Here is a 243793-nt window from a genome sequence, read left to right on the forward strand (position 1 = left end):
TCCTTGGACTCTTGAAAAGGTGCTAGTGAAAGGGGCACGCTCTTTTTAAAATAAATATTGTGGCAGAACCCTTGGTTGGTAAGTTGACACACGGCAGTAACATCTTCGTATCTTGGAGGAAATCAGATGTTAATTTCCCTCCTAACACATGACGATCCTGTATGGCCTCATTCTACACATTTTTACTTTGTGGAAAACAAAAAAATTTACAAACAAATTAATGCAAGCATAATTCAATTATGTCATTTAAATTTATTGTCATGTAATAAATCTTTCACAAAAGCAAGCAGCTCCTGGCGGGTTTGTGCAGTGGCCTGTGGGACGTGCGCTCACACGCTGCCTCTGAGGCCGCAGGCCCGAACGCCCAGCGGGGCACTTCTGCTGTGTGGTGATGGAAGGGGGTCGGGGGAGGAGAGGAGACGGGCTCTGGGGGCACCTCGGTGAGCCAGGCGGCCGGCCGGGGGAGACTGGGGTTCCTCTAGTCACAGGAGCTGACGGCCCTGCAGCCCAGTGGCCATCCCGTGGCACTGCCTCGCCCTCAGCCCTGAGGACACGTCTCCGGTCCCACCAGAGACTCAGCTACCCCACGTGATGCTCTGAACATTTTGTGTTTTGGTGCTGGAGGCTAATTCCAGCAGGTCGTAAATGCAAGTTCATCAAAAGGTTGGTGGGCCTTAAGGCTTCAGCAGGGCTGGACCGTGTTATTGCCTGCTGGGATCCTCCTGGAATAGCTGAAAGCATTTCCCCAAACCGAAAGGTTTGCATATATTATTGCCGGCTGCCTGACAGCCAGGGCAGTTCCCCAAACCTGACAATGCCTACTCTATACCAAACCTTAACCTTTGATATGTGTATCCGCTTTGCTTTAGGACAATTTGTGTTAATAAACAAGCTAGGGGTCCAGAGATTCAGAGAACTTGGTTACTGAAGCTAGGTCTCCTCTGGCTCCCCAAAATGCCTTCCAAATTTATATGTCATGTCTCGTCTCTTTATTAATTTACACGCAGCCCCTTCTCCAGATTCCGGAACCCTTCTAGATGCTGGGTAACACCCCGGCATTTTGGTTTCATGGGAGCAAATCAAATGCTTCAGAAACAAATTGAAGCTATAAATCCTTTCCCCACGTGGGAGCTTTGGTTTCAGCGCTGGTCTGGGCGAGGATGAACCGCCCAGCCGACCTCACAGGCCTGGGAGACGGGGCAGCCCAGGCCTCTCCGGGTGGACACACAGACATGCGTAACGTGCCGGCAGGGCTTCACCCTTTTCCAGAGACTGCGATGGACTAGGCCTCCAGCCGGGGACACGGGGACGGGAGAAGCTGTTTCCTGAGAGAGGGCCGGCAGCAGGCTGAAGCGGCTGCTGTCTCACGTGGAATTATGTGCTTTTGTCTTCGTGCATGAAACTGGCTTCTCATCTAGACTGTGCCGGGCGACCGGACGTGGAGCGGGACTCGCCGGGACGCCCGTGCCTTCAGCGCCCTGCTGGGCGGAGGGCCGCTGGCCGGTTCCCTTGGAGAAGCCTTCCTCCAGCTCAGGGACCCAGCGTGGTCATCTAGGCCCCAGGAGTTTAAACCGCGTCAGAAATGAAGAGAAAAACGTGTGTTTCATCTCCCGTGGATATTGTATTAATCAGATTGGTCTCCTTTCTCTCCCATGAGTCTGGCTGGAGAAAAAAAGATTGCTTTTGAAATAAAGCTTTCTTTTCCTAATGATTAATACAGAGTGGATTAACTTGATTTGTACTAGACTCCGATTTAATTCAGCCACAGCACAGCGGCCAAATCCACAGAAAAGCCAATCTGGGCTTCCTGAGGAGGAGTCATTTCCTTTTTTGGGGGAAAGATGCAGGGGATCTAAAGGCTTAGCCAACTGCCCGGGCACAGCGTTTATTAAATCACCACACAGACGACTTCATTTCCTCATTAATTCCTGTCTTGTCATCTTTTCAGATTGATATTTCTCAGTGTTGAAAGAAACACACATATACATACACACACGACTAAAACAAAAATCCTGAACATGCAAAAAAATAGTATGTCCTGGGGAAGTATTATACGCCTAAGGCGGCGGGTTCCTGGAAAAGCTCTTGATTCTGGTTTAGAAATAAATAAAATTGCATGTGGGACAGCAGGTTTGGTATTTATTATTGTTGTGGCCCCCTCCCCCGTTTTGTACTATAACCGAAGCCGCGTGATCTGCCAACGGGCACCGGTGCGCCACTTCCGAGTGTGCGAGGGAAACACGCCTGTTCCCGATGCTCTAACGGAGACACACCGGCCGTCTCCCAGGTCTGTTCGCCAGAAAGAAAAAACGAGAAGGCGCCTGGCGGAGGGGCGGGCGGGCTGCTCAGTCGGAGTCCATCGTGAACAGCTGGATGTCCTGCGGGCTCCAGTACAGGCCGGCGGCCGAGCTGTACACCAGGGACCAGACGTAGGGGATGAAGAACTCCTCGGGCTGCTCCTCTTCCACGTACTTGAATTTCAGTTCCGGAAACTTCTGCAACGAGACAAGACGGTTTATAACGGCACAGTTCCGTGCGGGAGCGAAAGCAGAGCAGCGTCTCCGCCGCGGTGCTGTGCGGGGCCCTCCCGGAGGCGGCCGCGGGGCTGAGAGCTCTGGGGCTTCCCCAGGCCCGCTCCCACGGGGCTCCTGAGAGCACGCAGTTCCTGCGGGAGGGCACGTGAACCCCCGGCACCCCGAGGAGCAGGGGCCCGAGAGGGTGGGCAGGACGGGCACATCAGACGCGACACGGGGCCTGCGAGGGACCCGACAACGCGGAGGACTTAGTTCTCAGGGCTGTCACCCTGGCGAGGAGGGCCTTCCCGCTCAGTTCCTAAGCGTGGACGGTGGACGGGCACCGACTGGGTGGAGCGCTGGCATCCGGGGTGGCACTGCTCTGCACAGCGCAGCTCGCCACCTCCTGCGAGGGCCCGTCGGTCAGCGGAGGGAGGCACTACCTCCAGCCCTGACTGCGGGGCCTCCATAGGCCGCCCAGGGATCCACTTCCTCGCCAGCCGCTCAGGAAGTCCCGGGCACCCCCTACCCCAGCACCGTGACTGCCAAGCAGCGGGTGGTTTGTCGCAGGCCCAGGCCCTTGGCATCTTGAACGAGCCTCCTCACTCTCTGCTGCTTCTGGCTGCATGGGTGCCAGGTGAGGGGACAGGGCTCCTGGAGTGGCACTAAGTCTTTGTCATGAAATCAGGGGTCTTACAGGTAGCAACACGATGATACTCTTTTCCGTGAAAAACTGGCATTTGTAGCAACAGGGCGCAGCCCCCAGCCGCCACCAGCCGCGCTGCACCACGGCCGTCCGCAGTGTTCCCGTGCCGCTCGAGGTCAGTCACCAGTGTCCCTTCGGCCACCCCACTAATGGGGCAGCGGGGCCTGCCCTGGGCACCTGGCCTGGGCTGTCGTCGGGAGCAAAGCCGAGGTCTGAGCGGGAGGGCCAGTCTGAAAAGTGTCACCGCGGTCTCCCTAGCACTTTGTCCTTGAATCCGTTCTCCCAGCCGCCCGGAGCCCTCGGGGCTATTCTGTGCCCTGTCACTGCAAGACAGAACCCGCCACACGGGCCCTTAAACAGTGACCAAACGCAGAATGATGTCAGTTATCCAGAATGGATGGGGCTGTGGGTGAAGGAGGAATGTATCCCCTAGTAACGAGGAAGTCCTACTTCTTAGAAAACCTCTCCCAGTGACGCGGAGAGAAGGGGTGGGGGGAAGGGCAGGCCTGGTGGTTTGGGGAGGTCAGCCCCACACTGCCTACAGCGGGAGTCTAACACCTGCTTCTACGTGGTAGCGTAGCCAGGAAATGCACTCCCGTTAGAAATCAAAATGACGAACAGAGGCGAAGCCCTGGGCATCGCTGGGGTTTCCCTGTGGAGGCCTTAGGGCAGGATGCAAGGCCGTGTACCCTCTGCATCTCCACGGGGGTGGGTGGGGAAGAGGAGGAGCCAGCACACTGCTTCCATGAGCATTCTTTCTCCCTGGATTAAAGAGCCCTTTCGGGGGGACTAGGTTACCTGCCCTCATGGCTTTGGGGAGATTCTGATGACTGCTCAGTGAGAAAGAGGCACGAGTCTCCGTTGTACTCTTGAAACCTGTACGGTTCTGCGAACCAATGTCACCCCAACTGCTTAAAACCAAGACACACGGGAGGTGTAGAGCTGCTGTGGCCTGAGAGCTAGGGCAGGCCTGTCCCCGGCCCCCCCCCCCACCCCCCTGTCAGACTGGGCGCCTGTGCCTGTCTCCTGAACACAGGAACCAAGGGCAAGGCCAGGAGGGCTCTATTCCTCGAAAACCCTGCACGCTGCAGGCGGCCCACGCACCCCACACTCCTCTCTCCGCAAGGGAACAGTGAGCGGCGGGACATTATTTCTGGGAACTTTTCATCGGCTCTTACAAGGTCCAGGAAGGGGGGTACAGCATGAAGAGCAAGGAAAACACAAGCGTGTCCCCAGGACTCACTCCACTAAGCGAACACTGGAAAGCGCGAAGTAAGAGCTTCCTTTTTCCTGCAGCGCGTCGTTTCAGAGTGCACTGGGAACATTGTAAAAGGAGAGTAAGAGGCATAAGCCACCCAGGAGTTTTGAAAACACCATTCGGTCAACCCGAGTGTGAACGCAGCCTCTGCGTGGCCAGCGGGCCGAGCTGCATTGAGCCCGCCCCTCCCCCACGCCTACCACCTCTAGAGAGGGCAGCACGGTCGAGATGTAAACAGACCTCTAAACAACAGTGCTCTCTAATCTGTCGCAGAAGCCTGGGAGCTGAGGAAAAGGAAGACAAAAGGTTTTATTTAGCACTGATGACACTGGGGACACATTTTGTCAGGATTCAGTCCAAGAAATGTCATAGTCCGAATGTCAGATCAACAACCTAGAAAGAGTCACTCTTTCCTTTCTGTTCCTTTTCCAGCCGGGGAGAACAATAATGCCATCCTGTGATGCCGAGGGAAGTCCCACTTCCTCACCAGAGAGCGTCTTCACTCCCGACTCCGCCAACCAAGTCCCTGCTGCCCGGGCCCAGGCCTGCCCAGCGCTGACCACCCCTCTTCTCTCCAATTCCCAGGCCACTGTGGGCCCCCGGTGGTGACAACTGGGGGGCGTCCTGAGGACCACTAGGGCCAGGGAAAGCGGAGGGCGGGGTTGGGGTGGGGCTTTGGTTTGGAGGTTAAGGCAAGCATTCACCTGAAGGGAGCCAGCAGCGGGCTTCGCCCCCCTTCCACCCCGCCACCATCCCCCCCCCCCCCCCCCCCCCCCCCCCGGCTCCAAGACAGTTGTCCTGTGACTCAGCTAAGGAGAGAAACCCGTCTCTCAGGCTGGGAGCTTGGTCTCCGTCCAGAGCTACTGACAACAATCCTGTTGTTTTGATATTTGGAGCCAGAGGTAATGCTAGACTCTCAAGCTTGGCCGGAATGTTTTTATCAGCTCCAGTGAATCAGCCCGCCACAGAGGGACATCCGGACGCCCAGCCCAGACACAAAGCAAAGGTCTGATTTGGGGGTTGGGACTCAGGTATAATAAGCAGACCAAACGCTTTCAAGACGGTCTCTGCTGTCAGTCATGTGATCTGGTGAAAACCCACAGGAAGTGCAGTGAACAGATGTAGGGCTCAACTGCAATAATTTTATTACCACAAAAGTTCGATGGCGTTTCCCCTTCCACCCAAGGATTACACAGGTAGCACCCCAATTCTAGCAAGCACCTGGCCCGGCTCCAGAAAGCTTCCTGCAATTTAAAATCAGATAGCTACACAGCACATTAAAAAGAGCTCTTTGGAAGACCACAATAAGCCTCTGAGTAGGTGATGACGGGGGACGGTCCGCAGAGAGCCCCTCGCGACCACCGGAGGTGTGGGGGTCAGGCTGCCGGAGGGAGCTCTCGCGAGCAGTGCACACAGGGCGTGGGGGAGGGTTCTGTGCCCGTGGGAAGTGAACTGGTTTAAAGGACCCCCGTGAGACAGGGTGAGCATTTACATACACTTTTTAAAACCCAGGGCTGATTTGGGGATGACTGTCAGCTCCACTACCATTCCTCTCCTCACACATTCCTGCTCGGACACCAAGTCCTCCGGGCGGGTCCTTGGCCTTGGGGAGCACCAGCTACACACGAGGCGTGGTGAGCCGCGCTCCTCTAGCCACGATGGTTAGGAGGAGGAATCCGGACGGGGCGCGTGGCCTCTCCCGCGTGGACCTGGCTATCGCTGGGGTGGGGAGAGTTTACCTGGGCCTGGACAGCAAGCTCTAGGAGAAATGAACTTACAAATCTGGAAACACCACATACTAATTCAGCTAACTTACGGGCTCAGCAAGCCTGAGCCACAGGCTCTTCTGTGTGTAGGGACTGAGTTACAGATGTATCCACATTATCACTTAACTGACAAAAAGACATCCAACCGTCTGGAGTACAGTAACGCTAACTGTGGCATAATTCTACTAGTATATTATGTGAATTACTCTCAAAATTAATGAAAACCTAAATTCAAACCATAGAAAATTATGAAGGGCCACTTAATGAAAGTCACAGATGAAGAAATCCAAAGCTAAAACGGAGAAGCCCATGATGAGGGCCGCACGGGTCAGGGCACCACGGCTGGCCAGGCACGGGGCTTTGGGGGGCTTGCTGGGTGTATGTTCCCACCCGAGAAGAGAGTTACAAGGTAAGCAGATCCCTATCCTGAAAGCTCAGGCCAGGGACCAACCACATGGCACTGAGGACACTGCCTGGCCACCTCCGAGTGTCTACGAGTGACAGCAGCGCCTGCTGTGACGGGCGGCAGAGAGGCCTTAGAAAAACAGGAGGACACCACTTAAGGCTGAGTCACATGTGGGATGAGCTCTCCACAAACTTATGGTCACAGCCCAGCCGGAGTCCGAAGCCCACTAGAGTGTGAAGCCGGAGCAAAAGTCCCGGCGAGGCCTTCTCCCCTGATCCAGGTCAGGGGGGTCCTGGAAAGGAGCTTGAAGCTCCCCTCTTTTCTGGGGCTGGTGGGCTGCACGGAGGAGGAGGCAGTAAGGACAGGCTCTCCTGCTGCAGGGGAAGTTGGAGAAACACCCCGACAGATGGTCTGACCTGTAGGAATGGGGCTGGGGGCAGGGGAGCCGGCACTGCACATGGAGAGTCCCTCGGGCAACAGTGAGTTCAAGGGTCCATTTCTGGGTCTGGCAAGTCCTGTGGGGCCAGTGCACAGGCCCGGAGGCCGGCAGCGGGGCATGGGGGTGGGGGGAATGGGCGAGGGGGGGGAGGCACAGGAAATACAGGGATGGAGACAGGCAGGTGGGCCTCGAGGGCCAGGATGACAAGTGTGCCCCTTTGGCGAGCCTGGCGTCGAGACCAGGCCGGGGATAGTATTAGAATGAAAAGTCGTTAGTTTCGAGGTGGCAGCTAAAGTTGCTAAATGTGTAAACTCCTCAAGACTGAACCACATCACTGAGTCAAAGCACGTGTGTCAAAGACCAGTCCGCTCAGCGCAGGAGCTGGGGTTCCACTCAAGGCGGAAGGAGAAGGGCAGAAGCAGAGAATTTCCTGGCAGAGCCTCTGCTGCTGGAAGCTGGCCCAGCGGGAGCCACAGTGACTGGAACTGCGTGCCTTCCTGCCTGGGGCTCATCACTCTGCACAGGACCCAGACCCCCAAGACGGGAGATCCCAGCCCTGACCCAGCTGACTGCAGCCTTGTCCCGTCCACCAAAAGGTGCGGGTTCAAGCCCTGGTTGAGGTGTGTCGAGGAGGCAACTGGTGGATGTTTCTCTCTCACATCTATGTTTCTCTCTCTCTTCCTCTCTCGCTCTCTTCCTTTCTCTAAGCATGTCCTGGGTGAGGATTAAAAAAAAACTGCTTTACTTTCAAAAGCAGCAGACTAAGGAGGAGGGAACGCTGTGCTTACTGCACGAGGCAGTCACATTGCTGAGACACCTTCCGTGTCTTCTCCATACAAAATACCTTCTGGTGAAGAGAGATGTGTTAAGATAAAACTTCCGATTAAATCCCTCTTGCAAGGTGACCTGCTCACCCATGCATCCTTCCTTCCTTTGTATTAATATTTACATTTTAATTATAATCACTGCTGCTTTAACAAATACGGCGTTTTAACACAATGGTGGATACAAAACAATGGCCTTCTTCGCCATCTGGCTGATGGGCCTACATACATCATTTGCTGCGACTATATACCAAGGCCTCGGCCTGACGGCGGAGTCTGGCTGTTTTCCTGGCTGTTCGGTGGTCAGGGCCGGAGCAGTGCCATGTGAGGCGCGGGGCTGCCACCAGCCCTGAGTGAGGGCGCCCTGCGGGAAGTCTACGCTGATGGCTCACCCAGTATCAACAAAGCCCGACATTCCAACATTGATTAGAGAGAAGTGCAAACACACACAAACAGCTCGCCAACCAGCTACAAGTCATCAACTCACCGCCATTCTTGTTTCATCCACCTCACACTTCTCCCCTCTGAATTATTTTGGTGCCAATCTGGAGTACTATGTAATTTCCATCCCTAAATATTAACCTGTAATATTATCAAACAGGTAAGAGCTTTTTGCTCTACTTTTAAGGCAACCAATATGAGAATGAATTTGTTATAGAGGGACCCTTTATATCATAAAAATGAAATATGTCCTTGCCCTTAAGCAACTTAACAATTATTCCGAGAGTTAAGATGAAGAGATGGAGAAAGAACCACTAAGAAGGAATTCTTCCACGTACCCTATCGTTCGGACCCTAATGCACTAACTGCGGGCTCTGAGCAGGTGGGTCACAGGATGTGCACACACGGGTCCGAGCTTCGCCTGCTTCCTCCGCTTCACACAAGCCATCAGCCCCTGCCAAGTGCACCCCCGCACCCAGTGCTCTGCACACCCAGGCGCGTCCCACCCCCCTGTCTTTTCTGAGACAGCTCTTCACAGCTGAGATGTCGTCTGCTCCAGAGCTGGTCACGGGCTCCCTCCCCTCCTCCACAAAGCCCCCGGTCCTCTTCCGTGCCTGGGCACCTGCCCACCGCAGGCTTGTGTCTGTACGATCCCCCCACGGTGCCTGGACTGGATGTGGGTTTGGACACCGTTTTCACTCGCTCCCGATACAAGTGTGCTGAAGGCAGGCTCTATGAGTGTGCCTCCTACAGCTCCGGGGAAGGCGTGGCTGAGTGAGGAAGACCCCACCTGCCAGAGGCTATGGTGGCTTAGGAGAGAGACAGACCCTGGGGACGAGAGTAGTCAGGACAGCCTGGCGAGGTGGTGGGTCTGGCGGTCTTGGAGGAGAGCAGAGAGGTGCGGAAGCATTCCGGGCAGAGGGAATTATTCAGACGCCTGGCCAAGCAAGGAGAAAGTTCCAACTCTCTCATGCCCTGCCCTCTCTGAGGAGCTTTGGGCAGTGAGGGGCGTGTGAGCAATGCTGAAATCTGATCAGGCTGCTCTGTGGCTTGAAAAAATTCTTGATGGCTTCCGAGTGAAAACCACTGCCAGAGAAGACAGCAGAAAGAATAGAGACTGCACCAAGGTGTTTATAACCTAGGCATGGAGATAAGACATCTATAAAAAATAAGACAGACGTGACAAGTATCATGTACACTATGCCAATAAGTGTAATTTATGGGAGTCCAGGGAAGGGAGAAATTACTTTAAATGGGGAAATCAAGTAAGGCTTCCAGGAGGAGGCGGCATTTGGGTGGTCTGTGAACAATGGGTAGGGTTCAGGCATATGAAGGTGGGAGGAAGGGCATTCGGGGCAGAAGAAATAACAGAAGACAGGCATGGAGGCAGAGAAGGCCCAGGTGCCCAAGGCCAGCGGTGCTCGGGCTGCGTGGAAACCAGGGAATGAGACGGGAAGGGCTGTGAAACAAAGCGTGAGAGGCAGGTTCAGGAGACCACGCAGACTTCAGTTTGTGCCGAGGAAAGCCACTCAGTGTGCGTGAGCAGAGCGGTGAGCAGGACCTGGACGTGGTTTTGGAGGATTACTTGGGAAGCAACGTGGCCCGCTGGGATTGGGCGGGGGAAGCAGACTCGTAGGAGAGAAGGAACTGGGATTAGTGCAGGGGTCCAGGTGACCGGGGACGAGGCCTGACGGAGAGATGCCAGGGAGGCAGAGGAGAGGATGAGTAAGGCGCCGTGGCAATCCACCGGTGGAAGGAGGCGGTAGCCCCGGCAGCTCTTCCCGCTGCCTCTCCCCAGAAAGGGAACTCAGGGCTCAGAAGCAACGGATCCAGAGATAAATCCAGAGTCTCCTCTGTTGATGGTCATATGTTTTGAGTCCAATAACCTTTGTCACTTTTGTTTTTCACTAGAAACAATGGAGCCGACAAGTAAAATTCTGTTTCCATCCTCAGTCTGGCTCCATTCTAATGAGCCTTTATCTGGTGACATGGCTCCTTGGCCCCACTCGCCCTGGGAAAGGGTCCCTGTAGCTGACTTCACAGCCTTACGCTCAGTTCAGCAGCAACTGCTGACGTGAGCCCCAGTCCCGATAGCCTCCCGGCCCGGACTGAGCAGCCGCCTGGAAGAATTATCAAAATCCTGATTCTCCTGACTCCATCGTCAGAAGTTAGCAAAGGGGAAAACAGAGCCTGCGAGAAAGTCCCAATGCCTGGTCTTGTCCCTTTCACAATCTGGTCATCAGCCTGTAAATATTCAGAGAGCAGGAAGAATGGCTGAGGAACAAGGACAGACAGGTCGTCACGACTGGCTTTCTGACTGGCGTCTATGAAGTGCACCTTATCTCGCTCAAGTTCAAGCCCTGTGATGAATGGCTGCTCAGCCCCAGGCCTTGACTCTGGGCTCTCCAAGGACTGCAAATGCAGTGACTGATGGACGGCGTGTGAAGCCAGGAAACTGCCGCCTGTGTGCTTGGGGGAAGACAGCAAGCCCTTAAGATTCCAGAGATGAAAGTGTAAAGGGACCGAACACAAGGTGCCTCAGGACTGTGCTGTTTCCCATATATGGAACGCACGGGTGGTCACGCTCTTGGCCATGCGTCCTTCCCCTCCCCCCATTCCACTCCTGAATGATAGGGAAACAGGAATGCTTGGCCAGAGTCCTGATTCCAATAAAGGGGGGAGGGTATATTCTCTATACAAAGTTTAGAAAAACTTAACCCCCCTTCAGAAATGTGCATGCAAATTTCATTTCCAGATTCTTCCTAATAGATTTCCTTTTCTTTAAAAAATTTTTTTAAATTGATTTTTAGAGAGAGAGAGAGAGGGAGAGAGAGAAACATCGATAAGGGAGAAACAGCAACATCAATCAGCTGCCTCCTGCACACCCCCTGCTGAGGATCGAGCCCGCAACCCAGTATGTGCCCTGACTGGAACTTGAACCAGTGACCTCCTGGTGCATATTGACGCTAACCACTGAGAAACACCAGCCGGGCAAGATTTCCTTTTCTGGTAGGGAAATCTGGTGGATGACAGGAAGGAGATGACATTAAATTCGGAAAGCCATTTAGGTAACCTGACTTCACCTAAGGGTAGGAGGCAACCAAGTTCCCAAGTAGGAGCTTTCTGCACTGGACTCCCTGCCGCCACCAGGCCGTACTCCTGCCTCGTCTCCCCTTTCCCAGGGTGACGAACCCGCGACGTAACTAGAGTCCTACTCACTGGAACATTCGCTGAAGCACATTGTGTTTAGGACAAGAGAACAAGCACATGTTCAGTAAGCTACGCAAACAACCCGCTTCCCAGGAGGCCTCCCCCTAGATGACTGTGCTCCCAGGCCTCCCACACCTCCCAGGCCTGTGCAACACGCACATTGGAGGATGGCTGTGTGCTCCTAGGCCTCCCACACCTCCCAGGCCTGTGCAACACGCACATTGGGAGGATGATGGGACCTCCCACACCTCCCAGGCCTGTGCAACACGCACATTGGGAGGATGATGGGACCTCCCACACCTCCCAGGCCTGTGCAACACGCACATTGGGAGGATGATGGGACCTCCCACACCTCCCAGGCCTGTGCAACACGCACATTGGGAGGATGGCTGTGGGCCTCCCACGCCTCCCAGGCCTGTGCAACACGCACATTGGGAGGATGATGGGACCTCCCACACCTCCCAGGCCTGTGCAACACGCACATTGGGAGGATGACTGTGGACTTCCCACACCTCCCAGGCCTGTGCAACACGCACATTGGGAGGATGGCTGTGGGCCTCCCACGCCTCCCAGGCCTGTGCAACACGCACATTGGGAGGATGGCTGTGGGCCTCCCACACCTCCCAGGCCTGTGCAACACGCACATTGGGAGGATGATGGGAACACTCCAAGATTCTGAATTATCCACAAAAGGTAACCAACGTGTTTCTCATGTATGTCTAAAGTTCCCTTTTACTACAGAAAGCTTAGGAAATAAGTTGTATTAAAGTTGCAGATTGCAAGTAAATGAATCTATAGACAGAACTAAAGGGAGATGTAGATGAAAGGCACTGAATCCCAGAACCCAGCTGGGCGCGGTTTAGGACAGCCCTGACTCAGAGGAGCCAGGACTACGCCACGGTGGTAATGCCGAGGGTGAGGTTTCCGACAGCTGGGCTGGCAGCGTGCTGGGGAAAGCTCTGCTGAGAAGATGATCAATTTCTAAGTCCTGAGCGAAAGGGGTGAGTTTGGGCAGGGAGGAAGCCTTCAGACATTGGGGGAAAATATGAAGAGTCTGTGCGCAAAAACAAGAGTAATTCCATCTTTAGAAGGGAGATAGTAAACTTGGTCCCTCCCCACAAAACTAGGTTTTTGATTTGTTACTTAGAATAAACTGACAGTTTATAGTTTATAAGCCTATATATAGAACCTTATCATAAACCATATATATCAGAACAACTGCAATGCCCAGAAAAATAGCATTTTTAGGCAGATTCCAGCTTGGGAATAGAAATTTTCTGATTTCAACATGGAATGTTTCATGAACCTACTCACTGATAAATAAAAATTACCTTCTGAGATTTCGATTATTTAAATGCCTCTTTTTATCCTATTCTCCCCAATCTCATTTATCACTTTCATTTTCTGGGGGCCACTTTGACTTTTCAGCTATGATCTATCTGATTAAATCCGACTTGAATTAAAAATAACACAAAACTCTATTAGGCTGATGATGCAAGGGAATTTTTAGCTTTGCGCTTATATGTAGAGAGGCTAACGTGTATTTGAGCTCCAGCAAGTGTGTATCCGGATCTATTAATAAATCTTCTGGAACACCGTGTTCCAAATATACATTTTTCTTGTTTAGATTTCTAAATCTGCAATCTAAATCAGTCTAGTTCTAATTTTTCCCACGTTCAAAATTCTAGTTTCTCTCTCTACTTTCAAATGAGGTTTGCAATTCAACCCCTTAGTTACTTATTATACACCTAGTGCTAATCTGTAGTCATAACTAAATAATGACTCTTAACAACACAGATGCCCAATCTCTCTGGGTTGCTAAGCCATCAACAAATTATTTTCTCAAAATTTTTACTCACATGTTCAATTTAAATTACCTACATTCTTATTTTTGAAAGTGCTGAACTGTTTAAGGTATACTTAAATTTACTCTTTAGCTAATTCACTGCTAGGTCAGAGAGAATAACTAAAAAATACCAATTGTCTGAAAATGCTCCCAGACAAATCGCAAGCTTTAGCTCTGGGCTCTTCGAAAAGCACATCACTGAGATACCCACAGAAGGCTAGGGCCTTTATTTGAGAGAAAATAGGGATATAATTTATTTTCCCATTCCTATTTGCTCTAAAACCATTAACTACACTAACTCCTAAGTACATACATTCATCATCATAACATCCTCTAACATTGCCTAGGCCAGCTTTTTCTTTCTCTCACTTTCTAAAAATTGTGGTAAAAACACACACATAAAATTTACCATCCTAACCGATTTTAAGTGTTCGATTCAATAGTGTTAAGTATGTTCACGTTGTAACACAGGTCTCAGGAACTTTTTCATCTTGCAAAACTGAAACTCTACCCATTAAACAACTCCTCATTCTCCCCTCCCCCAACCCCAGCAACTACCATTCTGTTTCGATGAATCTGAATACATAGGTACCGCCTGTAAGTGGAATCATACAACACTCGTTCTTTGGTGACTGGCTTCCTCACTTCACAGCACAGAACTTTCTAGACAAATCGATGTGTGAGTTAAATGAGGTAACTGAGTCCTACCAGAGCTATTGATGTGATCACGAACAATGGGGAATAAATGGCAAGTTATTATAAATGAAATCATACCTTAAGGTACTATTTAAAAGAGCCTTACTAGGATTCCTTCCAAACTGAAACATCCAACACCCAACCAGCTAAATCACATCACTCAGGAACCTTTCTGTCCGGAGAGTGTGAACTAGGGACCGAGTCTTCTTTGGGCTTAGGTCATTGCTAGCGGCTCTGAAAGACGAGGCCATACGCTTCTCAAGGACAGAGATGATAACCAGCTGCCCCATACAGGTGTCCTACAATGGCCCCAACTTTTATTCCGGGTCCTGATCTCTACAGACTTACAACTTCTTCTGGTGTCCTTTCCTGAATAGTATGTAAGTTCTCAGAAGACACCGAAAAGATGGACACGTGTTGTTTTCTGTTCCTTCCCTGGTTATGTCAGGACAAGCGGCCTTTGGTTTTCACTACTGTCCAAGTCCTCACTCGCAGCAGTTCTTTGAAGCTGGGGCTTCTAATCTATCACCGACTTGGGAACCAGACAGCTGAGCTTGTTAAAATTGTGTATCTAGCAAGGAGAATCAGGCTGTGAGCAAGGACTCGGGCCTCTTCTAGTGATATGGTGTATGAGAAGGACTCGGAGTCACCTATTTTGGTTACTTAGAACTTATAGCCCAGTTCTTGGTTCTGATCTAGAGAAGTGAGGTCATTAGGTAAGTGGGAAAGTAACACTGGCTAACAATTTCTGAGAGCTTCCTTTATTCTAGGAACTTTGCATCCATTGTCTCTTAAATGTCTCCAGGTACCTCAGGAAGCAAGCGAAGCTATGAGAGAGACCTGTCCTTGAGTGAGAAGCTGGTGCACAGGGAGGGCTGGCCAGCCTGCCTACGATGGCCCGGTGGTGGAGTCCTACCGCATCCTGCCCGCCTCTCCATTTAGGTGCTTGGGGGGCGCCTGTTTCAGGGTCCATGTTCTGTCCACAGCGGTTTCCACACTCAGAGAAATCAAGGGATCTCCAAGTCCTTCAGGGTTGGGCTCCTTTCCTTGCCGTTTGCATCCCCGAATTTACGTTAAGATTCCTCATTTGAAAAGGAAGAGAGTAGAGAGGCTGTTTCTTTGAATGCTGCTTTAGAAACGGTGTCCCCTAGAGAGGAAAGCTCTTTACGGGACCACCTCTAGCAAGTGCCGTGCAGGCAGGAGTTGCTCAATCAACACTAGCTGAACAAATGAACGAAAGGCAAGACAATCCCTACTGCAGTCGAAGCCTTGTAAAAAGCGCAGTGTTAGCTACTGGACGCTGGAGATCTTTCCTCGGGGATTCAGAGGTCTGAGGGCTGTGGGAACACCATAAATAAATACAACGATCAAGAGCCGATATGGTTCCGTGTCCCCCATTAGATCCTGATCTGAAAAGCCCTTGATATTGGATTTGGTGTATTTCTTCAACAGGGACTGTTAACAATGAGAGGCTATAGGAGGGAATGTGGAGAACATGTCCAAAGAACTAAAATACTCACTGATTTTTCATTTTCAGATCCCATAGCTGAGGGCTGGGATAGAGATGGCAAAACAGAGATGAAGGCATTTTTTTTATAGTGCCTGCTGCTATTATTTCTCATCTGTGTCGACAGGAAGAATGTCGAATGCACTAATTTGATAAGATTGATATTTGTTTAATGGCTGAGGTCGTCAGAAACAAGAAAAAGAACAAGGTACATTTTTTGTACACTTTCCTGGTGAAACTTCTGTCATGCACATTTAAAAGAAAGACTGCTTTCATTCCCCCAAAATATGGTCTTTTGCTACAAACATATTAGAACTAAATGGAGAAAAATAAGATCACTGTTGACTAAAGTAACCACCCACTCCAGCCGGTAACATTCTGGGATACAATTGAAACCATGGACGCGATGCTCTAAATACAATTCAAGTTCACAAAAGCTTATCTCCACGTGGTGAACAGCGAGAATGATTCACTCGTTTACCCTTTATGGAACCAGTGAGTGTCTGGGGGTTCAGGTTCTGAGCAAAGCCACCAGCCAACACACAGGCTGAGGTTGGCTTGGTGACTCTGAGTGTATTTTTAGCATATAGGCGCCTCGACAGTCAAAGGAAACGGTGCTCGCTGGTAGTAATTCTGTACTAACTTGGGGGCCTAAACGCATTAGGGCTAAAAGCTGAATGAAAGGTATCTCCAAAAAGGAGGGGGAAAAAAATCTAAGGAATGCACTCCTAAATATTACCAAGTTTATACATTAAATATCACATAGTTAATGACACAGGGAGAAGGACCAGTAATAATAAGACGACAAGGGGTCTCCTTTATAGCATCTTGTCATAAGGACTATTGAAAATTAAATAAGGCTGTTCCTAGCTGCTACTGCTATCAATTAGCCAGCAGCCACTTCCACAGCCATAATGACTGCCACATGCCGCGGTGTACTTCCTCCGGGCTGCTAATTCCAAACACAGGCGGTCGGAGCTGCAGACTGCACCGAGCAGACCGGCGGAGAGCCGAATGCCCGGCTAGTCAGATTTTGTTTTACCAAATGAAGTGATTCAGTACGTCAGAATATTTTAGATAATTTAGCCTAGTTCCGCTCCTTAAACATATGAACTAGATTATATACTTTGTAATAATTTAACCTTCACTTACCCAAACATTTTCTATGCCATGCTACATGCTTTTCTTTATTTTTGTTCCTCTAGTTTCACAAAATTTAAACAATGATCTCTGGTCTAAGTTACAAGGTTATGCTGCCAATCAGGTGACTCATGTCAATGTCTGAAGGCTTTTATTTTTAAAAATGGGGGGGAAAAAATCAGTCCTGTGAAACTAACACTTCAGTTTGAAAGATGAAGATACCAACATGGGAAGAAGTTCCGTCCCAAAGGGTCATCTTTTTGTATCTGTGAAAGGAGCCCCCAGCCCCACGCTGTGGTCTGCTCCCCATTCCAGCCCCTGTCCCCCCTTCCTTGTGGGGGTCCTCAAACTCTGGTAGTGCTGGGGGTTCCCACGACCCAGACCCCAAGTGCTGGACAACAACAAAGAGTTAATGCTCCTCCTGAACTCTGGAAAAAACCAGATTTCGTCAGTGAGGTTTGGCAATGTGAGAAACCCTGTAACCAATTTCATTTCCTGATAAATGAATGGCCCACAGGGGAAAGCCGGCCAGGGGGCTTCAGGGCTGCTGAGAGCTCCGACTTGACTGAAAGACTCCTTGAAGGAGCCGGCCTGTCTGCTGCTTATCACCGCGGAGCCAGCCGGCCCCATGCGCGCGGGGCAGATGCCAGGCTCACGCACAGCGCGCTGCAGCGCAGGCAGCGGGCTCCCGGACACGGGGTGCCCTAAGGAGTGACCCTGCGATCGGACATCCCTCCCATCGCAGTGCGCGTCGTGCCCTGGATGGCTGGAGACACACGCCCATTAAAACCATTTTAGGGCAGCAGATTGAATGGTCTTCATCATGGAAATGCAATCCCCTCATCCAACCAAACCCAAAATGTCCTCAGCACGCAGTGCAGACTTCGAGTCGGGAAAGGCAATGCCTGCAAACAAACACACTCAATGAGGAGGAGTGAAACGCAGACAGCCGACCTGTGAGGGCTTACGGAGGACAGAAAGGGTCTCCACGCACCGAGACACGCTTACCTGGAGTGGGAATAGGGTAATCAATCACCAGAGCACTTACATGTTAAGCTTGAAATGAATAATGAATATCTGCATGTTTAAACTACAAGGCAATTCTCATCAATATGACCATACAGGCTGTATTTACGCTTAAAATCTAGGAAAATTTTAAAGAACACCTTTCACATTAATTCAGAATTGGTCAAACATATCCTTTAAAATACGTTTGTTGAATTCAAGTAAATTTTTGTCCAAGGTTAACCTGACGTTTAAAGTACTGATTTGGGCTTGCTTGGGAAATGCACAGTTACCCGGCAGAAAGTAGTCAAATGAACACTTGGAGGCAGGAGAAGGGGAAAAGCCCTAACTAATGGCTTCAGGCCCTTAATTATAAGAAATAAAGAAAACAAAATCTGAGACTAGCGAGCCTTCCGGAGGCTCGCCGGCCTGGCAGAAGGACACCTGGAGCTCATTAGCCGCCAAGCCGGCCGCCGTCACAGCAGCGAGGGGACCGCGGAGCTTCAGAGCGGGAAGGGCGTTCGCCAGGAATAACGGGGAGAAGAAGGAACGAGGGAAAGCCTCTTTGCTTCTTCTTTAACCTTTAATCTATTTTCTCCCTTTCCCCGTGGGTTTGGGACCACACGATGCGTTCTTTCTTTGCCTTCAGTTTTAGGGTCTTGGGGACCCTGACGTGGGGGCCTCCAGGCCCAGGGGAGGGAGAGGCCTGTGTTCACCGGCAGCGTCAGGCCTGCGGTGCTTCGTGAGGTCAGATCTCTGGGAACAGAAAGAAAAGACTGAGGGGAGAGGCGGTCTCCTCGGTTGCTTTAAAGCCGCCCGAGTTGTGGCTCTTGACCGGTCAGCGAATTGAAAAGGATGGCTGCTTTAACATAAGTGCTTTGGTCTCCACAAATCAAGAGGAAAAAATGAAAATCTCTAAATATTGGGCTTAGGAACCACTGCGAATTTTAATCACCTACATATATATTAACTGCGTAGTACTTTTAAATTCAGAAAATAAGCAAAACTGGAAAAACGGAAAGGTTTAATTTAAAAATGGGGCTCATTACCTGTGGTAGGACAATTAGTCTGGTTGGTAACATGAAAACTGAGTTATTTAAAGGATAATCGCCAGTGCTTTGTAGAACCGAGCTACAAATGACTACTGCGTTTAATGGCCAAAAGCACATCGGAGGCCTTTAATTAATCTCAAGGCTGTTTCTTGTAAATATTCTGCAAAGCACATGCGTTTCTTACACAGTGCGCTTCAGGAGCACTGAGATGCTTCTGTTTCCTTCTGACCATGGTGCCTGCAGACGGGCTCCCATTAGGAGCTGCGTGGGGGGGGGGGGGGGGGGGAGGGCTGGCGGCCCAGAGCGATCCGTGGAGCCTGCAGTGGAACGGCCCGACGTGCCTGGGCGCACGCGTGCTGATAAGAGCACGGGGAGAGGCGGCGGGACAGGATTTCCCCCAGACACTCCTCGCCGAGAAGCCCAGGTCAGGGGCCCAGCTTCCACTCCCCCGCCTTGGAGAAGGACAGCCTGCTCTTCAGCGTCAGACGATTCAGGACCCATGATCCAGGGTCTGGGCAGTCAGGAATCTGAGACACTCATTGTGAGGAGCCCCTCTTTCGGGAGCCCCTCTCTTCTAGGAAGGCTCTTTTCAATCAACAGGAGTCACAGTCTTCTGGGGGGGGGGGGCCTCTGGAGGAGGCAGGCTCCCTGCGCTGGTGTGTGTGTGTGTGTGTGTGGGGGGGCAGGCAGCCTGCCTCGGGGACTCTCCCACTGCTGTGCTCCTTACCCCTCTCTCCGCCACTCAGAAATGTTTAATTCAAATGAGCCAATGCGCCCCCCACACCTAGCGAGGAAGCGGAGGTACAGAGACGTGGTGAAGGCGAGATAAACAGGGATTCAAGGCAGGCCAAGAGGAAAACCATTTCTGGGTCCTCACTTGGGAAACTGGCTTCACTGTGGATGTGAAATTTCATCCGCGCTTGGATGATGGGGTGGGGGGTAATGCTATAAAAAGTCAGAGTTTTTCCAACACTGAGAATTCAAAACATTTACTACTGTGAGTCTTGGAAACAAGGAATGGTGGTTAAGTTTTGAGGTGGGGAAGCAGAGGGATCAAAAGAATGTTTACTCTGTTTTATAGAAAAAAAATTTATGAAGTGCTCTTTCCAGTGGAAGACATAATTACCATTTTCTGCTGGGAAACATTCTGGCTGGTTTACAGTAAGGATCTGACAGAACATGGGGCGAGTTCAAAGCCCGTGCACTCCCGAGCTGGCTAACCCGGTTTCCCATATTGACGCTGTGGTGCTGTTTACTCTCCATTCTCATGGAGCCATTTCAGAATGTGTTAGCAGGGGCCTCTCCTTAGGGTACAAGCAGAACAACACTAACGTGAATTTGATGAAAGCCAACCAACCAACCAACAAACCCCACCCCCCTTTATCTTACTACGCAAACTAAGTCAATATTTTCATTTTGGGGGGATAATCTTTCTGTGTGTCTGCCTTTGTATGGCTGAATACACACACACACACACACACACACACACACACACACACACACGTGCAATTATAAATATAAATATGAACACAGTTGCAATCATGTGAAAAGTATTACGCGTTGAGTCTGGAAGACACATTAAGAAAAACCGCCATGCCTTTCTAGTTCTAGATGACACTAAATTATTTCCTACTTTTGGTTTACTCGCCACGCTACAAAGATTATGCCAGAAGTAACCACTGAAATACGTTTTGGTAAAACATACCCTAGTGATTGCTCAAATAATTCACCACTCCAATGTAACAGCAAGCACGGTGCTGTCCAGGCTTTGAGACAATCGTCCACACAGAACGATTTTTCTGGAGCCATTTTGCATTTTTCTGAAGAGTTATCATGTAAAAATGTAGCAACAATTTTAAGTGCAGGACGTTCACACCTGGGTTGTACATTCTGTTTTGAGACGACCTTGCAGTTGCTGCCTAAGTATGACTTCAGGTCCTCGCGAATCCTCCTGGAAGAGCCACGGACAGGCTGTGGAGGCCACGGAACACACCACAGCTGCCACTCCCAACAGTGCGACAGACCATGTACTGATGCTTTCACCAGGAGTGAGACACGTGGCACCCAGTATAGCAGGAGCTCCACACAAGGACTTCTTTTCCTTCCGCTTTTGGCAGTGTTTTTCTGGTCTCCGATTATAGTTTTGAAATGAACTCTGGTATTTGTTAGGTGAAAATGACCCAACTAATTGTTTCCTTTTTTTTTGCTTATTGAGATTATCACACAGTAAAATTCACTAATCTTAGTGTTCAATTTAATAACCTTGCTCTTTGCATACAATCAAGATATAGCGTAGTTTCCTCACCCTAAGGAGCCCCCTCCTGCCCCTCTGCCCTGGACTGCTGTCCCCTGGACCAGTGGTCGGCAAACTCATTAGTCAACAGAGCCAAATATCAACAGTACAATGACTGAAATTTCTTTTGAGAGCCAAATTTTTTAAACTTAAACTTCTTCTAACACCACTTCTTCAAAATAGACTCGCCCAGGCCGTGGATTTTGTGGAAGAGCCACACTCAAGGGGCCAAAGAGCCGCATGTGGCTCACAAGCCGCAGTTTGCCGATCACGGCCCTGGACCAAGGCAGCCAGTGACCTGCTTTCAGTCAGTTTTGCCTTTCCTAGCATTTTACCGATTTCTGATCATCTAAGTTAACTTTAATGAGTCTACTGCTTTTAAAATTATTGAGACTTGTTCTAATGGCACAGGAGGATAGTCTACCTTGATAAATGTGTCACGTGCATTCAAAAAGAACGTGAACACTGCCATTTTTAGGTGAAATGTTCAATGAATATCAATCAAGTATTTTTCAGATCTCCTATGTCTTTGCCCAATTCCTTTTTGTCTAGTTGTTCTACCAAATGCTAAGAGACGAATCTGAGTGTTTAGTGCATTAACATTTAATTATTGGTATGGTCAGGTTTGGGTCTACCATGTTGTTGTTTTTTCTAACTAGAGGCCCAGTGCATGAAATTCATGCATGGGTAGGGTCCCTCTGCCTGGCCGGTGATCAAGGCCAATCAGGGCCATCTTGCCAAGTCCTGATCGGGGGCGGACTGGGGCCAGGGGCTGGGGAGGGACTGCAGGAGGGACTGCGGGAGGGCTCCAGGGTGTGTCTGGCCCTTCTCACTCAGTCCCAATCAGCTGGACCCCAGCAGGAAGCTAACCTACTGGTCAGAGCGTCTGCCCCCTAGTGGTCAGTGCATGTCATAGCGACTGGTTGACCGGTCAACTGTCTGCCCCCTGGTGGTTAGTGCACGTCATAGTGATCGGTTGAGTGGCCTTAGCATATCATTAGCATATTATGCTTTGATTGGTTGAATGGTCAACTGGTCACCAGACACTTAGCATATTAGGCTTTTATTATATAGGATTGAATCTTCTGTGTTTCATTTCTTTGTTCCTCTTTTCCTGAATTGGGGGAGAATGTGTGTAATTTGAATATTTTTAGATTTGTATATATTTTAATTTTTCTGTTGGATTTTTAGCTATTTATTTCAAAATTATTTTTATAGTGTCTGCCGTAGAGATTATACATCTTTAACTTTTTACTGTCAATTTAAAGAAAATAATTTACTACTTCATGTAAAATATTGAACATTACACAGGACCACATCATCCATCCTGTCCTATCCTTTACACTACAGCTGGTATTTACCAACTTCTGGTAAATATTCATTTTTGGGGGAGCAGGGAATCACAGTTTCCATCTGGTATCATTCACATCAGTCCAAAGAACTTCCTTAGCATTTTTTATACTACAAGTGAGCGGGCAACAAATTTTTTTAGTTTCCTTTACTTGATAACATCTTTATTACGTTTTCATTATTCTTTTTTTTGTTTGTAAATCCTTACCTCAGGATATTTTTTTCCATTGATTGTTTGGAGAGAGTGGAAGGGGGCAAGAGGGAGAGAGAACAGAGAGGAGAGAGAAACATTGATGTGAGAGAGACACACCAATTGATTGCCTCCTGCACATGCCCTGACTAGGGCCAGGGATTGAACCTGCAACTCAGGTATGTGCCCTTCACCAGGAATCAAACCCACGACCCTTCGGTTAGCAGGCTGACACTCTAACCACTGAGAACACCGGCCAGGGCTCATTTTCATTCTTGAATAATCTTTTCATTGGATACAGAGTTCTGGGTTGTCAAGTGTTTTTCTTTTGCACTTTAAAGATTTTGTTCAAGACTCCTGGTATCTAATAAGAAGTGATATGTTAACTGGATTGTTGTTCTCCTGTATGTACTATGCTGTTTTTCTCATGGCCTTTATCACTAGCTTTCAACACTTTAGACAATGGTGTGCCTTGACGTGGGATTCTTTGTGTTTATTGAGCTTGGTGTTAGCATCTCATATCTGCAAATTCCTGTCTTTTTTCCATTTGGTTCTTTTTATGGTTCCTATTTCTCGGCTGAGACTTCTTGTTTCTCTGCTGAGCTTTTCATGCATTGAAAACATTTTTCATGCCATGAAAACACCGAGGAAAGTTAAAGTAACTGCTTTAAGATCCTTGTCTTTTAGTTCCAACATCTGGTTCATCTTGGGGTTGAACTCAATTGATTTTCTTTTATGTAGAGAACGTGTTCCATTTTCTTGGTGCCTTGGATGTCGGGAAATTTTGGATTGCATCCGGAATAATATTAAGTTGTGGAGATTCTTGTCTGGGCTTGAACTGCAGACTCTTATTTTGTGTAGCAGCGCCCATCTCTGTTCGGATCTCCTGTCTATAGCTGGGCTGCTTAAAGTGTAGTCTACAGATGTGTGGGGAAGGTTTAGTCAGAGGTGCGGGTAGACAGAGTTTAGGGATCCCTTCTCTCTTTCTCTTCTGAGATTCTTGCACTATTTTCAGAGTTCGTGGGTTCTCAGCTTATCTTTTCTGGTTCCCCTCGTGCCCCATCTCTGCTGTGTGTGCCATGGACTGCAATCAGCCCCAAGCTAAAACCTCAGGAACAGGAGGTACGTCTGCCACCTCCCATCCTCCCAGCGAAAGTACACTCTCCCCCAGAGCTTCCTGCCTCTGTCCCCTCTTCATCGACAGGGTGGCAGGTCTGGTCTTAGCTCAGACTTTGGGTCTTTGGCTGAGCTGCTGTTTCCCATGTGTGGTCCGGGGGTCACTCAGACGCAGACACACAGTTGGGGATTCCCCTCTGGCTCTTCCCTTCTGGGATTCCTCTATTCTCTTCACACTCAGGCGTTCCCAGCTTTACTTGGAGGATTCCCCAGGCCAGAAAAACGAAGCTTTTCCATGTGAGCTCCTCATCACCCCGCAGTCAAGACTGTGCTTAGCCCCAAGCTAAGAGGCATGGACATGGAAATTACTTATATAACTTCCTATCTCCCTCCTCTACATGAACATGAACTCCCTGCTGTAGTCTGTTTGCTTCTATTCACTTTCCAGTACCTTAAACACAGATGTGTTGGCATTATCTGTCCAGGCTTTATAGTTATTTCTGCAGGGAGTGTCATCTGGTAGGGAGGGTCTTAATCCATGATATCTAGAAGCAGGTATTCTCAAGATGATTTTCAACCATGCTGTATTAATTCATTCAATAATATTTAATGAGTAGCTATTCTGTGCAAGGCTGAGTATTATGCTAGACTAGATGCCCAGTGCATGAATTCATGCACCAGTGGGGTCCCTCGGCTTGGCCTGTGGGATCAGGCCAAAACCAGCTCTCCAACATCCCCCGAGAGGTCCTGAATTGTGAGAGGGAGCAGGCCAGGCCATGGGACCCCACCAGTGCACGACTGGGGCCGGGGAGGGATGCGGGAGGTTGGCCAGCCAGGGAGGGACTGCAGGAGGGCTCCAAGGTGTGTCCAGCCTGTCTCACTCAGTCTCGATCGGCTGGACCCCAGCAGCAAGCTAACCTACCAGTCGGAGCATCTGCCCCCTGGTGGTCAGTGCACATCATAGTAACTGGTCGACCGGTCAACTGTCTGCCCACTGGTTGACCAGCAACTGGTTGACCGGTCGACTGTCTGCCCCCTGACAGTGCAAGCAGTTGAGCAGCCTTAGCATATCATTAGCATACACTTTGATTGGCTGAACGGACAACTGGACATTTAGCATATCAGGCTTTTATTATATAGGATGCTATGGGGAGGGGATGTAAACACAGAAAATACAGCAAGAACTTAAAACCAAATGAAAAAGGTTAAAATATATATGTACATGTTTATATACAATATAGCATGGGAACTTTTGTTTAGTAGCTTAAAATTGGAAATACTCTGAATTTCTACCAATAGCAGAAAGGATGAACCGTGGACGTGTAATACTAATTGATATAATACCAATACTTTAGTGGAAAGGAAGACACTTTGTCTCACAACATAAACGTTTCTCATTAACAATGTTGAGCAAAAAAACAAACAAACCCCTGCATGATTCCATTTATAAAAAGGTAAAAAACAGAAAACCATATTGTTTGGGAATATACACACAGATGGTAAAATTATGAAGAATAAGACTGTCATCGCCAAAGTCAGGACAGTGTTTATTTCTGGGGACTTCTGGGCTATTGGCAATATTCCATTTCTTGATCTGATTGGTGACTGCGTGGCTACTAACTTTATAATTATTCTTTAATGTATACAGCTATAGTTTATGTAGTCATTTTCATATATTGCTCACAATTCACAAAGTGAAAAAAAAGGGGTGGTTTATTAGTAGATGGAACCTTGACTACCTTCTAGACATGATGCATGACCATGAGCAAGGTATTGTTCTTGTGACTCAATATACGTCTGAAAATGAATATAAAATATGTTCCTTCCAATCTCACTGCAAGACTAATGAGCAATAACACACTTACCTGGTGCCAAAGAAAAGTTGACTTTAAGTGCTCTTAAAAAATGGTTTTCTATTTAAAATGTAAGAGAATCATTTCTGTTTAAAAGAGCATGTAAAAATATTTTTCTTTTTAAAATGTTTTTATTGATTTCAGAGAGAGGAAGGGAGGGGGAGAGAGGGATAGAAACATCAATGATGAGAATCATTGACAGGTTGCCTCCTGCAGGCCCCTTATTGGCGATCAAACCCCAAACCCGGGCATGTGCCCTGACTAGGAATCGAATCCATGACTTCCTGGTTTATGGGTCGATGCTCAACAACTTAGCCACGCTGGCCCAGTATGTAAAAATCTTTTTGATGAGCAAAGATCCTTTCTGGACATAAATGATGAGCCTGTAATCAATTCTTTCTTAATGTTGGGGTTTTGTATACTGTGCTTTTCTTAAGAAGGGCATACTGGTAGTGATCTTCAAGTAACTGGCACTGTATCAGGCAGAGGTCAGGAAATCCCCTGAAATAGCTGTTCAATTCATATTTTAAGCTGTGCTTAATTAAAGACTGTATCATTATTTTTAAATTTTCAAAAATGGATTAGGTTCCTAGCAACTAGTGTGCAGTGTCCTGATACTTCCTACTGGCCTCAGAGCTCCCAGGCAAGAACCCTGTAAAGAACCTGGCTGTGCTGAATGCTGGAAAAACAACACTGTTACATTAGCTAATCAATTATCTCAAACTCACGGGTAAGCATTAACAGCATTCACCTTCTTCACTGAATGACGCTAGGCTTCCCAGGCCTCGAGTCCTCTAAAACCAACACATGCAGGAGTACAGAGAAATTTTAACTGGCATGACCAGAGGCTTCCCAGCATCCTCGGTGTGATTATCTATGCGCCAACCACTGTCCCTTCCAACTTGCCTCAGAAATGACAGCCATCATAAGAAAAGCAGTTTTGTTCCCCAATTTTGCTATGTGTAAGAAATTGTATTAGTGTTTAAGAAACAGACTTTGGTTTCTTTAAACAAACTTATATTGCCTTAAAAGTTGTCAGAAACTTTGGGATGTATGCTCAATTAAGAACATCCTTTCAAAAATCACGAGAACCACACACAATTATTTTCTTATTCTTTTACTTAAAAAATTCTATGTAGAAAAACTGACTTGAGAGTACTAATAAAATATGCAGAACCCACAGAATAAATTATTATAATTTGTTAGTCATTTAAAAAATAATTTTTATCTTTTTATTCTTTCTTTTTATCAGAAATAATTAATTCTTTACTTATCACCATTAAAGAGAAATAATTCTGTAACTATTTGGGAGCTATTAATTTTCTGGCATAAATTTCATTACAAAATATTTTGAAAGGACTGTAGCATATGACCTGGACAGTAACTATAAAAGCAATGAAACAACCTCAGTAACTTCCATAGGTCAAAGTTAATAGAAGAGTCAAGATGGGGACAGATGAATTTTTTAACCACCATAGTAGATTGTCTTCTTAGGAAACATTAGTTTGTGAATCACAAATTTCTGACCAAGCCAAATAAAATAATTCTGTCAAAACTAGTAGAGATTTAAAGATAAAAATCACACAGATTAATATTTCCTTTTCAATGGAAACGTATCAACATTTTACAGAACTGCCCTTGCAACTTGCCATTCCCTTAGTCATTGGAAACCATGGTTTGGAGAACTGGGCAAAAATCGTTCTGCTACAACCCCCTGCGCCTCCAATTTTTATACCTTTTCAATTAAGTGTTTTAGTTTAGTTTTCATGACTATCCAAGATGTAATAATAAAGACTAAATTTTTATATTCTGGGATCACAAAGTAAATATTAGGTTTAATCAACTTCTCATCATTGCAAGAAAGAAAAAACATATCCTATAAACTGCTTACAAATCTACCATATGTTTATTTAAACAAAAATAATGTAAGACATTATAACAAATACCATGTTAGATTGTTTATCAAGAATGGCTATCCTAAAAATAAATATAGCATGTTTAGTGCAATTCCATTATTATGGATGAGAAAAACCTAGGAGTGTCTGAGCACTCCATAAACCAGCAATAGGCATAAGTGTCCAAACATTTCAAAGATTGTAGAGGGCCGCCTGGGAGGCACCTGGGCATTTCCTGAATTATCATCAGCTGAACTCAGGCAGTAGGCCGAGTCACGCCCTGGGAACATGCTTCCCCAATGAGGCTGGACATGTTAATCAGTTCTGACTTCATAGCAGCCCAGGTGTCAGCAGGGGCGGGACTAGATATGTAAATCCAGTAATGCTAGGGCCTAGTTAAGAATGCAAATAAGCTCCTTTGATCCTAAGTTTTGGTGTTACTTCCTGGATTTTTGGGATATAAAATAAACCTGCTGGGTGGCTCAGCGTCGTCGTCATGCTGCCTCTCCATCAGAGAGGAAAGATGGCGTCCCACCCAGCCCCAGCTTCATGAATCTATTTCTGTGTCTTGTTTTCTTTATTTCTATTATTTCTCAATCCCTGGCCACCTCCACTTAGAACCGGTTCGTTCATCTCTCTTTCCGCGCGGGACGCGGAAAAGGGAGATCCCCGCCATGTTTGGCCCCCGCCGCATCAGGCCCCCGCAAAAGATTACCCCCCAACACTACATACAACTACTGTCAAAATCAACAATTTAATTAGGTCTAATTAATTAGGTCTAATTTAATTAGGTTTAACTAATGAATACTTTGGGTTAAACAAATTGATCTAATAGTCAAATAGATTTGTGAGTTTGGAGGAGACAAAAATGTATGATTTGAAAGAAGGGCTGGCTGAAGTTTACGGCTCAAAGATAAGATGACCTGAAACAATCTTGGACAAGCATTTAAATTCTCTTTAGCCTGTTTCCTCACGTGCAGATGGGAGTTCTCCTTAGGCCTCCTCTGGTTGTTGGGAAGACTAAATGGGAACCCTCATCACTAGCAGAGGGCCTGGCCCAGGGCAAGATGTTAGAGTCAGGCTGAAAAGCAGATGCGACTGTTTTTTAATCTTCACCTGAGGATATGTTTCTTTTTATTGGTCTTAGAGAGAGAGGGAGGGAGGGGAAGAAAGGAAGAGAGAGAGGAGAGGAGAGAAGTACATCCCGACTGGGGATCAAATCAGTTAATGTCAATTATTTATTGCATAGTTTCCTAGTTACAGTAAAAGAGGGGTTATCTTCTGGTTAATCCCCGAAAAACATGACCCAATTTTTAAATACTAGATATGGTAAAATTCTTAATCCTCCAATTACAGATAATTTATTAAACTGAAGAAAAGAGGGAACCTGGAAACTTCACATAATCGAGTCGGAGGTGGCCTGATCGTGGTGTGAGAACCTGCGCAGACCTGGAGAGTTCCTTCCTAACGTTCAAGTTGCTCACTAGTGAGCGAACCGGGCACCAGAGACGCGCCCTGCTGTGGACGCAGACAGTGAGCGCTCTGAGCTGTGGCTTCTAACTCAGCTCCCGGGGGACACACTAACTTTATTTATTTCCTTCCAGACCCTGCAGGAGAAACAAGCAACTTAGGATCTCAGGGTCTGTTCTTTGTGTGTCTGTTTATGCACGATGGTCCAAGAAAACTAACTACCTGGTATGCCTTTCCCAGACTTCACGCAATACCAGTAAGAAGAGGATGTTTAGAATGACATTAATACTATTTACTCTGAACAGCCAAGTTGTTTAACTATATAGACAGATTTATCCAGAGTGTATATTCCCACACAGGATATTACACAAATATTTTAGAAGGCTATGTCAAATAACATTTGATTGAAAAGTATTTTATTTTGTTGAAAGTCAATTACTATGCCATGGGCTTCTATATCTTAAAGTTTACTTGCCCAAAATTGGAATAATAATTCTAGTACAAATTTGGCTTTAGTTCTATGATACAAAAGAAACTTCAAAAACTCTTGAATCATCTTTTTCAGTTGACATTGCTGGTTAACTTCCCACAGGTAAGGGGGGGAATTGTGCCCCTCTTAACAACCCAAAAGGTGGTTGGAAAGAACTCTGAATAATCTTAATGTTTAATTTATATTTTAAGAAAGAACAAGTTAATAAGTACACACTATTCCACACTTTCATAAAGAGCTTACTAAAACAGCATTTCCAATGTGAAACATCCTTTTACATTAATCTTGCATTCAAAGCTATTATTACATACCCAATAATTATTTTATTAGTAGATATTAGTAAGCAGCCCAGACTATAATGTGCTATTATGTGGTGTAATACAAATATTATTCAACACAGTTTGAATCTTCAATCAACTTTAGATGCAGCAGTATTCTGTGAATTAAACTCTAGAGGTTTTAAGTTATTCATTTTATTATAAACACTCAATCCAAAAAGATGATTAAAATAATTGAGATAGGCTTGATTATAAACAGCCTTTTTTCTCTAGTAACATCTGTGGTAATAATGTTCTATCATTTAAACCAACTGAGGATGATTCACTATTTGTGAATAAATAAAATTTTAGTTTATTTTCTATTACTGGAGATGCCCCCTTCTTTTAATATTCACCCCGCGATATGTTTTATTGATTTTTTTTTTAGAGAGAGAGGAAGGGAGAGGGAGAGAAGAAACACCGATGATAGAAAGATCGATCGATTTCCTCCTGTACGTGCCCCAACCAAGGATCAAACCTGCAACTTGGGTATGTGCCCTCCCCAAGAATTGAAAACACGACCCTTTGGTGCAAGGATGACTCCAACCAACCGAGCCAAAACGACCAGGCCCCCTTCCGCCCTCTTTTTTTTTTAGCTAAGTTCTCCATTCTCCATCATCAGTCCCTCTTGCAACCACAGTGTGAGATAATAAGCTGGAGCCAGGGTACAGTTCCTTCTATGTTTCAGAACAAAATTAATTGGACTACATAGGGGTTTAATCCATGACCTTGGCCTCAACAGAATTTTTAAAAAAATAAATGTTTTTATTGATTTCAGAGAGAGGAAGGGAGAGGGAGAGAGGAATAGAAACATCAATGATGAGAGAGAATCATTGATCGGCTGCCTCCTGCATGCCCCCTAATGGGGATCAAAATTGCAACCTGGGCATGGGCCCTGACCAGGAATCAAACCATGACCTCCTGGTTCATATGTCGATGCTCAACCACTGAACCACACCAGCCAGGCTTCTCATTACAGTATTGAGCAACTACTATGTACAGGACCCCTAATCTCAAGGAAGTTATAGATGGATGGGAGAGAGAAAATAGTTGACAACTACATACACAGCAGAAAGGATAGAATATATATATATATAGTCAAAATGTAAATATAAAATGCTATGGGTATTTAGAGGAGGAAGGCATATGCAGGTTGACGAGTAAAAGGAAAGGTTTAAAAGTTGTTAAATTCATCAAGGCCTTTAATGACTGCTGAGGATTTAAATAAGCAAAAAGCAAAGGATTGGGATTAATATATTGGGAAGAGAGAATTATGTAAGCAATTCCAAAAATGCAGGAAGGAAGATGCAAAAGGCACAAATAGTTCTGGCTGCTGGAGCCCTGGGCGGAAAAAGGGGAGTGAGAGAGAAAAAGACGGTAACAGCAAGTTGGAATTAGCCTGTGGAAGGTCTAGAATCCCATTCAAGGATTCCAGACTGTATCTAGTAGCAACAGGGCACTGACCTCTAAATATTTTTTAATAGGAAGAGGATGTTACTAGAACACTGCTCTGAAAAAATTCTTCATGAAATGTTAGAAGATAGAATTCCAGACTCAAGAATTGCAAGAAATCTTTGGGATCATCCTGTTTAATATTTTATAATAAACTAGAGGCCTGGTGCACAAATTCATAAACCAGTGGGGTCCCTTGGCCTGGCCTGCGGGATCGGGCCAAAACCGGCTCTCCAACATCCCTCCAGAGGTCCCGGATTGTGAGAGGGCATAGGCCAAGCCGAGGGACCCCAAGGGTGCACAATCGGGGCTGGGGAGGGATGCGGGAAGTTGGCCAGCCAGGGAGGAACCGCAGTATTGAGCAACTACTATGAGTGGAGGCCGAGGGCCGGCTATGGTGTGCGGAAAGCTTGGCTTCTTCCATTACCAGGGAAACCCAAGCCTCCTGCTCGCTCCGTGGCTGCAGCCATCTTGGTTGGGCTAATTTGCATACTTGCTCCTGATTGGCTGGTGGGCGTGGCTTATGGGTGTAGTGGATGTACAGTAAATTTGCATATTACTCTTTTATTAGATAGGATTCTTTCAACTTTTTTCCCAATGTTATGGATTGAGACCCCTTACCATTGGTGCTCTTCTTTTTTTTTTTTTTTTAATTATTTCTATTGATTTCAGAGAAAGGAAGAGAGAAGGAGAGAGAGATGGAAACATCAGTGATGAGAGAGAATCATTGATTGGCTGCCTCATGCACACCCGCTACTGGGGATTGAGCCTGCAACCCAGGCACGTCGTGACCTTGACTGGAATCAAACCTGGGACCCTTCTGTCTGCAGGCCGACGCTTTATCCATTGAGCCAAACTGGATAGGGCAATCGGTGCCTTCTTACATTTACCATACAGACTTTATTGTGACTACTTGACTATTTTATGAAGCCACTTCTGAACCGCTAAATAACTTTAATTGTCAGAAAGCATTCCCTTAGGTTGAAATTGTATCTGTCTTGGTTCCGTTTTCTACCCATTGTCCTATGGTATAAAATGAAATGCTTAGTTTCTCTCTTACAGTATAATCCTTAAAGTAGTTGACTTTTCATACTGCTTCATCAGTTTCTTTTGATCTTATGCTGCATTGTTTGCAACTCAAGCATTCGGGGGCTGAGAGCCTGAAAACTACATTTCCTAGACTGTCTCCAGTAAGACTTGGGTTAGACTGTGGCAATGTGAGGAACCTGAGAGTAGTTGGAAGGCAGAAGAGAAACAGAGTGACTGTGCTCTGGTAACAGTGGTGGGCAAGCTAACAGGCTTCAGCAGAAGTAAAGTCTTACCCTGGCTCCCAGCAATCTTCCTGCAGGCCCCACGTGGAGGTGCAGGCAGGCCAAGTCACCACTGATGGCACTCCTGCCACATCTGTTTCCTGAGAGCCACAGTGGCTTTCCCTGAGCTTTGGCTCCCCAGTCCTTTCAACAATGTGCTTTCTGTTTGAAATGAGGGTTTTAATTTCCCTGACAGGTTTGGTAGGGAAAACAGAAGCTACCGTATTTTTCCGTGTATAAAATGCCCCCATGTATAAGGCACCTACCACTTTTCCAACCCAAAAAAGTAAGAAATCAATAGTTTAAACATTTTGCTGGTTTTCCTCTTAAAATCGTCTTCCTTTTTGCATCTCAAGAAGTTGTTCTTCCTGTTTTCTCCACTGTCTGATCATACACTCAGTGGGAGGAGGTCCAAATTGTCTCTCTGCAGCTCTATTTCCATGCTCTTTTGCATAGCTGATTACATTCAGTTTGAATTTTGCAGAGTAAGACAATCGCTTACCAATATTTATCTTTTTATTTTTTGACATCTTTATGGGCTCAGAACGCTCCGGTCCCTGTTGCATCTGGCACTCTCCACCTCCACCTCCAATTATGGCAGCAGCTGACATCAATAACAATAAGGCTCATGATTGGAGGAAGCCTGTTTGACAAGGCATGGGCAGCTACACACCCGCGTGGCTCCCTCCTCGGCTGACTTCCATATATGATACCCCTTGATTTTCAGTCTAACGATTTTAGGAAAAAAATAGCGTCTTACACACAGAAAAATATGGTACTCTCTATAACTGAAGTATAAAGGATTTTCATGGAAAATAGAGGTTTACGCAACTGCAGGAAAGAATAGGTAGGCAAAGATCAGGGAAGCTGCAACGGAACGAAGTCTACAGCATTGGAGGATGGATCTCAAGAGCTCACTGCAAGTTGCTGCAAACCTCAACACCTCTGGGGAGCCCTCAGCGACCTCTGCCACCTACAGCACCGAGCCAGGCGACAGCAGGATCTGCCTCTGGAGAAAAATGGCCTCTTCTCGTCAACCTTCCAAAAATCTCACCCGCGTGACTTTCTTTGTCAGACTCTAACTCAGAACTACAAAGCAAGGAGGATTTTGGGAAATGCATTCTGGCTTCTTCTCTGTGATGCAGAAGAGACTGGAGAAGAGGGTGATGGTGATACAGAGGTGACAACAGATGGTCCAGCTCCTAAATCATATTTTTCTTATGCACCATATCCCAACTTTTAGCATTTTATGTTTCTTCTTTATGTACATATCTGACTATGCTGCCTGCTATTAGGAACTGAAAGGTGACCCCTTTGTCATAAATGAACTCTTTCTCATAAAAGATATCCCCATCAACTATAATTAAAAATAAACATTTAAAAGATGCCCTCAGATTAATAATTTTTCCTTATATTGTTTCTTGCATCTCCTGAGAGAGAAAACTGCTACGAAAATTTATGCAGTTTCGTGCTTTGTGGAGAACAATAATTTTGCATATGTACAAACAGAATTACACTCTTAGAAATGGAAAGGTTTTTAAAAGTCACATAGTTGGATTTCCCAACCAATATTTGAGTCTTTACCATTGGAATGATAAGTAATCACACACGTGCTCCTTACTTTTTGCTCTTGTGGCCAACGTAACTCAACACTCTTTCTACTGCACCTGAACTCGGCCCTGGAATCTTACTCCATTCACCACTCTAGCCAGCTAGTACCAATAGTTAAGAGCATCCCTGCCAAGTGGCCATTAGCCTATTCCCCTAACAGCTCCATGCAGTGAGAATGAATACATCACTTCCCAAAAGTTGCCCCTTCCATCTCTACATAATTCCATCTGCTAGAAAGTTCTTCCTTATATGGAACTGAAATGCAAGTCCCTGTATGTAGCTTCTACCCACTGATCCTATTCCTGAGACCACAAGGAACAAGTCCAAATCTGCTTTCATAAACAACTCTTCCAGTACTTGAACACAAGCCCCTTCTGCTTGAGTCTTGTCTTCTTAAAGCTAATAATAACAATATGAGGTCCTCTAACCACTTCCTGTGTCCCTATACAATTTTGGTGATTCTCTGATAGTTTTCCAGATTGTCTCGAGGTGTGGCATCTGAAAGTTTGCACTGAATTGTCTAGTACAGACAGCTTCCACACATTAGTAGCATGTATACGCCAAGTGTGTTAAGCTGCACACTATTTAGCAAAGCAGAGTCAGACTTCTAACCATGACAGACTGGGCCAACCAATATCTGAAAGTTGTCTTTGAGACCCACACAGATCAAGTACAAATCCACTTCCAAAAACAACTCTTCCAACACTTGCAGACCAATTCGTTAGCCAGTCTGTCAGAACCATGTTCTAGCTACCATGCCCTGGAGCTTTCATTTTTTAAAAAAATGTTTCTATTGATTTTTGAGAGAAACATCGATTGGTTGCCTCCTGCATGCTCCCTACTGGGGAGTGAGCCTGCAACTTGGTCATGTGCCCTGACCAGGAATCAAACCAGCGACCTCTCTCGGTGCAAGGGACAGCACTCAACCAACTAAGCCACCCTGGCCAGGACTCCCTGGAACTTTTGTAATCAACGAAGATGGTGTAGCTGTCTCGTAGAAGGCCTACGTGCCCTCCTCTGCCTGCCAGACAATTCAGATGATTTCTTGGACCAATTCTATTGGCACTTCAATCTTACTGCTAGGATCCAAGTCAAGCAATAATCTTCTCACTGGTCTCTCTGCTTTCATTGTCTCCCATGTCTGGTCTCAACATAGCAGTCAGAGCAATACTATTAAAATAGAAACCACATCATGCCACTTCTCTTCTCAAAATCTTGCACTGGTTCCCCATGTCACTGCACCTCCTTTCCCCCATTATCTGTTCACCTCCTACTACTCCCCGCATTCATGCAGCTCTAGCCACTCTGGTCTCCTTGTTACTTCTTCAACATGCCTGGCATTCTCCTGGTTTGGACCTTTTCAATGGCTGTTCTTACTGCTTGTGACTCGGTATGAATCAGCATGTTTAACTCGCTCACCTCCTTTTTATCTTTGCTAAATGTTGCCCAGACCATTCTTTGTAATTCTACAACTCTCTTCCACTGCACCCTCACCAATACTCCCAAGCCCCCTTCCCCAGCTCTTTTATTTTCCAGAGCACTTATGGAGTTCTAGTACAATCGATGGTTTTGTCATTACATTATGCTCATGTTCATTGTCTGTCTTCTCCTGCTGGACAGTGAGCCCCATGGGGCAGCAAATCTTTGGTCACCAAGAGGCCCAAGCACTGAGACAATGGTCATCACAGAGCCGGTGCTTGCTAAAGATGTACTGTGGCAAGCTCACATGTAAATGTACATCATGTCCTCATCAGCACTGGTCCATGGCTCAAACCTAGGCCCCTTCCTCCAGTCAGCCTGTACTTAAAAAAAAATTCCTCACCTAAAGATATGGTTTTTTTTAAATGAATTTTGAGAGAGAAGGAGAGAAACGTTGATTGGTTGCCTCCCATATGTGCTGCCCCAACCAGGGATTGAACTTAGTTGTGTGCCCTGACTGGGAATGGAATCCACAACTTTTTGTCGATGGGATGATGCTTCAACCGAGCCACCCGCCCAGGGCTTCTCCCCATCCTGCTTTGTGCTTTCTCTCCCCTTGTCCAAACTCCTGTTCTTCACTTCTTCCCACGTCCCACAAAGCCTTTTTGGACCCCTATTTCATGGTTAAGTATCCATCCATTCTCAGTCCCCGCACTGAATCCTCCTTCCTTCCTTCGGTAACTGAAATCTGGCTCTGCCCTCAGGACTCCGATTCCTCTGGATGCTTTGGAAATAGAGGCTGCTCATTCTCTGTTCCTTGGCTGTCGATCCTCTTATCCTCTACGATCAAGCAAAAAGCTCTGCCCATCTGAGGCTGGTACCGGCTTCTTCTCTCCGTGTAGCTGCCGCCTACTGACTTCCAGGCTGCTCTCCCATTGACTGGAGCATTTGGCTCCCCATCTTCCTCCACCGCATGGCTTCTCATCCTAAGAGACTATGATGCCCATGGGAATGGAATGACCCATCCCTGGCTTCCAGCTCACTAACGGGCTCAGCCACACTGACTTGCACTCACATCCACATCACTTCAGTGCCCCCACTCATGGCCAAACCCAGACCATGTGATCACCACCATCTGCCCCGCTTTTGACATCTTCAGTTGAAATACACCGCCCTTGAATCACAATCTCCATTACTTCCACTGTGCTGGTTCTTTGATCTCATTAAATCCCTTTCCTGGGCTCCTCCGTGTGATCCCTTCTTACAGCCTCATGACAGTTCTACTTCTTGACTTAGTTTAGACACCAAGACCCATCACTTCCTGTGAGCAGCCACTCCAATCTTCATGGATTTTTATACGGCTTCATATGGTCCAGTTACATAAATCTGAAATAGTGCAACCTCCCACCCCAATAAAAACTTAATGTAAGAATGGAAGTATGAATTCCCTACACATTTAAAGAATGTTAGGTACCATCTCACACCTGTCAGAATGGCTATTATCAACAAATCAACAAACGACAAGTGCTGGTGAGGATGCGGAGAAAAAGGAACCCTCGTGCACTGCTGGTGGGAATGCAGACTGGTGCAGCCACTGTGGAAAACAGTATGGCGTTTTCTCAAAAAATTAAAAATGGAACTCCTATTTGACCCAGTTATCCCACTTCTGGGACTATATCCCAATCAGAAAGGACATATGCACCCCTATGTTCATAGCAGCACAATTTACAATAGCTAAGATTTGGAAACAGCCTAAGTGCCCATCAGCAGATGGGTGGATTAAAAAACTGTGGTACATCTACAAAATGGAATACTATACTACTATAAAAAAAAGGAACTTTTACCATTTGCAACAGTATGGATGGAACTAGAGAGCCTTATGCTAAGCAAAATAAGCCAACTGGAGAAAGATAAATATCACATGATCTCACTCATATGTCAGATATAATGAACAACATAAACTGATGAAGAAAAATAGATCCAGAGACTAAGAAACACTGAGAGAAGGCAGTAAGAGATCAACCAAAGGACTTATATGCATGCATATTAGCATAACCAATGGACACAGACACTGGGGCGGTGGGGGCTCGTCCTAGGGGGCAGGAGTGGCGGGGCAGGGGTGTCAATCAGGGAAAAAGGAGACATGTAATACTTTAAATCATCATCATCATCATCTACACTAATAAAAGAGAAAAATGCTAATTGACCGTACCTTCGCTACACCCACAGTCAATCAGAGCGAGTATACAAATTAACCCAACAAAGATGGCGGTTAATTTGCGTACGCTGAGGGAGGGAGGAGTGAAGACTGAAGACAGCATAGAAGGAAGAGGGAGGGAAAGCAGAAAGCAAGGAGGCTGCGGGAGGGAAAGCGCGGGCGGGGCTGGCGGCGGCGGCGGCGGAAAAGTGCGGGGCGTCAGCGGAAGGGAAAGCACGGGGGGGGGCGGCTGCGGGAGGGAAAGCGTGGGGTGGGGGGGTGGGGGGCAGAGACGGCAGGGAAAGCGCGGGGGGGCGGGAGAGGTGGGGTGGCGGGAGGGAAGCCCGCCGGAAGCCCTGTTCTTGCAGGAATCTTCCTGCAATGGGCCTCTAGTAATAATAATAATAATAATAATAATAATAATAATAATAATAAAAGAATGTCAGGAGTACAGTCAAAGCCGGAGTGTCAGGTGAACTGTAATTAGCTATTAGGCTATTGCCACATGGTGGTGCCATTTTTGCTGATAAACAGAAATAGCCGCCATTGCTCAGCACTGTGCGCACACACGAGTGGCTATGAGACTAACGTGCTGTTGTCTCACACACTCTGTTATTATAACTGAAACTATTTTCACATCCTACAACAGTATCTCTCAAGCCCTCACTAAGCAGTGGTTTAGTGATGGTGCAGAAAACACAGCCCCCAACAGTGACTATGGAAGAGCTAGTTGTGGTAAAACACTATGAAGAGGCCAAACATCCACTATGATGCACTGTGCTGTTAACTTAAGACCGAGTACTTAAAACACTTAGAAGGTAATGTAGGAAAAAATTAAAATATAGTAAAGGAAAAATATGGTACGATGCCGTACATTCATGCATCCCCCCAAACCATGCCCTTTACCTTTTTTCCTGAGAAAATTAGTCTTGAAGTATGCATTTACATCATGAATCTCTTCAGAAACATAGCTAACACACAATGTAGATGTCTTCTTAAAATACAATGTTCCCTACGTCTTTCATAAAAAGCTCCTCTTTCCATAGATAAACCCAAGCACAGAGCAAAGAGTGTGGTGATTATGAGCAGGAGCCAGACTAGAAATGAATCAGTTTCATAATTTTCTAGTTTTATGACTTGGGTAAGTTACTTACCTTCTCAGTGCATTAGTCTGCTCAGCTGAAAAATGAGGATAATGGTACCGACCCCCACTACCTTAAAGGGTTGTTGTGAGGATCGAATAAGTTAATCTATGTAAGACACTTAAAACCCCACCCCACATTGAGTAAACACCAGGCAAGTGTTAGCCATTGTTGCAAATGTCATCATCACCACCTTCACCTTCCCATCAACCCTTGATGATACTTAGAAGAATGAATTTATTTCACTGGGTTAAAATAATAAGGTGCTCCTTTATGTAAATTACTCACACTATATGCAATGGGATGAAGATATCAGTCCTTCTTTTGCTACTTTGGGAAAAGTGAGAACCCTTCTTCATCACCGTCTGTGTCTCAGTGTACAGTAGAGCGGTGATATTTAGGAAGCCTTTTCTAGTGCAAGTACTGGGTACGTGATCTGATTCTGAATGGAGGCTGCTCAGACACTAAGGGAGAGAGCAGTGTGTGTTCATTTGCCAGTCCTACCTTCAGCCTGTCTTTGGGCAGAGCAACAATTCCTTGCTTGATGATTTCCAGGACCCGTTCCACCGAGAGCTCAGCTCCAGCCTGTAGCAACCTGGAGCTGAAGAAGGTGATCACCTGGAATGCAGAATGGAGTTTTTTAAACAAGTAGATGTGGGAGACATATTTTCAGATGGTCTTTTCATACAGTGCCTTTCTCATATGGTCACCAAACTATCATAACTACACGTCTTACAGTGACCTGGCTTTCCTCACTAGCCCTCCTAACTGCATCCTCTCCATAGAGTTTGATGTCTGAGTCACAGTCAGCCCCTGAATGTTCAGGGCTCGCTATCCATTCTGCGAGTTAAGCAGGCTCCTGAATCTGCTCTTTCTTGTGCTGCCTCACCTTGCGTTTATATCTAAGTTGGAGAGCAGCACCTATCAGAAGGTAGAGAAAGAAAGCTAAAGCTTAAAACCTGTTAATACTGAGGCTTCATAGTAACTCTAAAAAAAAAAAAAAGCGAAATAAGAAAGAAATGTGAAGATAATGGCTAAAATGATGTTTTGGGTAGTCTTTATACATTTAATTTTCCCACAACACTCATATCCTGATCACCAGGGATAATCAACAGCAAGCTATAATTACTTCTGCTCATGTCACAGCACAGCCTGAACTAAGCAGCGACATTCTGGACATAATACTGTCCCTTAATATTTGTCACAAAATACTAAAAGAATATCATATCTTAGCAAGTAATTTTAGCACCACAGTGATAGCCAATCAAGACATTGTAGCTCTCTTGTTATTCAAGAACATCACACTTGATTTAACCTTGTTCGCCATTTGTGGGAACGCCATATTGGCAACTGAATGGACTAGTTTGGAGTTCAGTAAGGATGGCTGGATCTGGAAATACACAAAATCTAACTTGAATTTTACACTGAGCAGGGATAAAAATAGTTCTTGCCTTTACCATACTACACATCCATTATTGTTCACCGCCTCTGTTCTCTACTTATATTAAGCCATGAAATTTCTTCTCTCGTTTGGTGTGGTAACCCTATTTTGTCCTGCTGCCTATTCAGCCAGATCATTTAATCTTATGAGTTAGGTGGGAGGCATGCGTCCCACTGGCTAATAGAAATTTGGCCACTTGAAAAACACTTGTCTAACTCCTTCTGCAGAACTTAAAAGTGCTCCAAGGTTAGTCACTCCTGTCTCAGATATTTAACATTGCTGAATGTCTTAATGAAAAATATCAACTCTCAACTCCCTGTCAGCTAAAAATAACAGCAGATTCATAGTGTCCTCTCCCAATACTTTTCAAGGTTAACTTCATGAAAAAAGAAATAGTAAAGACTTGCTTAAGCCAAAATTTCAGGGGCATTTAGGGGAGGGAAGGTAAAGTGCTGAAAGAAGCAAAAAGTAGAGATGTTATTTATATCTCTACTATGGCATTTTTTTCAAAACATGTAAAAAGAGTTTAAAATGTTTCTGAATAAATTTCAGAATAGTGTGCCCAGCACTATTTTGGATGGCAGTGTTCAACAAAAAGTTGTTGGAAAGCTTGCTAATTTGGAATCTCACTTAGGTTTATCCTAGTGAATGTTGAAAGCATAGAGTTTATAATGAGAAGACCTGGATTTAAGGTCTGTCTGAGTGACTTATTAGCTAAGTGACCTTGAGCCAACCTTTTTCCTTTCATGCGCTGCTTTGCTTCAATGGGATGGTTGAAGATTCAAATGAGATTGTGTATATGTAAATAACTCACAACGCAAATATGTAATCATTATCTAAGACAATGATTCTTAGGCTTGGATTTGTGTTAAAATCACCTGGAAACCCTCTCTCAGCATCTAAGTTTTCTTATCTGGGATAATGGTTAAATGTATTTTAGGATATTCATAATGTAGGTATTAAAATGTGAGCTTTTCAAATAATTGATAATACATAAAATATTAATGATCTAAATGTTAAGTAATATATGTGTGTGTATGTATATATATGTCTGTGCATATAAGATATACACATGGAATGCAACAATTGTTATAGCAGAATAGAGGGCAAATATAGTTAATGTTAAAGAGATTCTAGTATAGTTTTTATCAAGGTTTGTTAAATGCCTCTACTTTAATACTTAAAAAAGAACCATGATAAATACCTCCATTTACACTTACCAGATCAATATTTTGCATTATATCTTGAAATGAAGGATGAGTTCGGAATTGCTCAAAGAGATCTCGTTTGTAAAGCAGTGCATACACCAAGTTTGGGTTGTGGTGAAGAGAAGTTGTCAGGCAGGAATTGATGATCTCTAACATCATTCGGATCACTTCCTCGATGACATTTAGGTCTTGTGCCTGATAAAGAAAGAAAACGCCCACACAGGGTCAGTGTTTTACTCCTTGACACAGAATTAATCGGAATGAGAGCCATAAAACTTAAGAGCCATTATGAATACCTTTGTCAGGTTCTTTTCAATAAGAGCTCTATCCCAGCTCCCAATTTCTAGCAGGGAACCTGGCGCCAGTGTGCTGCCTCCCACCTGGCACCTTTGGTTGCCTCCCGCACACAGGGATCGAGCCGGCAACCGAAGTACATGCCCTTGAACATGCCCTTGACCAGAATCAAAGTCGAGACCCTTCAGTCTGCAGGTCAATGCTCTATCCACTGAACCAAACTCACTAGGGCTCAGATAGTTTTTAAAGAAGGTTGCTATTGGATTATTTTCCATAAAGATGAAGTGAGGTAGCATTTGTAAAACCCTTAAAACAGTGTGTAACACATGGTAAGTACCACGTGAGAGCTTTTTAAATATAAAAACAGATACATCAAAGTATTTTAAAGGATAAAAGTCATTTTAATTTTGGACATATTACAAAAAAGAACAAAAAAGATAAAAATGCCTTTAGAAAGTTAATAAATTAATTCAATTATTATATCTGCAAATAACTTAGAAATCACATTTCTTAGTCTTAAATATAAGCCTCCAAATTCCATTTCTATTAATTTACAAAACTGGTCCTTTAAAAAAAGCCAAAACAGGTCCGTCAGAGGATTGACTGTATAGGAAAATTGACTTACATTTATGGAATAACAAAGTTTTATAAAAAGACATGCTTTTAAAAACTATTTGTTTTCTCTGTACTGTTAAAACTAGCTTTGTCATAAAGCAAATGTGATGGCTAACTGGTGGAACAGCAACATACGTGCAGAATATTGCACATTTTTCAATCATGGTATTGTATTTTTAGAACACACAGCTTCCATTCCAGGAATGGATCCCAGGTCAAACAGACGTTGTCCTAAAAAAAAACAACAACAAATCCCAAACATCCCAAAACACACACACACACACACACACACACACACACACACACTTCACTGCAGAAAATCTCAAAATGTAAAGACAAGGACCCTGAGAAAATGGTCCTGTTTTCCGTGGTTCTGTGGTTTTCGTACATGTTGGTAATGAACACCGAGCAAGCCCTGTGCTAAGTAGTGATTTCATGTCAAAGGGACAAGTTGGCAGTTGTGGGAGTATCTTACCCTGTCAACAGCACTCATGGTTGCCTCATTATATAAACTTCCTTTTCCCTTTTAAGAGGGAATTTATACAGTTAAATAGTTTCAAATCATTTATTTTTAGTTTCCTTAAGAGAAGCATATGTATCTTGTTTGTATTAGTTTTGGGGGGATTCCAAAAGAGTTGTCTAAATTTCCTGCATTTTTAGCAGAAAATAAAACCTTCAACAAAATTAATGGATGCTGCCCAAGTGGGGAAGCGGGGGAGGAAACGCACAGGCCGGCCTCTTTCTAACGTGACCGCGCAAATGGCCTTCGCATCCCATCATTTGGTGATAGACCCTTGTTATCTTTATGTTGTTAATTCACTGGCACACACACTGGAAAGCTTTGTAACCACGCTATTTCTAGCCCGAACTGGATCTGTCCCAACATATCGAGCTTCTTATAGCAAGAACGAGCTTTCTATTACATGCAAAATCACAGCTGAAGAGTAAGGCCTGTGACCAGATGAGACAATGCGTAGCCTTAATAATTCGGGGGGGGGGGGGGGAGGAGAGGGCCCCAGCAGGCAGTTATGGCCCCGTCGTTCTTGGGTGGGAATGTAAAACGATGTGCTCTTTTTCTTCCTTCCGTGGACAGGGCTTGGATGTGGCCACAGCCCTAAACTAGAACCCTGGGAAGTCTGTTATTTAAAACACCATTACTGGTGGCAGGAAGGCAAGATAATGGTGGTGCTAGGGGTCACTGGCTAATTTTACATGTGTTTCCATACTTGGAAAATAGCCAGAGAGCTCACAAAAGAGGAACGTTCTCATTGAAATCCAACTAAGTTGCAGCCCCCAACAGTCGTATCACCTTAGCAGGCGCGCACACGGGGCAGGCAATGGGTGCAGACCAGTGCTTCTCCCCTCTCCCCAGGCCCCTCCGACAAGCAGAAGAGCGGAGGCATGCACCTGAGCCCCGAGGGTTCCAAAATTTAATATTTTGCCTTAAGAATTAGTGTTGACTTTCCCTGCTGATAGCGCTTGCAAACATGGTGAACGTTCCTAAAACCCGCCGAACTTCCCGTAAGAAGGGTGGCAAGCATCAACCGCACAAAGTAACACGTGTAAGAAGGACAAGGATCCTCCATGTGCGCAGGGAGAGCGGCGTTATGACAGGAAGCAGAGTGGCCATGGTGGGCAGACTAAGCCGATTTTCCGATAAAAGGCTAAAACTACAAAGAAGATTGTGCTGAGGCTCGAATGCGTTTAGCCCAACTGCATATCTAAGGGAATGCTGGCCATTAAGAGATGCAAGCATTTTGAACTGAGAGGAGATAAGGAGAGAAAGAGTCCAGTGATCCAGTTCTAAGCTTCATATTTTGTTTTATTACATGACAATAACATCTTGATATGTTAAAAAAAAGAATTAGTGATTTCCTTTCTCCTTCCAAATATATTAGTGTTTCATTATAAAAAGAAATGTCCTTTCACTCTATAAAAAAGTAATATCTGAATAAAATAATTCTCTAGGAGGATGTATCTTTAAAAAAAATTTGATAGTCTCCTGAGTGCCTCCCCTCATCCCAATCTGAGATACAAGACCCCAGTTCTAGTCCCAGCTCTGCCAATCACAAGCTATGTGAGCTTTGATAAGCCACTCAGCCAGAGCTGCAGTTTTTTATTTGCAAAAACAAGTGCTTATGAGATTTTAAAAATTCCCTCCTACTTGTAACTCAGTGAACGTCGGCCCATGAGCCAAGAGGTCACGGTTTGATTCCTGGTCAAGGCACATGCCCGGGTTGCGGGCTCAATCCCCAGTGGGGGCCTGCAGGAGGCAGCTGATCAATGTTTCTCTCTCTCATCGATGTTTCCACCTCTCTCTCTCTCTTCCTTTCCCTCTAGAATCACTAAGAATGTATTTTAAAAAAGTAAGTTGCTGTAACTAGGCTTAAACCACACACACATATGAGGCTAAGTCTGAAAATAATCATTCTCTAAACCAAGGGACCTGCTGGTTCTTCTATAACTCATTGTTTTCAATGTCTGTTAATGATTTTTTTTATACTGTTAATGTACAGACGGGAAATACTCTGTAGGCTTGTATGCCATGGACTTCACATCTTTGACCTAGATGCTTGGCGTCCTTTTTTTCATTCTTTCCTGGGAAGAAAAGCCAGTGGTGCTAAGAACAGCAGTAAAGAGTCATGGACAGGGGAGCGATAACCCTGAAATTTAAATTAAGTAAAGAAGGAAGAATGAGGTGGCTGCAAGTCAGTAGGGAGAAGTCGTAGGTTGGGTCCTAGCCCAGTTCTGCCATGGACTGGACAAGTCACCTCTGGCCTCAGTGGGCACAAAGGTGCAGTGAAAGGCTCTCTGCAGGGAGGCTTTATAAGGGACCCAGATGACTTCTCCTTCGGATGTGGAGAGGGCAGTGCCTCTCCTGCCCTCACCAGCCAGAGAAGCCAGCTGGTTTAAGAGCTGTAAGCCTTCCTAAAGCCACCAGGGACTGAGGATGCTGCTGCAAGGCAATCAGCGCAATGCAGTCCCACAGGGACGAGGCCCTGAGGGGAGAAGGAACACAAGCACTCCCTGGCTTCTGCAGAGCTCAGGAGGAAGCGTGGTTTCCACAGACGGCGGGGGGGGGGGGGGGGGGGGGGGGGGGGGAGAGAGAAGAAATCAGCTAAAGATTTCAATGAATTCTTTTTTTAAAGTACATTTTTATTGATTTCAGAGAGGAGGGGAGAGAGAGATGGAAACATCAATGACGAGAGAGAATCATTGATTGGCAGCCTCCTGCACACCCCCTACTGGGGATTGAGCCCACAACCCCAGCACATGCCCTTGACTGGAATCGAACCTGGGATCCTTCAGCCCACAAGCCGACACTCTATCCACTAAATCAAACCGGCTAGGGCAGAATTCTTAAAGGCTATGTGGGGTCTGATGTGTCAGTCCAGAAAGGTGGAGCTGTAGCTACAGTGGAGTCTGCACTCACTGGAAAGCCCTTTTCTACCAGCCTCCACCAGAGAACAGTAACTGAAGGTCAACACCATGGCAGGCGCTGTCCTGGGCATGGGAACAGGTACCAGCACATAAACAGAAGCAGCTCTTCCTCTGAATTTCACCTTGGAGTCACAACATCCTGCAAGGCAGACACTTCTCAAAAAAGCCTTTTTTCCTAAATATGTAAGAAATGTAACATTTGAAAAAGGGAACAAACACTTATTGTTTTTACTTGGAAATAATATTGCAAATATAATTGAGAGATGCTGAACCTCAATCTAGATACCAAAAACCATGTTCATGGATTCAAATCAGGAGCAATTATACTGTATATTAAAGAACCCCTGGCTTTACAGAAAATTGACCAGAGTGTAGAAGAGGAATTCTGTGGCACAGCAGTTAACAGCCCAGGCTCTGACCTTGATCCAGTCAAGGTCAATGGCAATGAGGGTGACTCAGTCTACTGCTACAACCTGACTGGCCTTTGAATCTTGTTCTACTATTTACTGCTTATGTGACCTTTGGAAAAATTCTAAACCTTCATTTCTTTATCCCCAAAATTGTTACAGCAGAGTGCAAACAAAATAATGTCTATATAAAACACCTACCCCAATGCCTAACATGCAGTAACAGCTCGAGAAATTGTTGCTCTTACTAGTAAAAGCAATAGTAATAATGAATGAAAGTTTCCTACTAGATATTTATGTACTTGGGAGGTATATTTATACTTACTCTACCAGGCACTAAAGTCAAACAATTATGTTTTCTGACTTGAATTTTTAGGTCTATTTAAAGAGAGGTGCTTCCATGACATTGAAGTTTAAGTTTTAGAACAGGTGTGTGTATTACAATGAAACGCACTGAACTAATGGTGAATCTGCGCTCTTTAAGAACGTATATGTTATTGTTACACTAAAATAGCTCATCTGCTTAGGAAATACGATGTTAAAAAGTATTCCAAGTCTAATGCTGAAATATCCGTGACCTTTGACTAGAGACAGTTGATTTGAAACCCACTGCATCATAATCATATTCCACCTAATAACCAAAAGTTGTATTTATGGTTGCTTAATGACTGGGACCAATGCCTACATTTTGTCCAAACAACTGCCATTGCTCATGATTCAGTCAAGGTCAATGGCAATGAGGGTGACTCAGTCTGCTGCTACAATTAGAGCAAGGGAACACTTGAAGAAGTTGCCATGGAAACTGTCTATCGCCTAGCAATGACGATTCAAAAATTTTGAGAGGCAATCCTGTATTAAATTTGCAATTTATTTCTTGTGGCAGAAACTAATTTTAAAATCAGTTTGAAGGTCCTTAAAGTAATGGAGAATGCTTATTACAGAACGAGTTACTAAATGAGACATCTTCAGTCTAAATGTCATTGGACTTATATTTTCAAAAGCTTCGAATGCACCCAAAAACATATAAATAACCCAATTTTTATCTTGCTATTGTTTGTGATACAGGGTTATAAAATAAAAATGTTTCATTCATTATCATCTATTTAAAAATTATTTTTATAGATTTCAGAGAGGAAGGGAAAGGGAGAGAGAGAGAAACATCAATGATGAGAGAGAATCACTAATAGGCTGCCTCCTGTACGTCCCCTACTGGGAATTAAGCCCACAACTTCGGCATTTGCCATGACCAAGAACTGAACCGTAACTTCCTAGTTCATAGGTTGATGCTCAACCACTGAGCCACACTGGCTGTGCTATCATCTATTTCTGTATTTCTATCATATGAAATCAGTTTTGGGGACTGGAACTTAGCATGTGTAACATTTATAAGGGTCTGACTTAAAATGACTCACCTTAGGATCATAGTTTAGCAACCAATGAAGTCATGAGTTGGGGCTGCCCGTCAATTTTACTATTTTTGGGGGGTAAGAAAAAGATGCCTAATTTTATTTTGTGGATTTTCCGAAACAAAAGTTTGTAGAAACAACTATCAATATGTAAAAGATAAAATGTAATGTAGCATGAATAAAATTCTTCTTTTAAAGGCAAAACGTTGATATTAACATAGAAATACAGAAAAAACGCTGTTAAAAGAATCTCTTTAAAATCTAGTTGGCAAGAAGGACTATGATCCCCGCCTTTTGTTTCTTCTATTGCATTCTTTATTCTGCTTGTATCAATTTGGGAATAAGGAAAAGATTTTGTTACAAGAGCGATATGAAAAACAATCAAAACACATTTAGGCATACATTGTAATAAGAAAACTTTCAAGCTAGTATAAATGGCAACAAAGCTAAAATTCACTTGGTAGCCTTTTCATAAAAGTGATAGTACAAGGAAGCACTATAATGAAGATGCAGCTTTTTCTACAATCTGTAGACAAGTGACAATTCTCTTTGGTCAGCTGTCCTATAAGTCACAGGCAGTTTTGGTTTTTCTTCAGTGAAATGAAATTCATGGTTTCCTTAAGGTCCAAAGTCAGAGCTGTTGTGAGACATTCACCAGCTCACGTGGTACGTGTGAATCACAGACATGAGGTGCACCAGAAAGATCGCACTGGGCGTCAGGTGAACAAAAATTCTCAAATACCCAAAGAACAACAAATGGCAGTATAAAATCAACTTGAGAATGTACAGTCATCCCTCAGTATCCGCAAGGGATTGGTTCCAGGATCCCTCCAACCCAGGATACCAAATCTGGGGGTGCTCAATCCTTCATATAAAATGATGAAGTATTTGCATATAACCCACACACATCCTTCCATACACTTTAAGTTATCTCTAGATTACTTACAATTCCTAATAAAATGTGAATGCTACGCAAATACACTGTAGTTGTTATACTGTATTGTTTAGGGAATAATGACAAGGGAAAAAGTCTGTACATGTTAAGTACAAACAAAGCCAACCATTGCAGGCCCAACTACATAGCACACATCAGCAACGTTAACTCCCCACCCCCTAAGTATTTCCACCTGAGGTTGGCTGTAGCCGTGGATGTGAAACCCGTGCATATGGAGGGCCAGCTGTAGTTGCTTTCTTAATAAAAACGCCTCTCCAAGCACATTTTTTAGAAAGCAGTTTTCTTTCCCTTGTATGTGTTTGATTTATGTTTAGGAAGCATGTTGTGACATTATTTGAACTAATTTACTGGTTATTATTCAGCAGTCATTGTTAACTCTAACTCTTTGGTATGCCAACAAGCCAAATAAAAGGATGATTATAACTTTCTTAATGACTTCAACTTTATGTCAATTAAAATTTGAATAAATTGGATGAGGAAGCAGACATGTTGAGAAAAAAATACAAAAACTGAAAGACAGACAAACTAAAAATGCATTAAGTGTGCAAACAAAAAATAGCTACAAAATGCCTTTTACAAAAGGTCTCAAAACAGTTGCTCTCTGAATACTCCATACACCTCCTAAGAGCTTTGGGAACAGCAAAAATACAAACACCCACCCAGTATTCTGTGCTCCCTGTAATTTAGGGGCCGTGGTAGGTCTGGTTCAATGTACTCCAAGGAGCTGGGTAAGTTTTTTTGTGGTTTTTTTTTTAAGTCCTTCAGGTTACCAGGCTAATTGATGCATTTAATCCTCCCAACAGCCACCATTAGCCAACATGACATCCCAGATGAAATTTGTCATGTCCAATACTGAATGACGGTGTTGTGAAAAGCACAGGACTAAAGCAGTGACCAATGGACACAGGCCCTGTACGGGTGCGGTTCAGAGTCCAATGGTGGGAAGTGCTGTGAAGGCAAAGGAAGGGAGAACAAGGAGGATAAGTAAATGCGGTGTAGACCGAGACCCGGAGAAAGCAGCAGGAAGTAGCCTGCTGAAGACAACACATTACAATGCTTTTAAGGGTTTCGGTCAGTGTCATTAGAGACTTCCAATTAAATAAGGAAAAATATCAGAAGAAGAAAATGCCCAGTTGTGGAATACATAATTTATTAGCAGTTTTAGCCAATCTCTCTTGAACTACCAAAAATCAGACTATGCTTAATAGCGTGAGGGTGCTATTTACTTTACAGGCTAAGACTTGGAGGATAATATATTAAAGTAATTTTTGAAGATGATCCCAAATATTTATTGTACATAACGTTTCCTGTTTTTTTTTTTTCTTTCTAAACTTTAGTCTTAGTTTTATCAAAGTAACAAATGAGGATACAGGCAGTCCTCGGGTTACGTCGGACTCGACGTATGTCATTTCGTGGTTACATCGCCATCTCCCATTTATTTATTTTTTAAAAAAAGTTCCGTCATTTCGACGTATGTGCATATGTGCTTTATGTTTTTTATTATTTATTTACCACAAGTAAAGGTCACGAATTGTTATCTTTCTTTTAAATTTTTTTACTGTTTCACTTCATTACTGCTGTGTATGTGCTCCATGTGAGTGACGTAGGTGCTTATGTAGGTGGGTTCTGACTTACAGGAAAATCACGTTACATCACCATAGGAACGGATCTCCCACATAACCCGAGGACCTACTGTAATTTAAAAGTCAAGAATACTACTAGATTTGAAACAAAAAAGAGCAGTCCTCAGGACCAATCTTTTCTCTCCCCCAGCTACCACTCTCCAGAGGCAAGTATTGTCAACCATTTTAGCTACTTCCTCCTGCATCTGTCTTCTTGTTCTGAAATAATGTGTGCTGGTATTTTTTAATTTTTAACTTTCAACTATCTATTGACTTCTCAAAAACTGAGACTTTTCCTCTTCTAAATTAATTTCAGAATCAGCTTAAATTCTCCTAAATTTACTATACTGTGAAAGTACCCATTTTTTAAACCACTATATGAAGCAGACAATTAAAAAGAAATATATCTCTAAAGCTAAAATGCTAAGAGAAATGAAGCCAAGATTTAACCGGGAACCTGAGAGTAAGATCATGATTCAAATCTGAAGACAGTACTTTAAGACAATGGCAGTTAACCAAATCCTCTTGTATCTGAACACCTTCTCTGCAAAAATGCAGGAGAGCATGTAATAATTTCTCACACTTTGTTACCAGAGTAAAATCTGAGACTATATGAGCTGGAGGTTTTCCAGAGCACTTCTGAATTCAGTGAGGCCTCTCTTAACTGTCCCCCATGGCCATTCCCTTTGACTGACACATTTACTTTGTCCCTCTCAGAATATGACGGCCCTAGGTGGTTGTTTTATTCCTTTTCTTTTTCTCTTTTGTTTTCTTTCCTTTCTTTACAGGAGTCTGGCATTCCCAATAGGCACAGCCGTGATCCTGCTGGCTTTCTCTCTTGCTCCTGTGTTATTACATTTAATTTGTGTGCTTTTATAACTTTGTACTTACGCCCACAGGCTTTTGAACAATGGGTACCCATTCAATAAATCCAAGAAATAAATGACTTGGTGATTGTAAGTACTTTGAACTCAATGGACAGAAGGATCTACATAAGTAATATAATAATGAGGACAGTAGGATGAAAAATTGAAAAGAAAAAAACACACAATCTAAAGCTTTTACAAAAGGCCAGTGTGTGCGCGCACACACACAACCACACACACACATGCACGCACGCACACGCACGCACACACATTGCCATCCTTTGTTACACAGCACTCATGCTCCTCTTTTGTACTCAGTTCTCAAAACCTCTTCCTCTATATTTTTTGAGAGGAAAATGACAAACATGCTAAAATACATTTACATGCTTTCAAGGAGTATTTCCTTTGAGCCATGGATGGAATGGTGAGTTCAAAGCTTATTATATAATGTAAGAGACACTTACATATCCTATATAATAATAGAGTAATATGCAAATTAACCATCACTCCGCGACAAAATGGCAGCGCCCATGGCCACAAGATGGCGGCGCCCAGTGCTCTCAGGCCCACCGAAGTCCCCCAGTCCCAGAGAGGGCTACCGCTGAGAGCAGGCAGCATGCGACTGGGTCTGTTGGCCTGGGAGGGTCCCGAATATCCCTGGCTGATCTGCTCCCAGCCTCGGCCCTGGCTGTTGGCCTGGAGGGCTGCTGAGGCTTCCTCCCCTCCACCCCCACATCGCTCCCAGCAGCGACCTGGCAGTAGCCTGGGAGACTGCGAACAACCCCCGTGTGATCTGCTCCCAGCGGAGAGCCGGGCAGTGGGCTGGGAGAAGGAAACCCCCGCCCCGTGTGATCTTCAACCTGGGCAGTGGCCTGGGAGACGGCGCGCACCCCCCTCCCCCCCCCCCCCGCGTGATCTCCCAGCCGCGACCCGGGCAGTGGCCTGGGAGATGGCGCGCACACCCCCCCGCGTGATCTCCTAGCCGCGACCCGGGCAGTGGCCTGGGAGACGGCGCGCACACCCCGCCCCGCATGACCTCCCAGCCAGCCGCGACCCGGGCAGTGGCCTGGGAGACGGCGCGCACACCCCGCCCTGCATGATCTCCCAGCCAGCCGCGACCCGGGCAGTGGCCTGGGAGACGGCGCGCACACACCCCCCCCCCCGCGTGATCTCCCAGCCAGCCGCGACCCGGGCAGTGGCCTGGGAGATGGCGCACACCCCCGCCCCGCGTGATCTCCCAGCCGCGACCCCGGCAGTGGCCTGGGAGACAGCGCACACACACCCCGCGTGATCTCCCAGCCGCGACCTGGGCAGTGGCCTGGGATATGACGCACCCCCCCAGCGCGATCTGCATCCAGCCTGAGACCCGGGCAGTGGCCTGGGAGAAGGCGCACACCCCCATCCCCCCTCCCACCCCCCACCCCCCCACGTGATATTCTCCCAGCCACAACCTGGGTAGTGGCCTGGGAGGCCGCGCGTACCTTTCCCCACCTCCCCCCCCCACAATCTGCACTCAGCTGTGACTGGGGCATTGGCTTGGGAGGCTGCACGCACCTCCTCCCCCTCCCCTCCTTCCCCCCAATCTGCTCCTAGCCTCGACCGGGGCAGTGGCCTGGGAGAAGTCACACATCCTCCAGCGTGATCTTCTCCCAGCCGCAACCTGGGCAGTGGCCTGGGAGACAGCGCACACCCCCTGGCATGATCTCCCAGCCGTGACATGGGCAGTGGCCTGGGAGATGGCATGCACCCCGGGCGTGATCTGCTCCCAACTGAGACCCAGGTAGTGGCTTGGGAGAAGGCACACATCCCCTGGCGTGATCTTCTCCCAGCTGCGACCCAGGCAGTGGCCTGGGAGAAGGCACACACTCCCACGCCTGATCTCCCAGCCGCAACCCCGGCAGTGGCCTGGGATATGGCACGCAACCTGGGCGGATCTGCTTCCAGCTGAGACCCGGCAGTGGCCTGGGAGATGGCACACACCCCCACATGATCTGCTCCCAGCTGAGACCTAGGTCCCAGCTGGGAGCAGATAGTGGGGGTGGGGGGAGGTGCACAGTCTCCCAGGCCCCTGCCCAGGTCCTGGCTGGGAGCAGGGGAGCGCATTTGGGGGTGACCGGGCTTTCAGGGGAGGGCAGTTGGGGGTGATCAGGCTGGCAGGGGAACACTTAGGTATAGATCAGGCTGGCAGGGGAGTGGTTAGGGGGTGATCAGGCTGGCAGGCAGAAGCAGTTAGGGGTAATCAGGCAGGCAGGCGAGCAGTTGGGAGCCAGCAGTCCCGGATTGTGAAAGGGATGTCCGACTTCCTGTTTTTAAACAGGCAGTCGGACATCCCCCGAGGGGTCCCAGATTGGAGAGGGTGCAGGTTGAGCTGAGGGACACCCCCCCACCAGTGCATGAATTTCATGCACCGGGCCTCTAGTATCATATAATCTAATGGAAATAATTCCAGTGCTATGATAGGCCATTTGGAGCTTCCTATAACCTGAGTTTATGAATACACTTTGACTTTACTACTATACACTTGGTTTACTAAGCATGACTTGATTTAAAATCTGAGAGACATACAGATTTCAAGAAAATTAATCAGAATATTTAGCTACTTGAGGTTTATTATTACAAATTATTAATTAAGGTACCGATATAAAACTTGGATTTTAAACAAGCTTCACTCATTAGTCTACACAAGAACTTCATCAAGCTGGGGATGCTACGAAGCAGGAACGGGCACAGACATACTCAAAAGTAAGAAAGGCTAAATAGAAGATTGAGAATCATTAATTTTATACTTTCTTTCCTAAACGTCAATTTAAAAAATCGAATCCCTGAAAGAATCTTTACATGATTAATCAGCGGTCAGTTTATACTATTCAAAAAACTTCCCATTTTTACATGCACAGATACCACCTCTGTTTGGCCAAAACTGGCGGATAGGTTTAATCCTCATCGCATCCTCAATTTTCAACCCAAGTTGTTTTAGCATTTTTTCCTCTTTAAGGCATGCCCATCTGACACCATGCACTTGGGGTATCCCCAACTCCCCTGTTACAGCATGTTCTCTTCTCCCCAACTTCTCCGAGCTCTGCACTGATTCTTCTCTTCCTCTCATGCCACTTTCCCATCATGCTCTCATCGACTGCCATGACGCTGAGTATCTTATTCAGGTTGACGACACCTACCTACATTTCCATTTCCAGTACTTCTCTGAGTTCCCAGCCATTGTCATCTCTCACCAGGTTGGATTAATTGGCTTCTCAGTCTCAACTCTTACCTCTTTCAATCACTTCTCCATAATACTGTTTCAAAGGCACATCTGTTGTTCAAAACCCTTCAATAACTATATGCCAAAGTATATAAATAACATCCCAAATCCTTACAATGAATAGCCCACCAGGCCTGGCATAGCCTGACACTGACCTATGCCTCCAATCTCATTTAATGCTACTCTTTCCAATACATTTGGCCTGGTTTCAGTTGGAGGAATAAGCAGAGCTCTGTCCTGCCTCAGGGCATTTGCTGTTTAAAACACTCAATCCCTACTCTTCCTCTGGCTGACTCTTATTGACCTGCCAGGTCTCAGATAAATAGCACTTTCTCAGAGAGCAAATACCTCATCTCCCTACACCCCAAATCTAAATGAGAATGCTCACAATTCTCCTGCATTAAGTCACAGTTATTTTCCCTAGATGTATTTATAATTTTGTATTTATTTGCTTGCTAAAGGATTTTTTCCCTCTAATGACTCTCTGAAGTGAGGCAGAGTCCATGTCTGTTCATTCATCACTGTATGCTCAATGCTTGCAGCAAACATGACATGAATAAAATCATGTATTTTGAATGGATGATACCCTCCTTGAATTTCTGCTGTTTCACTTTTGTATCTACTCCATTTAATCTTATTTAAAATCTAATAATAAGTAATTAATAAGAGGACTGTTGTGCTTATTTTCAGATATGGAAATTGAAACTAAAAAAGATTAAGTAGTCACTGCCATTATATTTCCGGGATAGTTCTAGAGCACTTCTGTTAGAGGCAGACCTCATTTCTGGAATTAAATCTCTTGTACTTTGTCTATTTGCATCTGATACCTAACAAATCCTTTAGGCATAGGATTTTCATGTTACTGGGCATCACTATTCCAATGACCTTTAATTTGCCACATCACCAACAACAGAGCACTCCATCATTCCTCTCAATAGAAAGGCGATAAGGCTCCATTTATAAACAAAGAAGAGGTATATGATGAACTTTCAAAAGTTGAGAGAAAGATGCAATTAATAGTATGTTCTAAAGCCCACAATTAACTCAGAAATAGATTATTCTTATGTTCAGGTAAATTCTGCCCAGGAAGAATACATGAAAAAGCTTGTCTTACCCTCCATTACTGAGTAATGATAAATATATTTGAATGAATATAACCACCCTATATAACAAAGAGCTAATATGCAAATGGTCGTCTGGCCCCTGCGCCCTCACGCCGGAGCCAGGGGACCTGAGGCTGGGCCAGGGGACCTGAGGCTGTGCCCCCCGCCCTGCGAGGCTTGACGGGGGTGGGGCCGGCTGGGTCTGGGTCTCGCACGATTTCGAGGCGCGCATGGGTGGGCGGGGACTTGATTCTGGGTCCCACAGCGCGCCCCAGACTCTGACAGCAGGAAGATTTTCATATACATTTTACTAATTTTCTTTCATCTCTGACACTTCTATTATAGAGTAAGGGCAAATAGCAATATTAAAATATTTCCTCTAATTAATTCCCTTTTAATGTACACGAATTTCGTGCACTGGGCCACTAGTGACATGATAATATCCATCATTTAGTGAAAACCTACTATGATCAAGGCGTTAGCTAAGAAAGTTATATGTATAATCACTAATATTAAATTCAACTCTACAGAGTAGATATCTTCATTTGATGGGTAACTGAAGCTCAGAGAGCTACAATAACTTCTCTAAGGTCACTAACTTAAGTATTTACCAACCAAGTTCACACCGAGTCTAACCTGCAGTGTAAACTGATTCCATTATGCTACAGGGCACTGGAAAGAGACTTTTACTTGGTCTTTCTGAGTTTTTAGGGATGGGAGAATATCATTCAGGTGGTAGAAGATGTAGCAGTAGTAACAATGGCCACTAACATTTACATAGCACTTGTTATGTGCCAAATATTGCACTAAGTGCTTTCTGTGCATTCTCTCACTTAATTCTCACAACAATCCCATGGGCAAGGCATTATTGTTTTTATTTAAGAAATCAGAAAACCAAAAATCAGAGGGGTTAATAAGGCCAAGGTCACATGAAGATTAAATCTAGTTTTTCAGATCCCACTATTCATACTCTTTAACAATAACAAAATTTGTAGTAAAAGACACAGGGCATTTTCTTCATTTTTGTAAAAAATATTTTTTATTGATTTTTGGAGGTGTACAGGAGGCAGCTGGTCGATGTTTCTCTCTCAAAGGAGAGGAAGGGAGAGGGATAGAGAGTTAGAAACACCGATGAGAGAGAAACATCGATCAGCTGCCTCCTGTACACCTCCTACTGGAGATGTGCCTGTAACCAAGGTACATGCCCTTGACTGGAATCGAACCTGGGACCCCTCAGTCTACAGGCCAACGCTCTATCCACTGAGCCAAACCGGTTAGGGCGACACATGACATTTTCTACCAGTCCAGCAATGCTAAGTATATTCACACTGTTGTGCCATTGCATTATTTTGCTTTATTTTCCCATGGGAACTTTTAATCATTCATTTACCTCTGCCTGCAATCATTATACATCTCTCTTTATTAGAATGCAAGCTTCATGAGAGCAGAAATTTTTATCTTCAATGATGTCTTTACACGGAGAAAAGTGCCTGATAAAACAGTAGTTGTTCAGCCCAGCCAGTGTGGCTCAGTGGTTGAGTCTTGACCTATGAACCAGGAGGTCATGGTTTGATTCTTGGTCAGGGCACATGCCCAGGTTCCAGACTCATTCTCCAGTAGGGGGTGTGCAGGAGGCAGCCAATCAATGATTCTCTCTCATCATTGATATTTCTATCTCTCCTGCTCCCTTCCTCTCTGAAATCAATAAAAATATATTTAAAAACGAAACAGTAGTTGCTCACTACTTGTTGGATGAAGAATAAGGCATTTCAAGTACCATATGGCATGTGTTTAGGCACACATTACTCTTTTTTAACTGGTATTACTGGAGAATATTAGTAATTATATGGAGTATTCACAATAGATATGGAAACTTAGGACTTGAAGTTGGTAATGAGCTAAAGTACTACTAATAATGAAACAAAAGTTACTCTTGTTCCAGTTTGAAGTCATGGACCAGTATGAAAGATAATGCCTGGTTATTAAAGGCTCAGGACTTTTTAGGCTTCAAACATGACCCTTAAAAAGGATAAATTCACTCAACTGATCAACGAGCACTGTACATTAAAGGGAAAAAAAGGTGTTTCAGAGTAACCCAATACCCTCCTCGTCACCTCAGTCAAAATACAAACTGGAGACCATAGAAAATACCAAGTGAGAGATTACAGGTGACCCAAAGGCATGAAAATAATTAACCATGCTTGCCCTTCGATCATCAAACAGACATGCTAATTTCATTTCCGTGGTGCCAAGTATATTTTAGTGAAGAAATTTGGTTCTTACATGTCAACTGTCCAAAAATAACTGCTCTGTTGTAATAACAAATCAAGAAAACCAATATACTCCAATCATGGAATAGCCTCTAACAACTGCCAAAGCAAAAACTAACTTGTTCCCAAAGTAGGGTATACCACTTCTCATGACTGAGATCTCACATCAGAGCTCAAATAACTTACTAGTATGAATAAATTTAGAAACAAGTTAGGCTTAACTTTATCTATTATTCATTGAATCTTCTAATAATACCAGAAATCTAGGTAAACTCATGCTCTAATGATCATTTTGTTTTTTTGCATGCATAAGGTGATCTCCAAATATTCTTACATGGATTCTTAAGAATTTTCCAGAGATCCATGAAATTTCCAGAAAAACAGGTAGAGCTGAATTCTCAAATACAATTTGTTTTCAGAAATTAAATCAACTCAGGAAAGAGTTGTATTTCCATTCATACACTGAGTAAGATTACTGTTTTTTTTGGTTCTTATCTGGAGAAACTAAAAGTGCCATTTTAAAAACATTTGCAGCTTTGACTATAATCAACTGTAATAATAAGATACCAGCTCAAAAAATTCTTTTCATTTAAACCTCTTTTGTAATACAGCTTTTTAATAACCCTCATAATAGCCGAATTAAAGGACCCCAACAGAAATCATTCATCCCACATAAAACAAACATTGCCTTTTCTTCTTAGCTTTGTTTTACAAGTTACATTATTTCCAGATGACGCTTGAGGGGACTATGGTTTCAAGAATTAGATGTTTAAATAGACAGCTGCTTTCTATTTGCCATGTAAATCAAGGATATATCAAAGAAAATTCCAAATAGTAGACTTCTTTCCTTCCTATTAAGAACTACAAACTCAGGCAGAATGGAAGAGAGAGGGAGAAACAATCAAAATTTGAGCAAACAGAAAATTAAAACAATGGTTTCTTAAATAACAAAGAATTTGAAAAAATCTCTGGAAAAGGTGCTTTTTAAAAAAATTATCTCTACACAGTAGCAGGTTAGAATTTTTTTTACTACAATGAAAAGGGGGAGGGGGGACCGTGATCACTGGTTTTTACAAATTTATCACACACTGCTACTGAATTTAATATGCATGGGTTATTTTTTCTGTATTCTTTAAACTTTACTTATAACGTTAATTAATCATTGCCAGATTTCAATTCAAACACATCCTATTTCCTTTTATAAGCCAGAGGAAGCAACATAAAAGTTATTTAAGTATTTTTAATGATAAATAAAAAAACTCTTTAGAATATTCTGCCATACTCTGTAAGAAGGGACAAGACAAACTTCCTTTTTGGGAATAAAGAAAGGCCAATATTCTTTCCCTCAACTGAGGTATGCTTTTTTAAGGACGAAGGAGTAATAATAATTACTATTATTATTTTAACAAGAGGGGAGTAAGCCCTCCAACTAAAAACTGTGCTCACAAGCATTCTTAGAAACTCTCTGGAATTCCTCGTTCAGAAGTGCATCCAAAGCCAAGTTATAATACAACCAAGAAAATTGGTCTTATGTTTAAGTCAGGCCTGCTTTTTAATTAGGAAAAAAAGTGGCAGGGTGGGTGGGGAGCTTGCTCACTTGCCACAGGCTCTATTTATTTGAATTTTAAAATCAATTGCATTAAAGAACAAACTTCCTGGGACCTAATCAATGTGGGGCTTGGGATCTATTTAAGTTCAAAGCAGTTGTGTTCTTTAGGGGTGTTCACCAACCTTATTCACCATAGTAGGCTGTTAGTTTGTTTTTTACACTAGTTTCTGCATTATGAAAGTAACTAGAAAGACCTTGATTTAAATTTCATGATCCTCCATGGAGAATTGGCTGATTCTAGGGCTGAAGCAGGGGAAATACAAGATGAGTTGGAACATCTTGAGGATCTAATAAAAATAAATAAAAAAAAGAGAGAAGGAAGAAAGTGAGGGAGGAAGAGAAGGAAAAAAAAGATAGGTACATATTCAAAGGGCAAAGAACACAACTTGAAAGAGCTCCCAATGGCCAAAGTTGGAATTACGTACCAATGAAATAATAGTCCTGGTTTATAAAACAGGGAATAAATTAGTATCCAGGAGTCCATACTGATATAAATAATAACTGCCTAAATAAACACGCTGGGGAGAGGTGCAAGTCTCCTTGCAGAAGACTTCAATTATTAAAAGTAGGAGAAATCAGACAAATAGAAAATCATTAATAAATCAGTAAAATATGCTGCAGGCAAGACCAATCAAAGGATGCTAAAATATGTGGGAAAATGTTTAAAGAGAAACAGGATCTTATTGGCATAATCTCGAAGTATCTCCCCAAAATATATAGTAACTAAAAAGGGAAAGCTGGCAAGTTTACAGTGAAGAAACTTGGCAGACGTCACCCTAGTGAGGTGTTCAAAGAAAACACAGGTAAACATCACCAGAAACACCAGCATCATGTATACGGAGCACTGAGAAGGGCCTATCACCTCTGTAGTATCCTTCCCAACAATGCATGTCAGATGAACCCAAGTTGAGGGACATGGTACAAATTAACTGACCAGTACTCTTCTAAAGTGTCAAGGTCATGAAAGACAAGGAAAGACTAAGGAGACTTGACAACAAAATGCAATGTGGGATCCTGAATTGGATCCTAGAAAAGAATAAGGGCACTGGTGTCAAAGCTAGCAATATTCAAATGAGACTTGTATTTTAGTTAACGGTATTGTACCAAGGGTAATATCTTAGTTTTGATAAATGTTCTGTGATATATAAGACATTTCTAAAAGAGAAAGGGTATATAAAAATTCTTTAAAACTGTTCTGTAAGTCTAAAATTATCTAAAAATAATAAAGGAAAGAGGAAGAAAGGAGGCTAAATTGTGTATATACTTAAAAAAGATTTCAAGATCTATACATATGAAGAATATTAATGTAAAAACTATAAAGTCCTACTTTCTTTACCCTTCAGTCTTACTTCCCACAGGTAACCACTATTTAATGGCTTCTTGTACATTATTCTAGAAAAATTAAATGCATATTTTTAAACAGACATGTACATTAACCTGTACACTATACTGTGTGGGTTTTAAAAAACTGATTTAAGTGTTATATCTTTTTATATAAACCCATATAGACTGAATTCACTTTTTAAAAAATGGCTGCAGAATGTTGTATTGAATGAATATGTACTTTATTCAGTCTCCTATTGATGGTTATTTTACTTGTTCCCCTTTTTTTTTCCTTTTTGCTCTCAAACAAGGCTGAAAAATACACATACCTTTGCATAACTGTGTAGCTAATTGACTAGCACTTTCTAAAGTCAAGTCACTCTACAAGAAACATGTTTTTCTTCCTTGAAAATATTAAGTTTTTCAAAGTATAAGATTTATTTTCCTATATTTACCCTCATGCTATAATGCCAGCCAAGCTGATGTCTATCTGCTATTACATTCAACAAATAGTACTTGTTTTTTCTAGTGCTCCAAAGTACTACCTTTTTTTTTTTTTTAAGACTATTTAAAAAAAGTTTTTTTTATTGATTTCAGAGAGGAAGGGAGAGGGAGAAAAGAGATAGAAACATCAATGATGAGAGAGAATCATTGATCAGCTGCCTCCTGCACGCCCCAGGGATCGAACCTGCAACCCGGGCATGTGCCCTTGACCAGAATCGAACCCAGAATGTTTCAGTCCTCAGGCCGACACTCTATCCACTGAGCTAAACGGGTTAGGGCCAAGCACTACCTTTTTGTTAAATGGCTTCATCGAGATAAAATTCACACACCATAGACTTCACTGAATTAAGATGTACAATTCAATGGTTTTTAGTACATTCACAGAGTTGTACAACTACTGCTACAATCTAATTTTAAAACATTTCCATCATCCCCCAATGAAAACCTGTACCCATTAGCACTCACTCCCCACGCCGAACCATCTACTATTTATCTCTGCAAGATTTGCCTTATGTGGCCTCTTGTTACTGGCTTCTTTCTCTTAGCATGGTTTCAAGGTTTATCCATTTGAAGCATGCATCATACTTCATTACTGTTAGTATATGTGCTGCTGAGTGAGCATATTTCATTCCTTTTTATTGTTGAATAATATTCCATTGTATGGATGTACCACCTTTTATTTATCCATGGACCAGTGACAGACATTTGGGGTTGTTGCCATTTGGGGGCTATTATGAATAACAGTGCTATGACCATTCACTTCTTTGCATGGACATATGTTTTCAATTCCTTAGGGGTACTTATGACCATATGCTGGGTCATATGGTTATTCTTTGTTTAGTCTTTTGAGAAACTGCAAATTGTTTTCCAAAGCAGCTGCATAATTTTACATTCTCACCAGCAGTAATATAAGGATTCTAATGTCTCCATACCCTCACATGTGATTATCTGCCTTTTTTATTATAGTCATCCTAGTGGGTGTGAACTTCGTTATGGTTTTGATTTGCATTTCCCTAATGGCTAATGATGTTGAGCACCTTTTGATGTGCTTCTGTCACATGTATGTCGTCTTTGGAGAAATGTCTATTCAGACCTTTTGTCCATATTTTTTTTTTTTTGCTTTTATTTTTTTTAAATAAATCTTTATTGTTCAGATTACTAGTTGTTCCGCTTTTTTCCCCCCATAGCTCCCCTCCACCCGGTTACCACTGTCCTCATCCATAGGTGTATGATTTTTGTCCAATCTCTTCCTGCACCCTCCATACCCCATTCCCCCCGAAGGATTGCCAGTTCACTCCCTTTCTATGCCCCTGATTCTATTATATTCACCAGTTTATTCTGTTCATCAGATTTTTAATTCACTTGATTTTTAGATTCACTTGTTGATAGATATGTATTTGTTGTTCATAATTTTTATCTTTACCTTTTTCTTCTTCTTCCTCTTCTTAAAGAATACTTTCAGCATTTCATATAATACTGGCTTGGCGGTGATGAACTCCTTTAGCTTTTTCTTATCTGTGAAGCTCTTTATCTGACCTTCAGTTCTGAATGATAGCTTTGCTGGGTAGAGTAATCTTGGTTGTAGGTTCTTGCTATTCATCACTTTGAGTATTTCTTGCCACTCCCTTTTGGCCTGCATAGTTTCTGTTGAGAAATCAGCTGACAATCGTATGGGTGCTCCTTTGTAGGTAACTAACTGTTTTTCTCTTGCTGCTTTTAATATTCTCTCTTTGTCTTTTGCTCTTGGCATTTTAATTATGATGTGTCTTGGTGTGTTCCTCTTTGGATTCCTTTTGTTTGGGGTTCTGTGCGCTTCCTGGACTTGTAAGTCTATTTCTTTCACCAGGTGGGGAAGTTTTCTGTCATTATTTCTTCAAATAGGTTTTCAGTATCTTGCTCTCTCTCTTCTTCTGGCACCCCCATAATTCTGATGTTAGTACGCTTGAGGTTGTCCCAGAGGCTCCTTACACTATCTTCAAATTTTTGGATTCTTTTTTCTTTTTGCTTTTCCGTTTGAGTGTTTTTTGCTTCTTTGTATTTCAAATCTTTGACTTGATTCTTGTGTTCCTCTAGTCTGCTTTGGGTCTCTGTATAATATTTTTTATTTCAGTCAGTGTATGTTTAATTTCTAGTTGGTCCTTTTTCATATCCTCGAGGGTCTCGCTAAATTTATCGGCCTTTTGTAGGAAATTCTTGAAAAACCTTATAACCGTGGTTTTGAACCCTATATCCAGTCGTTTGCTTTCCTTCATTTCTTTCATTTGTGACCTATTTCTTTGTCTCCACATTTTGGCTGATTCCCTGAGTTGACAGAGTGTCTTTATGTGCTAGGTGTCCTATAGGACCCAGTGGCTCAGCCTCCCCAGTTACCTGAGGTAGACACTCTTGGTGCACCCCTTTGTGGGCTGTGTGCACAGTCTTGTTGTAGTTAAGCCTTGACTGTTGTTGGTATCACTGGGAGGAATTGACCTCCAGGCCAACTGGCTGTGAGGATCAGCTGTGTCTATGCTGGGAGAACTTCTGTGCTGGAGACACCCTTATGAGGCAAGACTTGCTTCAGTGGGCCTTTGGTGCTCACTGAATCTGTCCCCTGAGTGTGTCCCTTATGGATCTGAGGAGTTGTAATCTGGATGGTCCTACTCTGACCCCTGGGTACACTGGCTCCTGGATCTCCAAGGAGGTGCTAATTTAGCCTCTGCCTGAGGCCACCCAGCAGGAGCTACGGAGAGATCTGCAGATTCCTCTTCTTTGTTTGTGTTTTGGAGGTGCCCAGATGAGGCCCAGCTGTGAAGCAATGCAAGCTGCTGTGGGGCCTTGGGCCTTCTTTTGGATGTTCTGGATCTCTCTGACTCAGCTGCAGTTTGTTAGGTAAGTTTAGATTTCAAAGGACCAGGCCATTCATATGCAAAAGCCTCTGCGCACATCTTGGATGGGGCGGAGTCTCAGGGCGGAGCAAACAGCAATGGCTTCCTGTCAGCCCTGCCCTAAGAGGCCCCCATGTCTCAGTGTCCCTTGGTAATCGCTGCAAGCACCTCTGAGAGAAAGCCGCCCTCGAGTTCCGCCCGAAGCCAGACAGTCCAGTTTCTCCCCGTATGAGTCTGGGTCTCCAGAGTCTCCCCTGGAACTGGAGTTCAGAGCAGTTGGGAGCTTGTGTCTCCCTCTGGATTGAAAAAGCCAGCCACATACCCAGTTGCCAGCCTTCTCCGTGCGCGCATGCGCCTCCGTACCTCTGCACTTTACTTCCGCAGCTCCTCTGAGTCTCAGTGTGCTTTTCTCTTCCCTTCTAGTTGTAGAATTTCCACTTAGCCAGCCTTCCTGTGGTTCTGGATGATGTCCATTTTGTCTTTTAGTTGTAGTTTTGAAGTTGTTGTGGGAGGCAGCAATTTCAGGTGTTTACCTATGCCGCCATCTTGGTTTCTCCTGTTCATATTTTTTAATGTAGTAAAGCTTTATTCCGCTTTGCATCACAGTCCAACATACCCAGTTTGCCTTCCATGAGATGATTTTAAGACCTCAGGCTCTCCCTCCCACTGGATTTCCCGCATCTAGATAGCAGATGATGAGGGGAAGGGAAGTGTGTAAGATGGTGCAGTGGTTATAGCACTTCCACCTACATTCCCCCACTGAGAGCTAGTCAGACATTCCTCTCCGCCCCCCGTCAAGATGCAAGGGTGTTGGAAAATGTTGCTTAGCTTTGTAATAAGGAAAGGAAATGGGTTTTTCTGATTCTGGCTCTTGCTCATTCTGGCTTGTGCCTTTGCATTTCATTGCTTGGAATGAAATGGGAGAGTCTGTCCTAAGGAAAGATTAAAAAAATCCTTTGATGATCAAAGGACAATAAATATAACTTGGTCCCGTATGGTTCCACCTAGAATACAAGTTAGATTCTTCTAATCTCAAATAGTTGCTAAGGTGATTGTTAGAAATTAGGCAAACAAAGCTTATATGATACTGTGACAATATTCATAATTAAAAACCATGCCTATAGTTTAATAAGCAAGTATAACTCATTTATTATTTTCCTTTTATTTTCTATACTGAGGTTCTACTGTATATGATCAGAGTTCTAAAAAAAATTGTTGAAAGAGTCTTCTTTAACAATCCTCTGTCCCTTTAGTCACTGAATTAAATTTTATGAAACCCTGATATAAAGACACTGAAGCTTAGCCAAGTCAACTGAACTTCACTTGCTCCCTAAACACCTTTACTGCCCCAAAGCGCCTGCAGAGCCAGCCCTCACTCTCTCGCCCACAGAGGACCTGAGTGTAATTTGTATTTCCCTTAAGCAGCCGGGCACTTCCTCCTTATCTACAACTTGGTGGAAGGCTTGAGGTTTCCCCTGGCACATTCAGGCAAACATGGTTGTACTAGAGTAATAATACTAATGTTTTTGTAACTTGTTATTTGCTTTCTATGTTGTTATTCAATTGGCTTGTGAATTATACAGTATAATGAGAATAAACATTTTCTTAATAAACTCAGAAACCTCTAGGTAGACTGAAAGTACTCTATGTACTACAGTGAGAATAAAAACACATCCTTATTTTAAGCACTTATTCAAAATCTGTGCTAATATCGTTTATCCAATCCTGGTGTAGCAAGTATGCATCAGGGAACCCACGGCTGCCTTAAGACCCTCCATTTTCCTTTTTATCACAGAATTTTATGCGGTTGTTGGTTGGCAAAGACACTTAAGTAAAACTTCTGGGGAAGAAGAGGGAGGAACATATTTTATTTCCCAGTTAATGACAATTTAAAAGAGAATGACAATGAAAACATGGTTTCAAAGGTGTAAAACACTTATTCATAGTGTTTGGGCAATGGGGATGGTGAATAAAAGCACACTCTGAGTTATCACGGAAGAAGAACATAGGGCAGTGCTTACTTTTAAGGTCGCTGTTTTCTTCAATCACCTTCAGCCCAGTGGCCGAAGGAGTAGTGACTCAGCTACCATCACTAGTGCTGAATCAGTGGTGCCCACCCTCTTTAATTAACTCTGAGGAAAGGCAGCAAAATTCAAGTTCATATTAAAATGAGGACTGTTAATGACAGATTCCAAATGGAATTTTCCCAGTATTTCCAGGAAGCAGATGCTTTAAGAAATTCATGTTTACTCAGTGAAAATTTCATGCGAGAAGAAAATAGTCAGTGACTCTAAAAACTGTGATGTTCAATAGGAGAATTCATATGTCTGTTAGAGTTCAACATCCCCTCATTGCACCATCACCTCCATAATTGGAAAATACTATAAAATATGACCCATTTTCTCAAAGAAATATCATTTTATGGATTCTTATTCGAGGGGAATGCTGCTAGGGTAATCTCAAGAGTGTATACATTTTTTGTGTGTGGAGTAACAACAGAGAAATACTACGTAAATCAAATGATAATTGTACAAAAATAACAAAACATTTATAGATGAACCAAATTCAAACTCCTAAAAAACACAATTCCCACTGCCATGCTGACCTTTACAGGTTTCCAAGTAGCCATTAAGAAGACACAGTTTCCTTATAACAAGTCATGGGAAGGACAGAAGTAAGTGAGCTATTATACTAATTTTTTAAAAGTTGAGAATATTCAACTAACAGGAAGACCGTAAAAGATAAATGTTTTGTGTGTGTGTGTGAGAGAGAAGTACTTTGGAATTATAATCTTAATACCTTAATGGGATGACAGATCCTATCACATACACACACACACACACAAAATAAATAAATGAACGAGAAGAAAAATAGCCCAGTCAGGCTGTGGCTGCACACAGCTATCTCTGTTTATCAGCGACTGCTATCCGGACTGGGTGCTGTTCCCACAGTCTCATATCAGCACAACCATTTAGAAATGAAACAAACCACAGGAAACAAGCAAAACAACTCTCTGGCTGTCTGGTATGCATCGCCACTTCAAAATCAGAATCTAAAAATTCTCTCATAAAGTTTCTAAATTATCAACCCACTAAGTTGTTGTCTGGGGATTCAGAGAGGTCCTATTAGATAGAGCTTGATGAACTACTTCTGTGGCTTATAACAAGATAATTTTTAGCATCCTCAACTACGCCATGTTCCAAAATATAAGAAATGTCACCGATAGTGGCACTGCCCTATCTGTGAACTCATAATGCATTCTCCTTCCTATTACTATATAATGATTCCATCACGTGGTATTATGCTCTTCATCTTTAAAGTGGAAGAACCAAGGCAGATGTTCCTGCTGTTCTCTGCTGACATGGCTGACAGGACTAGAGATGCACCTGACCTGGGCAGAGCCAATTAGAGTCTCTTTCCCAGGACTTTGAAGACTCTGGTCAGTGCGCTAATGGCGGGACACACACAAAGACATGCTATGGCTCAGGAGGTAGAAGAGGAAGGGTTGGGGTTGCTATTTCAGTCAGCAAATGGAGAAACCTGGCCTGGAGTAAGCAGAAGAATAAAACTGAAGCAAAAAGCAGCAGAGAACAGAAACAAAATGACCTCAGAAAGACAGTATATTCTTGAGTACAATAGCTTTTCAGTATCAGGTTCTCGTTCTCTATGAAACCCGTGTTTAGGTCTTCCCTTTGAGTGAGAAACCTTTGCATACTTCCTATAAAAACCCTCCTTTTATTTTTCTGTAATTCGTTTGAGAGGGTTTATTGACTAAGGTAATAAGAGTTCTAATTATGAAAAATCATTGGTTTAGGTTGATTTTCTTCAACCATTTGTTAGTAATCATTAAAATGTTTTCCCTTGACTTAAGATGTCACTCCTTCATTTGTGCATTCGAGATTTCTAGGGCACCAGGATCACAGGCAGATCTTGAGAAGAGAGAGGTATTGTTATTTACACATTTAGCAATGAAAGGAAAACTTTTTATTGACAAAGTAACGGTAACTACTTACATAATCTGGTAGAGGAACATCATTGGAACTTAGTGAACCTCTCAAGGACTGTGTAGCTTGTTCCAGAACTTTGTTGTGTTTTTTAGACAGCAAGGAAAACAAACTGAAAAAACACACACAAAAAAGAGACTCCAATTATATTAAAATAACTAAGTGTCTTCTTTGCTAGTTCTTACATGGAATTATATAGTTCCACAGAATGTCAATCATTCTAAAACACACTTGTAAGGATTCTTTCTTTCATGCTTGTGTTAATAGCAAGATTAACAATGCTATTGGTAGGACAAAAATGAAGTGAGAAGAATATTTAAAGTATAAGGGTTCTGAAGTATTAAAAAATTGACAAGTTAAAATTATATTTCAAGCATCAAAGAAATTTTCAGAAGATTACTATAGTGGGAAAAAACAGAAGACAAACATTTAGAAAACCTGGGTTATGAAATGACTTTATGAGTAACTCACAGTGTAATTTATTACAAGTCACATGAGCTTGTTTTATCTCAATTTTCTTACCTTTCAATTACTGTGTTGGATTAGATTATTTCTTTAATATAACAGAGTCTATGATTTAATTTTATAGCTTTATATTTTTATTTCTCAAAAAGAATAACTTTAAATATATATATATTATAAGATTTCTGCCTCTGACAATGATGAACTACCTGGTACTGAATAACTCTCTTGTTGTAAACAACTAAGAAACTGGACAACATATATGAAACAACTGTTTTCAGATGTTGTACAACATCTGAAGTGCAAGATTCTGACCCCTAAAAGAAGAGAGACCTATATATGGTGAGTTTTTGCCTAGAGGAACATTCCAGACTGTAGTTCAGAATAGTGGAACCCAAATAGTACACTCAATAACACTGTGCTGAGCTGATAAGACAGAGATATGAATTTGAGGCTGCTGTGGCAGCTGGAATTTGCAGGGCAGATATTAGATCGGAGAAATGCAAGAGGGAGGTCCAGAAATCTGCAAAGGCTCTTCCGTAGTGTTTGGCTAACCACTAAGCTGTATAGTACAGAGAAAACCCCCACAAAGTGTGGCAGTTAAACAACTACCCAGGAGCTGAAAACTGCACAGAGACTTCTGGAGGTCACAAAAGGCTGAGGAATACTGGAGTTCCCACCAGCCAGAGTGGATAAAACTAACTGAACATGGGCATTCAGTTGAATTCTCAGAAAGACCATCCTTTAGAAGCAGAGTTCATCTAACCCAGAGTAATAATTACCGCATTCTCAAATTTACCCTAACAAATCTAAAAAGATCAATTTTCAAAGGATAAAGCTAATTTACATTAAATATAAATGGCTAAACACTCCAATGAAATGGCAGAGATTGTCAAACTGGATAATAAGCAAGACCTAATTACATGCTGTTTACAAGAGTAACAGTTGTAAATTTAAAGATACAGATAAGTTAACATTAAAACAATATAAAAATGATATAAACACTAGTCATAAGAAAGCTGGAGTGGTTCTATTAATATTAGACATGGTAGGTTTCAGGACAAGAATATTATTATTAGAGATAGAGAGATTTTATAATGATATAAAAGCCAATTCACCAAGAAGACAAAACAATCCTGAATGCTTCAAGTATACATAATTATGTGCTTATGATATTAACTCTACTATAGCTAATGAGTAAAGAATTCCTCTTTGGGCGAGATGACAGCTTAAAAATAAAAGCAATTCTGATTCCAGGTACTTTTCCATATAAATTTGAGGTATAATTTGTAGTAATTTTTTTTAAATGTCAAAAACATTACTCTAGTATATCTTAGTGAAAGCCTGCTAAATAAAATATTACTTGGAATATCTTTTTAGGAAAATCCCTAACTATTTAAGATGGTTTAAATGGGATATTCACTGAAAATAAGGTTAGTAGGCATTCTTTCTAAATTAAGTTTTAACATTATCAAGAATAAAAATTCCTTAAACACTAATTGGTAATGCTGCATGTTATCCAAAGCAAATTAACAGAGGCAAGAAACTTCTCTAAATCTATACCTAAATACAGTTGGGAAAAAATAATTAAGTGAAATAATTACTGAATGAATAAGTGTGAAATTGTATACTGATTAAAACTAAGCATATGTCTAAGAGACAGATTTCTTTGAAATGGAATAGTCTAGCAAAGTTTCATGAAGGCATTAGATCTTACATAGAATCTTGAAGGAAAAAGATTTATGCAAGAGCAAAGGCATTTCTAAATAGAAGGCAAATCACAGAGGCCAAACGGGAAAGTAAGAAGAGTGGAATGAAAATGCTATCTAAAAAGTAGGAAACAAGATTCAACCGATTAGGGTATGTGCACTTTTTGCAATCACTTTATTTTTCTGGGTCTTCTCCATTTGAAGTTAGTCTTGCTTTGCTTTGTTTTTCCTTTTTGGAGTTAATAGTAAATATTGTACTTTCTACTCAAGCCTGTTCCTATGACCCATTGGTAACTAATGTTAGCAATTTATTGTATATGATTCTAGAAATGTTATATGCATCAAGGAATAAATGAATACTGTCCATTTACACCCATCTTTTTTTATTCCACAAAATATAAACTGTTCTGTACCTGCACTTTTTCTGCTTAACAATATATTCCTGAATTCAGTCAACAAACAATTTTTAGTGCCAGTTACTTGATACTAAGCATATGGATATACCATAATTTGACCACTATCAATCAGTGCAAAGTTCCCAGTTTTTTGTGTTATAAATAGCACTGCAATGAATGCCCTGTACACAATTTTTAGTCTACTAGAGGGGAGAGACTATTCCTTGAAGTAAAACTGCTGATTAAAAGAATTACTGAACATAACAGTGAAGTGCATTAGGGGGTATATATTTTTTAATGTACAAATTATTTTAAAGGTGATGGAAGTAAAAAGGTAAAAGTAAATTAGGATAGTGTATGATGCAAATTTACATGGGAATGTATAAAGAGGGAAATCAGTAAGAGTCTTCTAATTGGTTTCCATACATTTCCTGGAATAAATGAAATTTCAGAAGTTTTTGAGACAAAGAACTTGGGTGGTCAGTTGTAGTATAGTATTTGGCAAGACTCAGAGGCATAAATGGATGCCCAAACAAAAAAGGGAAAGCAATAAATATACCTGGAATTGAATTTCTCCTGGTTAATGTAACTAAATAAGGAAGACATAGAATGAAAACTGAAAGATGATTAACTTTAAAAACTATGTTACAGTAATTATTATGAGTGAAAATATTTTAAAAATAACGGCTAAAATATATGACTTGTCAATACATGACCTGGTAGTTATACCAAAAACACAAGTGAGTGAAAAGAAAGAGATTCTATCATTAAGTTTAAAGACAATTACTTTTATTTTTCACAGTCATTCATGCAAATTTTTTGTTTTTAACTTTAAAGTAATTCAGTGAAAAAATATCTAATAAGTAAAAGGATTATTAAGCAGATTTTTCTAATTTTGACTAAATTTGGTCAGAAATGCTATTTAGTATGAAAGACCTAAGTAAATTAAAACCTTGGTAATTTAATTTATCTCAAAAGAAAAACTATCCCTAATTTTGACTTACTTTTCATATATCTTACACGGGTCATACTTTTTAGAAAACCCAACAAACTAAATATGTATATTTATAGTAACTTCACAGGAAACCCACCTCTACCATGACTCATCCTCAAATATAGGCCAGCCTCCTTTCCCACGTCTAAAGACATAAACCCAAACCACAAACAGAGAAAGATTTCCTAGCATGAAGTGGTTATCAATGCCCAAGAGAGAGCTGTGAATTCAACTCTGAGTCTTATTAACCTGATTTAACACAATTGTACACAAGCTAAGTTATTACCTTCCTCAGCTAAAACTTCTACATAATAAAATCAATGAAGAAGGGGAAACCAGGATGGAAGTATATGGAAATGGAGAAAATTTAATAGTGAACCCTCCCCCCCAAAAAAAAACACAAGAAAAGGGTTTTGAGATAGAAGTGGAGCAAACTCAATATTCCATTATTGTTTAGTACAATTGTCCAAGTCATGGCAATATCCCTGCAGCCTCCAGAAATGGATGCAAACGTGCACCAAGTCTTGTACTTACAAACTTGTGAGTCTGCAACAGCAAGATGTCTTGGCTGAAATACTTTCAAAGCATTTTTTAAGATAGTGCTTTCATAAAACATACTTTTGTTATCTGGAAAATATGTGGAACTCCATAATTCTCAGGGATGCTAGATAAATGAGGTATCACTTAAATGGGATTTTAAAAGCCTGTAATATTTGAAGCTACAGTCCCTTTTAGTTTTGAGCTAAGTCCAAACAGGAGTTACTACAGTATCAACCAGAATATTTCTGATTATGATAAAATTACAAATGTTTTTAAATTAAAATATATTTAACAATACAGAACATAAACCATAGTGATCCCCACAAATAACCATTTTTAAATGTCTTTTTAGAACACAGTTCTATTTAACTACCAATAATTACAGAGGTAAAATTTTACCAGTAATTGTAAAAATGTCACTATTTCAGGATAATATTATAGCTCAAATCAAGTTGGGCATAACTTGATAAGAAATAATCTCCTGTTTTTTAAGAACTGTAGTTAATGTTTAACCACATATGACTCCCCAATTTTCCTAAGATCCAGGCATAAATTCATGCTTTGTGCTCCCTCTGCTGGCTCTAAGCTATTTTTTGTACAAGGCAATCCCATTACAATGCACTGAAAGGCACTGGTTCATTACATTTGGGATGTTAAAGATATAATCCAGCCCTCCTCTTTCCGTGTTGAGGAAAAACAAGAAGAAAAACGTATCTTGACAAGTTGATGCTGAGTGCTGACAGGTAGAATAATCCTGATCTTTTGACTCCTAATCCAGTGCTCCTTCCATTCCATTAGGACCTCACTGTCTTCATGTACAAAACTATTATCGCTTGCTACCCACAGTCACTTAAAGTCTGAAGCTTGGTGTCTCTGAGCCACACACAGATTTTTCACTGAACTGTAATTACAACTGTAAACGCACTTGACCAATATCCAGTGCACACATACTAGGCTCAAAGAGTATCCATGATTCTGTATCTTGGACAGTGCCCAATGCAAGTAACCTACTGTAAAATTCCCGGACACACTGAATACTTAACTTTCTCCTAATGTGCTTCTACCATTTGTTTACAAATCACATGTCACAAAATTCGCCTTGGAATATACGGTTGCCACACAATATGTCTTCATGTCAGTAAAAACCGTAGTCATCTTGTTGATGATGGTTAAGAGGAGGGTGACAGAACCATCTAGAGCGTGCCTATTACATCCCAAGTACAGGAGTAGGCCTTTACAGAAATTACTGTCAAGGGGAATTTGTAAGTAGCATTTCTATTCATAGTTTACAGAGAAGGAAGCGAAGGGAAAGTAGCTTGTTCAAGGTCTACTTGACATCAAGGTTTCTACCGTTTAAGATGTTCCTAACTGCTTTGATATTTTGCTCATTCTTCAACCAGCAAAGAGAGAAGCAGTAAAAGGTGCTTTCTTACCACCAGCACCATCATCCCCACCTCTCGCCCGCCCACCCCCCGCCCCAAAAAGAAAGCTTTGGGCAAAGGATACTTTATTAAAAACATGGATCTGTTAAATTTCTTTTAAAATTTAAGCTAAAGTGGGAAGGGTTAACAATACTTTCCTTACTTTTCGAAGAGTAAGGTACATGACCTATATTACAAATATTCATTAACCCACAGCATAAGTTAGTATTTAACCAGTTAACTGCCACGCGTATTTTGAATTTTAATTTTAAAAATCCGCCGCCTGCATCTATAGTATAGACGCTTATGGCATACAAAGGGCTAATTCCAATGGACTTTTAAATAATAACTGTATTTAATTATTTGTCAAGTAGTCTGTGTGCGGAAACCTGAAAACACTAGCTCCAGCCTGATAACAATACTATTTACATAGACACAAACAGTCTGGGATGAAGGAATCTAATCTGTTCAGACCAAAAGTAAATATTTATTAGCCAGAATATACAAGTCTGTCTTTGTGAGGAAGAGACATTTGTTTCTTGATGAAAGATACAACTTGTTATCTAAACCATGGATAATTTTTATTCAAAGCGGAGTTTAAATTCTATGTTCCTTCTGAAAACAGAAAACTAAAAGCATCAGTGCCTATCTTTGTTCTCTGGTGGCAATGATTTGTTATTCTTATGGAAGGGAATCATGTTCAAGTATTTACATGGAAAATAGTGTTAAAATGAACATATTCCTCAATTACTTATAGGTAACTTATTTGGACAGTACTGACAACAAACGTCATTTTAGAAAAGAGAGAGTAGCCTAGATTAAATCCGATCTTAAGCAATTTAGGAAAAAGTGACAAATGAATTGAAATTTTAACCTTGCATAATTTAAATAACGTGACCAACTTGTTACTCAGGGCTCTAGAGCTGGCATCATATAATATTAACTAGAAGCCCGGTGCACGAAATTCGTGCACGGCGGGGGGTTGTCCCTCAGCCCAGCCTGTACCCTCTCCAATATGGGACTCCTGGAGGGATGTCCGACTGCCCGTTTAGGCCAGATCCCACCAGGATCGGGCCTAAATGGGCAGTCGGACATCCCTCTCACAATCCAGGACTGCTGGCTCCCAACTGCTTGCCTGCCTGCCATCCTGATTGCCCTTAACCGCTTCTGCCTGCCAGCCTGATCACCCCCTAACCACTCCGCTGCCAGCCTGGTTGATGCTTAACTGCTCCCCTGCCAACCTGTTTGCCCCCAACTTCCCTCCTCTGCCAGCCTGGTCACCCCTAACTGCCCTCTCCTGCAGGGTTGATCACCTCCAACTGCCCTCCCTTGCAAGCCTGGTCCCTCTCAACTGCCCTCCCTTGCAGGCCAGGTGCCTCCCAACTGCCCTCTCCTGCTGGCCATCTTGTGGTGGCCATCTTGTGTCCACATGGGGGCAGGATCTTTGACCACATGGGGGCAGCTATATTGTGTGTTGCAGTGATGATCAATCTGCATATTACTCTTTTATTAGATAGGATAATTTTTTCAACTGAAGTGACAGATAAAAATAACGTCCTTTTTAATATTATGAAGAAAGGAATTTAGGGTAATGCAGACACACTTGTGCTTAAACACTAGTCCTCCACTAGCTACCTGAGGAAACCTGGGCGCTTCACTTCTCTGAGCTGTTTCCTTAGATGCAGTGATGACAGTGACAGCTGCTAAAACGGAAAATTAATTACATTAATTTTCTCATGTAATAATTAAATGAGAAAATTAATGTAAAAACTCTTCATAGGAAGACTAAGGAAAAGGCCACTGGTCAGTTCCAGTTAATTATTGGCACGTAGGAATATGGGCTCTGGGTTACCAGCTATCCCAACTCCGAAACTGTTACATGTTAGCAACAAGGTCTAACTTTTTAACAATACTGTGCAAACAATACTCAGCTCCTCTCTGGGCTGCGTCTGGACCACCAGCTGTCAGTATGTAGTTTCTATCTGGGAGAATCAGTGGAGAGGCCACATGTCATGAAACTGAGCAAAGCATCTGGAGTCAAGGTGCTGGGGTTAGATGGATGTTCAAAAAGAGAGATGTGCTCTGGCAGGAAAACGAGGAGCGGTGGTGAAGATGATTTTAACTCGATGGAAAGCTGTGTTTCTCTGGCACACCATGGTTTTGCGATAGCCCAGTACTATATTTATCGTCCAACTTAAAATCTTTGATTTTTATGTAAATGCCTTTCCATTTAATCCCTGATTCCCCAGTAAGGAGAATATGTATTCCCTGTCCTATCACAGACCGACCAGTTGGTTTATAATAGAATCCAGAGTCTCCACGATAACTCACATGTCTGGGATATAGTAAAAAATTACTCAACACACAATCTTGGTTAGAGGTGTATTGACTTTATTGATCTTGGGGAATGAACTTTTGGTTTTAGTGATATTCTCTACTGCTCTTCTGTTTTCTGTATCACCAACTTCTGCTCTATACTCTTGTCTTTAGTCTCCTTATTTTGGTTTCATTTGCTCTTCATTTTCTAGTTTCTTAAGGAAGACGCTGAGATAATTGATTTGAGGCCTTTCTTCTTTTCCAATATAGGCATTTCAGGCTATAAATTTCCCCCTAAATACTGCTTTAGTGGCATCCCACATCCTTCGATCTGTTGTATTTTCATTTAGACTTTGTACCACTGTATTTTATTTGCACAATTAGTCTCTTGTAGATAAATGCCAATCATTCCTACTCTACTAAAACGTTATTCTTCATTATAGAAAGCAACATATTAGGTATTCTTTACTTTTTCCGATAATGTTATAACACCTTCAGGGAAAACAAACACCACAAAGCAGTCTTAATTTCTAGTTCAAGTCTACCACTCTCGATTTTACTTGACACGTTATCCACAATAATCACTTCCTGAACACACCATACCTTTGCTCATGCTAACCTCCTGGCCTAAACGTCTCTTTCCTACAAAAATCTGCCTAGTAAATTTTTACTCACCCTTCAAAATTAGAGAAAACACTGACCACATTTTTCTTGTATCCATGCTTACTTCCCTCACTAAAAGACTAATTTCTTGAGCATGGAATAATTCATTTGGCCTCCTTTGTACTTAGCAAGTACCTGTATGTTTAAAAGGTTCTCAAAAAATGTTTGTTTAATTGAACTAAATTGACAAGTAGAAATAATGTGGGATGCAGTATGTTATGGAATGAATGTATGTGGACCTCCAAAATTCATATGGTAAAGCTCTTAATCTCGAGTGTGGCTGGATATAGAGTAAAGAAGAAAGGAAGGCTAAATGAAGTCAAAAGGGTGGAGCCCTGACCCAACAGGATTACTGTCCTTGTAAGAAGAGACACCAAAGAGCTCCCCCTCTTTCTTCAGGAACATACAAAGAAGCGATCACATGAGCACACAGCGAGACAGCTGCTGCAACCCAAGAGGAGAGCCCTTCCTGGACAACAACCCTGCCGGCACCTTCATCTTGAACGTCCAGCCTCCGGAACTGTGAGAAGATAAATTTCTGTTGTTTACACCACCCAGTCTGTGGCATTTTGTTATGGCAGCTCAAAGTGTCTAACACACATAGGGATGTGGTTAAGATGAGGCAGTTCCTCTTTCCCAACTAGAAGGGAGGTTAGGGTTCTTGGGCCTCCAGAACCAACAGTGCAAACTTTCTCTTTCATTGAAAAAAAAATATATATATATATTTGCCTTTTCTCCAGAAGGCTGTACTTGAAGCAGTACTGCCATTCTGATCTTAGCCATGGCCAATGCAACTCACTTCAGACCAAGAATATTCAACATTACATAACCCCTTTTATAAGCAAATCAATTCTAAAAAAAAGCTCAGTTCCATGACGACTGGGTTACTGAGGTATTAGAGAAGCACAAACTTTTTTTCTTTTTAAATATATTTTTATTGATTTCAGAGAGGAAGGGAAAGGGAGAGAGAGATAAAAACATCAATGATGAGAGAGAATCATTGATTGGCTGCCTCCTGTATGCCCCCCACTGGGGATAGAGCCCACAACCCAGGCACGTGCCCTGACAGGGAATCTAACCGTGACCTCCTGGTTCATGAGTCAACACTCAACCACTGAGCCATGCCAGTAAAGCAAGAAGCACAAATTAGTTACTCCAATAATGTATTATCTTATCGCTATGGAGAACTATCACAGTACTTCTAAAATAACTGTTATTTATTAAAATAAAGGTAAAGAAAAATGAAGAGTGCTGGAGAGGATTTCTGATTTTGGATGGGACAGTCAGAGAGCTTCACTGAGGAGGTGACATTTAAGCAAAGACCTAAAAAAAGTGAGGATGTGAGTTGTGGGGGTATCTGGGAAAGAGTATTCTAGAAAAAAGAAATAATAAGTACAAGTGGACCAAAGAAAAGCTTGTTCAACTTGAATTATCAGTAACAATCTCATGCATCTCTTTAAATGATTATTTAAAACTTGAAAGATCTAAATCATATCATTATTTTTATTTGGCAAGACCCCCACCCCCACTTCTAGAGAAAAAGTAAGTTTTAGCTTTTTTACTTAAAACAGAAAATTAAATGATTACTCTTCAACCATCAATCTGCGCAGAACAGAAATTGGACTTGAAAAACATAATGCTGCAGAAAACATCTTTTAAGACTGACTAGATTGCAACATGATAATTACTATATTCAATAATTCAACAATATAACTGCAAGAACCTATCTACTTCTGAAAAGTGAGAACTGGTAGATAGAAAGTGAGATGTGCCAAAGCCGGTTTGGCTCAGTGGATGGAGCGTCGGCCTGCGGACTGAAGGGTCCCGGGTTCGGTTCCGGTCAGGGGCATGTGACTTGGTTGCGGGCACATCCCCAGTGGGGGTTGTGCAGGGGGCGGCTGGTCGGTGTTTCTCTCTCATCGATGTTTCTAACTCTCTATCCCTCTCTCTTCCTCTCTGTGAAAAATCAATAAAATATATTTAAAAAAAAAAAAGAAAGTGAGATGTGAACTGTGTCATATTAAAGCTGGAATGGAAAATAATTTGCTAAACTTATTTCCTTCAGACTGAATTATCACTACAAATAAAAGGCAGGGAGCTGCCAGGAACACCAGAAAAATTAAAGTACTTATTACTTTAATTTAAATGGAAAACATGCTAACCACCAATAAATAGTGGTTGCAGTAATCATGGGAAAAATAATAATAGCAGAATTTGGGTGCTCACTATGTGACATTAGCACTGTGATAAGTGTTTTGCATACATTAGTTATCTCATTTAAACCTGGCCTCAACCCAGAGGCAGGATTCCTATTATCTCCACCTTATTGGCTAAAGACCACCAGCTTCTCAGTGGGAAACTAGCACTCAAGCCTTGGCAGCCTGTCCCCACACCGAAGCACCAGGCCACACTGCCATGAAAACACCAACATCTGTAAGTCAACCTTAGTGACGAGTCCCACTAGTCCTGGCCAGAATATGACACTTAACTATTTACAGTTCTTTTTTTTTTTATAAAGAAATATTATGATGGGGTAGAAAGAAGAAAGTAAAGGGGGTATGAATGGTGATGGAAAGAGACTTGACCTGGGGTGGTGAACACACAATACAATATACAAATGATGTATCACAGATTGTACACCTGATTTCTAAATAATTTTATTAACCAACTAGAGGCCCGGTGCATGAAATTCGTGCACGGGGGTGGGGTGGGGGTGGGAGGTGTCCCTCAGTCCAGCCTGCACCCTCTCCAATCTGGAACCCCTCACAATCCAGGACTGCTGGCTCCCAACCGCTCACCTGCCTGCCTTCCTGATTGCCCCTAACTGCTTCTGCCTGCCAGCTTGATCACCCCCTAACCACTCCCCTGCCAGCCTGATCGACGCCTAACTGCTCCCCTGCCAGCCCAATTGCCCCTAACTGCCTTCCCCTGCCGGCCTGGTTCCCCAAAACTGCCCTCCCCCGCCGGCCTGGTTCCCCCCAACTGCCCTACCCTGCCGGCCTGGTTCCCCCCAACTGCCCTCCCCTGCAGGCCTGGTCCTCCCCAACTTCCCTCCCCTGCCAGCCTGGTCCCCCGCAACTGCCCTCCCCTGCCGGCCTGGTTCCCCCCAACTGCCCTCCCCTGCAGGCCTGGTCCTTCCCAACTTCCCTCCCTTGCCAGCCTGGTCCCCCCAACTGCCTTCCCCTGCAAGCCTGGTCCTCCCCAACTTCCCTCCCCTGCCGGCCTGGTCCCCCCAACTGCCTTCCCCTGCTGACCTGGTTCCCCCATCTGCCCTCCCCTGCCAGCCTGGTCTCCCCCAACTGCCCTCCCTTGCCAGCCTCGTCCCCCCAACTGCCCTCCCTTGCTGGCCTGGTCCCTCCCAACTGCCCTTCCCTGCCGGCCATCTTGTGGTGGACATCTTGTGTCCACATTGGGGCAGCCATTTTTTACCACATGGGGGTGGCCATCTTGTGTGTTGGAGTGATGGTCAATTTGCATATTACTCTTTTATTAGATAGGATGTTACCCCAATAAATTCAATTTAAAAAAATCCTAAAAAATATTATGAATCCCAGCTGGCATGGCTCAGTGGTTGAGCATCGACCTATGAACCAGGAGGTCACGGTTTGATTCCTGGTCAGGGCACATGCCCCGGTTGTGGGCTCGATCCCCAGTGTGGAGCGTGCAAGGGGCAGCCAATCAATGATTCTCTCTCATCACTGATGTTTCTATCTCTCAGTCCCTCTCTCTTCCTCTCTGAAATCAATAAAAAAATATTTTAAAAAATATTATGTATCCCTTTAAAAACTCAGGATTTTAATTTTTCTTCTTTATGATATGCTAATGAGATGCAAATAATTAATAATAATGGCATAACCATATGCTCAGAATATGTCTTGATTTGGCCAGCAAGTCCCAATTTATGAATTTGTCCTAGTGGAACTATTAAATAGAATCCGGGTTTGAATAATAAATTTTATGGTCATCTACTTAATAATAACTTCATTTTTTATTCTGCCCATTCACTGTCTTTCTTATTAAATGATGGAACATACTAAACTGCTATCATGCTTCGTTTAGGGGGTATAAATTCACCACACTTCTAATCAGATTGTTGGTACTCTCAACATTTAAAGTACAACTTTTTTCCTGTCTCCAAATGGCTCCACAACTCTTTTCCAATTCATACGTCTGATCTCATCTCCTCCCACACCCTGTCCCATTCCCCATTCTTTTTTCCTAAATGAACCTTTTGTCTTTGTCGCCTACTCCTGCCTATATCTTTTTTCATGCAACCCCCTTCACTTGGAACAGCCCACTAATCCATCAAATATCTGTCCTCAAATCACTTTTTAAAAGTCACTTTATCAGTGAAGTCTACCTGAGGTCACCCATCCACCCACCTGTCCTATTTATAGAGTGAATCCATCAGATTAACCACTGTGAGGCTCAAATTTGAAATGTTTTTGTTATTACACTGCTGTGAGGTTCACCATATTCAGCACATCAAAAAGAATGTGAATCCTGACAAGCTTTACAATTTAAAAGTAGAACTTTAGATATATCTACAACCAAAGGGAATGCATAATCCAGAGGGATCTAAAAAATTATAAATCCAACCACTGCTTTCAAATGGTACAGATACAGGGACAAACAGTCAGATGTGGATATTTGATTGTCAAAAGGAAGACCATAGTCATTGGGAATATACAATCTAAAAAAATTACTCCAAGTCTCACGGGGAACACTGATGAATTGGAACACTGGTCTTACACTGCTTCTATCATTTACAACTTGCCCAATTCTGAGCACTGTGTCTGTCTGTCCTTGTTGACAATAAGGACAATGATATCTGCTATGGAGAAAAATTAGAAAAACAAAGTGGCTCGTGAAAGGCCATCTCTTTTAGGTCAAAGACTAGTGATTTAGTCTAACGAATGTGATAAAATCTCATTAATGAGACAGGGCAGAGCCCATATAAGGACACAGTGGTCAATGGAGCTCCTAGGAGAAATCTCCATCCCTTTCCCAGGAAGATCCTGAATGCTCACCCTTACTGACTCGAAGGCTGTTGTCTGTGCAGCAGCCCACACTCTGTCTCACCGCTTCCCTAATAAACGCACTTTCACTTTAAACTCCGTGCTGGCTCACGTCTGAATTCTTTCCTGCAAGAAGCCAAGAACCCACAGTTGGTCATGGACCTTAGGGTCCCCAGATCCCCGACCACCTGCATCACTAAGTATTATGTTTTTTAGTAGAATTATATATTCAACAAAGAAGATAATTAGTTCTAGATAACACTGTAGTTTTCGAGCGTCATGGTTTGTTTAAAACAAGCAATGGATTAAAATTCAAAGCTGAAATAGAACATCAAAAAGATATTTTAAAGAGATAATGTAGCTAAAAATATTACAGTGAAAACTAAACTCGGAAAATATTTGAGTAACAAATATTAATAGGCAAGATAAATAACTGTAGGTCATCAGAAGAAATGTCAATTGATTATGTAAGAGGGAAAATTGGCGTCTCTAAACACACAAAATCATAGCAAACACCTGCAGAAACAGATCAGGAATAACATGATAATACTGAGAAGCTTCTTTATGCTAAAGAACACAACATTATTGGGAAAGTGAGTTCTTCAGTTTTGCTATGAGGAAGCATGTCATATTTCCACATGTTGTAAACAAATAAAGCCACATTACCCTCTGAGGTGACTACTTATTCACTTTAATTTGTAAAGTTAAGGAACATAGACTCAAATAAGTATGTACATTCCCCAATATATATAAAGCAGTGATTTAAGTCATGTGCTAACAAATTCAAATCTAAGGCTACAGATACATTAGAGCTGAGTTAGTTATTAAGTAATAATTTTAAGAGGTCATTGTACTGTTTGGGGTAGCATTCCCCCTAAACCAGAACAAAGCAACCAACATTTTGATAGTAAAAGGCATTGCAAATTAAAGCCAGATTGACTTGGTCTCCCTTAAAGAAAAGATGCAGCAGTGACTTACACTTCCAGGTCTGTAAGGCCTCTGAGTGATACCATGATTCTAGCTCAGGTGAGTCATCTCTCAGTGGAACCACACGCTATTTATGTGTACAGATTCAATGTACAAACAGGTTACAATTACCATTATTATATTTGCAGGGGGAAGGGAGGGACTAGAAAACCAGACAGCGAGGATTAAATAAAGTTTCTCTAGACCACAGTAACAGGAAATACCACAAACTTGCCACAGTCACACCAACAGTTATGCAAATTTTGGTAGCCTAGATACCTCTTACATTTGCTGCTTAGCTCTAGTCACAGAAATCAGGGGACAGTGCTTCTTGAAAAGGAATATTTTAAAACTAATGAATATCAAAGCTTTCTTTCCTGCCCTAGCTGGTTTGGCTCAATGGATAGAGCGTCGACCTGCGGACTGAAGGGTCCCAGGTTCAATTCCAGCCAAGGGCACACGCCTGGGTTGAGGGCTCGATCCCCAGTAGGGGGCATGCAGGGGGCAGCCAATCAATGATTCTCTCTCATCATTGATGTTTCTATCTCTCTCTCCCTCTCCCTTCCTCTCTAAAATCAATAAAATATATTTTTTAAAAACGCTTTCTTTCCTTTAAACTAGGTATCACAACACATTGCCTCAATATCTTGCCGGCTAGAGTATTGTGTTGTTATGCAAAACAAGATAAAGCAAGAATGAAAACAGGGACTTGCGCTTCCTATTGACTTATAGTATGTGCTACTTGAAAAGAAATGCACCTAAGAAAAGGAATTACTAGTATTAACATTAAACACATAAAAAATAAACTTAAAAATAACATTTTAAAAGTCTATTATAATGTGATCTGTATAAAAACGTACCTATATCAATAGTAACTTCTAACCCCTAGAGTAGCTTCTGCTTACTTGTTTATTTTAAGTTAGAAGAATGACACAATTGCTAGTGACTAAAGAGAGGAATGACAAGGAATCCATGAGACTTTTAGTCACTATTAGAAATTATATTCAGTAGCTAATTGATCTCATTTTTTCTTTTCCCAGTGGTAAGTAAAATATAAAACTTATCCTTTGGGTTAACAGTGAAAATTTGCCAATGTTTACTTTGTGGAAGATGGTTAAAAACCTTTTAAGAATAGTGTTTAACCACTATTACTTTGAAAGGGGTAAATCAAACCTATATAAAAAATTAAAACCAAACTTAGACATTTGGGATACAACACTGTGAACTTTTATAAGGATGGGTGGTTTTGAAAAAGACACTGCATGTTGGGAGTGTAGAAACCCAATGAAATGGTACCTATAGAATTTAGACCAAATAATACAGCTTTGAGTTTCTTGTTTCTATAGTCTACAATTCAATTTTAAATTGAAGCCAGTTTTGAATTTTATTTTGTTTTAAATGTTTTTATTGATTTTAGAGAGGGAGAGGGGGAGAGAGAGAGAGAGAAACACTGACCCGCTGCTTCCTGCACGCCCACCACTAGGGAGCAGGCCTGCAACCCTGCCATGTGCCTTGACTGGGAATTAAACTGGTGACCTCTTGGTACATGGGATGATGCTCAACCAACTGAGCCACACAGGTCAGGTCTAGCCAGTTTTTTAAAGTATCTCCAACTAAAATTGTAAGTAGAGAATAGAAGTTCAATAATTTAAACACAAATGTTAACAATGTATAATCATCAATAATATCAGGCTTATAGCTGGCTCTAAGGTGGGTTGAAATTATTTTAAGGCAAAGTTATTTAATAAAATCATGTTATTATTAAAAGGCTTCTTTGGAGGCAATATAAGGTTAAAAGTGTGGCTTTTATACCCAGAATATTTGGGTTTTAATACTTGCTTTGGTGTCTTCTAGCAAGGTATTGTAAATCATTCTGTGTATCAGTTCCCTCATCTATAATATGGGGGTATTAATATTAACTATCTCACAGAGTTGCTTTGAGGATTAAAATAAAAATAGTTAATAATGAAAAGAATGTCCATTACAGAGTAAGAGCTCAATAAATATTAGCTATTATCATCACTACTGGACAAAGAAAATTATATGTATGCTCTCTCTAATACACAGCCTTTAGGAAATCTATACAGTACATCTAAAGTTCATTTAAAATTTAATTTTTAATGACCTGCCTCTTATAGAAGCTAGTTTGTAGAGCTGTTGTGTGAAACAAGCAATCTCTTGGAGCATATCTGACTCTAGTTTAAGATCGATATACGAATGTGCATAGAAAATGCCCAAGAAAATTAGTAACTCTTCAATTCCCATTCCAGCTCAAATCTGTAAGATGGAGATTTAAAAGGTAACAGGATTGAAATGAAATTTTAAAGTCTCAATATGTGAAATTAAAAAAAAAAAAAGCAGCTAGCCGTTGAGAATAATTCCTTAAGCACACGTATGGGAAGATGCATTTATCTCACATCATAATGCTGTGACATTCAATAAGATGAAACTTTGATCAGAGCAGGAACTCCAGAAACTTGGATTCTACTTCCAGCTTGTGTGCTCTTTGCCAAACCATTTAGCTTCTCTCTATTCTTCTTTGCTTCCTCCTCTTTTGCAATATAGAAATAAATCATTTCATTGTCTATCTAACCCAGAGGGATAGGATTAGAGTAAATGCCATTCCTACTTTGACCAAATTGAAAAGATTTACTTTTCTCATCCTGAGCATGATGATTTAGTTACTTAGTGCTAGTAGGTGAAACATTAACTTCTGATTTACATCACCGCCTATTTAAATTCTGGAAGTCAAATAAATGTAAAGGCTGGCATCATGACGTGCCAAGGCATGGAGAGTGGGTGGAATCACTTTTCTTCCATATACGGGAAACGCTGTATGTTTAAGTCTGTTAGACATTTAGTTACCAAGAATATTTCTATAATAAGCAGTTATGCAAGTCTGCATGTCTGAATATGTACATGAAATTCCCTGCAAATGGAAGCCTGAGGGGAACAGCATCCAATTGGAAGAACTTTGTATCCATTCCAAATCCTCCATACATAGTCTAAACTTCGTAAGAAATTTTAATTTTGTTATTTAGGGTGTTGTTCTTCAGGAACTTTGGTTACTTTTATATACCCACAGGTACATCAGCTAAGACTTGAGTGCCTCCTTTACCAATGAAATCTAGATCCAGTACCATTTTTTTGGGGATCAAATAAGAATTTCATATCGTTGTTTCCTAAGATTATATTATTTCTTTCTTATTTTATTTCTATATGTCAAAATTCCCATATCTTTTTTGCACATTAAAATTTACTTAATAAGTATCTTTTGTTATACATATTTATTGATTTGATCTAAATTTCTTCCCTTTGGCCAACAAATTGTACAATATAACTCAGTGACATTTCAGTGCAAATCACTATGGCAGGGCAGTGCAGCATTTACTTTGAGTCGGGTTTTCATGTTACTGTTGGTTTTCAATACTATAAACCTTACCAATATTCTAATAGGTAACACTAGAGGCCTGGTGCACAAATTCGTGCATGGGTGGGGTCCCTCAGCCTGGCGGGCCATTGGGGCCAATCGGGGCTGTCTCACCAAGTCCCGATTGGGGTGGCTGGCCAGGGGGAGGGATGGCAGTAGGTTGGCTGGCCAAGGGAGGTTGGCTGTGGGAGCGCACTGACCACCAGGGGGCAGCTCCTTCATTGAGCATTGTCTGGTCATAATGGTCACTTAGGCTTTTATATATATAGATACTGAAAATATTTTACTAAACATTGCCAACTGGGTATAGTATAATAAATTTGTATGCTTCTCCACTAGGTAATTTTGGATTTTAAAAAAGTGCATTAAAATTTTTAATACATACAGTGATATACTTTCTTAATTCTTATCTAAATTTCTAAAATTTCATTCTGTTACTACTATTACAGCTGCTAGCTTCCATAATTTATTTATGCAAAAAAACCTATTTATAACTAATTTTCCAGTATTGTATTTAAATTTCAAGAGGCAAATTTAATGTAAAATAATTTTACTTTTCCCTCTGAATTTCTTCTGCTTATTTAGAGTGGCCATAGGAAATGTTATTTTTGTATTTTTATGAGGCATCTTTCAAAGCATGCTGAAATTGCTTTGATGGTTATGGTTTACCATAGAAATCCAAAAAAAAGTGGAAAATTTATAAAATACTTAGCTGAGAGACAAAAGAAATGCAATTCTATATATTCAAGAATTAAAGAGCCTTCCTTTGCCAGGCAATTTTACTAGGTATCTATGGAAACTATAACCAGAATACTTCATTATCTAATGATCCTATTTTGGATGCTATTTTGAGGTGTAGTAGCATTTTAACAGGATTGCCATCTTACAGTTTCTGGTCAAGTAACCCTCTGAAGAAGTGGGTTATTAGACTAAGAAAGCCTGCAAAAAATTACCTGTAATAATCTAAAAACCATTCAGTCTCAGCAAATATGAAGCACCTACTGTGAATCTAAGTATTGCATAGGTGCTAGGGATTGGTGGATTGAAAAAACCCACATTTTCTGCCCTTGTGGGTTTACGTCTACTCTAGGAGAGAGACAGAAAAAGAAAGGACATGTGTGTGAGACAAAACATCATATTAAGTGTAACAATAGGTTTGGGGAGAAGGGGAAACCTGTCTGAGGAATTAACAAGGGTAAGAAATACAGAGCAGGGAAAAGAACAATCTAGACAGGAAAGAACATGTAAAAAGCTCTAAGATGGAAAAGGGGTCAGCAAATCCAGGAAAAGATAACTTGTGAGCTCGAGAATGTACCACCCTGAGGGCAGAGGGGAGCCACTGGAGGATTTTAAGCAAGGAAGAGACCATGTGATTTCCACGATCTGAAGATGCTTGCTAGATGAGGAGTTAGGAGTGGGAGTGATGGGAGGGAGGTGTGAACAGGACGGGAGGCTTTCACAGTCCAGGTCTGAGGTAAGGGTGATCTGAGGGAGAGGGGCTGGCAACAGGAACAGAGAGAAGGAGAGATTCCATTTACATTTTGGATCCAGAACTGAAATGGATAGAATGAGGATGGAAGTGGGGGAGGGGGGGGAGAGAAAATATTGATGATTCTTATGTGATGAGCACAGGCAACCTGATGGATAGAGACACCGCTGACTGAGGAGACTGAAAGAAAAGGTTTGTGGAGAAAGGTTAAGAGTTCACCTGAGAGATGGGGCCTGTGAGAGGTCTGAGTGGTGATGTTAACATGAAGGCAAATGACAGCAGCTGACAATATGGGACTGAGCTCAGAATTTCAGCTGGAGTTATCAATTTGGGAAGCATTTGGCACATGGGTGACAAGTAAAGTCACAGAAAGAGATGAAAATGCCTAAGGTGAGAATTTCAGTAAAAAGAGAAGACCCTAGGATCAAACTTGAAGGAATTCTAATGTTTAAAGCAATCGAGCCCACAAAGAAATGCAAAAAAGGTGGGAAGAAAGCCAGCAACATGCTTGTCACATGTGCCAAGAGAAGGGGGCGGGGCAAAGCTGTCCACCTCAGCTGAGACCCAGCAAAGACCAGGTTTGTCAAGCTTTGCCCTCCTCCCTTCCACAGAACACACAGTAGTGATTCATCCTGTAATTCTTGAGATGGAAAAATAAAACCCCAAATCCCCAAACCAAGAAACATAGTGAATACATAAAAAACATTAATTGCCTATTGTTTATTCTTCCCAAGTTTTCTGATCTGGATTTACCTGTCCTATTTTGACTTATATGGCACTGAGTAGTAAAGTAGTAAATCTTCAGACTGAACACAGTACAGAAAATGGAAGAAGCTTGATGACAGAATCGAGTAGTGAATAAGTAACTCAAAAGGAAACCATAATGGTTTAAGCGGGATAATACATTTCATTTCATGCCACAGAAGTGGCACCGAAATCAATAAAGCACATAGCCACAACAGAATTATTAAGACAGTATCACATGAAAAATTATTACTCTGGCTTCAAATATTTATTCAATACAGATTTAGTGAGCGGCATATACTATGACAAGGCTGTTCTAACAATATTTAAAAACTCTTTTTAAGAAAACTCATTGAGCACTGTCTTAGTTTAGACTGAAGATGCAATCCTTTCAGAGCAAAAAAATGGCACCCGATGTGATTTGTTAAACCACAAGACATACCACATAGGTAAAAAACACTCCTAAATTTGAAAGTGCCACAGTTTAGAGAAAGATTTAATGTTGTGCTCACTTAGAATTATAGACCTATTCAGTTAAAAAGAAAGAGAAAAGAATTTATAAAAATTCTAAAATAAGCCATGGGAAAAAATCTTCTGGTGCCACAGATCAGAAGATTCCCATTAGTCATTTCAGCTCTTTGCCGATTAATAAAATGGTACTACATTATGTTGGAAGGAGGGAAAAGGCAAAAACATATATTGAACTTGGGCAGCGAAGGGAGGGCCAAGGAAAGGGAGAGGAGAAACTTATCATTTAAATGTGTACAATGCTTTTAAATGCCTAAAAAATAAACTTAAAATTACTTAAAGAAGAAATGTCATGTATATTTTACTAATACTCCACAACTATTTTATACATTATCTAGTTCTTGTCCGTATGGATATAATTTCATACATTTGGCTTAATAGCACTATATACTTTTTACACTTATCCAATGTTTTCCATATTTCTACTTATTTTTTTCTCTATATAATACTAGAAGCCCGGTGCATGAGATTCGTGCACTTGGGGGGAGGGGTCCCCTCAGCCTGCACCCTTTAGCAGTCTGGGAGCCGTCAGTTGGACATCCTTAGGGCTGCCGTCACTGCCGCTCACTCGCCAGCCATCAGCCTGGCTTGTGGCTGAGCGGTGCTCCCCCTGTGGGAGTGCACTGACCACTAGGGGGCAGCTTCTGCATTGAGCATCTTCCCCTGGTGGTCAGTGCACGTCACAGCAACTGGTCGTTCCACCATTCAGTCAATTTGCATATTACCCTTTTATTATTATACTAGAGGCTTGGTGCATGAAATTCATGTGGGGGGGAGGTCCCCTCAGCCCAGCCTGCACCCTCTCCAATCTGGGACCCCTCGGTGTATGTCCAGCTGCCGGTTTAGGCCTGATCCTGGGGATCGGGCCTAAACCGGCAGCTGGACATCCCTCTCACAATCCGGGAGCACTGGCTCCTAACTGCTCACCTGCCTGCCTGCCTGATAGCCCCTAACTGCCCCCCCTGCTGGCCTGATCACCTCCAACTGCCCACCCCCCACTGGCCTGGTCACCCCTAACTGCCTCCCCTGCCAGCCTGGTCACCTCTTACTGCCCCCCCCAACCGGCCTGGTCACCCCAACTGCCCCCGCTGCCGGCCTGGTCGCCCCACGCAGCCTGCTGCTCAGTCGTTTGGTCGCCCCTCACTGCCCCTTCTGCCAGCCTGGTCACCCCATGAACCTACTGCTCAGTCGTTTGGTCGGCCCTCACTAACCCCCCTGCCGGCCTGGTCGCCCCCTGCAGCCTGCTGCTCAGTCGTTTGGTCGTCCCTCACTAACCCCCCTGCCAGCCTGATCATCCCCTCAGCCTGCTGCTCAGTCATTTGGTCGGCCCTCACTAACCCCCCTGCCGGCCTGGTAGCCCTCTGCAGCCTGTTCGGTCATCTGTTCGGTTGTTTCAGTTGTGACGGTCACTTGGGCTTTTATATATATATATATAGGATTTTTAATGGCTGCATGATATTCCATTGAGTTGAGAAAATATAGTTTACTCGATCATTTCTTTATTTTGTTCCTAAATATAATTTTTTCCTTAAGTTGAGTTCTTTCCTTAGGATAAATTCCAAGATATTAACATTTTGGTGACTTTGGGTAGTTATTTCTTTATAGCAATCCACTATTTTCCGCCATTTTTTATCTTACATATGGGCATACCAGCTCACCTTTTCAGTCTCTTTTATAGCAGTTGCATGTAAACTCTGAATTTAGAAACAACTTCTTCTATTTTTGCCTTTTGAAAAGAAGATCCACAATTTTCAATAGGTTCTGAGTTCTATGCCCCTACCTGCTTAATTTTATAACAAGAGAACATACTGTTTCTAATCGCTACGTGTTAGAGAATAACTGTAAAGCACTGCCAATGTTCTCTCAGCTTTCTAGCATCAGGCAGCAACAAACCAAAGCCCCGAGTTAATAGTAACTCTAAGAAGTGACACCATTAAAAGGGGATGATCAACACTAAACTTTTCCTGATTTCTCCTATCTTAGGCCCAATAGTATCATGCTAGCATAAGTCACCTCCGATTTATAGAAAATGTGTGTTAAAATGTCAACTACAAAGTACAAAGCAGTAATGTCATACTGCCCCTCTATGCTGAAGCATGATACACACTGAACAGCAGGTGCAAATTTTTTCTGATACTTGAGATCGCTGGCTTCCCTCTTTCTTACTACTCTTACCATCATTATGTTTAATCCACATTCACCCATGACACGCTGCAAATTGTTGACTTTATACCTACTCTTTGTGTAAATAAAATGAGTGAGAAATATAAAATCCCAATGGCTAATTTCTACCTTCTTATAAAATCACATCTGCTTAGCTGAATGAGCCTCGATAGAAACTCGGGTGGAACCTCACAGCCAGCTCTCAGATGTGCTTGCAGAGCAAGAGAGAGAACTCAAAATTCATATGCAATTAACTGTAGAGTCTATTTCATATACAAACCAGAGCACTCCCAACTATTACAAATTAAACCCAAATGGAGCAAAGTACAGAAAAGCTCTTTCAAGTTGACATGACAACTCTGTGGTTGAAAGCTTTTCTCTCTCCCATGAAACATACTATAAAGTACTTAAGAAGACATTTGTAAGCAAACAAATCCCAGCTATTGTTTTAAAGAATTAGTATCATTTCAAATATAAATTTCCTCTTCAATCATTTAATTGGCGTGTCCCATTTAAACATGCAATTACCAGTCATACACAGCATGCAGCATGCAGAAAATGGACAGCAGAGGTTAATAACCTGGAAGCATAGGATCTGAGAATGTGAGAGCAAGTTAAAGACAAGAGTTCCTCTCCATTGTCACTGAAGCTCGAGAAGCAATGCTGAAGCGTAGAACAGTGAGAGTGGGGGAAATACAGTTTGTCCAACACATAAACATATCTCCGCAAGTGGCGGCAGGTATAACTGAAAGACAAGGGTAAAAGGAGAAAAACAGAAAGAAAGGAGTTTTCCTTTGAAAAAATAAATCATTCTCAATGTCCTCAAAGCTTTGTGTATTTTCACTAGATGGTGCCCAAAGGGGAAAAAACAAACAAACAGCTGTTAAAAGAGAATATAAAAAGGAAAAAAAGAAAGAAAATGAACAACATAATTAAAAAAGGGGCAAAATACCTAACCCAGTAGTCGGCAAACCACGGCTCACGAGCCACATGCGGCTCTTTGGCCCCTTGAGTGTGGCTCTTCCACAAAATACCACGGCCTGGGCAAGTCTATTTTGAAGAAGTGGCGTTAGAATAAGTTTTAAGTTTAAAAATTCTGGCTCTCAAAAGAAATTTCAATCGTTGTACTGTTGATATTTGGCTCTGTTGACTAATGAGTTTGCCGACCACTGACCTAACCAGACACCTCACCAAAGAAGATATACGGGATGGCAAATAAGCATATGAAAAGATGCTCCACATCACACGTTATGAAGGAAATACAAATGAAAACAACAAGACAGCGCTGCACACCCATTAGAATGGCCAAAATCTGGAACACTGCCAACACCAAATGCAGGTGAGGAGGTGGAGCAACAGGAACTCTCGTTCGCTGCTGGTGGGGAGGCAAAGCGGTACAGCCACTTTGGAAGAGTTCTGGTTTTCTTACAAAACTAAAAATACTCTCACCATATGACCCAGCAATCATGCTCCTTGGTATTGACCCAAATGAATTGAAAATGTATGTTGACATAAAAACCTGCACATGAATGTTGATAGCAGCTTTATTCATAATTGACAAACTATAAGCAACCAACATGTCCTTCAGTATGTGAATGGGTAAATCAAGTGTGGTACATCCCCACAATGGAGTATTATTCAAAGCTAAAAAGAAATGAGCTATCAAGCCATGAAAAGACACAGAGGAACCTTACATGCATATTGCTAGGTGAATGAAGCCCATCTGAAAAGGCTACATACTGTATGATTGCAACTCTGTGACATTCTAGAAGAGGCAAAACCATTGAGACAGTAAAAAATAAAAATAAAAAAATCACTAATTAAGAACTTTTTGTTATGCTTTTCAGCCATAAATATATGAAGAAATTTGAAAAAACACTTTCACTTTTATGACATAGTTATTTTTCTGACCCCATATTCTACTGTGGTAATTAAAATCAGGGCTCACAATGTCCCTATAAAAAATAGTAAAATTGCAAAATAAAGATAATAAGTGACATGTTGACTATCCTGTCCACCAACAATTCTGTCATGCTCAGGCCCTGAGGCTTCCTAACTCTATAAATAGATATTTTAAATGAGTCCTGGAAAGGACTCCAGGACTCAACCCACCAAAGGAAAACAAACTTAAGAAAACATAAAAACGGTGTTCTTTAAGAATGTGCGTGACCATCATCTTAAACAAACGCTCAGTTAAAAGTACCAACAGCAAAGCGGACATCATGTGTCTCCTGATCTGATCACAGCAGAGCTTCCCTCTAAGCCTGAGGAATCATCAAACGAATCCAAGTTGAGGGGCATTTTACCAACCAACCAACCAACCAACCAACCAACCAACCAACCGCCCGCTCTGTGTTCTTCAAATTCTGAAAGACCAAGACTGAGGAACTGTTTGGATTAAAGGAGACAAAGAGGACAACTAAATTTAATGTGTGATTCTGGGACTGGATCCCAGACTTGGGGGGAGGGTGGTGGTGGTGGTAAAAAGGCATTTTTCCCTAGGAAAAAAATGAGTGGGGCAAATGACAAAATTTGAGTGCTTGCAGATTAGTCAATAGTACTTTCTCAATGTTAATTTCCTGATTATGATAAATGTCCTTGTTTTTAAGAAGTACACACTGAAATTCTTGATGGTTAAAGGTACATCATGTCTATAAACTTATTCTCAAATGTTTCAAAAAATAGACATGTTACAGCAAATATGGTAAGTGAAAAATCTTTACACTATTTTTATAAATCTACAATTTCAAGATAAAAGTTTAAAAAAATACAATATAAAAACATCAAAAACTCATTTAATTTTCATCTAAAACATAAAGAAAACTGAATAATATCCATTTTAAGATTATAGGATTGAAATCTAGAGTCCTAAACTGTCATTCTGATCTCTATACTTAAAGCTTAAGCTATCAGAAAAGCTACAGCGTGGGAAGTAAGCAAATGTGGTCTGGAGTTAGCCCATAAAAAACAGTCACTGTTACTTAAGAGTTGCATTTTTATAAAAAATAAAATCTCTTTAGTACCTTTTTACATGAAAATGCCCAAGATTGTGCAATGTATGGTTCTGAAACGTTACTTGATCTGGTTATGCTTCACCAAAGTAAAGTATGAAAATGTTCTTTCCTAGAACAACATTTAATTCTGTAAAACATCCAAAAAACCACAAGCAAAGAACGATGCTTAAAAACAACAATCCCAGAGTTAGGCTTCCTAATAACGTAGTTTACAGCACTTTGATGATAAAATTACAACATTTCCAGAGCAACTTTTGCCTAATTTATTTTCTTATGTATGTGCTTAACAAACATAAAAAAAAAAGAAAAGAAAACCATGAGATTATGATGAGCAGGTTAAATTTATGGACTATCTAAAATATTCCATGTATTCCTTTCCAATCTTCCTGTTTTCTTTTTTTTAGAAAAAGCTTGTTACCAGATTCACTGGTTGATATAAAACACCAAGAAATTAAATTAATAATAAATGTTTAGAACCAATGTCAAGAAAATTATAAAAATTTACAATTAGGCATAAAAGAAGTCTTGAATAAATGGAGAGATACCAGCATGTTTTTGGATGAAATGTCAAAATATTATAGAGGATGCCATTATCCTCCAAAGATTCAAAGTTCCAATAGGAACGTTTGATTTTGAAAATGTAACTCTCTTAAAGTGGTTCTAGATTTCTTTTATTTTAAGTGTCCAATTTAAACACTAATAAAAGATATGGATCTCCTTCAGAAAAATGTACCAAGTCATATACACACAAAATTTTATATAAAATTTCAAGATCCTCAGAGGGCCCCTAAGCCCATTCATATTATCCCTATGCCCCAGATTCATGTAGTGCAAGTGTTGGGCTCCTGTGTAGAAGAAGAAATAAGTAAAAGAGCCAAGAAGACTCTGAGAAAAAGTAATCAGGAGGAATTTAACTGTGTTATTAAAATACATAAGGCTGTCACAAGAACAGTGCATGGTATTGGAAGAAGAACAGACGTATGAATTGATTCCCAGGTTTTGGCTTGCATACAAGGTGATGTCATTCACTGAGGCAGGGAACAGGAAAGAGCAGTGGGGAGAGCTGGGGAAGGGCGAGATTTGCATTTTGGACATGTTGACTTTGAGATGACTCTGAGAAACTCAAAAGATGATCATCAAGCATCTGACTGGGCAAAGCGGGCTCAGGAGTGTGAGGATGGGTCTGGCCTGGAGATGTACGTTGAATCGATGGCAGTGGCTGAGATCACCAACAGAAGGAGTAGAGAAGGAAGGGAGTCTAGGGGTAACCTTGAGAAAGACCAGCACTGAACAGTTTCATAAATCTAGATGGAGGAAGATAAATCTGCATAGAATTTTGAGGAGTGGCCAAAAAATAAATAAAACAAGAAACCAAGATGAGATTGCTTTGAGGAAAGACTAGTTAACAGTATTAAATACAATTAAGAGGGCAAGTAAGATGGAAAATGACCACTGGATTTAGCAATGTTGAAGTCATCACTGACCAAGAGTCTTTTTTGTTAGAAACTTCAAAAAATACCATTCATTAAAACACAACCCCAGATATAAGACTTATCCTTAATTCCACTGATTAGCTCATTTACATGCATTAAATATCATTAAGTTTCCAGGAGGGATTTGTGCAAACCAAAAAAATTTATAAAATAGCTCACACACAGTTTTACACAGCATAAAACTTCCAATACAGTGTGGCTACCCAAGGCTCTCCAAGAAAATAAGCACAGGGAGAGCTGGGATGAACGTCAGGAAACTACACACAGTGGTGGAAGCACAACCCTTGAATCGTTTAACTCACTGGCAGCTGAAGCCATTTTTCCTGGAGCTAAATCTATTGCCAGCAATGAAGATCCTGGGAATCTCTAGTATAAAGGATTAACAGACTGGCCCCAGCCCTGGAAAATACATTGAACGGAACAATCCCGTACTCGCTCAGAGGGGATGAAATGACCTAATATCCCATTGCCAGGTCTAGAAAGGAACAGAGATTGCAATAACAATAAAAAAGGGCCTCTTTAACGATAAAAGGTTACAATATAAACTTTTCTGTGATTTGTTTTCTCTGTTATTAAAGAAATTCAAAATAAGAAAATTCCCTAGATTTGTAACATATAACATTTTAATCCATTAGAATTTTTACTGTCATTAATGCTTGAAATTTAATCAAATCCTTTGTTGATTTAAAAATCTCCCAGTAAGTACTTTCATCCTAAATTAGCTACTTATTTTGGGATATAAGTGTATCAATAAATACTTTAACATTAATAGAAACTTAAAAGCCAAATATTTTAGATAATAGTTTCACAATGTTTTTGTCAAATTATTTGCTTACTGATTTTAAAATATTTGTTGTAATCAGATATAAATTTGATAGTATGTATAGGATTAGTCATATTTTCTTTTAGGGACAAACTTTATTTCCAAGAATGTTTCTGAGAACATCAACTTGCCTTTGAAGACCTGATCATAGTTTACTTTATAAAATCTCATTTTCCACTTTATAGAAAACAAAGTAGTTTAAAGCACTGATTTTCATATACTACCAAAGTAAAGGGAACAAGGCACTTGGAAATTAATGTCTTTAAGTTTGGTAAACAGTCAGGGTAATACGTACCAGATACCTAAAAATATTAGATTAAGCAGATGAAAATTTACATGGTACTCATTAAATGTACCACTGTCTTTTATTTTTAAAGACTAGAGGCCCGATGCACGAAATTCATGCAAGGGGTTCAGTCCTCGCAGCCTTGGCTGGCCCTCGCAGCCCTGGCTTCGTCTGGGAGGTCGTTAGGACGACTGTTGTGCTGTTCGATCTAATTAGCATATTAGCTCTTTATTATATAGGATGATGTTATAATCTATACCAGAGGCCCGGTGCACGGATTCATGCACCAGTGGGGTCCCTTGGCCTGGACTGTGCCCTCTCGCAATCCGGGACCCCTCAGGGGATGTCAGACTGCCAGTTTCAGCCCGATCCCCACAGGCCAGGCCGAGAGATGCCACCAGTGCACGAATCCATGCACTGGGCCTCTAGTATGCATATAAAATCTTTGGTTAATCTCTTCCTGCCCTCCCCCCTCCCCTCTGAGATTCATCAGTCTGTTCCATGTTTCCATGCCCGTGCATTGAGAGTCTGCCCCCTGGTTGTCAGTGCACATCATAGCTACCAGTTGAATGGTCAAGCAGTCACTTAGGTTTTTATATATATAGATATTATAGTATGGATAAACATATCAATATCACCAGCCTCACTTTCTACATAGCATATGTATAAAAAATATCTTTTGACTTTGAACAAAGCAACTATTTAAAAGGAATGTTGCCGTGGCTCTCCATCACAGACATATGCTTGCAAATGCCCAACATGGCCACGCAGCAATGCAGAACTGGCTTGCTTCCCAGCAATGCACAGTTATGCTATATGGCTTGAAGTTGTAGTTCAGTGTGTTAATAGCATGATGCTGTCTGCTCTACGTCTGGCCTAATAAGCAAGGTTTCAGACATTCCTTCCAAGTTCCTTTCTAACACTTTCTTTGCATGAACTTAAGAGTTAGAAGGAAAAAATCACTAACAGGAATTTCATGAGAAAATTTACTTGAAAATAATTTCTTGATTGGATTTGTTTACAATTTGTATTTTAAAAGAAGCCTTTCAATATGTCATTATGTTCCTTCTTGTGCAAGGGAAGTGGTGGATTGACAGAGCACACATTAAAATGATGACTCCCATAGAAGGATGCCAAATTGGTTCCAGTGAAGGTGGAGTTGATGGAAGGAAAAAAAAGACCTAAAGCACATGCTCATTACAGAAATAGCTATCAACAACAGAGAGTCAGCCTAAAATTTTAAATTTCACTTTTACACATCTGGAGAAACTAAGAGACTTGTTTTTAAAAATCTAGTCTTTGGGGGACATTAATGATGACTATAAACTAGATTGAAAAGTGTTGCTCAGTCTACACACATCTTTCTACACTGAATAATATGGGGTATAAACACTACGAATGTGAGGAAAATATATAGGTATAAAATACAAATATATTTTACTAATATATAGGTATAAAGTAGCATATTCAGCACATTTTATGACCATCAAAAAGCTTGCTCACTTCTAAAGTCATTATAATTTACAAACCCCCCCTGGACAAAAAGGCACAGAAAGATTTATAGCCATTATAAAATTCTTCTGAAAAATTTAAGTTCTGAGTCTTGATTCTTCAACATACATGCCGCAAATATTACATCAGTGAAGTTAGATAATCTGGAACCATGAAAAAGGGCCAATTCTGCTAAGACTGATTAAATATTTACGTCATATCCTTTCTACAGCAGAGCTGGAAAAATACACATGAGACAAAATATTTTACACAATCTGAAGACTTGAAAATCTATTGAGGTCATTAGAAGAAGAGCAAGTGTTCTTCTAATGCTAATAACTCATCACCAGAAGACCATCTCAGAGTAATTTTTCAGATGTGGTCCTGGATATACACTGAAACATCCCCACTCCCTCACCCTTTCACCCACATGGGTGTGGTGACACACGCTAAACCCACATCTGTGAGCTGCAGGCCAGGATTCAGTGCTGTCTGTTACAGGAATGTGGTCACTGTGAAACTGAAGCTCACTGTTGAGGTGGGTGGAGATGAAAAGTCTGATCTTGGTCTCCCCAGCTCAATGCTCTCATCAGCCCAACTGAAGTTATCAGCCTTTCAACCATAGTGACTGACAGACACACTAGGACACCTTTCCCTGGGGGAATGGACAGGCCAGGCATTCTTTTGCTTCTCGGTCTTTGCACCTGCTGCCAACTAATTGGAGATGCTCATTTCATCTCCTTGTCCTTCTGGCAAACTTTTCCTCCTCCATTTGTTAAGTGTGACTCTTCCATGAGGCTTTCCCGCTCGCTTCAGGCACATCTGCTGCCTTCCCTTCTGGGTCCTACTGTGTCTTGTGCTTACTTGCCAACAAGTTGTATATGCAGTTGTCTTTGTTTCTATCTGCCCTCTCAACCACAACCTCTGTGAGGGCAGATCTTGAATTTTTATTTTTGTTTCCCTAGCACTCAGCACCATACCTGGTATTGAGAAAGGAAAATAGTTATTGATTCTCTAGAGTAAACCTGACAAAAATGAATGTCCCGTATTCAACACTCCATGAGTTTTCTTGTTTGTCAGAGTTTCTATGCATTTATTCTACACTGACAACCACACTGTAGGCTGGGCTGGGATTCAGAGTCATAACCATAAACACAAAATTACTTCCTTCCTTAAGAGTGAGCAAAGGGCTATAAATCACTGGCAACAGGAACTTACACAATAATTTCTCTCTAAGGCCTTAACTGCTATTTTTTAAAAATCTTAAAAGAATCCCATGATTTGTCTACTTTGCAAAAGCACACAAGATCCAATCGTTTTAATCACCTCAACCATTCCAACCAAACAAAAACTTCCTATTTTCTTCCTATTTTCTAACCTCAAAACTAGCCACCCTGAAATGGTTCTGAAGGCCTTTACTAGCTATCACTTCATTCATTCTATGAATTACTTTATTTTGGATCCAAATCAGCAACAATCGGCAACCTCTGGAACGAGGTGCCTTATGAAAGAAAGGGAGGGGGGAGGAGTTTACTGTGGAAACACAGACAAGCCAGGGTGCCTTTTTTGTGACCATCGCAGAAGGAGAAAACAGGGTACAAGGAAGACCTATATCATGACGAAAGGGACACAAGTGCTTATTTATCTAGCATCTGAATAAACAGCTATTAGTTCTCTGACTCTCCCATCTTTATTTGGTATCCTATATAATAAAAGGCTAATATGCAAATCCACCAAACAGTGGAACGACTGGTCGCTATGACGCACACTGACCATCAGGGGGCAGACGCTCAATGCAGGAGCTGCTCCCTGGTGGTCACTGAGCCAGAAGCCGGGCTCACCGCTAGCGAGTGCAGTGGCGGAGGCGGGAGCCTCTCCCGCCTCCGTGGCAGCACAGAGGATGTTCAATTGATGGCTTAGGACATCAGTTGGACATCACCCGCGGGCTCCTGGACTGTGAGAGGGCACAGGCTGGGTTGAGGGACCAACCCCCCCCCCGCAAGTGCACAAATTTCGTGCAACAGGCCTCTACTGTAATCTATAAGAAAATTACCCAATGGTTACCCATCAAGCAGTTTATAATCTAGTTGAAGACTTAAGATATAAGCATACTAAATATTAAGTGATAAGAAAACAACCTCAGACATATCATAATTCCATATACTTACTGACAAAATAATCTATGACAATGGGAAGTGTAACAATAGGGACAGAAGGGAGTTCTGTGGACAATTAAGTATCAGGAGAAAAATATTAAGTAGGAATTGTATCACCCCAAAAGGTATGTTGAAGTCTTAACCCACAGTACTTCTGATATAATCTCATTTAGAAATGGGGTTGTGCAGACATAATAAATTAAGATGAAGTTACACTGGAGTAGGGTGGGCACTTAATCCAATATGACTGGTGTCTTTATAAGAGACACAGAGACAGAAGAAACACACAGAGCGAAGGCAGCCATGTGATGATGGAAGCAAAGGTTAGAGCGACGCCTCTACAAGCCAAGGAACAGCAAGGACCGCCAGGAACCCCGGGAGCTGAGAGGGCAGGAACAGTCTCCTCAGCAAGTTTCAGAGGCGGCGTGGCTTTGCCACATCTTGGTTTCGGACTGCTTGCCAATGTTCCCATTGCTTTCAGCTCCCAGTTTGTGGTGCTTTATTACCGCAGCTCTAGGAAATAATGAAGTGGGCAAGATGTGTCTACTCAATTGGAAATGACGTGAACATGACGTGGTGCAGTCATTATGACGTTATCGACTCCTTCCCTGTGGGCTCAGTGGCTCTCGGGCTGAGGCGAGTGGACTAGATGATGGGGAGACACTGGGTTGGCAGCTGAGAACAGCAGCATGGACGGGCCTTTCTGCTTGTTTCAATTTCATCATTACTTAAAATGAAGGACTCAAAAAAGGAAGAGAACTTAAACATCATCTAGCCGTTCTCAACCGTTTTCCTGACACCAAAACACTAGTCAACAGATGCAATACTTTCTTAACAGACTCCTGTGTACAGCTCCCAAGGAGCTGGCTCAACCTGTCTTTTCCTTCCCAATTTAGAGAGCATACAGGCTGCAGAAGAATGAAAGGGGTGTACACAGGTTAACTCTGAATCCATTCTAATTTATATTACAAAAGAAACAATTACTCTATCCCTAGAAACAAATGACCTGCAATACCTCACACCTCCTTAAAGAAGACTGCTCTGGCCAGCCAGCTTAAAGAAGCTTCCTGTCACTATCACCTTACAGGTCTCCCTTCCACTTATTAGTCCCCTAGGTCTTCTGTTTGTCTATGATCTGTGTCCCTGCTCAGAAGCCCCAGGACTGTCTGGTCTAATAGGAAGAGAAGTAAAGAGTTAGTTACGGCACAGCATACTATTAAAAATGCCATGAATGCATGGCAGAGGGTGGGGTGATGGAGAGTGGAGACTCAAACCTAAATGAGAAGACAGGAAAAAAGGGTCTCAGAGGAAGTGACAGCTAAGCTGAGACCTGAAAGAGGAACTGGAAGAATAACTAAAAATACTCTGGTATAACCTCTGGCTTGATGGTACTCATGAAGAAGAGTATTAGAACAAAGCAGAATCAGAAGCAGATTTTCCAAAAATGTTCCTTCACATTCAAACCATACCTTTTTAGTATTCTTGATGTCTTCTTAGAGCACTTCTGTAGCTTCCAAGAACTTGTGATATAACTATCCTATATAATAAAAGCCTAATATGCAAATTGTCCCCTCGACCGGGAGTTCGACTGCTCACTATGATGTGCACTGACCACCCGGGGGCAGCGCGGAACCTGGTGGGCGTCGGCGACATGGCACTGGCAGCGGGCGGCAGTGGAGGCGCTGCCGGCCCTGATGGGCCCCGTGAGCGGCAGGATGGTGGAGCAGGTGAGCGGGCGGCGCCAGGCCAAGGCGGGTGTGAGTGGGGCCCGATTGCCCAGCCAATTGCCCCACAGATGGCGACCAGCTGAGGGAGCCGGGTGGGGGCCCAATTGCCCTGCCGATCACCCCATAGACGGCAACCAGCGGTGGTGGCGGGGGCCCAATGACTCAGGCAGAGGGGGGCGCATTAGGGCCTGGGGGACCAGGTGCTGCCCAGGGCCCAGAGGTCAGCTGGGACCTGCCCTTCCATGCCAGACGCTCGTGCTTTGATCGCTGGCCAGGCCTAGGGACTGCACCCGTGCACGAATTCCGTGCACCGGGCCTCTAGTAACTTACATAAAGAAACAAAGGGCCCTAATCATCTCTAAAATGTCAAGACTTACACACAGGTACCTGAAAAATAATGCTCCTTCATTCAATGATATATGTTATAATGTTGATGAGATGAACTTAACTCTTGTTTATATCAATTAGTCTAGGGTAAACCTGGTTTTAGGACACGTAGTTTTTGCTTAAAGTCACAGAACCTTTCCACAATGTTAAGTGAGGACTTACTGTACATGTGGTATAATCAAAATCTGCTGCACAAATTTTTATCTTCCAGAAAAAAGAACATTTTTTCCCTCACACTTCAACTGTGTCTAGGTGCTGACTTCTTTTAAATCCAAGTGATTCTGGCTGTTTGCAGCATCATTTTTCACTAAAAAACCCCTTTGATGTTTATAATTTATTATTTAAACATTAAATTGATTTATAAAGGTAAAAATGTGGCTTTAATAATTTGCAGTTGTGGCTTCTATGTTTCAGATGGTAACCATCTCAAGACAGACCACCATCAGAGCAGAATCTGGAGGAGAGACGAGTGGAGTAGGACAAGGATGCTCATGTCCCCTTCAAGTTACTGGCTGAAGCTCGGCAGTACAACCAGAGGGGAGAAAGTTTTACAATGTTCTGTACAGATGAGGTCAACCTCTCAAAAAAGGGGGCAAGGAGTTCAAATGTTTTCCAATTTTATCATTGCTCTTTTGATCAAATTCTTTTTTAGAAAGTCAACCACCAGTGTGGCTACAATAGCCAAATTCAATGGAGAAAGGATAATCTTTTTGACAAATGTTGCTGAAATAAGTAGAAATCCATGTACAAAAAAATGAACATTGATTCATACTTTGTACCACACAAAAAGTAACTCAAAATGAATTACAGGCCTAACGGTAAAATCTAAAACTATAAAACTTCTGGAAGAAAACATAGAAGGAGATTTTTGTGGCTTTGGGTTAGGCAAAGAGTTCTTCAGTAGATATCAAAAGTATAATTCATAAAAGAAAAAATTGATAAATTGGTCTGCCCCCAAATAAAAGATTTCTGCTCTTTGAAAGATAATGTTACAAAGACAAGTCCCCGACTGGCTTTGCAAGACACATACCTGCAAAAGGACTTGTATCCAAAATACATAAAGAACTCTCAAAAGTAAAAAATAAATAACCCAATATAAGGACAAAAGGTATGAATAGATATTTCACCAAAGAACTTATATGGATGGCAAAAGAGCAGATGAAAAGATCCTCACCATTACTAGTAATTAGGGAAATACAAATTAAAAGCTCAATGAGATACCACTACATATCTATTAGAATGGCTTTTACAAAAAGACAATACTAACTGTTGGTGAGGATGCAGAGTAACAGGAATTCTGGGGGTGCAAAATGCTAACAGTCCCTCTGGAAGAGGTTACCATATGACCCCAAATCACTACTTCTAGACATTTACCCAAGAGAAATGAAAAGTTATGGTTCATAAGATTTTCTATACAAATAAGTACAGCCGTTTTATGCACAACTGCCCCTAAATTAAAACAATTCGAATGTTCTTCAACTGGTAAATGGATAAATAAACTGTGGTATCTATACAATGGACTACTACTCTGTAATAAAAAAAGGAACAATACACACAACAATATGAATAAATTTCTAGACTCAAAAGACTACGTATTATATGATTTCATCTATGTGACAATCTGGAAAAGAAAAGAACTAGAGGAATAGTCTGGGGCTCGGGTGGCTGGAAGGGTGTGACTATAGAGTTGCAGGGGACTCTTCAGGGAGATGAAACTTGCTTTATTGTGGTTATGATGGTAATATACAAGTACATGTGTTTGTCAATCCAAAGGACTCTACGCTGAAAAGGGAAATGTTCTGCATATAATAAAACAAAATTCTTAACTGTCCTAAAAAATTAAAAATACTACTCACCTATGGGGAAACATTAGCCTGTGCTACTCAAATAAACCAAATGTATTCAAGGGAAGAAGAAAATGAGGTTAAAAGTCTAAACTTAATTCTATACATCCTGTTCAAACACAGACGATTTGTCTTAGTAAAAACCGCTAATATAAAGCCCTTTATAATCTCTGCACACTTTTACACTTTATTCCATGCCATCATCAAAAATTTCTTACTACCCTCAAAACAATACTACCACCAGATATAAGGGAACAAAACGAAGTGTTTCCTGCAATGACAGAAACATGACTTCTCACCCAAAATAAACTATACTAAAGTGAAGATAAGTTATCAAGAAAAGTTTACCACACCCTAAGCACTACAGCAATAGCTCATTCCACATCAATATGTGTATTGGCCCAAAACAAACAAAAGGCTTATTAGTGCAGCATTATTTCTAGAGGTCTTAATGGAAGTTGGAGGAAATAGTCAATGAAACACTAAATATTTAATTCAAAACACTCATTATACTTGGTTTGGTAGCCCGAGACATACGCCTTATAATTAATAAAACAGATTGTCGCCATAAGAATCTACATTCTATTTGTTAGATAAAATTCTGTAGAAGGCAGAGAACAATAGAGAAATAACAGAACCAACTTGAAAAACTCAATACCTACAAGTAGAAATACACATAATCAAAAGAGAATGTTTATACATTACAAATATAGTAGTTCCCCATCTTCTGTTCCAAGATCCCCAGTAGATGCCTGAAATTGCGGATAGTATTGAACCCTATGTACACTATTTTTTTCTATATGTACACACCTATGGTAAAGTTTAATTTACAAATTAGCCACAGTAAAAGTTTTATGCATAAGTTTTATTATTAACAACAATAATAAAGTAGAATACTCATAACGCTATAATAAAAGTTACATGAATGTGGCTTCTCTCTCAAAGTATCTCATTGTACATGGTAAGAGGAAGTGAGGTGAACGACGTAAGCGGTTTTGTACATGATGCAGCTACTAGGTGACTAATGGGCAGGCAGCATACACGGTGTGGCTATGCTGGACAAAGGGATGACTCATGTCCCAGGTGCGACGGAGCAGGATAGTGCGAGACTTCATCACGCTACCGAGAATGGCATGCCATTTAAAACATGAATTGTTTATTCCTGAAATTTTCCATTTTATATTTTCAGACCACGGTTGACTGCGGATAAGGGACACTATTGTATAAGAGAATGAACAGTTGAAATAACCAAATGAACCTCTCAATCTATTTTTAAAAACTGACTTCACTAATGATACTGAAATAATGCTCTGATTCTAATGTACAATGCCCATCTTTTAGATGTAAAACCTTAGAACAATACACTGACTTTTGAGAAGCTCAAGAAACATGAAGATCAACCTCACTATGTCATCATTACAGAAGTGTTTTCTAATTTTCACGCTAGTTATCTATTCATGTCGGCATATACGTATGCATGTATTTAAAGCAGTGGAATCCTTTCTTCAAATGAAATCTGATGTGAAAGTGCAACATGGAAAACAGGGAACAGCAGAGCAGAGCTGCTCTGGGAGGAGTGCGATGGCCTGAGAGCCCGCTGCTCCTGCTGCCATCACCAAGGTGAACAAGAGACCTGCAGGGGAACCCAACCAAAATCAGAGTCGTAGAATCTTGGACTTGGGAGGGACCTATTGAATGCTTCACCGTTCTATGGCGCCTCCAAAGGTCTGCAGCCACTGCGGAATGGCTTCAGTTATGTTAGTCCTTCCCCAGGTTAAGGGGAAATGTAGGTTGCAGTTACACTGTTCTTTGTGAAACACTGAAATGCAGGAAATAGCTACCACACCCCTTTTATTCATTAGCATCAGCATGCCATTTTGCAGAACAGCAGGGCGGGGTGAATCTATTTGTATCTGTCCTTTGAGTTAGTGGCAGTGCAGATCCAACTCTAATGACCTCAACAGCCATTAAAATGTCTCACGCTGTACTAGCATATTCAGAATGGACAGTTACCAGAAGAACCTAGGTCAGAGTCTTGAAGAGGCCACATCAACACACCTAAAACGGACAGTGTCTGTATCCGATTTTATTTCTGCTAACAGGAAAAGGAACGAGGCTGCAGACCAGAAAACTTCAGAAGTAAACACTCACTGATACAGAAGAGTAAAGCTTCTATAACAGGCACTTCTATATTCTTTTCTAAATTCTTCTTCCTTGCCAGCCCATTGATGTTTTTCAGTTACACCTGTGATTTTCATATTCCCCTTCAGTGGTCGGCAAACTCATTAGTCAACAGAGCCAAATATCAACAGTACAACGATTGAAATTTCTTTTTGAGAGCCAAATTTTTAAAACTTAAACTTCTTCTAACGCCACTTCTTCAAAATAGACTCGCCCAGGCCATGGTATTTTGTCGGAAGAGCCACACTCAAGGGGCCAAAGAGCCGCAGTTTGCTGACCACGGCCCTACCTCTAGCTGTTGAAATGTTATTCATCCTTTAAGATCTTGATTAAATGCCATGTACTTCATATAGGCCTCCATTTTATTCTAAGTTAGAATTACATCCCTTTCCACCTTCCTATAGTACTTTGTACAGTGAACCACTCTGTCTTATATTACAGTAGACCACATGGGAAGTCTACTGGGCTGAAGATGAATTTCTTATTCCTAAACTGCATTTTCACATTTCTTCCAGTAGATAAAATATTTAGATGTTGTAGGAATTAAATACCCGTATCATACAAAAACTAGTTTCTAGTTCAGATTCAATACAACATCCAAGAATACACCTTTCACAGAAAAGTTGATTTTTAAATAGTTTAATGAAATAGCTGATCTCACTCCAAATACCACATCAATAACATTTTAATTCATTCCAAAAATATTTACTAGAATCTAGCCTGTAAAAGGACTGTGCCAGGTACACAAGAATAGCACAAATCAAGGCTAGAAGCTCTCTAGATACAGACACGTGTGCGCTGGTGTCCAGTTACACTGCTTATTTAAGGATTTCTCTTCAATCTGCCCCTAAGCGCCTTTAACTTGCCCGGGAAACCATTGCTGGTGCACGCCACATTACAGTAGCTGTACTACTGTAATCAACTTTGGTTTCTTGTTTTCCAATGATTAGAAAAAAATGCACTTGGTGGGGCAGGGACCGTTGGTTGTGCCCAGTGATCTATTTCTATACTAACGGATTCTTCAGGACACATGACTGCAGTGAATAAAAATGACATTTCTCAGCTTCCAACGCTGCTAAATGTGGTCCCGGGACTAAGTTCTCACTTACTAGATTTAAGTATCCCTTGGCAGCCTCTGGAAATCTTCCTTAATAGTCACTGGGTGCCTTGCCTCGCCTTGCCTTTTATTCTTATCTCCTCCTCAATCCTGTGGCTTGAACCCAGATGCTGACGCGACCTTAACAAGGAAGATCGTGGAGGTACAGTGAAAGGGGTTTATCCAAAAATGCCCATGCCCTAATCCCTGCAACCTGTGAAAACGTTACAAGTCAAAAGGGAATCTGAAGAAGTAATTAAGACAAAAGATCTTACAGTAAAATAGGGAGATTATCCTAAACTACCCAGATTTGCACAATCTAATCACATGAGCCCTTAAGAGCAGAGAACTTCCTCTGGCTAGAGTCAGAGATAAGTGGCAAAAGAATAAATCAGAGAGATTCCAAGCACCTGACGTGCCCCTGGGCTTTGAGATGTAGGAACCCATGTGCGAGGATGAGAGAGAGGCTTCTAGGAGCTAAGAGCAGCCCCCAGCTGTGTCCCCGGCAACAGGGACCTAAATTATACCATCACATGGAACTAGATTAAACCAACAACCAGGAACCTGGAAGCAGATTCTTCCCAGAGTGTCCTGCTAAGAGCCCAGCAGGTCAACAACTTCAGTTTTGGACTTGTGAAGCCTGGAACAGGGAAACCACATGAACCTAGCCAGATTTCTGACCCACAAAACTGTGAGGTGATATATTTGTGTTGTTTTAGGCAGTTACGTCTATGGAAACTTGTTACAGCAGCTAAAGGAAACTAATGCAGACTTCCTGGAACACAGCCTCCTTCTCAGCCCTCGAAGGCCTGCAATGGACTTTTACTTGGAGAAAAATAACAGTTCTTGCTACTTTAAACTACTAGGGTTTTCAGTGACTCCCAGTTGAACCTAAATTTTGCTGATAACTTGATGAAAACATTATTATTATCATCACACCTAAAGAATAACAGAGGCTAAAGTAAAATATTAAGCTATGAACACTTTTTATACATGTGTAATGATAAAAGACAGCCTTTAGTAAGGTTTATTTTCCTTTCTTTCATTTATTTATTTACTTTTATTTTATTTTTCAATTACAGTTTATATTCAACATTATTTCTTATTAGTTTCAGGTTAATAAGGTTTATGTTCACTTTTTCAGGTGCAACAGAGAAATCATGTGTTGCCTCAAACTTCATAACACTTATTATATGACCCAACTATATGAAAGGCTAAAAAAAAAGGGAATAAGATTATATTACTACCAGTGTCTAGACCAGTCAGGGTTAGTAATCGCTTATGGAATACAATAAAGTCAATATACATGAGCAAAATAGGTGCAACTGGTTTGGTAAGAAAAGCACAATTTCAAGTATGTACTGTATCACTGTGAAAGAAAAATATTACTTATGGCTTGGAAAAATGCTCAAATCTTGCAATTACCACAAAACACCCCTTTTCGTATTAAAACACTAGTGGCCCGGTACACGACATTTGTGCACTGTGGGCGGGGCCTTAGCCTGGCCTGTGCCCTCTCGCAGTCTAGGACCCTGCGGGGGATGTCCGTCTGCCGGCTTAGGCCCACTCTCCACTGGACATCCCCTAAAGGGTCCTGCGCTGACGCAGAGGCAGGAGAGGCTCCTGCCACCGCCACTGTGCTCGTCAGCATGAGCCCGGCTTCCGGCTGAGCAGCGCTCCCCCTGTGGGGATGCACTGACCACCAGGGGGCAGCTCCTGCGTTTAGCGTCTGCCCCCTGGTGGTCAATGCGCATCATAGCGATTAGTCATTCCACCATTTGGTCAACTTGCATATTAGGGTTTTATTATATAGGTTAATACCAGGAAGTCTTCACAGTCCTTTTTCCTTCAGAAGAAATTGACGACTTCTGCAAACAAAATTTAAGCTAACAACCTTCATTTTAACACAAGCTATTTGATTTCTAGATATATAAGGAATACAATGTGTAAAAGACTTGGTAATTTAGTTACTCTTTTTTTCTGGAATGCTTTATTCACATTTTAGGTGTCACGTTTGGATAATCTAAAACTTAGAAGCTTCCTTTACCATCTATCAGAAAGGACTTCCAGTTCTCCCTTTACCGTACATTAGAGTGGTCTGAGAGATACCCACTAATATGTAAATGAAAAAATTATCTAAACAGCCATTCAGTTATGTCATTTGCAGTTCAGAAATGCTTCAGTTTGGTCAAGTATACCCACTTTAAGGAAAACAATATGCAGAGAAAATAGCTTATTCAGAAATAGGCAGGAATGAATCCTAAGAGTTAATTGACAATGAATGAGAAATGAAAAGAAAGCCTTTTAAAAAATAATGTAAGTAAACAGGAAAATGTGAACTGACGGTCCCAAAAGGCAACTCCGTAGGGGCTGGCATGAGGAACTCCCTGCCTCTGAGGTGCATGAACACGGCGCGTACACCGAGTAGTCGGATCGGCCCAAGCAGGCCTTCTCTTGGTTGACATCACTTAGCCAGAAGAACCGAGTCACCATCACTCACTCTGACGCTGCGCTTCCCAGAAAGCTGAAGGACTGCCCCTGCTCCGAAAGCAGCAGACACACCTGCGATCTGGGAGCGGTGGAGCCTGCCCGCCTCCCTGCGGAGAGGAATTCCCCTGCAGCTGCTCATTCTGCATGCCCCATGCTAAGTTTTATCAAGCCAATCACCATAAGGGTCTCCTGACCGTGAGCCAGGGGTCAGAGGACAGCACCGAAAGGACAGCTACACACAAATGCTTGTGGGGGTTTTGAGGCTCACAAATAACGAACAGTAACCGTCACTCGGAATCAGGCCTGCCATTTTTTTCAATGCTACATACTTGGAAAAAGGGGGTTGGTTAACACTTAAATGTGCCAAACACCGTTCTAAGTGGTTTTCATAGTTTTACTGATTTAATCCTCACAATAACCCTACAAAATAGGAACTACTGTGTAAATATCCACATTTGATAGATGAGGAAAGTTTAGGTAACTTGTCCAAGATGACACAGCTAGCAAGAGGCTGAATTCGGTTTCACTCAGTATGCACTATTGACCATACACTGTGTCTCATGCATGCACAGAATTTTCTTTCCAGAGCTCTGTGTGTATGTATATACGCATATGTGCAAACAACTTATATGTCTAAATACATGGCTTTATCAATTTTATTAAGTAAGTTCAATGACTTTCTGAAACCACCGTTATAGAAATAGCTCTCAATATAGGACACACACACACACACACACATATACAAAAAAAGGCTTAAAAAACTCTATACATGCTACAGACTATTCTTACTGAAACATATACACATGTATCTGAATAGAAAATCACTAGAAGTATATATACCAAGGTATTACTCAAAGGATTACTTCAAGTGCGCACTATGGTTGTCTTCAAGCTTGTACATATTTTCTGTAATGAATCTGTGTTGCTTAGGTTTTTAACAAAATCATTTCTGCATAATCATTTATTCTACAAATTTTTAAAATGTTTTTATTGATTTCAGAGAAGAAGGGAGAGGGAGATAGAAACATCAACGATGAGAGAGAATCCTTGATTGGCTACCTCCTGCACTTCCCCTACTGCGATCGAGGCCGCAACCCAGGCATATGCCCTTGACTGGAATCGAACCTGTGACCTTTCAGTCCGTAGGCCAATGCTCTATCCACTGAGCCAAATCGGCTAGGGCTACAAATATTTTTTGTACCAGGAATTGCTATAGATACTTGGATACATTTGTGAATGATACAAAGATCCCTGACCCTTTGGTGCGCACTGATCGTCAAAGAGAAGCATATGCAGTACAGTGGACATTCTTGCTTTCCTCTCACCCCTTAACCACTTGTATCACTTTTGTGTGTGTTTCTTTCCATCGTTTTATATGTAAATAAGGACAAATGCAAACATATATTTATCCCCTTACCTACACTACTCAGATATTACATATACTATTCTGTGCCTTGCTTTCTTCATATAAGTATCTTGAAGAGCCTTCTATATACCCTTACTCTTTTTTACAGTTGCACTCTGTCCATTGTATGTATATCATGTTTATTTAAATAAGTCTACTGATAGATACTCGAGTTGTTTCTAATAACTATTTGCTATTATTAACAAACACTGCCAAAATAAATCTGCACATTGTCATTTTGCACAAATGCAGGTATGACTGTTGGGTCATGGATTTGGAATTTGGATAGATACGAGTATTGCCACATTGTTCTTTATAGGACTTGTACCAATTTACACTCCCATTGGCAAAGTTTGAGAGTCTCTATTTCCACATAACCATATGTAACCACACAGACGGAGTTTTCTAATCTGATAGGAGGGAAAATGGTATCTCAGTGTAGTTTTACATTGTATTTTTCATATTAAGAGTGAAATTGAGCTTTTTAAAATATATTTAAGGTCTACTTGATACCCTCTTATGTCACTTTAGAAATTCTGAACTTTGTGAACACATTTTTAGGCACATTGGTTACTACCTTCGGGGTGTCTGCAGGCAGCTATGAGACTGGCTTGAATTCAATTAGGTATTATTTTTTCTTCTTTTGAATAAATGCCAGGAAAGTGAACAGTCAGGATTAAACTATGAGACAAAAACGGAGTCTTATCAGTTCCCCTAAGCCTAGCACAGGGCCTGGTGCACCTTAGGTATACAATACAATGTTTGCTTAAAAAGGGGGGGGGGGCACCTAAAAGATGTTTTCTTTGGAAGTTTATAGTGCAACAGCACCCCCAAGGGGAGCTTAGCTAAAGCCCGCCCCCCCCCCCCCCCCGCCCCGCATCTCCCCTTCCCCTTCGCCCCATCAAATTTCCTCCAGCCAGATCTCTAAGCCATGGCACATACATTAATCAGAGTGGAGACGACATGATTGCTGTAAAAATGCCACTTCCAAGCGATCTCCAAGCTCCGCCTTCCAAATGGAATGCTGCCCCTAACCTTTCTTGTATAGAACTGGGGATGCCGTGGTCAGGGTGAACACCCGGCCAGTCACACTGCCACAGGATAACACAGCCCTACATTTTCCCAGCCCAAAGACAAGACCTGGCCAGTATCAACCACTCAGTCACCAGCAAGTGCAGCAACACAGGCATTCACAGGGCAGAACTCTGTCCACTTGTTACAGGTAAAGACACCGTTACTGGAAAGTGGGCATTTCCTTCTGAACAAAAGAAACTGAATACAGGCAGAAGTCATGAAAGAGAACTTTTATGTCACATGTAAATTAAACACAAGAAAGACAGCATTTGAATAGATTCAGCTGGATTTTCTATTTTGAATACTAGTAGAAATCTAGATGTTTATCTTAAGCCTAGAATTTTAGAATGAAAGTAATTGTTCATCTTCCTGCTATAAAGGGTAATAACTTATGACACAATTCAGTAGTCTTTGACAGTCTTGTGGCAACGAGTCTGTACCCAAAGATGGCCACGAATGAACCAAGCCTCCCGGCGTATATGGCCTTTTGTGGTCCCTTTCTCTTGAATCTGGGCTGGTCCTATGACCTGATTTTGACCAATAAAATGTGGTGAAAGCAATGCTCTGGGATGGCTGAGCTAGGGCATAAGAAACAGTTTCTGTCACTGTTGGATGTCCCTTTTGGGAGCATCCCTCCTGGGAACTCAGCTGACAGCTGGTATCAACTGTCTTGAGGCTGCTCTCACAGGACATCCGACCCCGCTGCTGTCTGATTGCAAGTGTGTAAGAGACCTCCAGTGACTACCACTCAGGTAAGCAATCCATCCACAGCACCGTGAGAGATCATTATAAATCGTTGCTTTCAGCCACTAAGTTTTGGGGTGGTCTGTTACACAGCAATAGACAACCAGAACAAATTTGTTTTATAGCCACACCCAGGCAAGATGAGCAATAAACTTCTAAGACAATTTAGTAACATGCCCAGCTCATGACTTTAAAAGATAAAGACCATGTACTCTTACAGGGAGTAAAGATTATTTATATAGTCTGTATATCCCCTTTCTCTTCCAACCCCTGATAACTATGTTCTCAATAAATATTTATTAAATGGAAGCATGAATAATACAAACATACCTAACTATTGATTATATTGATGGAAGGAAGTAAGGGTATAATTAATTCAGAAACAGTAGATATTTAAAAGTATATACAGTAAATTTTGTAATACACACACACTCACATTCACTATCTCTATCCCACCCCCTAACCAGGCATTACAGCAGTGGTTCTAATCTCAGGGACCAGTTAGACTCTTAAAAAAACTGAGGAGCCCAAAGAACTTTTTAATATATGGATTAAAACTATAAACATTATCTATAGTAGAAATAAAACTGAGAAAATCTAAAATACTTCTTAATCCATTTAAACATACTAATGAACATCACATGTTAACATAAATAATACTTAATGAAAAATAACTCCTTTCCAAAACAAAATTAAAAATGTCAGACAAGTAGCATTATTTTCTATTTCTGCAATCTTTATACTGTCTGGCTTAACAGAAAACAGATTCTCATTCATGCTTAAGTCAATCTTGTTTTAGTTGAAGCACATGAGGAAAATGTAGCCCCAATAATATATGTACTTAAAAAAGGAAGTGTTTTAATGTCCTTTACAGAAAATTGTAGACCTTCTTTGATAGAACAAAAAAACTCAAGTGCTAGTCTCTTAGATTAGTTAAAATGTGGAATTGGAAACCCTCTTTCAGGCTGTTGCATTAAGATCCATTGGTCTATTTTGTTCTTTTTATGAATCTTTTCATCCGTGCCTAATTTTGTAACTTCATGCTTTGGACATTTGATAAATATTGATTTGCTGAATTAAGAGTTATAAAGATCTTCCAAATGTTGACATACCTGCATTGGTCATCATACACTATCCAAAATATCCCACACTTATTAATGTCTTTATCAATCTCATTGCGAAAGTCTTCAATTATTGGGAAGACATCAAACTCATGGTGCCAATACACATTTTTTAAAATTCTAATTTTTGCTTATAAGTTCCAATTTTACCATTGGCATCCAACACTAGTTGTTTTCTTTGAAGTGATAGGTTCACGTTATTTTCAAGAAAATGTCTGCCAAGTCTAGATAACCACAGACTGTCACGTCACTCTTTCCTTTACATAAAAATGGTATTCCAAAAAGCCCACAACTCAACTGCACATGTGCTTTTTCTCAAGACAATCACTGTAGTTTAAGATGTAGTGGAAGTGCTTTATATGAACTTCCAGTTTCATCACACAACATATTAAAGGTTAAGATTTATTACAACTAATCATTTTTCCTATTTCATCAAGAACATCTTTTTTTTCTTCATCAAGAACATTCTTAAATCAAAGTGGCTTTTTTCACTGCAAGTGTATGGTTGCAGAAAATACAGTTTGGCGCCATTGACTTGATTTATGCTAAGGCACTAGCAGTTTTACCCCAACTTTGCTTTTACAACACTGTTGCAAATGTCAGCACAGGAAAATGGCATATGTCTTGTTATAAAAATAGCTTAGACCCCATGGGAGCTCTGTGGTCTGAGGAGCACACTTAGAGAACCCTGCATTGGTGTGATCTAAGAAGACTGCGAAAACCCTATTCAGTGGACACTCCACTCGCTCGTAACTGAGAATTTGAGTTTAAAGTGGCTGGCATCTGTTTCTTTTTCACTATTTATCAATGTCAGGTCTGCCATAAGGAGAAGATTTAGGAGGATACTCCTATTTTATAAAATTAGAAGCGGAGGCATATTAAATGAATAAACACATGTCACATGCTCGGAACACTCATTAACATTTTTGATATGGAGTAGTTATTTACCTACCTTTTCAGCAGCTACCTTTCCCCACTGCCCTTTCCTCTCTCCTCAGGGAGTGTTCCCTCTTCCCCTGTTTGTCCCTGTCCCTGGTACATCTGATTCTGTGTGTATTTACATTGGACATGTGAATCATTTCAAATCTCTTTCCCTTTCTGTTTACTCCCAGTTCTCCTGTGACCACACCTTTGTCTGTCTTGCGAAAGGTGCCTTGTACAGAGACATGGAGCAAGCACAATTCATCAGGAAGGCAATGCCTTTACTCAAGCCACTTCATTCTCTTCTCTGGCCTTAGCATTTTATAACGTATCAGGTATCACAATTCTGTGAAACTGGCGGGGGTGGGAGAGCCCACACCTCTTCTCTCTTTTGTTCTGGAAAGAACTGCACACAAGGAGCTGGGAGACAGTGTGCACTTGACTGGTCCCATGACAACTCTAGGTTTCAGTATTTCCACATGTACAATGAGCACATTTGTCTTTGATGTTCTCTAAAGGTCCTTCCAAACCTATCATTTAATAATTTGTGTTTAAAACAAAAAATATTCTGGTTATATCAAAGCCACTCAGAAACAGGCCTTAACGCCTGCATCAATGACGCTGACACCTGAGCAGGAGATTCGTAATGCCATGTGGACAGAGACTAGGGAAGCCTCATAAGATACCTAAATCCAATGCATTAGCAAGTGGGACATAAGGCCGAGAGCAGTATCACCTAGCTACCAAGATGACAGTGACAGGTTTTCTAACTGGCAATAGAAATGCACTAGGCAAAGACAGTTCCCCACGGGCCTTTCGTGTTTCTGCACGTCCTGGGAGCAGAGGCACTCATGCCGTTGTGTTCTCACTCTCTCTTCATGAACCCGGGTAAACAGATGTAGAAAGCAGAGACGGTGCCTCCCTCTAGAGCAGAGGACAGTTTGTTCTCAAATACAGGTAAGGTGTTTCAACGCAAAACAAAGGTTGAGCCGATCTGCTTTAAGTTATTATGAGAGTGGAGTTCCCGAAGCTCAGGGTTTCTCTCCTGTAATGCAACCCACTGCACATGCAGGTGCCAACTCGCCTTTATCACACTGCCCTATGGGCATGAGAAACCGCAGGAGAAAATGATGACACTCTGGCTCCTACTGCTGCTGAGAGTAATAACTGTCCTTCGTTTCTGACCCAGAAATCTTGAGTCTCTACCAGGGTCCACAAAACTTTGGCAGTCTAATTTGATAGCCTGAGAGTAGGGTAAAGTCTCAGATCCTTCACAGTTGTTGGAAGGAATGGTGGCTTAATAATTTCTGTCTATCTCAATAGTTAGACATTTTCCTTTGGAAACTTCAATTTTCAACTGGGAGTCATCTAAATGATCTTAATATGATTTCTTAAGAAAAAGTTACACTAAAAAGCAAGACATGTCAGTTTTTTTCTGAAAAAATTCAGCTACCTTCAAAGTACCACTGACTGTAGGAAGTGAGGAAGCCAGATTTTTAAGGCAAAACATCCCTCCTTCCTTTCTCGGCTCCTGCTATGCCAAGATCAAACAAGGACCAGCAATGACCAAAGGGCAACGGGAACTTCCTGATTGCCTGTGCATCCAGCAAGAACAGGCTAATGCTATCTTGTAAAAAGTAAATCATATACATTTAATAGAAGTACCTACATTGTAAAGCCAGTTTAAAAGAAGTATTTACACTGCAAAGCCATTGCTCAGTGGTTGAGCATCTACCCATGAACCAGGAGGTCACGGTTCAATTCCCAGTCAGGGCACATGCCCGGGTTGCAGGCTCGATCCCCAGTGGGCGGCGTGCAGGAGGCAGTTGATCAATGATTCTCTCTCATCACTGAGGTTTCTCTCTCTCTCTCTCCCATCCTCTCTGAAATCAATAAAAAATATATTTAAAAATAACAACACAAATTGTCTTTCTTTGATTCCATAGGCCATTCTAAAAGATCGATATTTGTCCAAAACAGGAGCTAACCACCCAGAGATAAACAACCTGTGTTTTTGTAGTCCTCGGGAAAATGCTGGGTGACTAACGTGTCATTCCCCGTGCAGAGCCGAACAGGGCAGCTTATAGGAACTGCCGGCCTGGGGCGAGACAGGGCAGGTGCACAGCACTGAACCGGGTTAAAATCTAAGAGCATGTCTTCACCACTGGTGGCTGTTCATGCGAGAACAGGTGAAAGCATAAATCATGGATTGAATAATTTTTAAATTCTTAAATTATATAATTGAATTTTACAAAAAACCATACTATGCTTATGAAAAGTTTCATTAAAAATCTATGTTTTATATTATTTTATTCTTGAGGTTTGAAAAACCAGGAAGCTTTCAATAACATCTTACATTGTCATCAACTTCACTAGCTTCAAAAAGCATCAGATATTTGCAAAAGGTGGCCAGCTTATGTGAAGTCTCAGAACTAAGCTTAAAATCCCAGATGCCAGCCCGTCTTCTAAGAATAAGTCACTACGTATTTATTAGAAGCCTATTGTGACCCTAACCCGTTTTTCTCAGTGGTTAGTGCATCAGCCCTCAGACTGAAGGGTCTTGGGTTCGATTCTAGTCAAGGGCACCTATCTTGGTTGCAGGCTCCATCTGGGGAGGCAACCAATCGATGTCTCTCTCTCTCACATCCGGTGTTTCTCTCTGTGTGTCTCTCCTTCTCCCTTCCACTCTCCCTAAAATTCAATGGAAAAAATATCCTAGGGTGAGGATGAACAAAATAAAAAGTCTATTGGGTGTCTGAGAGCTACTCTCTCTGTAAGTGATGCAAAGAATTATATAAGACAAGTCTTTACCTCCAATAATTACTACATTGCTTAAACAACAAGACTTAAACCTTCAGGCCAGGCCAGAATGCCACAAAGCCCAGATTCTGAAGTTCTCTCTCTCCCACACCCGCCTCTGAGAGAAGCCAGGTCGCATTCTCTAACATGTGACTTTCTCCTTTCCTGGTCTGCTCCCTTGCTCCGTCCCAGGAACTAGCCCTGGGCCGGAATGAGAGACCCAGGGGCTGCTTGCTACAAAGAGATGAATAGGGACGCTGGTTCTTTCTCTTTCTGATATGAAGAGGAACGTATGAAGTGACTGTGCTGGCAGCAGCTGGGTCTAAAGTGAGCAGGTCCAGGGGCTGGGGGTGGGTGGGGGTGGGGCAGAGTGGGGGACTTGACCATTGCAGGTTCAAGGTAAAACAGAATAGAGAGGAGGAAACTGGTGGGGAAAACCCTACAGAAAGAAGAGGTGATACCAGGAACTGGCTCAGCTTTTTTCTAATTCCAGACCACATTTATCCAGACACAGGAGTGCAGCTGTGCAGAGCAGGCAACTGAACCCACTCAGTAAGGACAGAGCAGTGAGTAGAAGTAGTAACTGAAGATGAACAGCAAAGGGAAGGGCCCAGATCATGTCACTCTCAGGCAAGGTTCCTCAGCCTCAGCACTAGTGACATTTCGGGCTAGATAACTATTTGTTGTCCTGTGTATTATGAGATGTTTAGCAACATCCCTGGCCTCTACCCACTAGATGTCAGTAGCAACCTCCTCCCTTGTTGTAGCAATAATAACAAAAACAATACATAAAAAACTTACTCCAGACATTGCCAATGCCCCGTGGGGACAAAATCACCCACAGTGGAGAGCTTCTGCTTAAGGAGGTTAAATTTTAACCTGTCAGCAAAAGGAAGCCATTTAATGATTTTAAGCACAGGGAGCAGTAAGATCAGACATGCTTTTCAAAAGAACGCAGCGGTGTGGAGGTCGACTGTGGAGGGACAGGTAGGGAGGCAAAAGGGCCAGCAGACAAATGACACTGTTCTGGTGACCATCATGGACACGCGAACCGAGACAGCAACAGTGGAGACAGAAAAGCGAGTATTAGAGCAAATTACAATGGCAGACCTAGACAGGATTCCTGGGCACAACTGGACATAGCGTTGGAGGGGAAGGGAGAAATGGTAGGAAATTACTTGGTTTCTGGTTTGGCAATTTAGGTGGCTACACTGAGGGTCATTTCTTAGATAGGAAATTTAAAAGGAAGAACATGTTTGAAAAATAAGTATAGTTTTAAACAGAATAAAAGTCTGAGGTAAGTATGGGATATCCAGGTAGTAAGGTTAGTAGAGTTAGGGTTTAGCTAGCCAACAGTTACAGTACATGCTATGTGTCAGGCCCTTTAATAAGTATTAACTCACGCCGAAACCGGTTTGGCTCAATGGATAGAGCGTCGGCCTGCGGACTCAAGGGTCCCAGGTTCGATTCCGGTCAAGAGCATGTACCTTGGTTGCGGGCACATCCCCAGTAGGGGGTGTGCAAGAGGCAGCTGATCGATGTTTCTCTCTCATCGATGTTTCTAACTCTCTATCCCTCTCTCTTCCTCTCTGTAAAAAAATCAATAAAATATATTAAAAAAAAAAAGTATTAACTCACTTAATCCTCACCATATCCACTGAGATAAGACAGACTGCTGTCACCAACCTTACAGACGGGGAAACTGCTGCCTGCAGGAGTTAAAGAACTTCTCTAAGATCCCACAGCGAGCAGGGTTTGGAGCTGGCATCCAGACTCAGTCCGTGCTCTGAACCACTCTGCTCTACTGCCTGCCTCCGGAGACAGAGAGAAAGATTAGGATTATGTTATACAAGTGCACAGAGGTGAAGCCACAGGCATAAATGTGAACCCCAGGGAAAATGAGCAGAGAGAGAAACCACTTAGGATGAGAGATTAGAGAAAGTATCTGTTAAGCCAAGTGTGAGGGAGGAGCTGGAGGAAGGAGCCAGTGTGGGGACAACACAAGAGAAGTCTTAAGGGCAGCGAGTGATGACATCCTTGTGACCCACAGCAATCCCTCACATACAGCCTACTTTTTATAAGCGTTTTTCATTGAATTAATAAGCCTCGTCCCAAATAATGTTATTAAATAGCCATGCTTATAGCATATTCTGAGTCTTCATAGATGAGCACAACCCAAATCATGTTTGTGATTTTTCTAGAATACCAAATTTGTAGAAGACATGTTGTCATTAAATATAAAACAGTAGCTTAGACACCATATGAAATCATTCCTTACATTTATATCCAGCTAAAAGGGTTTTTAAAAGCTTTATTCATGTCCTATTTTCTCAGCAATGAAGCATGTCACTGTTTTGCATTTTGGTAAAGATCACATGAAATATTGGCTCTTCTAAGTGTTGCAACTGGCAGATACAAAACTGTACAGTCTCTTCCTGAAAGAGGATTTAGAAAATGTCTATGGAAACTGATGACTTCTCACTTGAAGGAGTCACCAGAGCATCTGGTGGATTGGATTTACTGCTATGATAAATCTGTGCATCTGAACTGTTTGTTATGCATCCAGTCCTTAGCAGATTTTACAATTCTGTACCCTAAACACAAACATTTAGTACAGAATGAGTTTCCTCACGATGCAAAAACGCTGGGCCCCATTTCCAATTTGAGACAAGTGTTTTCTAAGAAATAAATCTTGATTTCCAGGCCCAAATTCCAAGTGCTTTCCAAACTTTAATACACAAATCATGTGGGGATTCTGTTAGAATGAAGATCTGATTCAGGGTGTGAAGCTGCGGGGACACTGCCTTTCTACAGGAAATCACGGGTGATGCGGACGCTCTGGTCCTCACTCTGCACCACTGCGCCCCTGGACCAGCGCTGGCAGCACAGGGCACGTCACAGAACTGCGCGTCCCTCTGTGCCCTACAGGGCAGGCTAACACCGTCTCTGCTGCAAACGATGACTCTAAATTATTTTTTTAAATCATTTACAATTCACTCATTCACATTTTTTTATTCTGTTGTGAATAAAAATCAGACCTTCTTTCCTCTCTATTGCTTTCATTATCCTAAGCTGTGATGTGACTGCGAAGGCCTCAGCTGGGTCTTTGAGGTTCCTCTCCCGTAATCCCTGTATAGCTGAATGGGATAGGTTATTTTCTAAATATAAACCATGCTGTCTCCCCGCACCCCTTTTGCTTTGGTTTGGTTTGCTGTGGTTGATGCTTTCCTCTCTCAGGCCATCTCTCTCGGTTTACCTTGCCTAATTTCTCAATGAGATGTGATCGCACGATTCCCTGAACAACCAATCCCCACAGGAACTTTTCTTTCATTCTAATATTTACGACAGTCTGTTGTATATAATATATGTTGGTGCTTGTCATATCTCCACTACTCAAGTACTAGCTACTTGAGGGCAGGAAATTTTATAATTAAACACAACTCCATTAAAATAAAGTTAAAGCGCTACTCCTTACTGATGCTAAACATGATCAAAATATTCCCAAATCACCCATCTAAATTAGGGCTTTAATTTCTCCAAAACGATGGGTTTTCCACTTTAGTCATCACACACAGAAAACTCGGCACAGTGCTTTATTTGCATTTTTTTTCCAACTCTTATAGCTAGAAAATTTTTATTTAATCTTGCTTCATATATTTTATAAGAATTTAAGTTCTAAACCAGTTCGTCTGGCATTTTCATACTGAACAGGCCAAATGTCCACATTCTAGCCCTGAACCTGTGAGTATGTTACCTTACGTGGCAAAGGGGCTTAACAGTTATGATTCAGTTAAGACCCTGAGATGGGTAGATTATCCTGGATGATTTGGGTAGGGCCCAGGCAATAACAAGAATCCTCAAAGTGGGAGAGGAGATGTGAGGAGGACTCAACAACCTCCTGTTGGGCTTTGCAGATGGCGGAAGGGGTCATGAGCCAAGGAATGTGGGCAGCTTCTAGCAGCTGGAAAAGGCGAGGAAACATTCTCCTCTAGAGCAACCACAAAGGGTTACAGCCTCACTGACATCCTGATTTTAGCCCAGTGAACCTGTGTTGAACTTCTAAACCACAGAATGATATAACAAATTTGTGTTGTTTTAAGTCACTACTTTGTGGCAGCAATAGGAAACTAATGTGCTATAAAAAGAAACTATATGGTATACCAATATGCTATAAAAAGAATTCTACAAGACAAACACACATAGGTAACTCCTCAGAAGGGAAGTGTGATGCTCTATAAAAAGCTCAACAAATATGTTAATTAAAATGTAGTTTGCATTACTAAGAAATATACCTGTGTCTCTTAAAAAGCTAATATATCCCTAGCTAGTTTTGCTCAGTGGATAGAGCATCGGCCTGTGGACTGAAGGGTCCCAGGTTCGATTCCGGTCAAGTGCACATGCCTGGGTTGCAGGCTCCATCCCTAGTAGGGGGTGTGAAGGAGGAAGCCGATCAACGATTCTCTCTCATCATTGATGTTTCTACATCTCTCTCCCTCTCCCTTCCTCTCTGAAATAAAAAAAAAAAAAACATATATTTTTTAAAAAGCTAATATACAAAGCTTAAAACCGGGTTTATAAAATGGTTGAAAGTAAATACAATTAATTTTGATTGAAAAGTTAGGCTAGTAACAGAGGAGAACAAGGTATTTTCAACCAAACAGGTGATAAAAATTAAGTGTGAAAATTTGGTACTCTTGCAGATAACATTTAAAAAGGGAACATCATCCTATCCTTTTCCATAGGACAGCCAGAAAACAAAAACCAGGATATCTTTTAAAACTCATATTTACCTGATGATCCTCTGGGCAGCATACTGATGGAGAGAACGGAACTGGGCTGACATATTTGCTAAAGCTGCCAAACAATTTGTGTGAAGGTACTTGTCCTGTCAGAAAACAGCAAGTTGAAAACATTCGTCAAGTTTTCTCTGCGTTGTAAGCAAGGCTAATTAGAAGCAAATGTAAACTCGATTTTCACTGATTGTTGAAAGCTCAGTCCACAATCCCTTTTCCCTAATTCCAAAAACCGACACAGCACTGGAAGTTTCAAAGTGCTTTCACCACGCATTTGGAAGGAGCATCTGGCAAAAGGAGTATGATGCTCTTTGTGGTCCTCATTACCCTGCCCTGGTGAATGCTGAGGTACTCCGCTGCAGAAATATTAATGTTTAATTACAGTGTGCTGCTCCAGAACCGAATGGCTACATATAGTAAGCATCTGCTCTATAATTACCTTTCTAAAATCAAAACGTTCTCCATTCTCACACACATCTGGCTCCTAGAGTTTCAGATAGAAGATTCTGAACATGTATCTGCGTTAGCCTCATAGAGGAAATAATTGAAAACATGTCAGTAAACTTGACCATGTCTCTTGAGTTATGAATTCTGTATATGGCTTCTCTATTGACCAGAACTGAAATTTGCCCCCCGATACTGCAAATACAATCCAGTTGAAATTTTCCCTTTAGTCTTTAAAAGTGTTCTTTCTCCTTTTTTCCCCCCAACTGAATTCATTTTTCTTCTACTCATATCTTCTTAGTTTGCTGTTGCTTTTAAAAGGCAAATCAGTTTTATCAGTCCAGCAAAGATGTACAGCATCTTTTATTTAAATGTGCTCCACTGCTTGTTTTCGATCTCGTGAAATGTCTCTAATCCTGCAGTCTATTAAATATTAAGAAACAGATACTATCTATAGTACCTTAGGATCATGTAATACAGTGACTATATGCTGATCTGTATTTTTCTTCTGTATTTCATGGGAACATTGGCACTCTCAATATTTAGAGTGCTTTCAACTACTGTATAGTCTTAATTGCACGATATGCATATAGAGAATAAAGCAACTTTGGAATACTTACTCTTGTCCTTGTCATGTTGTACTGAATGGTTCTTATTACGACCAGTATTAGGAGACTCCCCAGGGAAATTTCTGTTAAAACCCGTTCTGAATACCAAGTAATATTTTTTAATATCTGTAATGGGGAAGAAAAGTTTAAGTTAACATGATTGACTTAGGGAAAAAGGACTGTCCATGTGTCTATATACCAGGTGTACCGGTTAATAATGCGGATTTTTTTCAATAGATGGAATTACACATATGTTGATATATATGCGATTTGATATGTATGCTATTTTGTTGTATTGACAGCAAGCTTCCAAACTTCATATGTCAATATGAATACGTTAGTAGAGTTAGGGTTCAGTTAGCCAACTTCTGCACCTTCTACTTACTCCAGACATTGCCAATGCCCCCTGGGGACAAAATCACCCACAGTGGAGTGGTTCAGCTAGCCAATATCTGGAGTAAAGAAGGTGCTGAAGGTGCTAACATCATAGATATTTTTATGCTTAAAAATGTCGAATTTCGTGCTAAAACAAGAGCATTTGCGGAAAGTTTTAATTCACTACTTTATTTTGAAGAAAAGTGCTGCTGAAAGTTATCATGTACTTCGGGAAACTTATGGTGAACATGCTCTATCTCAAGATAGTTGTGAACGCTGGTTTAAATGCTTTATAAGTGATGATTTCGATGTGAAAGACAAAGACGTCCAGGTCAACCGAAAAAGTTTGAAGACCAACAATTACAAGCATTATTGGATGAGGATGCGTGTCAAACTCAAAAACAACTTGCAGAAAGATTAAATGTTGCTCAGAAAACAATTTCCAATCATTTACAAGCAATGGGAAAGATTTTAAAGGAAGGAAAATGGGTGCCACATCAACTGAATGAAAAACAAATGGAAAACCAAAAAGTCATCAGTAAAATGTTGCTTCAACGGCACGAAAGGAAGTCTTTTTTGCATCAAATTGTGACTGGCGATGAAAAGTAGATTTATTTTGAGAATCCCAAATGCACAAAATCATGGGCTGATCTAGGTCAACCATCAATATCGACTGCAAGGCCAAATCGCTTTGGAAAGAAGACTACTCTGCGTTTGGTGGGATCAGGAAGGTGTGGTGTATTATGAGCTTCTAAAACCAGGTGAAACGGTTAATACTGATCGCTACCAACAACAAATAATCAATTTAAACCATGCTTTGATGGTAAAATGACCAGAATGTTCCAGAAGACACGGCAAAGTAATTTTGCTTCATGATGACGCACCATCACACACTTCAAAATCATGTTAAGAAGACATGTTAAAAGATCTTGCCTGGGAAGTATTAACCCACCCGCCATATTCACCAGACCTTGCTCCTTCAAGATTACCACTTGTTCCAATTGATGGCACACGCACTTTCTGAGCAGCACTTCAAAACGTACGAATAAGTGGAAAATTGGGTCTCTGAATGGTTTGCCTCAAAACAAGAAAAGTTCTATTGGGACGGTCTCCACAAATTACCTGAAACATGGGGAAATGTGTAGCTAGCGATGGACATTACTTTTAATAAAGCACTTTGATGTTTCTCTTGAAATTATCGTGTTTTCTTTGATTACAAAATCCGCATTATTAACTGGTACACCTGGTAATTTCAGATAAGCCGTGGCTGTGCTCTGAGTTAAACAGTATATACTAGTAAAAGTGAATTGTGAGACTTTGAGCACAAGATAGCCAAACTGTGCTGATGTGTTTACTTGTCCTTCCCCCTTGCTTCTTAAATATAAAAGAAAGAAAAAAATCAAGTCTGGAAGACAGGAGGTTGTCATTAGTAGACAAAAAGGAGGTATGGCACATAGGACAAGGCTGAGAGAAAGAGTCAGAGCTCAGCAGTCTGAAAGCGAACGTAAGAAAACCAAGGAGTCTCTTGAGAAGCAGAGCTCTCCCAACCGCAGAAAGCTCCACGCTGCGTTCAGGAGAAGGCCAGGAGTGCAAATAGCCAAGATCTTCTGTGTTCTGTTCTGTCTACTCAGAGCAGGCAGCTCACCTCCAGGCCTCAGTAAGCAAGAACTGTTTTCTAATTTAAGTTGGCACAGTTTCACTGTAGATTTGTAACATGTGTATCAAAGAGAGAGAGAGAAAATGGGTAGACACGGGTGCACTATTTTTCATGAAAACCTAGTACTTCCATACAAACTGCCAGTTACAAAAATAGTCACAAGGATGTAAAATACAGCATAGAGAATATTGTCAATAATCTATATATATAAAAGCCTAAGCAACCAGCCAACTGGCCCTATGACACACACTGACCACCAGGGGGCAGACGCTCAACCCAGGAGCTGCCGAGCGACAGCAACTTTGCAGGGTGCCCTCTCGCACTCCGGGACCCCTTGGGGGGGAATATCGGACTGCCAGTTTCGGCCTGATCCCCACTGGCCAGGCCAAAGGACCCCCACTGGCCACCTTCTAATTAATTTACTTTCAATGTGCATGAATCCATGTACTGGGCCTCTAGTATTGTAATAACTATGTATGGTACAGGGGGTTCTAGACTTCTCATGGACATCACTTCATAAGGTATTTAAGTGTCTAATCACTGTTGTACATCTGAAACTAACATAATATTGTGTCAACTATAATTGAAAAATAAAATTAAAAAAAACCAACTACTACTTCTATATGTTTTAACGCTGTCTATATATTACATGGACACAAACATTTTCAATGTTATAAAGAAAATACCAAAAAGGAAGATAAAATCAGTTTGGGAATGTAATTCACCAGCAGGACTAAAATTTAAAGATTAAAATTATATTACACTGTCTTTTTCTGTTTATCATGAATTTTATATATGTAATTGATTTCAGAGAAGGAGGAGAGGGATAGAGAGATAGAAACATCAATGATGAGAGAGAATTATTGATCGGCTGCCTCCTGCACGCCCCCGACTGGGGATCAAGCCCCAAACCCGTGCATATGCCCTGACAGAGAATCGAACTGTGAGCTCCTGGTTCATAGGTCCACGCTCAAGCACTGAGCCATGCCTGCTGGGCATATTACACTGTCTTTTAAAAAAATAAAATAACTGATTTCTCAGTCTTCTTCCCTTTATTCCATATTCTTTCACTCATTCTGTATAGAGGGAGCAAACTTGTTGGACAATTTCTGTCTCAACTGAAAATTGGGCATAAAATGAAGAAGAAAAATGAAACCAGTGGCAACAAAAACATTTGCTTCAATTACTAAAGAAACCATTTTGAGAGCATTTTTAATGGTGGCTAATAGTCATTCAGAAAAACACACACATCGTTTGATAAATGGTTCACAGATGATTTCTAAGTCAGGTTCTCTCAGAAACAGCTACCAGAAGGAAAAGAAAGAAATGCTAAGCCTCTTAAAGGTATGGAGGGACATATCGATTCTATAACTCTAACTCTAATCAAAGTAATGGGGCTTACCACTTCGTGAATGGATCTATTGAAGCCATCATCTTCTGTGAGGATCAACAATATTATAAGCGCCATATACACGTGGTGTGAGTTTCTTTCTTCAACATGATACAGAATCTCAAGAATTGGTAAAACCTAGGGAATATAAATTTTACTTTACTACTTCTATTACATTATTATGAGACCAATGGCTTAAACTTTTATACTTTTATTATCTACCCTTTGCTTAACTTCATAGTTACATTTTTCTTTAGAGAAAAAGACACACAAACCGTCTCTGACCGAAAGTACTTTCCACATGAATAGCTAAGACACCAGCAGAGGAAATCACCACCGAGTTGGTCTGCTGACACATGAAGGGTGGGTTTGCAGAGACTACGTAGGCTCACAGTCAGCACAGACACTGAACAGAGGCAGGTCTGCCTCCAGCCTACGAGGAACTTACACACAATAAAGTATTCTCAGGAACACTGTAATGTGTCGAACACTACCTTCCTAATAACAAAGACTGTAAAATAAAAGAATTGCTAACTGACAAAAATCAGATCAGCACAATAAATTTTCTACCCATAACATATTTTCTAATCATAGCTTCAACAGGTACTTACTACAGAAGAAAGTCAAAAGGACAGATAGAGACATCAGATGAGACATTATCAAAGTAATCTATGCAAGAAATGTAAAAACAAAAAACAAAACACATGAAGAAACCCTACTCCACCCTCCCAAGTAAAAACAAAACCTTTTAACTTTTCACTGGTGTACACTGAGTGGCCAGATTATGATGATCTCTGAACGCATAATAATCTGGCCACGCAGTGTGTGTGTGTGTGTGTGTGTGTGTGTGTGTGTGTGTGTGTGTATTTGTTAGAGGCCTGGTGCATGAATTCGTGCATGGATGGGGTCCAGCCAGCCTGGCCAGGGGGAGGGGACTTGGGCAGTTGGCCGGCCTGCCTGTCGAACTCCTGGTAGAGGGGACAATTTGCATATTAGTTTTTTATTATATAGGATATACACTGAGTGGCCAGATTATTATGCATTCAGAGATCATAATAATCTGGCCACTCAGTGTATATCATATACAGACAACTGCTCCTGCATCATTTTTTTTAAAATTATCTTAGAGAAAGGGAGGGAGAGACAGACAGAGAGAGAAACAACTGGTTGCCTCCCGCACTTGCCCCAACTGGGGCTCGAACCCATAACCTGGCTATGTGCCCTGACTGGGAATCGAACCCGCCACCTTTTGGTGTACAGGATGACACTCCAACCAATGGAGCCACACCGGCCAGGTCATCCCTGCATCATCTTATAGACCAACCTCTATACCACAGAACTTTCCAGAACAGGTGATGTCACAGGCTTTCTGTTTATTTTTATCATTTCCCTTAGGATACATCTTACTCAGAATTGTCTCTGTGCTCATAACCTACCCATCAGTAAACAGGCCTTCTCGTTATAAGTTTTCACTCACATAAGTAGTATACTGTTACTCCCGATTTTGCTATTTAAGCCAATGTTTTTCACATGTAGCTGGTATGGAGATAGGTTCTTTCATTAAGTTTTTTGTCCTCACTGTCACTTTGACATAGGATATGCTCTTCAAATGAATTTTAATATCCCACACTACTCAGTATTTTATCTTTAACACTAAAAAAGAAAAAAGGCTACCAAATACCTCGTGAATCCTGCTGTCAACCTGTAAAACCAGTGCAGAGGGGACATCCCTCTGGCTGCCAGCAGTGGCAGCTGGTAAAGACCTAACGGACAGGGGAGCTGTGTGCTGCTGCCTTCTCCGCTCTGTGGTGCCATCTCTACGAGCTCTGTCTCCGACACTGCCCAGCTCTACCTCTGCCTATCAGGTGACATCTCCCCGTTCTTTCTCAGCCATCACCTTGTAGCAACCCAGCAAATACACTTCCCCTCTGGGGAAAAGAAATTATCCTTCAAAATATATCCTACCTAATAATAGAGTAATATGCAAATTGACTGCACCTTCGCTACGCCTAAGCCACGCCTACCAGCCAATCAGGAGCAAATATGCAAATAACCCAACCAAGATGGCTACAGCCACTGAGAGCAGGAGGGTTTCTGCGGTAACAAAAGAAGCCAAGCTTTCCGCGCCTCCTGTTGCCGGCCTAAGCCTCCACTCAAGGCTACAAAGTTTCAATTATAGATGGTGAATTAACTCCAACAGAAATCGCTGCTGGCCACGGAAGGGAGCAGCAGGCTTGGCTTTGCTCCAGGCTACAAAGTTTCAATTGTAGAAGGTAAATAAATTCCAGAGACCAGGGCCTTCTCTTGGGTCGCCAGGGGGCGTGGCCGGCCTGCAAACCACCACAGGCCCCTCGCTCAGGCCGCCCCACGCCCCAAGGGAACCCCCACACTTCAGGGCAAACCAGTCAGCCCCCACCCATGCACCAGGCCTCTATCCTATCTAATAAAAGAGTAATACGCAGATTGACCATCACTGCAACACACAATATAGCTGCCCCCATGTGGTCAAAGATCCTGCCCCCATGTGGACACAAGATGGTCACCACAAGATGGCCAGCAGGGGAGGGGAGTTGGGAGGCACCAAGCCTGCAAGGGAGGGCAGTTGGAGGCGATCAACCCTGTAGGGGAGGGCAGTTAGGGGTGACCAGGCCAGCAGAGGAGGGAAGTTGGGGGCAAACAGGCTGGCTGGGGAGCAGTTAGGCATCAATCAGGCTGGCAGCGGAGTGGTTAGGGGGTGATCAGGCTGGCAGGCAGAAGCAGTTAGGGGCAATCAGGAAGGCAGGCAGGTGATCAGTTGGGAGCCAGCAGTCCTGGATTGTGAGAGGGATGTCCGACTGCCAGGATAGGGCCTAAATGGGCAGTCGGACATCCCTCGAGGGGTCCCAGATTGGAGAGGGTGCAGGCTGGGCTGAGGGACACGCCCCTCCTCCGTGCACGAATTTCATGCACCGGGCCTCTAGTTATTCTATAAAATACAGAAAGATGAAATGTTTAGCATGATACTTACAAGATTTTCCATATCCGTGCGAGCCAACATGTACGTTCTAATATTACTATTCTGATGGAGCAATGTATACAATAGGAGAGTTGCCTGATCAGACGTCTGCTGCTCACAGAGAGTCGTGTACAAACTGTTAAAATTAATCTGGAAAGCATGTGGAATTGACGAGGGGAAAGGACTGTTATCTGGAATACAGAAAACAGAAAAAATTTTAAATATTTCATCAGTATTTTCTAGACTGTGCCCTTTATAAATAATAAAAACCCACTCATGTATACAATTCAATTCCCATTAATTTTACATGTTGCTACAAATTTCGATTTACATTTAAAATTCTACTTAAAAAATAACTAAATGTAAAACATTTCAGAGGTGATAACACTGTATTGTATAACTGAAATTTACTGAGAGTAGAACTAAAATAGTCACACACACACACACACACACACACACACACACAAAAGAATAAAAAACACTGGGAGAATTTATTTCTCTGTACCATCTAAGCAGCTTTCCAATGGTTATGTGCACCATCCCTTATTTAATCCACACAACAACCATGTCATTGCTCTCACCAGTTTTACAAAGGATGAAAAGGAAGCAAAGAGGGATTAAGTAAACTTTCCAAGATCAGCCCTGAGTAAAACACAGACCAATTAGCTTCTATTGTTTTCACGAGATAATACTGCTTCTTTAATAATAGCAATAATTCAGGGAGTAGTACTATGACAGATGCTCATTTAATTCTTATAAAAAACCGTAAGCTGTAGAGATTATAACCTCTGCTTCATGAATAGAGACTAGTACTTAACAAATAAAGACTGGGATATGAAGCCAGGTCAGTCTAACTCTGAAGCCAATGTTCTGAATCAGCGTACCGCCACAGTCTCTGAAAGATGACCATCTCAGGAAGGTTCAAGCACAAATAGTAACATTTGGCCAGAGCAGCAGAAGTAACAATAGTAGAGAGACCACAAAATAGACACTTGCTTTGTTGCAAAATCTGAGCTGATCATTTAAAAACCTTACCTTGCTTGGTACTTATACAAATACTATTAGTCGTATGATCTTCATGTTACAGACAAAGCCACTGAGGCTTACTGACATTAAGCAAACTGTGAAAGGCTTCGCAGATCTGAAGTGACCATAGAAAATATTATTAGATATGTGAGCTTTCACTTCTAATCTATCAAATTATTAGAGATTTCCTATTCCCCTGTAAATAATAATACCAGAATTAGCAAAGCCACAATTAACTGGCACCCTCAGCCACTGTCTGTAAGAAACAAGTTAGAAAAGCTCTGAAAAGGAGCAGGGCAAAGGGCATCAGAGACCTTAAAAATGTCTATCTAACGACTAGACTTTTTACCCGTCTTATTATATTATGTGAATGTTGGGCTACATCTCGATAATCTAGCCTACCATACATATCTTGCTTTTAGAGTATAACCTTTTGAAAAGAGAGTACTGTTTCAACATATAACTTCCTACTTATGCTCTACCTATCTCACGGTTTGGCAAACTACAGCCCACAAACAGCCCATCACCTGTTTGGAAATAAAGTTTTATTGGAAGCAGCCATGCACACTCACTTATGTATTACCTAAGCCTGCTTTGTGCTGTGATGGCAGGGTTAAGAGGTGGTGACAGAGACCACATGGCCATGCAAAGCCATCTGCCCCTTTGCAGAAAAAGTTTGCTCAGTTCTGTTCTAATTTCTAGTTCTGTAAAACTCTAAAGAGACTTGGAGTGAAAAATGTCAAACAACCTATCATTTAGAGTTCTGTTCGGTTATTTTCATCCCTAACAGGTAGGATAGATGGATCCAAATTAAGCACTTGCTGGCTGGGTTATCCCTGAAAGAAATGCAAATTTAAACGCATATAAGGAAGCACAGCCCTCATCTAAGATTTACCTGACTTTTCTGAGAATACAGGCAGGAAAATCTAATCTATTCTCATCAGTAATCAATATGAAATTATACTGGACCGTCATCTCCACAACTATAAGGCAATAAACAATATGGGGTTAACAACACCCTCTTTCCTCATGAGGAAGAATACTCAGAGAAGACCCCACAAACCTTGTGTATTCTTGAAGGACATAATGGCCTGTCTGTAGGGGTTTGGTGCATCTGCAGCATCTGTCAGGTTGGCCAGCACCAGCAGGAGCAGGAGGCTCTGGTTGGCCAGCGGGGAAGCCAGCGCCGGTGAGCTGGCCGCTTTGCTGCCCACGCCGCCCAGGGTGAAGACAGTCCAGAGTCCAGCTTGAGGAGAAAACACGGGTCAGATGTGCTGAGACAGGTGAGTGACTATATTTCTGAGCAACAATCCATACTTTTTCATTTTTAAAAGGTTGAAATAACACTCTCTTTTTTCTATAATGAAAGTAAAACAAGTCCATTATTTGAAAATTCCCACATTGCCCAAGGATATAAGGTTTTTAAAGACTGTATCATTCCCTATTCCACTGCCACTTCCCACAGATAACCATCATTAAGTTTCTAATATATCTCTCCATATTTTTCTTTATATACCCAAACATATTCACATTTATAAGAAAATTTCATGTACGACCTTATACACATATATCTGAAAACCTAAGCAAAATATTAAAATATCCAGGAAAATACAAAATACCAAAATTGACCAAAGAGACAAAAGTCTGAATTGGCAAATAATCTTAGAAGAGTGAAAAATGGACTCAAAGAGCTAACCCTAAAAACAAACCATGTCCAGCTATTATAACAAATAATTCTAACAAAACCTCAAAGTACAGATAATTCTCATCTATATATATAAAACCCTAAGCGAGATAGCCTAAATCAAACAAAAGGAGATAAAATTTTGTAGAAAAATTTGTTAAAAAGAATAAATACATCATGGTCAAGAAGGTTTTGTCTCTGAAATGCAAGAATGGTTCACCATTAAAAAACAAACAAACTTATAACTTTGTTTCTCTTCATTTAAAAAAGATGGAAGAAAAGAAAAGACGGTCATCTCAAGAGATGCCAATTTTTAAAAATTAAACTTAAAACCTATTCTTAATTTAATGAAAGAGAATTCTTAACAACTAGAAAAGGAAAAAAAACTCTTGGTTTGTCTACCTAATCAGAAATTCACAGTGGCCAAACAATTTTAATTCCATTAATATCACCAACATCCATACTGTACTACTGGACCACTAAGCAAAAGATATTAAGCAAAGAAAAACAAAGACAAGGGGAAAAAAAAAAGGAAAAACCTTAATTTGTTACAAGCAATCTGTGCACTAGTCAATACAGTAGCCACTGTGGGCTGTTCTGGGAACTTGAAATGTGGCTATATAGTCTAAACCGCATTGTGCTTTAAGTATTAAAATACACACGGAGTTCCAAAGACTCAATACAAAAAAAAAAAAGTAAAAATCTTTCACTAATTTTTAAATATTGATTACATGTTGAAATGATAATATTTCGGAAATTTTGCATTAAAGTGTATTGTTAAAGTAAATTTTGTCTTTTTCTTTTTACTGTTTTTTAATATGACTTTTGGAAAATTTAGAATTACATATGTGGTTTGCATCTATGGTTCACATTATATTTCTACTGGACAGAGATGTTCTAGAACATCAAGAGACTCAACTGACACTATTAGAATAGATTTTGGTACCATTCTATGACCCCAAAAAATCAACTTATGAAAAAATCAAAAGTCTTTCTATAAATGAGCAATAATTAGCAAGTCCAATCACAACAGCAACAAATCCAATAAAATATTCAAGAATAAACGCAAAAGAAATGTGGGAAACCTTTAAACAGACAACCACAGAACTCGACTAAAGGTCATATGAGACCTGAATTAGTATAAAGGTACAACATATTTCCAGACAAAAAACTCAATAATGTAAAACTTCCCTCAAGTTAATCTAAAATTCAGTATAACTACGATCAAAATATCAAGAGGAATTCATGTAATATTTTGTAATACGGTATAAATAAAATACTGCTGGGTATGAAAATACATAAGAAAAAAATTTTTGAGAAGGACTAACTTAGTAAGGAATGCTCCTGGTCAAATAGCAAAATTTTTATAAAGCTATAGTCATTTACAAGTATGATTTTTGACAGGAGAGTAGACAAATAATTCAGTGGAAATGAGTTCAGAACAGCACTACATGTGTTTGAGAATTAAGCTTATGATACAGATAATATTCTAAATCAGTAAAAAAAATTCTACAACTGTCTTTGGGACAATAGAATTTAATCATTGCCTCAATATATATTTTGAAATGTTTTTACTGATTTTTTTAGAGAGAGAGGAAGGCAGAAGAATGGAGAGATAGAAGCACCAATGATAAGAAACATCCATCGGCTGCCTCCTGCACCCCCCCTACTGGGGGATCAAGCCTGCAACCCGGGCATGTGCCCTGACTGGGAATCGAACCAGCAACCTCTTGGTTCATGGGTCAAAGCTCAGCTACTGAGCAACATTGGCCAGCCTCCCCAGTATTTAACTACAGAAGTATGTGTATAAACCTTGAGTTGAGAAAGCCTTTTTCTTATGCAAGTTACAAAATTCAAGAAGATATAAAGAATAAAAATTTAACTACTTAAGAATTAAATGCTTTGTAATGAATTATATTATAAACAAAAATAGAGAAGAAAACATTTGTAACATATAAACAGAAAAGAATATTTATTTTTTTAAAGACTTCCTGCAAATCAATAAGAAAACTAACAATCCAAAATAAAAATAGGTAATAAAAGTCTAAAGCAATAAAAATAGGAAATGAGTTCATTAATAAGACAATGAGATCATCCATGAGAACAGAAAATTTTAGAAGACTTATAACACCCAGTGTTGTTAAAGGTATAGAAAACTACCAATAGTGAGAGGTCAAAGTAGTACAGAAATTTTGGAAGATGTTTGGCAGTTCTCATAAAAAAAAAAAAAAATGCACATCCCCATCAACCCAGCAATTTTGTTTCTTATACTAGAGAATACTTGAACAGGTACACAAAGATTTAAGTACAGGAATAGTTACTGTAACTTGTTTATAACTGTCAGATAATAAAAACAATGTGGGTTGTTCACCAAGAGCTATGGTTAATCCACACTATGGAATACAATATAAAGAGGTAGATATCTATGTATTAACCAGGAAATATCACTAAGGTATATTGTTAAGTAAAAAGAAGAAAGTTGCAGAAAAATTGAGGTTAATAATTTTTAAATCACTCACTAAAATCATACTGTGTGTGTGTTTTAAAAACAGGAAGAACATGCCCTAACCAGTTTGGCTCAGTGGATAGAGCGTCCGCCTGTGGACTGAAGGGTCCCAGGTTCGATTCTGGTCAAGGACATGTTTTGGGCACATCCCCAGTAGGGGGTGTGCAGGAGGCAGCTGATCGATGTTTCTCTCTCATCAATGTTTCTCTCTGTCCTTCTCCCTTCCTCTCTGTAAAAAATCAATAAAAATATATTTCAAAACAAAACAAAACAAAACAGGAAGAACCAAGTGTACATCATACTGATAAGAGAAATTACCTCTGGCATGAAATTCAAGGACTTTTGCTTTATTTGTATAGTTAAATATTTTGCAATAAGAATATATTAATTTCATTTAGCTCCTTAAAAATAAATGTAAAATAGCTCTGGCTGGTTATGGCTCAGTTGGTTGGAGCATTCTCCTGTATACGGGGTGGGTTCAATCCCCAGTCCTGGTGCAGACAGGAGGCAACCGATCATGTTTCTCTCTCACATTGATGTCTCTCTCTCACTCTCCCTTCCTCTCTCTAAAATGAATAAAACATCCCTGAGGATTAAAAAAAAAAAAGTAAAATAAAATTAATTGAATACAGATCCAATTAGTACATAATTATGTAAAATATGGAAAAAACCTCAGGCAAATCACAAAATATAAATATATGTAATACGCCCCATTTGAGTTTTTTTAATTGTTAATATACACATCTATGCAAGTAAATGCACCTACAGGTGCCTGGGAGATATGCTGCTTTGAGACTGATTTCTTGTTTATCTTCATTTAAAAAAACTTCCAGTCACTTCCTTCCACTCAGAGTAAGCTCCGTAATTGTCTACCCCAGATCCACCACTGGGCATTCCACGATTGTAAGCAAAGAAAAACACAATTAGAAAGTTCAATCTGTAACAAAAATAATCACAAAATGGGGTTTTTAATCCTCTTCATAGCTGTGCATCTTCATTACTAGGAGAAATAAGAGTTGACTACCACTGGACAAATTTCACAAACAAGATTCTGATTCTCTTTTAGCACAACTTCACTCTCCTTTTTTTTTTCCTTCCAGTTTTTCCAAGAGGGCTGAGAAGCTGCTTATAATACCAGACAAAATAACATTTTATTGAGAAGCTATCCCCCCAGCCCACCCACAAACATAGCCCTCCTTCCTTTCTCTGGTAAATATTATTGCTATGTTGCCTTTCCTTATAGGGAGAAAGGAGGCAGCCTGCCATTGCCTACATTGTAGTTTAAACTGGCCCATAATATTGGACCAGAGTTATTCCAAAGGCTCATTTCTTTTTGCTGATCCAAGCCTCTGATCTGTGACCCAAGAATCTTAGTGGAATTGCATTTTCCTGTTGGAAAAAAATAAAAAAAATCTCTCCACCAGAAAAATAAGGGAAAGTTACAGTATATTTTTTTCTGCTCTAAAAAACAAATTAAGGATGGTAACCAAAGTTTTTAAATTGTATTCCTCAGGTCCTCCAAATAAAATCTTAAAATAAAATTCACCTAACTAAAAACTAAAAAGTATTGAAATTAACTAAAAGAACAAATCTGGTGTTGATGATTCAATTTTTTAAAGTACCAACTCAAGATTATTTAACCTTAACAATAAAAATGTGAGGAAGATATAAAATATGACAACTAAAGCATCAATACAAATAATTATTGAGGAAAAAAGGAACTCTTGTTCTACAAAATATTGAACTAAAAATAAACACCATTTTATTAAGACAATGAAATTGTTTTTTCATATTACTAAACCTGCTACTTGCCAAACTAGAATGGATTTCTTATATCTAATGATTACATTACAAAACACAAATTATAAAATCCTATCTAATAAAGATGGAATATGCTAATTGACCATCACACCCCCATAAGATGGTGGCACCCACAGCCAATAAAGAGGAGGAAATGTGCTAATTGACTGCCACGCCCTCACAAGATGGTGGCGCCCATAGTCACAAGATTGTGGCACCCAGTCCCCTCAGCCCTGCCTCATCCAGCCGGAGTCCCCTAGACCCCTCAGCACCACCTCATCCAGCCAGAGTCCCCCAGTCCCCTCAGCCCTGCCTCATCTAGCCGGAGTGCCCCAGTTCCCTCAGGCCCGATCGCAGTGGGGGCGATCGGGCCAGCAGGGGAGGGCAGTTGGAGGCGATTGGGCTGGCAGGGGAGGGCAGTTGTGGACGATCATGCCAGCAGGGGAGCAGTTAGGCATCAATCGGGCCAGCAGGGGAGTGGTTAGGGGGCTATCAGGCTGGCAGGCAAAAGCGGTTAGGGGCAATCAGGAAGGCAGGCAGGCGAGCAGTTGGGAGCCAGCAGTCTTGGATTGTGAGAGGGATGTCCGACTGCCCGTAAGAAAAGAGTAATAAGCAAATTGACTGTCACTCCAACACACAAGATGGCTGCCCCCATGTGGTCAAAGATGGCTGCCACCATGTGGACACAAGATGGCTGCCACAAGATGGCCAGCAGGGGAGGGCAGTTGGGAGGGACCAGGCCTGCAAGGGAGGGCAGTTGGGAGCGATCAAGCCTGCAGGGAAGGGCAGTTGGGGGGGGCCAGGCCTGCAGGGGAGGGCAGTCTGGGGGGACCCAGGCCTGCAGGGGAGGGCAGTTGGGGGGGACCAGACCAGCAGGGGAAAGCAGTTAGGGGTGATGAGGCTGGCAGGGGAGGGCAGAGACAAATCCTAGATAGTAAAAGAGAAACATGCAAATTGACTGTACCTCCGCTACGCCCAGCTTTAAATCCTAGGGCGTTTATTAATAAAAAGGAACAAAGGGAGAAGCATGGTATTGGGACCAGGTAGCTGATTGCCACAGTGGGCAGTTGGGCTGGCAGGGGAGCAGTTAGGCATCAATCAGGCTGGCAGCGGAGTGGTTAGGGCAGTGATGGGCAACCTTTTGAGCTTGGTGTGTCAAACTTCGCCAAAAAACTGAGCATAACTCGGGTAGTGTGTCACTTTGAGGAAAAAACATTATTTCGCAAATGTTTCATCCTCAGGAGCAGCAAATGTTTCATCCTCAGCATGTGGCCGCCTCAGCGGCCGCGTGTCATCAGAAATGGCTACGCGTGTCATCAGAAATGGCTACGCATGTCAGTGCTGACACGCGTGTCATAGGTTCACCATCACTGGGTTAGGGGGTGATCAGGCTGGCAGGCAGAAGTGTTTAGGGGCAATCAGGAAGGCAGGCAGGCAAGCAGTTGGGAGCCAGCAGTCCTGGATTGTGAGAGGGATATCCGACTGCCCGTTTAAATGGGCAGTCGGACATCCCTCAAGGGGTCCCAGATTGGAGAGGGTGCAGGCTGGGCTGAGGGACACCCCCCCCCCCCCCGTGGGAGAATTTCGTGCACGGGGCCTCTAGTAAGTAAGTAAACTGCAATAAGTTGGAGGGGAGGAGAATGTTACCTAAATGTCATGATCATCCTTGAAGGAAGACACGTTTAGAAATCTATCAATGAATAGAACTGACCACTGGTTTATGGACTTTTTTTATAGGTTTACAAGTCAACCAAAGATGCCATTCCACTTCCTCCCTTTTTAAAATTTTATTTCACTTCTCTTTTTTACTTTCTTCCTTACTTGGAAAATCCTTCAAGGTCCAAATTACATCCGTTCATCCTAATAAATCCTAATAAAAATCATGTATATAAAGCAAAAAATAACTATTCTCTCCTCTCTGCTCTCACAGCACTTTGGTTACATCTCTCTAGCACTAACCTAACACTGTGTGACTTTGAATGGACTTATGTTACACTAGAGGCCCCATACACGAAATTCGTGCAAGGGGCTCAGCCCTCGCAGCCCCTTGCAGCCTCACCCAGCCCTCGCAGCCTTGGCCAGCCCTCGCAGCTCCAGCTGCGTCCGGAAGGTCTTCTGGACAATCATTCTGCTGTTCGGTCTAATTAGCATATTAGCTCTTTATTATATAGGATTCGCACAAGTCTTCCTGGGAACTCCTTGATGGGAAAGAGTTACATCTTTTCATATTTTATATTCCTTGGAGGGATCCAACTTACAAACTTAATTTGTTCCTTTATTTATTTACTTCACTTACCAAAGCATATAATAAATAATACAAATTTCATATTTGACAATTTTACAGTCTATAAATAAATATAAATTTTACATTTGCTAATTAAAGGAAAAGCATTTTATTTTTAAAGTTCTAAACATAGGTGTCAAAAGTGGCTTTAACCCTATATTATAAATTATACTTTAATGAGGGTACTAGAAGACAGGTACAGTATTTTCAGAACCTAGGGCTGGACTGCAAATGGGTACAATATTTATGAAGGACAATCTGGCAATGTGCATCACAAGCATTAGAAATATGCAAATTACTTGGGGCTTGTTTGGGAGGCAACTGATCAATATGTCTCTCTCACGTTGATGTTTCTCTCTTCTTCCCTTCCACTATGGAAATCAATGAAAGAAAATATCCTCAGGTGAGGATTGGAAAAAAAAAAAAAGTAGATGTCTTTTTTAAAAAAATATTTTTATTGATTTCAGAGAGGAAGGGAGAGAGAGAGAGAGAGAGAGAGAGAGAGAGAGAGAGAGAGATATCAATGATGAGAGAGAATCACTGATTGGCTGCCTCCTGGGGATTAAGCCCACAACCCAGGCATGTGCCCTTGACCGGAATCGAACCTGGGACCCTTCAGTCTGCAGGCTGATGCTCTACCCACTGAGCAAAACTGGCTAGGACTAGATGTATGTCTTGGATGTTGTTGGTACTAAGAGAGCATAATAGTGTCATGCCCAGAGTGAGCCATTCTCTACCACTGGGCACACATACCAAATGTGCTTCCATAAGACCTTTCACAATGAGCCCTCAATTCTGTTAAGTGTTATACATTAGAGGCAGAATTTGAAAAGGTGTTAAAAGAGGACTCTGGCAAAGGGAGTAAAATGAGTGAGAGAAAAAAATGGCTAGAATGGAAGAGAATATTTACAAAACAACTATTTGTTAAAAATAATTATTTGATCAAGAAACCATGTTTTAAGCATTTTATGTAGAACATATTAGTTTGTTACTTAAATAAAGGCTTTCAATGTGCTTTGAGGAAAACCAGCTGAGTATTTTGTGTCATTGTATACATTATAATTTTTAAAACTTAAAACAACCGTAAATAGGTTCCAGATTAGCATTTCTTAGTAGAATGTCTAATTTTCATGAATGGATTATTGATGTTAAGTGGTAGGTGTAGGATGGCCAGTTGTTAGGGTATGACTACAAAGGGACACAAGGGAACTTTTTGTAGTGATGGAATTGTTTAATATCTGGATTATGGTGGTTATTATATGACTGTATTACTTATTAACATGAAGAGAACTGTATCCCACAAAAGGTGAACTCAATAAACTTGACTCCACCCTACCTCTCTCCAATATAATGTTGGCACAGATGTGGAACAACATAACTCTCATATACTCTAGTGGGAGTATAAATTGATGCAAATACTTTGGGAAACAGGATAATTATAATTAGAATAGTTGAATGATTCACATCTAGGATAGAGCAAATCCACTAGTTATTACACCCAACAAAGTGCTTACATGTATGCAAAGACATGCACAAGAATGTACATAGCAGCATTATTTTAATAGCCAAAAATGTTGGAAATAAATCAAATATATATTACACCATAAAGGATAAATAAAAAATGGGTTAGTCTTAAAATGTAATAATATATAATAATAAAAATGTACAAACTATTCTTCATGCAAAAACATGGATGACTTTCACAAATAAGCAAAAGAAGAAAGACACAAAAGAATGCCTAACATATAATTCCATTTATATGAAGTTCATCCATGGTGCTAGAAGTTGGATAGTGGGAAGGGAGAGTGATGAGAAGAATGCGTTATAAGGGTTTCTGGTGTGCTGGAATTACTTGATCTGACTCTTCTGTATATTACACTTAAATAAAAACGTTTACCAGTAAGAAAAAAAAAAATAGCCCAACCAGAAGGTCATGGTTCGATTCCCAGTCGGGGTACATGCCCAGGTTGCGGGCTCAATCACTGGTCGGGGGAGGGGGCGTGCAAGAGTCAGCTGACTGATGATTCTCTCTCATCATTCATATTTCTATCCTTCTCTCCCTCTCCCTTCCTCTCTCTGAAATCAACAAAAACAAATTTTAAAAAAGAAGAGAAAAAACAGTATGCATCCCTTTTTTAAGATGATTATGATGCTAGGTATATACCATATTGCTCAAAGCAATTATCTTTGATTACTGGAATTAAAGGTGATTTGATTTCTAAAATGAGAATGTAGTAAAAGAAACCTAAAATTTTTTTTTAAAAGTTCACAAGATATCCTGAGAACAGTATTTGTTAAAATAAATATATTAAAATGTTGGTGTAATGAAGGAGCATCACATTTGATGTTGTATCTTTATTAAAGGGCAGAGTCCTCAAGTACCTCTTTTTGTGTGTAATCAACTGATGTGTTAAGAAAACGTGCCCTAGCCGGTTTGGCTCAGTGGATAGAGCATCGGCCTGCGAACTGAAAGGTCCCAGGTTTGATTCCAGTCAAGGGCACATGCCGGGCTGTGGGCTTGATACCCAGTGGGGGACTAGCAGGAGGCAGCCAATCCATGATTCTCTCTCATCATGGATGTTTCTATCTCTCTCTGCCTCTTCCTTTCTCTGTGTAATCAATAAAAGTATATCTAAAGAAAAAGAAAATGTAATATCTAGTAATTATTTTTGTTATTTTAAAATGAATGTAAAACAGCAAATAAATAAATAAATAAAATGTAAAACAGTAACATACACACCCTTGAATGGCCAGTCACACTATAGTGCTAGCAAACGGAGGGGGTTGGGGGGTCACTAACAGATTCACTGTTTTACATGTGTTTACATTTAAAGCACTCTCAAAATATCTGATGACTGCAAGTTCCTAAAACAGTTCTGAGTCAAATTCAATTTTCCTAACACAAAACAACATGATATTACTACCCCCATCCTGTGTCCCAAAAGGAATGCTTTTTTAAGCATCTCAAAAAAGAGAAAAAAAATACATCATAAAAGAACAAAGAAAAATGTTTTAAAAATTCATAGTACAGTATAAGAAATTTTATCCACCTCTGTAGTTTGAAATCTGTCAGGATGTCTGATTTATAAACTGGCATAATATAAGCCATATGGAACTTTTTAAAAATTTTGTTCCATTAAGAATAGAAAATAAAACTGTTAAAGAAAATTTGAAAAAACCCACTGAAATAATTTAGTATTTTATGAAGCTATCTGTTTTCAAAAAGAAAAATCAATGAAAGTTAACAGAATTTATCTGTCTCAGTAAAACTTTATAGATTCCCACATCCCTAAAACAAACATTTATGACAACCTAAAATGAATCAAGCACTATATTAAAGTGTAAAAGCATAAAGGGAAAAATGAATAAGAAACCTATTATCTTCAGAGGTAATCCCATCTCATACCCACACACAAAAACATTAGGCAAATTAACTATGATCCATAAAATAAGAAAGGGGCACTGAGAACTCTAGGACAGACACCAGATCACTTCATCCCATCTGTCCCAATGTCAGCCTCGAAAGCAGTGGTTCTCAAAATCATGCACGGACCACTAACGAAGTGAGGGGTGGTTATGCACTATCCTTTTTAAAACCTTCAATAATTATGTGTATTAGAAAAATATATAACTAGCACTTCGATCTCACAATTTCCAAGGGTTTACCACTTACTATAAAGGTAGAGTAATTATGCTTACAATTTTGGAAAAGAGAAGTATACTGGAATTCAAGCTATCTATAATAGTAAAAGGGTAATATGCTAATTAGACCGGACATCATTCCGGATGTCCTTCCTGACAAAGCCAGGGCCGGAGGGAAGCCAGCCCGGGTCCCGGGTACCAGAGGGAAGCTGGTGCCGGCAGCCAGGAGAAGGAAGGCCTATTCTTGCATGAATTTTCATGCATCGGGCCTCTAGTACTGGTATAAGACAAAATCATGATGGCTGCATGGGTGTGGTTAAGTTGGAGAAATACTGCCCTACAGGAAAATAAGTCCTATATGGCAGTTCTAAGTATCTGGCAGTGTATATACCTCCACAGGAGTCCTCCTACTCAAATGAAATAAGCCCTGTCCCTACAACGTTCCTCCTTGATACATGGTCTCTAACCCCTCAGCACTCTGACCACTCCTCTCTTTGCTGGTGATGAGGTAACCTCAACAAAACATAAAATTTAGGTATGTGTGTTGATGATGGAAGAGAAATATAAGTAACTTTCAACAAGCTTTAACCAGATATAATCAGTTATTCCTTCTTTAGCAGAAGAAATCCAACAATGTAATAAGCCACCCATGTGAAAATGACAGAGCCTTTTTGTCTAAAATTTTTGTTGCTACTACAAACACCCAAGCACTCAAAAACAAAGAATAAACTTATTAACTTTAACAACACCAGTAACGAAAAACAATTAATTTAGAATCCACAAATTAAAGTTTCTACTAGAAAGATCTTAGACAAATTGCCTACATTAGCATTGAAATTCCACTTGTGAAGAAGTAAATATAAATCAAATAACTGCAGATGTAATCAAGTATGTAGTATAGATTTATTACTACCTTCAGGAACAGTCATTTTTTCCATATACATTTCCAACTGTTACTTTTCTGGGAATTAAAAACTGGCTCCATGCTAGATGGCCACAGATAAAAGAATCTGTGAGTAACTACTACGCCCTTGTTGAAAGTGACACTCAAGGAAAGATGGAAAGAGTTTCTTCCCAAAACTCTGACCACTTCAATGTTACTGATAATCCCAAGAAGAAAGCCTTAGTGATGGAGAATGGTGTTCCAGGCCTGAAAGGCAGCAATAACAGTGTCATCGATCGTCAAAACCCAAGAAGGTGGGAGCTGAGGACACTAGGAATCTAGAATCTTTTTTGTTTATTTTAAATATATATTTTTAATTGATTTCAGAGAGGAAGGGAGAGGGAGAAATAGAAACAATGATGAGAGAGAATCATTGATTAGCTGCCTCCTATACGACTTCCATTGGAGATCGAGCCCACAATCTGGGCACATGCCCTGACTAGGAATTGAACCATGACCTCCTGGTTCATAGGTCGATGCTCAACCACTGAGCCATGCCAGCCAGGCAGAAACTAGAATCTTTGAAACGAGAGGACATACATAAATTTTGGGAAAGGGAGATTCCAAATTAATGATTCCAGAAGGTTTGTAAGACATAAATGATCTGCAAACAAAATTTACAGAAAGTAAATTTGGGACATGCAAATAAAAGTGACTACAATAGAATGGAATGGCCTAAAGATATTCATGAAATTGAAAAAATATTCCCAAAGCATTCAATTCAATGAGCAGTTAATAAACACACACTAACAACAGCTTCCAACATGGGCTATCCAGACTGGCACTGGTACCAGCATTCAGCCCCTCTATCAGGAAATTATATGTCATGCCAGTAAAAGGTATTCTGAGAAGAGCGAGGTCACGCCCAGGACAGGAGTGACAGAGGCATTCACGCCTTCTCTTTCAACATAATGAGACATCCTGTGGTTTGCTGTGCTTAATGTATTACCTAAGTTTAATTAAACTGACTCTCATAAAAATCTATTTTAAAAAGAATGGAACCATAAAACTTTTTAAACTTTCTGGCAAACAAATCACAGATAGAGAAAATATATATAAAAAATTGAAGTACAAGCAAATAAGACAAAATGCAGCAGGGCTTTCCTTTCTTCTACCTGAGTGGGCTCTTCATTGGCCATCCTGTAAGCTCAAAACAAAGCAACAGTAATCAGATCTCTGAAGAAAACTGCCTTCCACCCATCACCAAGACGCTCTGAAAATACAGAGTTATACCCACTATTACTAACAATAAACATGGTTCCAAATATATACTGTTTCCCGGGACATTAAATGATGACTTTATGAAGCCATGGTGATTAGCAAGGCACTTAAAAACTCATCCAGATGATTATTATTAATTTTTGTCTTATAAAAATATTTGTTAAAATTGTAATTACTTTACAGTTTTCATTTATCTTATCCTTTGGAAAATGTCAATTTGTAGAGGTCTGATAATGTACATAATATCTATAATAATAAAAGCGTAATATGCTAATTAGACTGGATGTCCTTCCAGACGTCCTTCTGGATGACCTTCCAGATGAAGCCGGGGCTGCGAGTGAAGCCCAGGTCCCGGATGCCAGAGGGAAGCCGGTAATGGCAGCCAGGGGAAGGAAGGCCTACTCTTGCACGAATTTTGTGCATCGGGCCTCTAGTATTAGTATTACAATGCATTATATAACTTATAAATCAATTCACTTAAATCAACAGTCTGCTTCAAAAGCGTGTTTCAAATAAAGGAATAATGATAGAAATAAAAAATAATAAATAATAAAAGCATGTATCGATGGGATGTACGATCAATAAAGTTTAAAGACCACCATACTCAAGGAACTGTCAGGTGGAGAGGTGACAGAAGTGAAGAAAAGAGGGAAGGAAAATGGCTTCTGCCATTTAATTATGATCTACACAAATTATCACATTAAGTCGCACCAAGCATTATCTTCATCCACCCGATTTTACAGATAAAGAAATCAAACTCAAAGAGGCTAACCTCCTCTCCCACGTGACAGGGCTCAGCAGAGTTGCTCTATGTGTAAAGCAGGCGCTCTCACCCACTACCCTCCCTGCCCCTCTGGCTCCAAACAATAAAGGGGGCTCTAGCCAGAATTTCCAGGTGTACCGGTTAACAATGCGGATTTTGTAATCAAAGAAAACACGATAATTTCAAGAGAAACATCAAAAGTGCTTTATTCAAAGTAATATCCATCGCTAGCTACACATTTCCCCATCTTTCAGGTAATTTGTGGATACCGTCCCAAAAGAACTTTCCTTGTTTTCAGGCAAACCATTCAGAGACCCAATTTTCCACTTCTTCGTATGTTTTTTTGTTTTGTTTTTTTTAAAAATATATTTTATTGATTTTTCACAGAGAGGAAGGGAGAGGGATAGAGAGCCAGAAACATCGATGAGAGAGAGACATCGACCAGCCGCCTCCCGCACACCCCCCACTGGGGGATGTGCCCGCAACCAATGCACATGCCCCCGATCGGAATCGAACCCGGGATCCTCCAGTCCGCAGACCGACGCTCCATCCACTGAGCCAAACCGGTTTCGGCAACTTCTTCATATGTTTTGAAGTGCTGCTCAGAAAGTGCGTGTGCCATCGATCGGAACAAGTGGTAATCTGAAGGAGCAAGGTCTGGTGAATACGGCGGGTGGGTTAATACTTCCCAGGCAAGATCTTTTAACATGTCTTCTTAATCTGATTTTGAAGTGTGTGATGGTGCGACATCATGAAGCAAAATTACTTTGCCATGTCTTCTGGAACATTCTGGTCGTGTTACGATCAAAGCATGGTTCAAATTGATTATTTGTTGTCAGCAGCGATCAGTATTAAAGGTTTCACCTGGTTTTAGAAGCTCCTGATCCCACCAAACGCAGAGCACTGTCTTCTTTCCGAAGCCATTTGGCCTTGCAGTCTATGTTGATGGTTGACCTGGATCAACCCATGATTTTGTGCATTTGGGGTTCTCAAAATAAATCCACTTTTCATCGCCAGTCACAATTCGATGCAAAAAAGACTTTCTTTCGTGCCACTGAAGCAACATTTTACTGATGACTTTTTGGTTTTCCATTTGTCTTTCATTCAGTTTATGTGGCACCCATTTTCCTTCCTTTAAAATCTTCCATTGCTTGTAAACAATCGGAAATTGTATGCTGAGCAACGTTTAATCTGTCTGCAAGTTGTTTTTGAGTTTGACACGCACCTTCATCCAATAATGCTTGTAATTGTTGGTCTTCAAACTTTTTCGGTTGACCTGGACATTCTTTGTCTTTCACATCGAAATCATCACTTTTAAAGCATTTAAACCAGGGTTCACAAGTATCTTGAGATGGAGCATGTTCACCATAAGCTTCCTGAAGTATACAGTAACTTTCAGCAGCACTTTTCTTCAAAATAAAGTAAGGAATTAAAACTTCCTGCAAATGTTTTTTTTGGCCCAAAATTCAACATTTTTAAGCGTAAAGATATCTATGATTTTAACACCTTCAGAAAGTTTGACATGAAGTTTTGAAGCTTGCTGTCAATACAACAAAATAGCATACATATCAAATTGCATATATATCAACATATGTGTAACTCCATCTATTAAAAAAAATCGCATTATTAACTGGTACACCTGGTATACGTTTAAAACTTAGCACAGATCAGATATTCAGCACACAGGCCTAAATTCAATCTATTTTGCTATAAGGAGTAGTATTCTGTGGTTTACAATAAATCTAGACCCCAATTATTTTGCCACGCTTCTCTCCCACTCTTCACCTTCATCCACAGAATCCTATATAATTTTGTTTTTGTTTTTGCTTGGATTATTCTATTGGCTCTTCTACTTTCTGCTTGTTCATCCAGGTACTCGATCTGCATTTCCTGACTTCCTCCTAAGGAACCATCTCTCCTAGGCATTCTGCCTCCTTCTTCTGGTGAATAAATATTTACTACATTGTCTCTGGCGGGCTTGCTCGGATTCTTCAATAAATTGTTACTACATTGAAGGTGCCCATAATCTAGTCTGAAGAGGGGAGACAGGTAGAAACGTCGTTATAATACAACATCCTGTGAGTTTTACAGCATCCTGTGGGGAAAATGAGGGCTAGGTCTGCTGGAGTATTCCTGGAGAGTTTACCAAAGAAGCGGCCTGACCCGGGGAGTAAAGGGAATGACGGGTCTACAGGTGGAGAAGAAAGCATTGCAGGGCATGGAATCGTAGCAGACAAAGCTGGTCAGGCGTGGGGCAGGCTGTGAGGGCATGACATGAGGGCATGACAGTGCTTCCCAAGGTATGCGCTGCTGCCCAGTTCTGAAGGGCCACAAACAGGCAAAGAATTCAATTCCTTTCTCAGGTTCTTACAAACCATGACACACAATTATAAGGCCGTTACTTTCGGTGTTATGTATATTAACACTGATCTATTAACTTACTAAGTCAGTTATGGGATATTGTACTTGGTTTTCATAAACTTCAAAAAACAATTTCTAGAGTTTATAGGAGATCCTACCTAGTTTCCTATGGAAAAGCCTGGCTGCTCCCCATGCTCGTCTGTGCTGCAAAGTTCTTTGTGCACACAGACACATGACTCACACATGTTGGAAATCTGGAGTCTGGGAGGATGTTCTGTTATTGAGGCACTACTCACTTTGTTGTGAACTGGTCATGGCCTTCAACTGATGTATTTCAAGCTTTTTAAGTTACAAACTTTTGTTAAGTTATCTTCAAAACGATCAATTAAGAAGGTTGTGGGTTCTCTGATTAGTCCTCCAAAATACAGTGATGCATAACTAGTAAGACCACACTACCAATACGATACCCTTCCCCTGCCAGCACTAACCAGCAGGATATAAGAGGGATGAGGTGTTCACAGAGCCCTGAATCCTTCAGGTAAGATGCTTCCTTTGAAGCCATGAGGCCAAAAGCCTCACCAAGACAAACTGCCAAAGGCTATAATTAGAGCTGATTACTTACCTTCTCCTACAAGATGCTCAGAACTCATCATATTATGCCTTATGTCCCTGATTACTGGATTTACTGCATCAGCAAAGAGACGACCTAAAGCTCCATCATACCTGGGCTAAATGTCATATGGTTCAGTATGTCCCCTACACTGGCATGATCTCCCACCGCTCTCCCCATCCTGACCCTTCAGGAATTTACATGGTTCATAAAAAAATCCTCTATATTTTCAAGTTCAACCTCACATATGTTATAACTTAAACATTAGAAAACTTCAATGAAAAAGTTTCATAGTTGATCAGATACAGTTGGAAAGAGAATTAGTGAACTGAAGGATAAATCTGAAGGAATTACCCAGAATGCAGAGAGAGAGAGAGAGAGAGAGAGAGAGAAGGAGAGAAATGGAATTAATTTTAAGAGAGATTAAGAGATATAAGGAAGAGAAGAGAAGGTCTAACTTATGTCTGGCCAGAATTTCATAAGTAAAAAGAAGAAATAACACAACAAAATAAAACTGCAGATCACAAAACCCAGAAATTTAATGATCTTCATCCCCACCACCTCCAAGGTCACAAAACTACAAGACTTAAATCAAGTTTCAGGCTTTTTGCAATATATCACATCACTCAGAGAGGAGAGAAAGGAAAATACAGTTTGCTAAGAACTCCATTAGGCTTACATCACGTATATGCTATTTCTCTAACTGGGATGCATGAACTCTTGGAGATAGTCCATGATGTGCTAAAAATAAGTAAGGTCAGAAAACAAACATGGTAGTTTTTCCTGGACCATTAATTTCACACAAAGATTTCAAAAAAGTTAATTAAGTCATTGCACTGGCATATAATTCCATCTTAGTAGTTATAAAACAAAAGTATGTTTACCAAAGTAGAACTTAAATGTGCCTTAATTTGTAACATAAAATATGTGCCAAGTGGCTTCTGAAAAATTCCTAGGTCCTTAATGTTATGCACCCATATGTCTCAGCTATTATGGTTAGGCTTAAAAAGCACTGTTAATGGCTCTAATGGTTTTCTCAACAATGTGTGAATTAGGAGAATTCAATATCTGTGTAACAACAAAAAAGATTATGTAATTCACTGTTTTTGTTGTTTCTTTTACTCTGAACCTAAATGTTTTACCTTTGAAGAGTATAACAAAAGAGCTGGGGGTTGAGGACAAAAACTGCTACACAGAGAGGGAGACGTACAAGGGTCTGTTCTCATCACACTGCTTTCTGCTTGCTAGGAGGTTCTGATAACTCCTACAAATAGCCCACCCTAGAAAATCAGTTTATTATACAGTTTATTATGCCTTGTGTTCATCCACTATACATTATCATTCAATTGTAAGCCAGGATTAGGGTGAGTTACAAGTAACAGACCTGAGTAATAATGGCTTCAACAGCACAAAAGTAGGAGCAGCAGAGCTTGCACGTTGCTCCATGATGTTCAAGAGCCAGGCTCCTTTTCACCCGCTGCTCCACTGTGTACAGTCTCTGTTCCTAAGTTTACTCATGGTCCAACACGGCTAAACCCACTCCAGCCAGCCTATTTTCATTCAAACTGAGGTGAGTACATGCATTCTCTTTAAGAACTCGACCTATAAGTTTGCCTATACCACTTCTATTTACATTCCCTTGGCCAAAATATAGACCATACCTGGCTACAAAGGGGACTGAGAAATCTGATCTATGCTTGGCATCCATGTAGTTAGCTAAAACGGGGAGACAGACCAACTATCAGTCACTGTCATACCACATCCGAATAAATCCTTTGCAATGTCCCCAAAATATGCCTCTTCTACTTGACATGATGGAACAGCCAGCTTGCCTTACATACCCTGTCTTTTAAGCCCTTTAACTTAGCTCAGGAAAAACAACTGTGCCCAGATAAACCAGCGAGCTTTATGAACAACATGAGAGCTGGCAGAAGTACTGGTAGTCTTACCATAACACTCTCCCTTTGAATACAAGCAACAGGATGCCTCAAACATGTGCTATTAATCATACAGCCAAAAGGAGGAAGTAAATAACTTCAGCTGTTTTACTGCAAGAATTTGCCTGCTCTCCTAATCTGACCAATTCAGGAACTGAAATTAATAAAAGTAACACCTTGGATTTAAACCGCACCTTTCTTTATTAGGACTCAAACTTTTCAAGCATAGAGTAATACACTATTTTGTTTTCAAAACATATCCTAATTACAAGATAAAAGATATTATTTGCACATTTTAAATGTCTCTTGAATATTTAATTTGCTATATGTGTATATATACATATACACAGGGGCAAGAACTGAAAAAGAATAAGACAAAAAGTAAGATTGATTTGTTACAATGGTGGAATTATAGCTAATCTTATTTTTTAAATTTTCATAACTTCTAATGGTCTCTGTGAGATAATTCTTGGAGAAACATTAATGGCATGAAAAATACAACATAATGTTACATAAACAAGACAGGATTTTACAGCTCAGACAACATGGCTCAGTGGTTGAGTGTCAACCTATGAACCAGGAGGTCACAGTTCCATTCCTGGTCAGAGCACATGCCCAGGTTGAGGATTTGATCCCCAGTGGGGGGCGTGCAGGTGGCAGCCAATCAATTATTCTCTCTCATTGATCTCTCTCTCTCTCTCTCTCTCTCTCTCTCTCTCTCTCTCTCTCTTCCTTCCTCTCTGAAATACACACACACACACACACACACACACACACACACACGTATAAATACTAGTGGCCTGGTGCACGAAATTTGTGGAAGGGGGTGGGGGTTGTGTTCCTCAGCCCGGCCTGCACCCTCTCCAATCTGGGACCCCTCGAAGGATGTCCTACTGCCGGTTTACAGGGATCGGGCCTAAACCAGCAGTCGGACATTCCTCTCACAATCTGGGACTGCTGGCTCCAGCCGCTCACCTGCCTGCCTGCCTGATTGCCCCTAACCACTCTGCCTGCTGGCCTGCTCACCCCCAACTGCTCCCCCTGCTGGCCTGCTCACCCTCACCCTCCCTTCCCACTGGCCTACTCGCCCCCAACTGCCCCCTGCTGGCCTGCTCACTCCAAACTGCCCCCCCCACTGTCCTGATCACCTCTAACTGACCCCCACTAACAGCCTGCTCACCCCCAGCTGGCCCCCCTACTGATCTGCTTACCCCCAACGGCCCTGCCCCCACCAGCCTGATCACCCACAACTGCCGTTCCATCCTGGCCTGATCACCCCCTGGAGACCCAAGCTCCCAGCCCCTCCTTTTTTTCTTTCTTTCTTTTTTTTTTTTCAGCACCTCCTTGAGCAGAGGCCAGGGCTGGCTGGAAGCAAGTATCTGGGATTTATTTATCTTCTATAATTGAAACTCTGTAGCCTTGAGCGGAGGCCAGGGCCGGCCAGGGCAGGCGGGAAGCTTGGCTTCCTCCATTACCAGGGCAACCCAAGCCTCCTGCTCGCTCCAGCTCCGTGGCCGCCTCCATCTTGGTTGGGGTAATTTGCATACCCGCTCCTGATTGGCTGGTGGGCGTGGCTTGTGGGTGTAGCAGAGGTAGGTCAATTTGCATGTTTCTCTTTTATTAGTGTAGATGAATTTACAAAAAACCATATTGTCATTAGTCAGTGTTGTGACTGTAAAAACAGATAAGGAAAATACAAAATCAAATTGTAAGTCATGTAAAGTCATTTAAATACCTCTGAGAGGTATGGCCCAGCTGGACAGAAAGAATATGAAAGAATAGAAAATGCACCCCAGGAGTTCAAAAAACAGAGCTGGAGGAAGTTGGCTCTACTGATGTGAGCTTACGCTATGCATTTTCAAAGGTGGCAGGATCAGCTCATGAGGCAAAACTTGAAAACTTGATTTGGGAAAGATGAAAAAAACCTAACTCTTTTTAGGTATAAAACACAGATATTTACAGCATATAAAAAGTATATATTTGTAATTTTAAATTTTCCTTTGGGAGTAGCAATGGCAATTAGGAAAAAAATGGTCTAAAAAGGCTCTTTAGGATGATGATAATAAAGAAAAAGGTTAAGAAACACCAGTCAACAAAAATCACCCTGAAGAATAAAATACTGGTGTAAGTCAAAATAAAGTACTGGTTAAACTGAAAAGTAACAAACAAGAGTAAATAAGAAATTCATATAAAATTGCAAACCAAAGACATCTGAAGAATAAAACATATGTCTATGCACTGCTGTCATCCCTGGTAAACTGAGGACAGGTACTTTACTCCTTATCAAATATTACTATACATGATCATGATAACCATGTCCTTGCTTGTCATTAGAGTTTCACCATCTACAGACAGAACTCTAAACAACATAGTTTAGATTTGCCTGGCTTTCTTGGTATAGGTTTACCTGTCCTTGAACTTTCATATTGTGCGTGTTTTCTTGTAACTTGCTGTTTTGACACAAGGTCGTGTTCTAAGAGTCATCCAGTTTATGTGTGGAGTTCTTTAGCCTGAAAAATGGTACTGATAGCTAGCAAGGCTTCCAATTTGATGAAGTTATGGTTAAGGATGCTAAGGAGGTTGCTGCTGGATCTGTGTTTGCCCTTTTTAATAATCTAGGGGGGAGTTGCTTAATTTTGTAAGCAGAAAGGATGAAGGAACATGAAACATAAGATAAAATATGTAAGGTGTTTGTAAAACTAGAGAAATTGATACAAACAAGAGGGGGGAAAAGATGAGGCAGGTAAATAAATGGTAACTAGTATTTGTTTTCAGCATTTATCATGTTCTAAAAAATTGCTCACTACTTGTCATGTTATTTAAATGTAACAAAAGCCCACAGACAGGTAAAGAGAGTCTAAATGCCATTTTTTAAGTGAGGAAATTAGGGATCAGCAAAGTTAAGTAACTTAATCAAAGCGACACAGGTAGGAGGAGGCAGGGCCCAGTTTCCAGCTCAGGCCTAGCTGATGCCAAAAGCTGTATTACTTTCCAATCCACCCATTATTTTGCTGGTGAGAATGGCTCTCTGCTTCTCTCCCTCCCTTTCTTTCGTCTAGCCTCTGTCACGTGTGGGACCACCACGGCCTCACAGAAGTGAGCGCAGAGGCTGCCTCTGTCCACAGCCACCTAATTTGATTCAATGGGCCTTCACAGACCATGGTCTGGCTCACAAAGCCTACTAACAAGTAGAAGAGGGAAAAGGGAAGACATTTACCATAATCTTACAAGGAATCATCATTCCATTTTTACAGATGGGGAAAGGCTTCGAGAGTTTACAAAATTTCACAAGCTTATAGAGCTAAATAGCTCTCAGTAAAAATGTGACCCCAGGTCTGGTCCAAACTTCACATTCTTCATAATCTTACCTAGCAATTCAGGAAGAATTAGGAGCTTAGAGATAGCTTTTTAATGAACAACCTGAAATTTACAACATTTATTCATCCTCATAGTGATTCTATTTTCCCCCAACATTTTATTATAAAAATTGTCAAACATGCAGAAAAGCTGAGTAATATAGTGAATACATACTTATACACTCATCTCCTAGATCAGGGGTCCTCAAACTTCTTAAACAGGGGGCCAGTTCACTGTCCCTCAGACCGTTGGAGGGCCGGACTATAGTTTAAAAAAAACTATGAACAAATTCCTATACACACTTGCACATATCTTATTTTGAAGTAAAAAAACAAAACGGCAAAAACACCCGCATATGGCCCGTGGGCCGTAGTTTGACGACGCCTGTCCTCGATTTTACATTACCATTTTGCTAAATTTGTGATAACATCCCCACCCATCTATGCATCCCTATATTCACCCATCAATATAACTTCAAAGTTGCAGAAAATTTTCAAAAGGAAAGTCTTCAAATAATTCATAACACTAGAGATTTTAAAATATTTATTCATGTAAAAGGTGGTCTCCAAACTACACTAACTATAATTTATGAGGGTTTTTATTACCATTCACAAATTGTAAGCAAATAACCTTGAATAAATTTAACCTTTGAATTTACTCCCAAACATCCATGCTGAAATCAATGTAGATTAAAACAGCTGCTTAATAAAAGTTACACTCACTTAACCATGATAGAATTTAACAGTTTTAAAGCAAATCCATTTTAAAAGTTTCATTTTTCAAATAAGATTTATGTTCTCATAAAATTAGAATTGCATAATTTTAACATTCTTACTTTTAAAATATCTTTAAATTTTAAAATTCCACGATAAATTATGCTACAGAAGTCTCAAAAACAGCCCTGGCCGGTATCTCAGCTGGTTAGAGGATCATACAATACACCAAAATTGTGGGTCCGAAACCTGGTTAGGGCACATACAAGAGTCTACCAAAGAATCCTACCTAATAAAAGAGTAATATGCTAATTGACCGTACCTTCACTACACCCACAGCCAATCAGGAGCGCTATGCAAATTAACCCAGCAAAGATGGCGGCCCCCACGCACTGCCCCGCCCCCCATCGCTGAGGGACCCGGGCGGTGGCGGCGCTCCAATCGCTGAGGGACCCAGACGGCGGCGGCGCCCCAATCGCTGAGGGACCCGGGAGGCGACAGCATCCTGATCACGGATGGCAGCGCGGGGCCGGGCAGCGCCCGCCCCATGCCACCGCCACCAGGGTCCAAGCCCCGACCCTGAAAGAAGGCAGAAGGCGGTGGCCAGAGCCAAGGCCTGGGTCCCTGATGCCGGAGGAAAACTGGTGCTGGCAGCCAGGTGAAGGAAGGTCTATTGCACGAATCTTCGTGCAACGGGCCTCTAGTTCATAAATAAGTAGAACAACAAATTGATGTTTCTCTCTCTCTCTCTCCAATAAATAAATAAATAGATAAATAAATAAAAATAAAAAACAGATTTAAAAAATTGGTGCCAAATAAACAACACTTAGAGCATGCCTTAGAAACTTATTCCTAGAATTTCATCTGAAATTGTTCGCTTTCTTCTATATTCTTCCTGGTGATAAATGAATTCGTTCCCCAACTATTTGTGGCATAAAGAGACCTTAATCTTCCCTTCAAATCTGTTAAGAAGGAAATGAGAGTATAGGATGGCATACTGACTTCAAAGCCATTTCTAGAAACTGGTTTAGGAGTAGCTGTTAGCATACTGCAATAAAAGATAAGTCAATATTGTATTTTGATATTATATTACTTCCAATGAATATCATTTCATAAACACCTTTTAAAAAGTCTAAAATCAGACATAAATCCTTTTTTCAGAGAACAATTAAAAGTAAAATAACTTATATGACTACAACTAAATATAGTCATTCTGTGTTGTCGATACTAATCTCAATGCTCAATGTGTCCCTGCAAGAAACCACTATAACTGAAATTAACAATATTTTATTAGTCAAAAAATGAGTTCATTCCTGAAAATAAAGAAGAAAAAAAGGTCATTCTTTCACCAGGTATATGAAATCTACCAAATCATCCCAAATAAAAATGAATGAGAATGTAATTACTGTTTGTTAAAGCACTCTTTTTTTTTGAAAATTCAAAGTGCTTTAATTAGGAATGTTTTCACAACTATGCCTGTTTCTGAGTGTCACATACTTTTTCTCTTTCTCTCAATGAGTCAGCCCAGCAAAAGCTGAAACTGAAGAGAAAAAACCATCACATAACATAAATTACAACTACTGCACACCATCCCTATCACAATGAATTTAGTCACTTTCTCAATAATAGCAGTTTGGAGAAATATGAGTTTTAATCTCCAAATTCTACTTTATTAAATTCTCCATTACAGCATTTGTCTAAACAAATAATCACCACTTCGGTCTTATAATTTGGCTGGGACACCCACCACAGCGAGCAAAGGGGAAAAAACATTTTTGATGGCTCATTCAAATGGAAAAGCCATATATCAGAAGTTATTGTGTGAAACCTCAGTACTTGTGATGGAAAGCGCAGTTTGGCAGAACACATTCAATCAGGCTTGGCTCTTTAAAACATTAAATACCCAATTATAATCACATTACAGTTGTGTCTTATAACAAAAACAAAAAGCACAAGAAATTTCAAGGTCAACCCTCCTTGCTTCACCTTCTTTTAAGCATTAGAGACAATTTAAAAGCTTGAAAATATACTAAAAGACAAGGTCAAAGAAGTAAGAATAGAATCAAAAGAAACACTGAATAAATGTTATAACTTATCTTTCCTTCTCACAATATAACTATTCAACATAATTCTTTTAGATACTATCTGAAATTTATATTATAAATAAGTATCAGATATTTTCATATTTTATTTACATTCAAATTCTGAGTAACCTTGTAAATCATACGGTCACTGGCTTTTTTTTCTATTTTTTTCAACCAAAGTTATCTTTTAAATATTACTATGCTGAATCTGTTACAACAGTGAATTTTTACTGTTTACCTATTACGTGCCAGCCTGTGTACTATACTTTTGCTCATCTGATCACCTCAGAGCCCCTAGCAGGGAAGATAATCCTCATTTTACTGTGAGGAAGCTGAGTCGCTAAAAAGTTAAATAGCCCAAGAACCCCTAGTTAGCAAATGACAGGACTGTTATTCAATTCTTGGTCTATCTATTACCAACAGCCAGAACCTGATACTTGCACCTCTTCCATAATACCAAGTTACCAAAATCTAGTGCCAGTCCTGCCAAAGGACAATATAAAGCAGTGGACTCCAAAATCAGGGGGGAAATATCTGTTTCAATCACAAAATTGTATTTTTGGAGGAACTGCTTATATATTTTGGAATGCCTTAAACACACACACATACACACACACACACACACACACACACACACACACACACATTAGTGAGGTTGAGTGGGCTGTGAGGGATCTGCTTTTTCCACAATCCTCACCACTACCACTAAGCAGGGCTGTGGTTTAAAATAAAGAATGACGGGAGCTAAAAGTTGCCTTAGCTATCAACATACAAAGGAGACCAGCAGTCTCCCAAAATGAGAATTTCAGTGAGAGGAATTCCAGCACAACCTGCTTAATACATATTATGAACTAAATATGTGTGTCTCCCCAAAACAAATATTGAAGTCCAAACACTCAATGTGATGGTAGTAAGAGGTGGGGCCTTTGGCGGTGATCAGGTTTAGATGAGGGCATCAGGGTGGAGACCCCATGATAAAGTTAGTGCCCTTACAAGAAGAGGAAGAGACACCGGAACTTCCTTTCTCTGCCATGTGAACATACACTATGACCATCAGCACGCCAGGACAGAGCCCTTACCAGAACACCAACCTGTCAGCATTTGATCTTACACTCCCACACTCCAGAACAGTGAGAAATAAATGCCCACTGTTCAAGCCACCCAGTCTATGGGATTGTGTTACAGCAGTGTGAGCTATTTGTTACCACCATACACTGAGCTCCCATCAGATAACGAATCCCACGGTAAGGGTCTTCGGCCATTGTTGTGTAGAACATCCCTAACAAGGTAGGGTGATACGCTTACAAATTCAAGTAAGGAATAAATATCATTTGCCTTGCTGATATAACTAAGACTACCAATACCACTGATATTTTTGATTAGATGAACATTTGAAATATTTATTACAATTCAGGTTGGGTCCGCGTCAAGTATTTATTAAAATCTTTGGCCGATTTTATAAAAAAACTGTCAAGCAGAAAATAAAATCAGATAAATTATTAAATAAGAAATGGTACCTTAGTGATTGTTGTCAAGGCAAGTTCAGTTAGGAAGCAAGGACAAATCTCTTGTGGGCAATATCTATTTAACAATCAAATTTTCCTTTCTGACTGCCATTGGCCAAAATTTGCACCACATAAAATGAAAAGCCAGTTGGAGAAACAGCAAAAACATGGCTGATGTATTCAATTTTGTCAGTTTTCAAAGACAGTTTTTACATAAATCTTAAACACTGAGCAGATAAAAAAGATAAAATATTCTCTTAATTTTTTTAATTGTCTGGCATAAATTTAAGAGATTTTCTGATCATTAACTTCATCTAATTAAATTTATTTTCTTTTCAATTATTTTAATTTTAATGAACAAGCAGCAGCAGAGCTTTGGTGCATGTAAGATGAGGATAAATGCAACACAGTTTTGGAAGTGATTTTATGCACAATATCTCACTTATTCCTCACAAAACGGCTTATGTTTATCAGCTTTATAATGAGGTTCAAAGTTGAAGAACATGCCTAAGATCACCCTGAGCTGGCACTCCATCCAAATCACCTGATTCTCAGTATCAAGCTCTGGAAATCCACCCTTATCCACAAAGACTTCCAGGAAGAGTGGAGAGAAAAGACAGCTGTGAGGTCCCTGTGGTGTAACCCAAAGAACAGAGAGAGGAGAGGAGGGGGAGAGCCTGGTATGAACTCACAAGAAGCTCGCCCAGCATCTCCTGCCACGGGGGGTCTACCAGCCCCAGTTTCATGAAGATCCTTGAGATGAAGTCCTAAAAGTCAGGGAAACTTTAGGAATCCTCATTAACTCTACTGTTGGCTGTCTGGGGAAAACAGGCTATTTGCCCCCTCAGCAAATCCTCACTGGGATTTCAGGAAAGAAAATCTATTCTCCATAAAAGAGACACAAACCCTGTTTTATTAATTTTCATTGTTATTTTACACATACACTCTGCTTTCCACACAGAAATTAGAATGGTCAAACACTCACAATATGTTGTCAAGGACATAAGCCTGAAAAAAGCAGGAAGCCCCCAAATATGTTTTAAATGAGGATATCGAGCTAAAAATGAGAGCAAATCTTATTCTTTGGCTGGAATTATGGTCCACACCACAACTAACAAAATTATAACTAACTGAGAGACACTGAAAGGTCTGTACCTGTGTGCATAAAACCTGAAGGAGGAAAGATAGGACATGACTGCTATGGTAAAAGGAACAACGAATTCACTAATAACTGACTATTATCTGCCAAAAGGACCAACGGGCATTTCGACTAGATTAATGAAAAAGTGCAGTGTCCAGAATGGAGGGGCGGGGTGGGGTCCAGTTCCAATCTATTTGATGCTGGAGAACTGTACTCATGGTCAGACTCAGAGAACTGGCTGATAAACTGGACCTCATCAACAACAGAGAGCAATGCAGAAATCAGTAAGAGAAACTAAGATCTTACATAGAAGGGGGTCAGTGGAACCCATTACAGCTGCCTCAAAACCATGTATGCCTCAGTAATTAACTGTACTGGCTCAAGTGTCTGCCAGGATGGGCCCACAGCAGAACAGATTCCAGCACAGGAAAGGGGCCCGCACCCGAGTGGTGCAGAAATGGACCGGCCACATCACCATCTTCTAGAATGCTTACTGGAAACCTGTATGGCCGGGCCCCACCTCATGCCTATGACTCAGAAATTCCAAGGTATAAGCACATGCATTGTTTTCAAGTCTGCCAGGAGGCACTGCTAATGCTGGGAGCCAGTGTGTGACCTTTATACTTATCTCTACAAGCCTAGAACTCTGATTCCCTTAAAACACTACAGTAATTAAAGCTGTAGCATTCTTTCCTACACAGTAAAGTAATATAACAATTGATTATTTTGCCATTTTCTCAGCATATTAGAGGAATTTCTAAACTAACAAACTACAGAAGAGAAGGAAACCATTTTTTCTTGTACTGTAAATTATGAATAGAGGCATGTTGGCATGTATTTTATATATATTACCAGATAAAGTAACATACGAATGTATAATTCATTCTAACCACTTTCAGTTAAAGAAGCAAATCACACTTGACCCATGTAAAAACACTTCTTTAAAAAGAACAAAATCTAGACAAGTTAATTTTCACTACTCTCCTTAACTGCAAAGAAACTTAGCAGTAGTAATTAAAAAGTATTAATAATCCCTCTAATTATTTATGACACTGAGCAAACATTATCCAAGCACTCGCTGTGTTCTGCAGGCCAATAATAAACACGAAGGACAGATGCTGCAGCTGGAGTGTTTAGTCTAAGAGAGATAAATTGGTACGCGCAGGCCCAAGAAAACCTAATTGTAAAAATTCAATTTAAGAGCAACACAAATGACATTATGTACTTACTAAAGGAGATTTTGAACTATAGAGGGAAATCTCTATTCTTTATTTTGACTGAGGTAGAAACAAATGCCTACCTCATTTGTTTTTAAGGATAGCTGAATGTTCAATTGACTAACTTGATAAGTATACTGTGGTTGTGTAAGAAATGTTACCTTTTAGGAAGTACACATTCAAGTATTTAGGGGTAAAGGGCCACGATGAATGTAACTTACCCTCAAGTGGTTAAAAAAAGTGTGCATGTGTGTGTGTGTGTGTGTGCGCGCGCGCGCGCAGAATGATAAAAGAGAGGGAAGAAAAGCATACAAATATATAACAAATGAGAGAGAATGTTAACAAATCAATCTAGATAAAGCTATACAGATTTTTTGTAATTTTTGGGGGGGGAACTTTTCTATATGAGTGACTTTTATTTCCAAATAAAGCTTTTAAAAAGAGGAGGAGGGAGCCTGGCCAGCATGGCTCAGTGGTTGAGTGTCAACTTATGCACAGTTCGATTCCCGGTCAGGGCACATGCCCAGTTACGGGCTCAATCCCTGGTGTGGGACGCGCAGGAGGCAGCCGACCAATGATTCTCTCTCTTTCTCTCTCTCTCCCTCTCCCTTCCTCTCTGAAATCAGTAAAAATGTATTTTTAAAAAGAGCAGATAAGAATCATGTATGTAAAATAGCTGCTAACCTGTCTGGCAAACAGAAGGCATTTGAAAAATGACAGACATGTCGCTATAACTGACTTTACACCCACCTTGAGAGCAGATAAGCATTAGCTTTTGGTATTTAATTACATACAAGTATGTACTGAGAGTGCAGATGTAAGGTGCTCTGCTAGATCTGCAGTGAACAACCTCAGAGAAGTCAAGCAGCCACTTACACATTCAGGAGTCAGATAGTAACAATGAGAGACAAGACAGCAAAGTTCAGGAAGCAAAGAAACTAAGCTCAAGTGCAAACCAACATCACCTCTTTCCTGTGTGATCTTAGACAAGCAATTTAATAGCTAGGAACATTTCTACGTCTAGCACATCAAAAGGTAAAAACATCTATTTCACAAGGTAGCCAGGAGAATAAAGTAAGATGTACGAAAAGTTGCTCTGTAAGCTCAGAAGTGTTATAAACATGTTAGCTCTTATTGTATTGTATGTAGAGCAATGTAGGGAGATGAAACTCCTACATAGTAATCATAATGCAAAGCAGAGTTGAGTGCCACAGGAAAAGATTACATCCTACTAAGAGGGAGAAGAGGAACTCTTCATAGAGAAGGTAGTACTGGGGATGGACCTTAATGGGTGGATGGGCAGAAAATTAAAGTGACAGAGAGGAGGAAGGAGGATTCTAGGTTAAAGAGATAACCCAAGCAAAGGCATGAAAAAGAGTGGCAGGCATGGAAGATTAAACAAAGGTTTTGCAGGAATCTAGGAAACAAATAATAGATAACCGGAAATAAATGAGAATGAACTGGAGAAGGCGTGCCTAACTCCTGTGAGGGCCCAGACATGTGACTCATTACTCATCTGGACCCAGTTCTAGCACCAGGATTCGCATCTTCCCTTGCCAGAGCCAACAGAACTTCACTATCCAAAACTATAAAGTTTTCCAAAATAAGGCATGCTGTTTCAGAGGAAATAATTTCAGCAAAACATACAATACACACACTATGAAAGGAAATGTTTTCTGTCCCACGAAAAGTTCAATCCCAACAAAAATGAAGATATCCAAAAGAGTTTATAATCTGCATCTAGCTTTGCAACATTATTTCTTTTCAGTGAGGAACCTCCAAATCACATTTTCTCAAGCCAATATTAAAGTAAGAAAATTCTTCCCTGGCCAGTGTGGCTCGCTGGTTGAGCGCCATCTCATGCACTAAACTAAAAGGTCGCTGGTTCAATTCTCGGTCAGGGCACATGACCAAGTTGTGCGTTCGATCCCCAGTCGGGGTGCATATGAGAGGCAACCAATCAATGCTTCTCTCTCACATCAATGTTTCTCTCTCTGTGTCTCTCCTTGCTCTCTCTCTAAAACCCAATAAAAAAATTTAAAAACACTTTTTTAAAGTAGGAAAATTCCTTAACTACCAACCAAAAAAATCATCAAAAGTGATCACTGAAAACTAAAGTCAAATTTTCTTTGTCAGTTTGACTGACTTTCCTAGAATGTGGCTTAATTCAAATTACATACTGTGATCAAATTTACATTTTACCCACAATACAGCTTTGCTTTTTAAGAGAATGTCCTTTTGTTGTTTTTATAATCCTTTGACTTGCATACTGTGAAATAACGATAATTACTCCATCATGTTTTATATTTTTGCATGAATAGATTTGTAAAGATTTAGGAGGAAAGCTATATAAAATGCACTGTAACTATAGCACACTAAAAATTCTAACTATTTTAATGCCCTTAACTGAATAGTAACTTTTAAAATGGCAGAGGAAAAGACCATAGAGTCACTGAAAATTATATGGAAATAATTTCAGATCATCTATCCCAACTTCCTCATTTGAAAGACAAGGAACCTGGAAGGAAGGAAAATTAAGGCTATATACTGCTAGCGAGGTGGGAGCAGATCTGAAATTAGGAAGTCAAGTGTTTTGGCACCTGGTGCTGATGACACCAGATGCCATCCTGGACTTCATTCTGATGCCACATAACTTCAAGAAAAACCAAAACCACCCATGAATCTACGTTTACTTTTTTAAACAACTCCAAAGTTTTGCCATTGTTTTGGAGAAAGCAATGAATGACCTTATATTATCTGCTCCCCAAAATCTCCAACCATATTGGAGTATTGCAAAATACTCAACCTTTAAATCCCTATACCGGTTTAGTAATTTAAAAAAGCCAATACTACTGGATTAATGAAGTCTTCCCACGGGACACAAAAAGCCATGCCGATGCTGCCTTCATGGCCATGAATGAGCAAGCATGTACAGCCAGCTCACCTGAAACAAGGCGGGCAGTAGGTAAGAGTAACTCGGAGAATAAAATTCTGCAGGTCTGGCATTCTAGGCAGCCTGCTCAGCACCAAAGACAAAGCCATGAGTGATCACAAATGTAATTCAACTCATAATTAAAAGAAATCAAAGGATGGCAAATCTAGAAAGCCTGGTTCACAGCTCAATTCCTAGAGTCAACAGAGAGAGGTCTTTTAACACAAAGAGGTTCCCATGACTCATTACCTAATGTTACCACACTGAGGTTCTCCATTTTCTTATCAAACTGATGTTCCTCCCTGAGTGTGGGGAGGATGCGACAACCACAATTCAGCTGTGGAACTCGGCTCCATTTAAAATTCCTCCAAACAGCCCAACTCTGCACTATGTGATTAAGTAGAACGTTTAGTAAGAGCAGCTGTGCAGACCTCACAACTACCCAAGTGTCAGCCTACTTTTCTCCTTCAGAATAAAGCAAAAGTTCCGTTTATATAGCCTCTCGTGGCATAGGTCCTCACACCAACAAAGAGGCAGACCAGAGGTGCTCGGTACTTTCCCAGTCTTAGGTCTGATCACTGTGAAGCAGAAATGAGGCTTTGGTGGGGAAGGACTTTCCACAGTTAACAAAATTTGCTTCTAATCTGATAAAACTCACATTTGTGCCACTTTTGAATTTATAACAAAACTCTTCAAAATATACTAATTGGTCATCAACAAATGAAACATTTATTACTATACCCAATTTGAAAACTATAAGAAAACTATACCCAATTAGTCACATAAAACCCTAACCAATACAGTCCTTAAAATAGAATGATTTCCTTATAAAACACAAGCAGTAAAAAGTTACCAAGAGCTTAACTGAATTGTACAGCTAGAACTCATACAATATGCATATTTATAAACGTTCTTCTTGAAAAATGGTGCCTTATAGGTAAACAATTTATTCATTATTTGCATATATTTAAGTGCATTCACTGCACTGAATGCAAAAATGAGTATTTTAAATTACTTTCAGTATGTCACAGTTACACAGCCGCACAGATCCGATATAACTGTTCGTAGTGGCAGCCAAGGGAAACGGAACTATTTACGACTCATTAAACAACAACCTGTGTACATCGAAGAACTGAAAAAATCAGAAAGGACTTACTTGCTACGCCTGATGCAAGTCCGTACAGCAGTCCTCCCCCATCTGACTGCTGAGAGAAAACATGGGCGCCTGGGGGAGGTGGCTTTTCCTGTCTGACGAAGTTATACAATAAAGTTTTCACAAGTTTGCTGGTGTATGGAAGACTACACAGAAAGGAAAAAGGAGAAAATCAGACTCATACTTATGGGAGTCATCTGATTGTATATAATAATAATCTATATAATCTAATAATACAAAAGGATTAGCACAATTCAAAGAAGTCTAGCATGGTCACATAATAGTGAAGACCATCAGACTTGAGGCTTAACTCTGGCTTTCTCCTTACTATGCCATAGATCATTGGTCAAATCACTTCCACTCTTGAACTCACCTTATTCGTAATCTGTATAACAGGTGAGATATTATAAATTCAGTGTATAATACAGTACCTGGCACTTGAAGGGAGGTAGTAATATAGAATTAGTAGGGAAAAGAAAGAATTAAAAAGCAATAATATAAAAGAGTATACTTTTTAAGTATGAAGTTATTTAATTAGTGCATGCACACAAAAATATATCTGTAGGTATACAGATTTTGTAAACATTATACTCTTTGCTTCTAAGTAATGAGATGAGGAAAAGGGAGAAAAAAATAGGTGAAAAGGGATGTGTGTCCACAAATTGGTGATAGATCAGTTCCTGCAATATAGAGAAAATTTCTTAATAGACTCTTGAGCCAAAGCTCAGGCCTTTTCCCTATTATCAGTGAAGATGCCATGAAGAAAACAAAGGTAGTAAGAAGGATGAAAGTCCCTGAGAACTTTAATCAAAGCTACTTTGTCTTTGTCTTACATTCCAAAATTCTGTGAAGACTGTACCAATAAAAGGTGTGTGTGTGTGTGTGTGTGTGTGTGTGTGTGTGTGTGTTTAATTTATCTATTCCCATCCCCACCCACTAGAAGACTGTAAGCTTCTGTTCAGAGTATAGCCCCACATCCTAACATGCCTGGCACATGGTTAGCACACAATAAAGATGTATTGACTCAATGAAAATAGGAACAGTCAGTCAAGAGGTTATGTGGAACTGGTGAAAAGGGAAAGACACAAAAATAATTTCAATGAAATATTACTGGATGACTGCTTAGACATAGAGAATGTGTCTGCCTTCCTCCCACCCCCCTCCAATTAAAATAGAAACATACCTTCGACCTCGCATCAAATACTTGTGACTAATGCTCTGCCGCAAAACTTCTTTGTGATATAGTTGACAGGAAAGGAAAACAACCATTGTTGATATAGCTTCTACTGATATTTCATATGTAATGTCTCTGGAAAAATAGGAAACAAAACAGAATAATGGATCAGTTTGGAACAGTAATATATTGCTCTTTTCTGAATTTAAAAACTCAAATCTAAATATTCAACATGCTTGTATTATAAAAAATACTAATATGTTTAACATAAAAATTAAGTTAAGAAAAAATATGAAACCGTTCCCCAGTCATTAGCTCTTATAGTTGGGTCAGGTATCCCATTACTTCCCTATTTTCCCATTCCCATCTCCTACTGAATAACAAGTCTATTTATTAGTGTATGATGGAAACAATTACTAGCAGTACTCTGCTTTAAAGATCCACTCTACAGCCCTTATGTTCATCCCTGTTTAGTTATAACACAGAAACAAATATTCAGATTATAAAACTGAAGAGAAATCAGTGTAGGAAAGAAAACAATGCCTTTTCAAGTTGACAGTCACTTTGCCATGAGAACAATGGCATGTCCTACACTCCTATCTCCAGTGCCCTCATTCTCAAGGCCAACTCTGCATGTTCAGCAAAGTATGAACACTAAACAAATTATTCCTGTTTTATATGCATATTTCTTTTGGGAAGGAATACTCTTGTCCCCTCCCAAGATCATTATTCCCTTTTACAAATAAATCTTACCGCATCTCGGCCATTTGGCTAAGATCAAGGGTAGAAATAAATCTGAGATCAAATAAAAAGGAAACAAAATTTTTCTGAGGAGCACGAACAGGAATAAATGCCTTAAGAAATCTTCAGTTATTATAAAAATTTAAACGAGATTATCATGGGGAACAGTAACATGTTAGACCAGGAAAGTAGAAATCTCAACAACACAGCAAAAAAAGTAATAACTCCAGAAGAACATAAAAATATTTTATGGAACTGAAATATTCATGGAAAGCCCAAAGAAAAACACTTACTATCTACTTAAGTGGGGCTTATTAAACAAATTAAAGATGACTTAATGCTAGAACTAGGCAAGCTGAAATTCTACCAGATATTTTAAGGACAGAATTATAGTGCTGACAGAAATATCTTTTCAATACAAAGTATACAAAACTCAAGAGGCCCATTCAATTGATCTCATGCCATGCAATACCGTTGTAGTAATAAAAACAGCACACAGAAATAAACCAATGGAAACCAATCGAGAACTAAACATATAGTCAGACCTGTGTATATATGGAAGCAATATATAATAAAGATGGATACAGAAAATGGAGAAAAAAACAAATTGTAGAGAAGATGGTGCTAGGAAAATATGGGCTCATTTCATAAAGAAAAATAATGATGGATCCTAACTTACTACCTACTATCAAAGACCTACGACAGACGAATTACAGGCTTAGATGTGAATGGCAAAACTAAAGTTAATAGAAGAAAATGGATAATGATACGTTGGTAACATCAGCATAAGAAAGGACTTCTTAAATAAAAGCCTAAGAGCACAAACCACAAAGCCAAAAACAAAGGCATTTAATTACATCAAGACTAAAAATTATTGCTCAACAAATGAAACTTTGGACAAAGTTAACAGAGAAATGATACATTGGAGGGAAGAACAAAAAACTAATATCTAGAATGTTATAAGCAATCCCTGCAAATGGCAAAAAAAAAAAAAAAAGGCAAAAACTCCACTAGCGAACAAGAGTGAAAATATAAAGTCACTTTAAAACAATATGCTATCCCTTTATGCCCTAGAAAATGTAAAAGAGTGGCAGGCATATGCTGATATGTACTGCTCATGGGAATATTAACCAGTCATTTTAAAAACAACCTATAACCCACTATATGTATACACCCCAAAGAAAAATTCACAGAAATATGTCTCACTGTGGAAGACACTCCCTAAATGACCCCAATAATCCCTACTTCCTCATATTCATGATCTTGTGTAGTTTCCTCCCCTTGGATCTGGTGACTCACTTCTACAAAGCGAATACAGTGATAAGGTGCCACTTCTGAGATATGAGCTTACAAAACAGATGATGGCTTGTGTTGGGCATGCTCTCATTCTTCTATTTGCTTTATGTGAGGAAAGCCAGCTGCCTTGTAGTGAGCTGACATGAAGAAGTTCACCTGGAATTAAGGGAGGCCTCCAGTCAACAGGAACAGAGGCCCTCAGTCCTAGAGGAATTAAATCCTACCAAAAGCCAAGCGAGAAATCTAGGAAGCAGGTCCTTCCTAGTTGAGGCTTCAGATGAGACCACAGCCCCAGCGATAAACTTAACTACAACATCATGAGACACTTGAGTCTGGGGCACCAACCTACGCTGTACCCAGATTCCTGATCTTAAAAACTGTGAAACAATGTTGCTTTAAATGGCTAAGTTTTAGGGGGATTTATTATGCAGTAATAGATAGATAATATAAAGACATTCCTCATTTGTGGTGCTGCAGTCCAGGTGACCTTCACTGTGGAACTGGCTAAGTAAAATGTGGATGCACACAATGGAGCAGTTTTAACAGCAACACTAAGCTGTTCATTTAGCATCAGAGGTAGCTCTTAGCAGTTCTGAGAGGAAAAACTAAAAAACTGACTGAGTTCTGTAACACAATTCTACTTATGTACATTAAAATATATGTACACATAAGAATATTTTGTACTTGAACACATACACATATTAAATATATGCATTAAACATATTAAAATGGCTATTTATGGAAAAGAACCCAGTTGAACTTACCACAGTAGGAACTTAACAAATATCAAATGGAATGAACAAACCATCTACAATTCTGTATTTAACAAATTTAATTTGCTAAAGTTATCTGCTTTGAGAAGTTGAATGTTTCATTCGTTTTTACATTGTTGCCGTTTGCAAATCCCCACAAACTTAGCTTGAAACAGCACACATTTGTTACCATACAGTTCTGGAGTTGCAGTACAGGTTTCAAGGGGTTAAAATCAAGGTATCAGCAAGCTGCTTTTGATTCAGGGGGCTCTAGGGAAGAATCCATTTCCTGCTGGTTTGGGTTGTTCACAGGACTTAGCTCTTCCTGGCTATAAAACCCGGGTCCCCCCTTTCTTGATGCCTGTAAGCTGAGGGCACTTCCCAGCTTCTAGAGGTCACCTCCATCTTTGACTCATGGCTCCCTTCCTCCATCTTCAAAGTCAATAATGGCTTTGAATGACTCCTCATACTGCTTCTCTCTGACCCACCCTTTTGGTTTCCTCTTCTACCTTTAAGGACTCACGTGATTAAATTGGGCCCACTCGGAAAATAAAGGACAGTCTCCACATCAAAGGCCCTTAACTCTAACCACATCTACATCCGGTAGAAGATGTTTTCTTCTATTCCTATTTTGCTGGAAGTTTTTTCATGAATGAATGTTGAATTGGTCAAATGCTTTTTCCACATTTACTGAAATATCATATGGCTTTTCTCATTTGTTTTGTCAATGTGGCATATTATATTGATTGATGTTCAAGCATTTAACAATATTGCATTCCTGAGATAAGCCCCACTTGGTCATAATGTATTATCATTTTCATATATTACTAGATGCAATTTGCTAATTTTTTATTTTTTTTTAATTGATTTAGACAGAGAGAAGGAGAGAAGGAGGGAGGGAGGGAGAGGGTGAGAGAGAGGGAGAGGGAGAGAGAAATATCAATTTGTTGTTGCACTTACTTATGCATTCATTGGTTGATTCTTGTATGTGCCCTGACCAAGGATCAAACCCCCAACCTTAGCGTATCAGAACAATGTTCTAATCAACTGAGCTATCCAGCCAGGACAATTTTCCACTTTTTAAAAATATATCTTTCTGTTTTCTTTTTATATAATGTCACTATTAGGTTTTAGTATCAGGGCTGTGCTGGCCTTATAAAACAAGTGCTTTTGAAACACTTTTATTGAAATATGTACTTTATGATGTAATATTGAGCAAAGACAGCAGAATAATATGCATCATATAAATGAATATACATGCAGATGTTAATATGCAGAAAATAAAAACAGCAATCCTGGAAGATGAGATTATAGGTAACTATTTTATTTTTATAATATATTTTTATTGATTTCAGAGAGGAAGGGAGAGGGAGAGAGAGAGATAGAAACATCAATGATGAAAGAGAATTACTGATCAGCTCCTGTTGCCTCTGCAGGCACCCACCAGGGATCGAGCCTGAAACCTGGGTATGTGCTCTGACAAGGAATCGAACCATGACCTCCTGGTTCATAGGTCGATGCTCAAACACTGAGCCATGCTAGCCAGGCTATTATTTTTAATTTAAAAATTTTAATTGAGTTTATTGGGGTGACATTAGTTAACAAAATTATATAGGCTTCAGGTGTACAATTCTGTAATACATCATCTGTATATTGTATTGTGTGTTCACCACCTCCAATCAAGTCTCCTTCCCTCACCATTTATCTCCTCTTTACCTCTCCTACCTCCTCCTCTGCCCCTCCTTTTCCCTCTGGTAATCATTATACTGTGTCTATGTTTTTAAATTTTTAAAATAGGAAGAGCATAAAGGAAATGAGTGAGAGGAGAATTTGCTTCAAACTGGTTGTCTCTACAGGGAAATTTCCTGGAAAAAAAAAAATCATAAAAGATGATCTGAGGATAATACCTAATCTCTTTGACCAATATAAATATATCATCTATTTGAAAATTAAATTAATCAAGAACTAAAAATAGAGGCTAGTCATTAAATTGAACTTTTATTGATTAAAATCTGATGACATATGGAAATAAGAGCAAACAAAAAACTGAATCTCATTGTGGTATACTGTAGGAGTCATCAGCCCAAACTCAGAAAACCTGGGACCTGCTTCTGAGTTCCCTGTTAAACTCTGTTCTCTTCAGCAAGTAACTATCTCTCGGTCTCCGATCTCTTATTTGTAAGTAAGTATATTAGACCAAATTATCTCAAATGCCATTTCTTGCTATAAGTTTCTATAATGCTGAAAAAAAATTCAAGGCAATGTTAGGTTCCCATGAAAACAAAATTTCAAATATATTAATTGGACTATCTTAAGTGCCAAATAATCAAGGAAAAGAGCCAGACAGACCAATACTTGAAATAAACCAAAGTTCTACCATGCTGAGTGTGGTGGTTTTTAAAAGATGAAAAATGTTTTAAGCCAACAGATCTTTCTTGTTTTAATGTCCTTGTATAATCTTCAGAAGATTTTCATTACACAATCACCAAAACAAAGTCAACTTTAAAAAGCCAAAGTGTTGCTTTGGCTCCATATTATCCCAAGAACTTTCCACCATCTGGCTGAAAATGTCCTAGAACAAACTACTGTTGGAGCAAGTTATTAATTTCATGTGAAGAAAAAAAAGACAGGCGCCATGACCTTGCCCTGCTCTGCTGGGGCAGAGTGGAACATTTGGATAAAGACAAAAGCCTTCATGAAATGGGTGTTAGTGTTGGCGAAGGGCAAAGTCAATGAACACAGAGGAAAAAAACATCCTCCTGACTTACTACTGGAGAAGAAACGGGACAGCACTGTAAATGGAACACAAGTTTAACAAAAACAACTAACAAGTTCAAAGGATTAATACCTAAGTTCAGAAATATCACTGTCTGCCAACATGGGGAGTCTAAAAGTAAAATAGAAGGAAAGATTAAGAAGAGGTATAGTATATTACAGATACTGCCAATAGCAGTGATGGCTAGTTTTAAAAGTCAGCAACATCAAAGACATGGTAATACAACTCATTTATAATAAGTCTTATCAGTGCGACAGACGGTGCCTGGAGTTAGGAGTAAAAAAACATGGATGTTAGTCTCAGAACTGTCACTTGTTACCTCTACCGGCCACCTTAACTGTCAACTTCCTCATTTGTAAAAATTAAGGAAGTGGATGAAATAAACTCAAATATCTACTCTATGTTTTCATGGTTTCTCAGAAAACCAATACTATGTATGTAACAATGGAGCAAATGTATAAAATATAGCCACAAATTTTCTTGAAATAAAGTTCAACCACCAAAAAGAGCTATTAAAAATATTCTTACAAAAATCAAAAATTAATATTGATTGATAAGATGGATACATAATAGCTAAGAAAATATACCAAAGCAGTTATGTGGTTATCCAACATGCAATCATACCAACTTAAAATGTTGCATTCATAAAACAAGAAACAATGAGTAATAAAAAACTCTCAGGAATTAAAAATGATTGTTAAACCTTTATCAAAAGTTAGAAATGGCTTTTAAATATATGAAGAGATATTCAACCTCACCTGTAATGAGAAAATGCATACAAGAATCACAGTCTGATTTTCATTTTTAACTTACAAAAAAAATTATAATACACAATATTTGCAAGGGTCATTGAAATGGATTTGTTGGGAGTACAATTTGTATAATCTTTGTAGGAGCCAGCCCCCCCGCCCCCCGTTAGGGACTGGGTGAGACAGCCCCAATCGGCCCGGATAGCTGGCCAGGCTGAGGGACCCACCCGTGCATGAATTCATGCACCAGGCCTCTAAAAAAAAAAAAAAAAATATATATATATATATATATATATATATATATATATATATATATATATCCATTCATCCCATGGACATGGACAATAGTGTGGCGAAGGTCTCTGGGGTGGGGCAGGGGCTTGGTGGAGGGCAGTAAAGGGGGGGGGGGGGAGAATGGGAGACATATATAATACTGTAAAAAATAAAATAAAATAAAAAGATACAGTAGTTGGGAGAAACTGGCTGAAGGGTGAAAATAATTAAGTAAATAAGTAAATAAATGAAAGTTAGCATCATTAAAAAAGAATCGACCAATGAATGCATAAATAAGTGGAACAAATCAATGTTTCTCTCTCCCTTCCTCTATCTAAAAATCAATTTTAAAAGAAGAATGAGACTGTTTATGCCTGGTGTTCTCGAAAGCTGAGTTGGCAGCCAAGCACCCGCTCTCTGAGAGTGTATGGTTGCTATTGATCACATGGCATCAGTGAGCTGCACCTCAGTGATGCTTATTTATCTGTGGCCTGTTATTACATCAAAGGCCCAGAAGAACCTCGTTTTACACCTTCTTTGAAGACCAAGCTGAGGTGAAGAGGAACACGGAAAGCAATTCCTAAGATCTCTAAGAGGACGTGAGAGTAAAATCTGCCTGCTGGTGATTAAGAGGCCTGAGACAGATGACTGGGGAACCGGCTTACGAGCTCTAGAATCTGCCCTGGAACTGGAGAACCAGTTAACCAAGCTCCTGCTAGATGTGAAGACTATCGCTTCTGCCAACAATGACACTAATGTCTTATGCTTCTTGGTAAAGAGCCCGGGTGAACAGAAGAGTAACACCAACTACCTGCACCACCAGCTAGTATATCGTAAGAATTTAGAAAATCAGGCCCAGGAGGAGGAAGCCCCAATGAAAAAGCCTGCTGAAGTGTGAGGTAAATCAACCCAACATCTGAAGGCAACAGAGCAAGTAAGTCTTCCCATTGTAGTAGGTGCCCAAGTCAGCTACTTACGAATCTTAATCTTCTCCATTTGTCAGAAGACTGCTTCCCTTCAGTGGGGTGTAATATACAAATAAATCTATTTTTGCATTATTAAAAAAAAAGAATGTACAACACTCATGAAGAGTGAACCCTAATTTACACTATGTCTTTGGGTGATAATGATGTGTCAATGTAGGTTTCTTCTCAGATCACAGTGGCATAAAACTGGAAATCAACTACAATAAAAACAACCCAAAGAAATCAAACACATGGAGACTAAACAACATGCTATTAAACCATGACTGGGTTACCAAAGACATCAAGGAAGAAATAAAAAACATCATGGCAACAAATGACAATGAAAACACAACAATCCAAAATCTATGGGACACAGCGAAAGCAGTCCTGAGAGGGAAGTTCATAGCTCTACAAGCCTACTGCAAAAAACAAGAAACAATGGTAATAAATTACCTAACCCAACAACTCAAAGAGTTAGAGAGAGAGCAACAAGAAAAGCCCAGTGTAAGCAGAAGGAAAGAAATAATAAAGATCAGAGCAGAGATAAACGACATAGAGACCAAAGAAACAATACAAAAGATCAACAAAACCAACAGCTGGTTCTTTGAAAGGATAAACAAGATTGATGAACCTCTAGCCAGGCTCACCAAGAAGCAAAGAGAGAGGACCCAAATAAACAAAATCAGAAATGAAAGAGGTGAAATAACAACAGACCCTGATGAAATACAAAGGATTGTTACAAAATATTACGAACAACTCTATTCCAACAAACTGGACAACTTGGAGGAAATGGACATATTCCTAGACAAATACAACCTTCCAAAACTCAATCAGGAAGAATCTAAACAGCTCAACAGGCCAGTAACTATGGAAGAAATTGAAGCAGTCATCAAAAAGCTTCCGGCAAACAAAAGCCCGGGGCCAGACGGCTTCACAGGAGAGTTTTACCAAACTTTCAAGGAAGAACTAAAACCTATCCTCCTCAGACTATTCCAAAAAATTCAAGAGGAAGGAACACTTCCAGGCTCCTTCTATGAAGCCAGCATCACCCTAATACCAAAACCAGATAAAGACAACACAATGAAAGAGAATTACAGACCAATATCCCTCATGAACATAGATGCCAAAATCCTCAACAAAATCCTAGCAAATCGGCTCCAGCAATACATCAGAAAGATCATACATCATGACCAAGTAGGATTTATCCCAGGAATGCAAGGATGGTACAATATCCGCAAATCAATAAATGTGATACATCACATAAACAAATTGAGAGATAAAAATCATATAGTCATATCAATAGATGCAGAAAAAGCATTTGACAAAATCCAACACCCTTTCTTGATAAAAACTCTCAACAAGGTGGGAATAGAAGGATCATACCTCAACATAATAAAAGCTATATATGATAAACCCACAGCAAACATCATACTCAATGGGCAAAAACTAAAACCATTTCCCCTAAGAACAGGAACAAGACAGGGATGCCCACTCTCACCACTCCTGTTTGACATAGTACTGGAAGTATTAGCTACCGCAATTAGGCAAGAAGAAGAAATAAGAGGCATCCAAATTGGAAAAGAAGAAGTGAAGCTGTCCTTATTTGCAGATGACATGATATTGTACATAAAAAACCCAAAAGATTCCATCAAAAAACTAATAGACTTAATAAATGAATTCGGCAATGTAGCGGGATACAAAATTAACGCCAAGAAATCTATGGCATTTCTATACACCAATAGTGAACTTACAGAAAGAGAGACTAAAAAAGCAATCCCATTTACCATCGCACCAAAAAAATTAAGATACCTAGGGATAAACTTAACTAAGGAGGTAAAAGACCTATACGCGGAAAACTACAGGACACTGAAAAAAGAGATAGAGGAAGACATAAACAGATGGAAGAACATACCATGTTCATGGATTGGTAGAATCAACATCATTAAAATGTCCATACTACCCAAAGCAATCTACAGATTCAATGCACTCCCCATCAAAATACCAACGGCATATTTCACAGACCTAGAAAGAACTCTCCAAAAATTCATCTGGAATAAAAAAAGACCCCGAATAGCCGCAGCAATCCTGAGAAAGAAGAATAAAGTAGGAGGGATCTCAATACCAGATTTCAAGCTGTATTACAAAGCCACTGTTCTCAAAACAGCCTGGTACTGGCACAAGAACAGACATATAGATCAATGGAACAGAATAGAGAATCCAGATATCAACCCAAACCACTATGCTCAATTAATATTTGACAAAGGAGGCATGAACATACAATGGAATCAAGACAGTCTCTTCAATAAATGGTGTTGGGAAAATTGGACACACACATGCAAAAAAATGAAACTAGATCACCAACTTACACCATACACAAAAATAAACTCAAAATGGATACAGGACTTAAACATAAGACGGGAAACCATAAAAATACTAGAGGAATCCACAGGCAACAAAATCTCAGACATATGCCAAAAGAACTTCTTTACTGACACTGCCCCTAGGGCAATGGAAGCTAAAGAGAAAATTAACAAATGGGACTACATCAAAATAAAAAGCTTTTTTACAGCAAAAGAAACCATCAACAAAACAACAAGAAAGCCCACTGCATGGGAGAACATATTTGCAAATGCTAGCACTGATAAAGGTTTAATCTCCAACATCTACAGGCAGCTTATGCAACTTAATAAAAGGAAGATAAATGATCCAATAAAAAAATGGGCAACGGACCTAAACAGAATATTTTCAAAAGAAGACAGAAGGAAGGCCAAGAGACACATGAAAACATGCTCAAAGTCACTTATTATCCGAGAGATGCAAATCAAAACAACAATGAGGTACCATCTCACACCTGTCAGAATGGCTATCATCAACAAATCAACAAACGACAAGTGTTGGCGAGGATGCGGAGAAAAAGGAACCCTCGTGCACTGCTGGTGGGAATGCAGACTGGTGCAGCCACTGTGGAGAACAGTATGGAGTTTCCTCAAAAAACTGAAAATGGAACTCCCATTTGATCCAGTAATCCCACTCCTGGGAATATATCCGAAGAAACTAGAAACACCAATCAGAAAGGATATATGCACCCCTATGTTCATAGCAGCACAATTTACAATAGCTAAGATTTGGAAACAGCCTAGGTGCCCGTCAGCAGATGACTGGATCAGAAAACTGTGGTACATCTACACAATGGAATACTATGCTGCCATAAAAAAGAAGAAATTCTCATCATTTGCAGCAACCTGGATGGAATTGGAGAATATTATACTAAGTGAAATAAGCCAGTCAATGAAAGAAAAATACCACATGATCTCACTCATTTATGGATAATAAAGAACATTATAAACTGATGAACCAAAAGATAGATACAGAGACAGTAAAGCAACAAACAGACTTTCAAATTACAGGGGGAAAGTTAGGGAGAGGGGGGGGAGATAAGAAATCAAACGAAGGACTTGTATGCATGCATATAAGCATAAACAATGGACGCAAAACTCTGGGGGGTGGGGGCAAGTGTGGGTGTGGGGTGGGGGGGGTAATGGTAAGATATGTACACATATAATACCTCAATAAAAAATTAAAAAAAAAAAAGAATGTACAACACTCATGAAGAGTGAACCCTAATTTACACTATGTCTTTGGGTGATAATGATGTGTCAATGTAGGTTCATTAACCCTAACAAATGTACCACTGTGGTGTAATTTGTTTAGAGTGAGGGAGGCTGTGCATGTATGGGGTGAGGGGGGCATATGGGAACTCTGTACTTTCTGCTCAGTTTTGCTGTGAAACTAAAACTGCTCTGAAAAATAAAGCCTATTAATTTTTAAGTGTTATATTATTTAGAAATATAAAGGTAGGATAATGGTAAAGGTTTACCACCAGAATAGCTAAGAATTGAAAATTATCGTCTCTGGGGAAGAAAGGAAATAAAGGAATAGGACAAAGAACAAGCCCTCAGAGCTATTTGATTTTTTTTGCTCAAAACATGTGCATACATATATTAACAATTTAAAATAACTGTGTCAGCATCAATGGCTAATATTAAATATCCAAATACAATGTAATCTGAACTATGCCTGAAAAGAAATTATTTTGTAAAGAACTAATTTAGCCCCAGACGGTTTGGCTCAGTGGATAGAGCGTCAGCCTGCGGACTGAAGGGTCCTGGGTTCAATTCTGGCCAAGAGCACAGGCCCAGGTTTCGGGCCAATCCCCAGTAGGGGGTGTGCAGGAGGCAGCCGATCAATGATTCTTTCTCACGGGCCTTTTATAATATAGACTAGAGGCCCTTTATCTCTCTCCCTCTCATATTTTTTTTTTAAAGAGTGTGGCTATTTAAGTTAAAAAAAAAAAGTATTAATTTATATAGGTGGCATAAAAAAAAAGAAAAAATCAACTATTTGTTGGTAGAATTAAAATTCACAGTTAATGTCAAATCACCTCATCCATATTTTGCTATTCATGTATTAATAGTAAAAGAGATTAACAAAAGCATTCTGTACCAGTTTTGCTTTTTTAAAAGTAAAAATTCTTTGAAGGCAGAGGGGCAAGTTTACAGGGCTGAGCTGCCTAAGAACCCTGCAAGTGGCCTTAGGAAAGTCACTTCCCCTCTCTCTACTTCAATGACATGTACAAAATGAAAGGGCTAGAATAAGGTTTTTAAAAAGCTTAATTCTAGTTCTAAAAACCCAATGAGTATATGACTCTAAATAGCCTGTAACTTGAAAGAAAATATGCATATGCAGGCAAAATGGCCAGGATTCAGGACTCTGCTTCTGCTAATCTTTCACACCTAATGCCAGGCTAGAACCTGTCCTCCCAAACAGCCAGAGAAACTCCTCGGAACAGCTTGATGCAACAGAAACTGGCTTCAGTTCCCACACACATCATTCAGCCTTGCCTTTTGAATCTGACACATCCTATATCCTATGACCACTACACTTGTTAATGACCAAGTGCTACTACTTTTCCTTGAGAAATTTAAAATAGGAAAAATAAGTCAGAAGCAAATTGATTATACTTAGTATGTGTAAGAGAACACACTATAAGGCATTTAACATCTTCAAGTATATTTCTTTTGTCCTCAACACTATCCTGAGCCACAGAGTAGTAGTGAGAGCACTCGGCAGACCCCATCCCAGGATGAGATGCTCCCTCTCAGCTGCGGGCCCCTCCAGTACAGCGAAGGACTTGCCTAGCTGTTCCTTCAACAGCTATGTGAATTGGTCTCTCAACTCATACACTTCAGTTTCCATGTCTAAGATACTGAACAACTACACTCAATGTCTTCAAATGTATTTTCCAAGTCACAATCTATGACCTATTAACCCCAATTTTACAATGAGAAAACTGAAGCCTGGAGGGACACTGATGATTAGTGGTAGAGCTAGGATTCAGTGGTGTTTTCTGCACTAAAGGATACACCCTATACTTCTTGGCAACAGGCAGTTAGCATTTATGAACAATGTGAGCACATATCTTACAAAATAAACATTTGTGGTGCTGGATATATTTTGCTCAGATTTCTTCAATAAGCCAGGTTAAGTTTTACATATTAAAAATTATTTAACTGGAATTTTTTTCTCCCCTGAGGCACCAGAAATCCATTTTCAAGCTAAACAGCTATTCTGAACTTAACATAAAAAACTGTAATGGTACATTAAAACACCGTCGTCTTTAATTCAGTGCTTGTAATGTCATAAATGCCCAATTCCACCAGAAAGCTATAGGAGCTGTTCACCTGACAGCACTGAAAATTTCGATGCTGACGGGCTTCAGCCACCCGCCCGCCGAGCTGCATTTGGAGAAGGACGTGGGCATCGACACGCAGGGCTGTGGAAAGGCATTTCCCCAACAGCGAGGCCTTCCGTGCCAGCCATGGGCCCTGCAGTTCGTTCACTCTCTTCCAACAACTTGCAGACTCCAAAAGGAGACTGTTTCTGGCTCTTCAGGTTCTTAAACCACGTACTCAGTGTTAGCACCAAACGTTTTCAATATTCGAATTTTCCACAGTATGACATCTAAGCCAATACCATTAGTCTAAGGGTTGAATCAGTGTGCATTCGATATCATTTTATTACATTTCAATAATCCTGTGGATAAAGAGAATTTCATAAAGATTCTTAATCAGTTTTATCCTCCCCCAAATACTTCCAAAATGTATTTTAGAGAAGTAGCTCTAAAAAATATATTGTTCTTTTATGTCCTAATAAACAGGGAACCCTAAACACAATCAAACCTTTACTCCTGCTAACATTCAAGTCTTGACGCCATCAAACATAGCTTCCCAGGCCTAATTTCCCACAAACCCTCTGCTCTAATCAAACTAATGCAGTGTTCTCAATGTTCACACCCAGAGAGCCCTTTCCGCCTCTTTAATGACCCAGCCACTGCTAGTCACTACGGCTGGAAATGACTGCAGCATTCAACTACTCCTCTCACTGGGCCACCTTCCTATGTATCTATCCATCCCTGAGCTCTTCAAAAGCCACTTCTTTCCCTGCCCAGGGCCTCGCACAGCACAGACACACAGTATATTCACAATATATGTTTTTGAGGATGAACTCAATGAAAAAGAACGTATATTGTGAAGGGATAATCTGGAGACTACTGAGATATTAGCTGATTGTCCCTGAACTGTCCCACACTAGTCAGCATTTCCTTAAACATTGTTAGATGTTATTTCTCAAGTGTTTCAGCCCCTAGTCATCCTTTCTATTACTAATGTCTATAAGACGTTGAATTCTTATAATATAATTACCAACTGCAAAGGGCTTTGCGCCAGTACACTTGCAATGGAACACGCCTTAGCACCATGTAGACAAGATGCTGGGAAACAAACAAAATGCTTTAAGCACACGGAATAGGTTGTGTCCCTACTGATTTACTGATTCAACAAAAAATTTTTTGGGAATCAGGCAAACCAGAGCACTAGTGACATAGCAATGAGCAAAATAAATGCAGGCACAAGAAAAATCTTTGTTTTCATGGAACTCACATTCCATTTTTTAAATATATTTTATTGATTTTTTTACAGAGAGAAAGGGAAAGGGATAGTTAGAAACATCGATCCGCTGCCTCCTGCTCACCCCCTACTAGGGATGTGCCCGCAACCAAGGTACATGCCCTTGACCAGAATCGAACCTGGGACCCTTCAGTCCACAGGCGGACGCCCTATCCTCTGAGCCAAACCTGTTAGGGCTCACATTCCAATTTTATTTGAGTAATACAAGTAAGAGAAAGAACAGATAATATGAAAAGTAGAGATGACTATTCAGACAAAAAATAAAGCAAGATAAAAGGACAGAGAGTGAGAGGGGTGCTATTTCAGGGAAGGCAGAGCAGCTCTTTCTAAGAAGCAGACCTTTGAGCAGAAAGAAGCTTGAAAGACATATGGTCAGGACATAAGCCTACAGGTATCTGAGGGGAGATATTCAAGGGAAAATAAGAAGAAAGGGCAAAGGCCTCGGAGGCCGGAGGGGATTGGCAGGTCCCAAATTAGCAAGGACACCAGCGTGGCTGAAATAGAATGAGTGGTGCGACAGGGTTAACAGATAACCTCTACTCGACAAAAAATAGACACACACCGGAAAAAGGCAGGGAAGGCAATCAATTATGAAAATCTCATCTTTGCCAATACTTAACTTACGAAAAAACTAGGTAAGGTTTCCTAGATTAAATTATAATGTGAAAATCGGCAAATGAGGGCCAGGCTAGAATGAAGCAGCCCCAGTTCTCAATGGCTGTTCACAGGCTGATGAGGGAGAACCCACCAATGGGCCCCAGAGGAAGAGGCTGTCTGTCTGGCCTGGGCCAACAGAAAGGCCCACTCTGAGCCGATGTCACAGGGACCTGTCCACAGTGTGGCAGCAGAGAAAAGGAGGAGGGCCTGTCCTTGACAAGGGCATCGTCATTTACAACTAACAGTGATCGCTTTGAAAGAACTACAGCAACAAAAGCAGACAAAAAGACATAAAAGGGAAAAAATCCAGTTCTAGTCACCAAAATAACTTCTATTTCATAATTAAAAAGCATCACAAACAGTTTCCAACCCGTAAGTTTGGGGTCCATACAATCTAACTGCTTCTGATGCTAAGACCCCACTTAACCTCCACCACTGGCGGAGTCCCGGGTCATTACAGTAACGCCAAGAGCGGACACGCTGTCACTCTAAGTGTTCTGCTTTCAGCTCTGTCCTGCCAACCACCTTCTTCTTCTGATCCCCTCTCAGGGTCCCGAGAAAATACCTTTATCTTACTTTATTCCTTTCCCACTCACTTCCTTGAGATCAAGGAGCAGGTCTAATAATTACAGAGAAGGCTTTATTTTCGGAAGACATCTCAATTCGAGTGGATCAACCCAACAGAGACTGAAAAATGTCAAATCATAAGCCCATGCATGACTTAATCTTTACTTTAAATATATAAATGCTGAGAGGAGTTAAGGAAGGAATCCTGTAAAATGGGCAATTTTAATCTCACTGAAGATTAACAATCTCAGAGAATTAATATTTTATCAAGAAATCCAAACTGCAAAGCAGTATTGACTTAAAAGTCAATTTTCATCACAAATTATTCCTTCAAATTCTGGGAGTTTAGGGATCCTGCTCTCTTAGTAATAGAGTATAATTTAAAATTCAGTTTACGTATAGATCTCTAAATATCAATGCTCTCGATAATCACTTGCTTTCAATGTTAACAAAATGATTTCACAGTAAGCTAGTTCAGAATTGCCCTCGTTAGCCAAGAGAACTAGATTCCTCTTGCTGTTCACCTGCTAGCGCAGCACTGGCGTGCCAATGTTAACGCGAACGTTTATAATGAGACTGCTGATGCTCAGGTGAGAGCATCCTGGTTCCCATATGTTAATATTCCTCCTTAAATTATAAGCTGATCTGTAACACTGCACTATAGTTACAGTAGATGAAACACTGAAAGAGTAGTTTGGTTTCACATGGAAACAGTTACCAAGACAAACCTTGGAGGATGGAGTTCCAAGAATATTAAATCATAAGAAATTGTTTCAGCAGCTGGTTAAAGCTGAGTGTACATAACACAAGACATCTGGTTGTCTGTGCATTTTCAGTTCATTTAAAAAGTATAAACACATTAAAACACTGAAATGTTTGATATATTACAACACTGTCTGCTTGCTCCCCAAGAGTGTTTAAGTGGCTGGTCTAGTCATTGTACTCCTGGCTTATTTACTAGCTAAAGGGATTTACTATTTCCATCCCCCTTAACTTCAAGATATATTATCAACAAAGGAAAAAAAGTATTCATTTAGAAGATACTGCTGGTATTTGTAAGGACATAATGTAATAGAGGTAGTGCTATTTCTAAAATTAAATCAGGAACACATGAAGCATCACACATACTATGACAAGTAAACAGCAGACAACGTGTTACCCCTCCCACAGCTGACCATATGTAACAGAAACCTAACCACAGGGGCTTCACCAAAATAAGGATTTATTTGTTTCATGTAAGAAGAAATCCAAAGATAAGTGATCTAGGGTTGGTGTAATAGTTCCGTAATATCACCAATATCCCAGGCTCCCAGGACACTGTTCTTTGCAGGCTGCAGTCATCATCAAACTTTTAAGATGCCTAAATGCTGCCTCCACATTCCAGGAAGGAAGAGAAGAAGGACAAAGAGCAAAAAGTTGAAGGTAAGTGCTCTACAAGCTTACGATTTCTGCTTACGTAAAATTGGCCCAAACTGTCACGGGGCCACATTTCAGGCACATTCAGTTCCCACGGTGCCTAAAAACTAAGCTGGGCATACACTGTCCCCCCAAACAATACTGGAGATCTGTTAGAAAGGAGGGTGAGAAAGGGACATAAGGCATGCTAATAGCTGTGTCCATCACAAGAGCTCGTCGTGCATGGGCCCTGCCTTCCAAGCTGTACAAGCTCCAAACCACAACAGGGTTTGGCGGATCCCATTTCTAAATCTACATTACAATTCTGGATGCTGCACTTACGCACAACAGAGGCCAGGAGCCCGTTTTCCACAAATACCTGTCTTTCCTTTTTGGACTATAGGCAAATAGCACATTTCCAACGATATCCCCATGTAGATTGAGGTTCTATGCTGATGAATCTTAAAATCTACTTCTTTTTTTTTTTAATATATTTTATCGATTTTTACAGGGAGGAAGGGAGAGGGATAGAGAGCTAGAAACGTCGATGAGAGAGAAACATTGACCAGCTGCCTCCTGCACACCCCCTACTGGGGATGTGCCCGCAACCAAGGTATATGCCCTTGACCGGAATCGAACCTGGGACCTTCCAGTCCGCAGGCCGACGCTCTATCCACTGAGCCAAACCAGCTTCGGCTCTACTTCTTTATTTTAAAAATAATTTCTTTAAAGTATGCATTCTCAACAGAGATGATATGACCCCTCCCCCCAAGAGAATAAAAATTAGTTCTTTGAGGTGAAAAACGTCACAGATATTATAATGATTCATGGTGCTCCAAGGGGGGAGGGGCAATTAAGAAAAAGAAGTCTAAAAGGGTTCCTCAAAGAGACAATTTTTAAAAAGAATGACAGTGACTGCTTTAAAAATAACAAACATTTTGAATCCTGCTGGAATGGCATTCAGTTGCAGTGACAGAAATCCATTACCATAAACAAATAAGAGTCTATTTTTCTCACATGAGAAGTCCAGAGGCGACAGTGGTTGGGGGGACTAGTAGTTGATGACTTTGATTCAGCAGCTCAATGGCATCAAAGCAGACTTTTCGGTGAGTCTCTTGGCTCATGGTGCCAAGATGGCCACATAATTCAAAGGACCATGTTCACATTCCAGACAGCAGGAAAGAGGACTGTCAAGAACAGAAAGATAGGACTCCTGGTGGAGCCAGGTCCCCTTAAAGAGCTTTACTCATACTTTCATGGAAAACTTCCCCCTACATCTCAATGACCACATCTACCTTCAAGAAAAGATAGACATGAAAATCCAAAACTGGCCATTAATAAAAGCAGGACATAAGAAAGAAGGGGAGAACAAATAATGGGTGAAGAACTAGCTGCACCTACCACATATGAATTTGTTTCAAATTGCTTTTCTCTTAAACCCTTGTTAACAGAGATTTATAAGTTCATTTATTACAGAGATTAATCTAATTCTGTGCCTACCATATGCTTAGTATTGTTAACAACTTAATATTGTTTTGATGATGGATAGTCAGAGTTTAAATATTACTAAGCAAGAGAGATAAAAGAACTCCATGAATGTACTACCCTTAAAAGGCTTACATGAAAGTACTACACTAGGACCCACAAACCCTTCAACATCATCAATTACCATCTTCACTATACAAAGAAGATAGAACAAACCCTGATGTAGCCAGAACTTACATGAGTGGAATATCAGTGATTAACTGCATCAAACAGCAGACTAATTCTTCCAAAAGATCTTCTGAGTCAGAACCTGGTAAGATACACAAAAAGTTTGTTAACAAGGTATAAAATAGAATGGAATTGTTTAGAAGTTCAGTTTTCCTTCCTAATGAGAATAAGAATAATTATTACATAAACTCAGACATTAACGCTGATCCCTGAATAAAATCCAAATCATGAGTAAGTTAGCATCTATTATGATTTCCATCTATAGAGGAATTTTGAACACCAGCTATCAATTATAGTTTTTAACATTTGAAGGTAACTATGACTCCTGCAGGCCAGTAGCCAAATATATAAAATACATGAAAAAGCAGCTGCTCTAGCTGCTTTGTTTGAATCAGGAGTAGACACCCCTCAGACCCCGAAACATCAGGCCTTGCCCTTGATCTTCTTGATAGACTTCAAAGAACCTTTTCTGAACCTGTGGGGACTCCACAGATGACATTCTGAAACCGAGTAAGAGGCCAGACACCTACCTCTTCACAGGCAAAAAGCCAAAGGTAAAATGGATTTCCAAGTCCTATGAACAAGTGGCAAAGGCAGGTTACAAATTACCCTCCCAGTGGAAATGCTCCTCTGTCCCATCCTGCTCTGAGTGACTTCTGGCTTTGGACAATGCTGAGACACCTACTCTTTCTTCCCCAGCTCCTAGGACACCTTATTTCTAACCTACCTCTCTCTCTATTCATTCCCAGTATCCACTTCCTCAGAACGCCCTTTAACTACTGGTATGCTGCCCAGAGTGCCACCATTGGCTTCCTTCTCCTTGTCTCGCTCCCTATGATCTCCTTTATCAGTCATCACTTGTATGCTGGCGAGTCCTACAGTTTTCCTCTTGTCTCTTCACTGAACTTCATCTTTATATTCAATTGTCTGCGGGCCATCTCCACCTAGATGCATCACCAGTAGTCAAGCTCAATACGTTCAAAACTGAACTCATTTGTCCCAACACTTCAAATCCATGTACTTGTTCTTTATTCTCCTTTTCGGTGACTACATCAGTTAACCAAAACCCAAAACACAGACTATTCTCTCTGTTATTCATCTCAAGGTCCTATCAATTACAGTCACCTCTCTGTTATTTACTCTTTTCTTCATTTCCTGTCATGCCTTTGTTCATTATTGCATGATCTCAGTTCAGTTAAACAAGTTTATTAAATTAAAACTCCTGAACTTCTTTAAACCTTCCTACTAGTATTCCTACAAATTTACTCCTTCCCAATCCAAACTCCAGATTATCAGAGAGACCTAACCATAGTCCATCCTTTCATTCTCCTGCCTTAGACCTTTATAATTGCTTTAAGCTGATTACTATGCATCAGAAAGAACTCCAAGCTCCAAAGTACAGCATGCCAGACCCTTCGAGATACAGGCCCTGTATCCGTTTCTACCTTTATCTCCCCCCATTATTCCTTTCACAATTTATATTCCAGCGATACCAAACTACCTGCTACATGCCACTTTATGCCTCCTCAATAACATTCTGCCTGGAATGCCCTCCAACAATAAAAATCTAATTTTTTAAAAAAGCCAATCTTTATCTACCTGAACCATCCTAAATCTTCCTTTCCTCCATAAAACACAACTCTTTTTCCTCCCCTTGAACAAAAATAACCATCTAGGCCGCATCTATGCCTTGTTCATATGTCTTTCACTGCATAATTTGGTTACATTGTATCATAATTTCTCTCTACATATAAGCAGGCTTCTATTGGACTCTGTATTTCCCAAGGATGATGACTAAGAGCTTGGCATGTGATGTATACTCAATACATGTTTGCTCAACTGAACCCAGCTGTCTAAGTATAAATCTAATGGTTATTTCCAAAGCATCAAAGCACTTGGAGTCTCGAAAAAATTTAGCAATTCTTTTTTCTAGACCACAATCACCTTAGTAGTCAGGAATTATGAAGAAACCCCTTCCTGCCTTGCCATAAATAGAACTGGCTCAGTAACCCTCTGAGAGGTGAGTGCCAAGCTTGAAGAGAATATTAAGTCACAATGGACACACCAATCAAGGCTAAGAAGAATCAAGTTCAATAACCACATTAAATCTCACTTTAAAAGAGGTAGGCTTATTAGCTCAATGAGTGAAGAAAGTAAAACAAAGGAATAAGTAACATTTGTCTCTGAGGCTACACAATAAGTGGATCTAACTAAAATCCTCCTCATTGTCAAAGCTGTCCAACATAACCCACGTGAATTAACAACCTATTCCAACAAGCTCATTTGCTGACATATAATACATATTCAATATATGTTTGTTAAACCATCATTCCCTGACTCATCCTACAGAATGCATCGACCCAGACCCAAGAAGAACATCTAAAATCTTCACTGATTCCTTACAGAACATTTCAGACCAAATGAATTGGACAGTTTAATAACATACCTTTATTTAGCCCAACAGCAGCAGTGTTTCAATTACAGACGGTGCAGAAACAAGCACTCAGGACCCACAGATGGTGCCTGATTGTTCTATTTTCCTTCCAGGGGTGTAAACGCAAATTTCAAAATCTTAATATGGTGACAAGAACTCTCTATCCAGTTCTATGTGCCATCCAAATCATGACCTTGGTCAAGTTTACAGCTGGGTCAATTAAGGAATATATTCACAGCTTTGTTATCAATTTAACATAATAATGAAAATAATAAAAAAAATATTTCATATACGTAAAATGTAACATATCAAGGCCAAAGCTCTAACAAAACAAAAGACAAGAATAAAGAATTTCCAGCTGAAATCTGACAACTTCCATTTACTTTAAGAAGAAAGTCCTGCAGAATACTATATGCTTGTTTCTGAGCTAATCTAGAAGCAAATAATTGCATATCAAGTGAAGAGTGATGAGATTTGACTGCTTACCAAGTTTGACATCAAGCAAAAGTCACTCATACTGCATTATTTTCCAAGCAGTATTTATATCATTCAGCTTTCATATGAGGATAAATATCTTTCTTAGTTCCAATAAAAATAAGTAAATATAAAGTCACCTGCCAGAAATTATAGTAACTCACTCATGCATTTTAAGAAAGATGATCTTAAAAGCCCTTGAAATTTGAATGACACAGTAAACTGAGGTTCTTTGGGCAAAAGACTGCAGAGATTCAGTATGTTTATTGTACTGTGAAGTTTACAACCCAGTTTTATCTCTTTAAGAGTTTTAAATTGCCTCTACAGCTGCAGTCAAGTGTTTTAGTAGTTTAAATCTTAGCTTCTGGATAAAATATTAATAGCTAATATTTGAGAACTCTACCCTTGAAGAGGCACTGTGTTATTTCATTCTCTTTATCTCACATTAATCCTGATAATAACTATTAAGGTGTAGGTATGATTATCATCCTTTTACAAATGAAGAATCAAGACCCAGACATATTAGTTTATTTACAGTAAGGGGCAGAGCCCAGATTTGAACCCAAATCCAGACTCCCAAAAAAAGGAAAAGAAAAAAACAACCTAATGAATTATTTTTTTCTACTTTTCTATTTTTTATCTTTATTGTTGAGAGTATTACAGATGTCCCCCTGTCCCCCCGCCCAATTGTCCTGCTCCACCCAGTGCCTGGCCTGCCCCTGTCCTTCACCACCCTACTGTCCGTGTCTAAGGGCAATGAATATATGCATATACATTCTTTGGTTAATCTCTTCTCATCCCCTTTCCCTCTGAGATTCATCAGTCTGTTCCATGTTTCCATTATTTTTAAAGACCTGCTATTATACCAAGTTGGGGGGGAAATCCAGTCAACCATCCCATGTTTCACTGAAGACCCTAAATACAGACCCCATGGTAAGTGACTACTATGAACCACACTAGGGAAGAAATCTGAAATACCACATATTAGTTTTACACATCCAGGTGATACATTATACACTTACCAACGCATACTGGAAGTCCTTGACTTAAATATCCAATTTGGAAGTAATTTCAAACAATGAATAAATATAAACTATTATTATCAGTATTATGCAGAACTGAAATCTCACCCCTATCCCTAGGGTTCTCTCCCTCTAAAGCCCTAACCCCGCATCTCTGATCTCTATGAGCGTCACCAGAGGAAGAAGCAAGAAAGACAAGGTGGTATCTGTGGTCCTAACAGCTCCAATAATCCATACCTGAAACTAAGCTTCAGTTCCTATTCTTCCTGTTCGGCATCCTCCGGTACCAAATGCTAAGATACCACGCTCTCATTTTGGCCTTAGGGAGTGGACCAGAGCATAGTAGAATAATGTCATAATCAAATGTCTTCCATCAGAGTGGGAGGGGAGAGAGGGCAAAGCGATTTTTAAAAACCACTCACTTGAAGAAGAGAAAAAACAGTGCTGGTGGAAAACAAAGAAGTGGCCAGAAAAAAGAAACACATGGGTCATTTAAATCAGGTTACATGTAATTATTAAAAAATCTATTAACAGATAGAGTTAATCTTTGTTGTTTTCTTTACATTAGTAAAGTCAAGCTGTTATTTCTCAACGCTGCCCAATACCACACTGTGCCAAATACAAGCACTAAAAAAACTCAATCAAGAAATAACAGAGCTATATTCCAAAAACAGGTGAATAGTGTGCCTGAAAAATTTAGAGCAAAAATGGAAGACACAAGGCTAGATTACATTTACTATAAATATATTCAGAAAACCATTGTGAAGCTAATATTGGAATTACTATTCTATATTAAAAATCATATTTAAACTTCTAATTAGCAAATTCAAATATGCCTGTAAATATTCATCATAACTTAACGAAAAGCAAATGGACTTCCTCTTTTCTAAAAATAACATTGTCTGTTTTGAACACACCTGGTACTTCCAACTCCTAAGCTTTTCCAGGGTTCTGAGGTAAGAACTGGCTTTTTTCTAGAGTTCTCCAACCCCGAAGGCATTTAGCTTTCAGTTTTCACTGATCAGTTGGGTTCACCATTACTCAATTTTCCAACTTGCAAAATGTTGTTAACATTGTACCCCCCTTTCCTCCTCTTAAACTGAGTAATGAGTACATGACTTTTTATAAGTCCCTTACTGATTTTATTGGGGTTTCAGGAGAAAGCAAAAATAAACAGGTATGTTGAATTCACTACGCTTGAGAGCAAGCCCCACAAAATAATTTCTTGAAATAAATTTATATGGAACTCTTTTACGCCAAGGAAATGTAGTTAAGCAAGCCTTTTCCTTGGACTTGACAAGTCCCTAGTCTCTCTTCTCTCCACAAAGCTGTGCTAACAGGTTACTACGCTCCGCAGGCCCACATACTCCGCTCTCCCAGCTCTCAGCAAATGACCTGCCTGTCTTCCCCTCAGTATGCTCCCCCAATGCAAACCTGTGCTCTCTCCCTGTGCTGCTGACCCCAGTGGCCTCCTCTTTGGACCATCCTTTCACCTTATCTCCTCCCCCGCCCCTTTTTTTTTGCTTCTATCTTCAGTCTCTCAATTGAGAATAGTTATTTATTCTAAACTTTGCTCAATTGTTTGCAGATGGTTCTCTACTTCTGTCATTTCACCCTTCAAACTACCTGTACTACTGTATATTATCTATCCCTAAACCAGTGGTCGGCAAACTCATTAGTCAACAGAGCCAAATATCAACAGTACAACAACTGAAATTTCTTTTGAGAGCCAAATATTTTAAACTTAAACTTCTTCTAATGCCACTTCTTCAAAATAGACTCGCCCAGGCCGTGGTATTTTGTGGAAGAGCCACACTCAAGGGGCCAAAGAGCCACACGTGGCTCGCGAGCCCCAGTTTGCCGACCACGGCCCTAAACAGTCCTTCACACACCTAATTCAGATATTCACTGATAAATGGATGTTTTCAGCTACTGCATAGTAAGGTTCCATATTTTCCAACTCAACAGTATCTGGGCATCATACTTTCATAAAATGTAAAAAGACATTGGCAAAAAATATAAAAAAGACTTTACTATGTGATAAGAAGTCTCAAACTAACATGTAAGGCTAAGATGAAAATAATTACATATGTCAAAAACAGCAAGTCTTCAACCTTAAAAAGATATTTACTGGATTTAACTGGTGGACCAACAGGAAACTCAACTGTAAATAAAAAGAACAAAATGAAAAGAGCATGTATAAAAGTCTGAATTGCTAACTGTATAAAAGAGGACAGTCTGTCAGCACAGACAGAATCACCAATTATCAGACCTCACAGAGGGCTCTTTCAATGACACAACCATCTTGACAATATGGCCATGGCTGGAAAAGTGTCATTTTTACACTGTGTCTACCTTAGGCCACCCAGAATGTGGCCTAAGGTAGACACATGCTTCTCCAACTTGAAGATGAGCAGGGAGTGCGGGTACAGAGAGGGTACCCCAGGAAGACATTTGGCCCCAAAACAAACACAGTGTATCTCTCAAGTGCATCAATTTACTCAATGTTATGTAATGTAAAATACTCTTATATGTAAACTAGAGGCCCAGTGCACGAATTCGTGCACGGGTGGGGTCCCTTGGCCTGCCTGGCCGGTGATTGGGGCCAATCGAGGCCGTCTCGCCCAGCCCTGATCAGAGCCAGGGGAAGGGACTGCAGGAAGGTTGGCCAGCCAGGGGAGGTTGGCTATGGAAGCACACTGACCACCAGGGGACAGCTCCTGCATCGAGCACCTGCCCCCTGGTGGTCAGTGCACATCATAGCGACCAGTCCACCAGTTGTTTGGTCGACCGGTTGTAACTGTCACTTAGGCTTTTATATATAGAGACTAGAGGCCCAGTGCACAAAATTCATGCACGGGTAGGGTCTCTAGGCCTGGTCAGTGATCAGGGCTGATCTGTGGGGCAACCGGCAGGGTGATCAGGGGGCCCCCACTGGCACCTGCCTTGGCTGGCCTGGCGCCACGAGCTTGCCGGCCCTGCCCCTGCTGCCTCCCGTCAGGGCCTGTGGGCTGGGGGCAGCTTCTGCATTGAACGTCTGCCCCTTGGTGGTCAGTGTGCATCATAGCAACCGATCGTTCCACTGTTTGGTCGATTTGCAAATTAGGCTTTTAGTATATAGGGTAAGTGATATTGTGGTTAAATAAAAGTATAAAATATACACAATTTTATGACATAATACAAACAAAGTGTTAAGGTTACAGGTGCTGGTTGGACTATCCTCTGAGGCTCTCTGGGGATAAACATTCACTCCATTCTTACTGCTAACACTTCCTGCAAAGATTTACAACTCCCTAAGTGAACTATGTTTTGGCACTGTTGGTCCCACAAAGACAAAGCCCAGCGTTAACAAAACTAACAAAACTAGCAAGACACAATTCGATTAAAAGCTCTAATTTTTTAAACATCCTATATAATAAAAGCCTAATATGCAAATTGTCCCCTCAGGCAGTCGTTCAACCAGGAGACCAAGAGTTCGACCGCTCACTATGACGTGTGCTGACCACCAGGGGGCGGCACGGAACATGGCGGGCGCTGGTGACATGGCACGGGCAGCAGGTGGCAATGGAGGCGTTGCTGGCCCCTATGGGCCCCGACGAGAACAGGACAGCGGCAGGATGGTGGAGCAGGTGAGTGGGCAGCGCCAGGCCAAGGCAGGATGCCAGGTGGGGCTACGGGGCTGCGAGGTTGGGGGCAGGCCACCCCGAGGGACCCCACCCATGCAGGAATTCATGCACCGGGCCTCTAGTAGTAATAGTTAACAAACTTGGAAGGCTGATTATCAAACCAGGAAATTAAACATATTCATGTCTTAAAAATCAATGTAAAAGCTCTAAGTAATAAGCAAGAACACTTAATGCAAGCAACAGTGTGTTTTGAAAAATAAACCCAAGAAATGCAAGACCAACACTGCCATTGGCCTCAGAAAGAGAGGAGATAGCATGAAGGTTAGATGCAAAACACTGCATTCCCCATATTTCATTTGTTAACAATCCTATTCTCCCCTTTTACTTTCCAGGTTGTTACTTTTAATGCTAAGGAATGAAACGCGAGCAACTGATCTTAAAAACTACAGGCAAAAAAAAAGAAACCCGTCAGCAATATCAAGAGAAAACAGTAATCTTTTCCTGTATCTTCAGAAAAAGATGACATACATCAGCATCATAAAACTGTCCTTGAAAATGTTATTTCTGATCAAATAATTCCAAAGACATCCAGACGCAGAGACTGTTGTTATATCTTAAAAGTAACCTTTAATACTTACAAAATCTTCTGATTGGTTGTCTCACTTAATAATGCATTGCCCTAGTAATGGTACTTAAACTGACATCTGTTTTCTGAAAGAAATACCTATGATTTTTATTTTTATGTTTCATATGCATGAAATAAAAATAAATAAAAGTTTCAATTTTACTGGCTGCCTTATTCTAAAAAAAAGGAAAAAAACAATGAGAGTCTTGGTTCTTTTAAATTAATACAGGGGGGAAAGAGTGACAGTGTCAGGTTATTTAAAAATAAAAATTATGAGAGGAACAATAGAATTTTTAAAATTTTAATTTTATTCCTCAAATTTTGTGCTTGTATGTTGTTACACATGTGATTCCCAGAACATCTTCAAAGGCAATACTTACTGTAACTGCCAGATTTTTCTTCATAAGTAAAATGAAGTTGTAATTCCTCTTCTGACATCTCACAGATGAACACTTTCAACAAATGGCAAATAATAAACAAAGCATTGTTTGTCTGCCAAATGAAGATGTGACTAAAAAAGAAAAACCAAGGTCACATAAGAATCAATATTTAATCATGAGCACGATCAGTTTATTTCTAGTCAATGATTTCTTCATAACTGATCAATCGTTTTGCCCATTGTATTTGTAATATTAGAATAATGTCCATATCTTTTAATGGCTCATGATTTACGACACTGAACCAGTGAAATCTATTATAGTTTACTTCATATTTCATTCTATGTATTTTACATAGCAAGTCAACATAATAAAAATATTATCCTTTAGGCATGATTGCTCTTTATTCTTAACTTTATAGCTGTCCCACACACAGGAAATTCAAAGAAAAGAAAGCTAAAATAATTAAAAATACATAGTACCATAAGGAGAATATATGCAAATACTCAACCAAATTTTTAAATGGAGTATCCTCAGAAGCACAGTACAATATGTGCTGTTTGTATTAATAACCGTGAACTCACAAGAAAAACTTTTGTTGGATTCAATATAATTTGCTTGGGAGCTGGGCAATGAACAATCTTTTAAGAGCTAACCAGAAAAAAAATGGTGTTAAAAAATGCTTGAGCACATAAAGGTTAGCTTTCTATTGCATCTAATATAGAAATATAATACCTACTCTGAATCTTCTTTCATCTAATGAAAGAAACTAAGGAAACAGATGTGGAATGAAATAGTACTCAAATTAAGTCATATGTCCAGCAGTAATAATGGGGAATAATGACCTTTTCAGTAATAATTATATCACTATTAATCTACTTAAATAATATATTTCTAAAGATTATCTAAAATGCTGAAAGCAGATTCCAGAATTCATCATCTCCCCCCAGTGACTTGGACAGCAAATTAAAACCTCTCTTTTACTTTTTTCCCTTAATAATAAGTGTAATTCCTTGAATAGCTTTTAAAAGACCATAATCGATTTCTAATAGATGAAAAATACTCCTTGTTAAATATGAAAAGAACATGATTAATCAGGCAGCTTACTTCCGACATTCTGCTGAAAGTTTTAGTTCTTTGGTTCTAGAAAGGAAGACCTTAATCAATGCACCAAGGTTTCCTGTTCGAGGATTGTTTTCAACTGCAAGAGAAAGAAAGATTTTAAAAAGTTAAAATTAAGAACTAAAAGCAAAGTGAGTGTATCATAACACTTACAAAATCAAATGTCAAACTGACATTGCTCACGGATCAGCCTATTGTCAATAAGCAATGAGAGAAATTGCTACTTGGCTGGAATTCTTTCTGAACAAAAAAACAATGTACAAAATGGAAGTGCTAGAAACAGCAGGAGAAAATAGCCATCTTATCTGAGAATCCAAAATTGTAAAGAAAATATGTAACAGTTAATATACATACACAATTTACATACACACATCGTTCTCTTTAGAAAAACAGATGCTTAAAAAGCTCAAAAATTGATCATCCATATCCCCAGTATATAGAATACTAGAGGCCCAGTGCATGAAATCCGTGCATGGGGGAGGGTTCCCTCAGATCAGCCTGCACCCTCTCCAATCAGGGACCCCTTGAGGGATATCTGAAACTGGCAGTCAGACATCCCTCTCACAATCCGGGACCACTGCCCCTAACTGTTCTCCTGCCTGCCTGCCTGATCACCCCTAACCACCTCTGCCTGCCAGCCTGATCACCCCTAACTGTCCCCCCGGCAGCCTGGTCGCCCCTTACTGCCCCCCTCTGCCGGCCCGGTCACCCCCAACTACCCATTCCCCGCTGGCCTGGTCGCCCCATGCAACCTGCTGTTCAGTCGTTTGGTCGTCCCTCACTAACCCCCCTGCCAGCCTTGTCGCCCCACACAGCCTGCTGTTCGGTCGTTATTGTTACTGTGATCGTGTCCTGGACAATTTGCATATTCCTCTATTATTAGTATAGATAATAAACCATAAAGATAAAACTATTCAGATAATCACAAATTATTCTAATGAAAATGAAGACACATAAAGAAGGACACACAATGTGGCCAGTGGGGCACTATCTGACCAGGCAAAATTTTAAAGAATTTATTTTTAAAAATTTTTTCAGGTTTAAAAGGTGAGTATTTCAGCAAAGCCAGCCTAGAGTTGAGAGAAGACCGTATTGGGAATGAGAAGATCTGGCTTCTAGATCCAAGTCTATAGTAAGGGAATATTGAAACTCGGGCAAATTATTTACTTCTCCACCTCAGTTTTCTCATCTGGAAAAGAAACAACAACTAATATATATTGAACAATACACTTAATGCTTTACATGCATTACCTACTATAATCCTCAAAACTACATATGGCATAAGCACAAATATGACCTCCATTTTACAGAGCCTCCCCTGTAGGTTCTTGCTTGCTCAAGGACACGTCGTTATCTACTGGCTCAAATCCTTGGCCCTACACTATGCCAAACCAGCCCGTGTAATCAAGGAATTGGACTTAATGAAACTCTAAAGTTCTATCAGGCTGCAGAGCAAGACATAGGCTATGATTAATTTTGTGTGTCAACTTGACTGGGCCACCGGATACCCAGGTATCTAGTTAACATTATTCCCCAAGTGTTGGGGAGAGGGTCTCTTCATTTGAATCAGTAGACTGAGTAAAGCAGATTGGCTTCGCCATGGAGGGCCCACAGAGAAAAGTCAGAGGAAGACTGAATTCTTTCTATCTGCCTGACTGTTGAGCTGAAACATCGGTCTTCTTCCGCCCTTAGATGGGACTCGCAACATTGGCTCCCCTAGTTCTCAGGCATTTGGACATGGACTGGAATTTATACCATTAACTTTCCCGGGTCCTCCAGCATGTACACCAGATCACGGATTGCTCAGCCTTCATAGTCATGTGAGCCAATTTCTTATAATAAATCTCATTTTATATATTACCAGGTGTCTCAAAAAAACCTATATAATAAAAGGGTAATATACAAATCGACAAAATGGCGGAACGACCCGTCGCTATGACACACACTGACCACCCGGGGGCAGACATCCAATGCAGGAGCTGCCCCCGGGTGGTCAGTGCGCTCCCACAGGGGGAGCGCCGCTCAGCCACAAGCCAGGCTGACGGCTGGCGATCACAGCAGTGGTGGTGGGAGCCTCCCCACCTCCGCGGCAGCACTAAGGATATCCGACTGCAGCTTAGGCCTAAGCCGTCAGTCAGACATCCCCAAAGGCTCCCGGACTGCTAAAGGGCATAGGCTGGGCTGAGGGGCCCTCCCCGCTAGTGCATGAATGTCGTGCACCAGGCCTCTAGTGTATACATATTTCAGCTGACAGCTCAATTTTGAAAATGAAATGTATTTTAATAAACACTGCCTTTATAATTATTCAAAGTGCGTGCATACATTTTTGAGGGACACCTATATATATCCATCCATTCTATGGATTCTGTTTCCCTGGAAAACCCTGACTAATAAAGCATAGAAGCACAGAAAAATTCACCTTAGCCCGGCCTTCATGGCTCAGTGGTTGAGTGTCGACCAGGAGGCCACGGTTCAATTCCCAGTCAGGGCACATGCCTGAGTTGCGGGCTTGATCCCCAGTGTGGGGCGTGCAGGAGGCAGCCAATCAATGATTCTCTCTCATCATTGATGTTTCTATCTATCTCTCCCTCTCCCTTCCTTTCTGAAATCAATAAAAATATTTTTTTAAAAAAGAACTCATCTTAAGGGAGAGACTATTTAGTCAGAACCTTTACTGTTACTGATGGAAGAAAAAGAAATCTGTTGGGCCCAAAGTCAACAACATGTTAGTGACAAATGCCCAGTCTTTTCACTTTACCAATGGTTTTCAAACTGTGAGATTCCAGAGTTCTGGGGTATTTTTTCACTTTTGAAATACATTTTTAACTATTTTGAAAACCAGAAATGCAAACACACACATTGGCTTGTGCTGCCAGGAGGATTCATTTTTATGTAGATCTGAGAATTATGCTTTTGCTGCCATTTCTATGCATAATATCTAAACTTCTGTGTCAAAGATATAAAAAGATGTAGTTCTCCAGAATTCTTTATCCAGGTCTGCACATACATACTTTAAAAATGTACATGGAAATAAGCACACCATTACAGCGTACCTGCTCTGTGCCCATAACTGGCAATTAACTCGGTCTATCTACCAGGTATGTGTTCTTGCCACAGCCTGAGAGTCAATGCATGTAACTGTATAACTTTCTCATTATGACAGAAGTTGTAGAAGCTTGCTGTTACACGCGTCGCTCATGGACTAGTGGCAATAGCATCATCTGGGAGCTGTTGGAAGTGCAGAATCTCAGGTCCTCCCTACACCTAATGAAGTTGACAGTGCTTTTCAAAGGTTAATGTACATTTAAATCACATTTAAAGTTCAAATCCTGACTCTGCCCATGTGAAGTGTGACCTGAGACTCTGCATTGCTAACAGCCTCCCTGCTGCTGGTTGGAGAATCCCCGTTCTGTTGTGCTGTAAATTAGGGCCGGTTTGGCGCAGCTTTCATAATCAAGAATAGGTGCATGATTAGATATTAGACATTAGATGTTGTTACAGTTTCTCTCTGAAACACAAATTTCCTACCGTCAGTCTTTGGGTTTAGTTTAATGAAAGAATATAATAAGATTTCAGGATAAACTGTTTTTATTTTAAAAAATAACCCAGTTACTGTTTGCAAGTGCATCTTTGTGTAAATTAATATTATCTAGCTATTGTAAACCAAAACAAAATACTGAAACAAAGAGTTGAAGCTGATATAATTCAGAATCCCAACTTTACAATCTTGTTTATTCAACAGCCCCTTTATTACTGAATTACTTTATAATTGTTTTAATTTATAAATAACTAGCTATTAAAAAACAAACCTGTCTATTGGAAAGAACAATCAAACTACTAGACTGATGTAATGAAAACTCTATGTACCTTTTTCAATAATTTGGCACGTATTTATTGAGCTCCTTATATGTACTCAGCACTGTTTCAGGTATAAGAAAATACTTATAAACAGAATTCCCTGTATTTTTTATTTTATTTTATTGATTTCAGAGAGGAAGGGAGAGGGAAAGAGAGATAGAAACATCAATGATGAGAGAGAATCATTGATTGGTTGCCTCCTGCATGCCCCACACTGGGGATTGAGCCCACAACCCGGGCATGTGCCCTGACTGGGAATCAAACCGTGACCTCCATGTGCCCTGACCAGGAATCGAACCATGACCTCCATGTGCCCTGACCAGGAATCAAACTGTGACTTCCTGGTTCCTAGGTCGACACTCAACCACTGAGCCACGCTGGTTGGACTCCTTGTCTTAATAAAGCTGACATTCTAAGATAGTTAAGTTTCCACAGTACTCTTCTGGGCAAGATGCAAATGGGGCAATAAGTTAATAAAAGTACACTCAGTAATGTTTCAACAACATGTGTAATATTCCAATATACCTCAATGGATTTGAACAGGATCAAACCTAGTTGGTAAAAATCAAATGTTATGTTAAAGTTGAATGAGCTTCAGAAGCCAGAGTAGGAACAGGGACATCTGACAGGAAGGCAGAAAAGCATAATGGAACTAGAGTACAGATCTGACCAGGTTCAAACCCTAGCTCCCCCCTGATTAGCTGTGTGACAAGTTACTTAACCTGGCAACTTACTTAACCTCCCCACACTTCAGTTTCCTCATCTGTGAAATTAGGATAATAGTACTTAAGCACAATAACTCATTTGACTCTAGAGCTTAAACTTGTAGAAATCTATTAACTAACTTGGCCTTTTGTATAAAGAAGGGAATTCTCCATGTCTTCAGGAGTTCAACCAAAGTCTGGGTAACACTCATGTAAGGGTATTATAAAGAGGATTTCCACCTGGAGAGAGAGGTTGAACTTTCTTCAGGCCCTGAAACAACCTTTCCCAATATCTCACTAAAATACCCATGAGCCACAAGACCCAATAACCAATATAGAGGAAACACAGAGGACAGAAACATATTAACAATTCAATCAACAATATCTACATTGTGGGAAACTCTACAACCCATTTTTTAAAATTACTTTTTATTTTTTTAACTAGAGGCCCAGTGCATGAAATTCGTGCACTGGACAGGGGGGGTGGTCCCTTGGCCTGGCCTGCACCCTCTCACAGTCCGGGACCCCTTGCTCCTTACCGCCCACCTGCTCGCTGCTCCCTACTGCTCAGCTCGCTGCTTCTTAGTGCTGCCATGGAGGCAGGAGAGGCTCCCGCCACTGCCGCTGCGCTCACCAGCCATGAACCTGGCTTCTGGCTGAGCGGCACCCCCCTGTGGGAACGCACTGACCACCAGGGGGCAGCTCCTGCATTGAGCGTCTGCCCCCTGGTGGTAAGTGCATGTCATAGCAACCAGTCATTCAGCCAGTTGTCCCACTGTTTGGTCTATTTGCATATTAGGCCTTTTATTATATAGGATTACAGTTCACATTCAATATTATATTAGTTTCAGGTGTCGAGTATAGTGGTTAGACATTTATATAACTTACAAGGTGATCCCACCAATAAATTTAGTACCTGACACCACACATAGTGTTACAATATTATTGAATATATTCCCTATGGTGTACTTTACATCCCCACCCACTTTCTTTAATAAATTGAGAGAGGAAAATGGAGACAAATGCAGGAAGAAACTACCTATGAGAAGAATCGTAAAAATATATCAACCAATAATAATGTGAGGACCTTATATTGCTCCAGATTCAAACAGACAATTAGAAATTTGAACACTCAATAAATATTTTATGATGTTAAAAATTGTTTTTTAATAAAATAACGGTATTTATTTTCTTTAAAAAAAATCCTTATGAGATACATAATAAAATATTTCTGGATGAAATGATATGATGTCTGAGGTTTGTATCAAATTAATATGTGAAGATAGATGAATGATATGATGTCTGAGATTTGTGTCAAATTAATTACATGAGGATATGTTTGTTGTCTGTGCACTTTTCTGTACATACGTCATACTTCAATAAATGACTGAGGTACAAATGAAACATGATTGGCCATGAAAATGATTGAAGCTGGAAGATGAGTATATGGGAGTTCGTTATATTATTCTGTCTGCCTTTGGATGAGTGTAAAATAATTAAAAATAAAATACCCATGAGAACAAGATACAAGCTCACAAAAATGCTGAATCAGGATACAGTTCTTCTTCCAAAAAACAGGAAACAATTCCACTAACTACAAACTATAAAAACCTGAAGTACAGATGTACTTGGTAACCATTAGCAAGCCTGCCTGACAGTACCTGTGCGGAACACGTCTCCTTCTCACTGTCTACCCCCATCAGAAAATTTACCTGACTCCTCCAACAAGTTAATTTTCCATACAGACTCAGAAGCTACAACTCCCAGAAAATAACAGGCAACAAGAAGGAAACAAGCCGAACACAGAGCAACTATGCCCGAGGGTAGAGGTAGGAAAAAAATGTTGATCCAGCTGTTGGACTTGGAGATTTTAGGATTCGCTCACACTCCAAAACCAAGGAGTGGAGACAATGGAAAGTCTCAGTTAAACCAAGCAAACATGTACAAAACATGTTCTAGAAGTCAGGCTAGAACACAGCACCAGCCTACCTTCAAAGTAAAATGACAGATTCAGCAGCACCTCTAGAAGCCACACAGGAACAGGGTTAACAAACATACCCGCTGGCAGCAAGCGCTGTGCCTTCATGGGTCCTCACTCTCTGCCTTCTCCCTGCTTTATTTTTCTGAAGAGTCATCATTATATAAAACATATGTATTTATTATGGTCTGGCTTCCCCGTTAAGATAGATTCATGAGGTCAGGGGCCTGGGTCAGTCTTTATTGCAGTCACTCACCCAGCTTATAGAATACAGACTATAATATTATAGGTGCTCAATAAATATTTGCTGGTTTAATGAATAAGAAGAAAACAATAGTAACAACAAAATAAGGAACAGGATATGCTGAAACCTCAGCAGAAGAGCTGAATCAGAATTGGCAAAAAGAACTTTGGTACACAACTATCATTAGTGGAAAATAGGAAAATGAACCATCTATTTTTAAAAGGAACAGAAAGCACCTGGGAAAAATTAGTATAATGAAAAGAGAGCACTGACACATTAGAAAAACTAGATTGATTAAAAATGCAACAACTAAAAGATACATTAGAATCTTAAAAGACAAGAACTGTAATGTATAAACAGTGAACCCAAGATATAAAAGAGGAATTACAAGAAAAGAACAGAGATGAAGAAAAAGAAGATGCAGAAGGCAAAGAACAGAGATCCAACCTGAACCTCACAGGTGACGATGCCAAGTTGGAGGAGAAGAAACTAAAACAAGTAAAACCAAAGCCATAACTACAGAAAACTTCAGAATTGAAAAAGCTCACAAAAATGCTTTTTAATAAACCAATAAAAAGACCTCATCAAATTACAGACAAAATCATAAAGAAAAAAAGTATAATGAGGAACATTTAATCATAATGGTTATAGGGAAAACAGTCTTATGAACAAAGGAACAAAAAGAAATTTAGGTCTCAGACTTCCTCTCAGGTTAATACTAGATGCCACAAAGGAGCAGATGAACTCCTCCAGAGTTTTGAGGGAAATGACAGTAAAGAAGTTTGTGTACAAGGAAGTTGTCTGTCATGCTTGACTGACTCCTGCACTGCCAACGGAAAACGAATCCAAGGAACCCACTGGAAGCCAGCAAATGGAGAGTGAAACAACATAAACACATCAGCAGCTGCCTGGTGCTGAGGAGGCAGGATTTAAAGTGAACTCCGGCCCAATCAGAGGGCCTTGGTTACTGCCTCGGACTTCCCATTGACATCCCTGCAGGGCCATGCCTGAGAAGAACAACATCTCGTGACTAACAGCCATCCCCCAGAACTCAGGAAAACTCAGTAACAGGAGATCCAGAAGGAACGGAAGGAGAGAAAAAAATATCTAAAAAAGTTGTGGGAAGTAAAACCTCCCTGTATTTCTCAGTGTTCCTGTAAAAAAGCCTTCGTCTCCTGGGTCAGCAAAACATACATGCTATGAAGTGAGAGAATGTCTGCTTTGACTTCTCCTAGAATCATTTCACATACCATCAGGATTAGAATTGTAGCCATGTGTTTAATACTTCCTTATCTCACTGAAAGCCAAGCAGTTACATCACAAGATAAGCACCTAAGCCGGCTCCAAAGGAGGAGGAGAGACTATAATATCATCTTCCTAAGTATCCACATTTCAAAGAGACAGGAGGTCCCACAACTTGGAAACACCTCTAGGTCTAAAAAGCCAAGGCAGGGAGGGTGTATCTGGCTCCTGAAGAGCTTTTACTTACATACCAATGGACTGGAGTAAAGAGGAGAAGAGCGGGACAGCTAATACCTTCCCCTTGATAGGAAGAAAAACACACACCCTCCCCCAGCTACTCATATGGAACAGCTGACCTGGCTCTCAAAGCACCTCCTAGCTGGTGAGAACTAGGACAGAGGAGGACCAGTGCACTTATATTTACTGTGATGTACTTAGTAAGAACTCTGTCTCTGATCCAGAAAACCTGTGGGCATTCAGGGAGAAAAGTAAGAAAAATTAACATAAAAAGCCCAACAAAAATAATGGCCACAAACTCCCCAAAATTGATGGAAAAACATTAATCTATGTATGCAAGAGTATCAACAAATTCCAAGTAGAATAAAAAATAAATTAAAAAATTTTAAGTAAGGAGAAAATCTTAACAGTAGCAAGAAAAAAACAGCACTCATCATTTATAGGGGAGCAACAATACAATTAAACAGACTTCCCATCTGAAAGAAAGGAGACTAGAGGACAATGGAATGATAACATCAAAAGAATTTTTAAAATATCAACCAAGAAGGGGGGGAAAAAGGAGACATGTGTACTACTATTTGTAATACTTTAAACAATAAAATAAAATTTTAAAAAATAATAATAAAATAAAGTATCAACCAAGAATTCTATATCCAGAAAACTCTCTCCTTCAAAAATGAAGACAGCAAGGAGGATGGTGGGCAACTTTACAGCGAAGTAACTTGACAAACACAACCCTGACCAAGTAATCAAGGTCAGTATCATCAGTGATAACACTCCTAATATGATGTGTTGAGAACAGCACTTCACCTCTGTGGTCTTCCTCCTACAGACCTCAGTGTAACCATGAGAAAAACATCAAACAAACTCAAATTGAGGGACATTTGGAAAAGTACCCTACTAGTACTCCTCAAAACTCTAAAAATCATCAAAAGTAAGAAAAATCCGAAAAACCACTGCAGACTACAGAAGGCTAAGGAGATGACTAAATGTACTGTGGTATCCTGAATGAGATCCTGGAAAAGAAAAAGAACAGTAAGAAAAAACTAGTGAAATCTGAATAAAGTACTGAGTTTAGTTAATAGTACTGTATCAATGGTGATTTTCTGATTGTGACAAATGTACCATATTAATGTAAGATGTTAACAATAAGGGAAACTGATGAGAGTTCTATGGGAACTTTATAGCTCTATAACTTTTCTGTAAATCTAAAGCTACTCTAATATTAAGTTTTTATTTTAAAAATCTCAATAGATAGATTTAATACCATATGACATACAACAGAAGACAAGATTAGTAAACAAAAGACAGGTTAAAAGAAAATATACTCTTGAAGGTCAGAGAAGGGAAAAAATGAACATAAAAAGCCCAACAAAAATAATGGCAACAAACTTCCCAAAATTGATGAAAAAACATTAATCTATACCAAAAAAAAAAAAAAAAAAAAAGCCTTAACAGACATATGAGACATGCTGAAAATGTTAAAAGAAGTATAACAGAAGTCCCAGAGGAGAGGAGAAACAGAATAGGATAGAAACAGTGTATAAGCCAATAATGGCTGAGAATTTTCCAAAACTGATGAAAGATATCAACCAACAGATTTAAGAAGCTCTACAAACCTCAAGCAGCAAAAAAAAGAAAAGAAAACCACTCCTCAGCACATCATTCTAAAATGCTAAAAACCAAAGGACAAGGAGAAAAACTTTAGAACATCCCAAGAAAAAAATTCCATTATTTTCAAAGGGAAAACAATAACATTGACAGCTTTCATCTCAACAAAAATGAGAGAAGCAGAAAAATAGAATGATATCTTTAAAGTACCACCCACCCAGTCCTTAGCAATAAAACACATGCTTTGCAGAGTCTATTACCACTACTGCAAGTTAACCAAGCATGTGTTTTATTGCTAAGGACTGAATGGTACATTCTAGTAGCATCAATGAGCACCATGAATAGAATTATTATTATCATCATCATCAAGAAAACATTAATTCAATTCATATTACACTATCAAAATTTATAATAGAAAATTTCAAGTAAGTACCCACACACACATACATATACATATATATGCATACATACATACACACACATGCTCATTTCCCCACCTTACCTAAAGACCTGCAGACTGAAATAGTTGCCTCCTCCAAGAGCTTCAAATCAGTACTGGAAAGATAGGAGAAGAAAGATAATTAATAATTATAACACTAAATATGTACATACTAGTTAAAGAAATATATAAAAATAAAGAAGGGAAAAATAATTTAGAAGGAAAATATGATATACTAGAGGCCCCGTGAACGGATTCGTGCACCGGTGGAGTCCCTCAGCCTGGCCTGTGCCCTCTCGCGATCCGGGACCCCTCAGGGGATGTAGTAGTGCACGAGGCGGCAGGCGGCCGGGGGGAGCCCACTCATCCCAGTCCTGCTGCGCCTGCCAACGCCCGGTAGCACTGCCGTGGAGGCGGGAGAGGCTCACGCTGCCGCAGCTGTGCTCACCAGCAGTGAGTCCGGCATCTGGCACCCGTTGGTCAGCTAAGCGGCGCTCCCGCTGTGGGAGCGCACTAACCACCAGGGAGCAGCTCATGCTTTGAGCATCTGCCCCCTAGCGGTCAGTGCACATCATAGCGACCGGTCAAACGGTTGACTGGTCGCTTAGGGTTTTATATATATAGATAGTAGTGAACAACAAAATCAGCACAATAAAATGAAGCTTCTATTTTCAATATAATCAGGAAATTTACTATAATTCTTCATATGACATTCCTAAAAGAAAAGAGCTCAGGGCACCCTGCCTTTCAGGCATTGAGGCAGGGAGGAAAGGTGGGATTGGAGGCTTAGAAAAATTTGATAAAGGCACACCAAAGTATAGAGCAAAAGGCAGGGGCCCCCTCTGCCCATTTGTAAGGAGAGTACATGGGATACACTTATTTAGAAAAATACCATTATTTTCAGGAAATGGGGATTTTTGTTGTTGTTGTTGTTGGTTGGTTAATCCTCACCTGAGGATATTTTTCCATTGATTTTCAGGGACAGTGGAAAAGAGAGGGAAAGACAGAGAGAAACATCGATGTGAGAGAAACTATCAAACGGTTGCCTCCTGCACGAGCCCGAACAGGGCCCGGGCCAGGGCCCTTTGGTCTGCAGGCCGACGCTCTATCCACTGAGCCGAACTGGCCAGGGCAAGATGGGGACTTTTAAAGTAGCCACAGAAGAGCTGCCTGCCTTCCTTCCTCTCCTCCCGCCCTGGAGTCCCTACCACCCATCCATCCGAATGGGTATGAATCCAGGGAAGGAAGGAATATAGATAAGCACATTGAAGCTTCCAAGGATTTAATATTCCTGGAATCGGAGCTACAGGAAGAACAGGAACTAGCTTTACAGTCTGGGGACTGGTGTAAAAGTTTCCTGTTCTTTTCTGCTAATACACAGGGCACAACAAATCCTCCAAGTAGGCGACTCTTCCATGGCGCCCTGAAAAATCCCCACCTCTCTGGAAATCTATAAAAATAAAGAAAGAAAAATACTATCACTGAGGAGGCACGCTTTTAAAAAGAAAGGATCCATAAGCATTTAAAGCCTCTGACAAGAAAATTTTAGAGAAACTGTGGAAGAACACTAATTGCTTTAGCCATCTCTAGAACTACGCTGTCCAGGATGCTACCCGCTGGCCACACGGAGTGTGAACTGTGGCCGGTCCAAATGGAGATGTGCTGAAATACAAAGTACACACCAGGTTTCAAAGATTAAAAAGGATAAAACATACTTCATTATACATCCTTATGTTCATGCAATTATAACATTTGTGATATATTGGGTTAAATGAAATATTATTAAAATTAATTTCACCTGTTTCATTTACATTTTTTATGTGGCTAATACAAAACTTTCAACTACCTGAATGTGTTACATATTTCTTTTTTGTTCTTGTTAACAAAGGTTTATTTTTATATGAACCTAGCTCCACACCAGACACAGAGGACAGGAGGGGACAGGCAGGGTCACGGCCCTTACACTCATACTCGGGACAGCCACCACCATGTCTTCCATCCTCACCTCAGCCTGACAAGGCCGGTGAATGGGGAGGAGTACAGACAGGCGACTGGACGAAAGATGTGCTATTTTCTGACGAGGGGACACAGAGGGACAGGAGGACACAGTGGTACATAAAAACAGAGATGCCAGCAGTTAGATGCCTGTCTAGGCCTGAAACAGAAGGAAGCCTGGGCTTAACATGCGACTGGGAAGTGCCTGCTGCCGTCAGAAATGGCCTTGCGTTAGGACGACGGCTCAAGTTGCTTCCTTTCCCCGATGGGTGCTGGGCACCCAGTAGGCCGACAGGGACAGCCAGAAAAAGCACAGGTGGGACCCGGGCCAGCAGAAGCTCAGAAAATCTGAACCTTTTCTGCTGATGTGAGAATCTCAGGTCTTTGCTCGGCTCTGTCGTTTTATTTGGGAGTCTGACAAACGGAGCTAAGACGGTGCCAGCGCTGAGAACCGAGCCCCTGGCCGATGGGAGGGTGGATGGGGTCCTTCTCAGATGAGCACAATCCTAGTTTAGGCAAATATCAAGTAAAAAAGGCACGCCCTGAAGATGGGGTCACAGGCCATCCTCCGGGTCGCGTTCATTCCCTGAGTGACAAGAGTCCCGGACGAGCCTGTCGTGTGCAGACAACCAAGCCCAGTGCACGAACCACAGGCCTCTGCACTGTGAGGACAGACCTATGAGCACCAGGACTCCTCACTTATCCCTTCCTATCGCTTCCTGGGGGCCTGCCCGGGGGGTGGGGGGAGGCCAGGACTCCTCACTTATCCCTTCCTATCGCTTCCTGAGGGCCTGCCCGGGGGGTGGGGGGAGGCCAGGACTCCTCACTTATCCCTTCCTATCGCTTCCTGAGGACCTGCCGGGGGGTGGGGGGAGGCCAGGACTCCTCACTTATCCCTTCCTATCGCTTCCTGAGGACCTGCCGGGGGGTGGGGGGAGGCCAGGACTCCTCACTTATCCCTTCCTATCGCTTCCTGAGGGCCTGCCCCGGGGGGTGGGGGGAGGCCAGGACTCCTCACTTATCCCTTCCTATCGCTTCCTGAGGACCTGCCGGGGGGTGGGGGGAGGCCAGGACTCCTCACTTATCCCTTCCTATCGCTTCCTGGGGGCCTGCCCCGGGGGGTGGGGGGAGGCCAGGACTCCTCACTATCCCTTCCTATCGCTTCCTGAGGGCCTGCCCGGGGGGTGGGGGGAGGCCAGGACTCCTCACTATCCCTTCCTATCGCTTCCTGAGGGCCTGCCCGGGGGGTGGGGGGAGGCCACAAGGACAGAAGCCCCTGCCTTTGGGTCCTGACGGGGACACAGACAAACACAGAAGCATTCACAACGCAAGTGCGAGGGCCAGGAACAGGGCTGACGGGAGAGGTCGATTTCAGGGCTGCATTTGGCAAAGTTGAAGGGCACAGCTTGGCTCAAACTTCCCTCCCACCCCCCACTCGTCTTAAAGTGTTACTTCTGGTGACCCAGGAGTCCCCCCTTCATAACTCCATGCGGGGGGTTTGAATAGACTATTGAGAATCAGAAATTTTTTAAAAGCTTTCTTCCCTTAAGCACCCAGATAGCATTATTTACAGAATCCACGTTTATAAAACATTGTTCTAGAGCTTATCACTACATTACATTTCCTACTTTCCCCCCTTGAATGTCTGAGCTAAACATCATCACGGCCCCGGCGACTTCGGGTCCTTATTTTCTTGACGCCGGCGTCGTCCTTCTCCTGCTTTGTCTTTTCGGCGGGCCTCTTGGCCTCGGTGTCACTCTCGGTTTGGACTGACTCTCCAGTGTCCCCAGTGGGAGGGGCTGTCACCTTCCTTGATCTCAAGGCATTTCTACTAGTGATGCTCTAAAACCTGAATCTCACAGATTAAGACAGTATCATGTGTAAACAGCATTATACATGGCCATCCACAGCCAAGGCCCGCTGACTGCTTCAGTGGATATGCTAGTCCCTTAAGAATCTCAAATTATATTCATACTAAAAAAAGATAAATATCTTTTCAAAATGAAGTCTTTAAGCTTCATCTAAGATTTACAAAAATTTTAGCCAAACTCATCTAGAAATAACCTACAGTAAAGTGCTTACAGGTCCTAGATATTTTTCGAGTGTCTGCACGCCTCCCATCTGTCGGTCTGCTGTCCTCCCATCCCTTTCTCCTACCTTCCCATCTCCCCCTCAGGGTGAGCAGAGCAGGGGCAGCCAGGCTTGCTCAGCATGACCCACTCCCTGGCCCCAGGGACTGCTCAGGGATAGATGTCTAATGAAAGCCACACCAGAGTCTTGGGGAATTTGGAATTGAGATGGAAAGACAGGTTTTCTGGTGGCTGGAACTTGGAGGCAAAGCGGAGGGTTATGGGAAGCCATCCTCCCCCACTGAGAGGCAGAGGAAGCTGGTTAGTACGAAAATGAATAAAAGAGCCTTGTGGACAGAAGCAGCAATAAACGGAGAGGCCTCTCAGGATTCCTGCTGGCCTTCTGATTCCTGGGGCCAGTTCTTCCCAAAGCCTGGCCGCCTTTATGATCTTTGATTCTATTAGACTCCACCCCTATCTCCTCATCACATAATCCCCTCTTTCTGGCATATGCTAAATCGAAGTGATTTTTGCTAATAAGCAAAAGGTTCTAATTAATAAATCACTGTGGTAAGATTTAATAATACACTTAGTAGTTGGCAAGAAGTGGGAACTATGAATTACTCAGTTTATTGGTTACTCAGGGGGGAAAAAAGTAGAGGTATAACATGCAAAAGATTGTAAAGAGCTTTATGAGGTTAATAACTAGACCACATGCATAAAATCTGTTTCACTGGTGCTTCTACCTTCTTCAGTCAATAACACTCTCAAAGCTCGCTAGAACCAAGAGCTTCAATTATACACATGTGGTTACAACCTTCAAAAACTTCTGAATTTGTTCATTCAACAAACATTACCTGGATGCCCAGGACATGCTGGGCTCTATGAACGAAGCTACCTCTCTCTCCGGGCTACATAGAGGAATGAAGCAGCACAGACCACTGGGAAGTATGAAAATCAAGACCAGCCCTTTGCCTAAGCTCATAGGAAGTGCACCCAACCTACCCTAGGAGCAATGAAGGAAGGCTTCCTGGAGGAAGAAACTGTGTCCTGAAGGAGCAAAAGAAATAGGTTGGGCAGACCAAAGGAGAGGGCTTTCCAGACACAGGAATAGTGTACCAAAGGCATTGCAGTCACAACCTGGCATGTTCTTGGAAGCGGAGATTAATCAACATTTGGAGAAGGTTAAATACAAGCCTGGAGAAATATACTAGATGGCTAAAATACAGAGTTCAGTTTCTCAACTTGTTCTCAACAGAAAGGTTCCCCAAACAGGTTTTTTATTGATTTCTAAGACAATATTAGCCTAAAAAAGGGATTAATTACACATGTATTAGTGAGGTTTTTCGGACATTACTTCTTCCAGGAAACCTTCTTTGGTCACCTAACACCAGGTGAGAAGTCTGGTTTCTGCCCATAAGCACCCAATCGAAAAACTGAGCACACGGTAGTAAGATTGCCCGATTATCTGTCTGTGGCCCCTCTAGATTGTGGGCTCCTTGCTCATCACAGCATTCGCAGCTTGGTGCAAAGCAGGCACTTAATAAAAATGCACTGAGTTGCCGAAACCGGTTTGGCTCAGTGGATAGAGCGTCAGTCTGCGGACTGAAGGGTCCCAGGTTCGATTCCGGTCAAGGGCATGTACATTGGTTGCGGGCACGTCCCCAGTGGGGGATGTGCAGGAGGCAGCTGGTCGATGTTTCTCTCTCATCGATGTTTCTAACTCTCTATCCCTCTCCCTTCCTCTCTGTAAAAAAATCAATAAAATATATATTTTTTAAATGCACTGAGTGAATGAATGGCAGACACTTCACTACCAAAAAACGAAATTAATTATTTCCCCATTCATCAAGAAACACTCAACACTCTCCAGCCCTCAAGACAAGGTCTGCCCCCAGGTTTTAATTTTATTAAAATATTTTTTAAACACTCATTTGCTTCCAAATGTAAAATAATATATCTTCTGAAGGAGTCCAATTGTTTTTATCATTCAAGGATGCAGAGACCTGGAAAGGCTGAGAATTATCTTGTGGCTGAAGGAAAGCTCCCTCTGGTGGTAAGCCAGCCAGCACCTGCCTTACTGTGACCAGGTCCATCAGCCTTGGGTTCTGAAACAGCACCTCTGCCACAGCCTCCTCAGTAATCACCACTCCGGGTCAGAAGCACCTGCAGCGCCCCGATTATAAGCTCCGTGAGAACAGGAAAAATGTCTCATTTACCCACGCAGCCCCACCCTGCCTGGTGCAGGGGCTCCGACAGAAGACAAACACTTGGTAACTGCCTATCAAATAAGGGATTCACAGAGCTCTGTTTTCCGCAGGGTCCCTGCAATTTCTGCACCCTGAAGCCTTACTTATTTCTACAAAGGAAATCAGCCAGGCACACCCCTGCCAAAAGCAACACGCTGACTGTTATAATAGAATTCCTTTCCTCCCACCTCTCCATCCTCCAATTTTCTAAACTTCTTGGAACGTTTTAAGAATAATCTTCTTTCTTATTTGCTTGATTTAGAGCTAAAATGAGGTGGCAAGCAACTGGGGTGGTTGGTAACTGTTGCTGCGTGTTATAGGCATCTATGCACAGCACTGCTTTAGTTAAACAAATGAGCTCAGATGTTCTGGCAGCAGGCAACTAACAAATCATCATTTGCAGTAAATAAAACTAAAATCGTACCGCAGAATATGCCAGTGTTTCCAAGACAATTGGAAACTGAATGCTGTTTTTGAAGGTAGATTTGGGGCACTAAAAGCATACAAAAAAGGGCGAAAAGGCAGCAAATATTCACACCAATACAGATTAAATAAATTAGCACCATACAGAGTACTTCAAACACTCTATCCATACACAGACTCCCACAACTCCGGGTCAATCTGAAAAATGTCAATATGGGAGATTAGCGATAAATAACGTAAAACTAGTCACCTCTTAATCAAACTTTAGCTAAGTGAACTAAATCTAGATAAACAACCATATTGACCCAAAGACCAGATGTGGCTCTGAAGCAATCCTTTTCTGTGAGAGTAGCAGGCTCCTCCTTCTCATCATTCCAGCAGCAACGTAAGCAGATGGAGTCTCAGAACAGGAGCCTCAGTTTTGCTGGTGACACCCAAATGAACAAGGAGACCTATGCCCCAGAGTAAGACACACACACTCACACACACGCACGCACGCACGCACGCACGCATACACACTCCAAGCAAATCTGAAACCAGTCTCGGGATTTTCCATAGTTTTAAGAACCTTCAGTGGGCTTCCCTGAAGATAATTCAGCAAGGAAGCGGTAATTAAAATTTTCGCACCTATAGGGAAGTTCTTAAACATCACCACTGTCGTCTCTGGGCTACATTCTAAGTCTGTTCTTGTGACTTCATGAAGAAAATCTCCCTAGGAAGACATCTGTCATCATCCGCAACCTCACACTGTGCATGCTTCTATGAGAGCTTTCATAACAAAATTCCCCACTAATACAGCTGAATTATTTCTAAGTTATATCTCAAGTAATCAATGTAATCTATGCCACCTCTGCTGAGAACAGCAATTTACATCATGACAAAGTTAAGTAACTGGGAAGTGTAGGTAGCAGAGAAGACTGGCAAGGGAAAATAGAGCAAGAGTGAAGAACCTTCAAGTCGTGTTAAGGAGATTGAATTGTATGTTACATACAACAGGAAGCCATTAAACACAGAATCCAAAACACACACTAACAGAATTATTAAAGCAGCAGCAAGGTGCCCTGGGTATGGGTAAAACCAACTTGAGATTTTTAAGGGGGAGGGATGTTAATAATAATAATGCCTGTGTGGTGCATTGGATAAAGCCTAACCTTGTATTACAACCACTAAAATTAACCACCTCTGCCAAGTGCTGGGCCAGCTAACTTGGATAAACCACTGATGTTTACTACAGCAGAACACAGTCAAGTACATAATCTTTAAGAGTTCTAGCTAATCCTACTAAAGTTATACACCAAATCGGAACCCTAGGAGGAAACACTAACAGAAGAATATGGAAGGTCTGCATCACTGGACTCAATACTTACACTCCAAGTGTTCTCCCTCAACTTAACCATGACCATCCATTAGCAAACTCAGGAACACGAGCGCATGGGTTTCCAATCATGTGGCCTATTATTAAAAACACTGTACACCCCTGGTATAATGGGAAGAGTACAGATTTTGAAGCCACAGAATTTAAGTTCAGCTTCCTCATCTCCTATTGGCATGACCTCGCCACATTACTTCATTTGAACCTCAGTTTCCTCATCTTTGAAAGGGAGGCAAGGATGCCGCCCTCTCTTAGGACAGTTGTAAGGACTACTTACAATGTATGGAAAGTGCCCAGCACACAGCTCAATAATTGTGAGTTCCTAACCCAACAATACAGCAAAACCACAAGTACCAAACTGCCAAATGTATATATTTATTTACAATACTTCTTACAAGTATTTTGCCAGGCTCTGCTTTCCCCCACCCCCGCCATGGAACAGAAGGGAAGTATAAAACGTAATTTAATTTTTGGAGTACTTTTACACTTTGAAATAGTCTCAAACAGATGTAAAAAAAAAAAAATAACTGTAGGTGATCTGCTTTATTTACATTACTGTTTCACTATAGTCAAAATATAACCCTTGTGGATTACAAAGGAAATAGGTATTCCTTATTCACCCAGCAAAACTATTAACTTTTAATAAGTGGCAGGACAGAAATTAAATATAGGTATTCTTTTCTTTTTTTAAAGAAAATGGCTTTTATAAAAAAGAAACATGCTAAAACCACCATGAAGTAACGCTACACACCTATCAGAACCGTTAAAATTTTTTGTTTTAAAGTGACATCAAATGCTGGCCAGGATGCAGAGAAACTGGATCTCACATACATTCCTGGTGGGAATGTAAACTGACACAGTCACTCTGGAAAACAGCCTGGCAGTTTTGTAAAAGACTAAACATACACTTACCATACAACCTAGAAACTGCATTCTTGAGAACATTTATCTCAAAGAAATAAAAACTTATGTTCATACAAAAACCTGTACACAAACGTTCATTGCAGCTTTATTCACTGTAGCTAACAACTGGAGATACTCCAAATGTCCTCCAATGGGTCACTGTTTAAAAAGGAATATACTGATGATACACAACAACCTGAATGCATAAGGACACTATGCTGAGTGATAAGAGCCAATCTCAAAATATGACATATTGTATTATTCCACTTACTTAACTTTTTGAAATAACAAAATTATAGAGACAGAAAACTGACTAGCAGCTGCGTGCGGTTAGAGCTGGGAGGGAGAAAGAATGGGGGTAGTTATAAAGGAAAAGCACACGAGAGCCTTGCTGGAAAACAAGTATCTTGATTGTGGTGGTGGTTAAACAAGTGATAAAATTATAGAGTAATATACACACACAAATGAGTGCATGTGTAACTAATTGCTGAAATCACAATAACCTTTGTGGATTGTACCAATGTCAACTTCCTGAAATGAACTGTAGCTATGCAAGATGCTACCACTGGGGGAGACTGAGTGAAGGATGCGAGGGACCTCACTGTGCATTTTTTGCAATCTCCTGTGACTCTATTATTTCAAAATAACAAATTTTAAAAATTGAAGAAAATTAAGGCTATACAACCTATGTAAGACTTACATAAATATACACATTTTATTTTTTTAAATATATTTTTATTGATTTCATAGAGGAAGGGAGAGAGAGATAGAAACATCAATGATGAGAATCATTGATTGGCTGCCTCCCGCACACCCCCTACTAGGGATCGAGCCCGAAACCCTGGCCAGGCATGTGCCCTTGACCAGAATCGAACCCAGGACCCTTTGGTCCGCAGGCCAACGCTCTATCCATTGAGCCAAACCAGCTAGGGCCATAAATATACACATTTTAAAAATGCGCACATCTATACAATTGTGTGGGAACAAGATTATGCTCTATGAGTGATTTTATAACTGGCTTTAACCACTTAGTATGCTATGGATCTTTTTCCATGTCTATAAACATAATTATTTTTAATGACTGTATATTGTTCTAGCATGCAGATGTACCGTTTTTATTTATTTACTAGAGGCCCGGTGCATGAAAATTCATGTACTGGAGGGGAGGGTCCCTCAGCCTGGCCTGCCCCCTCTCACAGTCTGGGAACCCTCAGGGGCGGAAGGCAACCCAGCGATCAGGGGAAGGCGATGCCCCATCACACCTCTGCTGCTGCCACTGCTGGCAGCGCAAGCCTCGGCCGGCCCTGGTTACCTGAGCCTCGGGCGGCCCTGGGCAGCTGGGCAGCCGCCATCCAAGGCTTGCCTGTGCCTCGGGCCGACCCTGGGCGGCTGGGGGACTGAGGGGACTGGGGGATTCCTGGGGGCAGGCCCGGCCTTGCTGCACAACTGCCACCCCGGCGGGGCTGAGGGGACTGGGCGCCGCCATCTTGTGGCTGTGGGTGCCGCCATGTTTGAGGGTGGGGCAGTCAATCAGCATATTCCCTCCTTATTGGCTGTGGGCATCGCCATCTTTGCAATGGTGTGAGGGTCAATTAGCATATTCCCTCTTTATTAGATAGGATTCAATCTCCTTACTGGTTAGCAATTTTCTGCTATCATAAACATTGCAATGAACATCTATACTAATACATATATATCTTTTTACATATATTTCCGAATTCATCCAATTATCTCCTTAACATAAACTCTAGAAGTGAAATTGCTAAATCAATGAACACTTCTGTTCTGATGAATATTGCAAATTACATTCCAGAAAGAATTAACCAATTACATTCCCACCAAAGGTGCATAACTGTGGCTTAAGAACCGACACATATTCCTAATTTTGCAAAATTCCAAACCAAGAACTCTGACACCAAATCTAGTAATCTTTATACTCAAATAAGTATGTATTGACAGTAAGCAAGCATAAGAACCAGTATGACAAATACAGACATTTTCCCCTCTAAAATGGCCTAGAGAGAGGAATTCATAAAGGATGTAACATCTAACTGGCAAATTATTATCCTACCACTGTAAATGTAAAATAAATTCTACTGAGTACTGCCTAAATTCTTGCACTGTATAAGCAGTCAGTTTTTGTATTATATAACGTGGGGGTACATCAAGAACTACAGAGAATTTATGACTTCTTTGGATTTAAACTCTGCATAAAATCCTCTAGCATGACAAACAAATCTGGCCTTAACTTCAAGAATGGTATAGCGAAGAGGATACAGCAATGTTCAGAGGCAGAAAGCTGATCGGGGGGAAAAACAAATATTAAGTTAAAAGTTGTGGTTATTATTTTTTCATTATAAAAATAGATGATTAACTGAGTTGGCATGGCTCAGTGGTTGAGTGTCAACCTATGAACCAGGAGGTCATGGTTCAATTCCCAGTCAGGGCACATGCCCAGGTTACAGGCTCAATCCCCAGTGGGGTTGTGCAGGAAGCAGCCAATCAATGATTCTTTCTCATCATTGATGTTTCTATCTCTCTCTCTCCCTCTCCCTCCCTTTCTGAAATCAATAAAAATATGTTTAAAAATACAATAGATGATAATATCAACCACTTATGTAGAAAATGTCTCCAAATGTCAGCCACAATTCACAAGGTGACAGGAGAGAAGAGAAACAACCTGGCCTTGATGGTTAGACCTGCTGTCCACCACAACCTAGAGAAACCCTGCCATTAGTTTATGAATGAAAAAAAAAAGAAAAAGACCAAAGCTCAGTGTAATAGCATGCATTCCTTCATTCATCAATACAGTTCCATTGTTAGGTGGCAAACAATTTTCCAATACTGAAAAATAAAGAAAGAACATTTGTTAGTAAGGGGAAAAGTTAATTTCATATGAAGCCTGTAGTTCAAGAATTCAAGTGTTCACAACCAAAATCCTATACAATAAAAGCCTAATACGCTAACTGTTCAGTCGACCAGTCGGCCGTTCAACCAATCAAAGCATAATATGCTAATGATATGTTGAGGCTACTCAACTGCTCGCTATGACATGCACTGACCACCAGGGGGCAGACAGGCGACCGGTCTACCAGTTGCTATGACGTGCACTGACCACCAGGGGGCAGATGCTCCGACCGGTAGGTTAGCTTGCTGCTGGGGTCTGGCCAATCGGGACTGAGCGAGATGGGCTGGACATGCCCTGGAGCCCTCCCATAGTCTCTCCCCGGCCCCGATCGTATGGGGGGTGGGGGGTGGGGGGGGCGGTCCCTTGGCCTGACCTGCACCCTCTCACAATCTGGAACCCCTCAGGGGATGCTGGAGAGCCAGTTTCGGCCCGATCCTGCAGGCCGGGCCGAGGGACCCCACTGGTTCACGAATTCATGAGCATATAAAATGGCTCATCTAATAAACTATATACCTATTTCTGATAACTGTCACATATGAAAATATGTAAGAGTTATTTAAATATTTTAGTAACTGGGGTAACCGATCAGACATACTACAGTTGACAAGTGAAATACCACGAATTAATGGAAGCAGCACACTTAAGCTGATAACTTATTAATGGCCTGTGCCCTATATCATGGAGCCAATACTATACAGCACTAGAAGGAACTGCTTGAGGCCCCATAGCAGTTTCTACCACCTAAAGTGTTTTTTTTCTTTTCAACTTTCTTTTCTTTACTACCAAACCATGTGTCTCACTCTTCATCTGTCCACATTTTGGATTTTAAAGTAACCTAAGAGGCACCAATGGACACTGCCAGGCCATTGTGTTGACCCTCAGGGATTAAAGAAAGAAAAAGAGGTTGAATAATACATCATCTTAGAAAAGAAGCTTACCAATTAATTGTAGAACACTGCAACCTAAAAGAAGTCTTATTATCATATTCTCAAATACAGAAGTATTTGAGTTCCCACCTATCAGATTTTTAAACAATTGTTTACACTACAGAAAAATAATTTATTTTTAAAAACTAAAAGTTCCAACTAAGTATATACTTAGCAGAACTTCATTCATTTGAAACCCATTAATTTAGAACCTGGCATTTTTTGGCTAAAATTGAGTTGACACTAACTTTTGTGTTATAATTTAAGAAAAGTATTTCAACAAGGGAGGAGATTTATTTAAACTTCTGCCAAAAAAAGTGTTTAAAGACTTTAGCACATTAATTGTTGATATGCAAATAAATTTGCTGATTAGATATAACTTGCAATCTGTGTAGACATATATATTATTAAAAGTTCTCTCACCTTGATTATTTCATTTGACTTCTTCTAAAAACCCTGAAGTTGGCTGAGAAAACAGGAGTATCCTCATTATACAGGTGACAGAGAGACAGAGAAGCTAAGTAACCAGTTCAAGGTCACAATATAAAAATAAACATATCTAACTTCTAGTTTAATACTCTTTCAATATGAACAGTATTAATTTAGCTATTTTTTTTATTAAAGCAAACGCATGTAACATCAATCTAACACAGTACCACTACCTGGAATTTCTATAGAGGCCTAAAAGAAGTAGTGCCATACATCTATGTCATGATTAAAAACATAAAATTAATGTGAATGATAAAGAACTTGAAGAAAACAAAAATTTTAAGTCTAACAAGGAAAGCAGAGGTCTTTCTTATAACTAACTGCTACGAAATAATAAACTGTAGTTTGGTCAGGAAGCTAGATTTTTTAATTACATATTCCCTAATCCACAGCTTTCGGTACTCTAAACTGGTTTTATTTTACTTGTAAGCACACTAATCTCATATGTGAATCTCAATAATGAAGATGATAGAACTCATAGTTTAGATCTATTAATGAAAAGCAGATGGGCAGAAAGCAGTTGGTGGGGAAATTATACATAGATTTCTGAACATAAATTTGCTGAACAACTCAAGTAAATATAATTATGAGGCTCATAAAATAACATTGAAAATGCTTAAGTCCCTCTCACTGAAAATTTTGCCATAAAATGATTTCAAAATTGATATTGTATTAATAATGTCATTTTCAGCCCACAACATACATACTCTGACAAATTATATGTTTGTCAGTTTAAAACACCATCTGAGCAAATCAACAAGTAACCATTCAGAAAAGTACGGAAGCATTCTTGAGACTTTTTTCCCCTTACCTTAGCAAAGAGAGAATTACAGAAATCATTCACAAAACTAACTAGAATCAGCCCATTCAGTGGTTAAACTGTGGGAATATTAATGTTTAAAAAGGGCCTATTCATAGGAAAAAGTCAAAGGATAAAAACTGCACATAAATTTATTATAGCAATTTTTAATGTACCAAACAGAACCAAAAAGGTATTTATATTCATGTGATTCACAGGCAATCCTATATGCTGTCATTCAACTGCCAAAATGAAAGGAACTGTAACTATGAAAGTGTCAGTTTCAGCAACTACCCTGCAAGATAATATTATATTTATTTTCTCAAGAAAGTAACAGAAAAAAAAAAAAAAACGACTTAAAAATTCAGATTCTAGCCAACACAGTGAGAGAAAGAAAGAAGGGTGCACTTGGAACAAAACTTACTTGTCCCCTTATTTTAATGTTTTAAACATGCTAGTTATATCTTCCCCCACATACACAATTTGTCTAAGGGAAAGATCACCTCTGGGCAAACTCAAGTATCTTCTAAAATGATTTTGCATAGAAAGGTATACATGAAGGAACAGATTTTGACTCGAGATGTAAAAACTGAACTTCTTTTGGTCCCTCAATTGAGAAACTAAGATGCCAAAAAAAAAGTCTCAAATTATTTATTCCCTTAGTAAAATGGCCTAGTATACTTTTTTGGTCCCTGTTCAAGTAAACCTCGATGAAAGAATTAGAAGTGGGTTTAGAAGACAGTTTAATAATTATCCCAGGTATCAAAAATTCTAAGAAAAAATTAATTTTACAATCATTTAATTGTTTCTTTCAGTTAAAAACTTGTGACCTAATTCAATAAAAGTCTCTTTTCCTGTTTCTCAACTAAGGAAACAGATCAAGAAACTCAGGAAAAAAATCCTCAGAAAAAATCATTCAGACAGCTCCCCTTAACAGAGACGACACATACTACTCAAGGCAAGGTTAAAATAATGGACAGATTATCCATCAGCTTTCATGTATTAATTATACATAACTAGAGGCCCGGTGCACGAAATTCGTGTACAGGGGGTGGGGGTGTCCCTCAGCCTGGCCTGCACCCTCTCCAATCTGGGATCCCTTGGGGGATGTCCAACTGCAGACATCCCTCTCATTATCCAGGACTGCTAGCTCCTAACCGCTCGCCTGCCTGCCTGCCTGATTGCCCCTAACTACTTCTGCCTGCCAGCCTGATCGCCCCCTAACTGCTCCCCTGCCGGCCCAATCGCCCCCAATTGCCCTCCCCTGCTGGCCCAATCGCCCCCAGCTGCCCTCCCTTGCAGGCCTGGTAGCCCCCAACTGCCTTCCCCTGCCGGCCTGATCACCCCCAACTGCCCTCCCCTGCCAGCCTGATCTCACCCCCAACTGCCCTCCCCTGCCGGCCTGATGGCCCCCAACTGCCCTCCCTTGCCGGCCTGATGGCCCCCAACTGCCCTCCCCTGCCAGCCTGGTTGCACCCAATTGCCCTCCCCTGCTGATCTGTTCGCCCACAACTGCCCTCCCCTGCCGGCCATCTTGTGGCGGCCATCTTGTGATGACATCGCGTGAGGGCGTGACGCCACCTAGGCTTTTATTATTAGGATGTAATCATTATATTTACGTTGTAAATAAGTACCTGTTATTTTGACCTATTGCTTTCAAAGTGCTTAAAAATGTGAATATAGCCCTGGCTGGTGTGGCTCAGTTGGCTGGGCATCATCCAGTGCACCAGGAGGCTGCTTGTTCAATTCCCAATCAAGGGCACATACCAGGGTTGTGGGCTCTGTCTCTGGTAGGGGGTGTGCAGGAGGCAGCCCATCGATGTTGTCCTCACATAAATGTGTCTCTTTCTCCCTCTCCCTTCCTCTCTCTCAAAAACGCAGTGAGGATGTGAGGGCGATCTGGCTGCGACATCTGTCACCCCATTGATCGCCAGGGTTGATTCGGCTGATCTGGCTGGCTAGGCGGGTGTCCCCCTCCTCCCTCACCGATCCATGTGCGTCCCTCCCGAAGCTGCGCGCTCGGTCGAAGAGGACGACCTTCCCCCCAGAGGAGAGGACCGGTCTTCGGTCAAGGGTATACGAGTAGCTGCGCTCCCCTGCTAGAACCTCCAAACAAGCTCTCAAAAACGCAGTGAACTACTCTTTTTTTTAAGTGAATATATAACGTGGCAATTCTTTTCTTAAAGACTATCATATAATTTGATGTTGCAGCTCTTAAACCACTAATTGAAGTTTGTTCTGTGATTATCCTCCCAAATGAGGATTGTAAAGCATGATGGCCAACAGATCTGTCTCAGTACTACACAAACCTGGTTTAAATCTGGTCCAGAACAGTTACTTACTAGCTGTGTGACCTTGGATAACCTCCCTAGCTCTCAGTTTTCCCAGGAATAATCACAGAACCTATCTCATAGATTGGGTATGAGAACTTAATTAGGCAATGCACCTAAGGCAATGAGCCCAGCATCTGACCCATCCCTCAATAAGTAACTGCTGCCCTGGCCAGTGTGGCTCAGTTGGTTGGGCCTGTACACTAAAGGGTTGCCGGTTCTACTTCTGGTAGAGGGCCAGCAGGAGGCAGCCAACTGATGTTTGCTCACGCATCAGTTTCTCTCTCTCCCTCCCCCTTCCTCTCTCCCTAAAAATAAATTTTAAAAATAATATAAATAAATAACTGCTAAGTTAAGATAGATGTTTGCATTAGCCAAGCCTCTTAGCTGAATGTGCATATTGTTTATAATGTAAGGGGGATCCTAAAAGAAAAATCAGAGTGGTCACTGAACCCTAACAATGCTGACAAGAAATGAAAGACATTTAAAAGAATTTTTTTAGAAAGTACAACAAACTGAAGTTTAAAAAATATAGTGATCTGGTGGTGTATTCATACGATAGCTATTATTCAGCCTAAAAAGAGGGAAAATTCTGTTATGTGCTACAACATGGATATAACTTGAAAATATTATGCTAAGTGAAATTAGCCAAACACAAAACGTCAAATATTATGTGATTCCACTTATATGAGTTACCAAGAATATGCAAATTCATAGAAACAAAGAATAGAGGTTGTTACCAAAGGGGTTAGGGGAACAGGAAATGGAGAGTTATTATTTAATGGGTACAGGGTTTCTGTTTGAAATGATGAAAAGTTCTGAAAATGTACAGTGGTGATGACTATACAACGTTGGGAATGTACTTAATGCCACTGAATCATACACTTAAAAATGGTAAATTTTAAGTTATGTTCATTTTACCACAATAAAACAAAGTATGTCAGTAAATCTACATCACAGGAGAGTCAGTAAATTACAGCCGACTAGGCTCAATGCTCAAACACTGGCATGAAGACATGCTTGTCTCTAATACCACGCAACACAAGAAATCTTTACATGGCAGAGGACCCCAGGTAATGTGTTTCCTTGCTCCCTGTCTGCCACACGGGCCTTCTGCCATTCCTCTAACACGCAGAGGTCCTTTATACCTGCTGCTCCTTCTACCTGGATGCTCCTTCCCAGGATCTGCGTGCCTCACTCCCCAACTTCACTACCTGTCTCTGCCTGAATGCTGCTTCCCCAGAGACCCTCTATCGGAAGAAATCTCCTGCTTTGTATTTGTTCCCATTCCGACCCACTCCATGAGCTTGCTCTGCTTTTTTTTATTGCATTTGGCACTTCCAGCAATGACTTTATGTATTTATTTATTTACTTATTACCCACACCTCCACTAAAATATAAACTTGATGAGGGCAGGGACCTCATCCCTCATATTCACTGCAAGGTTTCCAGTGAATACCTGGCAGGAGATATCTGCAATGCTATCAACAATAAATTAAAAAAAAAAAAAAAAGTGGTAACTGGCAAACGGGAGGCATTTTTTTGGTAAGTAAATGTAAATATATCATATATAAATCAATTTTTTAAAGTTATATAACAGTATAATCTCATGTTTGTGGGGGGGGAAGACATATAAATGTATATGTCCATCTACAGGTATGGGCATTTTAAAAAGAATAAATAAGAAAATATCAACAGTAGTTATCTCTATGTGATGAGAATACATGACTGTTTTCCCTTTTGTTTCTGTATTTTCTAACCTTAATAAAAGAGTTGTGTGATTTTTTTAAAGACTACTTTACCAACAAAGCTACCAAGAACTCATTGAACTTATATAATTACGGATATGTACAAAGATTTGGCTACAAGAAGTTCATCAGAGTTTTATTGTTTCTTATTTTTCTTATGAAAAATAAGAAACAATCAACATGTTCAACATTAGTTCAATAGTTATGTATATCGATAAGACAAAACATTCTACAACTTAAAATGATGGTGTAGGAAAACACAATAATTATGTATATCCATAAGACAGGACATTCTACAACCATTTAAAACTATGTTGTAGGGAAACACTGTAGGAGGAAAATGTGAATTAAAGAAACATAGAATATGATGCAAGCACTTTAAATGAAAGAACTGAAAGGATATACACAACATGTTAACAATGGTTACTTCTCATTGTTATTTATCTTTTTTCTTTTTACCCTCCTTGTGCTTTCCTGAATTTAAAGTACTGAAAATGAACATGCATTGCTCTGTACTCAGAAAAATGATGTTAAGTGACTGTGCCAAAAGCTGCCTTCTTGCCTTATTTGAGCACCATCTAGTGCTCAGTATATGTAACACAACTTTCATAATACTGTAAGGTTTCTAAAGAGTAGCCTTTATAAAAAGGGCATTGTGGAAGCACAAAGACAAATATTACTAGAATCAGTGCCTGGCCTAATTTTTAAAACAACTGAAAAATTAATTCAAAAGAGTCACAGGATTTTTAATCATTAGGATAAAGCAGTCATCAGAAAATTGGTTAAATTTCTGCTGCTTATTTTCATCCCTCAAATATTTTAGACTAACTCTCAAGACAGAGCCCTTGATCGTGTTTAAATTAATGGCTATTTATTCCTGAAAGAAGAGGAAAGTCAGGCACTGTATATGCCTCATGGTGTTTTATCCTTACCACAAATCTACATGGTGGGCATTATGATTCCATTTAAAGAAGCATTTAAAGCAGGGGTCCTCAAACTTTTTAAACAGGGGGCCAGTTCACTGTCCCTCAGACCGTTGGAGGGCCGGACTATAGTTTAAAAAAAAACTATGAACAAATTCCTATGCACACTGCACATATCTTATTTTGAAGTAAAAAAACAAAACGGCAAAAACACCCACATGTGGCCCGCGGGCCGTAGTTTGAGGACGCCTGATTTAAAGGCTCAGTAAGATGAAGTAGCTTGCCTCAGCTCTAAAAGCTAATAAATAAGTGGGGAGACTGAGACACAAGACAAAATTGGTCTGGCTCCAAAATCAATGCTCCCCTACCATGCTTCACTGCTTCTGTTCTCCATACTTCACCCCAAATCACCGCACCTTTTGGCAAAATGATTCTTATTCTAAATAAGCTGTCACCATATTGCCCAGCGCTGCTCTCAAATCTAGAACTCTTAAGCTCATTAAGTATTAACAACAAGAAGCGTTGACAAGGACGTGGAGAAAAGGGAACCCTCGTGCACTGTTGGTGAGAATGCAGACTGGTGCAGCCACTGTGGAAAGTAGCATGGAGTTACCTCAAAAAATAAAAAAATGAAACTGCATTATGGCCTAGTAATTCCACTTCTGGGACTGTATACAAAGAAACCCGAAATACTAATTTGAAAGAATATATGCACTCCCACGTACACTGCAGTGTTATTTACAACTAGAGGCCCGGTGCACAAAATTCGTGCACGGGTCGGGGGAGGGTGTCCCTCAGCCCAGCCTGCACCCTCTCCAATCTGGGATCCCTTGAGGGATGTCCAACTTCCTGTTTAGGTCCAATCCCGGTAGGGATCCTCTCACAATCCAGGACTGCTCGCTCCCAACTGCTCGCCTGCCTGCCTTCCTGATTGCCCCTAACCGCTTCTGCCTGCCAGCCTTATCACCCCCTAACCACTCCCCTGCCAGCCTGATTGATGCCGAACTGCTCCCCTGCCAGCCTGTTTGCCCCTAACTGCCATCCACTGCAGGCCTGGTCACCCCTAACTGCCCTTCCCTGCAGGCTTGATCGCCCCCAACTGCTCTTCCTTGCAGGCCTGGTCCCTCCCTACTGCCCTCCCCTGCTGGCTTGATCACGCACAACTGCCCTCCCTTGCAGACCTGGTCCCTCCCAACTGCCCTTCCCTGCTGGCCATCTTGTGGTGGCCATCTTGAGTCCACATGGGGGCAGCCATCTTGTGTGTTGGAGTGATGGTCAATTTGCATATTACTCTTTTATTAGATAGGATAGCCAAGATTTGGGAGCAGCCTAAGTGCCCATCAGTAGATGAGGGGATAAAAATCTGTGGTGCATTTACACAATGGAATACGATTCAGCCGTAAAAAAGATCTTACCTTTTGCAACAGCATGGATAGACCTGGAGAGTATTATGTATGCTAAGTGAAATAAGTCAATCAGAGAAAAGCAAGTACCACATAATTTCACTTAAATGTGGAACTAATGAACAAAATAAACTAACCAAGTAGAGACAGACTCATGGATACAGAGAACAGTCTGACAGCTGTCAGAGGGTAGGGGGTTGAGGGTTGAGTGAGAAGGGTGAAGGGATTAAGCAAAGGAAAAAAAAAGACTCATGGACACAGTATAGTGATTGCCAGAAGGAAGGCAGGGTGGGGGCAAGTAGAAGAAAATAAAAAAGGGATAAATGGTGATAGAAGGAGACTTGACTTGGGGTGGTAAACACTCAATACAATATGCAGATGATGTATTATAGAATTGTACACCTGAAACCTGTATAATTTTATTAACCAATGTCACCCCAATAAATTCATTTTTAAAAATATTAATGCTCAAATCAAATATCAATCTAAAACAAAAAAAAAACTTTTAAAATCTATTTTTCTATATCAAGTTCTGTTAACTGGATACATCAGTTTCACAAGGATGTAGAACTTCCGTTTCCTGCTTAGGCACAGAACTTCAACCTTCATCACATGGTGGTTACATAACTGCTACTGCCTCACATTTGGTTTTCCTGACCTACTTTCTCTTCCTTCCTGCTCTTTCCAATCAATCATTCACCTTACCTAAAAAGCAACCTCCCTAAAACAATACTTTCCCCAACTCCATTCAACAACAACCTACCAGGGATCAGAATTCTAATCCTCAGCTTTCTAACAGGTGTGCCAAAAATGGGCAACAGATGGACAGATTTTGATGTTCCCATTCAGCCCTCTGTGGTCAGAATCCCCACACCCTTCAGAGCCTCCAGGCCACTAGAGCAGCCTCATCAGTTTACCCTGAAACATCATGAAATGCAGGGGTTAACAAAAGTAGGCTTACAGTTGTGATTATGCAAAACACAGTTTATTCCTGTATTATTATTAACTAGAGGCCTGGTGCACGGATTCATGCACCGGTGGGGACCCTCGGCGTGGCCTGCAGTGATTGGGCCGAAACTGGAGTCCAACAACACATGCCACTCCTGCCTGCCGCTCCCACTCATCTCGGCCCCACTGCACCGGCCGCAGGCTCACACCCAGTCAGTCCCATTCAGGAGAGGCTGGCATCTTTGCAGTGACGCTCGCCAGCTGTGAGCCCTGCATCTGGAGCCTGTGGGTCAGCTGAGCGGTGCTCCCGCTGTGGAAGCGCACTGACCACCAGGGTGCAGCTCTTGCATTGAGCATCTGCCCCCTGGTGGTCAGTGAGTGTCATAGCGACTGGTTGACCAGTTGCTCAGTTGCTTAGGCTTTTATATAGACTAGAGGTCCAGTGCACAAATTTAGACTAGAGGCCCAATGCACAAATCCCTAGGCCTGCCAGGTGATCGAAGCACAGCAGCGACTCCACTGCTGTCCACTGCCAGCGCTGTCCCCTGGTAGTCAGCATACGTCATAGCGAGTGGTCAAACTCCTGGTCGAGGGAACAATTTGCATATTAGGCTTATATTATATAGGATTATTGTATTATAACTGTAAACCTACTTTTGCCTACCCCCATATGTTGGGAAGTGCTTGCATTACTCCCTAAAATATGTTCCCAACCTATTACATTTGTTTATCATGTCCTCCTAACATAAACTGGAAAAATTAATGCAAGTTTTTTGGTCATACTTAATTCACAACACAAGAATCACTTCTACTCGTATGTATAAGATTATTCACTGATGTATTATATGTGATAACAAAGCATTAGAAGCAATTCAAATGGTAAAAGTATATTGCTACATTAATTTTGGTATATTCAGCCATGACATGCGATGCCCCATCAAAACAATGTGGAAGCTAATATAGAGAAGGCTCTCCAAGATATAGTCGTTGAAAAAAAGCACCAAGTACAGAAGTGTATGTTATTATTCGTCTAAAATGAGGAGGATGCATGTGCCATGGTCTGAATGTTTATGTCCCCCCAAAATTCCTATGTTGAAATCCTAACCCCCAAAGGTGCAAGTCTATGGTATTAGTAGGTGGGCCTGTGAGGGTGGTTCGGTCATGAAGGTGGAATCCTCATGAATGGGACTAGGGCCTTTGATGATCAGAAAGGCCCCAGAAGCTTGCTGGCTCCCTCCGCTGTGGGGACAGAGAGAAGGTGCGGGCTGTGAAGCAGAGGAGGGTCATTGCCCAACCATGCTGGTGCTGAGAGCTCAGGCTTCCTGCCTCCAGAACCCCGAGCAATAAATTCTTCTGTAAGCTACCTAGTCCGTGGTATTTTGTTAAAGTAGCCCCCATGGACTAAAACAACATGAAACATCCCTTAAAAGGACATTAAGAAAAGTGATAACATCTGTTGCCTCTGGGGTAGAGAACTAAGCACATGTGAGGAATGAAGAAGGAGACTCCCAGTTTTATAACCTTTGAATCTTTGAATTTTGATCCAGAAGAACGCATTATCTTTTCATACAAAAATAAATAAAATTAGAATTTATTAAATTCCATCTACAGACACCATGGCTCTTCCATCTCTTCCTATCATCTGCCAATGTTAGGGCGGGCGCTAGCCCACAGGACAGGCCCCTGTGATCAGCACTTCCCTTCAGGCAGGCTAGTATCCCATTGGTCCACACCCACACACAGAACTGTTATGTCTCAATGCCTTTGTCCACGCTCTTTTCAAAAATGTCAGGATTCTGCCCTAGCCGGTTTGGCTCAGTAGATAAGTGTCTACCCGTGAACTGAAGGGTCACAGATTCGATTCCAGTCAAGGGCACGTACCTCGGTTAGCGGCTCCATCCCTGGCCTTGGTCAGGGTGCGTGTGGGAGGCAGCCAATAGATATCTCTCTCTCACTTCAATGTTTCTCTCTCTTTCTCCCCTCTCTCTCCCTCCTTCCTCCCTTCCACTCTTTCTAAAAATCAATGGAAAAATATCCTTGGGTAAGGATTAACAAAAATAAAATAAAATAAAAATGTCAGGATTCTCCTTCTTGCTTGCTCTGCTTCTAAATCATCCACCTTCTTTGGGCCTCTGTTCATATTGCAACCCCTCCAAAATATTTTCCAGAATCCTGAAATCCTGCCTATCCCACACAGTATCCATGTACCCTCTGACTTTTTACTTGCATATCTAGAATATGGCTGGAATTTGAATATATCTTATAAATGAATTATTTTATAAAACAAAACAAAAACTGTTTAGTCAGGAAGTAATAATTTCTGCTGAAAGGCAGAGTGATTACCACAATATTATGCATTTGGAATATTTTTTAAAAAAATGAAAATCTGATCATGCCCTTTCTGATGAAAATCTTTCCATGGTTTCTACTGATATTAGGACAAAATCAAAACTCATTAATACTTTTCACCAGAACCCTCAAATCTTCCAAACCTCCTCCCTCACCACTCCTCTTAAGTTTCGCACACCCGACATGTTATTCCTCACCACCGGGCTTTCCTTATGTTGTTCCCTACCTGGACCAGTCCTCGCCTATTCCTCTGGCTCAGGAATCAGTTTAAAAGTGAAATATTGGTTTTCACCTATCAAACTGACAAAGGTCAAAAAGTCTAAAAATGCATTAAATTGACAAAGGTGTGCGGAAATACACCTTGCCACACATTGCTGGCAGTAGTATAAATTGGTACAACCTCCATAGAGCACAGTTTGTGGCAATATCTACCAAGGTTACAACTGCATATGCAGTTTGACCCAGCATTTTTACTTTCTAAACTAGAGATATATTTGTATGCATGAGAAATAATGTATGTAGCATTATTTGTTATAGCAAAAGATTGGAAACAATCTAAATGTCCACCAAGAGAAAACTGATTATATTCTATAAATATTCTGCAGATATTTAAAAGAAAAAGGCAGTTGCATATATGCTTAAATATATTTTAATTAACTGGGAAGAAAAAGCCAGAGATAGCAAGAAAAAAAGAAAAAGCAAGGTATGTGTAGTATGCTACCACTTGTGTTTAAACAATTTTGCAAAACTACCTGAGATATATGCTTAAATAACCTTGTACCATCTTTAGAAGGATTAAAAAAAAAACCTGCTACCAGGAATCATCTCTGGGGAAGGGAGGTGGTTGAGTGGAAGAAAAGAAAAACTTATTTCCTACTTTTCTACCTTTTGGATTGTCTACTGGTACATGTATGATAAACAGACCAGCAGACAATGGATGGATGGATAAATGGACGAAAAGACATTAAAAAAAATTTTTTAACTGAACCTAGCACACAAATATATGTGGCCCTCTATACAAATTTTAATCTCCAAGTGATCTCTTACCTGCTGGTTGGTGCAGGGAAAGAAAATGAGAGAAGCTGATTCCAGAACGGGTCATTCTCAGAGACAGATTCGGTGCCTGATAACTTTTTTAAGTACTCATTTTTAGGAAGATCACCAATCCTGCTGCTGTTTGATCCCATCTTCTAATCTGGTAGACAACTTGTCCTTAAACCTTCATTTCCACAAGACAACCTAGAAAAAGATGAAAAGAAATTTCAAACTTATTCAAAATAATCCTCAAACTTTTCCTTACCCTTGACGTAAATGTAAAAAAACTGTAAACTAACTAAAGGAAATCACCCCTTTCTTTATTTTTAAATATATGAGACATCAGATACAAAGTTACAAGGAGAAAAATGGAGCTAACGTCTGTCTTAACCAACACAAATACAAAAATCAGAATCTGTACTTGTAGATCTTAGAATGGGCACACCTCACGCCCCTAGGCAGCAACAACAGGGTACTATCTGCTGAGCAGAGTGAAGGCAGTGCCCGAGGCAGCTGAAATGCCAGGAGGAACAAGCAAAGACTAGCCACTGAAGTATTCCTGTCAGAAAGTTCCACCTGCTGCCCACCCTCACAGAAAGCAAAGCAGCAAACTGAGGTCCAATGGCATCTCTTCTGCCATGGATCATACCAAGCATTACACACACACACACACACACACACACACACACACACACACACACACACGACCTGGACCCAATTTACTGTATTTGGAACTCCCAAGACTCTTACCTATGAAAACTAGAATAAAATGGAACTTGAAAAACCCTGTATCCAATCAGCTCCCCTCCTAAGAGCCCTACTGCTTTTCCCTCCTGCTGTGCCTCAAGACCTCCTTGGCTCTCAGCTCTTCTTCCTCTCCATTTGTCAGGAGCTGAGCCTTTCTCCTGGTTTCACTAGTGGCTTCCCTCTCCTAGTCCCAGCCTCTGACCGGAATGCCAGTTCTACCTACGTCCCTAAAATACTGAAGATTTTTTTAAACTCAAGGATAACGTATTTTAATTATGTGTGTAACATATAAGCAGTAATTCTGTAGATAACAACGCCCCTCACATAAGTCTATACTAAAAACAAGAAGCATGCTATGGCTTATGCCATTAGAAGTAAACCTTTCAAAGGATCTATTTTTCTAAATTTTTATTTATTGATTTTAGAGAGAGAGGAAGGAAGAGAGAGAATAGAGAGATGAGAGAAACATCAATTTGTTGTTCCACTTATCTATGTACCCACTGGTTGACTCTTGCATGTGCCCTGACCACAGTGTGAGTGTATATGCTCTAACCAACTGAGCTACCCAGCCGGGGATTCAAAGGACCCTATTGTAATGCAATGTAGTCAAGAACATGTGTGTGCAAAATTGATTCCATCCTCCCTCTCAAAACCAGTTTGTCCTCTCAACTTCCATTACTCCCATTATGTAAAAACTACCCTGAAATGTGATTTTTCTATAGTATATATGACATATCTCCTGAGGTAGATTATTCTTAAATAATAATTTAAAGTAAAAATATATATACATTGTTGTTAAATAAATGGATTGTACTCTCCCTCAGGAATGATCTGAGTGTGCTTCTGGCTTGTGTTTTAACCTCTATGTGAGTGACCCCAGAACTAATATTTTATCCTGATTTCTCAGTCAAAATCCAAGCATAAATCTTTACTTAATGGCCATTTCAATTTGATGTCTTAATATCATCATAAATTTTAAAACAGATTTTAACATTGCCCCCCAAAATAAGCAACCCCTCCAAATCTTTTTGCCTCAAATTCTCACTCATATAACCAACCATTCATTCCATAAATACCTATTACACACTTCCTATAAATGTCAGGTGTTACACTGGAAACTGAAAATGTAAAAGTAAGACCAAGTTCCTTGCCATTCATGAACCCAAAGCCTATTTAACACATGTGGTATGTATCGCAATGGAGTTATTTATACACAGAAAGCTATGAAAACACACAGGAGCAGCTGAGACAGAGGGGACAGTGTGCGCAGTGGTGCTTTTACTCAGCCCGATCGGAGTCAGAAACTAGGCTAAGTGCTGTATAATTCCTGCTTCATTTCGTCCCTATGAACAACTCTAAGAGGTGGTCCGAATTTCCTCATTTTACAGATGAGGAAGTTAAGGGACAGAAGGGTTAAGGAACTTCCCCAACGCCCCAGAGGGAATAAGTGGCAAAGCCAGGATTTGAACCCAGGGAACCTCATTCCAGAATCCCTGGTCTTTAGCACTCTAATAGGGTGACTCTCCGAAGACATCAACAAGTCCTTTGGGTTCTTCTACAACATCCGCAGTGCTACATACTGTCTTTTAAACCCATCTCTTCCTTTACATTCCCACTGCCTCCATGCTAGACCAGGCTTCTAAATCTCACAGGACTTAGTGCAACAACATGCAGGCGTCTTTACTTCCAACCCTTCCACTCCGACTCACTGTGCGCACTCCACTACCGCATTAATCCTTAAAGAAACAGGCAATCCAGTCCAGCACTGCAATGAAGAAAGGTTCTAGTGGAGCTAGATTCTGTTAAGTCTGCATAAGAATCAGTCTGAATCTCCATTTTACAACGTATAAAACCTCACTGCATAATGGGAAAAACAACAGTACTTACAACTCATAAGATATTCTAGGATGAAGCAAGATGAGCCATACAATGCACTCAGCCCTGGCCGGTGTGGCTCAGTGGTTAGTGTGTCAGCTCACGCACCGAAGGGTCTCGGGTTCAATTCCCGGTCAGGGCACATTGGGTTGTGGGTTCAGTCCCCAGCCAAGGTGAATACAGAAGGCAACCAATCAATGCTTCTCTCTCAGGTCGGTGCTTTTCTCTCTTTATATCTCTCTCTCTCCCTTCCTCTAAGCACGTCCTCGGGTAAGGATTAAAAAAACAACAACCTGGCACAGTGTATGCTTAGCCAAATAAAAGGTCAAATATAATTTATTTTTAATATTAGTAAAATAACCACTTTCGTCATTTCACTCAACAGCTCAAAAACATTCAATGATTCTTCTTCAATTATCTGAAAAACAGAATACTGACTGACATTCAAGACCCTCCACAATCTGAAAGGTCACTTTCCAACCACCGTCCAAACCAGTGGCTCTCAAACTTAAATGTACATGAAAAACACCTGAGAAGCATGTGGCTAAAAATACAAATGCCTGGGCCTCAAAAAACTCAGAATGTCAGGTTAGGACCCAGGCATCTGGATTTTCTAAAAAGCATTCACAGCCCAGCCACGGTGGCTCAGTGGTTGAGCGTCAACCTATGAACCATGAGGTCACAGTTCAATTCCTGGTCAGGGCACATGCCTGGGTTGCAGGCTAGATCCCCAGTGTGGGGTGTGCAGGAGGCAGCCAATCAATGATTCTCTCTCATCACTGACTAGAGGCCCGGTGCACAAAATACGTGCACGGAGGGGGGTTGTCCCTCAGCCCAGCCTGTACCCTCTCCAATCTGGGAACCCTCGAGGGATGTCCGACTGCCCATTTAGGCCCGATCCCTAAACGGGCAGTCGGACATCCCTCTCACAATCCAGGACTGCTGGCTCCCAACTGCTTGCCTGCCTGCCTTCCTGATTGCCCCTAACCGCTTCTGCCTGCTAGCCTGATCACCCCCTAACCACTCCGCTGCCAGCCTGTTTGCCCCCAACTTCCCTCCTCTGCCGGCCTGGTCACCCCTAACTGCCCTCTCCTGCAGGGTTGATCACCTCCAACTGCCCTCCCTTGCAGGCCTGGTCCCTCTCAACTGCCCTCCCTTGCAGGCCTGGTCCTTCTCAACTGCCCTCCCTTGCAGGCCGGGTGCCTCCCAACTGCCCTCTCCTGCTGGCCATCTTGTGTCCACATGGGGGCAGGATCTTTGACCACATGGGGGCAGCTATATTGTGTGTTGCAGTGATGATCAATCTGCATAGTACTCTTTTATTAGATAGGATAGAGGCCTGGTACAGGGGTGGGGGCCAGCTGGTTTGCCCTGAAGGGTGTCCCTGATCAGGGTGGGGTTCCCTTGAGGCGTGGGGCGGCCTGAGCGAGGGGCCTGCGGTGGTTTGCAGGCCGGCCACACCCCCTGGCAACCCAAGCGGAGGCCCTGGTATATGGAATTTATTTTCCTTCTACAATTGAAATTTTGTAGCCTGGAGCGGAGCCAAGCCTAGGACTCCCTCCGTGGCCGGCAGCCATTTGTGTTGGGGTTATAACTGAAACTTTGTAGCCTTAAGCGGGTGGGCCCGGCCAGGGTGTGCAGAAAGCTTTGCTTCCCCTGTTGACGGGGGCAACCCTGGCCTGCTCTTTCAAGCTCCATTCTGCCGCAATTTCTGTTTGAATTTGTTTACCTTCTATAATTGAAACTTTGTAGCTTGAGTGGAGGCTTAGGCATGGCAAGGGCAGGCGGAAAGCTTGGCTTCCTCTGTTACCTAGGAAACCTTGCTCTCTGTGGCTATAGCCATCTTGGTTGGGTAAATTTGCATACTCGCTCTGATTGGATGGTGGGCGTGGCTTGTGGGTGTGTCGGAGGTATGGTCAATTTGCATCTTTGTCTATTATTAGGTAGGATGTTTCTATCTCTCTCTCTCTCCCTTCCTCTCTCTGAAATCAATAAAAATATTTTTAAAAGAAATGACACTTGAATTTAAAAATACCATAAAAAATTCAATAAAAAGGAGGCCAAGAAAACTGCCATAATAAATTTAAAGAAGAAGAAGACAAACAGATGGAAAACAGGAGACTGAAAATTAGAAGACCCATTTAGAATGTCTTAACAATTACAGGAGTTCTAAAAAGACAGCAGAGGGATGTTCCTGCCAAGTCAGAAACTGTGAAGGGCCTGAGATTTCCCTTACCTTAGAGCATGCTGACAACAAAGACAACAAAGGCGTGAGGCCTCTGGGACACTGACAAAAACAACTCATCCCGCACAGCAACAGCGGTAGCCAGAGCAACACCCTGCATTAGTTTCCTGCGGCCCAATCCCCACAGGTCTTTCAAAGCATTTGGTAAAAGTTAGGAATATGTTCATGGAAAAATAAGCAAACGGTGGGGGCAGGTGGGCAGGGAAACAAGGTATATTACTCAGCTCAGCAGGGAGCAATATTTATGTAGTCAAAATAATGTAAACACTAACTTAACCAAGAATTTTTATATATCTATACAAGAGGAGGCCCAATGCACGAATTCATGCATGGGTGGGGTCCCTTTGGGGCTGATCGGGCCTGTCTCGCCCAGTACCGATTGGGGCCAATCAGGGCCAGCTGGCCAGGGGCAGGGACTGAGGGAGGTTGGCTGTGGGAGCACACTGACCACCAGGGGTCAGCTCCTGCATTGAGCGCCTGCCCCCTGGTGGTCAGTGCACATCATAGCGACTGGTCGACTGATCATTCGGTCGACCAGTCCTAACGGTCGCTTAGGCTTTTATATATATAGATATCTGTACTGGAAAGCCCAGAAGTGGGGAAGGAGGAGGTCAAGCACGCATTTACTATAACAAGGAGTCAATGGGTATTATCTAAAATTGATAGATCACAAAATAGACATTTAGACAACTATAAACACAGTTAAAATCAGTTGCCTCTGAAGACCAGACGAAGAAAGAAGGATACTGCTGTTTTTTTATAATATACCTTCTAGTATTACCTCAATATGCAAGTATTAGTTTAAGTAGAAAAGTGAACTTTTAAATAAATTAGGGAGAATGTGCTTTACTATTTCACAATCACTGGTTCATATAAACAACTCAATGTGCAAACACTAAAAGAACAGTGCAGGGTTGCAAAACAAACTAGCACTACTGAAGAGACATCATATTATGGTAATGTAAGTACCAGGAGTCTGTTGATATTTCCTGAGTGCCCTCTATGTGGCCAGCACAATGCTAAGTGCCAACGTTAAAACTGGGAGTGGAATTTATTTATAGTTGAGGAAGAGAAACAGATAAGCGGACATGAAATGATAATATGGCAACCATTCAAGACTTAGTGAGAGCTTCCCAGGAGTCATGCCAGAAAAGCTGAGACCTGAAAGGTAAGGACTGTCCTGGTTGGGGGGTTCAGAAAATTTTCAAAGTGAAGAGGATAGCATGTGTCAAGGCCTAGGGTTAAGACAGAAACAGATACGGTCCATTCAAGGGATTTAAAGAAGTTCAACATGGCTGGAGTGGGAGGGAATCAAAGTGGAAGCAAACAAGGCCAGAAAGCAAGCTGCTGCTTCATGCGTTATGGGGAGACTTACTCAAGGACATGTCTTCTCCCTGCCCGTTGTAACTCTAAAATTGTATACATCCCTGAGTCTTCTGGATCAGTGAACTCTTCCCCTATACATTGATGATTTCAAAATATCCATGACCTTGCCCCAGCTGGTTTGGCTCAGTGGACAGAGCGTCGGCTTGCGGACTCAAGGGTCCCAGGTTCGATTCCGGTCAAGGGCATGTACCTTGGTTGCGGACACATCCCCAGTAGGGAGTGTGCAGGAGGCAGCTGATCAATGTTTCTCTCTCATCGATGTTTCTAACTCTCTCTCCCTCTCCCTTCCTCTCTGTAAAAAATCAATAAAACATATATTTAAAATATATATATATATATCCATGACCAGACCAGAACTGTCTTGCGGGTGACATACCATTGATCTGACTGCCTGCCATACATTATCCTCTGGGTGACCATGTGCCCAATACTGAACTCTGTATCCTCCCCTATCCATCTCCAATTTCTCTTTTCCACTCTACCCATTCAGATATCCAAGTCCAGAAATCCGAGGGAGGAGAAGGAAAAACTAGTATTTGGAGTGTATATGTTGCCAGATACATAAGAAATATTTTCATTTAATGCTAACAAGCATCTAAAGTAAATATTAGCTCTTTTTTACAGTTGAGAATGCTAAAGCTCAAAAAGATTGAGTAACACACCAAAGCACATAAATAACACAACGAGGATTCAAACCTAGAAATCTGGGAAGTGTGTAGGTTAGTCTGGAGCACAGAGAAACTAACTGTGAAGTACGGTAGAAACACCAATTGCCTACCTCAATCTCCAGCCCTTCCTCCCTTATAGTAACAACTCCTATTTTTGGCTGAGCACATTCCCGTCCAGCTAAGATACATTTCCCAAACTCTCTTGCAGCCAGAAAGATCATATGACTAAGTATTGGTTATCACTGAATTACACAGAACTTCCTCTAAGAGTGTACAGCCACTTCTCTGTCCCTTCCTCCATCCTGCTGCTTGGATACTAGCAAGACCACCAGCAGCCATCCTGGACCCAGAACCAAGGGCCATACCCTAGGGATGACAGAATAAGAAACTGGAAAGAGCTCAGACATTGTGGCCCAGTGGTTGAGCATCAACCTATGAATCAGGAGATCACGGTTCAATTGCCGGTCAGGCACATGCCCGGATTACGGGCTCCATTCCCCAGTGAGGGGTGTGCAGGAGGCAGCCAATCAATGATTCTCTCTTTATTGATGTTTCTATCTCTCCCTCTCTCAAGCCAATAAAAATATATTTAAAAAACAAAACAAAAAATACAGCCCTGGCTGGTTTGGCTCAGAGTATAGGGCATTGGCCCATGGACTGAAGGGTCCCTGGGTCCAATTCCAGCCCGGGGCACGTGCCTGGAATACAATATAGTATTATTGACTATAGTCACCATGCTATACATCACATTCAGAGGACTTAGTTATCTTATAACTGGAAGGTTTTTTTTGTTTGTTTTTTTTTTGTTTTAAATATATTTTATTGATTTTTTACAGAGAGGAAGGGAGAGGGATAGAGTTAGAAACATTGATGAGAAAGAAACATCAATCAGCCGCCCCCTGCACACCTCCCACTGAGGATGTGCCCCAAACCAAGGTACATGCCCTTGAGTGGAATCGAACCTGGGACCCTTCAGTCTGCAGGCCGATGCTCTATCCACTGAGCAAAACCGGCCAGGGCTTATAACTGGAAGTTTGTACCTTTTGACCACCTTCACCTATTTTGCCTATACCGCCCCTCCCCCCAATCAGCCTGGTGTCTGCATTTCTGCCCTAGCTGGTTTGGGCAGAGGTGGATAGAGTGTTGGCCTGAGGACCAAAGGGTCCTGGGTTCGATTCCGGTCAAGGGCAGGTACCTTGGTTTCAGGATCCTCCCCCGCCAAGGCCCTGGTCCGGGCATGTGCAGGAGGCAACCAATCAATGTTTTTCTCACGTCGGTATTTCTCTGTCTTTCCCTCTCTCTTCCACTCTCTCTAAAAACTAATGGGAAAATATCCTCAGGTGAGGATTAAAAACAAAACAAAAAGGAAAACAATTCTATTTTTCAGCGTCTAACATCTAAGTGTTTGCACTGCTTATCCCTTGTATAAAACAAATACCACATTTAAAAAATAAGTCCTAGATTTTGATATTAAGAGCTTACTATTAATGTTTAGTTGTGATAATGGTATTGTGGGTGTATTAAAAAGAGAGTGGCCTGGCCAGCGTGGCTCAGTGGTTGAGCGTCAACCTATGAACCAGGAGGTCATGGTTCAATTCTGGATCAGGGCACATGAGCCCCAGCTGGGAATGTGCAGGAGACAGCCAATCAACGATTCTTTCATCATTGATGTTTCTATCTCTTTCCCTCTTCCTTCCTCAATGAAATAAATACAAATGTATTTCTTTTAAAAGAGAGTGACTCACTATTCTACAGATATACAGTATACTCAAATATTCACAAGTGAAATGGTATACTGATGATCTGCTTTAAAATAGTTGGGAGTAGGGATATGAATGGATAGGGGTATAGATAAAACCAAGTTAGCCTGAGTTACTAACGGTTGGAGTTGAGGAATGGGTACATGGGGGTATATTATTCCACTGCTTGAACTTTTCTATATTCAAAGGGTACAAGAACAAAGACTTGACCTATCAAATAATATAGACTTCTTAACATATCTAATAGTTGACTCTCCTTCCTGTAACATTGCCCCACCTCAATTCTCTGCCATTTAATCCACCTGCAACTGAAAGTCTCATCAATTATTCTTTAATCCTCACCTCATTCTTCCTTGTTTACTAACCTTACGAGATTCAGCAAGTCACCTAACCTCTAAAAGACTGCATCTGCAGAATGGAAATATTTAGACTTGCCCAGTCTCTCTGAGTTGCCGAGAGGATTATGTAAGATAAAAACTACGGAGCAGAATAATCACTCTAGGAATCTATACAGTTATAAACTTCAAGCTCAGCAGTAACCATGCACCGATTCCTATAGATTCTCTAGCTCCGTTCCTCTCTCGAGCCCTCAACTCATCAGCCCAAGTGCCTCGTTCCTCCGTAAGGTTACCCTGCGCTCCACCCCCTGCACCCCTCCCCATGTTCCACATCTTTCAGCACATGCCTTCTCACTACATACCTCTCCCCCCATCCTCCTTTCTCCCCCTTCGAGAATCCCACCCCAACTGCCCCGCTAGTCAGTCTGTCCCGTGTACCCCTTTGCTGGCCCTATGACATCCATCCTATCACTTTTTACCTCTTTCCAGCACTGTTGTCATCCTATCAGCTTTATCACCCCACTTCCCTCAATCCCCACAAACACGTGAGCTGACTTCCCACTCTCACCCTCAGTGAAAACACAATCGCTAGGTGTCAGAGGACGGGGGAGGGGGGGAGTGAGTGCTATTGGGTATGGGTTTCCTTTTGGGGCGATAAGGATGTTTAGGATTCGTTGCACACCCCTTTGAATATGCTAAAAACCACTGAGCTGTACTTCAACTGTACTTTTAAAAGTGAATTTTATGGTATGTGCATTACGTCTCCATAAAAATGTACTTGTCAAAAAAGAAAAAGTAAACACTATTGCCCGCCCTGCCCATCACACACCCATTTCTCTCCCGAAAGGCCGACCTGCTCTTGGGTATCCGCCCCCCAACTCCCAACACCGGCCTCGGACCCAGATCCCTCGCCCTCCCGGGATTACACACCCCTCGCCGCTCCGCCCCAAGCGCCACCGTATCCCGGAGCGGAGGGAGGGGCCCGGGGCACAGCCTCTCCCGGGGGGCCCGTCCCCACTGGCCGGAAGGGACCCTTCCCCGCCTCCGGGGCGGCGCTGCCCCCCAGCTCCTGACGCTGACCGGAGGAGGGGGGGAAAGGGTGTCCCCTAATCCGCTCTGCCCAGGAGCTGGGGGCCCGGCGGATCTCCCAGCCCACCTGTCTCAGCCGGCAGGGAGATCCGCTTCCAGCTCACGGACGAGCGAGTGGCAGAGGCTCAGGCCTCCATGTTTCCGCGTCTCTGCGGCTCCGGCTCCGGCTCGGCTCCCGCCCGGGCCGCGTCAGTGCGGAGGCCCGGAGGCTGGGAGGGAAGAGGGAAGCGGCCGAGAACGCAGCTGGGAACCGAACGGCAGGGCGCGCACCAGCCGGTGGTCACGTGGCACGTGGCGCGCGGACTTCTGGGAGATGTAGTCCTTCAGGCGTTAGTAGTTTCTCCACCACCACCCTCAGCGCCTCCAGGGCAACTGCATAGCCACGTGGCAAAATTCGGAAGCGGCTAGGCCTCTGTGGTGCTGGAGTCCCTTCCTTACCCTGCCTACACCACTTATTCTGGTGGCTTAACTTGATCAACGCTCCTCTTCAGTCCAACCGAATAATCATTCCGAAGTTAAGCAATTCCCTTGGAGGGCTCTGAAAAATGGAAGAATAGCATTTTTAGCATTTTATCTATTGTTAAGTTTTTTAACTTTGTTCTTATTCAAATCCTTTTATTGAGGGCTGATTTTCAGAAAATAATTTTTGATGGAGGCAGTTAACAGGTCTAAAACTGCAATATTGTCAAAAAGTTTTATTTTCAGAAACCTGCAATTTGTCTGTTTTTTCTTTTATTGCCTGTGCCTTTGGCATCACATCCAAGAAATCATGGCCAAATTCAATGTTGTGAAGCTTTTCCCCTATATTTTCTTCTAAGAGTTTTATGTTGTAGCTCTTATGTTTAGGTCTTTGATCCATTTTGTGTTAATTTTTTTTTATAGAGTATTAGCTAAGGCTCCAACTTTATTCTTTTGCATGTCGATACCCAGTTTTCTCAGTACCATTTGTTGGAAAGACTGCCTTCTCCCCATTGAATGGTCTTGGAACTCTTGTCAAAAATTAGTTAGCCATATGCCGAAACCGGTTTGGCTCAGTGGATAGAGCGTAGGCCTGCGGACTCAAGGGTCCCAGGTTCAATTCCGGTCAAGGGCATGTACCTTGGTTGCAGGCACATCCCCAGTAGGGGGTGTGCAAGAGGCAGCTGATCGATGTTTCTCTCATCGATGTTTCTAACTCTCTATCCCTCTCTCTTCCTCTCTGTAAAAAATCAATAAAATATACTTAAAAAAAAAAATTAGTTAGCCATATGTGAAAGGTTTATTGCTAATCCCTCTATTCTCTCTATTCTATTTCATTGACTTATATGTTTGTTTTTGTGACAGTACCACACTGTTTTGGTTACTTTAGCTTTGTAGTAAGTTTTGAAATCAGGAAGTGTGCATCCTCCAACTTTGCTCTTCTTTTTCAAGATTGTTGTGGTTTTTCTATTTCTGCAAAATACATCATTGGGATTTTAATACGGATGTATTGAATTTGGGTAATACTGACATCTTAACAATATTCTGTTATTGTCTTTCAATTCATGAATATAAGATGTCTTTTCCATAATAAATAACATCTTTCATTTCTTTCAGTTTATTTCAATAATATTTTGTAGTTTTCATTGTCTTTTTTAAAATGCTTTATTTTAAAGTGAGAGGAAGGGAGAGAGAGAGAGAAAGAGAGATAGAGAGAAACATTGATGTGAGAGAGTCAACAATCAGTTGCCTCCCGCACGTGCCCTGACTGGGGATAGCACTCTCAACCTAGGTATGTGCCTTGACCAGGAATCGAACCCACAACCTTTTTGGTTTTCATTGTCTCAAGTCTTTCACTTTCTTAGTCAAGTTAATTCCTAAGTTTTTTTTCTCTTTGATATTATAGTAAATGTAATTGTTTTCTTAATTTCCTGTTCAGATATTTAATTGTTGGTGTATAACAATGCAACTGATTTTTGTGCTGACTTTTTATCCTGTCACTTTGCTAAATTCAATTTTTTAGTGCTAACAGTCTTTTGTGGAATCTTTAGGTTTTTCTATTTACAAATCATCTGTGAACAGAGATAATTTTACTTCTTCTTTTCCAATTTTAATAACTTTTATTTCCTTTTCTTGCTTAATTGGATAGAAATTCCAGTACTAGCCCTGGTTGGTTTGGCTCAATGGATAGAGTGTCAGCCTGCGGACTGAAGGGTCCAGGTTTGATTCCAGGCAAGGGCACATGCCTGGGTTGCAGGCTCGATCCCCAGTGGGGGGCGTGCAGGAGGCAGCGATCGGTGATTCTCTCTCATCATTGATGTTTCTATCTCTCCTTCTCCCTTCCTCTCTAAAATCAATAAAATATATTTTTTTAAAAATTCCAGTACTATATTGAGTTCAAGTAGCAAAGGCTGTCATCCTTGTCTTATTCCTGATCTTTTGAGTGTGAGGCTTGCTGTGGGTTTTTCACATATACTTTCATTATGTTGAGGTAGTTTTCTTTTATTGCTAGTTTGTTAAGTGTTTTTGTCATGAAAGGTTATTGAATTGTATCAAACGCTTTTTCTGTATCGAGATGACCATGTGGGTTTTCTCCCTCCATTCTAAACATCCTTGCATTCTATGAATAAAGCCCACTAGGTCATGGTATATAATCCCTTTTTTTTTTCTCCAATGTCTTTTTGTTGATTTCAGAGAGGAAGGGAGAGGGAGAGAGAGATAGAAACATCGATGATGAGAGAGAATCATCTATCGGCTGCTTCCTGCACGCCCCCTACTGGGGATCCAGCCTGAAACCTGGCCTTGTGTCCTGACTGGGAATCGAACTCGTGACCTCCTGTTTCATAGGTCGACGCTCAACCACTGAGCCACACAGGCAGGGCATAACCCTCTAACTATGCTGTGAATTTGGTTTGCTAGTATTTTGTTGAGGATTTTTGCATTGATATGCATAAAAGATACAGGTCTGTAGGTTTCTTTTTTTTTTATGTTAGGAAATGTTCTCTTCGATATTTTGGAAAAGTTTGGGAATGATTGGTGTTCTCCTTTAAATGTTTGGTAGAATTCACTAGTGAAGCCATAAGGTCCAGGGGCTTTTCTTTGTTGGCAGATTTTTTTTTTTTAATATATTTTATTGATTTTTTTTTTTTTTTTACAGAGAGGAAGGGAGAGGGATAGAGAGTTAGAAACATCGATGAGAGAGAAACATCAATCAGCTGCCTCCTGCACACCCCCCACTGGGTATGTGCCCGCAACCAAGGTACATGCCCCTGACCAGAATCAAACCTGGGACTCTTGAGTCCGCAGGCCGACGCTCTACCCACTGAGCCAAACCGGTCAGGACTGTTGGGAGATTTTTTATTACTGATTCAGTTCCTTTACCGATTATACATCTCTTCAGGACTTCTCTATTTCTTCATGAGTTAGTCTTGGTAGGTTTTGTTTTTCTAAGAATGTGTATGGTTTTTTTTATCTAGGTTATCCATTTTGTTGGTGAACAATTGTTCACAGTACTCTTATCCATTTTATTTTTGTAGTATCAGTAGTAATTCCACTTCCGTTCCTGACTTTAGCAATTGGAGTCTTTACTCTCTTTCTTAGTCAGTCTAGCTAAAGATTTGTCAATTTTGTTGGTCTTTTTGAAAAG

The 243793-nt window shown here is 41.2% G+C and overlaps 1 protein-coding gene across 2 annotated transcripts; it reads right to left on the reverse strand.

Moving 5' to 3' along the window:
- Positions 1-2119: 2119 nt before the first annotated feature.
- Positions 2120-240475, reverse strand: DYM (dymeclin). 2 transcript variants are annotated; one of them, XM_079784586.1, is made up of 18 exons: positions 240257-240475; positions 230094-230285; positions 205276-205328; positions 194885-194978; positions 193781-193911; positions 185229-185301; positions 166320-166445; positions 165140-165282; positions 132347-132529; positions 130270-130448; positions 127275-127400; positions 123853-123966; positions 122786-122880; positions 91524-91688; positions 68115-68217; positions 41576-41758; positions 39419-39532; positions 2206-2495 (listed from the first exon to the last, which is right to left on the reverse strand). In XM_079784586.1, exons 2-18 carry the CDS (start codon positions 230231-230233, stop codon positions 2346-2348), a joined length of 2172 nt encoding a protein of 723 aa, XP_079640712.1. In that variant the 5' UTR covers positions 230234-230285; positions 240257-240475; the 3' UTR covers positions 2206-2345. The 2 variants fall into 2 exon arrangements, with proteins under 2 accessions (XP_079640711.1, XP_079640712.1); XM_079784585.1 differs by lacking the exon at positions 91524-91688 and having other exon boundaries at positions 2120-2495; positions 240257-240472.
- Between the last annotated feature and the right edge of the window lie 3318 nt (positions 240476-243793).

The sequence above is a fragment of the Cnephaeus nilssonii genome (assembly GCF_951640355.1).
Source record: "Cnephaeus nilssonii genome assembly, chromosome: 11".
In the NCBI taxonomy this organism is placed as follows: Eukaryota; Metazoa; Chordata; class Mammalia; order Chiroptera; family Vespertilionidae; genus Cnephaeus; species Cnephaeus nilssonii.

Excerpts from the sequence above, each read along its gene's own strand:
- DYM (XM_079784586.1), bottom strand. The coding sequence starts at position 230,233 with ATGGGATCAAACAGCAGCAGGATTGGTGATCTTCCTAAAAATGAGTAC. Across the intron at positions 166,446-185,228 it reads ATCACTGATATTCCACTCAT|AGACATTACATATGAAATAT; the intron begins GTAAGTTCTGGC and ends CTATTTTTCCAG. Across the intron at positions 165,283-166,319 it reads TATTTGATGCGAGGTCGAAG|TCTTCCATACACCAGCAAAC; the intron begins GTATGTTTCTAT and ends CTTTCTGTGTAG.